The sequence below is a fragment of the Grampus griseus genome (assembly GCF_964374135.1).
Source record: "Grampus griseus genome assembly, chromosome: 3".
Taxonomy (NCBI): domain Eukaryota; kingdom Metazoa; phylum Chordata; class Mammalia; order Artiodactyla; family Delphinidae; genus Grampus; species Grampus griseus.
In genome coordinates this window covers 146,506,455-146,778,135 of record NC_139019.1, presented here as the reverse complement: position 1 = coordinate 146,778,135, position 271,681 = coordinate 146,506,455, and the positions used below count along the sequence as shown (strand labels likewise).

The 271,681-nt window shown below is 41.7% G+C and overlaps 2 protein-coding genes and 1 pseudogene across 9 annotated transcripts; 1 reads left to right on the top strand and 2 right to left on the bottom strand.

Annotated features, from left to right (window-relative positions):
* Positions 1 to 28,114: 28,114 nt before the first annotated feature.
* On the top strand, positions 28,115 to 160,523 carry FBXW11 (F-box and WD repeat domain containing 11). 7 transcript variants are annotated; one of them, XM_082652026.1, is made up of 14 exons: positions 28,115 to 28,281; positions 65,427 to 65,528; positions 115,124 to 115,186; positions 118,823 to 119,048; positions 128,195 to 128,381; positions 129,182 to 129,272; positions 136,760 to 136,897; positions 141,520 to 141,638; positions 143,499 to 143,748; positions 146,622 to 146,740; positions 148,486 to 148,596; positions 149,433 to 149,511; positions 150,549 to 150,734; positions 157,978 to 160,523. In XM_082652026.1, exons 1-13 carry the CDS (start codon positions 28,237 to 28,239, stop codon positions 150,708 to 150,710), a joined length of 1,692 nt encoding a protein of 563 aa, XP_082508152.1. In that variant the 5' UTR covers positions 28,115 to 28,236; the 3' UTR covers positions 150,711 to 150,734; positions 157,978 to 160,523. The 7 variants fall into 7 exon arrangements, with proteins under 7 accessions (XP_082508152.1, XP_082508156.1, XP_082508155.1 ...); XM_082652030.1 differs by lacking the exon at positions 65,427 to 65,528 and adding an exon at positions 37,132 to 37,293; XM_082652029.1 differs by lacking the exon at positions 65,427 to 65,528.
* LOC309820729 (heterogeneous nuclear ribonucleoproteins A2/B1-like) lies at positions 87,117 to 88,710 on the bottom strand (annotated as a pseudogene). Its single transcript has one exon. The product of its transcript is annotated as a heterogeneous nuclear ribonucleoproteins A2/B1-like (transcript).
* Positions 160,524 to 225,748: 65,225 nt separating the features above from the next.
* Positions 225,749 to 230,127, bottom strand: SMIM23 (small integral membrane protein 23; the record flags this gene model as incomplete). Its single annotated transcript, XM_082650351.1, has 4 exons — positions 225,749 to 225,961; positions 226,188 to 226,255; positions 226,455 to 226,506; positions 230,050 to 230,127. The coding sequence occupies 4 exons, from the start codon at positions 230,125 to 230,127 to the stop codon at positions 225,749 to 225,751; spliced, it is 411 nt and encodes a 136-aa protein (XP_082506477.1).
* Positions 230,128 to 271,681: the final 41,554 nt, after the last annotated feature.

The window sequence follows — 271,681 nt, the reverse complement described above, 5'->3', positions numbered from 1 at the left end:
GGCCACCATCACCCTGATACCAAAACCAGACAAGGATGTCACAAAGAAAGAAAACTACAGGCCAATATCACTCATGAACATAGATGCAAAAATCCTCAACAAAACACTAACAAACAGAATCCAACAGCACATTAAAAGGATCCTACACCATGATCAAGTGGGGTTTATTCCAGGAAGGCGAGGATTCTTTAATAGATGCAAATCAATCAACGTGATACACCATATTAACAAATTGAAGGGGACAAACTGTATGATCATCTCAATAGACGCAGAGAAAGCGTTCAACAAAATCCAACACCCATTTATGATAAAAACCCTGCAGAAAGTAGGCATAGAGGAAACTTTCCTCAACCTAATAAAGGCCATATATGACAAACCCACAGCCAACATCGTCCTCAATGGTGAAAAACTGAAAGCATTTCCACTAAGATCAGGAACAAGACAAGGTTGCCCACTCTCACCACTCTTATTCAACATAGTTTTGGAAGTTTTAGCCACAGCAATCAGAGAAGAGAAGGAAATAAAAGGAATCCAAATTGGAAAAGAAGAAGTAAAGCTGTCACTGTTTGCAGATGACATGATACTATACATAGAGAATCCTAAATTGCTACCAGAAAACTGCTAGAGCTAATCAATGAATTTGGTAAAGTTGCAGGATACAAAATTAATGCACAGAAATCTCTGGGATTCCTATACACTAATGATGAAAAATCTGAAAGTGAAATCAAGAAAACACTCTCATTTACCATTGCAACAAAAAGAATAAAATATCTAGGAATAAACCTACCTAAGGAGACAAAAGATCTGTATGCAGAAAATTATAAGACACTGATGAAAGAAATTAAAGATGATACAAATAGATGGAGAGATATACCATGTTCTTGGATTGGAAGAATCAACATTGTGAAAATGACTCTACTACCCAAAGCAATCTACAGATTCAATGCAATCCCTATCAAACCACCACTAGCATTTTTCACAGAACTAGAACAAAACATTTCACAATTTGTATGGAAACACAAAAGACCCCGAATAGCCAAAGCAATGTGAGAATGAAAAACGGAGCTGGAGGAATCAGGCTCCCCGACTTCAGACTATACTACAAAGCTACAGTAATCAAGACAGTTTGGTACTGGCACAAAAACAGAAAGATAGATCAATGGAACAGGATAGAAAGCTCAGAGATAAACCCATGCACATATGGTCACCTTATCTTTGATAAAGGAGCCAGGAACGTACAGTGTAAAAAGGACAGCCTCTTCAATAAGTGGTGCTGGGAAAACTGGACAGGTACATGTAAAAGTATGAGAGTAGATCACTCCCTAACACCATACACAAAAATAAGCTCAAAATGGATTAAAGACCTAAATGTAAGGCCAGAAACTATCAAACTCTTACAGGAAAACATAGGCAGATCACTCTATGACATAAATCACAGCAAGATTCTTTTTGACCCACCTCCTAGAGAAATGGAAATAAAAACAAAAATAAACAAATGGGACCTAAGGAAACTTCAAAGCTTTGGCACAGCAAAGGAAACCATAAACAAGACCAAAAGACAACCCTCAGAATGGGAGAAAATATTTGCAAATGAAGCAACTGACAAAGGATTAATCTCCAAAATTTATAAGCAGCTCATGCAGCTCAATAACAAAAAAACAAACAACCCAATCCAAAAATGAGGAGAAGACCTAAATAGACATTTCTCCAAAGAAGATAAACAGACTGCAAAGAAACACATGAAAGAATGCTCAACATCATTAATCATTAGAGAAATGCAAATCAAAACTACAATGAGAAATCATCTCACACCAGTCAGAATGGCCATCATCAAAAAATCTAGAAACAATAAATGCTGGAGAGGGTGTGGAGAAAAGGGAACACTCTTGCACTGCTGGTGGGAATGTGAATTGGTACAGCCACTATGGAGAACAGTATGGAGATTCCTTAAAAAACTACAAATAGAACTACCATATGACCCAGCAATCCCACTACTGGGCATATACCCTGAGAAAACCATAATTCAAAAAGAGTCATGTACGAAAATGTTCATTGCAGCTCTATTTACAATAGCCCAGAGATGGAAACAACCTAAGTGTCCATCATCGGATGAATGGATAAAGAAGATGTGGCCCATATATACAATGGAATATTATTCAGCCATAAAAAGAAATGAAATTGAGCTATTTGTAATGAGGTGGATAGACCTAGAGTCTGTCATACAGAGTGAAGTCAGAAAGAGAAAGAAAAATACCGTATGCTAACACATATATATGGAATTTAAGAAAAAAAAATGTCATGAAGAACCAAAGGGTAAGACAGGAATAAAGACACAGACCTACTAGAGAATGGACTTGAGGATATGGGGAGGGTGAAGGGTAAGCTGTGACAAAGCAAGAGAGAATTATGGACACATATACACTAACAAACGTAAGGTAAATAGCTGGTGGGAAGCAGCCGCATGGCACAGGGATATCGGCTCGGTGCTTTGTGACCGCCTGGAGGGGTGAGAGGGAGGGAGACGGAAGAGGGAAGAGATATGGGAATATATGTATATGTATAACTGATTCACTTTGTTATAAAGCAGAAACTAACACATCATTGTAAAGCAATTATACTCCAATAAAGATGTTAAAAAAATAAAAGTAAATGAAGCCATACTCTATTTTGCATCCCCTTTGCACTTTTAAAAATGAAAGAGGCAAAATGGAAAAAAAAAAAGGATAACCAACAAGGACCTACTGTATAGCATGGGGAACTGCTTAAGGGACAACATCAAGCAGACTAGCATTTGCATTATGAGGATGTCAGAAGGAGAAGAGAGAGAGAAAGGAGTAGAAAACTTATTTGAAGAAATAATGGCCAAGAACTTTTCTAACCTGGGGAATGAAACAGACATCCAGTTCCAGGAAGACCAGAAAGTTCCTAAGAAGACAAACCCAAAGAGACCCACACCAAGACACATAATTAGTGTCAAAAGTTAAAGACAAGGAAAGAATCTTAAAAGTAAGAGAAAAACAACTTGTTACATACAAGAGAACCCCCATAACCCTATGAGTGGATTTTTCAGCAGAAACCTTGTAGGCCTGAAGGAAGTGGCATGGTATATTCAAAGGGCCAAAAGAAAAATAAAGCCAACCAAGAATACTGTACTTGGCAAAGATTTCATTTAGAATTGAAGAAGAGATAGAGTTTTCCAAATATGCAAAAGCTAAAGGAGTTCATCACCACTAAACTGGCCTTACAAGAAATATTAAAGGGACTTCTTTAAGTTGAAATGAAAGGGTGTAATTAGTAACAAGAAAATATATAAAAGTATCAAACTCACTGGCAAAGGTAAATATAGAGTAAAATTCAGAATAATCTAATCTTGTGAAGGTGGTGGGTTAATCACTTATAAAGCTAGTATAAAGGTTAAAAGACAAAAGTAGTAAAAATAACTATACGATAATTTGTTAAGGGATACACAAGATAAAAAGGTGTAAATTGTGACATCAAAAGCATGAAAAGTGGTGGGGGAGGGTAAAACTGCAGAGCTTTAGAATGCATTCAAACTTAAGTTGCTATCAACTTGAAACAGACTGTCGTAAATATAGTTAGTTATTTTGTGTAAGATTCATGATAACCAGAAAGCAAAAACCTAAAGTAGATACACAAAAGATAAAGGAATTTAAGCATACCACTACAGAAAACTATCAAATCACAAAAGAAGAGAGCAAGAGAAGAAGGAAAAAACAGAAGAATTACAAAAAAGACAGAAAGCAATTAACAAAATGGCAATAAGTACATATCTGTCAAAAATTAGTTTAAATGGAAAGGGACAAAATTTTCCAACTGAAAGTCACAGAATGGCTGGATGGATAAAAAAGCAAGGCCCATCTATATGCAGCCTACAAAAGACTCACTTCAGATGTAAGGACACACACAAACTGAAAGTGAAGGGATGGAAAAAGATATTCCATGTAAATGGAAACCAAAAGAAAGCAGAGGGTAGCTATACTTATATCTGACAAGATAGACTTTTAAGACAAAGATTAAAAGACAAAGAAGGATAAAGGGGTCAATCCAAAAAGAGGATATAACATTTGTAAATATTTATGCACCCAACATTGGAGTACCTAAAAATATAAAGCAAATATTAACAGACCTAAAAGGAGAAATGGAAAGCAATACAATAAGAGTAAGGGACTTTAATACTCCACTTGCATCACTGGATAGATCATCAATATCATACACCATATTAACAAACTGAATAATAAAAACCATACGATCATCTCAATAGATGCAGAAAAAGCTTTTGACAAAATTCAACACCCATTTATGATAAAAACTCTCCAGAAGGTAGGCATAGAGGGAAACTACCTCAACATAATAAAAGGCCATATATGACAAACCCACAACAAACATTATCCTCAATGGTGAAAAACTAAAAGTATTTCCTCTAAAACCAGGAACAAGGGACTTCCCTGGTGGTCCAGTGGTAAAGAATCCACCTCATGATGTAGGGGACACGGGTTCAATCCCTAGTCAGGGAACTAAGATCCCACATGTCATGGGGCAAATAAGCCTGCGTGTCACAACTACTGAGCTCGCTCACCTCAACTAGAGAGCCTGTGTGCCACAAACAACAGAACCCATGCGTCTGGAGCCCGCGTGCCACAACTACAGAGCCCATGTGCACTGGAGCCCACACACCACACTAGAGAAGAGAAAACCTGCGTGCCACAACTAGAGAGAAGCCCGTGTGCCTCAATGAAAATTCCGCGTGCTGCAACTGAGACCTGACACAGCCAAAAGTAAAAATAAAATAAATAGAAAATAAATCTTAAAAAAAAAATAAAATCAGGAACAAGACAAGGGCGCCCACCTTCACCACTATTATTCAACACAGTTTTGGGAGTCCTAGCCATGGCAATCAGAGAAGAAAAAGAAATAAAAGGAATCCAAATTGGCAAAGAAGAAGTAAAACTGTCACTGCAGATGACATGATACTATACACAGAAAATCCTAAAGATGCCACCAGAAAACTACTAGAGCTAATCAATGAATTTAGTAAAGTCACAGGATACAAAAATTAATACACAGAAATTTCTTGCATTCTTATACACTAACAACGAAAGATCAGAAAGAGAAATTAAGCAAACAATCCCATTTACCAATGCAACAAAAAGAATAAAATACCTAGGAATAAACCTACTTAAGGAGGCAAAAGACCTGTATGCAGAAAACTATAAGATACTGATGAAAGAAATCAAAGATGACACAAACAGATGGAGAGATATACCATGTTCCTGGATTGGAAGAATCAATATTGTGAAAATGACTGTACTACCCAAAGCAATCTACAGATTCAATGCAATCCCTATCAAATTACCAATGGCATTTTCCACAGAACTAAAAATTTTTTTTTTACAATTTTGTGTATGGAAACACAAAAGACCTCGAATAGCAAAAGCAATCTTGAGAAAAAAAAAAAAAAAGGATCTGGAGGAACCAGGCTCCCCGACTTCAGACTACACTACAAAGCTACAGTAATCAAGACAGTATGGTACTGGCACAAAAACAGAAATATAGATCAATGGAACAGAATAGAAAGCCAGAGATAAACTCACACATCTGTGGTCACCTAATCTATGACAGAGGAGGCCAGAGTATACAATGGAGCAAAAACAGCCTTTCCAATAAGTGGTACTGGAAAACTGGACAGCTACATGTAAAAGAATGAAATTAGAACACTCCCTAACACCATACACAAAAAATAAGCTCAAAATGGATTAAAGACGTAAATGTAAGGCCAGACACTATCAAACTCTTAGAGGAAAACATAGGCAGAACACTCTTTGACATAAATCACAGCAAGAACTTTTTTGACCCACCTCCTAGAGTAATGAGAATAAAAACAAAAATAAACAAATGGGACCTAATTAAACTTCAAAGCTTTTGCACAGCAAAGGAAACCATAAACAAAACAAAAAGACAACCCTCAGAATGGAAGAAAATATCTGCAAATGAAGCAACTGACAAAGGATTAATCTCCAAAATATACAAGCAGCTTATGCAGCTCAATATCAAAGAAACAAACAACCCAATCAACAAATGGATGGAAGACCTACATAGACATTTCTCCAAAGAAGACATACAGATGGCCAACAAACACATGAAAAGATGCTCAACATCACTAATTATTAGAGAAATGTAAATCAAAACTACAATGAAGTATCACGTCACACTGGTCAGAATGGCCATCATCAAAAAATCTACAAACAACAGATGCTGGAGATGGTGTGGAGAAAAGGGAACCCTCATACACTGTTGGTGGGAATGTGAATTGATACAGCCACTATGGAGAACAGTATGGAGGCTCCTTAAAAAACTAAAAATAGAACTACCATATGACCCAGCAATCCCATTACTGGGCATATACCCAGAGAAAACCATAACTCAAAAAGACACTTGTACCCCAATGTTCATTGCAGCACTATTTACAATAGCCAGGTCATGGAAGCAACCTAAATGTCCATCAACAGAGAAATGGATAAAGAAGATGTAGTACATATATACAATGGAGTATTACTCAGCCATAAAATGGAACAAAATTGCATAACTTGTAGAGACATGGATGGACCTAGAGACTGTCATACACAGTGAAGTAGGTCAGAAAAAGAAAGACAAATATCGTATATTAACGCATATATATGGAATCTGAAAAAACTGGTATAGACAATCTTATTTACAAAGCAGAAATAGAGACACAGATATAGAAAACAAATGTATGAATACCAAGCAGGGGGTGGGATGAATTGCAAGATTGGGATTGACATATATACACTATTGATACTATGTATAAAATAGATAACTAATGAGAACCTACTGTATAGCTCAGGGAACTCTACTCAGTGCTCTGTGGAGACCTAAATGGGAAGGAAATCCAAAAAAGAGGGGATATAGGTATACATATAGCTGATTCACTATGCTGTACAGCAGAAACTAACACAGTATTATAAAGCAACTATACTGCAATAAAAATTAATAATAAAACAAACTCTACTTCCATCACTGGATAGATCATCCAGACAGAAAATCAATACGGAAACAGTAGATTTGAACACTATCAAATGGACCTGACAGATATACATAGAACATTCTGACAACAGTAGAATACAAATACAAATACAACAGCAGAATACACAGAACATTTTCTAGGATAGACCATATGTTAGGCCAAAAAACAAGTCTTATCATATTCAAGAAGACTGAAATCATACCAAGTATCTTCTCTGACCACAATGGCATGAAAGTAGAAAACAATAACAAGTGAAAAACTGGAAAATTCATGAATACATGGAAATTAACACTTTCCTGAACAAGCAATGGATCAAAGAAGAAATTAAAGAGGAAACTAAAAAGTATCTTGAGACAAACAAAAATGGAAACACAACATACCAAACCTTATGGGATGCAGCAGAAGCAGTTCTAAGAGGGAAGTTCTTAGAAGCAATAAATGCCTACATTAAGAAGCAAGAAAGATCCCAAATAAACAACCTAACTCTATGCCTTAAGGAACTAGAAAAAGAACAAACTGAGCCCAAATTTAGCAGAAGAAAGGAAATAAAGACTAGAGCAGAAATAAATGAAATAGACTAAAAAGACAATAGAAAAGGTTAATGAAACTAAGAGCTGTTTTTTTTAGAAAACATCAACAAAATTGACAAACCTTTAGTTAGACTCACCAAGAAGAGAGAACTCAATAAAATCAGAAATAAAAGAGGAGACATTACAACTGACACCACAGAAATACAAAGGATCATTAGAGACTACTATGAACAATTATACAGCAACCTAGAAGAAATGGATAAATTCCTAGAAACATGCAACCTAACAAGAATGAATCATGAAGAAACACAAAATCTCAACAGACACGGAATCACTAATTAAAAACCTCCCAAGAACCAAGTCCACAACCAGATAACTTCACTTGAGTTCTACCAAACATTCAAAGAATTAATGCCAATCCTTCTCAAACTCTTACAAAAAATCAAAAAAGAGGGAACACTCCCAAACTCTGGCCAGCATCATCTTGGCCAAAACCAGAAAAGGACACTATCAGAGAAGGAAACTACAAACCAATATCCCTGATGAATACGGATGCAAAAATTCTCAATAAAATACCAGCAGAGGTAAGAGGGGAAGATGGAGGAAGAGTAAGACGCAGAGATCATCTTCCTCCCCACAGATACACCAGAAATACATCTACACGTGGAACACCTCCTACAGAACACCTCCTACAGAACAACTCGTTCAGAACACCTTCTGAACGCTGGCAGAAGACCTCAGACCTCCCAGAAGACAAGAAACTCCCCCACGTACCTGGGTAGAGCAAAAGAAAAAAGAATAAACAGAGACAAAAGAATAGGGACGGGACCTGCACCAGTGGGAGGGAGCTGTGAAGGAGGAAAGGTTTCCACACACTAGGAAGCCCCTTCGTGGGGGGGAGACTGCGGGTGGCGGAGGGGGTAAGCTTCGGAGCCTCGGAGGAGAGCACAGCAACAGGGGTGCAGAGGGCAAAGCGGGGAGATTCCCGCACAGAGGATCGGTGCCGACTGGCACTCACCAGCCCGAGAGGCTTGTCTGCTCACCCGCCGGGGCGGGCGGGGCTGCGAGCTGAGGCTCGGGCTTCGGTTGGAGCGCAGGGAGAGGACTGGGGTTGGCGGCATGAACACAGCCTGAAGGGGTTAGTGCACCACGGATAGCTGGGAGGGAGTCCAGGAAAAGGTCTGGAGCTGCCGAAGAGGCAAGAAATTTTTTCTTCCCTCTTTGTTTCCTGGTGCGCGAGGAAAGGGGATTAAGAGCGCTGCTTAAAGGAGTTCCAGAGACGGGCGCGAGCCGCGGCTAAAAGCGCGGACCCCCCAGAGACCGGCATGAGGCGCTAAGGCTGCTGCTGCCGCCACCAAGAAGCCTCTGTGCCAGCACAGGTCACTATCCTCACCGCCCCTCCCGGGAGCCTGTGCAGCCCGGCACTGCCGGGTTCCCGGGATCCAGGGACAACTTCCCCGGGAGAGCGCACGGCGCGCCTCAGGCTGGTGCAACGTCCTGCCGGCATCTGCCACCGCAGGCCTGCCCCGCACTCCGTGCCCCTCCCTCCCCCCGGCCTGAGTGAGCCAGAGCCCCCGGATCAGCGGCTCCTTTAACCCCGTCCTGTCGGAGCAAAAAACAGACGCCCTCCGACAACCTACACGCAGAGGCGGGGGCAAATCCAAAACTGAGCCCCTGGGAGCTGTGAGAACAAAGAAGAGAAAGGGAAATCTCTCCCAGCAGCCTCAGGAGCAGCGGATTAAAGCTCCACAATCAACTTCATGTCTGTGGAATACATGAATAGACAACGAATCATCCCAAACTGAGGAGGTGGACTTTGAGAGCAACATTTATGATTTTTTCCCCTTTTCCTCTTTTTGTGAATGTTTATGTGTATGCTTCTATGTGAGATTTTGTCTGTATAGCTTTGCTTCCACCATTTGTACTAGGGTACTATTTGTCCGTTTTTTTATTTTAAATTTTTTTTCTTTCTTAATAATTAATTTTAATAACTCTATTCTATTTTACTTTATCTTCTTTCTTTCTTTCTTTCTTTCTTTCCTTCCCTCCTTTAGACAACGAATCATCCCAAATTGAGGAGGTGGACTTTGAGAGGAAGATTTATGATTTTTTTCCCCTTTTCCTCTTTTTGTGAGTGTGTATGTGTATGCTTCTGTATGAGATTTTGTCTGTATAGCTTTGCTTCCACCATTTGTCCTAAGGTTCTATCCGTCCATTTTTTTATCTTAATAATTGATTTTTAATTTAATAACTTTATTATATTTTACTCTATTTTATTTTATCTTTTCTCCTTCCTTCCCTCCTTCCTCCCACCATCCCTCCCTCCCTCCCTCTTTCCTTTCTTTCCTTCTTTCTTCTTTCTCTCTTTCTTCCTTCCTTCCTTTCTCTCTTCCTACTTCTACTAATTTTTTCTCTCTACTTTTTCTCCCTTTTATTCTAAGCCCTGTGGATGAAAGACTCCTAGTGCTGCAGCCAGGAGTCAGTGCTGTGCCTCTGAGGTGGGAGAGCCAACTTCAGGACACTGGTCCACAAGAGACCTCCCAGCTCCACATAATATCAAACGAGGAAAATCTCCCAGAGATTTCCATCTCAACGCCAGCACCCAACTTCACTCAACAACCAGCAAGCTACAGTGCTGGACACCCTATGCCAAACAACTAGCAAAACAAGAACAAAACACCACCCATTATCAGAGAGGCTGTCTAAAACCATAGTAAGTCCACAGACACCTCAAAACACACCACCAGACGTGGACCTGCCCACCAGAGAGACAAGATCCAGCCTCATCCACCAGAACACAGCACTAGTCCCCTGCACCAGGAAGCCTACACAACCCACTAAACCAACCTTAGCCACTGGGGACAGACACCAAAAACAACGGGAACTACGAACCTGCAGCCTGCAAAAAGGAGACTCCAAACACAGTAAGATAAGCAAAATGAGAAGACAGAAAAACACACAGCAGATGAAGGAGCAAGATAAAAACCCACCAGACCTAACAAATGAAGAGGAAATAGGCAGTCTACATGAAAAAGAACTCAGAATAATGATAGTAAAGATGATCCAAAATCTTGGAAATAGAATAGACAAAATGCAAGGAACATTTAACAAGGACCTAGAAGAACTAAAGGTGAAACAAACAATGATGAACAATACAATAAATGAAATGAAAAATACTCTAGATGGGATCAATAGCAGAATAACTGAGACAGAAGAATGGATAAGTGACCTGGAAGATAAAATAGTGGAAATAACGACTGCAGTGCAGAATAAAGAAAAAAGAATGAAAAGAACTCAGGACAGTCTCAGAGACCTCCGGGACAACATTAAACGCACCAACATTCGAATTATAGGGGTTCCAGAAGAAGAAGAGAAAAAGAAAGGGACTGAGAAAATATTTGAAGAGATTATAGTTGAAAAATTCCCTAATATGGGGAAGGAAATAGTTAATCTAGTCCAGGAAGCACAGAGAGTCCCATACAGGATAAATCCAAGGAGAAATACGCCAAGACACATGTTAATCAAACTGTCAAAAATTAAATACAAAGAAACCATATTAAAAGCAGTAAGGGAAAAACAACAAAAAACACACAAGGGATTCCCCATAAGGTGAACAGCTGATCTTTCATCAGAAACTCTGCAAGCCACAAGGGAGTGGCAGGACATATTGAAAGTGATGAAGGAGAAAAACCTGCAACCAAGATTACTCTACCCAGCAAGGATCTCATTCAGATTTGATGGAGAAATTAAAAGCTTTACAGACAAGCAAAAGCTGAGAGAGTTCAGCACCACCAAACCAGCTTTACAACAAATGCTAAAGGAACTTCTCTAGCCAAGAAACACAAGAGAAGGAAAAGACCGACAATAACAAATCCAAAACAATTAAGAAAATGGGAATAGCAACATACATATCGATAATTACCTTAAATGTAAATGGACTAAATGCTTCCACCAAAAGACACAGATTGGCTAAATGGATACAAAAACAAGACCCATATATTTGCTATCTACAAGAGACGCACTTCAGACCTAGAGACACATACAGACTGAAAGTAAGGGGATGGAAAAAGATATTCCATGCAAATGGAAACCAAGAGAAAGCTGGAGTAGCAATTCTCATCAGACAAAATAAACTTTAAAATAAAGACTATTACAAGAGACAAAGAAGGACACTACATAATGATCAACGGATCGATCCAAGAAGAAGATATAACAATTGTAAATATTTATGCACCCAACAAAGGAGCACCTCAATACATAAGGCAAATACTAACAGCCATAAAAGGGGAAATCGACAGTAACACATTCATAGTAGGGGAATTTAACACCCCACTTTCACCAATGGACAGATCATCCAAAAGGAAAATAAATAAGGAAACACAAGCTTTAAATGATACATTAAACAAGATGGACTTAATTGATATTTACAGGACACTCCAATCAAAAACAACAGAATACACATTTTTCTCAAGTGCTCATGGAACACTCTCCAGGATAGACCATACCTTGGGTCACAAATCAAGTCTTGGTAAATTTAAGAAAATGGAAATTGCATCAAGTATCTTTTCCGACCACAACGCCATGAGACTAGATATCACTTACAGGAAAAGAACTGTAAAAAATACAAACACATGGAGGCTAAACAATACACTACTTAATAACGAACTGATCACTGAAGACATCAAAGAGGAAATTAAAAAATACCTAGAAACAAATGACAATGGAGACACGACGACCCAAAACCTATAGGATGCAGCAAAAGCAGTTCTAAGGGGGAAGTTTATAGCAATACAAGCCCACCTTAAGAAACAGGAAACATCTCGAAAAAACAACCTAACCTTGCACCTAAAGCAATTAGAGAAAGAAGAACCAAAAAAACCCCAAAGCTAGCAAAAGAAAAGAAATCATAAAAATCAGATCAGAAATAAATAAAAAGAAATGAAGGAAACAATAGCAAACATCAATAAAACTAAAAGCTAGTTCTTTGAGAAGATAAAGAAAATAGATAAACCATTAGCCAGACTCATCAAGAAAAAAAGGGAGAAGACTCAAATCAATAGAATTAGAAATGAAAAAGGAGAAGTAACAACTGACATTACAGAAATACAAAAGATCATGAGAGATTACTACAAGCAACTCTATATGACAATAAAATGGACAACCTGGAAGAAATGGACAATTTCTTAGAAATGCACAACCTGTCAAGACTGAAACAGGAAGAAACAGAAACTATGAACAGACCAATCATAATCACTGAAATTGAAACTGTGATTAAAAATCTTCCAACAAACAAAAGCCCAGGACCAGATGGCTTCACAGGCGAATTCTATCAAACATTTAGAGAAGAGCTAACACCTATCCTTCTCAAACTCTTCCAAAATATAGCAGAGGGAGGAACACTCCCAAACTCATTCTACGAGGCCACCATCACCCTGATACCAAAACCAGACAAGGATGTCACAAAGAAAGAAAACTACAGGCCAATATCACTGATGAACATAGATGCAAAAATCCTCAACAAAATACTAGCAAACAGAATCCAACGGCACATTAAAAGGATCATACACCATGATCAAGTGGGGTTTATTCCAGGAAGGCAAGAATTCTTCAATATATGCAAATCAATCAACGTGATACACCATATTAACAAATTGAAGGAGAAAAACCATATGATCATCTCAATAGATGCAGAGAAAGCTTTTGACAAAATTCAACACCCATTTATGATAAAAACCCTGCAGAAAGTAGGCATAGAGGAAACTTTCCTCAACACAATAAAGGCCATATATGACAAACCCACAGCCAACATCGTCCTCAATGGTGAAAAATTGAAGGCATTTCCACTAAGATCAGGAACAAGACAAGGCTGCCCACTCTCACCACTCTTATTCAACATAGTTTTGGAAGTTTTAGCCACAGCAATCAGAGAAGAGAAGGAAATAAAAGGAATCCAAATCGGAAAAGAAGAAGTCAAGCTGTCACTGTTTGCAGATGACATGATACTATACATAGAGAATCCCAAAGATGCTACCAGAAAACTACTAGAGCTAATCAATGATTTTGGTAAAGTTGCAGGATACAAAATTAATGCACAGAAATCTCTGGCATTCCTATACACTAATGATGAAAAATCTGAAAGTGAAATCAAGAAAACACTCCCATTTACCACTGCAACAAAAAGAATAAAATATCTAGGAATAAACCTACCTAAGGAGACAAAAGACCTGTATGCAGAAAATTATAAGACACTGATGAAAGAAATTAAAGATGATACAAATAGATGGAGAGACATACCATGTTCTTAGATTGGAAGAATCAACATTGTGAAAATGACTCTACTACCCAAAGCAATCTACAGATTCAATGCAATCCCTATCAAACTACCACTGGCATTTTTCACAGAACTAGAACAAAACATTTCACAATTTGTATGGAAACACAAAAGACCCCGAATAGCCAAAGCAATGTTGAGAACGAAACACGGAGCTGGAGGAATCAGGCTCCCCGACTTCAGACTATACTACAAAGCTGCAGTAATCAAGACAGTATGGTACTGGCACAAAAACAGAAAGACAGATCAATGGAACAGGATAGAAAGCCCAGAGATAAACCCACGCACATATGGACACCTTATCTTGTATAAAGGTGGCAGGAATGTACAGTGGAGAAAGGACAGTCTCTTCAATAAGTGGTGCTGGGAAAACTGGACAGGTACATGTAAAAGTATGAGATTAGATCACTCCCTAACACCATACACAAAAATAAGCTCAAAATGGATTAAAGACCTAAATGGAAGGCCAGAAACCATCAAACGCTTAGAGGAAAAGACAGGCAGAACACTCTATGACATAAATCACAGCAAGATCCTTTTTAACCCACCTCCTAGAGAAATGGAAATAAAAACAAAAATAAACAAAAGGGACCTAATGAAACTTCAAAGCTTTTGCACAGCAAAGGAAACCATAAACAAGACCAACAGACAACCCTCAGAATGGGAGAAAATAGTTTCAAATGAAGCAACTGACAAAGGATTAATCTCCAGAATTTACAAGCAGCTCATGCAGCTCAATAACAAAAAAACAAACAACCCAATCCAAAAATGAGGAGAAGACCTAAATAGACATTTCTCCAAAGAAGATATACAGACTGCCAGCAAACACATGAAAGAATGCTCAACATCATTAATCATTAGAGAAATGCAAATCAAAACTACAATGAGAAATCATCTCACACCAGTCAGAATGGCCATCATCAAAAAATCTAGAAACAATAAATGCTGGAGAGGGTGTGGAGAAAAGGGAACACTCTTGCACTGCTGGTGGGAATGTGAATTGGTACAGCCACTATGGAGAACAGTATGGAGGTTCCTTAAAAAACTACAAATAGAACTACCATATGACCCAGCAATCCCACTACTGGGCATATACCCTGAGAAAACCATAATTCAAAAAGAGTCATGTACGAAAATGTTCATTGCAGCTCTATTTACAATAGCCTGGAGATGGAAACAACCTAAATGCCCATCATCGGATGAATGGATAAAGAAGATGTGGCCCATATATACAATGGAATATTATTCAGCCATAAAGAGAAACGAAATTGAGCTATTTGTAATGAGGTGGATAGACCTAGAGTCTGTCATACAGAGTGAAGTAAGTCAGAAAGAAAAAGACAAATACCGTATGCTAACATATATATATGGAATTAAAAAAAAATGTCATGAAGAACCTAGTGGTAAGACAGGAATAAAGACACAGACCTACTAGAGAATGGACTTGAGAATATGGGGAGGGGTAGGGTAAGCTATGACAAAGCGAGAGAGTGGCATGGACATATATACACTACCAAACGTAAGGTAGATAGGTAGTGGGAAACAGCCGCATAGCACAGAGAGATCAGCTTGGTGCTTTGTGACTGCCTGGATGGGTGGGATAGGGAGGGGGAAAGGGAGGGAGACGCAAGAGGGAAGAGATATGGGAACATATGTATATGTATAACTGATTCACTTTGTTGTAAAGCAGAAACTAACACACCATTGTAAAGCAATTATACTCCAATAAAGATGTAAAAAAAAAAGAAAAATAAATAAAAGGATCAGAAACGGAAAGGAAGTGAAATTATCTCTCTGCAGATGACATTTTATATATAGAAAATCCTAAAGAGTCCACCAAAACACTGTTAAATCCAATCAATGAATTCAGTAAAGATGCAGGATACAAAATTCATGTGCCAAAAGTCGTGGTGTTTTTACATAGTAAGTAGGAGTTATCTGAAAAATAAAGAAAACAATCCCATTTACAGAGGCATCAATAACAATAAAATAGTTAGGAATAAACTTAACCAAGGAGATGAAAGGGCTCTAATCTGAAAACTACAAGACGCTGATGTAAGAAATTGAAGACAACACAAATAAATAGAACAGTATCCTGTGTTCACTCATTGGAAGATTAATATTGTTAAAATGTTCATACTACCAAAAGTCATCTATAGATTCAATGCAATCCCTATCAAGATTCCAATGCCTTTTTGTGTGTGTGGGGGGGGTACACGGGCCTCTCACTGTTGTGGCCTCTCCCATTGGGGAGCACAGGCTCTGGACGTGCAGGCCCAGTGGCCATGGCTCACGGGCCCAGCTGCCCCGCAGCATGTGGGATCCTCCCGGACCGGGGCTCGAACCCGCGTCCCCTGCATCAGCAGGTGGACTCCCAACCACTGCTCCACCAGGGAAGCCCTCCAATGGCATTTTTTACAGAAGTAGAAAAGAAAAATTGTAAGGAACCACAAAAGACCCCAACTAGCCAAGCAGTCCTGAGAAAGAAGAAAATGAAAGGCATCACACGGTCTGATTTCAAACTATAGTATAAAGCTATAGTAATCAAAACAGTATGATATTGCCATAAAAACAGATACATAGATCAATGGCACAGAATTGAGAGATTAGAAATAAACCCAACCATACACAGTCAACTAATATTTGATAAAGGAGCCAGGAATAGTCAATGGAGGAAAGAGATTCTTTTTAATTAACGGTGCTGGGAAAATTCACATGTAAAAGAATGAATCTAGGTCCCTGTGTTATACTACTCACAACAATTAACTTAAAATGGATTAAATACTTAACGTATGACCTGAAGCCATAAAACTCTTAGAAGAAAACACAGGGAAAAAGCTCCCTGACATGGGTCTTGGCAATGATTTTTTTGGATACGACACCTAAAGCACAATCAACAAAATAAAAACCAAACAAGTGGGACTTCATCAAACTAAAAAAGCTTCTGCGTGGCAAAAGAAACAATCAACAAAATGAAAATATAACGTATAGAATGGGAAAAAAATTAGTAAACCATTTATCTGATAAGGGATAAATATCCAAAATAAAGAACTCATATAACTCGATAGCAAAAAAACAATCCAATTAAAAAATGGGTGAGGGAATTCTCTGGAGGTCCAGTGGTTAGGACCCTGCACTTTCATTGCCGAGGTCCCAGGTTCAATACCTGATCGGGGAACTAAGATCCCGCAAGCCCCGTGGCGTGTCCAAAAAAATAATTAAAAATGGGCAAAAAACGACAATGAGATATCACCTGTTAGAACTGTTATCATCAAAAAGATAAGAGATAAATGCTGGTGAGGATGTAAAGAAATGGGAACCTTTGTGTACTGCTGGCAAGACTGTAAACTGGTATAGCCACTATGGAAAACAGTATGGAGGATCCCCCCTCCCCAAATAAAAACTGAACTACCAATGATCCAGCAATTCCACTTCTGGGAATATATCCAAAGGAAACGAAAACACTAACTCAAAAAGACATCTGCACCCCAATGTTCATAGCAGCATTATTAAAAATAGCCAAGACATGGAGAAACCTAAATTTCAATTAATGAATGAATAAAGAAGTTTTGATACACACATACATACACACACACATTGAAATATTATTCAGCCATAAAAAATGAGAAAATCCTTCCATTTGTGACAACATGGATGGACCCTGAAGGCATTATGCTAACTGATATAAGTCAGACAAAGAAAGACAAATATCATATAATCATGTGGAATCTAAAAAATTACAAAGAACTGAATGCAAGATACAGAGAACAGACTGGCAGTTGCTAGAGGCAGGGGTTGAAGGACAGGCAAAATGGGGTGAAGATGGGCAAGAGGTAGAAACTTCCAGCTATAAAATAAATCATGAGCTATAACATACAGCATGGTGACTATAATTGTATTGTGTATCTGAAACTTGCTAAGAGATTAGATCTTAAAAGTTCTCATCACAAGAAAAAAATTGTAATTATGTGTGGCTTAACTAGTCTTACTGTGGTGATCATTCTGCAATAAATACAAACATTGAATTATTATGTTGTAAACCTGAAACTAATATATTTTATATGTTATCATATCTCAGTTAAAAAACAATGTGTCTAAGTCCTAACCCCTGGGTACTTGTGAATGTGAACTTATTTGGAAAAGGGTCTTTACAGATACAATTAAGGATCTTGAGATGAGATCACTGTGGATTAACCAGGTGGGACCTAAATCCAATGACAAGTATCCTCATAAGAAGAGCAGAAACACAGAAGGCCATGTAAAGAGGGAGGCAGAGATTGGAGTTATGAAACTACAAGCCAAACAATGCCTGGAACAGCTAGAAGAGGCACAGAAGGATGCTTCTCTAGAGCCTTTGGAGGGAGTGTGGCCCTGCCCACACGTTGATTTTGAACTTCTGGCCTTCAAAACTGTGAAAGAATAAATTTCTGTTGCTCTGTCATGAAGTTTGTGGTAATTTGTTATAGGAGCCCCAGGAACCTAATATAATAGAAGACCAACATCTTTAAGGGTGGAAAGAAGAACTTCTTAACCTAGAATTCTAAATCTAGCTAAAATATCCTTCAAGAAATGATGAATAAAGGCATTTTCAGATAAAAGAAAAACCAAAAGAATTCATTGTCAGCAGGGAGGTACTGCAAAAAATGGTAAACGAAGTCTTCAGACTGAAAGGAAATGATACCAGATGGAAAACTGGATATGCAGGAAAGAATAAAGAGAATCACAAATGGTAAATAACTGGGTAACACATAAAAGACTATTTTCTTCCCTCTGACTTTTAAAAGAAATACATAATACTGCTTAAAGCAAAATGTATAGCTTTGCCTTGTGAGGTTTCTAATGTATGTAGACATAATACCTATGACATCTATGGCATAAAAGATGGGAAGGGATAAATGGATCCGTACAGTTGCCAGGTTTCTGTATTTTAGGTGAAGTGTTAAAATATTAATTCTAAGTAAATGAAAAGTTAAGGAGGTATATTGCAATCCCTGGAACAACCACTAAGAAAATACTGAACAGATATAGCAAAAAAGCCAATAGATCAGGACTTGGTGCTCACTGGGTTGAGTGGAGCACTTTAAGTGGGATGTGGCAGAGGATGCTAAAGATTGTTCTAAGGAAAAGGAACAAAAGGATTGGTAATAAAATTGCTTATAGCAAAGGAGATTAGAATGGACATTGTAGTGGGTTGAAGAGTGGCCTCCCCAAAATATTCCTACCCAGAGTCTCAGAATGTGATCTTATTTGGAATTGTGTCTTTGTAGATGCAATTAAAGATCTCAAGCTAAGATCACCTTGGATTAGGGTGGGCCAATGATGGGTTTCTTACAAGACACAGACACAGAGGAGAAACACAGAGACAAAGAGAAGAAGGCCATGTGAAGACAGAGATAGAAACTGGAATTACACTGCCACAAGAAAAGGAACCAGGAACAACCAGAAACTGGAAGAGGTAAAAAAGGCAAAAGAATGAGGTTGGACCCTTACCTTACACCATACACAAAAATGAACTCAAAACAGATCAAAGACCTAAATTTAAGAGCTAAAACTATACAACTCTTAGAAGGAAACAGGGAAAAAGCTTCATGAGATTGGATTTGGCAGTAATGCCTTGGCTATGACACCCAAAGTACAGGCAACAAAAGAAAAATATTTACATAAAAATTTATAACTTTTTTGCATCGAAGGATACTATCAACAGAGTGAAAATATTGGAGAAAATATTTTAAAATTATATATTTGATAAGAAATTAATATCTAAAATATATAAAGAACTCTTACTCTGAGGGAATATGGTCCTGCCCACGCCTTGATTTCAGACTTCTGGTCTCCAGAAAGGTGAGAGGATAAATTTCTGTTGTTTTAAGCCACAAGTTTATGGTCATTTGTTGTGATAGCCACAGGAAACTAATATGGTTACACTGAGACTGCAGAAGTGAAATAAGACAGAAATGGTAACAGAAGACTCAGAGAGAGAAGACCAGGCAGATGCGATACATCATTACAAAGAAGAGCTAGAGCAGGACTTTGTCCAGTTCTCCTGTGGGAACTGTGGGCTGTGTATGGTCCCTTAGAGGTACTAGCTCAGTGATATCTTGTACTCCCAGGCCAGGTGTAATGGTGAATGGCCAATCCCAGCAATCCCAGCTTCATAAAGGCATGGGTATCCAGGGCCTCAGACCTCTCAGGGACGAAGGTCTGGGACACCCTTCAATGCAAGCCACCTACAACAGCAGAAGCATTACAGTCAAGGGTAAAGGAGGAAATCTAGAACACAGAGAAAGGAAGATGACAAATTTACAGCCTTGGCAACAACTGCAGCAGAGGGGGCTGTTGCTCATCCCTCTAACATTCTTCTTCTAAATTTTCTCCCAGACATTGCAACCAATCCCAATCTTGAAGCAGTTGGGACGAGGTGAACTTAATGTAAAATATTACAAGTAGATCTGAGCAGTCTGCAGGATAATCTGTAGCAGATGGTGCCTGTTCAAACCTAGATTCCTTTAACCTCCTCTCCTGGCTTCCGTGTGCTTTCCTTTCTAAAGGTCCACACCAACTACTCTTTGGAGGACGGTCCTCCTGCTGGTGACGCTTTGCAGTCAGAAGTGCCTGGGGGCAGACTGACTGATCTAGGACCAGGAAAGCCAAGCTCTCACCCCTCAAGTCAGGACAAACTCTGAGGAGTAATTTACATTCTGGAGCACCACACAGGATCAGCCTGCAGCTCAAACTCCTCTCTGTGGAACTCTTCCTGAGAGCACAACTTCCCTTTTTTGCTTTCCTCACTCTCTAACAGGTTTCTCCTGGGAGCACTTCTTAATAAAGCCCTTTACAGTATCCTCGACTCAGGGTCTGCTTCTGGGGAACCCAAGCTGAGGCAGGGGAAGAGATGTCTTGACTTGCCCAGTTATAATCTGGTACATGTATGTCCTAGGTATTTCATGTCAAAGTGCTCTCCTGGGGCATTTTTTGGGGTTGCTATTCTCAGATGAGAGATACCACCTCCTCTGGCTAGCTACCTGAAATCCCCCTCCTCTTAATCTAGGGCTTCCTGTGGTATACTCTCAACAAGGCATGCCTGTTGAGACCATCCTGACCCTCCAGATGGTCCTCTTGCTCAACAACTATTTCAAAACAATCTTTTTGTGGTATCTACAGCTGGTCCCCACAAACCACGCATCTTTGCCCCTCAGAACTTGGGAAGTATGAGCCCTTCCCAAGACAGGTATGTCCCCTCTGTGGCCACAGGCTGTCCCCACTCAGCCTTTGGCCCCTGCACTTACTTTTTCAGACATGAATGAGGAACCAGTGCCCATGGTCAGTACTAAGAAGACTTGTTCATATAAGAATGAACATTTCTCATAGCAATGGTATGCAACTTTGAAGATTATTTCCAAGTTATTATGGCAAATATTACATAGTGGTCTGTTAGCAAAATTATTTTAAATTATCATTAAAATTCAGTTCAATCTTCCTTCAGTTTTTTTGAAAGCAAAGTTTTGGAAACCACCTGACTAGTAAAATGATTTTTTTGTATATTCACTGGAGAAATTCACTTTCTCAATTTCTGGGAAATATACCAAAAAGTCTTTACCAAGATTTATTAAATGAATATGAATTTTACTGGTATAGCACACATCATCTACCAAAATTCCTTTGTGTTCACCAAATTCAGCCTCCCTTGCAGTTTCTTAGGGCCTCGTGATTAGGCACTGACCAATGAATAGTGAGCAGAAGTAATGTGCTTCTGAGTATGCTGGTGAGCTTCCCCTCTGCCCCAGCAATACTGGAGACCATGAAAACTATAAGATGGAGGGCTAGCTGACTCCATTAGACCTTGTATGAACAAGACATGTATATAAAGTCACTACGTTTCCAGGGTGTGGACACTTAGTAATATGTCAACTTGACTAAGCTAAACTACATTTCCCAGAATTCTGTTCACCTACGTTTCTGATCAGGGTGGGCCACCAGACAGTCTGGTGTAGGGATTTGGAAGGTGGAAGTGAAACTGTAGTCATTTTGCAGCCCATATACATTGTCACTGATCTGCTTGCTCACTCACCTCCTTGGCATGAGGAAAGGCCCTGCCTGCAATCACTCCACCTTCCCCTAAAGCCTCTTTCAGCTTCTCTAATTCCTGGGCAGGCCTGTGTGTGTTCAGTTCTCTGGCAAAGGGCTCCAGCCTCTTCAGGACGTCCATACCACCAAGGTCAGGGGCAATAAGAACTGACACAGGTTTCATCTGTCCTCATGGACTCCAGTTTGGCTTATGCCTGCTCTCCCCACCTTACATCCATCTTCTCGTCCTGACTGCCTTCCCCGTGGACTTGAAGATCCAGCATCGACTGCAAAGACTGCAACCTTACAGAGATTGCTTGGACAATTACATGAGGTCAACTTCTTGTAAAAAAAAAAAAAAAAAAAAAAAAGCCCCTTAGTAACACCCTTAGTGGTTCTGCTTCTCTGACTGAATTCTGAATATACAGAGAGTTAATTTGTCATGGTGGCACAGTGTATTCTATTCTAATACAATCTTTTTTTACTCTTTCACTTGGCGGTCTTAAGTGACCTGATAAGTTAAAGAAACAAAAAAGCATTGGGAAGATACAAATATTAATTTTAATACATGTTTGCCAATACATTAATTGATGAAATGTTTTTCCTCATGTGCTTTAAATGTATTTTCCTAAAAATTATAGAACTAAAGATTCACCTCATCTAACATCTATTATTGTTATGCCACCTATCAAACCAGTCAGCCAAGTTAGACTCTCAGAAAAAGTCTGGCTTTTGTTTTTCAGTTCAAATAAACGTGCTCATATGTATTTCATGATAACTATCTTCTTTTCTAGATTCTATACATAGATGGATAAGGCATGGAACCTTACCATGTGGATAAAACAGGGAGCTGCTACCTTCAATACTTCTTCCCAACATTCTCTTTCCTTTGGTTTCACGTGATTCTCCTTCAAGAGAATTTTGTTCTTTACGTTAGTTGGGAATGAGTTAAGTCAAAATTTCACTGCACTACCCTTCTCTACAATGTATTTGAATTCAGAAAACCCAGCACAGGTCAAAATATACCCTTTTCAAATGCCACCCTTGGGACTTCCCTGGTGGTCCAGTGGTAAAGAATCTGCCTTCCAGTGCAGGGAACAGGGGTTTGATCCCTGGTTGGGGAACAAAGATCCCACATGCCACGCCCATGTGCTGCAAACTACAGAGCCTATGCACTCTGGAGCCTACGCGCCACAACTAGAGAGAAACCCACACGCTGCAACGAAGAGCCTGCATGCTGCAAGTAAGACCGACACAGCCAAAAAAAAAAATGTCACCCTTTACCTGAAAAAGTATTTGTAAGAAAGGGAAAGACAAAAAGCCCTACCAAGTGTTTAGGTGACTTGATTAAAAGTGCCTTGATTAAGAGAGAACTGAGGGACCTCCCTGGTGGTGCAGTGGTTAAGAATCCGCCTGCCAATGCAGAGGACACGAGTTCGAGCCCTGGTCCAGGAAGATCCCACACGCTGCGGAGCAACTAAGCCTGTATGCCGTAACTACTGAGCCTGCGCTCTAGAGCTCGCAAGCCAAAACTACTGAGCCCGTGTGCCACAACTATTGAAGCCCGTGCACCTAGAGCCTGTGCTCTGCAACGAGAAGCCACCACAATGAGGAGCCCGTGCACCACAACAAGGAGTAGCCCCCTTTCACTAAAACTAGAGAAAGCCCACGTGTAGCAACGAAGACCCAACGCAGCCAAAAATAAATAAATAAAATTAAAAAAAAAAAAGAGAACTGAGTTCATGACTTCCCTAGTGGTCCACTGGATAAGGCTCTGTGCTTCCAAGGGGGCACAATTTCGATCCCTGGTTGGGGAACTAGGATCCCCGCCCCCCCCAAAGAAAGAGAGAACTGAGTTCAGTATTTTGAACAAGCTCTTTTTTGGGGGGTACCTCTGTTAGTTATCTGTTGCTGCGTAATAAATTATCTCAAAATTTAGCACCTTAAAAGTAATGAACATTTATTATCTCCCACAGCCTCTGTGGGGCAGGGGTCCAAGAATGGCTTGGATGGGTAGTCCTGGCTTAGGGTCTCTCATGAGGTCAAGATTTGAATGGGGCTAGTCATCCGAAGGATTAACTGGGGCAGGAGGAGATGGCTTCCAAGATGGCTCACTCACAGGTCTGGAAAGTTAGTGCTGGTTGTTGGCAGGTGGCCTCAGTTCCTTACCACATGGACATCCCATAGGGCTGCTTAAGTGTCATCATGACACGGCAGCTTGCTTCCTCCAGAGTGAGTAACCCAAGAGAGAAAGAGCAAGGAGGAACGCACGACTCTTACGATCTAGTCTTGGAAGTCACACACCCTCACATCTGCCACACTCTCTTTTGTGAAAATTTAATACAAAAAATTATTAACTAGTAACAGGGTATTAAGTACTAAGGGGGTAAAGACAACTCTAAAGAATACAGAAATAGCAGTTATAGGGAGACGCTACTACCTTTAGGGCTGAGGCAGAGAACTCAAGGAAGGAACAAACTTGGAAGAATCCTCCCACCCCCACTGCTAGGATGAGATTCAGATCTCACTAGAGAGAGGATAGTTATGGCCCATTGGATGATGTTGCTGAGGGGCTACAGGCTGGGGCTGGAAAGCAGGAAACTGCCCGCTAAGGTGCCACTGAACTCACTGGGAAGCACTCTCTAGATGTTCTAGCCACACGTGTGTGTGTGTGTGTGTGTGAGTGTGTGTATGTAGAGAGAGGGATACGGTTCTGCAAACCATCTGCTACTGTGTGCCACAAAGGCAAGAAGGAAAAGAAAGTATTCTGGAACAAGGAAGAGAAGACCCTTTGGCTGGTCTCCTCTAGGGCTCTCTATTGACAAAGTTAAGCACTGTGCCAGCTGCCAGGGGAGAAATATTTACAGGGTCCCACTCCAGTATTTCAAAGCATGGAAAAGAAGGCTGGATTTGGAACTGAGAGGCTATAAATTGATAACAGGCACCCATATGCTCTGCTGCAGAAAAATAAATGTATTTCATTATGAAATGCTGTCTTAGACCCCAGTGGCAGTGTTACATTATATACACAGTATGTACATCATACTACCTTTGTACAATCTGAACAATTCTGAATTCTGAAGCATATCCGGACCTCGGGGTTTTGGTTAAGGGATTGTGGACCTGTACCAGTTTGCTGTTAGCATGTCATATAAACCCCAGTGCAGATCTATCTGAAAAACTGGGGGGAAAATATGCCTCAAGGTCTTCTGCCTTTATCTATGACCAAATCTAATCGCCAGTCAGCATCAAGCCTAAAGCAATAAAAATACCCGAGGGTCTGAGTTCTTGTTTGAGAAGACGAGAGAGCAAAGTGATAAGCCTAGGCTCGGTTTGCCTCTTAAACAGCTTGGGAATGACTTCTATCGTATACATAACTTTTTCATCTTACTGAGCTCCTGGAATTTGACCCAATAAAATCAGTATTTTTTTTACCTCTTAAGGTGGGATATGGTTTTAATAAAAGGAGAGAAACCTTGAGTTATCTCCATTACAGTTCCAATGCCAAGGGTTGCAAACTCAAATATCTATATGGGTTAAGCATACAACTTAAATGAGTAAAGCTTGCAGATATAAGGCAACAGGGAGCAGTGGTAACAGTGGCAATCTATAGAGTAAATGCCTCATATAAAGAAGGTAATTGCTACTTAACCCCTGCATACTGTTGCCATGCAGATCCAGTACAGCAAGATAGTCTAACTTTTCAAGAGAAATTAGAAATTTGGATTTTCAATTGTGAGACTGTTGAATTTTGAAACAATAAAAAAGACAGTGCAGGATAAACAGACATACTGGGGGTTCATACTCAGCTTGTGACTCCTACCCTAGCCCTATGTGCTAGGTCCGTGGCAAGTGCTGACACTTTAGAGGTCTTGATAGGCTGTTACGTTAGTGGCCCCCAACGAACCACGACTCTGTATTCACAACCTTGTGTAGTCCCTTCCCACACTGACTCTGGGCTTTGCCATGTGGCTTGTTTTAGCCAATGGGACATTAGCAAGTTGGGCGCAACCAAAGGCTTGATAAGCCTTTGTTCACTGGGGCTTGTCCTCTTGGAAGCTAGTCACCATGCAGAAGCCTGAATGGTAAGAAACGAGGTAAAGAGAGAGGCCCTCGAGGATAACCCGTTTTGATGAGCTCCCAGCTGATCGTAATCCCATAAGTAACTTCAGCTTATACTATGTGGGCCCAGCTGAGTACAGTTAACCCACACAATTGTAAAGAATAATAAAGCACTGGTATTTTAAGCTACTAAGCCTTGGAGGTGGTTTATTATGATGCAATAGGTAACTGAAACAGAGGTCATTTATTTCAGCCCCTTTATTTTACTAATGAATGTCTCAAGGCCCAGACAAGCAAAAGGATATGGTGAAATTCAGACAGCAAATTAGTGGCAATAACTTTCCAGTTCTGTGCTCTTTCTTGCCATTGCTTTTCTTTCGATTCCTCTGGTGGAAAGCATCAGATAAGGACTATAAAACTTAAAACTCTACGTACACGGAACTTACACTGTGTCCTGCATGCATACAAATTACTGTAATAACTTGGTCCTTGGAAATGGAAAGACTTCTAGGTCTTGTCCCTTCACTCTACAGGTGCAGAGAATGCAAAACACTTGAGAAAGAAAAGCAGACATTCGGAAGCTGGCGTGATACAATCAGACAGGCAGTAATGTTACTAGATGATAGCCTGGCCCTCTTAGCTAGGCCTCGTGTTCCCCTGTTGAACATAAATTTCACGGAACATAAACGTTAGATGAAGCCATTCTGTGACCATGATAGATCAATATAAAAGCAAGACCGCTCCTTAATTACATTTGAACACAGATAAAACATGACATTGTCCAAACCATAAAAAAGGACCAAACATCCCCCATCCTGGCTAATGACGGACTCCTGCTTCTCTACCAATTAGACCTTCAGCCTCAGTCTAGCATTCCTTCCTTCTAGGTAAGATTTATCGAGATATCCAATCATAGAATCACCCCACTTCCTGACAGCATCTTATCCAGAGTAAAGCCTCGCTTCCAAATGACCTGACAACTCCTACTGAGATGCCCCACAGTTCTTCGTGGTGTGTGATCTCCCTTCCTGCAACCAGTCAGAAACCCAACTTGTTCAACTATCCGCGCGCCCCCTGGTCGTCTTTGGTTAGAGGGTACTGACAGACCTGACAAAGTTCACATAGCGCTGGAGGCAGAATTCACCAGAAGGAGTCTCCAGATCTCCAGCTGTGTTCCTCCTTAGCACCTATCACTCTTGTGGTTAATGCCTGTCTTCCCCCCCCCACCCCCCACTAGAATTAAGCTCCATAAGAAGAGAGCCCTTGTCTGTAAGGCTCAGAGCTGATTCCCAGTGCCTAGACTGGTACCCGGCAGAGGCTGGAAGTTTAAAAAACATTTTCTGAACAAATGAATAAGAGGGGCTCAATATACACAGGCTCCCTTTCACCTCTCAGCTCCTCCCAGTACGTGGTGCATACAAACCATAAACCTCCTCTTCCCCAACTAAATTTCCAAACCCCTCCCTCCCGGGACGCCCATACTCTCAGAGCTTTGCCCGAACTTCTCTCTTTCGCTGGCCCCCTCCCACACCTGAGCCCCAAAACCATCCCCTCCAAAAGTATCTAGAACCCACCTGTCGCCAACACCTCACTCTACCACAGACGACAGCGCACCAGCCGCTCCGCTACCTAGGCGTCCTGTGCCCTGCAGACACCGACCGCGCATGTGCGGAAATCAGTCGCGCACGCAGGATATCTGTCAAGCGAAGAGTTGCCTCCGAGTTTCCGTCCGGGTCTGGGTAGCCTTGGGCTGCCAGGAAGTCAGGAGAAACTAGCCGGAAAGAGAACCCGAGCGCAGGGCTTTCTGGGACATGTAGTCGTATCGCTCCCGAGGCCCCACCTTGAGGCACCCCTTAATTCTTTAGGTCTGCACGTCTCGCATTCACAGTCCAGTGCTACTTTCGGCTCAGAATTCAGCTTCGAGCTGTCAGGAGAGATTGGCCTGGTGTCGGCTTCTCGTTCCCACAACGCTCTACAGGGCCTGCGGCGCCTGCTGGGAGCTGTAGTCCTAGCTCTGCGTACTGCGTTCGCCGAGGGGGTGGGCGGAGCTGCCGGCGGCCCGGGCGGGCTGGCAGCTAGAGTGGGTGCGATAGCCGCCTCCGCCTCTGCCGCCTCCGCCGTCGCCTCCTCCGCCCGGGCTGTTCGCTGCTGCGCGGGGAGAGCGAGGCGGGGCCGCCGGGGCCGCCATGGAGCCCGACTCGGTGATTGAGGACAAGACCATCGAGCTCATGGTGAGTGCGGGCCGTTGGACCGTCCGTTCTTCCGTCCGTCCGGCTCCGGGCGGGCCTGCCCACCTCCCGCGCGAGGTCGGCCCTGACCCTTCTTCGCTGCCTCGGCCGGGACCTGGGCCCCCCGCCTTCCCTGGCCTCCGGCCCGGCGCGGTTCCTCCGGATCCCTCGAGATTTCAGGCCGGACCTGGCCCGGCCCCCTCCATGCCCCTCGTTTTTCCTCCCTCCCCCCCGTTTTTCCTCTCTCCCTTCCTCCTGTCTCTTGGCCCATGTCTCGAACGACCCTCGCTCGCTTATGCTGTGGCCTTAGCTCGCACTAGCTCTAGCATCTTATTCCCCCTTTAGAAGGGATTTTTTTCTTTCTTTCTTTTTTTCTCTGTTTCTCCGGTCCAGGCCTGCATCGCTCTTGCAAGCCCCACTCAGGCCGAGTGAGATGCTGATGGGAGAGGGTACCGAGAAGATCGGTTAGGGCCTCGGCCTCCGCGTCCTAGAAGGGGTCTCAGCACCCTGTCTTCAACCTAGGGCTATGAGGACGCCGGCACAGGCCCTACAGGGGTGGAGGTGGAGAGCTCTCGGATTTGAAGAAGTGGCCGATAAGGGGCCTCTTTCCCGGCCCCCTGTGGTGTCCGGCTTCTCGGACAAAGGGTTTCTTACTCGGCCGAGAGGGATGTTTGCATAGCAAGGCCCCAGGTACTCTGGATTCCATCTCCCAGGAAAGAGAAACTGTAACTTCACGTTTTCCAAAGCTGCTTTGGGAAATTGGGGAGGAGGGGGGAGGGGTTGTCCTCGTCACTGCCGCCAGTTCTTTCTTCTAGAAAAAGGGGGAGGGGGGGTGTCCTAGGGCCCTGGGGCGGCGATCACTCTTCTGTTAGAAACCTTTGGTAGCTAGGCCAAACTTCCTGGCCCCGCGAACACCCCAGCCCCCTTCCGCCTTAGGACTTTGAGTCAGAACGGGTTTTTAGAAACAGGACCACGAGAGAGTGGCTAGTAGAAATGAAGAATTTCCTACTTGGTGGATGATTTGGTGGAAGAAGTAAAATATGGCAATTTGAGCGTTAGGGAAATCAAACTGGGCTCCGGAGGGTTGGGAGGGGGAAGTCTTCGCCTCAGCAAACGGACATGCTCAGGTTTTCCTCCTGTGGAAACCTTGACAGTTTCTTTGTATCTCTCCTAACACAGTAACAACTTTTACCCCAGGGTTGAGAGGAAAGGTGAAAGATTCTACTTAACACAGCAAAATGTTTTCCTAGCCAGATTTTCTCCAGTGTGAAAATGTTTATTGAGTCAGTGATTCCACTGGGTAGGGTCGGTGACATCAGAGCCACTTCCCCCATTTAATGCTATAAATAATAAATGGTGACACTGAAAGTCTGTTGGATAGCTGCATGGTTTCTGTGGATGATGGTATCTGGGGAGTTGAGATGCATGTTTTAAAAATGGAAGTACAGTAGCATAAATACAGAGGCAGCTTAATATTTGCTGTCCTTTGCATAATTCACTAGACTTCTCCAGCAGTCTTGAAAACTAGAGGGAAAAAAAGCTCTGGTAGTTTCTGATGTGTGTGTGTGTGTGTGTGGGTATGTGCACGTATGGCTGCTTTCTAAGGGATACTGATACTTATGAGTTTTTGATGTTCATTTATTAAGTAATTTTTCCTTTCAGTACAATTTATCAAACTTTTGAGGTCAAGCCTTTGATATTCTTCAAATTTTGTATGGGGTTATTTTGGTAAAATATCTTAATTGGAGTTACATAGTACATATTCTTATGTGTGTATAATACATGTACTTACAACAGGAGGAGTACTGCATAGCAAAAAATTGTAACTTGGTACCTCTTTGAAATTGGCTGTTCAGTGCTCCTTCCATTTCCATTCATTTAAAAAATAACTAGGGACTTCCCTGGTGGTCCAGTGGTTACGACTCAGTGCTTTCACTGCCGAGGGCCCTGGTTTGATCCCTGGTCAGGGAACTAAGATCCCACAAACTGCACCGTGTGGCCTAAATAAATAAATAGTATTTGTTTGCAAAAGAATTAGAGTAAGTACAGTGTAATCCATTTAATGTCTTTGAATGGATGTAGAAAAAAATTTCTGGCCTAAATATACTAGCATCCAGTGCTCATAAGTTTTGATTTTACATGATTGTACTTGTCTATGACCTGAAAAGATATTTCAGCCTTTTCAAGGACGTTATAAACTGGGATTCTTAGAAAATTTAACAAAGTAGTTCTCTAGATCAATTTTACAATGGCTTTTTTTTTTACAATGGCTTTTTTTTTTTTTTTACAATGGCTTTTTATAAATGGATTTTTATATTCCCTCAAAGGGCTACCAGTTAAGCAGTTAAGACTCTTAGGCAACTCTTTTCCTAAACATATATGTATTTATTTTAGTGTAGTTGATAGCACAGGTACTTAACAACTGATTTACTAAATCCAGGATCAGATGTAGGAATGATAATGCCTTGAAATCTAATTGCATGTGGCTTTCTGTATTCACTGCATTTTAATTAGAGTTTCCAGAACTAGGTTAAAAACATTTACATTTCAAAATAACATGATGAAAGGAGGGGGAGGGGTTAAACTGATGGTATTTTGAAAGCCTAAAGCATGAAATATTTTTAGAATTTTATGAGTCAGCTTCAGTACTCAAATATTTGTGATTGTGCTGCCTGTACCAGTTCGGTACTTAATGGTTAACAGGATAACTTTCATTTGATATTCCAGAGCTTGCTGTTTCAAAGAAAGGAAACAGTTCTTGGGTTTCACCAATTTCTTAATCTTCATTCCTCTACTTTCTTTGATTTTGATTCTTTCTTTTTTTCTTGCAGTTTTTTAGTTTACTAGGAAGTGAAACTGGTGATAGCAGAATAATTAAATCTTCAAAATATAACCCCCATTGTGACTCCTACCCCTGCCTGTGGCCAGGTCCACAAAAAGTGCTTCTGCAGCTGACCTACCTCGTAGGATTCAGTCTTTAATATAGACTATAAACTCTTGATCGAGCCAACTGAATTTACGATTGCTGATAGTGAATAATTTAACCACCAAATGACTTTGGCGGCTTGATGTGGGCCCAGTACTGTACCTAGTTTGTGGGACTGTTTTTCAAACTTCTGACTTTGGTAAAATTAGCTTTATTATTAATGAGGTAGAAAAGTAGTAATCCATTTGGAAATACACAAAAGTTCACCAGACTTTGTCTAGTGTGGTGGACTTCACCGGAAAGAATGAAACCTGTGCATTGTGTGTCACATGATATTTAACACTTGAGTTAGAAGCAGTATGAGTTTTATGTTCAGGCACTTATTACTAGAAAGCACTCACATAGCTGCTAATTGGAAAAAGATGGTTAGTCTTTCCTATTAGAAGATAGCAGAAGTTAATGTTAAAAGTTTGGGAAAGATAATCCTGCTTCCTCTGTGGGTGTGAGCGTACCCCTTCCCCCCTTTACACAAGTAATGGGTAGTTTATACTCTGTTGTTAGCCTCTGAATGGTTCCCTTCTTTGCTAAGTGACCTTAAGTGAGTCATTCCCCTCTGTGTTATCTCTAAATGGCTATATTACTTGTCGAATGTAGTGATATAGGTAAAATATATTGGATCTTATTAAGAAACTGTAATATCAAATCTGTTAAAAACAGAGCTATTGAAGTACAGACAGGCCACAAGTCCAAGGAGATGAAAGAAACTAAGTGACGTTATTGGAAATATTTATCTTTTTATCTTTTTGTGTCCCCCCATCCCGCCTTGTCATTGGCTTTCTAAGTGGAATAAGTGGGATTGTTTAGTGACTCCTTTAAGAAATTGGGTCTTACTTTGTCACCGTCACTTACCCTCATCTGCCACTAGCCATGTGTTGATTTACCAAATGCAGATAAAGTAGACAGAAGTTTAAGTAGGGTCCAAATGAAACAAATCACATGCATATGCATAGACCTCACTGACCTGCCTCAAGAGGCTGTGGCTCAAATATTATCAATTTTTACTCCTGATTTTGGAGTAGGTTAGATGTCCTTTCAGATTTGACAAGGATAAACATGATCCTGCTCACAAGTCTTGCCACTCTTTGGCCCCTGACTGCTGTCCCCTGAAAACTGCGAGTTCTGTATAGCACAGAATCGCTAACCCATTACATAGCTTTACAGGACAGCACATGTATTTCTCTGAGTAGTACTGTTTGGTTCTATGAATTCTAGAAACAAACTTTTCTGTGCTGTGAGGTACCTGGGATCTTGGCTTCCATCTGGTGATATTTACAGTTTAAGGGAAAGAAAGCATTTCAAGTCCTAGTAATTCAAATTCCAGCCTCTCTTCAGCTTTTTCTTCTCACATTCCTCACTTATTCTATATTCCAGCCAAAGCGTGGGGATCTGTGGTTCTTCAGATTCTGCTCACTGTTTCCTTTGTCAGCACTGATACGAACTGACCTAAACCCATGTATTTAAGGCTACTGATGTTTATGGGAAGGACCTAATAGTTGGTGCTCTGGCCAAGTTGCTTTAGGTCAGATCTCAACAATCCTCTCTTCCACCTATGCTGATGAAGTACTATCCCCTCAGAACACAGCTTAGATGCCTTCTCTTTTTGATGTCAGTTTATATTATGGTGGCAGATACCATTTTGGTTTTTTATCTATAGCACTGCCTATATGATAATCGTCGTTCAATGAATGAGTTCTGACACTTTATCTTGTGGCAGTGAACATCTTCTGGGTTTGTATTATAGTTTCCTGTTTGTGTCCCCTATTAAATGATAAACTCCTCACAGTGCCTCTTGTAGTAGGTGTTCAGTAAATGTTGAGTTGAACTTCCCTGTTGATTGCGTGTATTATTGCTGTCTGCCTGTATCTTAGCCATCTTCTTTTCTGGAAATTCTCACCTATATCACTAGTTCTTACGATAATTTGTTCCTAACTCTTATGGGACTTATCAGACCTTCCTGTGTATCATAAAAGTTTGATCATGTCTAAGCTTCTCTTCCAGAGGCTGTATCTGATTGTCCTTTGAATCCTTCACTACACTTCACACTTGGGTGTGCAGTAGGTATTGATTTAAATTAACGTTAGTTTTTTTTCCATGCTGTGAAAACTTTTTAAGATTTCCTTTTGGTGCTTCCCTGGTGGCGCAGTGGTTGAGAGTCCGCCTGCCGATGCAGGGGACACGGGTTCGTGCCCCGGTCCGGGAGGATCCCACATGCCGCAGAGCGGCTGGGACCGTGAGCCGTGGCCGCTGAGCGTGCGCGTCCAGAGCCTGTGCTCTGCGACGGGAGAGGCCGCAACAGTGAGAGGCCCGCGTACCGCAAAAAAAAAAAGATTTCCTTTTGATAATCTTAAGACAAAGGTGGAGATAGATAGACGAGAAAGACTGCTAAGGGGAAAAGGAAGGTGGGATGTGGTACACAGACATTCATAGACATTTTAACCATTATTTACAGACTTTTATACACATACAGATTGATTTATATACATCCTAGAGAGTGGTTGATAGAAGGACTGAGGAAACCAAACTCCTTTTATATCTGTTGACGTGAACTTGCCAAACAGTCGATAAGTTCTAAGGATACTGTGACCTTAGAGAAGCGTGATTTAGCATAAAGGGCATGGACTCTAGAGTGAAACACCTGAGTTTGTATCTTAGCTGTCACTTGCTGGCTGTGTGACCTTAAGAACGTTAACGTTTAAACTCTGGTATGATTTCATTATGTATAAAAATAAGAAAATGTAGGTATTGCTGCTGGGAGGATTATGAGAGATGCATGTGAAAGGACCTTGCAAAGACTTGTCTCTCAGCAACTACCTGCCAAGCTAACTCTCCCCACAAGTACAGGGACCATATTTTGTAAAGCACAATCAAGACAGATGATGTGAGGAAGGTTTTAAATTTCCCCCCCTGATTTGTGTGTGTATTTAATTGTGAAGCTTTACAGAGGCCTAAAATTCAGTTGCTTTTAGCCATACATTTAACGAGGCATCTTTGGAGGAGATGATGAAATCATACAGAATAAGTACTGTCTTGGAAATCTGGGAAGTACTGTTACAATTACTAAGAACTACCAATTAGCCATAATTAGACTTGTACTCTACCTGTGGAGAGAACCCACTTAACCCTGTTTTAGGTATCCTGGTAGAAAGAGACTGGTAATTGTTCATATTAACATTGAGCTTTGTGATTTATGTTTGATCAATTTAGTTTCGACAAGGAAATTAGGATTTTCAAATTCTTATTCTTGTTTTAGCAAAGCTGGTGATTTTGACCTTTAACAGAATAAGTGGTGACTATCCTACAAGATTTCTTGCTGAGTTGTATTGTTCATTGAATTAGTTGAGAAAAGGGGAAAAACCTGTTGGTCAAGAAAGTGCTTGTTACCCTCAGTTCAGTTTCTGCTGATCGCAATTGCCTCACAGGAAGCTTGTCTTTGTAGGCAAATGAGAGACCAGCCAGGAAGACCTGACAGTCCAGTAGGGTATCTCTAACCTGGATCTTATTATTGTTTTAACAAAATTCAAAGATTGCAGAGTTCAGTGATGTCAGCAGGAAACATTTTTTAGGAAATTCCCTCTCAGGGTTAGTCAACAATGAAGACCTTCACAGAATGGAAAGCAGTGAAGTAGAAACAGTGAGACATTAACATGTAAATTGAAAAAGATGACTGAGTAGAAAGATGGGCAAATACCTAAGTACAATGAATATAGGAAACCATTCTCTAATAGCAAACCTCTGATCCACAGAAGAAAAAGAAAAATGAGAGCTCTGCTGTTAAGAAAAAGGAACCTGAGTATTTTTTTTTTTTTGAGAGTTAAATTCAGATCACTTAACCAGTTTTGGGAACTAATAATAAAATATGTTTTGGTTCTGTGAAGTGATTGCTTAGGAGACTCAGAGAGAAAGGGGCAGGGGACAGGAAGAAGTCAGTCCTTACATTCCTGGTCTGGCATCTATTAATCTTTGTTTCTCTAGCATAAGGCCTGCCACCAATTAGGCATTCAGTAAATGTTTATTTGAAGGGAAGGGGGGAAAATTAACTCACTAATACAAGAAAAAGCCCTGACAACGCAAGAGGTTCAGGAGTGAGTCCGTTAGTCAAATTGTTGTGGCTGTGTTTTGCTATAATTGTTCGGCATTTTGGTTATAGCAGTGAGTTATACTTTGAAAAGCAGAGTATATTGCTCTAGCAGTTAACTACTAGCCCACTAGCAGCTTTTGTCAAAATTGGGTTTTTAGTTTATTCTTAGGCTCTAGAGTAATGAGAAGAGCTTGAGCAATTATTCTTTGCTTGTGATTTTACTCAAATAATGCCTTTAAGTTGAGGGTATTAAGATATTTCCACCCGTTTGTTATGAAGAGGTTAATCTTAGACTTGTACTTCAGTCAGTCACCTCAGTTGCTTTGCCTGTAACATGAAAAATCAGAACATCTTTAGTCTTTGCCTGTGGACTATTTATTGATCTTGGAATTTAAAAATTCCTTGGTTTCAACTGGGTTTGGGATTCTTTGTCACAGACACATCTTTGCTGCTAAACACAAAGTCTGCTTGGGCAACGTTATAATGTGTTTTGTTATAAAATTAATATTGTGGGCCTTAGAATTGCATGGCTTTTTGTTACTGAAATGCTTTTAAGTGGCTACATCAGGGGAGTCAGCCCTTTCAGGATGGCTCAACAAGTTCAGTTGTATTTTAGTTCAGCTAGGCTGAAATACTTAACTCTTCTGTATTTTTGTGGTTCTCCCTTCTGACGTCAGTTAGCTTAAAGCTTGGTTTCTTCTGCCCCAGGAATCATGGTCTTTCTGATCCATGGACTGTGGACTTGGGAGGCCACAGTATTCTGTGAAAAGGGCATGGGCTCTACCACCTAGTAGATGTGGGACTGTGGGCAAGTTATTTCTTCTCATATTTTTTGAGAATTAAATATGAGTAATGAATGTGAAAGGCCTGGCCCATTAGTAACCCTTCAATAAAGGTAGGTATTATAATTACTGCTGGAACATTTTGGCAGTAGTGTGACAGTTGAGGAAGAAGCAAATTTATGTGCAAGCAGCTTCACAGTCTTTGGATTTTTAAGTTTTTATCTATGTCATCCTGTTGAATGTCTTTTTCTCTCTCCCTCGTAGTTTGTTTAGAGTTTACAGTCTAATGGAAGAGTTGGTATGGTAATAAAAGAATGTTGATATAATGTGGAGTGGGCTTATGTATTTAAAGGTGTTATCTAGTAAATTGTTTACTAGTGTTCTTTATTATTTTCCCTAATTTACCCAGTGACTGGCCATTGTGGGGGATTGGCCTTTATTGAGTCAGAAGTTTACTCTTGAAGTTATGTCACATGTCTTAAAATGTCCTGTATTTCAGCTGAGGGTGGAAGATTTGAGAGATGTGAGGATTTGATTTCTTATATGTGGCAAACCAAAAGATTTCTTGTTAGGTGCTTAAATACATATTTTGATTGGGAGACATTTGAGCCCTCCTATATTAACTTTGGCTGACAAAGTTTCTGTAGTAGTAGAGGAGCTGTCTTAGAAAATGGATTAAATTCATTGCAGCTGAATGATCTGGGACAATTTATGTGCATAATAGAAGAAATTTTTATCATGCATTTGGAAATTGCATGATATTTATCATGAACAAATAATAGTATTAGGGATGTTTCCTTCTTTGTTATGTAGAATTTCTTATCCTTCTCTCAACACAGAGATGAGCAGTGCTACTACAGACCTTTTATACCAAATAGCTGACTCAAGGGTTGTAACTCTTTCTGTGCTTCAGATCCACCACTCCATTGACCCTTCCATTTCTTGGTGGCTGTCCTTTGCCGCTGGTGCCATGGTGGGTGTATGGATTGCTTTCTGTCTTTCAACAGTTACCGAAGTGCATGTTTGGGATTTTGTTGAAGAAAGCTGGATACAGTAAGCGGAAAGAATCTTGGAAGCTGCTTGACTGCTGTCTTTTCTCAGACTAGTCTGAAAGGGAATACCCCCATTCATTCTGGATTGGTGGATCTGAAGTACAAAATATTGTCCAGGTAAGCAATTACCCTGTATTGTTTTGTTATGTAGAACTCAGCTCACTGAGAGAAACTTAAAATTTCTTTACTTTTTTCCATTATAATAGAGAAAGAAGAAATGTTAGACATTTATTCATAGTGTTCATGTTTGGGTGTGGTTTAGTGAAGGTATTTGCTAGTAAAAACTTTGTTTCAGTGTAAGAAATGCAGTTATTTTTATTAAATAGGCCCAAAAGTTTTGTAGTCATAGCCTAACAGGGAATACAGTACAGTAAACAAGGGACATTTGTTTGAGGAATAGGTTATAAACTATGGAAAGCAAATGACAATTTTGTGGCATTATCTCATGATTTATAGTTATTACCTGGTCAGAATAATTTTTGTATTTACCATGTAAAGTAGTGGTCTTTTATTCTTAGGACTCCTGGAGGGTCTTCTCAGGACGATTTACTTACTGTAGCTGCTGTTTACTGGGCATCTACTAAGTGCCAGGCACTATTGTAAGCTCTTTACATATATTTCTTACTTAGTTGGCACCTGCTTTACGTGTATATTACAGATTGTAAAATGAAGCTCATGAGCATTAAGTACAATTTGCCCAGGGTCATACAGCTAGTACATGGCAAGGCCAAGCTTAAGCTTGAGCCTGTGTGTCTCCAGAGCTCTGGCTCTTTCCATCTGACTACATTTGCTGAAGTTTGTACTTCAACTTCAGGATTTTCATACTGTCTATATACTGTTAGAGTAAGATGCGGTTTTCTACAGTGGGTTTTCACTTGGAGAACACATGATGGATCGTTGTTTAGCATGGTATCTTAATTGTATCTGGTGCTCTCCCTTCTTAATGAAAAGATTAGAAGATCTTTAGTCAGTCACCAAGTGAACCTAAAGGTAACTTAGGAAGTATAAGAGAGGCTATGCATTTGCATGTCAAAATGTGTTTTATATAGGGAAGTATCATTTGGTCTAGTGAACTCAAACCTGTATCTTCTCAGTTCCTCCTTACTTTTTATTGGTTATTTAAATAGCTCAGTAGCTTATTATGTAGACTTCTTTTTTTTTTTTAACAGTGACATTCTTAGCGTGTTTTTTTTTTAATATTTATTTATTTATTTATTCGGCTGCGCCGGGTCTTAGTTGCGGCACGCGTGATCTTCATTGCAGTATGCAGGCTCTTTAGTTGCGGCATGTGGGCTCTTCTAGTTGCGGCATGTGGGCTCTTCTAGTTGCAGCATGTGGGATCTAGTTCCCTGACCAGGGATGGAACTTGGGCCCCCTGCTTGAGAGCATGGAGTCTTAACCACTGGACCACCAGGGAAGTCCCTATGTAGACTTCTTTTGATCTCTGGTTTATCAGCCTTACAAGTAAGACATTGTCAGGCAACCCATGACTTTTTCTGGTATTTAATCACTCCAGATTACCCATTTCCTTTACCCTTAAAAAAAAAAAAAAACTTTTTATCATAGGCTGACACTCTGGCTTTGTGATCCATGTTTTACTTTTTATATTTGTTAGTATTTCTTCTAGTTGAGCATTTTTCACGCTTGTCACGTGAAGAGCTCTCAGGGTGGTGGTAGTAGGAAAAGTAGTAGTAGTTTACACTTAATGGGCAGTTACTCTGTATTGAGCACAATTCTGAACACTCTACATGTATAAACTCATTTTCATAGTGACCCAATGATGTAGGTACCCTTATTTCCACTTTAGTTATGAGGAAACTGAAGGATAGAGTAGTTAAGGAACATGTTCAAGGTCACACATCTAGTAAGAGACAAAGATGAGACATGAATCTAGGCAGTTTCGTTTCAGAGAATGTGCTTCTAATGTCTGTGCCTCAAGTTTAAAATACCATCCAGTGATAAAAAGAGGGGCAGAAATCCTGAAGACTAAAACTGTATTCTGATTTCAAAAAATCATTGCAAAGGGAAAGGAAACAATGGTTGCTGAGTATCTATTTCGTACCTTCTGTAGAGAATAGTCTAGATCTCAGATTCTGTGTTAGCCATCCAAGACTATCTCAGCCTGTTTCCCGAGAGGACTCACAGTAGGGTTAGTTTAAGGTTGTCTTCCAGAACAGTGCCGTCCAGTTAGAACTTTCTGGATAATGGAGATGTTCATTATCTGTGCTGTTCAATATGGTAGCCACTAGCCACTTGTGGCTATTTTGAAATGTGGCTCTGTTAACTGAAGAACTGAATTTTAAATTTTAATTAATTTTAATAGCCACAAATACAGTTATAGAATTTACCTTCATCCTAGGTCTGGTCTTGGATTTGAAGAACTGAATTTTAAATTTTAATTAATTTTAATAGCCACAAATACAGTTATAGAATTTACCTTCATCCTAGGTCTGGTCTTGGATTTAACACCCTTAGAAATCTGATCTTGTCAGCATGCTGAAAGCCAGCACCTTATCCCACGGTTAGACTTAAATTCATTAACCAGCTGTGCAAGACTGATGTGTAAAGCCAGAATTCCAGTTTATTAATTTATAATGATATGTGCTGTTGGCATGATTAATATAAACTTTTCTGATAGGTAGACTTCCTTACTAGATCCTACTTAACATGCCAGTTTAAGTTTTTCAAATGAGAAGAGATATTTAGAGGGAACTGAAGACTCAAGCCAAATGACCGAAATATTCTTGTCCAGTGGGTAGACTTTACCTACCAGGTCAGATCATAGTCACGTGGTTTCGTTAGCATGGACTTGACCAGGGAAGTGACATTTGCTGGCCTGGGACTGAGACAACCTCATTCAGCTTTTACTTTAGGGATGGATGGTTTTTCTGTCTTCCTTCAGCTTCTCTGCTTGTTTTTACTTCCCCAATCCTTTTCTGATTACGGCATTCATTTTAAGCATGTTAATATTTACATTCAGCTTGAACGCACTCTTGTTTTTTAGGTCTGGGAAACTCCTTGTTTTCCTTAAGGCACCTTTGTCACTGTTAGGATCCATTTTGTGTTCATTTTTGACTCTCTTTAAGAAGGCAGTTGAGTTTTCCTTGCTTCCCTAAGGCCTCTTTCTACTGAAACACACTTAATAGCTTATTTAATTTGGTCATATAGTGTGGGGTAGAATAGGAATATACTCATAAAAAATATGCCTGGTAGTACATTCTCTTTGCATTATGTCATGTTATTAAATGAGCTTGTGTTTAGCTTACTGTATCATTACTTTGGGACTTGTTCTTGATCCTTCTGTTCTTAAAATAGAAAGAGTGATGTAACCAAATTTGCATTTTAGGAAGTTAACTTTTCAGGTGTCTGTAAGATGGATTGAAGAGACTCAAGGCAGGGAGACCAGTTCGCTCAAGTGTGCAATGATGAAGGCAAACCAAAGCATTGACAGTGGGCATGGTGGAGATGGTGTGGGCTTAAAAGAGATGTAGGTGGCAGGACCTACCAAACTTGGGGATTGGTTATAGGAGAAAGAGATGGATGGAATATAGTATAATTTTAGATTTTTGCCTTGGGCGCCAGAATGGTTGGTTGTTCTCTCTTCCAAGATAGGGAATACTAGAAGAACAGACTGGGGGGAGTGGAGGGAGGAGAAAGAATGAGTTCAGTTTGTAGTGAATTTGAGTAGCCTATGGGTGAATCCTCTAAAAGGAGAAGTATCTAGTAGGAATACTGATCTGGCGCTCACCAGAGAGAGCAGGGATAGAAAGATTTGGGAGTTTTTATTTAGCTTCAGTGATAGCTAACTTTACTTATTGGAGTTAGAAGATAACTCGGAGTAAAGATTGAAGCATCTATATATCTGTATGGAAATGCTAATATAAAGGAATGGGCTACAGCTCAGATTATGAGATCATATGTGATGTCTCTCAAGAGGTGTTACTCCTCTGTCCTTCTCACATTGATCTGGGGATTGTTACAGCCTGTTCCCAATCAGCAAATTAGTCCATTATATTTGGATTGTGATATTTTTTTCCACTGTAGGGGTTTGTTTAATTAATAGAGGTACTGTTTTTGAAATGTATTTTAGAAAGCACCATGTTGTCACTACACATCTTTCATACTTTTATCAAATTCATTTCTTTACATCTGGTGACAAAAGCAAGGGAAAACTAACCTAAACAGTGAACATTCTGGACCAAACGTGAAATGGGGAATGGAAATTTGCTCTTCTCTCAGCCTGTCTCAATTCCTGAATGCTTCTCATCTAGCTGTGATGAGTGTGATTATGGTATTTTAAAGAAACATTTTTAACATCACAACATGAGGCTGAAGTACAAGCCAGCTGTTTAATCTACTAGTCAGTTGAAGAAACAGCAAACTGTTCGAGTGCTGGTATGAAAATTAGCTGTGTAGGAATTATTGAGATGGTGTGTTGGTCCAGTGTGGCATATATTTAAGAGATTTTTAAGGCAGATTTTTACTATATGCTGTTTTCACCTTATGTACTGACTGCAGACCCTTATTCCCAGGTGTGCTACATAACTCCACTGTAATTAGGTTTTAGTAATGAAAGCATGGAGATGTGAAGACTTCATTACAGCTGAAGTCAATCAATACTTAACAAAAAACTTCTTTGAATACATTATATATGTCTGTGGTACAAAATTCATAAGGTGCAAAAAGGAGTACACAGTAAGGAAAAAAAAGTCTCACTTCTCTTTAGCTCCAGCTACTCAACCACATTCTTGTGTAGCTTTCATATATGTGTGTGTGTGCTATACACATTATTCTGCACCTTGATTTTTTTTTATGTAAAATATGACATGGTCATCTTTCATATCAGTTTCCAAAGAACTCTCATGTTTTTTGAAGAGATAATTTAAAAGATGCACGCTGATTTATTATATGTGCCATAATTTGTGAAACTAGTCTGGGCTGTTACAGATAGAGGCTATTTCCAGTCTTTTGCTGTTATACATAATGCTGTAAAAAATAACTTGACGTGTATGTCATTTCACATGTGGAGGAGTATATCTTCAGGACAGATTCCTGGGAGTGTCACTGGATAGGTGCTTTAAAAAATCTGATAGACATTGCCACGTTGTCCTCCAGTCACATGGCAACAATTTACACTCTCGCAGGCTTTGCTTGAGAGTACTCTTATTTCCTGACACTCTCAAGGTTTTACATTGGTTTTAAGCTGGTTGCATTTAAAGTTGTTCTCTCTTTTCCCCCATAACTTTTTATTATGAAGAATTTCATATATATAAAAGTTGGGGGAAAAAGCAGTACAACAAACACCTGTATACTCTCCCCACCTAGACTCAACAGTTAACATTTTGCTGTATTTGGATCATTTGTCTGCTCCCCTCCTTGGTCGTCCCTTCGTCCGTTCCCTCCCTTCTTCCTCTGTCCCTCTCCTCCCCTTTCTGTCCTTCTCTCCCCAAATAAGTACCCTTTTTTGTTGTTAAACAATTTGAAAGTAAGTTGCAAACATGATACCCCATCCTCTAAACATTTCAGCATGTATCTCTTAAGATAGTCTCTCTCTAAAAGCAAGCGTGCATACACACACACACCATGTATATAGTATACATCTCCATATATAACCAAATATTAAATATAGTCATATGTATTTTATACATATATAAAGCCACAATACTATTTTTATATCTAAGAAAATGAAAGTAATTCCATAATATAATAACAAATATTCAGTTCAATATTTTAAAAAACACCCCCTCTTTAAAAAAAAAAACCAAGTTCCAAATAAAACACACCTTTTGTATTTGGTTGTAGATGTCTTTTAAATTTCTTTTTGTTTTAACTGTCCCTCTGCCCTTTTCCCTCTCCTGGAATTGACTTTTTTTTTTTTTAAGAGTCCAGCTCAGTTAGTTGTCCTGTAGCGTGTGCAGCATTCTTCACTTGTCTGAATATTTCTTCATGGTGTTACTTAACTCGTTTCTCTAGCTCCTATACTTGCTGTAAACTGGAAGTTATGTGAGAGGCTTGATTGCAGCCCATTTAATAAGAGTGACAAGAATGCTTCATCATAGGTGAAGTGTACTTTGCATTGAGTCATGTCGGGAGGCACTTAATGATAGGTTATCCCATTATGAGCTATGCTAATTTTGATCCCTTGACTAAGGTGGCAGCAGCCAGATCTCTCCATTAAGGTACAGTTTTATCCCCTATTATTACAAAGGACTATGGGATAATATTTTGGCACCTTGTAAATATCCTGTTCCATTACAGCCTTTCACCCAGTGGTTTTAGCATCCTGAGCCTGAAATCAGTTATTACAATGTAAGTTACAGAATTGTGGTTTTCTGTCGTTTCGTCTATATTTGTTAGCTAGCATTCACAGAGGCCATCTCATTTCTCCTCCTTCCTTTTGTGTGTCACCGTACTCTCATGGATTTTATTTATTCACTGTGTTAACAATTACAATCTTTATTGATGTTCAGATTTGGCTAATGAGAGCCCCTTCAAGATAGCTCCTGCTTCCCTTTTAACATGAGCCCATCAGTTTTGGTGTGTTTCTTGGTTTTCTACTTTTCCCTGCATATCAGGAATCAACCATTTCTCCAAGAAGCTCTGGTTCCTTTTAGTGGGGAATGGTGTTTAGAAACAAAATCAATACTGGTGGGTTGTTGTTGCTTCTAGACCTTTTCAGTGGACAGACCTAAGACGTATATTTAAAATGAACCATGTGTTCATGTTAGTTCTGATTCAAACTTAATATTACAGGGATATTTTTCTGAACCTTGTTAGCCTTTTGATTTTCAAAATCTAAGGGATCATACTGTGTAATGGCCGTCTATTTGAGGTACTAATTGTTATGCAAATAGGCAGATAAATAGCTTTATTCATTTATTATTGAGCATGTAATCGAACAGGTACTGTTTGGTAATGTGGGGAATACAGAACAGAATCAGATGTGTACCTTGCTTCCAGAATCTTACAGTCTTTTACGTAAAAAAGTATAGTTTAATGTGAGAACTGCTAAGGATCATGAGAGGTGGACATACGTTGTGTGGGAGCTAGAAAAGAAAGGAAATCTCATAAAGGAAATTTTTTAAAAGTTACCCTTTGGGGCTTGAGCAAAAATTAGACATGGATGTGGATGTGTTGGGGCAGAGGAGGAATATCATGGCAAAGGTAACCAAATGAACAGTAGCTGGGAGGCAGTGGTGTGTATTGTCTGTTGGGAGTAAGTAGTTCTGTGGATTGTTGGAGTGTAGTTTGTGTGAAGGGATTGAGGTAGATAAATTTGTAAAGAGATTATAACCAAATCTTGGGTCATCCTTTAGGTTATAAGTTACAGACAAGTAGCCTGTAGATAGAGATCCACAGATGTATTTTATTTGATCTGCATAGATTTTTAAAAATTAGACATTTCATATCAAAACACTCTGGTTTTGCCTGAAAACTGGAGCTGAGTAGTGGCTGCCTTTTTGAGTCAAGTCTTGTACTTTCCTGGTCACCATAGCTCCTGTAAGGCCTTCTTTACTTTTGAGCTTGTCATCCCTGCAGGAGAGGAAGGGTGAGGGTAGTGGGTGTGGTTTGAGATGAGAGATGACCTGAAAGTTTGAGCAAAATCTGTGCTTTAGAAAGATCACTCTGGCAGTCAGTTTGGAGGATGCAGTGGAGCAGGGAGACCAATTAATAGACTGTTGTAATGTTCCAGGGAAGAAATCACAAGATAGTAACAGATGGTGTGGAAGAGGAGGAGATGAGACATTTTAAATGTAGAATGGGTAGATTGTATCGATAGATATGAGTGTGTATGTGCATGTATTGAAGAGAATGTAAATCAGACTCTCTTAAAACATGAAGTCCTGTCTCTAAAAAGCTTTGCATTCATAAATCAGTTATGAATTAACTGATTGTGAATGAATTAATTAGTTTCTGGAACTTAACCACATATTTTTTAATCTGTTGGTTAATTTTGGAAGACAGCAGTAATAGTTTCATGCGTTGCCACTGTGTTTAGTTTTGCAATATGCAAATAACGTGCTTCAACAAAGTCTAACTCTGACATGGCTTTATTTCTGAAAGTTGTTTATAAAGTGAATATTTATATTATGATTTTAAAAGTCACTTTCCTTATAATTCTGGAGCTAAACTTTCAAGCAAAAATATTAGCAATGCTAGTACTTATTTTCAGAATGTTGGCTGCTTGTATTTAATTTTCCCCACAATCTCTGCAAGAACTTAATCAAAAGGATAGTGAATCAACAAGGGACTGACTGTACTGTAGACTTGAAATTACACCTTTATTAAAACCATATATACTGGTGATAATAATAATAAGTATTTTGGACATCTTCCCTGTCTGGTTAGGGCATGACTTTATCCAGTCCCATTTCCAGTGCCATTACTCCAGATATTTAGTAGCACCACCAGCTCAGATAATCTGAGGGAGGTGGACATGAAGAACATGTAACTGAGTAGACTGGGAATGAGAGTGACTCACACTGACAGAGGCCACACCTGGATACTGTGTAAAAAGCATCCAGCTTCAAGGGATGAACAAAGATAGATTAAAGGGCATTTGCATATATATATATTTTTTGCTTTTAACTTACATACAGTATAGAACACAAATATTAAGTGTACAGCTTAATGATTTTTTTTACATGTGTGTATACTACACTGTGTAACTACTACCCAAATCAAGATAGAAAACATGCTAGAGCCACTTGAGGGCTCTTTTGTCTGTGCCTCACCCAGTCAATAGACCCTCCCAAAGGTCTATTCTGGCTTCTTTTATTATAGGTTAGTTATGGCTGTTTTTGGGTTTTATATAAATGGAGTTATATAGCATATATATGTACTCTTGTGTTCCCCCTCCCTCATTACTGTATCCGTGAAATTCATCCATTTTGTTGTGTATTTTTCCCTCCGTGCATTATTCCATTGTATATATAGTCCATGATTCATTTATTTTACTGTTGATAAATTAGTTGGTTTGTTTCCAATTTTTGGCTGTTATTGTGAATAACACTTCTAAGGTGGACATAAACACTTGGTTCTCTCAGTTATAAAAACCCCAGAGTGGAATTACTGGGTCAGAGGATAGACATATGTTTAGTTTCAGTAGATTCTGCTCAACTGTTTTCCAAGCACTTATGACAATTTAGACACCTACCTATAATGTGGAGAGTTCCAGTTATCTCTTGGCTTTGCCAATCCTTTTCATTTTAGCCATTCTGATGAGTGTGTACTGGTATCTATTTTGTAGTTTTGGGGTTTTTTTGTTTAATCAGCTTATTGATGTATAGTTTACATGCAATAAAATGTACTCATTTCAAGTATACTGTTTGAGTTTTGAAAACTATATATACTCATGTAACCACTACCACAATCAAGATATAGAACATTTCTACCAAAAAAAACCTTCCCTCATTACCCTTTGGAGTCCCCTCAACAGCATCCTCGGCCTCAGGTAACTTGCTTTCTATTACTGTAGATCAGTTGTGCGTGTTCTAGAATTTCATATAGATGGGATGGGTACAGCATGCGTATACTGCACGTACTCTTAGTCTGTTTGGCTTATCTTGCCTAACGTGTTTTTGAGATTCATTCTTGTATCAGTTGTTTGTGCCTTTTCATTGCTTAGCAGTGTTACATTATACGAGTATACACAGTTTTGCTTATCCATTCGCCAGCTGATGAATATCTGGGTTGTTTCCAGTGTTTGGCTATTACGAATAAAGCTTGCGTGAACATTTATGTTCAAGTTTTAGTTTGGACATTTCTTTTCTCTTGTGTATACCTAGGAGTGGAATTGCTGGGGTAGAGTGTAGATGTATGTTTAGTTTTTCAAGAAACTGCCAGATCTTTTCACAAAGAGGCTGTACATTCTTAGAGTTCCTCTGACCGTGTATGAGAATTCCAGTTGCTCTACATCCTCATCAGCACTTGACGTTGTCATTCAGTTTTAGCCATTCTAATAGTTGTGAAATAGTATCTCATTGTGGTTTTATTTTACATTTCCCTAACGACTAATGATGTTGAGCATTTTTTTCTTGTGCCCATTGACCATTTAGCTATCTTGTTTAGAGAAATGCTTATTCAAATCTTTTGACCCTTTAAAAAAATTGAGTTGTCTTTTTACTTACTGATTTGTGGGAATTCTTTATTATAGTCTGGAAACGAGTTCTTTGTCAGACATACATATTGCAGACACCTCCTGTTCTGTGGCTTGCATTTCCAATGTCTTAATATTGTCTTTTGATGGGCAGAAGGTCTTCATACTAATGAAGTCTAATTAATCAATTTTTTCTTACATAGTTACTAGTTTTTGTGTCCTGTTTATGAAATTTTTGCCTACTCTAAGGTCTTAAAGATACTCTGTGCCTTCTTCTAGAAGCGGTATGTTTTTACCATCTCAAAATAATTGTTTTTTATGGTTGAGATAGGGATCAAGATTCATTTTTACTTCCCATGGTTACCCAATTAGCCCAGTACTGTTATTTACACATACGTTAAAAAACTGTTGAAAAAATGTTGAGTAAGAAACTTATATTTTCTTTTTACAGAAGTAATTTATATTTATTATAGGAAAATTGCAAATAAAAATTATGTAAAATAAGAAACAAAAAGAATAAAAAGTTCCACTGATAACTGCTGTTAATATTTGGTATACTTCTCTGCCTTCATATACATATTTTTTTCTTTCATATATGTTTCATATTTGTTTTTCACACATAAAATTATTTTTCAAACTGCCTTTAAAACTCAGCAATATTTGTGACATCTTTCTGAACCATCATACATTTCTTTATAACATTTTGAAGGGGTGCCAAATATGCATGAATATGCAAATGGTAAATAGTTAAACCACTCCTTTATTAGACATTTAAGTTATTTCTAATTTATAGCAACTTAAAGGTGGTGCTCTTTCTTGAAGTTTAATCTTTGAACAAATCTGTGAGTATTACCTTGGGGTAAGTTCTAAGAGGTGGAATTGTTGAGTCAAAGAGTGTACACAAAAAATGTGCATGTGTATTTTATATAGCCAAAGGTTTTACCCACTTTCCGTTATTTATATGAACATGACATATCAAACTGACCATAGTCTATGAAAGTGCTCTTTTCTCCATGTTTATGCCATTTTAAGGTATTAATAATTTTTTAAAATCCCAATTTGGTTAAAGAATTTAAAATTTTATTTTTTTAAATTACTAGTGATATTGGACATATATGTCTTAGGTTTGTGGCTATTTATGTTTCTTTCGTGAAGAAAGGGAAATATGTAGATTAGCTGTCTTCTCTGCTGATTCTAGATCCAGGTGCATTTGGGGAGTAGCAGAAGGAAGTCACCTGGGTGAGGAACTTCTGAGTTTGTTGTGGCTGGGGCAGTGCTGCCCTTTTGTGATGGAAATGACCATTTTTGTTTGAAGCCAGCTGCAGGAGTATCTGCTTTATTCAGCAGACTGTCTGCGGCAAGCTTAAGCCAGGTCACTGCTCTGGCTTGCCCCCCTGGCTGCTGGTGCTCTTTATGAAGCACGTTAGGATCCGTCTCGACTGGCCTCACTGACAGCTTCAGGGACACTCCCTCCTACTAGCCTTTGCTGCTTTGACCTAGGAAGTGAGGTTCTGCTGGGAATTCTTCTACTTTTCAGGTAGACTTTTCTTTGTTTATGTGCAGTGAACCCCTGTTTCCAGTCCAGTTTTTTCTCTATTATATTTAATAGAAATTCCTTATATTTGTGGAGAGCACCCTAGCCAGGTTTCCAGTGCCATTGTCTTTTACTTTGATATTCCTTTGATGATTTCAGTTGCACAGTCAGAAACCGCAGCCTTGGCACCTCTGTCTTCCTCCTGAGTCTTGTCTGTTTTTGCTCTTTTTCACCTCAGCTTTCCATACTTCAGTCACAGTGATTTTCCCCCACCCCTTCCTCCAGTGCACCAGATTCTGTCTTGACCTAACAAGCATTAACATCTATTATCTGTTATCAGGGAGGCTTCACCCTTAACTCCTTTCTTGCCCATTTAACCTCTGCTTGTCCTTTAGAGCTGAGTTCAAGCATCAATTCCTCAGGGATTGTGTCTGGGCCCCCATGTACCCCCCTACAGGTTAGATTCCCTTTGTCATATTATTACAGCATTCAGTTCTTTTTCTTCACAGCTGTTAACATAATTGTAATTGATAAACGTATTGCGTAATCCCCCACTAGAGTCAGCTTCTTTATTAAGAAGGTAACCTCCATGGGGACAAGGATCACGTCTGTCATGTCCTATTCAGTTCATAGCATATTCCCAGCATCTAGCACAGTGCATGCCATACAATTGCCCAGTTGATTGAATGAAGGAATAAATTTAGGAGGGCGAATAAGAATTAACTATCTTGTATCAGAAGTTTATATGTACTTTTAAAATGAATACATTCACTCCATTGCTTGGTGTTTTCTGTTTCACTATCATCTCTTAGTTTTAAATGACTTGGTCATGAAAATTAAGCTGTTGGCATCAGTAACTCCTTTCAGAAGATCAAAACGCATCCCTTCTCTCCCTCTCTGCCTCTAAACCAGACGTTGACTTCTGATCTGTCCAGATAGTAATACTACAGCTGTCATTTTGAAGGATTTGTCAGCTGCTGTAAACTGCTAACCTTTCGTTTCCTCCCTCCTCCCTTTTTTTTTCGTGTGTGTGTGTGTGTGTGTGTGTGTGTGTGTGTGTGTGTGTGTGTGTGTGTGTGAGTGTGTGAGATTAATAGGATCACTATTACTGGGAGTTGCTTCCTTAGGTCAAGTAAATTTAGTAAATGCTGCACGTAATCTCCTCCTCTTAGAAATTCACTTGGTAATTGTCATTTTAATAATATGTTTCCCAGTATTTCCCAAACTTTCTGACCCCAGAATTCCTCTCCTCCTTTATTTTGGTTCAAAACTGATACAACCCAAGGCTCTTTACTATTTTTGTGTATTTCACCCCAACTTCTTTTATTCACCAAGGGTTCTCTTATCACCCTGCCAAAGTAAGGAGGGAGGGAACTAACACTCGTTAAATGCCAGATTTACATCTACGATTCCTTTTAATCTTCACCGTAACCTTGAAAGATAGGCTTATTTTCCACATTTTAGCATGTGAGGAAATGGAGACTGGAGAAGAGAATTATTTTTTTGCTCAAGGTCACATAGTGATTCTTTCCCTCTCTTTCTTTCTCTTGTCCTCCCTCCCTCCCTCCCTCCTTTCCTTCCTCCCTTCCTTCCTTTTTATCTCTACAAAACCTTGTGCTCTTTCCCATCCCTGCCTGGGGTAAGAAAAGAAAAACTCTTCTGATTATTTTAGATTCCGCACCTCTAGGTATCACCTTAGTTTGAGGAGTGTTAGGTGGCAGCTTGGGACTCTTAAAAGTGCCAGAGACTCTGGAGCAGCAGAGTTTCCAGGTTGTAGGTGGGCAGCAGCAGATTGTCAGTATTTGGGGAGATTGAGAAGAACAGGGGAAACCTTGCCTGCCCCTGCCCAAATTGCCTCTGTAAGCCCTCATGCTTCCTTTGCTCCCTCATTCTGTGCTTAACTCATTCTCCCCAGTTCCAGTCTTTTCTCCTTTGTTGGAGTTCTGTTGATAGATTGGCTTTTTATCAATAGTGCAGTAGTTAATATTTATTGAGTGCCTGCTTTGGATGTAGCAGGTGCTGTACTCCTTGAAACAGCTGGCTTGCTTAAGGTCACATAGTGTGAATCTAGAATCTTAACCTACCTCTGCCTAAGTGTTTTTTTTTAGTCTTAACAAATTTTTTCCTAAGGGAAATCTACCCTAAGCAATGAAAATCTGTGAAATCATGGGTTTGATGCGCTCGCTGTATATTTTTTATAATGTATTTAAATTAAATGCATAGCTATTAAACATTAAAAACACCCTTACTGGGCTTCCTTGGTGGCGCAGTGGTTGAGAGTCCGCCTGCCGATGTAGGGGACACGGCTTCGTGCCCTGGTCCGGGAGGATCCCACATGCCGCGGAGCGGCTGGGTCCGTGAGCCATGGCCGCTGAGTCAGCGCGTCCGGAGCCTGTGTCCCGCAACGGGAGAGGCCACAACAGTGAGAGGCCCGCGTATCGCAAAAACAAACAAACAAAAAAAACACCCTTACGTGTCACCAGAAATCACCTTGAATACTAAACCTTGGGAAACATTGCTGTAGTCTACCCTTTTAACTTTATTCTTTCATCCATCCATGAATAGTTCAGTATGTATCTGTAAAAGATGTGCACTTAAAAAACTGATAAAAACACACACATATAGAGCACATAGTTCCATTATTATACCTAAAAAATTAACAATAATTCCTTCATATCAAATAGTGTTTATATTTGCTTAATTGTCTCACAAATAATTTTTAAATTAATCGCCCTTACTTTTTAGAACAGTTTTAGATTTGCAAAACAATTGAGCAGGTAGTACAGAATTGTCATATACACCCTCTTCCCCTGCATAGTGTTCTCCATTATTAACATCTTACATAAGCGTGGTCATGGGCTGCTATTGACGCATTATTATTAACTATAGTCCATAGTGTATTCAGCTGTCTTTAGTTTTTACCTCATGTCTTTATTCTGCTCCAGGATTTCATCCAGGATCCCACCTTACATTCAGTTGCCATGTGTTCTTAGGCTCCTCTTGGCTGTGTCATTTTCTCAGACTTTGTTTTTGATGACCTTGACAGTTTTTCGGAGCACTGGTCAGGTATATTGTATTGCCCTCTGTTGGAATTTGTCTTGTTTTTCTCATAAATTCTCTTAGTAGTTGGTTTTTCCAATTCAGGAGACAGAGTTGGTTCACACATTGCATATAGTTAATAGTCTCTCAAATCTCTTTTAATCTATAAAAATTGCCTCTCCCATCTTTTTTTCTTGCTGTGTATTTATGGAAGAAACTGGATGGGTCATTTGTTCTGTGTAACTTCCCCAAATTTGGATTTTGCTAATTATGTTCTTATTAGGTCTACATATTCTGATCTCATTTGTATTTCTTATAAATTGGTAATCACATCCAGAGGTTTGTTAGATTTAAGTTTAGTTTGTTTCTCTATCAATTAACAAAATAAAACAAAAATCAAAACTCATGCTATGTCCACTGTGCTATGGTGCTTTCTTACTTTTGTGATATTCTGTCTCCTTTCCAAGTAAGTGATTCTTGAAGAAATACAGAACTTCTTTGCATTTGCATTTTTCTGAGTTAAAAACTGCATAATTTATTGACAGCTGATAGAGAAGCAGTAACCTGGCTGCAGGAATATCCACATGTCGTTGTCAATTTTGCCAAGGACAGTGATGACACATTTTATGGTATTGACTATCAGTATTAGAGTTTTATTCCTATAGTTTTTAAAATTTTCAACTTTTTTCTTTTTCTCAGTTCAGAAATGTAATGACTTTTGCTATTGTTGGTATATACTTAAACCTTACTTTATTTCAAAAAAAAAAAAAGAATTTGAGTGATTACAATGACCCATACAGTGTAGGAAGATAAAAACAAAATAAGTGGATAAGTGAAGATGAAAGGAAAAAATAAATGTAGTAAAATAAGGTAAAGGAAGAGTTAAAGTTACACAAAAATGCATAGAATAAGGTTAGTTGTTACAGGAGGGGCACAGGTTAGGCGCTGCTTGTAATAGTAATATTCTGTGTCTGTAGCAGTTTGCAGGACTTTTGTAATCTTAGATGATAAATATATTCCTTGCTCTAAGGTTATTTATTTATTTGGTGTGCTTGTACTTGGTACTACCAACCTCATTGCTTATTTGGAATTAAATGCCTGTAAAGCAGTGGGTCAGCTTTCTCAGTATTGGGTATCAGAGCTCCTTGGAAAATCAGGACTCGTTTTTTCTGTTGTACTTTCTTTCTGCACTCTTCTTAGTGTTTAGTTTACCCTGTTACATATTTTTTTCTTTGTCTAGTATCTGTGTTATAGCAGGAATGGGATATTCTTCGAACATTTAGTTTTGAATACTTTTAGTAGAATAAAATGACTTCCTAGGAAAATAAAAATAAATTTAAGAATGTTTCATCTGCAGAATATTCTTTAAGACCATGGCCATGTCAAATACGTTTTTGGCTTTTGCCTGTTTTATTTGAACTAAATATTTAAGGTTTGTTATGATTTTTTTCCAGTATAAGGTAGCAGAAAACCCAACTCAAAACTGGTTTAAGCTGAAACAGGGAATTTATAATTTGAAAAATCCAGAGGTAGATGTGGATTCAGCTTTATTCCTCAGAGTGAATGTAGTACCTCCTAGAACCAGCTGTCCCTTGTGGTAGCATGAGGGCAGTTCCAGCTTTCATCCTCTTATGTTCACGCTCAGTGGGGAAAGAGATTTCTTGTGGCTCCTGTAGAAATCCTGGATTCAACTTGGAGTATGTGCTTATTCCCGAGTATATGCTTATTCACCTAATCACACTGTCATTAGATGATGTAGTCAAAAAACAAGCGTCCACCATCAGCCCTTTAAAATTACAACATTACATTCTTCTCTAGCCTCTGAATCAAATTATTGCTTTGCATGTAACCTTCTGGACTTTACATGTTAATTATTTGATAAATTAGCAAATATTTATTGAATTCCTACTCTGTACAAGCGCTGTGAGGACCTGAAAGCATTACATTGTAAATTGGTAAATTGTCTTATTAATTGCTTGTATTACTTTATTTTTTATAAATTATTTTGGAAATACAACACTTAGTTTATTTGGAAATAAAGTACAAATTTTATAGGAAAGTTTAGTACTTTGTGTTTTCCTGTGGTTTATAGACCAATTTTTGGTTTTTGAATTTGATTATTTTCAAAGTAAAAGTAAAAATCACCCTTTCAACCTTTTTTTGCTCACATCCCGATCTTGGTAGCTGTTTTTTTGTTTTGGGGGGTTGTTGTGTTTTTTTTTTGCGGTACACGGGCCTCTCACTGTTGTGGCCTCTCCCGTTGCGGAGCGCAGGCTCAGCGGCCATGGCTCACAGGCCCAGCCGCTCCGCGGCATGTGGGATCTTCCCGGACCGGGGCACGAACACGTGTCCCCTGCATCGGCAGGCGGACTCTCAACCACTGCGCCACCAGGGAAGCCCCTTGGTAGCTGTTTTTATTGTTTCTCTTTAGACTTTTAATTCGTCGATTAAAAGAAATGTGGATCATGGAATATTTTTTTTTCGTCTTAAATGCAGCAAAAAAATGCCCGCATGAGATTTGTCTTCTGATCCTCCTCTCAATTCTCTATTTTCTCAGAGTTAATAAAAAATTTATTATGATGGTGACATCTCTGTTCCGTGCTTTGTAGAACATCTTGACTGACCACTTATAGCTGTCATACATAAAGTTATTAAAACAATGGAGCTTAATAGTGTTTTTGACAAAGAAGTCCAGTATCTCTTAAATTGATATTGGGCCTTTACATCTTGACTTCATTACTTCCTTTGTGTGAGAACTTCCAGAGTGTTGTAGTCTACCTGTGTTCATATGTACTCCTGCACAAAGGTCTGTAACGTATAGGTTGACCTTATCGTAGCATGTGTCTCGCAGCAATTATCTGCTGTTGAGACTAGGTGCTTTCAAGGGGGTACATACCAAAAGCACCTCGTGAGATATTTAGAAGACCTGGGCTATAAAAACATTTTAAGAAGATGGACAAAATGCTCTCTATAAGGTCCCTTTCAGCTCCAGAATTTAATGAAATCTCTGGCTTCAAGAGGTAAGAACTCCCCGTACCCAATTGCCTGCAGGAAACAGTGTGAAGGGAATCAAAGACAACCTTGCTGTGCAGCAAGCAGCAGGAATCCTTACTAAGGCAATCCTAGCCCCCGGCTGAAAGACAGATTCGTTTGTTCTTAGAGCCCAGTGGATTGTGAGGCACAAAACTTCATTCTTATTTGAAACCAAGGTCTGCTTAGGATATGAGAACAATGGGGATTATATGAGAAAGTAGAGCAAATGCAAAGTTTACTATACATTTAATTAAGGGTTGATAAATCCCTGTATATCTATTAGCTTGGACCACTCACTTTCATGCTATTCCTAGCTTAAAGAAGCGAACTTTTGATTACGATCTTTTTCTAGATCCATCGCTGTGTGTGTGTGTGTGTGTGTGTGTGTGTGTGTGTGTGTGTGTGTATAAAATTTTAAACATTGAGACTCTACTAACTTGGAATATGTGTTTCTTTGGAATGGGGGCTGGTTAGGTTTCTGAAAATAAATGGATATTCGAGAAATGAGCAGTGTTTAGAAAATATTAGAGGGCTTGTTTAAATGGTGCAAGGTTTGATTTCAAAAGATTTCTTAGCAGGACCAACTTTCGTTCGATAGGTACAGTGAGACAGGAAGTATGTTAGATAGTGGAAGCTTTGAAAGTCTTTGGAAGTGATTTTTAAAATACCATTAGTTAGTGGAGGTTGAGTTTTAATACTCTTGAAAGCAGTGAAACTGCATTTCTTTGAAGTATTTTATACTTCAGGAATTTAGCCATTTATCTCCCTTTAGTGAACTGGGAAATAATATAGCTTTATTTCCAGAAATAATTTTGATACCAGAATATTTGGTTTTCAGAATTCTTGTGTTGTCTGTTGAAGCATTTAGTATACTGGCATGTTCAGTAAACTTTTTGAATGAATAATCAGTTTAAATGAAAGAGTTAAAGTAGGATTATGATGTGGTCTGACTATAATTGTCAGACCTATTGAGAGTAGATGCAGTAACATTCCTTAAGGCATCTTTCTGAAAGTGATATTTCTTCCTAGAAAAAATGAGAGTGTTCATTATATTAGGGGAAAAAAAGTTTCCTCTTTCTTTGTGTTCTAATTTTTTTTTTTTTGGCTATGCTGAGCGGCTTGCGAGGTCTTAGTTCCCTGGCCAGGGATCGAACCTGTGCCCCCTGCAGTGGAAGCATGGAGTCCTAACCACAAGACTGCCAGGAAATAAACTCTAATGTTCTTTTTAAAACATGATAAACTTTGCACTCTCTTACATGAAAGTAGGGTAAGAATTTTGGTTCAGTACTGATATGATAGGGCAGTCAGATCTTGTTGTGTAGGCACTTCCAGAAATTCTCTGATTAAAGCTTTTTGGCTTGTGAGAGTTGGTAGAAGGATGAGGAAGGGGTGCCGCCAGCACCTGTGTCTGGAATGGTAAAGAAGGGGAGGTTGGACTGACTCAGGGTGGGGCTGGTGCCCAGGTATAGATAATGAGAGCAGATGTCTCTTGGTGCTCAGATGATGTCTACAAAACAAGGTGAGTTTTTAGTTCTTGCACCCTGGAATTCTTTTCAGGTGTCATGCAGTGTGGAGTATGGATTGTCAGATGTTTAGAAGTGGTAGCCTCCTAAGACAACACGGTTGTTGAAGAGTTTTCTGTGGCTGGGTATTCTCAGCTATTAGGGTAATGTCTTTGTCACCTCAGAGTGCAGCCAAACTCTGGTAGCTAGCCTGACCCCACCTGCTCTCCACATTCATTGGAGCATGGGCCTGAACCAAGGGAAAAGTTGCTAGGACCAGAACCCCAAGTAATAGTGTGGAAATGCCACTTTGTTTTGAGGTGGCCTGGAGGAGAAAGGGGTGAGAAACTTGAATACTATATTGCCAGTTTTATATTGGCTGCATCTGAAAAACTATGGTAGACAAAAAGAGTAAAAAATCACCTGTATTTAATTCTGTATCCTATATGTGCTTTTTTTTTTTTTTTTTGCGGTACGCGGGCCTCTCACTGTTGTGGCCTCTCCCGTTGCGGAGCATAGGCTCTGGACGCGCAGGCTCAGCAGCCATGGCTCACGGGCCCAGCCGCTCTGCGGCATGTGGGATCTTCCCGGACCGGGGCACAAACCCGTGTCCCCTGCATCGGCAGGCGGACTCTCAACCACTGCACCACCAGGGAAGCCCCTATGTGTGTTTTATTAAATAAAATGAGATCATAATATAATGTAAGTCCTGATTTTGTAGGCTTTATTCACTTAAGTTTTCTTGAACTTATTTCATTGTATTGTAACTTCCTTTTCTTATGTAACTTACTTCTAGGTCAGTAAATATACTCTTATAAAAATGATTTTTATTTGGTGGAAACATAATATTCTATCTTCTGGATGATCTGTAATTTATTTAACCAGTCTATTGTTGGGCATTTTTTCCTTTGCTGTTATGACAGTCATGTGATGAACATCTTAGCTATATTTTTGGACATATCTTTATTTTTTCCTGTATTATAATTCCCTACATATGAAATTGCTGAATCAATGATGTGCATTTTTTTCAAGTCTTGAGTATGTATTGATAAGTTGCACACGAGAGGTTGTACCAGTTACGCTCCCATCAGCAGTATAGATGAGTGACAAGCAGATAAAATTTGAAAGTAAATCAGAGGAAAATTGCTGCTTTAGGGAGTTTAATGTCTAACAAAGGAAGTGACAGGGAGTATAATTCAGGGAAGAAAGTAGGGATTTTGGAGTCAGAGTTGCAAGTCTGCTACTTTTGACCTCTGGCAAGTGGTTTGATGTCTCTGATCCTTAGTTTCTTCCTCTTTAAAACTAAGATACCTGTCTGTCCAGAGGTGGTGTGACAGTTAATGAGATCACGATAGCTGTACAGTGTCTAGCACATAGTAGGCACTCTGAAAACACAAATTTGCATCTCCTTCCCAAATTATCCTTTTTTGTAAATTTCATTTACATTTTTTATTGAAAATGATATTAAATTTATAGTTTATTGGTCTCCCCTAGTCCTGAAAAATGTTCCTAATTGGAACAGAGATGCTAACTGCCTAAAGGCTCAGATGTACTTAATTTAACTGTTGTTTACTTCTCTGCTGTCTCAGGATTTGTGGATCTTGGATAAACCCCATTGGGATTGGGTTCAAACTGATCTGACCTGGAGCTTGCTAGGGGAATCTGTTCCTTATTGGCAGCTGAACCTCAGACAGGTCCTGGTACAACTGAGGACCCATGTGGCTATGCCGGAAATAGATTATTGTGTTACATCCTGTTCTCTGTCATGCTGCTTCGAATAGAGATTCTGCTTCCCCCTTCATACATCTAATCCTTCCTCTCTCCAGCTTCTGTTAGAGTGCTGAAAAAACATAGTGACAGTTTTGAGTGGTAGTTGTGAAGTGGACAAGGATGATTTTTTTTTCATTTGAAATTACTCAGGAATAAGCTGTTACCGTTTTGATGCTCACTGCTGTTTCTGAAGGTCACTAGGTAAAATATTTTTCTAGCACTCAGCATTTTAACTCATTTTAAACCACAGGTATTTGAGATAGACTCAATTAATTCTTGGGAAAAGAATTTGTTTTTATTTAAATTGTCAAGTTACTATTTGTAACTTATAACAACTTATATAACTAGTTATATAATTAAACAAAAATAAAGCATCACTTAAAATTATACAATGTAGTATTAAAATATTATTATAAGTACTAGATGTTCATTGGAGAAAAATTAGAAAATATGGATGAATAGAAATTATAAAAGAAAAATTACCCTTCGTCCCTCTACCAAAGAAAACTGTGAAGATCCATTTTAGTTTTGGGTTCTGGTATCTTCTTTTAGATAATCATATAAGATGAGATATTTGGACACTGAAAGTTTTGGGGGTTTTGTTTTGGTTTTAGTAGTAGGATTTAAGGAAAGTTTGGGCTCTGGCTTTGAATCCTGATTCCACTACAATTTGGTTGGGTTTGCATCTCTAAAACTTGTCAGAAAGTAAATTTCAATTTTCCTCATTCTTATCCTGTTTTCTTTTCTCATTCCACTGCCTCCTTCTCCCCATGCCCTTTTCTTCCTTTAACATATATCCCAGCCTGAAAATACCCTGTGGTGCCTTATCTATAAATATGTAGTTCTACAGTACAGTTGCTAAGAATTAAAGCATTCACGTTCTTGGTTACATGTCACATGGTTACTGTCAAATTCTGTTATAATAAAATACCATTATAAGGAAATGTAAACCTTTCACACATTGAGGCATGGACCTGTGTTCGGTTCTTTAAAACACTTTGGAAAATAGCTTTAAACTATGAATTAACAAAAGTTAATCAGGTTGTAGAATTCATAATGCTACAACCTGATTATTATGGTTCTTAGTTTTAAAAACAATACAGTTATTTGGTGAGAGTTTGCTATTTCTTGTAGGCTGCCATCAAACATTATAAGAGCAGAAACCTACATTGTGACTCTTAGAAGACACTTTTTTTTTTTTTTTTTGGCGGTACGCGGGCCTCTGACTGCTGTGGCCTCTCCCGTTGGGGAGCACAGGCTCTGGACGCGCAGGCTCAGCGGCCATTTCTCACGGGCCCAGCCGCTCCGCGGCACGTGGGATCCTCCCAGACCGGGGCATGAACCCGTGTCCCCTGCATCAGCAGGCGGACTCTCAATCACTGTGCCACCAGGGAAGCCCCAGAAAGACACTTTTAAAAGCTTTGTGGCTCTGTTTTCATTACAACTACTGCAGCTTCTTGAAAAGCAACAGTCTGAGAATTCAGACACAGTAGGATAGTTCCTAATTTGGATTAACTTTAATTCTTGCTTTATTTGCTTTGAGATGAGGACAGCCTCCAGCAGAAACTGAATGGATACTCTATAGCTGTCACATCTAGGTTTAGAGGGCTGGAGTTTCATACTCTCCTTGAGCCCACCTACTGTATCATTCTTCAGGACCAAGTCCCCACTCCTGGATAGAGATTCCCAGTGGAGAGCGTGTTATCGCCAAGTGATTACTATGAAATAGATCTTTTCTCTCATTCCTTCTGTATTTGGTAGCTCCCATTTCATTATCATGGCACTCTTTGTATTATGGTGGGAGTTTTATTGGAAAAAAATTGACTTTAGACATGTACTTCCAAAGGTAAGTGTTGGCCCTTGTTTCTACTCTTTGTAGCCCAGCTGAAAGAAATTTGCATTAGTTGTAAAATAAAAATGAGGGGCTGTCTTTAGTCTCTCTAATAGACTTATCTTTCTAACTTCTCTTTAACATGCTTCACTCCAGCTGCCAAAGGTCATTCCTCTGCTTAAAAGTTTAATAGTTGTCTCATCATTGTCTCTAGCAATGGTTTGAATGTTAAAGTTTTTGATGTCTCATTTGAAGGAATTAAACCATCCTAAACACTCTTATTTCACAATATTTATAAAAACATATACAGTTTTTGTATACTGTTTATTACTTCCTTTCTTTATCATTGGGTTACTATTGAGCCAACTTCTTTTTTCTCTATTCTTGCATGTGGCAAATGTTCCCCACATGTTCTAGAGAACAGCATCTTTTTTCTTTGATGCTTGCTTGAATCGGCTTGGCTTTGGCTTGATATTATGCTTTATCTCCTACTTCTCTTAGTCTAAGAACCTCGCCCCCACCCTTGCCAGTGTGTTGCATGACCTGCTTCTGTTCCTCTGACACATATTGTTGAAGCAGTAGGTATACTGAGTTGCAGGGAAAAACAAAATCTCATACACGTTGATAAAATATTGGACCACACACCTGGGAAGGATTGGCTGTTAACTGGTGAGCTATAGCACGCAGCCGAAGAGCTGTTTTCCTACAGGATGAAGTCTCAAGTTCGATAGAATGGTATAAGGGAGTCCTCTGTGATTTGGCCCCTCTCTATCAGGCTTTCCTCATCTCACACTTAGATACTTTAGTCATGCTAAATTAATTGCAGATACTTGAATAGGACTGCCATTTCTTAGCTATTTGGCTTTGCTTAATGCTGTTTATTCTGCCGGAAATGTGTCTCTCTCTCTTTTTCCCTTGGCTGCCTCCTACTCATCCTTTATGGCTTAGTTTAGGCATTTTCCTCCTTTGGGTGTGTTAAGAGACTCTGTGTGTGTGTGTGTGTGTGTGTGTGTGTGTGTGTGTGTGTGTGTGTGTGTGTGTGTGTGTGTGTGTGTGTGTATTTACATGGCACATTCTCAAAATTCCCTCCTGTAAGCTGCTGGAGGAAAGAGAGAATGTCTTCATTGCGTTTCTGTCTGCAGATATAAGGTCAGGTAAGTTTTTTGTTGAATGGAATAGTATTTAAGCCCCTCAACTTGGTTATCTCAATCGTGATGATAGAAGAAGCTGGTAATGGTTCTGTGGAAAGAAACAAATTAGGATTTATAGGGCATTATTTCTAAATCAGAGTGACATTAGAGAGACGATTAACATAAAATACCTCTTTGAGTAGCTTTTAAAAGAATTGCCTCTTTGAGAAGGAATCAGGGCAAGATATTCAAAACAATTCCATCTAGACACAGACCAAAGTTAGCTTTTGTGAGTTATTCTTAAAGCTAGCCAATCAGAGGCAAGGTGCCTGCAGCCACTTTTCCCTTTTGATTTGTGGTTCCTATGGCAATAGGAAGAGAGCCTAGGACATTTCCCTCCTACCTCTTTTAATAACTTTTTGCTTTTGAAAAATGCCAAAAGCTATTATTCTTTTTGTCTTATAGTGTTTCTCAGCATGGTGGCCCTGATTTTCGTTTTTGATTATACAGTGGGTATGACAAAATTAATAAACACTATCAGTTTCCTTGATTAATGTTATTTTCTTTGGCTATAGAACATACAAATATAATCAGTCTAATTGGGTATTTGCTGTTAATGTTAGAATCCCCTGTGAATCATTTCCTGTTCTCTGTGAACAACCCTAAATTAGAATATTGGTCATTACAAGTAGCTAAATGTGAAATTAAAACAAACATTTCTTAGGGGTTTTCTACCCCTGAAAGGCCTCTCTTAAGCATCTCCATTGTGATCCCTCTGGGTTTCTCTTGAGCTCCAGGCTGAAGTCTCAAGAGGAAAGAGGCTTAGTTTATATTGTTGTTAGCTTAATACGTAGGTCAATAAGTGTTTGTTAAAATTGGTAAATACCCACGGTATCAGGGTAAGTTCTTCAGACATATTTTAACAATGAGATAGTGTTTCAGAAGTTTAAAGATAGACCACTGTTAGCTTTAAAAAAAGAAAAAAGAAAAAGATAATAGTCTGCACTGTGATTATAGCTTATATGAAGAAATCTTTACATTATTCAGTTAAAGAGTGATGGATAATAGTTGTTCCACAATAGTCAACATGGATTTTCAACCAGGTCCCTAAGTTTAAAATTAGCAGCGTTAAGAATCAATTACTGCTTGTGGTCAGAGCTGTATTTTAATGCTCTTAGGTTGATAAATATGGAACTTTTATGTTTAGCCGTTATTTTCAAATTAGATCAATGTCCTCTTGGACCATTAGACCTAAGAGGAGCCTTATTTAGATGAGCAGGTGTAGACTTTATTTAAAGATGGATGTATTTCCTAGAGTGGCATTTTCTTTTGAGTAAAGACTATTTTTCAGCACTGTGGTTGGTTGTTTAGCTTCAGGGTAATTGAGTGTGAAAGTAGGGCAGTTCTAATACTTGTTATGAACACTGGCATCACTCTCTTTACCCCAAAGTATCTTCCATGGACGTTATAAAGATAAGTTTGGAAACTGGACCCTCAAAGGGTCCTTTAAAAGTCTTTTTCTGGATATACACGTTCAATATCAAGTTTTAAAAAATACTTGTAATAAACGTTTAATATTTTGAAATTAAGTTCTCAGAAGTTTTTCTTTATGTTGTTTTCCATATTCTTGTAAGTATTAATTTGATCATTAGATGATTAGGAAACCTTGGGAAGATCATTACTTTTCTTCTTTGGGCTTTAGTTTCTTCACTTCTGAAATCAGGGGTGGATGTTTGAACTAATTGGTCTTCCAGTTTCCACAGTCTATGATTCTTTGATTTATTGAATGTGAAAATTGGTCCTTTTTTTAAGTTCTGGATCTCAAGTTACTAGCAGAATCTAATCAGGGTACAGTACGTTATGCCTTCATGGTTTTTACCCTTTGAGGCAAATACATGTTAAACCTTGCAGAGGGAATCTGTTTTTAGTGAATAAATGAAAATTGATTTGCAGATGAGCTTTGGCACTAATTTGGTATTAGTTGCTGAGTACAAGTATAATCCTTAAACTCTATTCTCAGATCTGAGTGATTCTGTGATTTGGATAACTACAAAGATTCCAAAAAAGAAACCTAACTTGAGCTATGAGGATGTTGGAAGTTTATTTAAATTAAATAATGTGTGTAATCTGTGTATACATACGTAATGTGTTTGGGCCTTTTCTCTGCCCTAAACATTTTGCTAGGTATCTCTGGATAGAGAGAGTTTGTTGTAGTAAAAAGAAAACATGTTTGCTTAGAGTCAGACAGGATTAACTTGTAGTCCTAATTCTGCCATCAATTAGCCCTTTTTTTCTTGTACCTTGGACAAGTTGCTGTTTCAACAAATCAAGCTCTCCTTTCCTGATCTTTGGTTTCCTCATCTGTACAATGGAATAATACTTGTCTTACAAGGGTTTTTGTGAGGGTTTACTATGTCAGCTGTCTAGCATATAACAAGAGCTTGATAAATGGCAGCTATTTTCATTATATTATACAAACATTTATTCAGCATCTTTTATGGCACTCTATGAAAGTGTTGGAGTGGCAAAATATGTGTGACTGGAGTATCAGTGATATACTTTACTGTATTGGCTATGGGAAGCTTTGAAATGAAAGCACACTATTGGAAATGTGTGGCATGTTATCGTTACTGAAAACCTCCTCTGTTTTTTTATTCCATTTGAGTCCTCTGGTTTTGTATTCTTTTTTTTTTTTTGCGGTACGCGGGCCTCTCACTGTTGTGGCCTCTCCCGTTGCGGAGCACAGGCTCTGGACGCGCAGACTCAGCGGCCATGGCTCACGGGCCCAGCCGCTCCGCAGCATGTGGGATCTTCCCGGACCGGGGCACGAACCCGTGTCCCCTGCATCGGCAGGCGGACTCTCAACCACTGCGCCACCAGGGAAGCCTTGGTTTTGTGTTCTTTAAATACCTTTTCTAAATAATCTCAATACTCTAGTTACATTATAGGTGAGATATAACTAGAAAGTACAGATGCTGGATAGGAAGGAATCGGGTCTGATTTCAAGCATAGTGGACTTTGTTTATATTATAGCTGGGGTAACCATAGAATTTATCTACCAAACCAGAACACTTTGAGAGTGAAAGTTATGCTGGGACAAGTGTAAACCTGGACTGTCCCAGGAAAGTGAGTATATTTAACCATCCTAATTATAGCTAGAATAAACAAGTTTATGAGGTTGGGCCTGAGGCTTCTGCAGTATTTTGGTTGAACCCAAACACCCACCTTCAGGTTTGTTTTTTGTGTTTGTTTTTTTTTTTTGGCATGATTATTGATTTTGCCAGAGTAAATTAATTGACCTTAGGTCTGAAAAAGTACTTGTTGAATACCATAAATAATCTAATGGTTTAAAAAATACTAGCCATAATGCATATGTTTATATTTTACTTTTTTTCTTAATTCCCTTAAAACCAGCAAGCTCTTGAAAGAGGAATGGGAATGGGTAAATGAAAGAAGCTTTTAATTCTTACTTGTGTCAAATGAACTTTGTAAGCAAAGTCCAAAATGAAAATCATGATTATTCTAAAGTTTTTTCCTTTGGGAAGGCAGAGATATGGATGACACTCAAAATTAGATGCGTTTTTATCAGCTCTTTTATTTCCTGTATCTATCAATCAGTCTGTCGCTTATCTTTCTTGTTCTTTTTGCCTTATGTCTCTAGGTCTCCTGTAATTTTATTTAGGGATGTGCAAAACTGTACCCAGATGATAAAATTTCAGGTGATCAATGATAATAGAGGCATCATAGTCTTGTGGAATGAATGTGGGATTTAATAGCAGCCATCAAGGTTTGAAATTCTGACTCTCCCCTCCTTTGCTGTTTGTCCTTGTGCAAATGACTTACCTCTGAGCCTCAGTTTCCTGACGCTGTGGTGTGGGAATTAGAGAACGCATTTAAAGTGCCTGGCACATGGTAGGTGATGTAATGATAGCAATTATAATTACATGACATAGACCAAAAACCACTACTTTTATGAAGCTAGAGTGTCGATCTCACCATATCTTGTTTTGCACTCAAACTTTACAGTTCCCTTTAGTGGTTTTCATTTAAACATTCTTTCTCTCCCTCTTGATTCTGTTCACTGTATCCTGAGGAGTTAGTGGTTGGCAGCAGAAACCTCCTTTCCGTAGGACAGAAAGTGGGCCCTCTCCCAAGGTTTCAGTAAGTTTTGTTGGACTACCACCCCTGACCTCCAAGCTGCCAAGGGTGCACCCCCCGCCCAACTAACATTCAAGTTGCCTGTGTGAAGGAGTGATTTGTTGCGGCCTCTAACTGCTTCTTCTTCTCTTCCTTCCTTTTTGTCATCCTGCAGTGTTCTGTGCCAAGGTCTTTGTGGCTAGGCTGCGCCAACCTGGTAGAGAGCATGTGCGCACTGAGTTGCCTGCAGAGCATGCCCAGTGTCAGATGTCTCCAGGTGCCTCTCTTCTTTCTTGTTGTAAATGTGTTTTTTACGTATACCATGAACATTTGTTGAAACTTGCAGTAGTGTGTTTAATCCAATGTTAAGTCTGCTAAATGTTCTGTGTAACCCTCTGCTTTCCTCCAGCCTGGGTGCCCCACATGGAGGAGTTCATGCCAGGAGGGGCCCTTCTGAGCAAATGGGTCTTTGGATGGGCCCTGTTGTGCTCCTCTTTTTCTGCTCCTGCTTTTTATCCCCCCAACCCCCACCTTGAAGCTGTGATTCTCATGTTTAATAGCTGTGCATGTACCCAAACAACCTTGACATTTTCCATTTGGCTACTTTCAACAGTTCTTTGTTGAGTTGAGAGGATTTCATAATTCAAGTGGTGATTTTTCTATTTTGAAACTCATCTTTTTGGCTTGCTTTCTCTCCCTCCTTCCATAAAGGAGTGGAGAAAGAATCACTAATGGTACAAAGCCTCAAATTGAAGCTTATAAAGATCACAGCTTTATGCTGGCAATAACTATCAGTTTGGGCCACCTCCCACACCTGTCCTTAGGGTCCACCCAGTTTTCCAGGCCGAGGCTGGCAGAGAATTCCACAGATAAAAGTAAAACTCTTTTGGGGTGTGGGAGGGGTTGCTCCAGAAAAAAGCTATTAGCAGGAGTGCAGCTGGACTGACCTCACTTGTTGGGATGGATTGTAAGAGAGCCAAGGCAGAAAACATTGTGACTTTATTGGGGAAGCTCTGTTTAGAGAAAGCATGAATTTAATTTAGTATGGTTTCAGTAGCAGTATTCAGTTTTCATCACTGTATATTCCAGACAGTTTGATATATCTTTAAAAAGCAATATTGAATTCCTGGCATCCTGTTGAGACTGCCCTGTTTTAGGAAAACACTGTAGAATCAGGAAATGAATTAGAGGGATATTATTGATGGTGTGGGTGAGTTTACTGTTCTCAAGGTTATCTTTCTATTCATGTTTACAGTCTTTAAGTGGAGCTGGGGGGGCCAGGAAGGAGAAGAGTTTCCTTCATATTGGGATCATGCTTTTTATTTACTTATGAGCAAACATTCTGAGCAGCATTGGTGTGGTTATTGATTCAGATTGCTTTCTTTAGAAAACTGTGCTGGAACCTCACTAACACAGTTAACTAGAGAGTGAATTTAATGTAAGATCCAGCTGTCTTAGGGTCAGTATAAAAACTTAGGTTACAACTCTTAGGGTCCAGGGATTGGGTGTTTCAGCGATGCTGCAGGATAATGTATGTTTATCCTTGGAAAAGCGGCTTCCCTGCATGTGATGTATCTTTAACAAAAATGTTCTTGCAATAGCAGACATTATTGCATGTGTTTTCCTTGGTGCTAAATAATGGATATTTGCATTATAGTAATAGTGTACATCTTAGTCTCTATTTCTCTGAAGATGCTTACTTGAATGTTACAGTTTGCTTTTTAGTGGACTGATCCAGTTTTTTTTTCCAGAAATTTAAGCAGGCGAAGAATTGTAGTTGTTAATGAGGTCTGGACGAGCAGATTATTTTTATTGCATTCAGTTAAAAGCAATTGACTGATGGAAGGCATTATTCAATATATTTTAGTAACAGTATTGTGAATTCTCTGGAGGTGGGGTGAGTGGGAGGAAATATGGGTTCCTACCTTGTTGAAAATGGAAACCCAAACGTGTTAAAAATTCTTCTTTGACTCATCTCTCCAAGTGAAAATCATTTAAGAGAAAAAATGTAAACTTTGCCTTGATTGGACCTTGAAATAAGGTGAAATATTGAATGATATTCACTGAAATGTGAATGGAACAGATATTGTCTTCAGAGGTGTATTTGGGAGTTTCATTTACTTAGGTTTTCATTTTCTTTAGTTTATGATAGAGTATGCAGCACAGTAAAGTGAAATATGTGCTCAGCTGATTGGGATTAGCAAATCATTGCTCTATTTTGTTCCATTTGTGAATGGAAAGTAAACATATGTATATGAACCCAGAAGACTTCCTTTCTCTCTACCCCTTGGTTTTACATATTATTTTAACACTAGTGTTCCTCCTCCCTACCTCCAGTATCCAAACAAGTGCTAAAACTTAGTGATTAAAATTTAATTTGGGTATGGGCTTTTTCAAAGAATGCCTGTTGTTTATATGCTACATCTTAGGTTTATCACAAAGATGACTTTTGCTTCACATTGCATGCCTCTCAGCAAGCCCATGTTAAGAAGAGAAGGAACAGGCTACCCAAAGAGCCTGGTTGACTTTGCTGGGGCTCTGGAGTTGCATGAAAGGGCCTCCTTTAAAATTACCACATTGGACCCATGAACAGTTGCATCTTTAGCCAGTTAGCCTATCTATTGATATATGGCTGAATTAGTGTACCTTCTGAAAAGCAGGAGTAAAGATAGTACTGTAGTTCCCTTTAGGCATAGTTTCTGCCACCTGTGAGAGGGGAAAAGGAATAGTAAAGACTTAAAAAATAAAAATCACTCATTCACCTCAATAAAACTGTTAAAAAAAATCACCACCAATTGTACTTGGGGCTTCACATATATTAGCTTTGTGACAACCCTATGAGATAGGTATTATTATTCCCATCTTTTCAGATGTAGAAACTGGGTCTCAGAGGTGATATGTGTGATTGGACCCAAGTTAATCTTTACATATCTGTGAAGTGGTGGAGCTAGCATTTAAACCCAAAATTTGCATGATTCCAAAATTGGTTTTCTTTCCTCTACACTGGAATGCTACTATTTCTAGAGTTTTCCATTTTAGTTTTGTTTGTGAAAACTTTACTGTTGCGATATCCAGTGTGTGGCTTGTTTAGTCATTATCCGAAAATAAAAAAAGAAAACCTGCCAAGTATCTATAGCGGGGGAAATTGCATTCCCTTTGCCAAGCTGAGCCCTCCTGAATCCTAACTAGCGAGTTTCTTGGTGGCTTTTCTGAAAATTCGAGTCCATGAATATTTACTGAACGATTGGTATGTGCCAGGGCCTGTACTGGTGCTGGGTATATAAAAAGATGAGCAATACAGACTTGTTCCTTGCTCTCAAGGAACCCATTGTAGTAAGCAGACCTGTGAACAAAAATCTATAGACTGAACCACAAATGAAGTCCCTGTATATGTGTGTGTGTGAGATGAAATTCTGAAGTTAGCCAAATATACACACACACACACACACACACATACATGTAAATATACATACATACTTCTAAAAAATGTGAAACACTTTGGGTTTCCCTGGTGGCGCAGTGGTTAAGAATCCGCCTACCAATGCAGGGGACATGGGTTTAAGCCCTAGTCCGGGAAGATCCCACAAGCCACGGAGCAACTAAGCCCATGCACCACAACTACTGAGCCTGCACTCTGGAGCTCGTGAGCCACAACTGCCGAAGCCTGCGCACCTAGAGCCCCTGCTCCGCAACAAGAGAAGCCACCGCAATGAAGAGTAGCCCCCGCTTGCCACAACTAGAGAAAACCTGTGTACAGCAATGAAGACCCAATGCAGCCAAAAAAAAAAAAAAAAAGTGAAACACTTTGAACTAGGACTAACCCTCAACATTTTTTAGAACAGTTGAACTAGAATATCTTGTTGTCTCTGAACTAAGCTGAACTGAATCAATATTTTAGTTGGTTCAGATAACCAGATTCAACCAGTTGATTATTACATCATAAAATCAAGAGTTCAGACCGTGTATATATGTATCGTTTATATGATAATATAATTATCATATAGGTATCATATATATATGACTGTATATGTATTTATTTATATATATGTATCATTAATTTTCCACCTTCTTTTTTTTTTTTTTTTTTTTTTTTGTGGTACGCGGGTCTCTCACTGTTGTGGCCTCTCCCGTTGCGGAGCACAGGCTCCGGACGCGCAGGCTCAACGGCCATGGCTCACGGGCCCAGCTGCTCCGTGGCATGTGGGATCTTCCCAGACCGGGGCACGAACCCGTGTCCCCTGCATCAGCAGGCGGACTCTCAACCACTGTGCCACCCGGGAAGCCCTTCCACCTTCTTTTTAAGTGTTGGGTCCTAGGTACTAGGTTATCTCATTTAATCCTTTATGGAGAAGTTATCTATCTTGCCTTTTTTGTATATGAAGTTATAGAATTGAATTGACTTGCCTAAGGTTACACATTTATTTAAGTGGCAGAACTAGGTTATGAACCTAGGTCTGGATAACTGCAAAGCCAGTGTTCTGGTCACCATGCTGTAGTGACCTTAACCTGGCAACTGCCATTTTTGGGTAGAAACAATTATCCTTTATTTATTTAATTACTTTTAAAATACATTTTATCTATCTATCTATCTATCTATCTGTGGCTGCGTTGGGTCTTCGTTGCTGTGTGCGGGCTTTCTCTAGTTGGGACGAGCGGGAGCTACTCTTCACTGCGGTGCGCGGGCTTCTCATTGCGGTGGCTTCTCTTGTTGTGGAGCATGGGCCCTAGAGTACGTGGGCTTCAGTAGTTGTGGCACGCAGGTTCAGTAGTTGTGGCTTGCAGGGTCTAGAGCACAGAACCAGTAGTTGTGGTGCACGAGCTTAGTTGCTCTGCGGCATGTGGGATCTTCCTGGACCAGGGCTCGAAGCCGTGTCCCCTGCATTGGCAGGCGGATTCTTAACCCCTGCGCCACCAGAGAAGTTCCTCCTCTTTATTTTTAACATTAAAAAGTTGAAAGCTAATGCACCTGGAATGTAGAGGTTCCATTGTAGTGATCTGACAAGTTTTCTTGGGAATGACATTTGCAAGCTCTCAGTTGGGGAGAGTGTTAGTGATAAGCTTTTTTAAAGAGTTGGACTGATTGCTTGAAATGACAGCAGGGGTCATGTGAATCAAGTTTTAGTGCCTCTCACCTAGCTCCATTGTGGATAGTGCTGGGCAGTTATTAATAGAACTTCTTGACATCTGCCTTTCTTGTTTCTTTTCTTTTCAGTATATATAGTGAGCCACACTGGTTTGAGAACATTACAGTTGGAACTTAACAGCTACCAACGTAAGAGAATATTTTTTAGAGAAGGGAGATAGCTTGGTAGAAAGAATCCTTATTCTGGAGCAGACAAACGTCAATTCTAGTCTTCTGCCTGATGCTTAATAGCTTTGTGACGCTAGACAAGTTACTTAATTTTCCAGACCCACGGTTTCCTCATCCTTTACATGGAGATAGTTATATCTGTCTGAGGTAGAGGGGAGATAACAGCTACACCTTACCAATTGCTTGCTGTTGAGGAATGAAAATCCATTTCTTTCATTGCTTGCACCTGGTTCCCTATTCAAGAAGAGGGAACTCCAGTCTTAGAGTCCAGGGCAAGATAAGAATAAGATGAAAGACTGGGCATATGATATGATATGGCCCCTGCTGTCAGGTGTTCTTGTTTTGTTCAGGGCTGTCTCCTAAGGTCACACATGGCTGTTCCAACTCAATGTCTCTGTCTTTTTTTTTAATGAACGTTGGGGATTTATTATTTCTTGTTCATTATTCTGTTGCACTCTAGGGCCAATAATGTGAAGTCGTGGAGTAACCTTTCAGTGGTAGCGTGTAGTATTTTATGAACATTAAAAAACACATTTTTTTCCCTGTATAAGAAAATTTACAAATATAGTTTCTTAAGAAAAAAAAAAATCCATTGGTAACCTCACCACCCAGAGAGAACATTTGTTGCTGTTTTAAGGTCTGTCTTCCTCCTTCCTGTTGGGCAGGGAGGAATTCATCAAATTGTGCAGGTTCTCTTTGTTATTGTGGTGATGAAAATGATTATAAAAATAGTGTTTTAATGTCCCATGGAACCCCAGAGTGTGACTTTGGAGTCACTAGAAGGATAATGCCTCTCTCACTTACTCACCTGGAATAGCTCTGGATTTATCTGTATTATATAGCAAAGCTTTTAGTAAGATTTTATGTGAAAAATTCTATGGAAATTTCTAAACACACAAAAGAGTAAAGCGATCCATTCAACTCAGCCTTGAATAGTTTTCAAAATTATGCTATTCTTAGTCCAACTTTCTCTTTCTTGAACTTTGTTTTTTTCTGGGGCATTTTAAAACAAATCTAAGATAGCTTTTAAAAAAAAAAGAGTTTGACAAATCACTGTTTTATGTCAGCGAAAAAAAATATATAAAAAAGTTTCAAAGAATAAAAAAATAGTACAACTGGTACCAAAGGTTATAAAAGACATGTAAAGTTTCCTTTGAACCCAGTTCTCACTTCCCAAAGTATCACTTCTGAGTTTCCCATTATCGTTTAGACAGAAACTTAAAAAAATAGAAATAGAACCATATTATACATATTATTTTTCAATTAATAACTTTTTCAGTTAGTAAGATACATTGCCCATCTTTCCATATCAGCATATAAAATCATATAAACCCTATTCTTTTTTGTGGATGCAATAATATTTCATCATATTGGCTTTATCATTTAAAAAAATATATATATCCCGTTCCCTATTAATGGAACTTTAGGCTTCAGGTTTTTTTTTCTGTTATGGCACTTTGCTAATTTCAGTGAATATATACCTTTAGGCTTGCATGATTATGTCTGTAGAATAAACTCCTAGAAGTACAGTTGCTTGGTCAAGGAGTATCAGTGTTTTATTATTAAATTGTCTGTATACAGAAAAGTAATAATCTCTCCTTTCCATCGCCCCCGCAACAAATGTGAACAGTTAATGTTGTCTACCATTGCATGTTTTGGTTTTTTGTTCATAGGATGATATGTAACCCAACAATTACAGGGATTTTCCCTCTTTACTTACAGTCATATTGCAGACATGTCCCCAGGTTTTGTAAAATCTAACTCTTTCACCAGTGGAAATTTCACCAACTTTTATCATCCATAGATTTGGGGGCAGTGAGGGCGAGGAATACATTTTTTTTTCTTCTTTGAATTATAATATATGTGTAGAAAGTACAGAAATCTTAACTATATAGCTCAGTGATTTGTCACAAAATGGGCAGTGATTTATTTTGATAGATGAGGCTAAATCGTTTTCATGGAGGGTGGACCAGTTTATAATCTAGTTTATTTCTGTAAGCTCTGGATATCATTTAAAAATGTTTAAGGTTTACTTTAAAAATATTATTAAAAGCAACCTATACTTGTTCCAATTTAAACTAATAATAAAAAGTGACAAATAGTAACATGATGAATTAAGACTTTCTACCATCATTTAAAAATCACTGCATAATATTCCATTTAATATATATATTACTGATTTTAAGAAACTCTCCCTTCCTTGTCAAGACTGCTTCCAATTTTTGAGACATCCATGTTGAGTAGAACATCATTGTAGCTAAGTGTTTGTATACTTCTGTGATTATTTCTTTAGGTGAACGAATGTACACATTAAAACACTTTAGGTTGCTAAATTGTACTTTTGACAGGCTGGCTCAGATTATACTCCTAAAAGCAGCGGATGAGAGATTCCCTTTTTATATGCCTTAGCTGACATTGGATAATTTAATTTTGTGTTTTTTTGCCATTCTGATAAATGAAAATGTTAAAATACATATTTATTTATTGGCCATTTCTACTTCTTGTTTTATGAGTTACCTCTTCATACCTTTTCTCCATTTTTCTAAAATGACTTTTTTAAAAAAAATCTTAGTTGTAGGAATTCTTTATATATTAAATCCAGTAACTCTGTCATTTATTGCAAGTGTTTTCCCTAGTTTGACATTTGCCTTTCAGTTTTGTTTATAATGCTTTGTGCTTTGAAGAAGATTTTGAAAGAAATTTTTACTTTTTATATAATCATACTTATTCTTTTTTCTTTTTTAATGTATTTTTTATTGAAGTACAGTTGATTTATAATTTGTTAATTTCTGCTGTACAGCAGAGTGACTCAGTTATACACATTTATACCTTCTTTTTTATATTCTTTTACATTATGGTTTATCCCAAGATATTGAACATAGTTCCCTGTGCTATACTGTAGGACCTTGTTGTTTATCCATTCTGTATGTAATAGTTTGTATCTACCAATCCCAAACTCTCAGTCCATCCCTCCCCCAACCCCCTCCCCCTTGGTAACCACAAGTCTGTTCTCTATGTCTATGAGTCTGTTACTGTTTCATAGATAGATTCATTTGTGCCATATTTTAGATTCCACATGTAAGTGATATCATATGGTATTTGTCTTTCTCTTTCTGACTTACTTCACTTAGTATGATCATCTCTATGTCCATCCATGTTGCTGCTAATGGCATTATTTCGTTCTTCTTTATGGCTGAGTAGTATTCCATTGTATATATTACCATATCTTCTTTATCCATTCATCTGTCGATGGACATTTAGGTTGTTTCCATGTCTTGGCTATTGTGAATAGTGCTGCTATGAACATAGAGACGCATGTATCTGTTTGAATTATAGTTTTGTCCAGGTATATGCCCAGGAGTGGGATTGCTGGATCATATGGTAACTCTATTTTTAGTTTTCTGAGGGACCTCCCATGCTGTTTTCCATAGTGACTGCACCAACTTACATTCCCACCAGCAGTGTAGGAGGATTCCCTTTTCTCCACACCCGCTCCAGCATTTGTTATCTGTAGATTTTTAATGTGGCCATTCTGACTGATGTGAGGTGGTACCTCATTGTAGTTTTGATTTGCATTTCTCTAATAATTAGCATTGTTGAGCATCTTTTCATGTGCCTGTTGGCCATCTGTAGTCATTCTTTTCCTTTACCATTCTTCTAGTGGTTTATGGCTTTATGTTTTATATTTAAATCTTTCTGTTTCTCTGTAATTTATTTTGGTATATGCTGTGAATCAGGGATCCACATTCTTTCTAAATGGCCACACTGTTTTCTGCATACTATTTACTGATCTAGCTTTTCCCCCATTGGCTTGAGATCATATGCTCATGTTCCATTTCCTTGTATCTGATGATGCCCACTCACAGAAATCTCTTTCAAGCTTTCGTTCTTCTTTACTTCTCTAGTATCATCATCAGTTATTAACCTCTTTAGGCTTGTCATGGTCCGCGGTGTATCATGCTGTCTTTCATACACATAATGCTGGTTTCAGAGTGTCCTGTTAATGATGATAAGCTTTGAAAGTTCAAAAGTTCAAAGTGCCAAACAGAAAGATTCATTTTAGCATTTTTCTAAAGAAGTGATGTTTCCTGTTTCTACTGTGAATTGAAATTCTTGGGTTTTTTTTTTTTTTTTTTTTTTAGTGATTTCCATGTCATTTTCTGAATATAGGGTGACTTGGTGATCTCAGAATTTGAAGCAACAAGTAAATTCATATTTTGGAGAAAGTTTTAATGATAGCACAATGACTGGCATATAGTACTAGCCCTCAAGAAATAGCACTTTATTAATTTCATTGATCATATACATATTTTTAGGCACTCAAGAAATCACATATATTTTCCGTGGAAGAGAGCCTCTGCTATGGGAAAATGAAAACTATGCCTCGTTTTACTAACACTTTTAATTTATGGTTTCCAAAACAGTGTGCATGATGGATAAGGCAGTATGCGTGTTGAGTAAGGTTTAACAGTATACGTAATTTGAGGATAGGGAGGTGGGTAAATGGGATTCAGACCACATTAAAAAATGCCTTTTTACTTTTTCAACAAAAATGACACAATATACCTCATACTACAGACTTTTATTGCTTGTAAGAATTCTGGTTTTATGTATTTCTGTTGATTTATTTTTATTGCTCTGTTTATGAAAGTAACACTTTTTCCCTGCAAAAATTTTGGACAGTAGAGAAGTATAAAGAAGAAATTAATCATTCAGCCATAATCTCACTTCATTTTAGTGCCCATTCATTGTTTTTTCTTCTTGACATTTTTTTTATTTTTTATTTTTTTTTGCGGTACGCGGGCCTCGCACTGTTGTGGCCTCTCCCGTTGCAGAGCACAGGCTCCGGACGCGCAGGCTCAGCGGCCATGGCTCACGGGCCCAGCCGCTCCGCGGCATGTGGGATCCTCCCAGACCGGGGCACGAACCCGTGTCCCCTGCATCGGCAGACGGACTCTCAACCACTGCGCCACCAGGGAAGCCCGACATTTTAGTTTTATGTATGTGTGTATATGTGTATGTTTTGTTTAGTTTATAAATAGGCTTATACTCTATGTATACTGAATTATAACCCCATTTTTACCAATATGATTCACATTAGTAAACTTAGGTCTACATTTTTAATAAATAACTATGTAGAGTTTAATTGTCTGGATGTACAATAATTTAATCATTCTCCTACTGATGGACATTAAGGTTATTAAATTTTAGTCTATACTTATTTCTTAGGTTGTATTATTCATTGGAGAAATTCTGAGTCAAAGGATATGAACTTTCTTAAGGCTTTTAAACATTGACCAAGGGCTTTCCTGGTGGCGCAGTGGTTAAGAATCTGCCTGCCAATGCTGGGGACAAGGGTTTGAGCCCTGGCCCGGGAAGATCCCACATGCCGCGGAGCAACTAAGCCCGTGTGCCACAACTACTGACCCTGTGCTCTAGAGCTTGCGTGTCACAACTACGGAGCCCGCGTGCCACAACTACTGAAGCCCGCGCGCCTAGAGCCCGCGCTCTGCAACAAGAGAAGTCACCGCAGCGAGAAGCCCGTGCTACGCAACGAAGAGTAGCCCCCTCGCCGCAACCAGAGAAAGCCCGTGCGCAGCAACAAAGACCCAATGCGGCCAAAAATAAAAATTAAAATAAATAATTAATTTTTAAAAAAACAACAAAAAAATTGACCTATCCTCCACCAAAGAGGTTATTCTAATTTATATTATTCTTAGCATATGATAGTATACTATCTCAGTATATGATAGTACAAATAAATGCCCAGTGTAGAAAACTGGAAAACATAGGAAAGCCCAAAGAATACATTAAAAAAATCACACTTTGTTTATTCATTTGCTTATTCTTCAAGCAACACATATTTATGATGCTCCTACTGTGTACCAGGGATTATTGTAGGGGCTGGGAATACAAGAGTGCACAAAATAGACAAAAAGCCACTGTCTTAGAACCTAAATTTTAGTGGGAAAAGAAAGAAAATAAGTAAAACACATGGTATTTTAAGTAGTAAGAAGTGCTGTGGAGAAAGTGGGGGCGGGGAGTAGGGCACCCCAAGGGTTGGGGCTTTTATTCTGCATGAGATGGGAAGTCATTAGAGAATTTTGACGAAAGGTGTAATTTATCTGACTAATGTGTTAATAGGACCTATTAGATAATAGAATGAAGAGAGGAAGCAGGGGGACCAACTCTAAGGTTGACCAGTGTATTAGGGTTCTCCAGAGAGACAGAACCAGTAGTAGATAGATAGATGGATAGATGGATAATTTAGAGAATTGGCTCACATGATTGTGGGGACTGGCAAATTTGAACTTTGTGTGAGCAGAAATGCAGGCAAGATTTATCTTTTACAGTCTTTACAGTCTTGAGGCAGCATCTTTGCTCTTAAGGCCTTTAACTTTCTACATGAGGCCCCACCTGCATTTTGGAGGGTAATCTGCTTTACTCAAAGTCTACTGATTATAAATGTTAATCACATCTACAAAATACCTTCACAGCAACATGTAGACTAAAGCTTGACCACACAACTGGCCAAGTTTGTTGTGGCCAAGCTGAAACATAAAATTAACTATTACAACTGTGACTGAAAAGAGGCCAATATTTGGAGTTAGGGATACAAATGGGAACAGAGGTAGTCCATGACCAAATGAAGAAAGAAAAGGTGAGTGTGACATTAGTAAAAATGATACCAGTCTTATCAAGCCAATATCATTTATATCACCAATATCTAATAACCTTTTAGTCAGAGGTGATTTGGACTTTGGAGTCCATGGTATGGGAAGATAAAAATATGTATCTACTTGCAATAATGAAATGCTTCAGTAATGATTCTTCGTAAAGAGTCATTCAGTACATAGTACTCATTTTGTGGAAGAACCATAAGTGTGTAGGGAACTCACAGTTAGCACTTACGCTAGACACATAACTAAGCCCTTTCCCATATATTGTCTTTTTTAATCCTCTGAACAAATTTTACGAAATAGGTTTTGTTATGTCTGTTTTATACATGAGGAAACTGAGAAAGAAAGCTTGCGACTTGCCTAAGGGCGCACACCTACTAAGTGGCAAAGCCAGGATTTAAACCTAGTCTCTCTGGTTCCAATACACCTTATTGCCTCGTAAAGTAGAGACTATTTTCATAGAGACGGTTATCTGTATTTTAAGTTGTAAATAGGGTTTTCTAGGACAATTACGCAATAGGAATGCTATTTATGTTATTACACAAGTAGCGTACATGATCAAATATCTCTTCTGTAGAGGCCTTCTCTGGCCACCCAATCTAAAATAGCTTCCTGCTTTTCACTCTGTTCCTTTACCCTACTTTATTTTTTCTTCAGAACACTTTGCACTGCCTGAAATTACATTCCATGTTTGTTTTTTTTCCTCCTGTCTGTTGTCTTTTTCTCCCATCAGAATCCCAAGTTCCATGAGAAAAGGGTCGGTCATGTCTCACTGTTCACTGAATGACAAATTCACCTGTTTCTAAAATAGTTCCTGGACAGACAGAATAAACTGGAGTGTGAAGGAATGGCTGTCTCTAAGCTTTGTTGGGATTATACGGGGTAGTGGTATTTGCTGTCATAGCCAGAACTACTTTCGACGTAGTTCTCTGAGTTCTTTGAATCCAGGTATTCAAGTGAGTTGAAGGGAGTTCCTTGAGTAAAAATTGATTTTTCTTTGAAGGATAGCTTATTGTATTGTTGTTTTGCTTAAAAAATCTTTTCTGATTATAAAAGCAGTACATGCATATTGTAGAATGTTGGGATAAAAGTGGAAAGAAAAATGAGAAATAATCCTCAGTTTAGGGAAGCGCCATTCTTAGTATTTTGGCATATTGTCTTTGAGTTTTTAATCTTTGCATATGCTTTACATAGTTGAGAATTATATATATATATGATTCTATATATCTTTATATGCTTTACATGTTTTGTACACTTATTCAGAATTATTGTGTTAATGTTTTCCTGTCATTAAAAATTTCTCATAATTTGAAATTACCATATTTCATGAACAGCCCATAATTTAACATTTTTTCTGGGTGCTTAAACTCTTCACTTTTAATTATTAAAAACGAATCTCCATCTTTTGGCATAATTCTTTGCTGTCATTTTCAATTACCTAGGATATATTCCTAGGAGATGTACTGTATATATCCTGTCAAATTGTTTTCCAGAGGGTTTGCATATCATTGTACCCTCACTGGGATTGAACATTATTATTCTAAAAAAATTTAACAAGGCTGATTTGTGTGATTCAGTAGAATACTCTAAATTCACAGCCTCTTCACAAATGGCAGCTCTCCTCTCTGCGCAATTTGAGTATATGTTGAGTCAGCTAAGGCATGGCCTACTAAAATAAGATCTAATAATACTGGATATGCGTGGCCAAGAATAAAGGACTTGAGAGACATTTTCCAACATGTGCCTTCTTATTGAATTGCCTGGGTGCTCTGACTAGAATTCAAAATTGAGATTATTCAGTTTAGATGAGGTTATTCAGAAAATACAGAAAGTATAGAATCACCCATAATACATTTTGTACATTTTTACTGACTGCCTGCTGTGTGCCATGCACTGTGCTATGATCCGGTAGTACAAAGAGCCAGCTGCCAATCTTTGTAGATAGATGGCATATGAAAACTGTTTACCCCAGTAAAGGAAGGTTCTTTCTACCCCATTCTCCCTTTAGAAAACCAGGAGTCGCTTACTGAAGTCCTTGTAAAAGCTCTTATATTATAGCATGCTTCCATCTTTTTAAATTCGGAGTAAAAGGCAAATGTTAAATCCTTCATCTGTAAGACAACAGGAAATGAAAAATTAAGGATTAGAGTAATGGTAACCAGAAGAAACCAACACCTAATTAATTTCAAAGTAAAAACTTTGCCAGAAGAAACATTGCCCAGAGGGATCTGGTAGAGTTCGCAGGAAAGAGAAGGATGGAAGAATCCCTAACTGTCAACTAGTAGTGAATGGCTTGGGGAAGACACTGAGCCTGTAGTGTCCTCAGTCAGTACTGGTTTGAGATGTTTACTAAAATCATCTGACAGTGGTGGTGAAAAAAGCACAAATCATTTCAGCACAATTTTTTCCTAGGGTTATGATCCCACAGTTTGAAGTGTTGGGTATTAGTTATTGCAAACCAGCCATTAGAAGATTTATTTTTATTGATTTTGAGCCAGTCCTGAGCTCAATTTTAAGTACAGTACTAAGAACTTTTTGTTTCTCAAACTATGTGAAAGTAAAGCTGGCTGAATGCTCCCTCATGTTCTAGTGTTTTAGTGTATATTTCTTACAAAGGAGGATGTTCTACATAATCATAATATGAGAATCAAATCAGTAAATTAACATTGGATACATTACTGCCATCCAGTCCTCAGTCTCTTGAGTTTCACCAAAGGTCCAATAATGTCCTTTGTAGCAAAGCTATCCAGTTCAGAATGATAAGACACCTTTAGTTGTCATACTTCTTTAGTTTCTTTCAATCTGGAACAGTTTCTCCGGCATTCCTGGACTTCTGTGACCTTGGCACTTTTTTTTTTTTTTTTTTTTTTTTTTGCAGTACGCGGGCCTCTCACTGTTGCGGCCTCTCCCTTTGCGGATGCGCAGGCTCAGCGGCCATGGCTCACGGGCCCAGCCGCTCCGCGGCATGTGGGATCTTCCCGGACCGGGACACGAACCTGTGTCCCCTGCATCGGCAGGCGGACTCTCAACCACTGCGCCACCAGGGAAGCCCAACCTTGGCACTTTTGAAGATTACAGATCAGTTATTTTGTAGTATGTCTGTCAGTGTAGGTTTGTCTGTTTCCTTATGATTAAATTTAGTTTATACATCTTTGAAAGGAATATCACAGAAGTGATGCTGTGTTCTTTATCTTTGCATCTTATTACGTAGTACATGATTTTGATTTCTCTTGTTACTAATGGTGGTCATCTTGATTATTTGAGGAAGGTGGTATCTAGGAGCTTTCTTCACTATAAAGTTACCCTTTTTCTCTCTGTAATTAAGTATTTTGTGGAGAGGTACTTTGAAACTGTATAAATGTCCTCTTTTCATTAGAATTTCAATTTATTCACTTATAGACTTGTGGTTTCTTATTTTTTTCAGTGGGTTATAATCTGTTATTATGATTATATATTTTGATGGTCAGATTGTTCAAAGCTTGGCCATTGCATGCCGTTTCAAGCTGGGTCCTGTATCCTTTTGATCTGTCCTCATAATTCTTTAAGCACTTCTTGCTTTCTGGGGCAAAAAAAAAATTTCCAGGCTCATCTTGTATTTGCCCATAGTCAGCCCTGGAATTAGTCAATTCTGTAAGGAGCCTTGGTTTCTTTTTGTGAAGAATGGTATTTAGATCTGGTTGCTAAGTGTGCTTAGTGCTATTGGGATGTCACTGCTTCTATAGGCTCTCTCAGCCAACAGTGTTAGGTAATATATGTATAATTTTGTCTCTGTGGAAAAAACTCCCTCCTTTTCTATGTATTAAAAAACCGCGGGGGCTTCCCTGGTGGCGCAGTGGTTGAGAATCTGCCTGCTAATGCAGGGGACACGGGTTCGAGCCCTGGTCTGGGAGGATCCCACATGCCGCGGAGCAAGTAGGCCCGTGAGCCACAACTACTGAGCCTGCGCGTCTGGAGCCTGTGCTACTCAACAAGAGAGGCCGCGATAGTGAGAGGCCCCCGCACCGTGATGAAGAGTGGCCCCCGCTTGCCACAGCTGGAGATAGCCCTCGCACAGAAATGAAGACCCATCACAGCAAAAATAAATTAATTAATAAACTCCTACCCCCAACATCTAAAAAAAAAAAAAAAAACCGCGGGCTTTCCTGGTGGCGCAGTGGTTGAGAGTTCGCCTGCCAATGCAGGGGACACGGGTTCGTGCCGCTCTCCGGGAAGATCCCACATGCCGCGGAGCGGCTGGGCCCGTGAGCCATGGCCACTGAGCCTGCGCGTCAGGAGCCTGTGCTCCGCAACGGGAGAGGCCCCAACAGTAAGAGGCCCGCGTACCGCAAAAAAACACCAAAAAACCGCGAGTTCACAGTGATAGTTCTAGTCCAGTCTCACAGATTTCATTCTAGTTTTCTAAGGTAGCCCTTTTCATATTTGTAACTCCCTTCTCTAACAGTGAGAAACAATGACTCCTGTTTTCCACAGTATATTTATTCACTTGCTCAGTTCTAGAATGCATATTCAATAGTTTTAGAATTGCTTACCTATATCACTGAAAAATAAATTTACTAACCATACTGAATATTTCTTTACAATTAACTTTTGTTTTTGGCTATATATTCTAACTGCTGAGTTCCAGAGTCACTTGGATTAATTTTTTCCTCACCATTAAGTATGATTATGTTATTCAATTGAAATGTATGTAGGTTCGTTTGTTTCTGTTGATATTCCATCTCCCTCTCCCAGTCGTTGTTGATTTTATTTTTTTGAGTATATAAAGCATGTATTGCGGTTCTAAGAGTAAAAACAATACAGAAAGGTCATCCTTTCTGTCCTGTTCCCATTCATCTGTTCTTTCCATCCTGTTTCCATTGGGTAACCAATTTTTTTAGTTTCTGGTTTATCCTTCCTGGGTTTCTTTATGCACTAAGGAACAGGTACACACATGTATATTTTCTTATTTCTGCTTACTTCTTATACAAAGGGTAGTATATAGGTAGATACTGTTTTGCACTTTGCTTTTTTCACCTGAAAATGTACCCTGAAAATTACTCTGTATTAGCCCATAGAGGCCTTTCTTATTCTTGCATAAGGCTGCATACTGTGTGTTGATACACCATAGTATATTCGGCTTAGAATCTTAAGTATGAGCATGCAGGTTGTTTTGTTTTTGTTTTTTTTTAAATTACAAACAGGACTCCAGTGCATATGTTTACCTTGTGCATATGTGTTTTCATAGTATTTAATTATAGTGTATCTTCAGGGAAGGTTCCTAGAAATTTATTATTGGATCAAGGGATGAATTGGGAAATTGGGATTGACATATATACACTAATATATATATAAAAGATAACTAATAAGAACCTGCTGTATAAAAAAAATAAATAAAATAAAATTCAAAAAACCCCCCCAAAAAAAACCAAAAACGAAGAAATAAAAAAAAAAAAAAAGGTTGATACAGGATCAAAGGTAATGCCCGATCAAAACGTCAAGCTACTTATGTAGTTTTGTTAGATATTGCCAAAATCTCCTCCAGAAGGGTTGTACACATTTGCCTTCCCACCAGAAGTATATGAGAGTGCCTGTTTCCTTACTCATTTACTGACAGAATGTCTCGTCATACTTGTGAATATTTGCCAGTGTTAGGTGAGAAATGTATAGCTTTAATTTGCCTCTCTTTAATTATGAGTAAGTCTAAACATCTTTTCTTATTTAAGGGTTGTTTTTATATCTTTTAAAAAGTCTGTCCATGTCCTTTCCTCATTTTCCTATTGGGATTTTGGTAATTTTTATCCCCCTCAATTTAAAAGAAAAATTTAGGTATATAAGTCCTTTTACCTGTGACATACGTTTTAAATATTTTTTCCAGTGTTCTAATTTTATCTTTTTCCAAATGGCTGACCAGTTGTCCCAGCACTTATTAAAAAGTTCTGCAGTTTAGCAAATGCAAACTAATATAGAATGCATAAACAACAAGGTCCTACTGTATAGCACAGGGAACTATATTCAATATCCTATGATTAAACCATAATGGGAAAGAATATAAAAAAGAATGTATTACATATGTATAACTGAATCACTTTGCTGTACAGCAGAAACCAACACAACATTGAAGTTCCCTAGTGATTTGAGAAGCCACTTTTATCACGTACTAAATTTCCATATGTACCTGGGTCTATTTCTGAACATTCTATTCCATTAGGCCAGGATGTGGCAAACTATGGCCCTCTGGCCAAACCCAGCCCTATTTTTGTAAGTAACGTTATATTGGATCACAGCCCCACTCGTTTATTTACTTATCGTCTATGGCTGCATTTGTGCTACAACAGAAGAGTCAAGTAGTTGTGACAGAAACTGTGAGGCTTGCAAAGCTTGAAATATTCACCTCTCATCCTTTACAGAAGCTTGCTGACCCCTACGTCAGAGTAATTATCTATGCGTATGCCATAAAAGAACCTTGTTTTTAACTAGAGAGACTTATAGTATGTTTAAATGTCTGGTGGGGCTAATCGCACCTTGTAGCTCTTCTTTTTGCATGTTGTTTTCTGAGTATTCTTATAAGTTTTTCCACATGAATTTGAGTACCAACTTGTCTGGTTCCACAGGAAGCTTTTTATGTGATACTGGGGTGGTTTGTTTTTTGTTTTTTGTTTTTTTTTTGGTGGTACGTGGGCCTCTCACTGCTGTGGCCTCTCCCGTTGCGGAGCACAGGCTCCGGACGTGCAGGCTCAGCGGCCACGGCTCACGGACCCAGCCGCTCCGCGGCATGTGGGATCTTCCCGGACCGGGGCACGAACCCACATCCCCTGCATCGGCAGGCGGACTCTCAACCACTGCGCCACCAGGGAAGCCCTATACTGGGGTGTTTTAAAATTATAAATTAGGCTGAACTGTTATCTTTATAATGTTGAGTTGTCTTATCCAAGAACTAATTTTGAAGAAGAGAATAGAGAAACTTATCAAAGAACCAAGCCACAAAAATGCATCAGACCAACATGGTTTCACAGGGGAATTCTACCAAATCTTCAAAGCATGTGTAGGCCAGAAGCTTCATAAATTGCTTCATAGCATTGATTTTGAAAAAAAAACAGTTCTTCTGGGGGGAGTTATTTCTAGTTTTATATCTTTTGATCAGAGGCTATTATTATCTGATTTTTTTTCTATTGTAGAACTTATTTCTTTGTGATGAAATATATGATGAGTCTTCATAAATTTTTCATGTGTGCCTGAAAAACAGATTAGTCTCTATTTACAGGGTGTAAAGTTTGATGTCTTTAATATTTGCTGTACCTTCTTGATTATGTTTATTCTTCTGAACTTTATATTTTGGTCCTCTTGATCTGCTTTGTATTGGGAGTAGTGTGTGTTAGTGTATTTTTAATCCATGTCTCTTTGCATATCTTTTAGTTTCTTTTCATGATGTGTTGTTTTCTTTGCTCTTTTATTTTTGAAATTTTTGTTTAAACTTAGAAAGGTGTATATTTTTGTTCTATTGATTACCCTTTACTTACAACTTTTAAAATGCTTGTAATTCTTGGGATTTTATTTAATATTTTATTAACAAGTTTATCCTTTTAATGAAATTCTTTAACTGCCACCTGTTCACTATACAACAGTCAGGACTTGTTCTTTCCTCTTCTGGTCCCTTCTCCTTTTAAGCTGCATTATTTCTACTTTTCAGAATGTATCATATGTTCTTCAACCCTCATCATCTTCATCTTTGTTTTATTCTTATATCCATACTGTAATTATTTTATTTTATATATTTTTTTTACTGTAATTATTTTAAAATGTTTACCATTAATCTTTTTGCTAAAGTGTTCTGAGTCATCTCTTGGTTGCTCAAGGATACAGAATTCCCTGACCTGTTACCTGTTTGAAACTATTTTCCTATTGTCTTTGGTTAGAAAATCTTTACTGTACACTTCCTTTTCTACCGTTTTTGGAAAATGCTGTCCCACTGATACGTTGCTTGGTACATTGTTTTTAAGATATTTGATGCCAGTCTAATTCATACTCTTTCTCTTGTAAGTTTTCTTTTAATTTAAAAAAAATTTTGGACTGGAGACTGAGAAATCTTTTCTTTATCTTAAAGTCTAATAATTTTACTAGGGTATCTCTAGGAGTTCAGTGCTGTGGGCCAATTTTCCCTAGTATCTGAAGACCCTGTTAACATGCAGTTCAGATTTCCTTTTATTTCTGGAAAGTTTTCTTGAATTATAGTGTTACCGAACCAAACTTGGGTCCACCCACCTGCACGCAGTAAAGCCAGTCTGTTGACACCAGGTTATGGTGAAAGAAAGTGCAGCGTTTATTGCAGGGCACGAAGCAAGGAGTCCAGGACAGCTAGTACTCAAAACACCTGAACTCCCCAGTGGGTTTCAGGAAAACCCTTTTAAAGGCAAGATGAGGGAGAGGAGTCCCCGGGTATGTGGTCAGCTCATGCATAGTTCTTTGGTTGATGGTGAGGTAACAGGGCCGTGTCACAGGGGTGAACATTATCAGTTCTTAGCCTCTAGTAGGCCTGTGGAGGCTGTGTGCTCATGGTCAGCAACTAGTTAACGCTTTGCATTTGGTGGGCATTTTAACATCTGTAAGACAGCTCAGGAAATGATACTAGCTAGTATCTAGGTACTTCAGACAGAGGCTAAAGCAGAGGATATTGGGGAGGGGTCTGTCCCTGAAAGCCTTCCTCTTTTTCTTCGATTTCAGCTACTTCTCTGTCCTGTTTTGTTTCTTTCTTTATCTCACTTTCGTTCTCTTAGATTATTTTCCTGCTTTTCTTTAATGCCTATTATTACATTTTTCATTTGAGCTTATCATTTTGGGGGCATTGTAATTTACTTTCATTTCTATTATAATCTTGTTTTTATTTCTTTACTGAGTTAAATCTTGTTTCATTTCTTTCTGCTTTTGGTATGTTTTCCTTCTTGAGTTTTGACATTCTGATTCAAGGCATTTAAAAAATAACATCATATATTTGTTTCAGCATATTGAGTTCAGTTTGGAGTACTCTTTTCAGGCACATTCCATAAGCGCAATATGCCATAATGCACTAAGGCATACGTAGTATATAATAAGTTTACTTTTCTTATGTATAACTAGAATGATAGTATCTATGTACTATCCCTAGGAAAATCAAGTGAACAATTACCAAAATCACTCTCAGTAGGGCTTAATTATCTTGTAGAACCTCAGTTAGGAGAGACTGATTTGAGGTTTTCATTTTCTTCTGCCCCTCCCTGTCCTTTCTTCTTTTATGTGTGGGGATTTCATTAGCTGAATTTTTGTGTGTGTGTAGATGAAGATTTGCTTATGTCCCTTCATATTGGGGGGCAGGACTGGCAGTTTGAGGTTAATTTTATGAGTCCTAGTTTAAGAACATCTTCTGTCAGTGTAACAAAACATAGTTTCTTTCTTTGTTTTTTTTTTTTTGGCTGCGCCACACAGCATGTGGGATCTTATTTCCCAGACCAGGGATCGAACCCGTGTCCCCTTCAATGGAAGCACGGAGTCTTAACGACTGGACTGCCAGGGAAGTCCCCAAAACATAGTTTCTTTACTGGGTGTCTTGTTTTGGGGTGGGGAGCAGGAGATCGAGGAGGAAGGGCTTTGTTTGCATCCTTTGAATGTTTCAAAAAATTCTTTAATCTTGCAGGATCTTAAAATATCTCCCCTGCCATTTCTTCTTCCCTTAATTGTATGGTTTCCAAAAGACAACTGGCTTTTCCTTTCCTTTTTTTTTTTTTCTAAAATTAATAAACTTAATTTTTTAGAGCAGTTTTATCCTGGAACTGAGTGGAAAATATAGACGGTTCCCAGTTCCCATCTCTCTCTCTTTTTTTTTCCTTTAGAATTATTTTATGAAATCGTAAAGGTACAACAGCTTCTTAACTCTACACACGGACTTAAATTTTTTTTAAAGGATAAACGTTATGTCTTATTACACCATGATCCTGGCTAGTAGCTTTTCAAAACGTTGAGAAAAATCTTAAAAAAGGTTTCACATGTTACCTGAAACTTACAAATTTAACGTTATCAAAGAAGGAATGCTTCTATACTCTTAAAAAGACCACTAGAAAGAAACAACAATTAAAAAGCTAAGAAACTGTCTCAAAGGTGTTTTTTTTTTTTTTTTTTTACAATCCTTCCTGTACAGTGAGGTAATGTTATTAAATAATCCAATCCATTCACAAAATGGTTCTCTGCATCTGCTCTGGTGTCTTCTGCCATATCACTGCATATTTATGCATGGCTGAGAAAAGAGTTTCCTTAACATTGTTAGTTCGGTAACCTGAAGCTGTTCTGCTACCTCTGGGCTCTCATCCTCTCCTATTTATACAGTGAAGCCCATGGTAAATAGGAAGAAGCTCAATATTGGCTTCTCCCTCCATAACCCCCACTTCCTCCACCATATGGTCCCCCATGTTCCTGCTACCACCAAAGTCTCAACTCTTCGTAGTTAGAAGGTTGCTGGTTATAATTTCCACTTCCATAATTTCCTCCTCCATAGTTGTCATAACCACCTCCGTAGCCCCCACCCTGGTTGCCATATCCAGGTCCTCCACCACCATATCCTCCTCTTCCTCCTCCATAACCAGGGCTACCTTCAAAATTCCCACCTCCGGGCCCTCCTCCATACCCATTATAGCCATCCCCAAATCCACGACCACTTCCATATCCATCAGATCCTCCTCTGAAGTTACTTCCTGGTCCTGGTCCAAAATTTCTGCCACCATCACCACGAGAATCTCCAGAACCAAAGTGGCCTCCTCTTCCACTTCTAGAACTTTGGACTTCTTGCATTTCTTGTCTAGACAAAGAAAGCCTTTCTTACTTCTGCATTATGACCATTGATAGTATGGTATTTCTGCGACACAGTCTTATCCACAGGATCACAGTCATCAAAAGTAACAAACCCAAAGCCTCTTTTCTTTCCAGACTGCCTATCCGTAATTATCTCAATGGTCTCAATTTTTCCATATTCCTCAAAGTAATCTCTAAGATGATGTTCCTCAGTATCTTCTTTAATTCCATCTACAGATAGCTTCTTCACAGTGACATGAGCCCCTGGCTTTCCAGAGTCCTCTCTTGCAACAGCACGTTTTGGCTCAACTACTGTCCCATCAATTGAATGAGGTCTTGCAGCCATGGCGGCATCAACCTCAGCCATGGATGAAAAAGTTACAAAACCAAATCCTCTTGATCTTTTGCTTGCAGGATCCCTCATTACCACACAGTCTGTAAGTTTTCCCCATTGCTCGTAGTAGTTCCTCATACTTTCTTCTGTAGTTTCAAAGCTCAAGCCACAATAAAGAGTTTACGGAATTGTTCCTTTTCTCTCTCCATCGCGGACTCAGTTGCTTCAGCGCGATTGGCCGCAGCCGAGCGAGATGAGAGAGATCTCCGCGGACGAACACGAACCGGACGCATTCTGGCGCTCTAGTGAGAACTGCCGCAGCTCGGGAAACAGCATCGCTAGGAGCACCTCCACTCGCGACGCGGTGCTGCTGCCACTGCCGCTTGAGCCACTGCCGCCACTTTTCTAGAACCTTCCCCCGACTAACGCATCTTCCCTACCTCAGGCTGTTGCGTACCCATATATCTCTTGTCCTTACACAGGCGCAACCTCCCCCACTATTGACATCCTGCACCCGAGTGGTATATTTGTTACAATCCATGGACCTACATCATCATCGGTTTTGACACATGTATAATAACATGAATCTACCATTATAGTGTCATACAGAATAGTTGCACTGCCCTAAAAATCCTCTGTGCCCTGCCTATTCTTCCCTCTCTCCTCCTAACCCCTGGCAACCACTATTATTTTTACTGTCTCCATAGTTTTACCTTTTCCAGAATGTCGTATAACGGGAATCGTATAGTATGTAGCCATTTCACATTGGCTTTTTTCACTTAGTAATACTTATCTGAGTTTCCTTCATGTCTTTTTATGGCTTGAAAGCTCCTTTCTGTTTAGTGCCAAATAATATTTTATTGTCTGGCTATATCACAGTTTATCCATTCACCTACGGAAGGACATCCTGGTTGCTTCCAAATTTTGGCTATTATCAATAAAGCCACTGTAAACATCACTGAGCAGGTTTTTGTGTGGACATAAATTTTCAATTTATTTGGGTAAATACCGAAAAGCGTGATTGCTGGATCGGATAAGAGTATGTTTAGTTTTGTAAGAAACTGCTGAATTTCCAAAGTAGCTGTACCATTTTGCATTCCCATAAGTAGTGAATGAGAATTCCTGTTGCTCCATATCCTCACCAGCATTTGGTGTTGTCCATGTTTTGTATTTTGGCCATTCTGATAGGTGTGTAGTGGTATCTATTGTTTTAATTTGATATATGATGACATATGAAGTGAACATCTTTTCATATGCTTACTGCCATTTGTGTATATTCTTTGGTGAGGTGTCCGTTCATGTCTTGCCCATTTAAAAATTTGCGTTGTTCATCTTATTATTAAGTTTTAAGGGGTTTTTTTTGTATTATTTTGGCTAACATCCTTTATCAGATTTGTCTTTTGAAAATATTTTCTTCAGATCTGTGGCTTCTCTCTCTCTCTCTTTTTTTTTTAAATTCTCTTTTGATATTGTCTTTCACAGAGCAGAAGTTTTTAATTTTAATGAAGTCCAGCTTGTCAATTATTTCTTTCATGGGCTGTGCCTTTGGTGTTGTATCTAAAAAGTCATCGCTATACCCAAGGTCACCTAGATTTTCTCCTATGTTATTCCAGTACCGTTTGTTGAAAAGATTATCTTTGCTCCATTATATCACCTTTGCTTCTCTGTCAAAGATCAGCTGATTATATGGGTCTGTTTCTGGGCTCTCCTGTTTTCTTGATCTGTTTGTCTGTTCTTTCAGCAATACCACACACTATCTTGATTAGTGTTACTTTATAGTAATTCCTGAAGTTAGGAAGTGTCAGTTCTTTGACTTTCTTCTGTTCCTTTAACATTGTGTTCTCCATTCTAGATCTTTTACCTCTTCATGTAAACTTGAGAATTAGCTTGTTTGAGAGTCATAAAATAACTTGCTGGAATTTTGATTGGGATTGCATTGAATATTTAGATCAAGGTGGGAAGAACTGACATCTTGACAATAATGAGTCTTACCATCTATGAACTTGGAATATCTCCTTTATTTCGTTCTTTAATATCTTTCGTCAGAGTTTTATAGTTTTCCTCGTATAGATCTTATGCATATTTTGTTAACTTTATACCTAAATACTTCATTTTGATGGGGTCCTAATGTAAATGGTAATGTATTCTTAATTTTAAATTCCACTTGTTCATTGCTGGTATATATGAAATGTGATTGACTTTATATTAACCTTGCATTCTGCAACCTTGCTACAATTGATTACTAGTTCCAGGAGTTTGGGGGTCATTTTTGTTGTTGTTTTTTCTACATAGATGATGATGGCATCTGTGAACAAAGATAGTTTTCTTCCTTCCCGATATGTATTCTTTTTATTTCCTTGTTGTGTCATATTGCATTAGCTAGGACTCCCACTACAATGTTGAAAAACAGTGATGAGAGGGGACATCCTTGCATTGTTCCTTAGCATGAAAACTTCAAGTTTTTTACCATTAGGTATGATGTCAGCTATGGGTTTTTTGTAGATGTTCTTTATCAAGTTGAAGTGCTCCCTCTGTTTGCCTTTCCTTTTACACTTTTTTTCCTTAAAGAGTGGTGCCTGGAAGACTATTTCTTTGCATCTCGAATCCTCTTTTGAGTCCCAAATTTGTAATCAACTCTGACCTATCAAAACTCTTTCTCAGTATTTTCACACTTAATGGGATTTTATGTCAGTCTTCAGTCTGCTGCTTGTTTCCCTCTTTTTTTTCTTTTGCACAGTTATCCTGGACTACTCTTGCTCTTCATGAAGGCTTATGGTAGGAACATATGGGCATCCTAGGATCTAAGTATTTCTTTTTCTGCTTATTTTCTATTCCTTCTGCTTATGCTGAGGGCTTGAGTTTTGTGTAGCTTCGTTCGTTCTTTTTATTTTTTTTATCCTGTGACTTTGCCAACATTGCATATTCTACTTGTTTTGTTTTGTACACTCTTCAGATTTTCTGTCTAGGTACTCATGCCATCTGGATGCTTTCTGATATTTATGCTTTTTATTTCTTTTCTTGACTTTTTGCACTGGCTATAACTAGTGAAATCTGTATTGAATAGAAGTGTGACAATGGATATTCTACTTTTGTTTTGAGTACAGTGGAAAGTGTTTCATTTTTGACCATTAAGTATGATATTAGCTATAGGTTTTAAAAATATATGTCCTTTATCACATTGAGGAAGTTACGTGAGAGTTTTTAATCATGAGTGTATTTTGAATTTTGTTATATGCCCTAAATGCATCTATTGAAATCATCATATAACTTTTCTTATTCTCTTAATATGGTGTATCACACTGATTTTTTTGAATGTTCAGCTAATCTTTAATTCTGGGAAAGCCCCAGCTGATCATGAGGTATTATCATTTTTATATAATTTTATATTTGATCTGTTAATATTCGGTTGAGGGTATTTTAATCTTTTTACCTGAAGGTAATTGGTCAATACTTCCTTTTTTGATAATGTCTTTTCTCAGGTTTTAGCATTATGATTAGCCTAATAAAATGAATTAACCTCTCTATATCTAAAAAGAGTTTGGGAAAGATTACTGTTATTTCTTCCTTAAATGTTTGATAGTATTTATCAGTAAAGACATTTAGGGCTTGAGTTTGCTTTGTGGGAAAGTTTTTGTTTTTGTGTAGCAATTAATTTTTTTTAAAAGCTAACTTTTTTCATGTGTAGTTTATATATAATAAAATTCACCAATTTTAAGTTTCCAGTTCAGATGAATGTAGTATAATATCTACAACAATCATGTACTGGTCTTTTTTTTTCTTTTTCTTGTGATATTGATAGTTTTTTTTTCGAATTTTATTTATTTTCTTATACAGGTTCTTATTAGCCATCCATTTTATACACATCAGTGTATACATGTCAATCCCAATCTCCCAATTCATCATACCCCAACCGCCCCCCACCGCTTTACCCCCCTTGGTGCCCATACGTTTGTTCTCTACATCTGTGTCTCAATTTCTGCTGCAAAACGGTTCATCTGTACCATTTTTCTAGATTCCACATATATACGTTAATATATGATATTTGTTTTTCTCTTTCTGACTTACTTCACTCTGTATGACAGTCTCTAGATCCATCCACCTCTTACAAATGACCCCATTTTGTTCCTTTTTATGGCTAAGTAATATTCCATTGTATATATGTACCACACCTTCTTTATCCATTCGTCTGTCGATGGGCATTTAGGTTGCTTCCATGATGTGGCTATTGTAAATAGTGCTGCAGTGAACATTGGGGTGCATGTGTCTTTTTGAATTATGGTTTTCCCTGGGTATATGCCCAGTAGTGTGATTGCTGAGTCATATGGTAATTCTGTGTTTAGTTTTTTGTTGTTGTTGCGGTATGCAGGCCTCTCACGGTTGTGGCGTCTCCCTTTGCGGAGCACAGGCTCCGGACGCGCAAGCTCAGCGGCCATGGCTCATGGGCCTAGCCGCTCCGCGGCATGTGGGATCTTCCCAGACCAGGGCACGAACCCGTGTCCCCTGCATCGGCAGGCGAACTCTCAACCACTGCGCCACCAGGGAAGCCCTATGTTTAGTTTTTTTAAGGAACCTCCATACTGTTCTCCATAGCGGCTGTATCAACTTACATTCCCACCAACAATGCAAGAGGGTTCCCTTTTCTCCACACCCTCTCCAGCATTTGTTGTTTGTAGATTTTCTGATGATGCCCATTCTAACTAGTGTAACGTGATACCTCATTGTAGTTTTGATTTGCATTTCTCTAATAATTAGTGGTGTTGAGCAGCTTTTCATGTGCTTCTTGGCCATCTGTATGTCTTCTTTGGAGAAATGTCTATTTAAGTCTTCTGCCCATTTTTGGATTGGGTTGTTTGTTTTTTTAATATTGAGCTGCATGAGCTGTTTATATATTTTGGAGATTAATCCTTTGTCCATTGATTCATTTGCAAATATTTTTTCCCATTCTGAGGATTGTCTTTTTGTCTTGTTTATGGTTTCCTTAGCTGTGCAAAAACTTTGAAATTTCATTAGGTCCCATTTGTTTATTTTTGTTTTTATTTCCATTACTCTAGGAAGTGGACCAAAAAAGATCTGGCTGTGATTTATGTCAAAGAGTGTTCTTCCTGTGTTTTCCTCTAAGAGTTTTATAGTATCTTGTCTTACATTTAGGTCTCTAATCCATTTTGAGTTTATTTTTGTGTATGGTGTTAGGGAGTGTTCTAATTCCATTCTTTAACATGTAGCTGTCCAGTTTTCCCAGCACCACTTATTGAAGAGACTGTCTTTTCTCCATTGTATATCCTTGCCTCCTTTGTCATAGATTAGTTGACCATAGGTGCGTGGGTTTATCTCTGGGCTTTCTATCCTGTTCCATTGATCTATATTTCTGTTTTTGTGACAGTACCATATTGTCTTGATTACTGTAGCTTCGTAGTATAGTCTGAAGTCAGGGAGTCTGATTCCTCCAGCTCGGTTTTTTTTCCTCAAGACCACTTTGGCTATTTGGGGTCTTTTGTATCTCCATACAAATTTTAAGATTTTTTGTTCTACTTCTGTAAAAAAATGCCATTGGTAATTTGATAGGGATTGCATTGAATCTGTAGATTGCTTTGGGTAGTACAGTCATTTTCACAATATTGATTCTTCCAATCCAAGAACTTGGTATATCTCTCCATCTGTTTATATCATCTTTAATTTCTTTCATCAGTGTCTTATAGTTTTCTGCATACAGGTCTTTTGTTTCCCTAGGTAGGTTTATTCCTAGGTATTTTATTCTTTTTGTTGCAGTGGTAAATGGGAGTGTTCCCTTAATTTCTCCTACAGATTTTTCATCATTAGTGTATAGGAATGCAAGAGACTTCTGTGCATTAATTTTGTATCCTGCAACTTTGCCAGATTCATTGATGAGCTCTAGTAGTTTTCTGGTGGCAGCTTCAGGATTCTCTGTATAGTATGTCATCCACAAACAGTGACAGTTTTACTTCTTCTTTTACAATTTGTAGTCCTTTTATTTCTTTTTCTTCTCTGATTGCCATGGCTAGGACTTCCAAAACTATGTTGAATCATTGTGGCAAGAGTGGACATCCTTGTCTTGTTCCTGATCTTAGAGGAAATGCTTTCAGTTTTTCACCATTGAGAATGATGTTTGCTGTGGGTTTGTTGTATATGGCCTTTATTATGTTGAGGTAGGTTCCCTCTATGCCCACTTTCTGGAGAGTTTTTATCATAAATGGGTGTTGACTTTTGTCAAAAGCTTTTTCTCCATCTATTGAGATGATCATATGGTTTTTCTTCTTCAATTTGTTAATATAGTGTATCACATTGATTGATTTCTGTATATTGAAGAATCCTTGCGTCCCTGGGATAAATCTCACTTGATCATGTTGTATGATCCCTTTAATGTGTTGTTGGATTCTGCTTGCTAGTATTTTGTTGAGGATTTTTGCATCAATATTCATCAGTGGTATTGGTCTGTATATTAATTTTTTTGTAGTATCTTTGTCTGGTGTTGCTAGCAGGGTGATGGTGGCCTCATAGAATGAGTTTGGGAGTGTTCCTTCCTCTGCATTTTTTTGGAAGAGTTTGAGAAGGATGGGTGTTAGCTCTTCTCTAAATGTTTGATAGAATTCACCTGGGAAGCCATCTGGTCCTGGACTTTTGTTTGTTGGAAGATTTTTAATCACAGTTTCAATTTCATTACTTATGATTGGTCTGTTCATATTTTCTATTTCTTCCTGGTTCAGTCTTGGCAGGTTGTGCATTTCTAAGAATTTGTCCATTTCTTCCAGGTTGTCTGTTTTATTGGCATAGAGTTGGTTGTAGTAGTCTCTTAGGATGCTTTGTATTTCTGCAGTGTCTGTTGTAACTTCTCCTTTTTCATTTCTAATTTTATTGATTTGAGTCCTCTCTCTCTTTCTTGATGAGTCTGGCTAATGGTTTATCAATTTTGTTTATCTTCTCAAAGAACCAGCTTTTAGTTTTATTGATCTTTGCCATTATTTTCTTTGTTTCTATTTCATTTATTTCTGCTCTGCTCTTTATGATTTCTGCTAACTTTGGGTTTTGTTTGTTCTTCTTTCTCTAGTTCCTTTAGGTGTAAGGTTAGATTGTTTATTTGAGATTTTTCTTGTTTCTTGGGGTAGGCTTGTATAGCTATAAACTTACGTATTAGAACTGCTTTTGCCGCATCCCATAGCTTTTGGATCATTGTGTTTTCATTGTCATTTGTCTCTAGGTATTTTTTGATTTCTTCTTTGGTATCTTCAGTGATCTCCTGGTTATTTAGTCACGTATTGTTTAGCCTCCGTGTGTTTCTGTTTTTTACGTTTTTTTCCCTGTGATTCATTTCTTTTTTTTTTTTTTTGGAAGATGTTGGGGGTAGGAGTTTATTAATTAATTTATTTTTTGCTGTGTTGCATCTTCATTTCTGTGCAAGGGCTTTCTCTAGTTGTGGCAAGCAGGGGCCACTCTTCATCGCGGTGCGTGGGCCTCTCACTGTGGCAGCCTCTCTTGTTGCAGAGCACAGGCTCCAGACGTGCAGGCTCAGTAATTGTGGCTCATGGGCCCAGTTGCTCCGCGCCATGTGGGATCCTCCCAGACCAGGACTCGAACCCGTGTCCCCTGCATTAGCAGGCAGATTCTCAACCACTGCGCCACCAGGGAAGCCCCCCGTAATTCATTTCTAATTTCATAGCATTATGGTCAGAAAAGATGTTTGATATGATTTCAGTTTTCTTAAATTTACTGAGGCTTGATTTGTGACCCAAGATGTGATCTATCCTGGAGAATGTTCCGTGCGCACTGGAGAAGAAAGTGTAATCTGTTGTTTTTGGATGGAATGTCCTATAAATATCAATTAAATCTATCTGGTCTATTGTGTCATTTAAAGCTTGTGTTTCCTTATTTATTTTCATTTTGGATGGTCTGTCCATTGGTGTAAGTGAGGTGTTAAAATCCCCCACTATTATTGTGTTACTGTCGATTTCCTCCTTGATAGCTGTTAGCAGTTGCCTTATGTATTGAGGTGCTCCTATGTTGGGTGCATATATATTTATAATTGTTATATCTTCTTGGATTGATCCCTTGATCATTATGTAGTGTCCTTCTTTATCTCTTGTAACATTCTTCATTTTAAAGTCTATTTTATCTGATATGAGTATTGCTCCTCCAGCTCTTTTTTTGATTTCCATTTGCATGGAATATCTTTTTCCATCCCCTCACTTTCAGTCTGTATGTGTCCCTAGGTCTGAAGTGGGTCTCTTGTAGACAGCATATATATGGGTCTTGTTTTTGTATTCATTCAGCAAGCCCATGTCTTTTGGTCGAAGCATTTAATCCATTCACTTTTAAGGTAATTATCGATATGTATGTTCCTATGACCATTTTCTTAAATTGTTTTGGATTTGTTTTTGTAGGTTCTTTTCTTCTCTTGTGTTTACCACTTAGAGAAGTTCCTTTAGCATTTGTTATAGAGCTGGTTGGGTGGTGCAGAATTCTCTCAGCTTTTGCTTGTCTGTAAAGCTTTTGATTTCTCCATCGAATCTGAATGAGACCCTTGCCAGGTAGAGTAATCTTGGTTGTAGGTTCTTCCCTTTCATCACTTTAAATATATCATGCCACTCCCTTCTGACTTGTAGAGTTTCTGCTGAGAAATAAGCTGTTAACCTTATGGGAGTTCCCTTGTACGTTTTTTGTCGTTTATCCCTTGCTGCTTTCAATAATTTTTCTTTGTCTTTAATTTTTGCCAGTTTGATTACTGTGTGTCTCAGCGTGTTTCTCCTTGGGTTTATTCTGTATGGGACTCTGCACTTCCTGGACTTGGGTGGCTATTTCCTTTCCCATATTAGGGAAGTTTTCAACTATAATCTCCTCAAATGTTTTCTCAGGTCCTTTCTCTCTCTCTTCTCCTTCTGGGACCCCTATAATGCAAATGTTGTTGAGTTTAATGTTGTCCCAGAGGTCTCTTAGGCTGTCTTCATTTCTTTTCATTCTTTTTTCTTTATTCTGTTCTGCAGCAGTGAATTCCACCATTCTGTCTTCCAGGTCACTTATCCGTTCTTCTGCCTCAGTTATTCTGCTATTGATTCCTTCTAGTGTGTTTCTCATTTCAGTTATTGTATTGTTCATCTTTGTTTGTGTGTTCTTTAATTCTTCTAGATCTTTGTTAAACATTTCTTGCATCTTCTTGATCTTTGCCTCCATTCTTTTTCCGAGGTCCTGGATCATCTTCACTATCATTATTCTGAATTCTTTTTCTGGAAGGTTGCCTATCTCCACTTCATTTAGTTCTTCTAGGGTTTTATCTTGTTCCTTCCTCTGGTACATATCCCTCTGCCTTTTCATCTGGTCTGTCTTTTTGTGAATGTGGTTTTTGCTCCACAGGCTGGAAGATTGTAGTTCTTCTTGCTTCTGCTGTCTGCCCTCTGGTGGATGAGGCTATCTAAGAGGCTTGTGCAAGTTTCCTGATGGAAGGGACTGGTCATTGGTAGATGTTTGTTATCAAGGTAATCTGACCTCAAAATACAGTTGGGGGGCTTCCCTGATGGTGCAGTGGTTGAGAGTCCGCCTGCCGATGCAGGGGTCACAGGTTCGTGCCCCGGTCCGGGAAGATTCCACATGCCGCGGAGCAGGTAGGCCCGTGAGCCATGGCCGCTGAGCCTGCACGTCCGGAACCTGTGCTCTGCAACGGGAGAGGCCACAACTGTGAGAGGCCCGCATACCGCAAAAAACAAACAAAATATATATATAGTTGGGGATGTTCCCTTTTCATCTGCTTTTTGGAAGAGTTTATATAGAATTGATACTATTTCTTCCTTAAATACTAAGTAAGATTCACGACTGAAACCAGTTTCTTTGATAGCTATAGGGCTATTGAGGTTTTCCATTTCTTCTTCGTGAGTATTTGTGTATCTTATAAGGACTTTGTCCCTTTCATCTGAGTTGTGGAATATATTAGTACATATTTGTAATATTCCCTTGTTTTCCTTTAATGTTTATAGGATCTGTATTCATGTTCCCACTTTTATTTCTGAGATTGGAAATGATTCTTTTTTGGGGGGGGGGTTGCGGTACACGGGCCTCTCACTGTTGTGGCCTCTCCCGTTGCGGAGCACAGGCTCTGGACGCGCAGGCTCAGCGGCCATGGCTCACAGGCCCAGCCGCTCCGCGGCATGTGGGATCTTCCCGGACCGGGGCACGAACCCGTGTCCCCAACCCGTGTCCCCTGCATCGGCAGGCAGACTCTCAACCACTGCGCCACCAGGGAAGCCCGGAAATGATTCTTATACAATTTTCTCCTTATCAGTCTAGCTAGAAGTTTGTCAATTTTGTTGATTGTTTCAAAGACATAACTTTTGGTTTCACTGATTTTTTTCCTTATTGTTTTTCTATTTTCTAGTGTACAAATTTTGGATCTCATCTTTATTATTTCCTTCCTGCTGCTTATTTTGGGTTTAATTCACTAATTTTCTATTTTTTTTATGGTGGAAGCTTAGATTATTGCTTTGAAGACCATTTTTTTCTTTTCTAATACATGCATTTAATGCTGTCAGTCTCTCTAAGCACCACTTTAGTTATATCCCACAATGTTTAATATGTTGAGTTTTCGTTTTCATTTAGTTCACAGTATTTTCTAATTTTCCTTGTGATTTCTTTTTTGACCCATGTGTTGTTTAGTAATGCATTGTTTAATTTCCAGACATTTAGGGATTTTCTATTAGATTAATTTTGGATTAATTCTTTGTCATCTAAGTACATATTTTGCATGATTTCAGTCCTTTTAAATTTATTGAAACCTGTTTTATGGCCTAGAATAGCATTTATCTTGTTGAACGTTTGGTCTGTACTTGGAAAGAATGTGTTCCCTTGTTGGGTAGAGTGCTGTATAAATGTCAGGTTAAGTTAGCTGATGGTGTTATTCACGTCCTCCATATCTTTACTCTTTTCTGTCTACTTGTATGCATAACTAAGAGAGGAGTGTTGAAGTGTCCAAATAAAAATTTGGATTTGTCTTTTTCTCCTTTGAGTATGTTATTGTTTTCTCCCCCACATGTATTTTAAAACTGTTAGCCAAGGGCATATACATTTAGGATCATTATATTGTTTTAATAAATTGATCCCTTTAACATTATGAAAATATGTCACTTCATCCCTGGTTACACTCCTTGTTCTAAAATCTATTTTGTCCAATAATAACATAGCCACTTTAGATGTCCTTTGATTAGTCAGTCATTGGATGTTATTTATCTTTTTCTGTCCTTTTAGGTTTAGCCAGTGTTCCTTTGTGTTTAAAATGGGTTTCTTGTAGATAGCATATAGTTATCTCCAATTCCACAATCTCTGTCTTTTAATTGGGTTTTTTTTGACCACTTACATTTAACTAGCTATTAAGATGTTTGGTGTTAAATCTACCCCTGTTATTTGTTTTCTATTTGTCCCACCTGCTCTTTATTCCCTTTTTACACTTTTTTTCTGCCTTCTTTTGGATTTAGTTTTTGAGTGATTCCATTTTCATCTTTACCATTGGCTTATTAGTTAAACCTCTTTTGCTTAATTTTTTTTCTAATGGTTGTTGTATGGTTTACAATTCATGCCTTTAACTTGTCACAGCCTGTCTTGAAATGATAAGATACTGCTTCACACATGTGGAAGAAAGAACTTACATCTATACATTCAATACTTCCCCTTCCTTCCTCCCCTCCTTGGTGCTATTGTTGTCTTACATTTTATTTCTACAAAGGCTATAAACTCCATGATATGTTGTTATTATTTTTGCTTTAACTACTGAGTCATATGTATGTGTGTAAATGCATAACTTCAGAAGCTGTTTATTTATTTATTTTTAGTGTTGTAGGTCAGTTATACTTAAAAACAAACAAACTTACAGAAAACATGATCAGATTTGTGGTTACCAGAGGCAGGGGTATGGAGAGGGAGAACGTGGTCAAAAGGTACAAACTGCCAGTTATAAGATAAATAAGTACTAGGAATGTAATTATAACATGATTAATATAATTAACACTGCTGTATGTTATATATGAAAGTTGTTAAGAGAGTAAATCCTAAGAGTTCTCGTCACAAGGAAAAAATATTTTTTCTTTTTCCTTTATTTTGTATGAGATGATGGATTTTCACTAAACTTATTGTGGTAATCATTTCATGATGTATATAAGTCAACTCATTATGCTGTACACTTAAACTTACCCATTGCTATATGTCAGTTATATCTCAGTAAAACTGAAAGAAAATATTGGTAAAGTCATTTTCAGTCAACAATTAAAAAGGTTTTTTAAAAATTGTGGTAAAATACACACAGTATACATTTTACCATTTTTAACTTTAAGTATATATAGTTCAGTAACGTTATACAATGTTATGCATTGCAACCAATCTTGAGAACTTTTTCCTATTCATTAAATAACCACTTCTCATTTCCCCTGGCAAAGCAGGAACAGCCATTCTACTTTCTGTTTCTATGACTGACTGCTCTAAATACTGCACATAAGTGGAATCGTACAGTATTTGTCTTTTTATAACTGACTTATTTCACTTAGCATAATGTCCTTAAGATTCATCCATGTTATAGCATGTATAAGAATTTCCTTTCTTCTTAAGGCTGAATAATATTCTATTGCATATTTATACCATATTTTGTTTAGCATTTCATTCTTCAATGGACATTTGGTTTGTTTCCACCTTTTGACTATTGTGAATAATGCTGCTATATGAATATAAGTGTATAAATATTTCTTTGAGACCCTTCTTTTAATTCTTTTGGATATAGACCCAGAAGTGGTCTTGCTGGATCATGTGGTAATTCTATTTTTAATTTTTTGAGGAACCACCATTCAGTTATCCATAGCAGCTATACCATTTTACATTCCTATCAGCAACGTACAAGGGTTCCAGTTTCTCCACATCCTTGTCAGCACTTGTTATTTTCTGATTTTTTGATAGTAGTCATTCTGATAGGTGTGAGGTGATATCTCATAGTGGTTTTGATTGGCATTTCCTTAATCAGTAGTGATGTTGAGTATCTTTTCATAAGCTTTTTGGCCATTAGTATATCTTCTTGGAGAAGTGTCTATTCAAGTCTTTTGCCCATTTTGAATCAGTTTGTTTGTTTGTTTTTGCTGTCTAGTTGTAGGAGTTCTTTATATATTCTGGATCTTAATCCCTTATCAGATATATGACTTGCAAATATTTTTTCCCACTTCGTAGGTTGCCTTTTCACTCTGTTGATTGTACTCTTTGATGCACAGCAGTTTTAAATTTTGATATAGTCTGACTTATGTATTTTTACGTTTGTTGCCTGTGCTTTTGGAGTCATGTGCAAGAAATCATTGCCAAATCCAATGTCATGAAGCCTTTCCTTTATCTTTTCTTCTAAGAGCTTTGTAGTTTTGGCTCTTACATTTGGATCTTTGACCCATTTTGAGTTAATTTTATATATGTTACCAGGTAAGGGCCCAACTTTATTCTTTGGCATGTGTATATCAGTTTTTCCAATAGTGTTTGTTGAGAAGACTGTTCTTTCCCCATAGAATGATCTTGGTACCTTTGTCAAAAATCATTTGACTGGGCTTCCTGGTGGCGCAATGGTTGAGAGTCCGCCTGCCGATGCGGGGGACACGGGTTCGTGCCCCGGTCCGGGAGGATCCCACATGCCGCAGAGCGGCTGGGCCCGTGAGCCATGACCACTGAGCCTGCGCATCCGGAGCCTGTGGTCCGCAACGGTAGAGGCCACCACAGTGAGAGGCCAGCGTACTGCAAAAAAAAAAAAAAAAAAAAAAAATCATTTGACCTTGTATGTGAGGATTTATTTCTGGGCTCTCTACTGTAATTGGTCTGTATGTCTGTCTTTATGCCAGTACCATTGCTGTTTCGAGTACTACAGCTTTGTAGTAAGTTTTGAAATCAGAAAGTGTGAGGCTGCCAATGTTGTTTTTCAAGATTACTTTGGCTATTTGGGGTCCCTTGAGATTCTGTATGAATTTTAGGATGGGCTTTCCTATATCTGCAAAACACTGTTGGAATTTTGATAGGGATTGCATTGAATCTGTAGATTGCTTTGGGTAGTATTGTCATCTTAACAATATTAAGTCTTGAAATTCATGGCTAAAAGATGCCTTTCCATTTATTTGTGGTTTGTTTAATATCATTCAGCAGCATTTTGAACTTCTTAGGTAGTCAATCAGATTTTAAAGAAATTGAAAAAGGAAAAAAATTATTTTATAAAAACTGTTATTTTTACCATTTTTCTCTTCATTTATCTCTGCATCCCTTCATTAGAATCAAGTTTTCTTCTGGTTTCATTTTTCTTCTGTCTGAAAATCTTTAACGTTTCTTGTGGTAGGTGAATGAACTAGGTGAATGCAGAGCCCCAGAAGCCATGTGATTGAAGTATATCATGAAGGGGGGAATGCTCAATCTTGTTGATAGGTACAGAAATATGAGCAATGAGAATTGACCATTAGATTTAATAACTTGTCATATGAAGTCTATTCTGATGAAAAGAAATGATTAAACAAAGGAAATTAAATTCTGTTCAGACATCCATTTATTAAATACACATTCTCATGGATTCAGCAATCCTAGGAATTTGATCGAAAGAGGCAATTACTCAAAGTAGGCATGAAGATTAATTGCAGTGTTGCATGTGACAGTAAAAAGTTTAAATGTTCATTACTTAACCTGATTGAGTAAATAAATTATGTGATGATGTAAACTGTTGGCATTAAAAATGAAAATAAAGGTCTACAGTGACATGGAAAGATATCTATGACATATGTGAAAAGCAGTTCTACTGGAGAGCATGCTTCAGACAGTTTTCTTTTATATATCTATAGTTTTCAACCTGTGTTCCAAAGCAAATGGTTGTCTCCAGATGACAGCACTTTGGTTGAATTTTCATTTTTTAACTTAATTTGGATATTTTCTTTTGTGAAGTGCTCGTATAAGTGTTTCACCTTTTTTCAGGGAGGGTGTGTGTGTGTTTGCTTTCCTTATTGATTTGAAGTGAGTGTTTGTTTGTTTGTTTTTTAAAGTTCTGGATATATAATCAATCTCTCACTTTGTGGGTTGCCTTTTTTCTTTTAAATTTAATTCCTTAAAAAAATTGAGATAAATTTTGCATATCATAAAATTCATCCATTTCAAGTATGCAGTTCAGTGTTGTACCATCACCATAAATAAATTTTAGAACATTTTAATCTTTTCAGTCTCTTAATGGTGCTTTCAGTGAAGAGAAATTCCTCATTATAATCCAATTTATCAGATTTTTCTTTCTGGTTAGCAGTTGCTTTGTCCTGTTTAAGAAAGCTTTAGCTATTCCAAGGTCATGAAGATGTTCTGTGGTTTCTTCTAAAAGCTTACCTTTTACATTTAGATCTACAGTCTATCTAGAATAGATTTTTTTTCCCCCTTGGTGAGAGAGTGGGGCTCAAAATATAAGGATGTCCGATTGATACGGTCTTTTATTGAAAAGAGCATTTTTTCTCCACTGCACCGAAGTGTTGCCTTAGTGTTCAGTCAAGTGAACTCACATGTGTGAATCTGAGTTTGGATGCTGTTCTGTTGATCAATTTGTCTACTTTTATTCCTATATTAACACTCTCTTTGTTACAATAGCTATATTTTAGATCTTGATATTTCGTAGTGTAAATTCTCTTACTTAGTTCTTCCAGATTGCCTTCACTCTGTATATTTCCATATGAATTTTAAAATCAGCTCATTTTGCTGGGGGCTGGGGTGGGGTGGTGGTAAAGCCTGCTGGAGTTTTGATTGGTATCGTGTTAAATTCATCATCTCTTACTCTTTTAAGTTTTTGGTGGTTTGGTTTTCTTTCCCCAGTTTTCATTAAATGATATAATCTCTAAAGTGTACTCAATAAGTGGTAGCTACTGTTATTATAAATATTCAATATAATTCATTGCTTTACAATTTCTTGGGTAGATTTCTTGTTTGAAATCTTTGCTGAGTCTGTTAAGTTACCCTTGAACACAGTAATATGAGAAATGATTGTGATGTGGGATGGTATTTCTCTAGCTTTGCCTGACATCACTGATAGATGCTTTCATGTTTCTTTTAAAATGATTTATAGTAGAAGCAAAAGAGTAAAAATGTTTTTCTGGTGTATTATTTCCCCCCCCCCCCCCCCGAGCAATGCTATGTTGTAGGTACTTTGCACATGTTATTTCTATTCCTGCAACATAGGCAATATTATCCCTGTCCTATAAAAGAGGAAACCGAATCTGAGAGAGAAGTCGAGTGACTTAACCGGAAGTCACAGTTTGTAATTGGCAGAGCCTGGGATTTGCACTGGGGACTCCTGGCTCTGAAGGCCTGCTCTTTACACTTCAGCAGACTGACGCCTTCCGCCATTCTTCACAAGTCAGGATCTCTTGGCCATTCCTCTGTTACCACTTCTAAAGCACCTTCTTTTTCTGGCTTCCTTTAGTGCATATGAAACATTTTACAAGTTTTACTTTAAAGTTCTCTCCAAAGTGTTAAGCCCTAGGAAGCATTTAAGTGCACATGCTGCCACTCCTTGTCTGCTTTCTTAGGGAGACCCCAGCAGACTTGTGTCTGTGCTTCTTTTGGACCTTTTTAAACAGTCAAATAATTAATGAGATGTTCTTCTTTTACCTAGGTAAATGAATACTTTGGAGGTGATAAGGGTGACTGCCTTTCTGAAAATAGATTTTATTTCTTGCTACTTTCTGTGAGGACCAGAAATGGTGTTGCATGTTTTTCTTCCCCTACATTTTGAATCCTTGCTCATTGTAACAGTTTGGAAAATATGGAAAAGGAGTAAGCAGAAACAAAATTACAGTTTTGGCCTTTACAGTTAACAGGAAGATTGTAATAACTATAGATAATATTATTAGTAGATATTTATTATACTTCTCTACTTAAGTAGTGTGTCAGGAATTATTCTAAATGCTAAGAATGCAGAATGTGGGCTTCCCTGGTGGCGCAGTGGTTGAGAATCTGCCTGCCAATGGAGGGGACACGGGTTCGAGCCCTGGTCTGGGAAGATCCCACATGCCGTGGAGCAGCTGGGCCCGTGAGCCACAACTACTGAGCCTGCGCGTCTGGAGCCTGTGCTCCGCAACAAGAGAGGCCGTGATAGTGAGAGGCCCGTGCACCGCGATGAAGAGTGGCCCCCACTTGCCACAACTAGAGAAAGCCCTCGCACAGAAACAAAGACCCAACACAGCCAAAATAAATAAATAAATAAAATTAAAAAGAATACAGAATGAATAAAACAGTCAAACACCTCTGTCCTGTGGAGGTTAAATTTGACTAAAGGAGCCCATATTAAGTGCCAGGATTATCTTTTTAAAATTTTCTGTCGGGGAGGCCCTGTTTTCATTTCAGTTTTATGGATCAGGAAACAGGCATAGAGAGGTCAGATGACATGCAGCAGCATCTGACTCTGCTGGAAGTTTCAGTGACTAGTTTCTCTTTCTTTAAACTAGAGCATATATATCTGGGGTCTTGATGTAGATCTTTTACTCCTTTAAGTTTCATTTTGAAAAAACCACTGTTCATTGTTATTAAAAAGAGATGTGTCTTCAAGGAAAATTTAGATAGGCTATATAAGGAAAAAGAATAAAAATTAGAGATAGTATTGTTAGCATTTTAACACACTTTTTCTAGTTGCTTTTCTATATAAGTAGATTGATAGATAAATTTTTATTTGTAAAGATGGGGTCGTACAGACATATTTTGACTTGCTTTTTTTTCCATTTAATATAGTTTAGACCATTTTTCATGTCACTGTTCTTTTTAGATAGTATTTCACCAGTTTTAGACAGGTGACAGCAGCCTTCACAGCTTTTGATATATGCATAGCGTTTGTTCTTTTGTTCTACTTCACATATTTTTAAAATCCGCTTTCTTTGAAAAATCAGAAAAGGGAACTATGCGTCACTGCAACTTATGCATCACTGTAAGTTGCCATGAAATAATGGCAACTTACTGAGATAGGTTACTGTAAAAATAAATACAGTTAAAAACAAAACCTATAATGAAATTCTAGCCAGATACTGTTTGTTACAGTAAACTGAACAGGAGACCAGCTCTTTTTGTTAAGAACAGACAGTTGGAGGTATTAGAGACATATGAAAATATAGTTTGATATAATTAGGAGAACTGAAAGAAAACTGAAAAGGTGGTAAGTTTTGCAGTATGGGATTCATTGTACTCTAATACCTTAACCAGGGGTTTTCAGTGTTTTTACAGTAAGAAATAAAATTTACATCTAGACCTTATATACATGAGTATATGTGTTTATGTGTGTGTAACATATGTGTGTGTATATATGTATTTATGTATGTAATGTATATGTATTATGCTTCAGTAGAAAAGTTTTTTAAAAGAACTTAAATTTTCTCCTGTTGTATCATATACTTAAATGATGTCCGAACCCTCTTGTTAGACATTTACATTGTTTTCTATTTTTCTGTGTTATAAATTGTTGTAGCTACAATTTTGTGTAGGTCTACAATTCCTTAGGATAAATTGCTGTAAGTTAAATTATATCCAGTGTTATGTAGTAATGTTGATAAATATTCTCTGAAAGGTAACAATTTATAATCCTACCAAAGAGCCCAGTTCCTATAAAGTATATAAAAATTAAAGTTACTAATTTGATAGGTGAAAAATTACATCTTTCTATGTTATGTACATGTTCATTTTTGACAGCCATTTAAATTTCTTGTTTTGCAATATTGGTAGTTACTCTGCTTATTTGCCTATTAAAGTATTAATTTTGGTTTCCTAAGTAATTTATAAGAGATCTTTATATGGTAAGTTATTTACCATATGTCAGAATATTTCCCCCAATGTATTTGTCTTTAAAATTTGATTATGAACATTCCTGAGCTAAAAAAATTTTTTAGGCAAATCTAAATTTTATTTCTGTTTGGTAGCTGCTTTTAGTCATTTTATGGTTTTAGAGTTTTTCACACTTGATTCTTTTTATCCATAGTATATATTGGTATGTGACATGAGGTAGCATTTAACTTTTATTTTTAATCCTCTTTCTTAAATGATCCCTTTCTCCCCTATTTGAAGTTCTAACTTCATCATACACAAATTGTAAGTGTAAATGAATCTGTTTCTCGACTTCCTGTTTTGTTTCATTGGTCTTGCTTTGTTAGTACCACACTAATTATTATAGCTTTTAAGAAAAATTTTAATATCTAATAACATAAGCATTCCCCTCTTTTAAGAAAATAATTGGTGGTGAGGAAAGGAAGAAAAACTCTCCTATATTTATTCTTCCAGATACCTTAGTATAATCTTGTCATGTAATGTTAATAGCAGCCAAATACTTGTTCAAAATTTGAGTGGAACTACAGGTTAGGTAAGTTGGAAGGAAACTTACTACATTGGAAATAGCATGTAGCAGTGATTTCAGACAAACTCCCAATGGATTTAAAATTTTTTATTACTTTTTAGTTTTATTGTAGAAAGAAAACAGTTTGTTTCTACATTTTAGTGTTTGTGTGGAGGAGTAGAAGGTTTCTGATTAAGTTGTGCTTACTGGTGGCTGGAGTCGTTGTATTAAAAAGTCATGTATGTATAGATGTATTTATTCATGGCTTTCTTCCTTCTGAGTTTCAAGAGTGGTATGAGAGATAGGGGCTGCTTTTTTGGACAAGCTTGTCTCTTCTTTTTCCAAATGAATGCTTCTGGCTTTCCATTGATCTCATTTCCCAACAACGTGTTGGTAAGATTTAGGTTTAAGGGGGAAGAATTGTAGGCTAGATTAGGGGCCAAGCTGGCATTTACAATAACAACTCAAAGGTGTTTGGTTTGCCTGTGCCAGTCATTGTTCTGTGTATTTACCTTTGGAATTTATGCAAGTAATAATTGGCAAACTAAATCTAGACTTTTCTGCTTGGCCTACTCTCAAATGTATAATCTCTTCCTGCTTTCTAACTGTATTTGAGATTTCTTTTGTGGCCTAGGATTCTCTATCAGTTTTTTGTTGTTGTTGTTGTTTTTAACGTTCCGTGGAAAATCTTAAGTGTTGTTTGTTGGTTGGTCTGCTTGATCTGTCGAAGATGAAAAGGTGCTTAAAAATTTTTTTAAATATTTCTAACTTTTTTGTACTTTGTGGAATTTTATTCAGTATATAAAAGCACACATTATCCTCTTTATAGATTTTTGCTTTTTAGAGAGTTTTAAAGCTCTTAATGTTATTCAGTGGTTTGACTTGAATATTGCTCTCCTTGCAATAATGACTTTTGCTTTCCTTTTAATTTGAATTTTCCTGTTATGTTTTGCTTATTGCTTTTAGCCTTTCTATGTGTTTTTTGTTATGCTTATTACCCTTGTGGGCAGGGGAATGCCCGGATTCAATTTTGCTTTTTATTTAAAAAGTGCTGGTTACAGCCCATTAAATTGATTTCATAGGCTACAACCAGCAGTTGGAAAACACCTGAGCTGTATTTTTCTGTATAGAAAGTACATTGATTTCTGAGTAGAACAGACCTAGATCTGATCCAGTTACTTATTTCTCTGGTCCTCAATTTCTTCTGTAAAATTGGAATGTCTACTTACATATTTTTTCTGAAGATTAAAAGACAATGTGTGCCTACTGTATAGCACAGGGAACTCTATTCAATATCCTGTGATAAATAATAATGGAAAAGAATATGAAAAAGAATGCATATATATATAACTGAATCACTTTGCTGTACAGCAGAAATTAACACAACATTGTAAGTCAACTGTACTTCAATAAAATAAATTTTTTAAAATGTTAAGAAAAAGACAATATGTGAAACAAGCCTAGTACAGAGACTAAAGTTATCTAATAACATTTTGCACAATGTATCTGTTATCCTTAATTTCTTTTTTTTTTTTTTTTTCTTTTTGCGGTACGTGGGCCTCTCACTGTTGTGGCCTCTCCCGCGTCCCCTGCATCCGCAGGCGGACTCTCAACCACTGCGCCACCAGGGAAGCCCTATCCTTAATTTCTTAAATCCAAACATTTAAAAATGCAAGAGAAAAGGACAAAATGCCCGCATGTTTTCTAGATCCTTTGTAAGGTTTTTGTTTTTGTTTTTGCTTCCTCTAAGAAGTAAAGATGTTTTTGATATGAAAACCTTACATTGTATAAGCATTTCTCATCATGAAAGCCAAAATGCAGAATTTGTAGGATTTTTAAAGTAGGAAATTGATTCCTCTTACATAACTCTTAAAGTAGGGAATTTTCCAAGTGAAATATATTCTGTGTTAGTTGGTGGCACCTACTGGCAAAGATATATCACTGCTTAGAGCCTGCTGTGCTTTTATACAAACTAACCCCATATAACAGACTGGGAAAGATGATGGGAAATAGGAGAGGAATGTATTGTGTTTACCAAAGTGGGCATTTCCTTGGCCCTCCCTGCCCACTGCCCCCCCGCAAAGTATTTGTCCAGTGAATTGGGAGGAGGAAGGAATCATGCCATGCTATTGCCCTAGTCCTGTGTTTGCCAGTATGTGCTGAGCTCTTATTAAGAGAATGTGAAAGGGGGGTGGCCATATCCAACAAACTTGGGAAAGCTAGGTTAAACTAACCTAGCCTGATTTTTAAATTATGAGATGTTACAGAGCCTTTAGTATCTTAGTGAAGTATATCATAACCTCTGGGAGTGGAGTTGGGGGAACACTCATGCAGTGCACCACGTTTGTCAAACTCAGACCTCAGAACCCTTTTTTCTCTGAACATCTCTTGTGTTACCTGGAATACTTTTTGGAAATTATCCTCTGATCAGGGTAGCTTGAGAGCATCATTTTCCCTTCGGCATCTTCTCCTGAAGGCTTTATAAGAGAAGGAACAGGCATTAGATTCTCATGGTATTTGGTAGTTCTGAAATATCACATATTGGGATGGAGTCTGTCATGACGGTATCAGTGCAATTTCCTTAGGATGGTGGTACTACATGGACCACATCATTTTGCCATAGCAGTGATTTTAAAGCAGACACATACATAAAAATTACCTGGAGAACTTTAAATTAAAGCAAAGCAAAACACGTATACCTAGGCTCCATCCACCCTGGCCACCTATTTGGTCAGACATGCTTTGCTATTTTATTACATTTGGGACACCTTTGAGATCTAATGAAAGCTCTGGATCTTCTTTCTGGAGGACTGTATACACACGAACTTTTGTATATGACTTCATGATATTTATCACCCTCATTCACACCCCCAAGCCCATGGATCTCTAGTAAAGAACTCCTTATATCAAGTTTTCCTGGATAGGCATTGAATGGCAAGCAGGATTTACCCCAGAATTGAGATAACTATGTACTCTATGAATTACTTGACCATGGTACGGTCAGGCTATATTTGAAGAAATCACATACTGTCACAGGGGTTAAAGGAAAAGAAGCCTGAAGAGAAAGAAAGGCCAGGTCTGAGATGGTGGTGATTTTTAGTATATTTTCCTAAGGAAGCGAGTTTAGGAGCTCACACCCCTAGAGCAGTGGCTCTCAAGTGGAGGGGGCAGTTTTGTTGCCCCGAGCCCCCAATCCCCACCCCTGACATTTGGCAATCTGGAGACATTTTTGGTTATCACAGTTAGGGCAGGGGAGGGGGTTGCTACTGGCAACTAGCAGGGAAAAGCCAGGGATGCTGCCTGACATCCTACGTTGTACAGGACAGCCACGCTCCCCCCGCCCCCGCACCACGGAATTAATCTGGCCCCAAATGTCACTAGTACTAAGGTTGATCTGCCCTAGAGTCTAGCTGCTGCTTCCTAGACTGTATCTTCCATTGGTAGTAGGAAGGTCTGCGTTTTTTGTTTGTTTGCATGTGATGTAGGTGTAGGATGAAAGAGATGATGATGAGAAGGGTAGGAAGTGATTAAGCCAGGTTGGTATTTCAAAGAACTTTCCTTTCCCAGAAGTGTTGGAGACTTAAAAGAGGATCTCACCTCTCAGATTGGCTTACCTCATGGTTTCATCTGAGAGCTTGGATGTAGGAAACCACCTTCCTTTTCTCCTGGAAGGAAGACTCATTGTTTTTTCTTACCTCCCTTGAACTTGTGACCTTTTGTCTATTAAACCTTTAAGGAATAAAAGTCAAAATGATTATTTATTTATTTATTTTTGGCTGCGCTGGGTCTTCGTTGCTGTGTGCAGGCTTTTCTCTAGTTGGGGCGAGCGGGGGCTACTCTTCATTGTGATGCATGGGCTTCTCATTGCAGTGGCTTCTTTTGTTGTGGAGCACGGGGCTCTAGGTGCACGGGCCTTAGTAGTTGTGGACTGTGGGCTTCAGTAGTTGTGGCTCACGGGCTCTAGAGCGCAGGCTCACTAGTTGTGGTGCACGGGCTTAGTTGTACCACGACATGTGGGATCTTCCCAGACCAGGGCTCAAACCCGTGTCCCCTGCATTGGCAGGTGGGTTCTCAAGCACTGCACCACCAGGGAAGCCCAGTCAAGGTGACTAAAAATAAAAACCTGTGGCTCTTAGAATTTTTGATGCTTGCCACCCATTCTTATCCCCACATAAGATAATGAGGAATAGGAGAGGTATATACTGTGTTTACCAAAAGTGGGCATTTCCTTTGTCTCTCAGCAGTATTCATGTAGTGAAGTGGGAGGAGGAAGGAATCGTGCCATGCTACTGCCCTAGTCCACTGTTTGCCAGTGTGCTGAGCTCTTATTGAGAGAGTGTAGAAGGGGGATGGCCATACCCAACAAATTAGGGATCGCTGTTAAACTAATCTAACCTGATTTTTAAAATTATAAGATGTCAGAGCCTTTAGTATCTTTACGAAGTGCATTGTGGGGTGTGTTTGTGTAGGAAAGCAAGAAGGGCGGCGGGGGAGAGCACACACGTGAGCATGCAGCATTTGTCAAACTTAATTAGACCCCAGGACCCTTTTTCCTCTGAGCATCTCTTGTGTCACCTGGATTACTCTTTGGAAATGATCCTCTGATCAGTGTAGCTGGAGGGCAGCTTTTTCCCTTTGGCATCTTTTCCTGAAGGCTTTATAAGAGAAATTGAAAAAAAAAATGTATTCCAGCCCCCACAGGGCTCTATTAAATACAGTTTTACTAAATTGTATGTCTTTATCCACTTTCATCAAGCCTTAAGAGAATAGTTGCTATTTTTATCAGAGGGGTTGTTTTCTTTTCAGCTATGTAAATAAACACCATTTCTCTGTTTTGGAATGAAAGGAAGAATTAAATTTTCTTACTGGAAAGACGGTTGTTTCTTGCGTAGTCCGCAGGAACTTCTGACGTTTTTATGTTTCCTGCCTGAGTGAGGAAAGTATTGAGGTAGGTTACGTCAGAATAGCTCTGGTGGATTCAGACTCCTGTGTTTTAAAACTCTGGAGTTCAAACCCCTTTGCACATATACCTCCTTCACACATTTCCTGGGCTGCCTGGAGACGAGGGAGCGGGAACTTACTTCCCATCTCTCTTCCATTTGGCACGCTCACCTCCATGTTCCCAGCCATTCTTTCTTCTTGCCACTCTCTCAGAACCCAGGACATTGTGATATTGCAAGGATGCCTTTGTAACTACCAGTCAGATCCAGGTGATATACTGAGTCACTGTTCCCACTTTGTTCATTCCCCTAAGGAAACCTGTCAGCTTTATTAATCCCTAAGTCCTTCAAGATAGCAGTAAAAGGAAAATTTGAGGGAGGAGTACTACTTGTGTTTCCCTATTCTTCATCCCCCCTTTCCCATTCAGGATCATTTATTGCTGCCACCGCTTTAGACCTGCTTTGGACACTTGGACACACTTCCTTCCTCTCTGGCTCATGGTTGACTTTAACATATGGAGCCCTGCCCTCCTGCCCCCCTTCCCCATTGCAGACCTCGGTGTTATGCGGCTTATAAGGTTTTATCAAGGAAGCCAGTGGGTTTTCCCTATTAGGCAACCATCTGGAGTCTTTCTGTCAAAGTCTGAAGTTAGAAAAGCATGAGAAGATAACACTTGGGGGAAAGTAGTATCTTCAAAGCAGGGCATAAACAGAGTTTATGAATACCCACTATACACAAAGCACTGTGCTGGTAGTCTCAATCCCCACAACTTTGTGTGGTTTGTATTTGTCCATGGGTAGAACAACTTGCTCAGGATCTCTCTGTCTCTCTCTCCCTCTCCCTCTCTCTCCCTCTCCCTCTCTCTCTCTCTCTCCCTCTCTCTCTCACGCGCGCGTGCGTGCGCGCGCGCGCGCACACACACACACACACACACAGAGTGAGTGACTAAATCTGGATTCCAACTTCTGTCTTTGGTTTCAAAGCCTTTGGCTTTTCTACTACATCATTCTACATCTCTTTTTTTTTTAATTTAATTTTATTCATTTATTTAATTTTTGGCTGCCTTGGGTCTTTGCTGCTGTACGCGGGTTTTTTCTCTAGTTGCTGAGAGCAGGGGCTACTCTTTGTTGCGGTGTGCAGGCTTCTCATTGCGGTGGCTTCTCTAGTTGTGGAGCACAGGCTCTAGGTGCGTGGGCTTCAGTAGTTGTGGCTCGCAGGCTCTAGAGCGCAGGCTCAGTAGTTGCGGCGCACGGGCTTAGTTGCTCCGCGGCATGTGGGACCTTCCTGGACCAGGGCTCGAACCCGTGTCCCCTGCATTGGCAGGCAGATTCTTAACCACTGTGCCACTAGGGAAGCCCTCATTCTACATCTCTTATCAGAGCCTGCTGTGAGACCTGCAGAGCACTAGTGTCCAGTGGTGATTCTTCTGCCACCACCTACGTTGGGTATTTTCAAATGGAGTGTTTGGAAATACTGTATGTGCCCAAACATTTTACAACTTGACGAACATAAAGGAAAAACAGGGAAAATTTGAGAGGTAGGCTTATTCCCTATAGGCAGTAAACAAGCTCTTGTAAACACTGATAAATAGATCTATAGGATCTTTTCGACTAATACTACAGGACAAATTTTATAGTTTAAATTTTGTACCCCAATCTTGGAATTTTAGGCTTGGGAAGGAATCTTAGAGAGACTGCTATCCATAAATGAGTTGTTATTCCTTTCAGAACACAACTCTCCCACTTCCCCTTCTCATTAAGTTTCCATTTAGCTATTAGGTAGGAGCTTCAAAAGGGAAAATCCAATCATGTATAATCTCCAGTTAATGGGCATCTATTGAGCGACTAGGTCACCAGAAAGAATACACAGTGCCTCTTTGTGCAGTAAACACAAAAATCAAAAGCTAATGCATTCCCAAGGCAAGCCAGATTGTTGCTGGCTAACAGCATCCTCCTCTTAAGGGAAAAGGTTGGGGCACCCACCATGCTTGCTAGGGGAGATTGCAAAGCCATTCCAGAAAAACAAGGCCATCAAGGGAGGAAAGAGAAAGGCAGGGGGCCTTCCAGGGCTTTGTCACTTCTAATTGCTGATGGCTGGGGTGGGCTACTGAGTAGCAGACATTCTAGTAAATGTTTTGTGTAATCATCAGGAACTTAGTGGGTCTCTGGGCCTTCTTTCTTCAGGTTAAAAGAATAACGGGGATGATTGAGGTAGAGCTTCAGCCCCACTCCCATAATTTAGCCTGTTTTCTAAGTACACCCAACCTTCATAAAGACTTTATGCTTACTTTTGTCCAACCACTAACTAATGATTGATCAAAGATGAAAACACCCCTGTTGACCCAAAATGGCATGTGTTAGCCACAAGCCAAACAGCTCTTGGGTTGGTGTTGGTACACTCCAGTTTGGGTTTTCAAAACTATATTTTGGTGTAGTTATTTAGGATTTGCAAAACTCGGCATAATTCAAATAACCTGTTTTTCCCCCCTTAGAACACTTCAGTTATGGAGGATCAAAATGAAGATGAGTCCCCAAAGAAAAATACTCTTTGGCAGGTAGGAATGACGGCGCACAGATAAGATAGCAATTGACTTACTGTAGATAAGATGCTCCCTCAGCTCCTGTCCTCAGTGAAACTAAGAGCCAAGTACTTTTGTTTTCTTTTGTGCAATTCTGCTAGTTTCAGGATCCACCCTGGGACTTCCCTGGCGGTCCAGTGGTTAAGACTTCACCTTCCAATGCAGGGGGTGGGGGTTCGATCCCTGGTTGGGGAACTAAGAGCCCACATGCCTCAGGGCCAAAAAACCAAGACATAAAACAGAAGCAATATTGTAACTAATTCAATGAAGACTTTTAAAATGGTCCACATAAGGAAAAAAAAAAAAGAATTCACCCTAATTTATCTTCTGTTCCTTAGGGAAGTGTCATTATGAATAGTAAAGAATTTAGGAATTCTCACCAAGATTCTGAAGTTGGCTGCAGCCCAAAATATTCCGTCTCTGGGGCCACTGTCTAAGCCAAAGATGGACAGTGGTGGTGTCCTTTGTCACCAGAATGGCACCATGCTGCATACCAGTGTATGCACCGACCTTTTCTCCCAACCGTCACCCTTCTCCCCCATTTCCTATTTGTTTGCCTTTTCCTTTTAAATTCAGTTTCCTTCTCTCCTACCTCTATTTTAGTTTTCCAGTTTTCCTTCCAATCCCCCAGTTTTTTTGTAAGGCGCGGGATGGAGAGCATATAAAGTTTCATGATTTCATGTTTTCATCGACCATTATGGTACACATAATTTTTCCCTTCATGAAGATACAAATAAAGGCAAAACAAATCTAAATCTGAAGAGAATAATGATAAAAAAAAAGTTCTCTGGGTTCACTTGTTTTGAATCAAAGGAGTTAGCAAGAATAAAGTGTCCCCAACAAATTTATGATGAAAAGAAACAAAGCAGTGCAATTCCAGGAAGATCTTTCTAGGCCAAGCGGGTGGTTAGAAATAGAAATGGAAAATGTGCTGTAGAATTGGGCACATACTGTTATTTTAGGGGGAACTGTGTGCAGACTGACTGCTGTTCCCTCCACGTCTGGTATTTTGCAACAGGATTCTCTTTAATTTACTATTGCTTTTCAATTCACAGTGGTTCTTAACACTTTAGCTTTCAGTTTTTTGTTTTTTTTTTTCATCTGCCTTTCAGTCAACTAGTTAATGGTATACCGATGCTCTAAGGGGGCTAGATGGTTAGGAAAGGAACCCTTCTGTAAATGAAATAATAACCCTTTTGCTTATCAAGTGAGATAATGGGTGTGAAAGTATTTTATAAACAATAAAGCAGTACACAAATGCAAGTTGTTACCATAATTATATTTAACCTGTTAGGAAAGCAATTATTTTGGCAAGTATTATGAAAAAAATATAGAAAGAAAAGGGGAAGGAAAAATATGTAGCTTTCTCTCTCAAGATTAGGCACTTCTAACATTTTCATTTATATTCTTTACTTTTTCTTGGCGTGTTTCCCTTCACACAAATTATTGTGATCATATGCTATATAAAATTCTTTTGTCCCTAATACTATTTCATAAACATGTTCTCTTGTTATTAAAATCTTACTTTATAAACCTAATTCTAATGGCTGCATCGTAGTATTTTGTGTAGATGTATTATATAATTCACTTTAACCAGTTGCCTGTAACTGGGTAGTTTTTTCTGAATTTTATTATAACATTATGGTGAACATCCTTATGCTTAGAAGTAGCAAAGGTGCTCCTTATGCTAGCTGATACTCACCACAGCAAAGAATGTTTACTTCGTCTGACTGTTCTTAATGCTGATGTTTTGGTTCTGTTTGATATGAATGTTTTACTACAAGCAACATCAAAAATCTCTGTTCAATGCTGCCCCCTGGTGGTGCCCGGTGTCAGTGAGCTCTCCCTCACCCAAATTTTAAGGGAAAAAACGTTCTCAGACAAGGAAGTGGTAAGATAAGTGAGGTGGGAGATTAATGCCTTCCAGGTTTATACCTCTAAATGTCGATATAAGAACTCACTTCAGATATGAAGGATTTTTAAGATTTTACCAAGGAAGGCCAAAGACTCCTTTGGATATTTACAAAGGATGTCTTCTTTCTGGGATGGGTTCAGTTCACTTTAAGTTAGGGGATATACTGATAAAAAAAGCTCTTCATTCTTCCCATGTAAGACTTCTGAAATAAGCTCCTAATGGAATTAATGAATGTTTGTGATGCAACTCTTCAGTTTTCAAAATTCTCTTATATGTTATTCTTTCTAGTGTTACACATGAAGGGGCATTCAGAATAGTGATGGACAGATGACTTGGCAAATGTTTGACGAAAGTATTGAGGTTCTTTTGTTTGTAAACAGGGAAATTACTGAGCCTCATAATATCAGTAGCAGTTGTGGTTCAGTCTAGGGATTTAGATTTTTTTGGATATTGTTGTCCAGATGCAGTGCATGTAGTTTCAGTGTTTTTGTTTGTTTGTTTTGTTTTTTTGGCTGTGTTGGGTCTTCGTTGCTGTGCGCGGGCTTTCTCTAGTTGTGGTCAGCGGGGGCTACTCTTTGTTGCGGTGTGCAGGCTTCTCATTGCGGTGGCTTCTCCTGTTGCGGAGCACAGGCTCTAGGCGTGTGAGCTCAGTAGTTGTGGCGCACGGGCTTAGTTGCTCCGCGGCATGTGAGATCTTCCCGGACCAGGGCTCGAACCCGTGTCCCCTGCATTGGCAGGCGGATTCTCCACCACTGTGCCACCAGGGAAGTCCTAGTTTCAGTTTTTAAAAAGTATACTGATTTTATGTAAGGACCATGTAGATTTGATGAGAGATGCAACTATTTAGTATAGGAGTCTGTGGGATATCCGTAAACCAACTAAATAAGATGAGGAACTTTTCAGGTATATGTGGTTTACCTTGGGTCACTTTCTGAGTAGGTGATTGAAAGAGACAGTGAAAGTCTGTAAACTATTTTGTCAGCAATTAGCAGCCCTGGAAATAATACGGAGGAGATTGAAACTGTTAGGTAAAATGAAGCTTTTTAGATTGAATTGCTCTCTGATTTCTCCGTTACATAGACGAGTAGTTTTCAGAGTGAGGTCCCTGAAGTGCAGTCTCTAGACCAGCAGCATCAGCATCACTTGGGGACTTGTTGGAAGTGCTCAGGCTCTACTCCAGAACTGTAGGATCAGAACCTCCGCGGTGGGCCCAGCAGTCTGTGTGTTAACAAGCTCTTTTGTTATTCTGATGCATGCACAAGTGTGAGAACTATTTGCATAGATGAATATAGCTTTACCTTCCAACTTTGAGGAAGGAAAACAAACCATCAATAATCAATCAGTTGCCACTTTGCCAAGTTGAACAGTTTTTCTAAGATGGTCTTCTCCAACCTTAGTTAGTTAACTGATAACAGCACGATTTTGGAATAAGCATTGGAGAATGATGATTTAAGACACCATTTAGCTTTAGATAGAACTCTAACTTTATCATTACTTTAGTGACTAATTCGAGTACATGGACCCTGAATGCTTTTTTAATTATTTCCTGAATTAATTAATAAAGGAATGAGTTTGGCTTTAGGGTAAAACTGGCATTTTAAGAATAAATACACAGGGCAAAAAAATGTTTCTGATGATATGCTCTTAAGATTTATTTTCCTTGTCAAACTAATTACTTTTTTGTTTTTCTAAAATAGATAAGTAATGGAACATCATCAGTGATCGTCTCCAGAAAGAGGCCATCAGAAGGAAACTATCAAAAAGAAAAAGACTTGTGTATTAAATATTTTGACCAGTGGTCTGAATCAGATCAAGTGGAATTTGTGGAACACCTTATTTCACGAATGTGTCATTACCAGCATGGACATATTAACTCTTACCTGAAGCCCATGTTGCAGCGGGACTTTATTACCGCTTTACCAGGTAACCATGCTTGTCTTTTAAAAAGCTGAGAAGTGGAAGAATGCCCAGCCCAAGAGCCTAGACGGAGCCGAGTAGGTGTTTGTGAAATGAATGAATGAGTACAGCGTGAGACAGCATTTCTTTGGGGCACATACTGTACTTTAATATGTGGTACTTGAAGAGCAGTTATAATTTAGCATCTATCTAGGAACTGTAGGCAGTTTCTGTGATTACTAGTGTTGATCATTGGTCAATACTGTTGCTACATTAGTGAATTAATGCTGTACTTTTTATTTTGATGTGGTGTCTATAGAATCTGCATTTTGCCTTTATAAGTATTTGTTTTTAATATGGGACAATTTTTCCTACAGTGTTTGGGAAGTGTCCCCAAATTTAAGATGTTCATTTATATCTGAAGTGACACTTAGGGAATGGCAGAAAAGTATTGGGGAAATTGATAGCATGTCTTACTACATTTCTTAAAACTTATTTCTGCATCCTCTCCCTCACTATCCTACCCCTGCATGAGTGTGTTCTTCTCTCCCTTTTCTCTTTCTCTGTCTCTCCCTCCTCACCCCCTAGTTAAGTTTACTTTGGTTTAAAAGAAAAAAAAGACTACTTTTACAACAGTTTTAGGTTCACAGCAAAATTGGGCAGAAAGTACAGATTCCATATCCTCCCCCCCACCCGCAACAGCTCCCAGCACAGCCTCCCTGCTATCAACATCCTACACTACAGTGGTACATTTGTTACAATACATGAACCTACACTGACACATCACTATCACTCAAAGTACATACTTCAAGGTTCACTCTTGGTGTTGTACATTCTGTGGCTTTTGACAAATGTATAGTGACATGTATCTACCATTATAGTGTCACACAGAACAGTTTCACTGCTCTAAAAACCCGCTGTGCTCTGCCTGTTCATCCCCCTTTGATTTTTTTTTTAAATTTATTTATTTATTTATTTTTGGCTGCGTTGGGTCTTTGTTGCTGCGCGTGGGCTGTCTCTAGTTGCGGTGAGCGGGAGCTACTCTTCATTGCGGTGCACGGGCTTCTCATTGCGGTGGCTTCTCTTGTTGCGGAGCACAGGCTCTAGGTGCGTGGGCTTCAGTAGTTGTGACACATGAGCTCAGCAGTTGTGGTTCGCGGGCTCTAGAGCGCAGGCTCAGTAATTATGGCACACGGGCTTAGTTTCTCCATGGCATGTGGGATCTTCCCAGACCAGGGATTGAACCTGTGTACCCTGCATTGGCAGGCGGATTCTTAACCACTGCGCCACCAGGGAAGTCCCCCTCTTTGATTTTTGGTCACTCGTTAATTCTTTTCTCTCCGTGTTCTTTTTTAAATTTTTTATTTTAAGTTTGTCTAGGTAAGATAGAGAGATTTCACTCTTGAAGAGAATGTGAGACTGTTGGCCAGAACGTTCTCCTCTAACGTGGTCAGGGTAACCTGGAGGTTACAGCTGCTGTGCCAGGGTATGCCTTAGAAATAGCCAGGGATAAACCAGTAGCATTGCCACCAGCCCTACCCTTTTTTCAGAGCTTCTGGATGGCTCCTCAAAGAGCAGCTTCTCTCTTAGCCTGTCTGTGATTTACAGTGCATCACAACTCCATAGTCTTAAGTATTTCCACAGTAGACAGGACCTGGGTTCATGCCTCAGGCCTGAAACCTGGGGCTGCAAAGTGACATGCCAGCCTCTGATTCCTAATCCCTCTTCTAGAACTTATAAATTTACTTTCTACAAAGGGAGTGTTTTAGGGATATTTGAGAGTTAGCTTAGAAAATTTTGCCCCTACTGTTCTTTTTATGCTGAAATGTAGCATTATTTTCCTCATTTCTTGAATTAGTATTTCTAGAAAAGCAAAACATGAACCCTCTTTTTCTAGAATCATAGTATTTAATTGCTGAAGGGGATCTTAGCCGTCAGCTAGTGCTGTTCCTCATTGGGTAGATTATGAAGCCAGGGATCAGAGAATTGGGTGAAATGCCTAAGATCATACATCTTGGTTATTGTGATTTTGCAGGTGATGGTGGGGGTTGGTGCAAAAGCTAGTACAAAAGCTGAAATCACTTCCAGTTAAGATTACTCTGGACAGTGCCTTAAACTGGCCTCAAGTATACATGGTTTACACCCCAATTCAGTAACATTTACTTTTAATTATAAGAGAGAGAGTGGGAGAGAAGAGCTATGCTTCTAATTGCATGAGAGAGAGAATTATAGGTGAATTTGAGTAAGATGAGTGCACATGTGCTGCAGCTCCTCTGTATGTGCAGCCCAGAACTCAGAACCCCCCTCATCTAAGACTTTCTACTGACTCATGCTACATTTCACACCAAGAAGAGACAGGGTAGTTTTTAAAGTTGACAGTTATACTTGTTCCTCTTAAGTGCTTTTAAATAAATGAAGCTATGCTTCCATTTTTTGAGGCAAATCCATTCTGTTTGCTTTCTGTTGTTTTGGTTTATTTTTATTTTTTCCCTATAATTTGCCTCTCAAACATTTTAGAGCACCAGGGAATTCAACTTGTATTTACAGAATATCCACGAGGTGGCACTGTTGTAGTTCTCTTGATTTGCAGAGTATAGTTCAGAGGCAGCCCCTTCTCTTGGGGAGTGTACAGAATTGGAGAAGAGACAGAACAGATGAACATGTGTTATGTATATAAATATGGTTAGTATAATTGCATACAATTCAGTTTTCATTACAGCGAATTTTAAGGCATTGTCCATATCTCTGTTAAAGTGGAATTTTGTGGTATCGAGTATTACATGAAATGAACGGACCATTGGCTGGGACATGGAAATATTTTTGTTAAAATGCTATTTGTTTTAACAGGATTTGATCTGAACATATATACATATGTCAGTATATATCATACATATGAATCTAATAGCTGGGGACAAGCTGGCCAAGTTGATTGTGTTAGTTAGTGTCTAGTAGACTTGGATTAAATCTGGCATTAGTTCCTTAGCACAGATCTTGCCTTAAGAGCATTAGGGGAGAAACAGGTCCATGTGTTTGTTCATACTTAGATTTAATAATGTGTGGAACAACTTACTAATCATTATCCTGGTTTGGTGTTTAACTTTTACTGTAGATGATCCTTAGTTTGAATTTTTACTTTGTTGAAATTGACAGTCTACTTAAGACTTCTTTTGATTGTGAAAACCATTAATTCTATAAAAACGGTCTGTAGTTTTGACTTTTTAATGCTTACTGTGAATATCGTACCTGTCAGTATAGGGAAAACGGAAAATGTTTGTGGTCTCTGGCTCCTTTTGGTTCAGTGGAAAAAGTGATAATTATGATATGCTTTTCTAAAAATCATGGTAAATGTTTAGTCTGCAATGTCAATTTCTGCAGGCTAAGTTTGTGGTTTGTAAGAACTGTTGTTAAAGGGAAAATTTATACCATTTGAAGTAGAGACAGATTGTACTTCAAGAAGGACGATAAGCATTGGTGATCTGTTTGGTGAGGTGTCTAAGCAATTAAGAATTTTAAAAACACTTACCTTCCTGGCCATGGTTTATTCTTTTGTCTCATCCTCAAGTAAGGATGATAAACCATTATGGACTGTGAATGTGACAGAGATTAGATCAGAGGTCTTGGGAGATGTGGAAGAACCAGAGTGTAGGCTTTAGGCTGGATGCAGGGCCAGAGATCTAGCATGACAGAGTGGAAAGATGATGGGTGTTGGATTTGACAGCCCCTCCATTTGAATCCCAGCCCCTGCCCCTAATGGTTATGTGAGCTCACTTTTTGGATCCTCAGTTTCCTTATCTGTGTGGGAATGATAATAATACCTTATAGGATATTGTGAAGATTAAAGACATTGTATATAATATGCCTAGCATCTGGTGGGTATTCTGAGGATGTCAGTTAAAAAAAAAAAAAGCCCAGAGAGGCAGGAAGCACCTGCAGTACGATTTATTGCCAGGAAGTTTTAATTATTCACCCACTGATTTCCGAATTGATTCATCCTGACATCATTTAGGTAGGTGTGTGTGCCACTTTGTTGGCATAACAAAATGTTGGACTTTGTGACCTGAGCATTTGTGTCTGAATCCTTAGGTCAGTATATTCCAAGTTAAAGGCATCCACTGACAGACTTTTGCTCTCAGGAAAGAAAGTTTCTAACTTCAGATTTTACAACTAGATCTGTGACTAGGGAGGGGGAAGGGACAGCAGGGGTGGGTGGGGAAGGAAATTTCTTTGCAGCTGCTCTTTGAAATGTGTTTCTAAAATAATAAAAGTTTCTGTAATTGTATGATCTAAGCAGCTGTCTTAAAACTGGCTATAGTCAAGGGCATTGAACTGACATTACACATTTGAGTTTCATTTTGGTACAATGTTATTTACATATTGAGCTTTGAAAATTCTGCCTTTTAATTGTTTTAATTTATTATTGAAAAATTTCCAGACCTTCATCTGGTGCCTATAATTAGCAACAGCAGCACTTCTTCAGCACTATGTGTGCAGTATTCTGGACTCATTTTCTGAGGCCATAATGTGTCCTCTTATTGCCTTGGGAAGGGGGGGGTGGCAGGAGATGGGGGCGTCTCAGCACCATAGAGTAAATGAGAGCCAGACATTGATACTTAAGAAAATGCTTAGCTTTAACACCTCAGAGCACTTTCTAGCTCAGGCAAATGGACCACCTTATTCAGTAACCTCTTTGTTCTGAACAGTCTTGAAACCAGAAAGTTACAAGGTCTACATGGCTCCTGGGGCTAGTTACTCCAAGGTGCCCAAAATAGAGGTTGTGTGATTCCTATTCTTCTTTAAATATTTAAGGGGTATGAGACTTACTCCAAGCTATTAGTGAGGAATTAGCGATTTGCTAGGGGAGGTGTGTCATATTTTCTCTGCAGAAAGTAACAAGGAAGGGGAATACTGCTTAGCTTCCTTGACCAGTGATATCAGGTAAAGCGATTTCTGGAAGAGGGAAGAAGAGAGACTGACATTTATCGAGTACCTGCTCTGTATCTGGCTCCTGAATAACCTCCTCTTATGAACCTTTCCAACAAGGTTAAGAAGTTCCTTCTCTATAAAATGAGGCTATTTATAGCCTATCTCAGAGGGTTTTATCATGCAGATTATACGAGATGATCCTTCTTAGGCATTTAATATCATTTCTATTTTATGGCAGACTGAGATCCAAAAAGGAAAACTGATTTGCTTCAACCCAGATTATATGGCTCTATAGCCAGTGCATTTTCCGAGAAACTAAAACATGCTGCCCCCTAGAAGGATGAAGTGAATTTAACGTATTACCAAAAGGAAATAAATCAAATCTCATAGATTTCAATGAGATGTTGCTGAATTGGACCAGTGGCATTTGAAAGAGTAGGAAGTATGTGTCTAATAATGAGCTTCTTTCTGCAGAATCTCATTGATAGCCCAGTGGTGTGAGATATTGAGGTGGCGGGAAATCAATGAGGACTAAAAGGGATATTATTGCTATGAAGCAGTAGTTCCCAGCATGTCAGAATTATCTGGTAGTAATTCTTAAGAATGTAGATTTCTGGGCCCCACCATCTAGAGGTTCTGATTCAGTGGATCAGGAGAATATTTAGGAAGCTGTTTCTGCTGCTGTTGCTTCTCAGATTAGTAACCCTAAGTGATATAACCACACAGGCTTCTGAGAACCAGCGCATAGACTACCCAGCCAGGTGGAGGGTTTGGATGCAGCTTTCCCAGTTCATATATAGACCATGGGGATGTGGCAGCCATTGAGGCCTGAAAAGACAGCTATATAATGTGTTCTTGTCTGTTCATTTCCTCTCTCAGCAGAGGATTTGAGAGGGGAGTTGGTTCGGGGTGTGTTTATAACCAATTAGGAGGATTTGGTTAGTGATTAGAATTAACATAAACCTTGGAAAGTGACTGTGTTCTCATATTAAGTGTAGAAACTAGAAGATAGTCAGATAAAGTACCCCAGAATTAGAAGAATTCAGAGAAGAGCTAAGTTTATTAGGCCATGGCCAGAGACTGTAAAAGAAAATATGATTAAAGACGGTAGAGAGATTCTGAAATTTAAAGTTCTGATTAATAATTTGCTAATCCTGTCAGTGGATAGGCACAGGTAGAATCCCATGTGATTTTCCATGAATTTCCCTGATTTTAAATACACTTGGACAGAAGATGAAAGAAAGGGGCATGGAGATACACAAAAAGGTAGCCTGAACCTTTGAGAATGGTATCAAGAAGGCCAAGCCCCAAATATTGTGAAATTGTCCAAAATGGTTAAGGAATTTGGGAGAGTTAAAAACAAATAAAATAATCAACTGTTTGGAGCAAGAACACGAAGAATGAAGGGACAGTGTACTTGGAATAGATGGTGTAGTGGTAATAGAAAGAAACAGCATATTTTCACTCTTCATTTAACTTATCCTTTTTTCTTTCCCCACTAAGAAGAATGGTTTTAAAACCAGAAAGGACAGAAAAATTGTAGTCCAAGAAAGATATGAAGCTGTCTTTAACACAGCTCCTATAACAAGTAGACCTAAAAATGTTGTGTGCCGGGATAGTGACAGAACCTAAGTCTGTGACTTTCAGAATTGTGGAACATTGAGAAGTAATTGGAAACCAGTAGGTAGAGCTACTGGGTACAGTTGTGCACATATAGCTTGTACAGTTGTGAACATACAGCTTGTACAACTGTGTTTGGTAATCCTGCATGATAGAACCCAGAGATGATTGATGAGCAGATTTCCTGGTCTTAAGAACGGGAGAACTGGAGAAGGTGTATATGAGAGCTATTGGCTATTGAATTTGATGTTCCATTCTAGCCTAATTCTCAAATGGATTATCAAAAGTTAATTAGCTGTTGAAAAGACTGTGTAGGGTTGTGTAATCCTAGAAAGGTATAGTATACAGAATGTTAAAAGCTATTATCTCTGAGAGGTGGGGTTTAGGGATTTAAAGGTATTTGCTTATATGCATTTTATAGTTTTTCTATAATGAACATGGGTTATATATGTTTAAAAGTGACACAAAGCAGGTAGTGCCAACTTGTAAACAGAAAATTGCAATACCAACTTTATGTAGTAAGCACCAGCAAGGGAACGTGGAGAGTAACCGTACCAAAGTCACTTGATTTCCTTTCTGGATAAAGTTATGAGACTAGCAAGTCAGAAACATGATATAAAGATGGCAGTGTCTTCATGGGGCCGAGTTTCTCCAAATATCCTTGAGGACTGAATAGAGAGATATGGGCTGGATAATAGTAGTATAAAATCCAGATGATGTAGAACTGGTGGCTCAGTGTTGGTACCTTGTGAGTATTTAATGAATGGGTGTATGATAGCTTGAAGGGAAATATAGAATCACGGGTGCTGTCCTTGGTTCTGACCCATTTAACATGTTTGCCAGCAACTTGGGGTAAAGAGTTACTGCATTTGCCCACCATGAAGATCTGGTGTGGAATATCCACTTTTCTGTATGACAGAATCAGAATTGTAGAGACTGACATGGAAGGGTCAGATAAAGATTTGAAGGTGAATTATAGAGAGGATAACTGTAGACTTCCGTGTGAGCTGCCCTCCCCTTCTAAACTACCCATACAAATACAGAAATTAAGGGGAATTGTTTTAATAGATGTTTTGGGGAGAAGGGCCTAAGATTTTAATTCAACTTACTACCATCTTAGGAGTCTACTGTGATATGACTGTTAGATGAAGGCAGTATAATCTTTGATGGCCTTAACTCTTAATATAATAACGTGCAAGAAAAGATAGTGGTCCAGTGTAGTTAGTCTTCATTATCAGATCATAACTTGGGTATTAGACCTACTATAGAGTAGAACTAGTATATGAAGGGCCTGTAAACCATAATCAACAGTGTAAATAGTCATTCTTAGAGTTGGAAAAAACCTTAGTTTGTAAAGCATTTTTTATGCAGCATCTCATTGTGATATTTTCAAAATAAGGCAGAGATTATTATCCCTGTTTTATACAGATGAGGAAATTGAGGTTCTGAAAGTTTAACGATTTACCTATACCCTGCCAAGTTAGTATGACTATACTCCTTCTATTTATCTTGAAAAAGAGAACAAGTATTAACCCCAAATGGTACTTTGTTGTCTTTAAAATCTTCCTGTAGAACTTTTTTGATTCATACAAGTAGTGTGAGAAAGGACAGTTGTTACTGGCCATTACCATGTTATTTGGTAAAAAACCAAGGGGCAGGGATGTTTCAGTATTGTTTAAGTATTTGTTTCATGTCATAGAAGTTCTAGGTGGGGAACCCAGACTTGAAATTGGAATTTTCCGACTGTGTGTTTAGTTTTCCCACCCCAACACAGAGGAGGCCTGGGGATGAGCTTTATTTCTTGTAGTTGCAGAGGACATGCCCAAAACCACAGGATGGGAGTGTACAGGTGGCAACAGCATTGACCATAGTGATCTTCTTACCTTCGTGAATGTCAGGCGAAGGCTGAATCTTGGTTGTCTTGGAGAGGATACTTGCATTGTGTAGGATAAACGACTTAAGGTTCTAGAATTTTTAGGCATGTGGTTCATGGTTTTGAGGATTTTACCTCCATAAGGAGATGGAGAAATGATTGACAAAAATACATCTTAGTGCACCTGACTTAATTCTTGGATTGTCGTTTAACTTTCCATAAACTTTTCAGATAAGTCAGTGTTTCTCACCTTTTTGTCTCCTTAGCCCCAAGGGATTCACATAGGTCATGTATCAATAGGATGATTTGTTACGAGAAACAGTAAATCAGAGGGGAAAGAATGCAGACTTTGGAGCAAGAGATCAGAGTCCAGTCTTGGCTTCACTACCCTATAATTGTAAAACCTTGAATCCTTTTACCTCTTTCTGCCTCATCTGTAAAATTTGGGGTGTCGTTACCCCATAGAGTTATGTAAAAGAAATCATTTATTATAATGTCTGACAAGTACAGAACTGTCCAGGGTTGGCTTTTACAGACAGGAACTGGTGCCATCAATTGTTTTATCTTAAAAAATCAGAACCAAAAAGAAGTGTCTATGTCTATGTACTCATGCACTTGTATATCTGAAGAACTTTTGATATTACTCAGGTATGTTTCCTGGTTCAGGATTTCTTTATTCCTCTTATCTTTAAGGAAATGGTAACTGGTACGTTTCCATCTCCCTTCCTATTCCTTCATTGCCTTTTCTATTTTGTAGAGCAAGGTTTAGATCACATAGCAGAAAACATTCTTTCCTACCTGGATGCCAGGTCTCTGTGTGCAGCAGAGCTGGTATGTAAGGAATGGCAGCGAGTCATCTCCGAAGGAATGCTTTGGAAGAAGTTGATTGAACGAATGGTGCGCACTGACCCTCTATGGAAGGGACTTTCAGAAAGAAGAGGGTGGTAAGTATTTAGGTTGGTTGTTCCCTTGAAAAAAGTTTATTTGACCTAGGGTCAGTTTGATTACTAAAAAATGCAATTATACTTGCCAAATGTGTTGGCCTATTTTAAACAAGTGGGAAAAGATGAGTAGTCAAGAGTTGGGGGGGGGAGATGTACAGTTTGAGCAATTTGGCTTTTCAAGGCTATGTGTTTATGCTTTTCCTTTCACATTTTCCTTAGGTGATGACACCATTACCAAAAGATAGATAAGAAAAAGGAAAACGTGAGAAAGTCAAATAATGCCATTTTGCTATTAGATATTGATCCTGGTTGAAGATGGAAGGTACAGCAGGCAGGATTTTTCAGAGACAACCTGTTGTCTGAAATACAGCTGTATAGCTCTGTACATGTCAGTACCCTGACAGCACAGAGAAAGAGAGTGCCACAGCTAGGACAGATAGGTGGCTGTGTGAGTGATGGTTAGGGCTGTGCTTTCTTTATGGGAAAAAGTTTGTTCATGTACTCAGTTAGCTTTTTCACAAAGCTACATTAACACTTTTTATCGAACTGTAGAATGAAAGGCTAGATTATTGTGTTGGGTATTCAGAAAATAAAAGGTTAGGACCATGCTAAAGAACTATAAGCTGAAGTAAAGTTGTGCCTAACATGTACATTTAATTGTCAGAAATCCTGCTTTGGAACTGTTAAAGCTCAATGCAAGTCAAAAGACTTGAAAGATACATCTTTGTAAGCACCATGTTTAAATAAAATTCACCCTTTTATGTGCAAAAATGTAACATCTGCTTGTGTTTTTTTGCCAGGGATCAGTACCTGTTTAAAAACAGACCAACAGATGGCCCTCCCAATTCATTTTATAGGTCATTATACCCAAAGATTATCCAGGATATAGAGGTAATTTTATGATTTATCTGTTTTATGGGCTGTTTGTGTCTTGTTCTCAACTTTTTTGTTGTCTTAGTGTTCTTAGTTGTCTAGTTCTAAAATCATAGAACTGTTTTTTTTTTTAAGTTGAAGTCTTAGAGCACATATGTCACAATGTGTAATCTGCAGCTATCCTTCAGAGTAGATAGTGCCTTTTTGTAAAAACTAATCTAACTTTTCTAAAACATGAAATGCTTCTGCAAGACTACCAGTTAATTAAAACCTTAATCCAAAATTAACTTTTTGTTTTAATTTGATGAAATTTCCGAAATCCAAGGCCCAATTTTTCAGGTAAGCATAGTTTTACTTTTTGAGCCATCTCTAGAGAACTAGAGAAGGCACAGTCTCAGTTTCCTCTGTAAATTTCCCATACTTTTTCATTAAAAGGACTCAAATATGATTCTAAGCAATAGTTAAGTGGCTTTTATAGAGCAAATTATGCTCGTGGACCATTTTGGAGTTGAGTGTAACTTCCCCAGACCAGTAAAACTCTGTGAACTTGATGAGAAACATTGGAGATGTTTGATATTGTTCATGTGTTCTAATTAGTTCAGTTTTATTATTTAGCCCTTTTCCTTGAACCAAGAAAGACATGCACAGGCATTTCTGATTAACTCTTTCACATGTGTTCTTGGCAGGTCTTGGTTACTTCACTGATTTCCTCCTTGGCAAAAAAGTTCAACCTTTGCTAGGCAATGCTGTATCACCCATAAAGTTATACTCAGTTTCCCAAACATGAAGTAATCCTCACCCCCAGGTGATAGACATAAAAGTTATTGTGCCAAAATTCATTAATGGAGAAACATGTGCTTTTCTTGGAGTCCCCTCCCCGCTGCCTTCTTTTTAAGGCAGATGTGAACTAATGGAATCGCTTTGTTAACAGTAAATCTGAATATGACTGGAATATCATTATTTCAAATGCAAGCCATTGTCTTGAATATTCTGTTCCCTAAAATGAGCTATAAGTAACCTTTTAGGGTAGGTTAAATGATTTAAAACTTCTGCCATACAAATCCTAAAGTTTAGGAATTAATTGATCCCTTGGCAGTTCAAAACTTAGAATAAATTGCTCCTACAGTTTTAGTAGCTGAAACATAGTGTTAACTTGAACCTTAGGTTGGTGTGTGTGTGTTTCAGGTTAGAGGGATTGTCTTTTACCCCATGTAGTTTTACTAAGACACTGCTTATGCACAGATCTTAGAAACTATATTACTTGTTACTTTTTTCCTCCCAACTATTCTTTATAAAGTATCTCCACATTTCCTTGAATAATTTCAGCAAGTCCTTTATTATAAGAAGGATGATGTCTGAGGTCAATCATTAATAAATAGGAACTCTGGAAGAACTTTGATCAGGTTGAAGATTTGGTGACATATATTATTTAATTCCCATTAGTAGTGTTATAATCGACAGTATAAACTCGGTTTTCTGTGGCATGACAGTATGTGACACCACCTAACATAACCATTTACTCAGGCTGAAATAATATTTTAAAGTTAGAAGGAGGCAGATGTGAGGGAAAATAGAGCTATGGAGGAAAACCCTTTTTGACACAAAACCTCTATATCATGGTGGTCTACCCAGTGGTTCTTAAAGTGTGGTTTAGGAAAACCCACTGGTTGGCCACAAGAGTCTCCTCCAGATTTTTGTGGGCTAGATCTCTTAGTTTAAGGGATGATGTTTTATACTTTGGTACTTTCACTCATAGTAATAATAATAAAAATAATGTACCACGTATAGAGTGTTTACTTGTCCTAGATACTTTCAGCATTTTATAATGCATTTTCTCATTTAACACTCTGGACAATACTTGAAAGTTAGGCCCTGTCCATATTTAAAATTGAGGAACCTGAGGCTCACGCAGGTTAAATAGCTTGCCGGTGATCATACAACCAGTCAGTAGTTGAGTCTGTGATCATCCTTACATTCTTCTGCACTTAATGCAACGTTTTGTGTGCTATAGATCAATGGTACTTCATCAAAATAGAGTTCGTTACCTCTGTTTTGTGAGTGTGTTTTATTCTGTCCTGGGTAGACACACAAAGCAGAGAGTTGTGTCAGTGATTCGTGGGTCAAACAAATGAGAGACTCACAGGCTTGGCTGTTACCCATGTGCCTGGTACAAAACCCTCACAAGCAGACTATAATAATTACAAGTACCCTCTTTTGAGCCCTCGCAGTATACTCATGAACCATGTCGTGTGACTTACATAAGATTATTAATTGCATTTAATTCTTACAGCAAGCTACCTGTCATCCTCATCTGTAAGGAGGGGAAACTGAGACTAAGAGAAATTTTAGAACTTCCTACATAGTTAAGTAGAAGACAAGGGATTTTAACTGAGGTCTGGCCAGCTCTAGGCTTAGTGTTGTTGTTTGTCATTTTCAAAGTAGAAAATTCCAGAAGAGAAGGAGAAAGAGGTATGTTGTTAAATGCCTACAGACTTTTCAAGGTGATCTTCTCATCTTTGTCCAATTGCTTGCAAACTCTTAGTTGAAAAAAGCATATGAGTTAAGATAAGATTAGTTGGCCTTGTTTTAGTCCAGTTATGGCAAAGGTAGTGCTTTAGAGGGTTTTAAGCCTATTGCCAAAAGATAAATTACACCCTGAACATCAAGTGGATGTTTTTGTCCCCCTCCCTGGTTGCCCATACACAGCCTTGGAGTCTCTTGTGTTTTTTTCTCATATGCTTTGCAGGGTTGCCAGTTCACAGCACCTTTTGCTTTCTATCCTTCTTGCTCTACCCTGACAGCTCCAGTTCATGTGCTGGCTCCTGTCATCTATCCATTCCCATATTTGGCTCTGACAAGCAGATGACCTTGCCCTTCCACATTGACCCAACAGAAATTGGCTAATTTTTAAGAAGTAGGGAACCTGGCTTAGTATGGCCAACCCCTATTATTCAGGAAATGAGAATGTGAGGAATGAAGTCTGAAGAGAATAAGAATTCTTAGTTCTCTGCAAAGGTTCATCTCTCATGGGTGCTCTTGCCATACACACACGCATACACACACAGGGGGAGAGAGAAGAGGGGGTAGGGTGGGAGGGAGAGAGTTTAGAGTGCCTCTGAATTGAGAAGGAATTCCTGGAAAACCTGAGGCACAGTCCTAAAAGAAGCAGCCATATTTCCTTTGCTATCTAGAGTCTTAATTGTTATTATCATCCTCATCCTCATTATTATTAATGATGAGACTACTGTTAGGTACTTTGCCACAGTAATTTAATTTAGTCCTCAAATTGTCAAAACTGAGACTCTTAGTCCAAAGTCCATGCTCTTTTCGCCCTACCATGCCGTCAGATGTCCCTCAACAGAGAGGTGGGAGTTGTTATAATAGACTCAAGCAGTCAGAGTTCTGATGTCCTGAACTTGGATTTTTCTCTTTTGCCATCTCAGATTAGTGGCAAACTCTTTCATATAATATGCCTTTTTCCTTTTTTTATTCACTGGATTAAAGCCTTTGAAGCACTCTCCTTGGAACAGACCACTAGTAAAACGATGGTGTGTTGTATCGCACCTTATAATAAACCACATTTTATTCAGGGAAAGTGGGGAGCTTTTTTGTGGTTTGCAAACTTGATATTAACATTGTCCTAACCAGAAAATGCTGAAATTTGCCCACCCACCCAGTTGTGTTTAGGCTTCTAAAAATAATGTTATTCCTTCATACTCAGACATCTGTTTTCACTCTATTGCCAATTTAAATGCTGCTGTATACTCTGTGTATCATGGCTACTTTCCCAGTATTTTGAAAATTTGCACAGGGTAAGGGGATTTTACAAGTTCTCAAAAACATGAAATATTCCTCTACAGTAGCCACACCACATGATGTCTAAGTGAAATGGCAGGTATCTGCATCATTAAAGAGGTGCACCTGTGTATGCCCTGTATTCCTACTGCTGAAGTTAAGATGATTGTTGAATTGCATTTGCAGGCTGAGCCCCTTCCTGGGAATGGTTGGGGAGGGCTCAGGGCTATCAGCATTGAAGATCAGCCTAGACTGAGACAACAGTTCCCGGCAATTTGGTGAGATTTTTTTTGGTCACAGCCTACTCCTTTTGGTCAGTGTTCTCCACAAATGAGAAAGAGCGTCACTGCTACCGTTTGTAGGCACTGTGATAAGCACTGTATGTACGTAATCTCATTTGATCCTTCCAACAGATTTGAGAACGTATATATTATCTTTTACAGAGGAGGAGACTGCAATTCAAACAGTCCAAGTCATTTGCTAAAGCTGCTAATTGACCTAGGTATTTTCTACTACAATGGGCTGCCTTCCATTTTTAAAGGTCTAGTTTTTCTGAAAAAGTCCTGGCTTATATAAGCCAGTTGAGGTCGTCAAATATGGTGGTAGGTAGTATTTTGGGCAGGCACAGTCAGCAGGAAGTGTTGCTTTCTTTTGTGGGTGGCCTTGAGAATTGAGAAGAGTGAAGTCTTAGGAATTACACCGGGTTGGTGTGTAACAAAGTAGTCAGCTCCCTGGTCTCATTTAGTGTCCCTTTCCTGGCATTTTGAAACAAACTGTACTTGTTTTAGGATTCAGGAACCTAATAATTTTTAAAACAGCCCTAGATGGGAACTTCCTAAAATGACCCATGAAAAATGATTTGGTAAGCCTTCTTCTTTTAAAATTCAGAAATGTATTTTAGAAAATAGGCTCGTTCTAAGTGTTGAGAAGCTAAGCCATTTCCTAACTTCTACTTGACTTAGAAGGAAAGCCTGTTATCTAGCAGAGCTTTTGAGAGGTCCTGGCCTCTGGCTCTTGTTTGAGGGTTGGAGATAGAGGGTATGGCTTGGCCTTTTATGTTGGGTAGTGTTCTCTGTCCAGACGTCTTAGGGGGTGGGTGTATCACAGGCTGATCGTGTTGCCTTACCCAGTTTCTCTCTGCTGTGTCCTCAGGGCTTTAGGTACAGTAATAGATTATAGCCAAGTCTCTTGGTTCTCAAAAACATTTTAGAGTAGTGGGAGAGCATGTAGGAAATTCTTTTTGGTATGGGGATTCCCATACGAAAGTTAAAAAAAGTTTTTTCAAGCTCCCATGTGATAGTAAATAAATGTGCTTTTTCTATTCATTGAAATATTATACAGAGTAGCAAAGCTACTTACTGATTCAATAATATTTTAAAGCAATTGTGTATGTTTTAAAACTAAGAACGACGATATGAATTTTGAAAATAACAGCATATATATTGATAAGACAGGTTATGTATTCGTCTTTGTAATACTTTGGGTTTATGTGGAGTCACATTTAGCAGCAACCATCTGGGCCCCCAGGGTGTAGCCTGAACGTTGGTAACCATTGCCAGGAGTCACTGGCCATGAATAAGACTTGTTACCAGTAGGTCTGCCTCCTAAGTCAGCATTTTCCTGGTATGCTTAGCATGCTGACGTGGTTCAGTCACTCTAAAAATACATTATTTCTCTAAATGATTCCAAGCATTGAGTTCAATTTAAGAAATTCTTTATATTCTGAATCCCTTTTTAAAAAGTTGCTCACAGACATATCTGTTGTCTACCTTGGTAGCGGTAGCCACAGTGGGGTAAATTTTTGTTTTTGTTTTGTTGTTTGCTTTTTTGTTTTTGAAATGTGGTTTTATGTCTGACATTTTACAAACTCAGTAGAGATGACAATGCTGGCTAAGAAGCTCTGATTTGGTAGCAGATGGACAGATGAGCTGTTTCTCGCTCATGGCACCTCCATGGTACCTCTTTGCATCCCCTGGATGTTGGAAATATGTGATGCTGGCCTCTCTCAAGGCTATCTATGGGAACTCTTTGAGGGCAGGGCTTATATTTCCAGGCTCCTGTGCTAAGTACTGAGGCCACAAATGAGGAAACAGTTTCCTGTTTAAGTATACATGTATCAGTGTCTCCAATCCTCCATTTCTTTTTCTGTAAAATGAGGACAATAATTTTGGCTTCAGAATTGTGATGATTAAATTAACTGTAAACTATATAAAACACATAGCATAGTGTTATGGAAGCGTGGTACCTGGCATAACATTCAGTAAATTTTAACATTTCAGAGCATACAGAAGCATGTTGCCTTCAAAATAAGAGGAAACATGGTTTGTTAGATGTCAGCAGAACCAGTAATTAAGTGCTTATTGTGAATAAAGATGAGATTTAGCTCCTTTCTTCACTAAAGCAACTAATTAAACTTTTAGCTACTCAGATAATTAGCTACTCAGACATGTCTTTTGAACTAGATCCTGAACTCTCAGGTATAGCCAACTGTAGTCCCTATTGTCCCCTAAATTCAAGGATCAGGAATTTATACTTTGGTTATTCTTAGTGTATCTTTTGATCCTGAAAATCCTTGACATCCATTACCAAAGGTTAGGTCTTCTAGTGCTCTGGGCATGACCCACTTCCTCTTTAAACTTTGCCCACTGGTCTCAGGCTGTCGCGCTGTTTAAGATCCCTTTAGTCCTGCAGCGCTTACAGTTTTTAATCACTCATTTGGCACTGATATTTTATCTGGAGTTGTTACTGATCTTTTTATGTGTTCACTGCCGCAATAGCTAGGGCTATACTTTCTTTGTAGACACTGCATATTTTAGTAGAAAAAGCATGGGCTCAGAGTCAGGAAGAACTGGGTGTGATTTCCAACTCATCCAGTTACTAGTTTTGTGGCCTCAGGCAAGTTAAACTCTTGTTTTTCTTGTTTGTAAAAGGAAAGTAACTGAGGACTTCCTTCCAAGGTTAATGTGTGGATCATTTAACCAAATAAACATATGATTAGAGTATATCCAATTCCAGTTACTGCGTGCCTGTGTATTGCAGTTGCATCCTTTGAAAGCATTATGCTTCCTGTCAGTCTTTTCACCCCATGCCTGGCACAGTCAGTACCTGGAATATACTAACATCTCAGTAAGTGTTGTACGAATGATGAAAGAATGAGAATCCAGGGCTGAAATGTGCCATTCTTATTCCAAAGGAGCTTCAGTCTGGTAGAAGATTAAAAATGGATAATAAAATTCTTGCTATAGTAGTTGGCATGTAGTAGTTGTCAATATCGTTTCTCAATGATCAGGACAATCAGTGCTGTGGATGGATACACAGATTGTTAGTATATGCTTAATGTTAGTGGTGGTCTTCTGCCAGATATTTTAACTGGCATTAGAGAGTGACCCAATGAGTTACTATTTATTTGTATGTTTTGGGTGCAAATGGCATTCTTTAAACGTATTGAATTCTGTCTAGGCCATTTTTTTCAAACCCAACCCAAACTCATTGGAAATCCTGTGACAGTTGCCAGATGGGCAGGGAACATTTGAGGAAAAATATTGTTGGGCTAATGTCTTACTTGGAAAAGAGTGTGATTCCTATCCACAGACAGTTATGCAAACCAAGATGGAGTATCAGTGGTATGCTGTTTCTGGAACCCCAAAGTCTGAACCCTAATAGAATAGTTGATTCACAAAAACTCATCTGTTGCCTCCTTTTTCCCTTAGACTATAGAATCTAACTGGCGGTGTGGACGACACAACTTGCAGAGGATTCAGTGCCGCTCTGAAAATAGTAAAGGTGTCTACTGTTTACAGTATGATGATGAAAAAATTATCAGTGGCCTTCGAGATAATTCTATTAAGGTGAATGACTGCATTTTGTATGTATTATTTTTAGAATTGTGGTTACATGTTAGACATTAGAGGTAACAATCTCTCCATTTCCCCCTGATTGGTTTTTATCTGTTCCACTCAATCTTGGCAGCTGTCTGCGTGGTTCTAAAGAACCAGAGCCAGAGCGTTTCCCTCTACTAACACTGGACCCTTGGATTTTCTCGCTTCTTACCCTTCTCTAAGCACATTCACTTTCTGTATTCCGTATTTAGGTGCAAGTAGAAAATATCTCAGTATCCACAGGGCTCTTGATTTCTTGGCTAGCTGGTAAAAGTGTTGCTGACTTGCATATAAATGAAAATCATTACCTTTTATGGTTTCTGTGAAAGGCTCAATTGATAACACAAAAGAATGATAGAGCAATTTATATTGTTTTTATTTACTTTTCAATAGTAGATAAACGGGATCATTTCTCTGTGTTTAATGTTTAATGGCTCTAATAGATTTTGTTTCACATTGTTTGTAGCTTATTTTCTCATATTTAAGAAAACGTTGTGGGATAATTTTACTTTTAGTTATAATTTACATGCACTCTTTTTGATGTAAAGTTCCGTGAGTTTTGACAAGCACAAAGAATTGTGCAACCACAACAATTATTATCAAGATCCAGAATAGTTCCGTCATCCACCAGATTCCTTTGTCCTGCTGCTTTGCGTTTACCCATTTTTCCCCGGGGTCCTGACAACCACTGATGTTTTTTTCTGTCCCTATAATTTTGCCTTTTCAAGAATGTCCTGTAAATGGACTCACACAGTATGTAGCCTTTTGAGTCTGACTTTTTAGGCTTAGCATTGTGCATTAGAGATTCTTCTACATTGTTGCACATAACGATAGTTAGTTCCTTTTTATTGGTGAGTAACATTCTGCTTTATGGTTACACCACAGTGTGTTTATCCATTTACCTACTGAAGGACATTTGTGTTTACAGTTTTTCACAATTATGAATAAAGACACTGTAAACATATGCATGCACGTTTTTGCGAGAACGTAAGTTTTCAGTTCACTTGGATAAAAACCTAGGAGTGGGATTGCTAACTGATATGGTAAGCGTACGTTTTACCTGTGAAGAAACGGCCAAGCTGTATTTTCAAGTGGCTATGCCATTTTACATTCCCATCAGCGATGTATGAGAATTCCTTTTGTTCTGCATCCTGGTCAGCCCTTGGTAGTCTCAGGGTTTTTTTTTTTGTTTTGTTTTGTTTTTTTTGGATATTAGCCATTTGAATAGGTATGTAGACATATCTCATTTTGGTGTAAAGTTACATTTCTCCAGTGATCAGTGATAATGAGCATCTTTTCACATGCTTATTTGCCATCTGTATATTCATTGGTGAAGTTTCTATTCAGATCTTTTGTACAATTTTAAAATGGGTTCTCTGTTTTCATATTATTGGGTTTTGAGAGCTCTTTATATATTATGGATACAGGTTCTTTTTTAGATATGTTTTGCAAATATTTTCTTCCATTCTGTGACTTGTCTTTTCACTTTCTCAATGATATCTTAAGTAGAGCAGAAGATTTTAATTTGTCTAGTCTAGTTTGCCAGTGTTTTCTTTTATGCCTCATACTTTTGATGTCATATCTAAGAGTTCTTTCACTGAGCTTTTTGAATCTGTAAATTTGTGCCTTTCACCAAATTTCAGAAGTTTGGGCCGTTATTTATTCAATTTTGTTTCTGCACCAATTTCTTTCTCCTCTCCTTCTGAGACTCTAATTACACAAGTATTAGATCTTTTGATATTGTCTTACTTTTTCCCAATCTTTTTTCCCTCTCTTTTCTGGGTAATCTCTCTTAGCCTTCAAATTGACTGAATTTTTCATCTGTATTCTGCTATTTTCCCCCATTGAGTGAATTTTAAGATTTCAGATATTATATTTTATAGTTTCTGTTTCTCTACTGAGAACTTCTCTCTTTTCATTCATATCAAATGTGTTTATCTTTACTTCATGGAGTATAGTTACAACAACTGCTTTGAAGTCTTTGACCATGACAACATTTGGGTAATCTCTAGCTTGTCATGTGTTGATTGTCTGTTCCCCTGAGAATTGGTCACTTTTCTTGGCTTTTGAATGTCAAGTAATTTTGGATTGTATCTTGTACATTATGGATGTTGTATTGTAAAGTCTATGGATCCTGTTATAATCCTCTGGAGAATATGTGTGAGTGAGTATTTTTTTAAGCAGGTGGTCAGCCTAGTTAGGGGGGTTGGTTCTAATCTCTTTTCTGCTTTTTGCCATGCTACTTTGGGTCTGTCTTGGGCTTGCACTACTCAGAGTTTAGTCTGAGACTTCAGTGGTAGTTTAAATATCAGGGCGCTTTTTCCGGCCTTTGATGTGTTGGCTTAGTCTGTCCTGTGCATGCACTGCTTAAGGGCAAGCCCAAGTCATGTGTTGTGTGGGTTCTCATATACAATTAGGGAAGCCTTTTTCTTTTTTCCAGCTCTTTTTTGTTTTGGATTTCCCTAAGTCTCTACAGCCCACAAGGATCCTTTCTTCATTTTCCTTTGGCCAGAAAAATGGGGTTTCTCTTAGAATTTTAGTTACCTGTTCCACTGCTCTGCAGTACATCTCCATGACTGGACTTGTCCTTTGGATCAAAGCCATTTGAGAAAAGAGAAAAAGAAAATAGGGTCTTTCGCACATTCTTTGGTCCCCAAGGATTCCTTTTTCAGCCCTTCTGTCCAGAAAGACTGGTTTCTCAGATTGTAGCTGCCTGTGCTGCTGTTTCACTGTGCAGTTCCTTGATCTGGACCTGCCTTTGGGTCAAGACCACAAAAGAAGGAAATGAGAAAACAGAAAGAATGGTAAACTCACCCCACGTGGATCCTGTCTCCAAACTCTTACCCCTTGCTACAATGTATTCAATAAAATACTTGCTTTCTCCTGGCTGCCCTTCCCCTCACAGTTTTCAGAGTCCTCAGCTAGTTGTTTTTGTATTTTGTCTAGAGTTTTTAGTTACAGTCAACTGGGAAGATAGGTTGTAGTGGGCTTTCTCCCCTTGGCCTTGTTTTCTATATTCTTTTACTTTGGGTGAGTTAAAAGGTATTTTTGCTTGTGTGTTTTTTGTTTTATAAAATAGTGGAATTTCAATAATTCCAATAACTAGGGCAGAAAATCACTGAATTATAGAATATAAAGAAACTGTTTTGTTGGTTTCCTATATGTATTATAGTGTTTCCCAAAAGGTATTCTGTGGATGTGAATCCAAAGGATATTGCTTTGAAGAGTAATTCCCTTCAAAGAAATTTAGAAAACACTGCATGCTGTATCCCTTTCTTAGAAATTTACAGGTTACAGTAGCATATAAAGGCTCTGAGAAGACATACAGTAGAGGCACCCAGAGTTTTCCAACTTTGAAAACATACTTGACCACAGAACTCTATTTTTATGTAATACTTATTGATAATCCTCACCTGTGGCCACAAATATGCTCTTGAAACTGTTATTATTTAATTTTGGCAGTTCTCCTTTAAGGAGTAGGTAAGAATGGTTTATAATGACCTTGTCAAAGCATGGGCTGGCCGTGGGCTTGCATTTCACTTACGCTGGATGTTTCTAAAGAATTCTCTTAATAGAGGCCCACCCATGCCTAAATTAGGCCTACACTTGATTTATAAGACACGGAACAATGGAGCAAAAATACGATTTAGAGAGCTCATCTAGACCAATGGTTGGAAACCTTCTGTACTTCATTCTGCTTCAGTCCTTGATCAGCGCACACTTTCAAAATAGCTGTGGTTCTACTAGGTCAGAAATTAGAAGCAAGCCTTACTATTATAGAAGGACACTTAACTGTCTGTAGTGCTTGTAATATCTTGGCCATTTGTGGTAAACTTTAGGGACACTGCAAATTATGATAGTACTTTTACAAGGGAAGAAATAGTTCCGTAGATTCTATTTTTAACAAAACAGTCTTTGAAAAAAATCACTTTCCATCCCCCCATTATTTTGGGACATTATTGAAAACTTGGAAAACACTGGAAAGATCAAAAGAGAGGAGAAAAACGGCATTCAGAGTACAAAGCCAACTATCAACACTTTACTTCCTTTTAATCTTTTTTTTTTAAATATACATAATGTTTATGTCACTATAGAGATGACTTTTAGTCCGATTTTTTTAAAAAAGTAACTATAATAAAGCAGTGTGTTTTCTCATTAAAAACTCTTCATAATTTACTTTGAAGTTATTCTGAGATGCTGAACATTTTTCATTTTTAAACTTTCATAAACAAATGTAATGGGTTAAGGGGTATGCATTTTTAAAAGCTCTTAATAGATACTGTCCCGTTGTTTTCCAGAGGGTGAGCCAACTCTTTTCACAGAGTTTATTTAAAAATTCTCTTTATAAAGCTGTTAAGTATAATGGGCACAGTAGTTATGGGGACAAAGTAAGCAAAGTAGTGTACCTATTCTGGAAGTTATTCAGTATTGCCTCTTCTTCCCCTCTTGTCATTTACCACCTGCTTGATGTTTACTGCTCTTATTTACTGTAACACAGCTTTGTTTTGTTTTACGATTCAGAAAATAAGGTATGATAAAAACATTGATCAGAATGTGATATACTAAATTACTGTTTGTGTTTGTCTCAATAGATCTGGGATAAAACCAGCTTGGAATGTTTGAAAGTGTTAACGGGACACACTGGCTCTGTCCTTTGTCTCCAGTATGATGAACGTGTCATTGTGACTGGCTCTTCTGACTCTACAGTGAGGTGAGTGATTGGATTTCACTGGCCTGAACTTCTGTACCTTCCACAAGGAGACAGATTCACCTCCTCTTCTGCGATAAAGTACACACATGCTCTGTATATGTTTTTGTATGCTATATTTCAAAACCATTTGTGGTGTAGGTACATTTGAACAAAGTGGGCAGGAAAGCTAACTTTTGTTAAGTAGGTCCTATTCCCATTACCATACATTCTAGAGATGGCAACATGCCTTCCTGTAAAAGCACAGTACCTGACAGTATCAGGGTAGCTTTCTCCTGGGAGACCACGCTCTAGAGGAGAGAGGAAGGAAGCAGGTGTTCTAGGAGTGTGGTGGACAGTAAACTACAAGTACCAGAAGAATCAGAAGCAGAGATTTGCAGCACTTTTTGAGGGACACAAATAATGTGCCCGATATTTTGTATAATGTTATTCTATTGAATTCTCACATCAACCTTTCTAAAGTAAGTAGTATCTTCTTTTTTATAGATGTAGTATTGGGAAATGGAGGCCAGAGAGGTGAATAATTTACTCAGTCACATAGTTAGTTAATTTCGAGCCTTGAATTTATAGCACTCAAGACTATCTTGATATTATGTAGCTTTTCCAGTGATGGAGACACTAGTTTTCAGATGCCACCCCAGGGGCAGAGTGATGAAGATGGAAGTGGCAGTGTTCTACAGTAGAAGGGAAGCAGTGACTGCTGGTTGGGAGTTGAGAGTAGAAAGGAAACATTATTGGGATCTACTCCTAAACCACTGGGACAAGGATATTTTTCCATACCAGATGGCTTTGGATTTTGCTATAGTGATGCGTTCACCAGAGCCTAGAGGTAATACAGTAAAGCTTCAGCTGGACTGCTGGCAGCCTGAGGAAGGCATGTCATGGGGAGGAAAGGAAATGCCTCTTCTAGAGTGAGTCAGAGATTTGAAGAGGATTGCTTTACAGGCACACCTAAGAGATTGAAATAGTCACCAGCATGCCTAGTATCCTTTCCCTGACTCAGTGCTTCCAGGCTGCTGCTTCCACGATAGGTCATGTCTCGGCCTTAGAAGCCTGAGACTCTCTTCGTCTGCTCTGCAAGAACTTGTCCCCTTAGGAGATTGGGGTTACAGAAAAGCTATGATGTGAAAGGGCTGCCCCTAAGAAGCCTGTATCTCAAGGGTGAAGCAATTGGAGACATGTGCTTTGTCCATAAAGCGGTTGGGTAGATAGATGGGTGTGGATAGATAGTTTGCAGTGGATAAATAATAGACTCAAAAGCTTGTCAGAGGTCAAAAACAACCTTAAGCTTGGAACCCAGCCACCAAGCCATCTTCTTTCTGTCATCTCAAACTCACTGCAAAGCCCACTTCCTTGCATCATTTTTTGCCATCAGCACAAGGCTGCAAACACCATCCCTGAATACCTGGGCAGGAGTCAGAATTGGCCTTCTTTTTTTTTTTTTTTTTTTTTTTTTGCGGTACGCGGGCCTCTCACTGTTGTGACCTCTCCCGTTGCAGAGCACAGGCTCCGGACGCGCAGGCTTAGCGGCCATGGCTCACGGGTCCAGCCACTCCGTGGCATGTGGGATCTTCCCGGACCGGGGCACGAACCCGTGTCCCCTGCATTGGCAGGCGAACTCTCAACCACTGCGCCACCAGGGAAGCCCTGGCCTTCTTTTTTGAAACCATCTTACCATTTCTTCACAAATAGAGAAATTGCTTCTGGGGGCTCCTTTTAAGCATGGTGTCAGGTCCCAGTCACCAGATACACGTGAAGTCCACTCCTCCCCAGCCTACTACTAAAAATGGGCCCAGAGCACAGACACAGGAATCTTTTCCTGGTTGTCTCGATAATTAAGCATTGTGCTTTTCTGTTCCCTAGAGTCTGGGATGTGAACACGGGTGAAGTTCTGAACACGTTGATCCACCACAACGAGGCTGTACTGCACTTACGCTTCAGCAATGGACTGATGGTGACCTGTTCCAAGGACCGCTCCATCGCAGTGTGGGACATGGCTTCTGCCACTGATATCACTTTACGCCGTGTCCTGGTTGGCCACCGTGCTGCTGTCAATGTAGTAGACTTTGACGATAAGTACATAGTGTCTGCCTCTGGGGACAGGACCATCAAAGTAAGTGTGTCTGCAGTCATAACTCTGCTTGTTGCCATCCCTTTTAGAACACAGAGAAAGCAGAGGTGGCTTATACCAACCTCGCATCTGGCAAGATCTTTATTCTCCTCTACTTGTGCTTATGAGACCTCAAGGCATGCTCATTCTTTATGCTTCTCAAGCCGTAGGCAAGGTCGTAGAAAAGGGTCATGGGGTCCGGACCGAGAGCAGTCCTCTATTTCATGAAAGGACATTGTTGATAACCTTTTTAAAGGGAAGAGAACTAACCTATGGGACATGTACCATGTGCCAGAAGCTTCCCATTACTGCCTCATTCCACCCTCCCAGCACTCTGCTGAGCCACATTTTACAGATGTGGCACAGAGGACTGTGCTGGAGGCCACATTAGCTAGTTAGTGGCAGAGTTCAGCTTTGATTTATTCACCTAATCTTGAGAGCCTGCCATGCCATAGACCCTGGGCTGGATGCTAGAGATATGATGAGGAACAGGACATGTCCCTGCCTCCAAGGAGCTCAACGTGTGGTGTGAGGCAGACGTGTGACAAGCACTTGTAGTCTAGGGTGATCCATCGGGTATGGTAAATGCAGTGCTGGTTCCAATGTACATGTTAACTTATTAAAATTTTAGCTTTCCTTATATTTTTATAACAGCCTTATTGAGATATAATTCACATACCATAAGATTCATCATTTGAAAGCATACCATTCAGTGGTTTCGTATATTCACAGTGTTGTATGGTCATCACTAGTTTCAGAACATCTTTATCACCCTCTGAAAAAACCTCATACCCATTAGCAGTCAACCCCTGTTCTCTACCCCCAGTCCCTGGCAGTCAGTAATCTTCCTTCTCTGGATTTGCCTATTTGAGACTTTTCAGATAAATGTTATCATATACATGTGGCCTTTTGTGTCTGGCTTCTTTCACTTAGTGTAGTGTTTTCAAGGGTCATCCATGTACTTTGCAGCATGAATCAGACTTCATTCCTTCTGATGACTAGAAAAATTCTGTGTGTGGATGCACCACATTTTGTTTATCCGTTCGTCAGTTCACGGACATTTTGATTGTTTGCACATTCTATCTGTTATATATAATGCTGCCATAAATATTTGTGTACAGATGTTTGCATGTACATACACTTTTAATTCTCTTGGGATGGTAACTCTGTGTTGAACATCTTCAGGAACTGCCAAACTGTTTTCCAAAATGGCTTCACCATTTAACAATCTCACCAGCAGTGTATGGGCTCAGAAACCTTCCTTTTATGACCCGTACTGGCCAGCATGCTAGTATCTAGCCCCACAGATCACAGACTAGATAGCATCAGACTTTTAGATTGGATAGAGTCTGGAAGCTGAAAAACTAGGATTTTTGGCACCTCACCAGTCAGTCACACCAATTTGTACGAGACCAGTGCCTGGAAGTCAAGAGGGTTTGGGCCTTTGTACAAAACAGATGTTGGGGCTTCCCTGGTGGTGCAGTGGTTGAGGGTCCGCCTGCCGATTCAAGGGACACGGGTTCGTGCCCCGGTCCAGGAGGATCCTGCATGCCACGGAGCGGCTGGGCCCATGGGCCGTGGCCGCTGGGCCTGCGCGTCCGGAGCCTGTGCTCTGCAGCGGGAGGGGCCACAACAGTGAGAGGCCCGCGTACAGCAAAAAAAAAAAAAAACAGATGTTGCATAATATCAGCCCAGATATTTCTCCATATCCTTGCCAGCCCTTGTTTGTGTGTGTGTGTGTGTGTGTGTGTGTCTATTATAGCCATCCTGGTAGGTATTTAGTGGTGTCTCTGCAGTTTTTCTTTCAATTTCCCTAATGACCAGTGATGTTGAGCATCATGTGCTTATTGGCCATTTTTATAACTTCTTTGAAGAGACATCTACTTAAATCTTTTGCTCTTTTCAAACCTTAGATTATTTGTCTCTTTATTATTTAGTTGCAAAAGTTCTTTACATGTTCTGGTTACAAGTCCCTTATCAGATAAATGATTTGCAAATATTTTCTTCCTGTGGGTTGTCTTTTCACTTTCTTGATGGTGTCCTTTGAAACACAAATAGTTTTAACTTTGTTGAAGTCAAGTTCATCAATTTTTTTTGTTACTTGTGCTTTTATTATCATATCTAAGAAACAGTTGCCTAATACAAGGTCACAAAGATTTACTCTTATGTTTTCTTCTGAGAGTTACAGTTTCAGCTGCTACATTTAGATCATTGATCCATGTTGAATTAAATTTTTGTATACAGTGTGACACAGGGATCCAACTTCATCCTTTTGCCTCTGGGTATCTGGTTGTCCCATTCAACTACAAATGCAGCTAATAAAATAATTCAGGGAACATTGGTTACTTTGTGTCTCCTTATTTGGCTGGTATTAAGTGTGTCTATGGACATCTGAGTCTTGCAGACAGCCTCACAAAAGAGGGGTTATTTATTCCACATACATAATATTAGGAGTGATGTGTCAAAACAAATGGAGCTATTCGAGAAACTATGCTGGAAAAGAAGAGGATGCAAAAGGTGAAGCCCTTTCACATCAGTTACATTGGGTTTGACGTGTCACCCGGCCTAAAAACATAAGATCTGGCCCAGACCCTTCTCTCTAGGCAAATGAATGTCTGAACCATCCAGGAGATGTTCTCTTTGTGAAGATCTCAAGGTTTGGAGACTTCACAAATTCCCTCTGTATTTCATTCCAGTTTTATCACTCAGCAGCTAAGGAAATGTTATGCTATCCAATCTGTTCCCCAACCTTCCCAGTGTATTTCATAATCAAGTATTGTGGTCATTCTTAGAAGTTCTGATTTTTTTTTTAAAGGTACATTGTGCAAGGGCTTTTCTGCATTTATTCTTAAATCTATTGCTAATTTGTTGTACAGGTCTGGAGCACGAGCACCTGTGAATTTGTTCGTACTCTGAATGGGCACAAGCGAGGCATTGCCTGTCTCCAGTACAGGGATCGGCTGGTTGTTAGTGGATCATCGGATAATACCATAAGGTGGGTAGAAGTTGGTGTGGTGACAGAGTGGGCTCATTTTTGCCATAGTGTTGACTTATCTCCAGTCCTGATGCTCAAAAGACTCAGTTTTGGGGGCTGCTTCAGATAAGAAAACTTTAGGTAACTTTTATTTATCTCTCTGGTTCTGCACACTAAAGTGGGTAAATTGTGTATGCCCTGGGTATTCTTCCAAGATTCCCCCAGTGCACAAGGTTTTATAACCTCAACTCCACCCAAGATCACTTAATACCATAGTGCCTCAGAACAGAGGATGCTCCAGCCTGATGCTCTCCTTTCCCTTACCAGTGAGCCCCTGCCTCTCTCCCTAACAGAGGGCAGTGTACTTTATTTCTCTCTCCCAACACTGTCATCAATTCCTGTTTGGTCATTTATCTTATCTCCCTTTTTTCTTCCCAACACTCATTGTCCTTGCTTTCTAATAAATATGAATGTCTTTAAACACTTTTTATCTTATTAAGAACTTCCCTTAAATATCTATTTAATTACCCCAAGTCATTTTTCCAACTGTCCCAACATATTCTAGTAGCTTTTTTATAATCAAATTGCCTGTTTGGGCAAAATAAGGATTGGGTTCAAGATTATTTTTTTAGAAAAAGAAAGAAAGAAAGCAAACACAATGTAACTTTAACTGCCAAAAGTTTTCTTTATCATTTTAAGTTTTAAGGTATCATAAAAGTCAGTTGAGAACTTGAATCTTGGTTCTGTTGCATTCTTTATGCTTGGTATTACTTAATATTTCAGCAATAAACAATTCTTAACTTCCTCATTGGAACCTCCGAGCTTCTACAAAATAATAATGTGTACTGCTGAGTAGTTTATGGAAGAGAACCACTTTGGAGTTATAGTGGCAGTGTTCTCTTCACAGTAGATTAGAGAAGCCATCATCACTGACACTGATGAGAACATTTGCTGAGGATAGAATATTCATTGGATTTATGATAGGTACTAGTGGGGAGGCTAAGAAAATGTCATTATAGAATTAATTTGCTAACTTTGTTTTGTACATGTTAGTTTGCTGTGGTTTCTTTTTACAAATAATGTAGTTAAATCAGTGATAATTTTTTAAAAATCTCTTTCCAGAATTGTTACATAAATCATATACAGAGAAAAAGGCTGATGGTAGTCACTGGGTTTATATTTCTAAGACACTGCATATGCCTAATGAGAGGCTCCCACTCTGACCTTGTAATACTGTATCTAGGAAGGGGAATCCCTAAGCCTCATCAGGAGAGGGAGACCATTGTGCTGGTCCACCAGTTCTAACCTTGGTGGCGGAAGCCTAACCCCCTGGGCTGTATTTATTATCTTCCCCACACCAACATCCTTTTTCTTCTTTACGGCCTGCAATCCCTGTCTCCCCCGCAGAATTCTTCCTAGACCATTTGGCTACTTGGTTTCATCAACTCAGACATCAAGAGCATGCCTACAAACTAAATGTAATTGAAATTTCTTTGTTGGTATTATTTAAATAATAACAACATGCATGTGATTTTTAAAAGTTTCAAACTATGTAAAAGGAAATAAAATGAAAAGTAAGCCTTTCTCCCAAGTTAGTTCTTAAAAAACACATGAATGGTACAAAGGTACACACATATCTTCACATGTGTATAATGTGAACTGGGAGTGAGATAGAAATAAAGATTCCCAGGGTAGGGAAGATCACGTATGGATAGTTTGAATCATGTGTAGGAAGTTGATTCACAGAAATCTGTTTTTCATTCAAGACTGTGGGATATTGAATGTGGCGCCTGTTTAAGAGTCCTAGAGGGACATGAAGAATTGGTCCGATGCATCCGGTTTGATAACAAGAGGATTGTCAGTGGGGCCTATGATGGGTACGTGTTTCAAATTTTCAAATGCGTGACCATAACTATATGAAGAGGAAAAATAAGTACTGCATATTAAGCAGCTGTGTATGTGCTAGGTCCCATGCTAGGTATTTCTTATGTAATGGTGGATGGCAGGATCAAGTGGGGACACTGAGACCCAGAAGGATGAATTAATAAGCTTATGCTTTTAACCATTATTGTAAACTCAGGGAGTAGCTAGTTCCTTGTCCCAGCACTAAATTAATCCAGGCTTTTTTTTTTTTTTTTTTTTTGGTGAGTTCAATGATAAATTTCTTTTCCCCTTTTGGTGAATTGAACACATCCTCTTTAAAAAGCCTCATGACTTTTAAAATGAGCAAATGGCAACCGTAAACCTTTCAAGATGACCTTATATATACTTCACAGACGGGTTAGTTGGTCTGTTCATACTCCTATTATTAACTTTAAGCATTTGCTTAGTTTGGAGAAAGGTATCCTTGGAATTTCACAGAGAGCCCTAGCTTCTGTCAGCAGCACCTACTCAGCCCTAGAGAGCTTCCTGATTAATGAATTTGGTGACATAGATTATCAAGTCAGGAATTGAATTTAGATAATGTGAAGTTGTTTTCTTGTCTCCCTTCAAACAATATTTCTTCACAATTTCAGCAATTCTGAGAATGTGTAGGTCCTTACTTTTTCCAAATCAAGTGTAATTGGTTTAAATACCTTGTCAAAACATCAGCAGGTTCCCCATTAGCTTTTAAAATAGGCGGTTCGAATGCACTCCTTTCTATCGAGGGAATGCTTGACAATATATAAAATGTTGACTTTTCCACTAATTGTGATTTCATTTTCCTTTCTAGGAAAATCAAAGTTTGGGACTTGCAGGCTGCTCTCGACCCCCGAGCCCCAGCAAGCACGTTGTGTCTGCGCACATTGGTGGTATGTGATCTGTTGAAAGGGAAGTGCTTCCCTGTGCTGGCGGTTGGCCACCTGCAGATAGACCTCCCTGAGCCTATCACTGGAAAGCTTCTGTACCTCACAGCATGCCTTCTGAGAAATGCGCTGTTCTGTTAATTTTGTTTATTAGTCAAAATCAGAGAATATTTGACATTCATATTTCTGTGAGCTCTTTTATAAAGAGTATTAACACAACTTAAAATATGAAAGCAGGCTTCCTCATTTGTAGGTGGACTGGTTTCCTCCTAGAGCATAAAGTATTTCCTGTCTGCAAGTTTGGGAGATTTCCTAATATGGGTGTCTGTGGTTGTGTTGTGTTTTATAACTCAGCACATTTTTGTACTATTATGGTGGACTTTCCCCTCAATCTGTTTTCTACGGATTATTGCTTGGCATATAGGAATACTTTATTTTTATATATTAATCTTGTTTTACCAACTTTGCCAAGCTCATTATTTCTAGCAGTCTGTTTACTTTTGTATTTTTGAGGAGACAGTTGTTTGAAAATATTGATAGAGTTTTCCCTTCTATTTTTTCTCTCCTTTCATTGACTAGAAGAACATGCAGAACTTGAGTCAGGGCCATTCTTGTTTTCTTCTTGATTTTAATAGGAAGACTTCTGGTATTTCACCATTAATTTTGATGTTAGCTGTGGTTTGAGATAGATATGCTTGGTGGTGTTAAAAACACTATTCTTCTGGTCCTAGTTTTTACAGTGTATCAAGAATGGGTATTAAATATTGTTGCTTACCTTCTTAAGACCCTTTGTAAGATGATCACATAGTTTTTCTTCTTTGACATATTAATGGGCCAGGATCTAGGACACAAAGTTAAATTAAAGAAAAAGCCTAGAAGGGAAGGCAGAATCTGTATTCCTAGGGAGAAGGACAAAGCTCAATAAAGTTATGTAGGAAGCCTGGATAAGGAGCTGTATTTTCAGCCTGTGCCAACTCCCTGGTAGTGAGATAGGAGGGATTGTAAAGATTTCGTTTTATTCATAAAGCTGTTACGTTTCACAGGAACATTCTGGACGTGTGTTTCGGCTACAGTTTGATGAATTTCAGATCATCAGCAGCTCCCATGATGACACAATTTTGATTTGGGATTTCTTAAATGTGCCTCCCAGTGCCCAGAATGAGACCCGTTCTCCCTCCAGAACATACACTTACATCTCCAGATAACAGTCTGCACTTTACCTGTTTCAGGTGAGTACTTCCCCCACTTTTAATTTTGCTGATTGAATTCACCTTCCCTTTGGGGAAATTTTATGGTTTGGGTTCCTTTCTCAGTAATAGGAACATTAGATGCATCAACTTTGCAGAGTTCTAGCATAAGGCTAGATCTTTATGGTCACATCAAAATAAGAAATAAATCGAAATCCTGCTTATTGTGGGTTTTCATATTGGTAGACACCACGGTTCCTGTTTTTTAAAACTTTTCCCAGGTCATACCAATTTAGTACCAGTAAAGTCCTCTAAATTGTTTTGCGGTGCAAGGATCTCCTTTTTCTCTTTCTTTCCTGTCTTTCAGTTCTATCTTTTATTTTTTTAAAAATCACCATCAGGCAAACACTTAAAACTACCTCCCCTCCCCACCCCCCCATTACAATCCACCCACCACCACCATTCCCTAGGGTAGGAATCAAAGAAGGGTGTTTGTTGAGAGAGCCCCTAAAACTCGTTCTTCATCCATTAGACACAACAGGTACCCTGGAAGCCAAGTCCTTTGCTCCGGTAACAGGAAGACTTAGGGCCATAATAACATTGACGATGGCATGTTTTGATTACCAAGGGTGTCCAGGTAGAGGATGAGAAGCCTTACTTGGCAGTGTCCTTGGGACTGATGACCATGTTCATCTGGAGCAGTATTCCCAACTCTTGAGAATTTTGCGAGGGGGCCTGTGAATTCTGTGCACATTAAACTTTGTAGATTGAATAAATAATGTTTGTGCATATTTGTACTGTCATGTATATATGTATGTAAAGACTGTGTTAATAAAATTCATATTTATGTAAAAACATTACTTAATGCTTAGTAGCTTTTTGTCATTGTATATTTTCCTGTTCATTGAATATTAAAAATGTAAAGAAAGTCCGTGTGCAGAATCGTGAAATTTTGGGGGTGAAAAGATAGGGAATCACTGCTTTCTAGATCACTAAGTTGACATCTTTTCAGATACTCCTTATTTCTGCTCCAGGAAGTTTATCTTATTCAGGGTCGGCAGGCTACAGCTGGAGGCCAAATTTGACCCACTGCCTTATTTTTTTTTATCCTTACCATAGCAATCTAAGAATAGTTTTTTACACTTTTAAATACTCTGAAACAATTAAAAGAAGAATATTATTTTAGAACATGTGAAAATTATATAAAATTCAAATTCCAGTGCCCATAAGTAGTTTTTCTGGAGCACAGCCACAGCTCATCTGTTTATGTATTGTCTGTGGCTGGTTTCGTGCTTCAGTGGCAGAGCTGAGTAGTTGCAAAAGAGACTGTGTGGCCTAAAATACGTACAATCTGGCCCATTAAGAAGAAGCATGCGAACCTCTGGTCTTGCCCCTGTTCCATCTATTAGCGATAAACCAAGGATCTGCATCAGGAATGGCAAATGCATTGTTTCTTCATGCCAACTCAGTTTGATCCGTAGTGACTGGCTGGTGTACTGCCTTTGGAAGGATGATGGGACCCCACATGGACCCAGAAGGCCTGAGTGCCTCAATGGCTTGGCTGTGCCTCCCTGGCTATAGCATCTGAGCCACAGTAGTGACCTGTAAGCCACATACATAGTTGCCGTTCCTGGTCTCAGCTGTGTTCATACTGGCTCTTGTGACAGTGGCCATCTCCCTTGCTGCTTTCTCTCTGGATAGATTCTTCACAAGTCAGTTGAGAAACTCACATGGCAGAATTTTTACGTTTATTGAATTATAGGAAATTACAGAGGAAGAAGGCAAGGATCTCTTTTTGGGGGGTGGGGTGGCGCTGCATTTGATCTTCGTTGCGGTGCGCGGGCTTCTCATTGCGGTGGCTTCTCTTGTTGCGGAGCACAGGCTCTAGGCGCGTGGGCTTCAGTAGTTGTGGCTTATGGGCTCTAGAGCGCAGGCTCAGCAGTTGTGGCGCACGGGCTTAGTTGCTCCGCAGCCTGTGGGATCCTCCCGCACCAGGGCTCAAACCCACGTCCCCTGCATTGGCAGGTGGATTCGTAACCACCGCGCCACCAGGGAAGCCCGGCAAGGATTTTTTGAGTGATTGCTCTTCCCCGCCTCAACCTCCCTTTGCCCCAAACTAAAGAAATACATAAGGAAGGAGGAAGGGACCCAAATGAAAACTGATTTCCTCCTTCCTGTTCTCTTCTTCTCCCTCTTCAGCCCACCCTTCATCCTGTTACCAACTATGGTCATCTTAGCCCTGCCTCTCCTCTTCACTAGCTTCCTTTTGTTTTCAGGAGCAAGGCTTAGCTAAGATTAGCTAACAGAAATTTCAATATCTAGCTCTTACCTTCTGTCCTCTCTACCCTCCCCCACCCCAGCCTTGCATTCTTGCCTCCCAAAAATCCAGGGCTCCAACCAGACTGAATTCTGTTTAATTTCCCTAATTACACTTCAGTAGTACAGACCTCTGCCACCTCCCTCCCCTTGCTTGTGTTGTTAGGGTTTTGTGGATACCACCACACCCCCACTCCTTTCCTTCATCTGACTTAATTTATTATTTGGTATTGAAATAATTTGCATGCCTGTCTCTCTTACCAGGCGTGGAGCTCCTTTTATTTTGGAGCCCCAGTATCTAATAGAGCACACAGTGTATTATGAGTGCTTATTGACATTTGTTGGTCAAGTGACACCCGGGGCCAACATGACATCTCTGTGCTCTTTCTCCTGGGCCAACAAGAATTTGCCCATAAATAAATATGTGCGAAACTGCAGTGTATTCATACACCTTCCACAAACATAAAGATAATAGCTCAGTAAGAAATTAGACTAAGTTGTCTAAAGTGGCATAGTCAAGTACTAAATATATTCCTTACATATAGACAGGTACCTAGATGTACACATCTCCCTCTGCCCCGCCCCCTTCACCTTCGCTAAGCCCCATTGCTGTTTTGAATCAATTTTATTGAGGTATGATTTTTGTAAAACAGATTGTACCCACTTAAATTATACTGTTTTGTGACACGTTTTTATGAATATATACACCCCTGCAATTTCCTCCACACTCCAGGTAAGAATATTTTTATCACCCCCCAGAAGTTCCCTTGTGTCCTTTTTGTAGTCAGAGCCTGATCCCTTCACAGCCTTAGCAAACACTGACCTGCTTCCTTTCACCAGATTAGTTTACATTTTCTACAGCTGCACTGTCCACTTTGTGATGTTTTTTTTTTAATTTATTTATTTAATTAATTTATTTTTGGCTGTGTTGGGTCTTCGTTGCTGTGCGTGAGCTTTCTCTAGTTGCAGTGAGCCAGGGTTGCTCTTCACTGCGGTGCACGGGCTTCTCACTGTGGTGGCTTCTCTTGTTGCGGAGAACAGGCTCTAGGCACACGGACTTCAGTAGTTGTAGCACATGGGCTTAGTTGCTCTGCGGCATGTGGGATCTTCCCGGACCAGGGATCAAACCCGTGTCCCCTGCATTGCCAGGTATATTCTTAACCACTGCGCCACCAGGGAAGTCCCTGCACTGTCCACTTTGATAGTCACGAGCCGTATGTGGCTATTAAGCTCATGAAATGTGTCCGGTTTGGTTTAGGAACTGAAGTTTTAATTATATTTGAATTGAATTGAATTGGATTGGATTTTTAATTGTATTTAATTGTACTTCATTTAAACTTAAATTTAAATAGCTACATGTAGCGGGCTTCCCTGGTGGTGCAGTGGTTGGGAGTCCGCCTGCCAGAGCAGGGGACGCGGTTTCGAGCCCTGGTCCGGGAAGATCCCACATGCCACGGAGCAGCTGGGCCCGTGCGCCACGGCTGCTGGGCTTGCGCTCTGGAGCCCGCGAGCTGCGGCTGCTGGGCCTGCGTACCACAACTACTGAACCCTGTGCACCTGGAGCCTGTGCTCCGCAGAGGGAGAGGCCACCGTAGTGAGGGGCCCCCGCTCACTGCAGCTGGAGGGAGCCCGCGTGCAGCAATGGAGACCCAACGCAGCCAAAAATTTTTTAAAATAAAATATAAAATAATAAATAACTACGTGTAGCTAGTGACTACCGTGTTTGGACCAGCATCGTTGTAAGAGTTTTATATGCTTAGGTTTTACATTTAGGTCTTTGATCCATTTAGAATTAATTTTGTGAATGGTGTTTTTTATACAGCCTTCTAGTTGTTCCAGCTCTTTTGGGTTAAAAGACTGTCCTCTTCCCATCGAATTGTTATAGCACTCTGTCAAAAACTCAATTGACCACTTGTTTGTTATACTTTTTCTGGCCTCTATTCTGTTCTGTGATCTATGGCTATCCTTTTGCCAATACCATGCTGTGTAATAAGTCAGTTTAAAAAAAATTGTTTTGACTCTTCTAGGTCCTCTTGGTTTTCATACTCATTTTTGAATGAAATCATCAAATTCTATGAAGATTATGGGATTATGATCAGGACTGCATTGACTCTAAAGGTCACCTTGGGGAGAATTTCCATCTTTAACAAATGCTGAGTCTTCTAATCCATAAACCCAGTATATCTCTTTACTATTCAGGTCTTCTTCAGTTTCTCTTCAGCAGTGTTTTGCAGTTTTTAGTGTAGAAGTCTTGCACACCTTTTGTTAAGTTTATTCTGTTCTTAATTTTTTATTTTCTGAGCTATACATTCTCTCTGCATTGCTTTGACTGTATCCCAATGCTTCTGCTTTTATTTTCCCACATAGATAAATAGATAAAATAGAACACAGACAACTACAATTGTGGCTGAGCTTCTGGAATGGATAGGGTCAGGGGAGTAGGTATATCATACAACAACTTAAGTATACCTCTTTTGTAGTTTGGATATGTGTTTGTGTCTTTCCACTGTTAAAGAAGCACATGATAAAATCTAAGCCATCTGTAGTATGTTTTCTCCCCCTCTGGTGAATTTGATAGATGAATTATAGAACATAGTAAACTTTCACAAATTGGACAACTTTTATATACTACTTTAAAATGCCGTGAAATTAGATTCCTTTGATTGAGAGATGAAATGATCACCAATGCCGTTTCTCTCATTGGCTGTGGTGGAAAGGAAACTGTAGTGTTACTTCTTCCAGGCCCTCCTCTCGCCCCCTTTTTGGGAAACTAAGAACAACTGCCTTGTTATGATCCACAATTATAAATCAGTGGAAAAATCTTATCTGCTTTTTAAGCAGCACAAGCAATGAAACCTCAAATGTGTTTGTCTCTTCAAAGTGAATTACTTCTGACAACCTTGGCAGTCAACTTTATAGATTTTATTGCTCTTTTCCAAATTCTTTTCATTTATTGTAACATGAAAAAAATTATTACCATGTGATGCTGTAAAATTTATGCATAATAAGAAACACTACCCTAATGATGATTTAACCTTGCAGTAAAATATTTACCCCTAAAATATAAGGTAGGAGTATTTCTATGTCGAGAAATTTAGCAATAGATTTTTTTGCTGAGTCATTTTTTAAAAAAAAATTACTAACTCCCAAGAGCTATGTATACAGTAGCTCTCTTTTTTATTATGAGACAATATTAGGAAATTAGTAAAAAGTAGATAACTCCTCTTCTTGGTTCACCATTATTAACTCCTTTGTATGTAGCCTTTCAGGCTTTTAAAAATTATGTTTGATAACTGTGCTTTTTTTTTCTTTATTGTGAAATTGTTGCCTTTCAGTAATGTCACTATTTGTCTAAATTACTGTTCCTAATGGCAAAATCATGTTTGATTGTTTGGATATGCACCTGTTATATATTTATATCCCCCCCCAGCTTTTAATTATTATAAAACACATTGCCATGATTCTTTCAGCTTAATCTTTGCCCAACCTTTTATTACCTTTGGATAGAATTCTAGAAATGTCTGCAGTGTCTAGGTTGAAAGCTATGATGTTTAAAGAGGTTTGATACTTAAGAGTTGTGTTACCCTCCAGAAGAGTTACATCAGTTGACATTCCCACCAGCAGCGTTTGAGAGTGCTGACTTCTTATCTCTGGTTGTTAATATTTTTAAAATAATTCAAATACTCTTACATATCCTTCATGGGAAAACAGTGGCAGATGAAATTGTGAATCTGTCTTGCGTTCGTTTGGAAGCTTATTAGGATTCTTGTGAAATTAGGATTTTGTGGAAATTAACCTTTTAGGAAAATTGCCTTTAAAAAAATATATACAAGGTTTAAAAGCAAAACAAAACCAAACAACTACCCCCACCCCCACCCCCTTTCTTTTTCTCTCTCTTTGGCCATAGAATTTTAGACCTAAAGGTGACTTAGATCTTCCAGGCCAATGGTTTAGTGCAGTGTTTGGAAAGGGTTGTAACTTATTAGTGGTTGTGAAATCATTTTAATGGATTTCGACTTTGGGTAAAATTTAGGACATAAAATGTCAGCCTGCATTGTCCATAGTAACGATTAGTGTTGGAATGTTAGAATGTTCCGCGTAGGGGTATGTGTGTGTATTCACATACACGGATGCATGTAGAGATTGGGATTAAAATGTGTTCCTGACTCAAGGTCATGGTCAAAAAAATATAGAACATTCAGTTGTCTTCCCCTCTACATTGTGTTGTCCTTTTATAAATGATTTATTTCAAAAAGAAGTAATTTCTGACTGTTGGCATTCTGTTTAGAAGGAGTACTCTGTTTACTAGCTTTTACATATTTTTGTTTCACAGTGATAGATGAAGACTCTGGGTCGGTCATGAGACAGGTCCTGGTGGCCTCTGGATGGCGTAAATTTAAGATTATGCTAAATATAAAATCTAACATTAAGCATATTTTGTTACATGCATAACTTTTAGCAGCATGAAAGATGATAGGTTATAGGGTCAGTCATCTATTAGAATCCCCTCTCTGTCACTTAACGGCTAATGCTTGCTTTTTTTTTTTTTTTCTGGAAGCATAGTTGATTTACAATGTTGTGTTAATTTCTGCTGTACAGCAAACTGACTCAGTAATACACACATAAATACATTCTTTTTTATACTCTTTTCCATTATGGTTTATCCCAGGATATAATGGCTAATGCTTTAAACCAAATAATGTTTCTGAGCCTCAGTTCTCTTATTTGTAAAGTAGGTATAATAGTTTCTACCTTATAAAGTTCTTGAGAGGTTTAAATAAACCTGATACCTGGTATGTAGTATACGCAAAACAACTTGCAACTTCTATTTTGATGCTGATTATTTAAAAATCAGTGTTATGTGTGCGCAAGTACATACATGTCTGTGTGGATGTGGATGGGCTGTGGTGTATATCTCCATGTCTAACCAGAATATCCATCCATACTCCCTTTGTTTTTGTTTTTTCAGGGTTTCCTAGTCTTGAACTACTGGCTACATGGCTACCAAATGCCTAAGGGAGTTCTTCACAGCTGAGTTATGAAGCTGGAATTGGTTCTAGACGCTGGGTAGATGCAAAGCAGCCTAACTCTTCAAGTACCGACATTTCTCACCTCCGATTCCGGCCTCTACTTTGAGAAGGATACCTTAGCTTCACCGACTTTCAGTAGTACAGAAGCCCATTTCCTCCCCCCATCAGTGAAAAGAAATCTATCGCTTCAAATGTAAATTGTTCATATAAAAGGAACGTACAGTCTGTTTTACAGAAGTAAATCGACCGTCAAGAGAAGACTTGGCCTCTAATTTATATTGCTTTGCACTTTGGTCTGATACTAAGAAACAGCATTCTTCGGTGAAATTTTGGGTGCCAAACACCTACCCAGAATGTCCAGGGCTTTCCTTTTCAGAAGTTAGTGTTCTCCTTTTGACCGTCCAAGTCATTATGAATTGTGACTTGTATTAGGAACATGTTGGACAATGGAAACATTTCTCTGGGTTGTTTTAGTAATATTTTTTGGATTATACTTCCTTTCTGTACCAATTTCTTTTAATTTAAAGAACTGTAAGCCAGGTTATATTATCTCCCAACAGGTAATATAGCTCTTTTCTTTTATTAACTGTTCTCTGTACCCGCAACCATCTCCTGATATTTGGTAGAGTAACACCTTTACATGTGTGCTTGCCTCCTAATTTAAAATACTGTATCCGCATGTAGATATAATGTACATAACAGTTTAACCTCAAGGTTGCTCGAGTCAGGGCCCCCGTGCCTGAGACACTAATGCAGAGTGTGTTCGCCCTTAGCCGTGGGCTGGACTCAAGAACCCGCTACCAGGGTTGATGTGGATTACCTAGAACCCTTCCTGCAGTATTCATAACGGTGTTCTTATTTTGTCATTGTCATTGTCATTGTGCGTGTGGTGTGTGTGTGTTTTAATGGGAATCTTGTTTTAAGATGTAATCTCTAAAGTTTAACACAAAATGTTTTATTTGTTGTGCAGTATATACAGTAGAGAGGTACCTTAAATACTTTTGTTGTTCTTTTCCTCATCAGTACTCCTTAAGTACCCGTGGTCACTTCCCATAGCATTCATTTGACTCCACCGTCACAGGTCACACTCTGTGTGTTAGTAACCCTGGGAAGGGAAGAGCGAGAAGGCCCCCGCTGACTGGCTCTCCTGGCTCTGGCATTCGTGCGTCCTGCCCTTGTCAGGTGGTAGCAGGGCCCACTTGTGTGTTGGAGCCCGGGACCCGCGTCAGGCAGGTTCAAGGGCCCATCTTGAGTGGAAGGGTCCTCCCAGGTGGTGTGAAGCCTCAGGCTCATGGTCCCATCCCTGTCATCTCTGGTGTCGCCTGCTGCCGTGGCCCTGGCAAGCTCTCCTGGCTCCCGCGCGCTCCGCAGCCCGAATGTGTGAATGGCACCATCATGCTGACGTGCGTGGAAAGGACTTTGGCATCTGGTTGGCACTCCTTTTCCCTTGTTCAATATTAGGTTTTGATTTGCCCCTTGCCATTGTTTCCAAAGATCAAGGAATGTTGCTAACGTTTTAAAGGACCAATGAGAACTTCCTGTAACTAAACCTCTTCCCGTGGAAGCACACTCTCCCACTGAGGGGAAGGTGCCTGGGCTCTGTTTTGTCCTTTACATTGAGAATGGTGTGGGAATCAATGTGTGTGTCTGTGGTTGTTTATTGGGTTGGTTTGCTTTTTTGTTTTCCTTTGTCCTTTTTAAAAAATACATCCTTCCCTCCTACATGTTAGTAAATTAATTTCTGGTTTTGAAAAGTTGAGTCTCAAAGTGTTAAAAAAAAGAAATCTCCGTTCAGCGGGTGGATGTTGTAACCCTGACAGCGGTTGTGAAAGTGACTTAACTTTGACCACTCTTACCTTACAGCTTTAATATCAGATTGGTTAGGAGAGCCCAGGGGGCAGGGCAGGGAGGGGCAGGGGAGGAGGCAATTCTTCTGAACGAATGGACTTTCTGTGGTTGTCTGCATGTTTAATATAGAAATTCTGGTTCCTTGGGAGATCATGGCCTTTGAATATGCACACAACCTTTGAATTGTGCCTACTAAATTATAGCAGGGGACTTTGGCACCCGAGGAATTCTGACTTTCTGGGATTATAGTAGTAATTCCCAGCTGTACTCTGGACTTTATTTTGCTAACCATAATTGAGAAACTGTAAATTACTGCTATATTAATGTTTTAAAGCACTGGGATAGTCTGATTCTAACTTGTAATTAATTATGTTTGCCAATAACTGTTTGAAATAAATTTGTGTCTGAACAGCTATTGAAACTGTTAAATTGTACAGATATTATTCACGACAGCTTTGTACTGTGGAATGTGCTTAATAAAAAACAAAAAGTTTGACCTTTGTCCAATAAATTGCTAAGTAATGTCAATAAATCAAGTATGAGTATTATGCAGTACACCTGATCTGGCTTCATGCAATTGTTACTTCAGCTACTAATTCAAAGCCAATACTCTTAATAAAGTGTTGCAATACTCTGATGTTCTGTTAAGAAATTTTTCAAAAAAAACTGTTAACGTGCTGTCAGTATATCAGTGACATACAATTAAAGTTTGTAGATTGAAAAAATCATCTGCTCTGTACAGTGAGGTTGAAGACAAAAGTACTTTTTTTGGTGTGGGAGAACTGGTATGAGATAATGCCAGTCCATGCCCTGGGGCTGGTTCAGAACTCCTCCCCAGCAAATCTGCTTTCCACAAGTGCTTAATTGCCTCGCAAGTTACTACGAAAATGGTCCCTTAAACGTGCCAGATGGCTCTGGGTGGGAGTAGATCCTCTGATTCTCGAAGGGGGGGGGCAGTGTGAGAAGTGCAGCTGCAGCCCTCTCCCCCTTACACATCGGACATGAAATTGTTGTCTTTCCTTTTGGCAGATGGACACATCACTGGTTGAGGACCAGAGCAGAAGGAAATACAGTATCTGCAGGATTCTGCTCAGGAGGCCTGCACAGTAGCAGAGTTTTCCTGATAACTAGATTCCGCCAGCCCTTAGCCGAATTGGTAATGTAGACTTTTGAGATGAAATTAGAGTAATTCTATACAGTTTTGCCCCCACTCATTTTTCTTGTAAAAAAAAATGTTTTAGAAATAGCTAGTATGCACACGGTTAAGAAAACCAATTTACAAGCCATAAAAGATAGTGTACAAAGTGGTTCTCCCTTTCACTCTTGACCCTCCGTCCTCCAATCCTTGTTAACCAGTTTTTTGCATATCCTCTGACGGATAATAGTCTGTGTACGGAAGGGTGTGTGTATGTACGTGTCTATGCGTATATGCCTACCTGCCTGTCTACATACAAACATACGTACTGTCCCCATGCCCTGTAACATTAATGGTAGCGTGCTGTACTGCACCTTTTCATCTAGTCTTCTTGAGATTATATCCTATGTCAGTACATGTAATTCTTGCTGACGGCTGCCTAGTATTTGGTTATAAGGATATTCCATAAGTTATTTAGTTCCTTGAGCACCAGGTTGAAGTGGTTTCTTGTCTTTTCCTGTAATGACTCTCCATTTTCACAGGTCTTTCTATCCCTGCCTGTGCTAAACAGAATAAACTGTTCTTGGTGATTTGGGCTAATTGTTATGAAGAGCAGATGTTGAACCCAAACTGTGCTGCAGGGTGGAAAAGCCTCAGGTGTCGGCCTGGATCTTCACACCTCCCGTCGCCTCCTGCCCTCACATATAGGTGTTCAGTCCATAACTTCAGTCAATACAAAGCAGTCAGTACTAGTTTCTCTTTTCCTTGGTAGGTGAGGTGTTACTACAAGAAATTCACAGCTACGAAGGCACAGAGATTCTCAGATTTTGGTAGAACTCCTTGGATATACAATCAGACTAAGTGGTGCTTTGCAACCTCAGCCTGTTTGGTTTCTAGTTAATAAGGAGAAGGGGGGCTTCCCTGGTGGTGCAGTGGATGAGAGTCCGCCTGCCGATGCAGGGGACACGGGTTCGTGCCCCGGTCCGGGAGGATCCCACATGCCGCGGAGCGGCTGGGCCCGTGAGCCATGGCCGCTGAGCCTGCGTGTCCGGAGCCTGTGCTCCGCAACGGGAGAGGCCACAACAGTGAGAGGCCCGCGTACCACACAAAAAAATAATAATAATAAGGAGAAGGGAAATTAGGGAGACTGGCTGATCATCCTGTTACTAATTAGCTGTGTGGCAATCCCCCCTTTTGGATCTCAGCTTTCCCATGTATAAGAGAAGGTTTCAAAAAAAAAGAGTAGGTTTCACTAGTCCAAGTCCTGGAGGGTACCTGCTCTAGCTCTGGATGGTCTGTTGCTGGAATGCAGACCCAGTGATGCCAGGTGTAAATTTTCAAGAAAAGCTGAAAATCCAGTTTATGAAGAGACCCAATTTATCAAAGTTGAGAACTGATTTTTTTTTTTAAGTCAATTGCTAGAGTATCAGCTTGCTGTCTCTGAACCGTCTTAAGCTTTTCTAGCAGTGACCTGTTGAAGCATTGCATCCAAGATTGGCAACTGAATTCTTGAAGAATGAAAGGGATTCCAGAGAAAAGGGACAAATTAAGTGATGAGCTTTGTGGCAAAGTGACCAGCACACAGTAGTCGATACATGTTGGTTAATAAAAAATGACCCAAAAAGGGAGGTGTTTGAAAAGACAAGGAGAGGAGGAGGAAGGAATCAAGAGCTGACAGCCACTGTCTTCAATCACATTTAACATTGAAGGTAGCATGCTTGTACATGCTACACGTTGCATGCACTTCCAGCTGGGGAAGACTCTGGGAGCTCCAAGACCTCCAAACTTCTGCTTGTCTGTTGCACAGAGCTGGGTCTAACACCTCATAGACACTCAATCAGCATCTGTAGGATAACTGAGAACAGGGCCATATTCAGGTGTTTACCTGCCCAAATGCACTGAAATCCTCATTCAAGTGTTGTAAAATTTTTATTGGTTGTATGAAGCCATGTGGAAGAATTGTAGTGCAGATCAGCAGTAACTATTTCCTCTGTGCACGCAGGGTAACCTGGAAAGCATACTCCTATAAATGGATTTGTATTGTCCCATTGCTTTCAACTTTGTGACCACCTACTCATCCTGTCTCCAGGAATCACTTAATTGTATTTCTCAGAGTAGACATGTTATTGTTGGGTTGGTCTGGGAAAACAGGGAAGTGACCACGCCAAAGACTTTAAATCTGTGGCGGGGCATGCCTTAGGAACAGCAGCTCAAAGCCGATGTTCTGGGGAGGTATCATGACTACAACTTAAGCTCCCTCCACCCTTCACCACCATTTTTGGATCCAAGGAACCATTCTGTGCTCATGGGCTGTGTTTTTTCTCCCAAATATCCTACAGCTCTGGGGATTGGGAAGAAATGCTCTTAGAACACCACAGCCTTTGGATCTTGATGAAGACTATCCACGGGGGTCACTGGTCTACTGGATGGCAGAGGAAAGCGCATGAACTTTGGGGCCAACAGACCTAGGTCGGTATTGGAGCTCTGCCAGCTAACTGACAGCAGGCCCTCTGGGCAAGGGCATTCCCTGCCTTGAACCTGAGCTGCTTCATCTGGGAAGTGGAGACAGTATTTTAAAATCACTGTAAGGATTAGATGACCTAAAGTGCCTAGCACAGTGCCTGGTACATAATAGGTTTTTGGTGCCAGCTCTTTTTGGTAGCTTCAACTGTGGCATTTAAACAGATGGTACAGAATTCCCAGAGCAGAGAAAAGTATAAGGGTTAGAGTTTGGGAGGGTGTGAGATGAGACAAATTTAAACGTGCGCAGGCAGACTGAAGCCTACCTGGGCCTCTTGAAGGGGAAAAATGAGGAAGCATGCTGACAGTCCCCCGTGAGGACTGGTCCCGGTGAGGACTTGAGTTTGTAACCAGTAGTCTGGGCTATTCAGTGGGTGGAACAGGGGGAGATGGACCAGGTGAATCATGTTTACACCAAGTTATTTTTGTTAATTTTTTTTTGTTAATTAAGTATAACTCCGCTTTAGGGCTTCCCTGGTGGCGCAGTGGTTGAGAGTCCGCCTGCCGATGCAGGGGACACGGGTTCGTGCCCCGGTCCGGGAGGATCCCACATGCCGCGGAGCGGCTGGGCCCGTGAGCCATGGCCGCTGAGCCTGCGCGTCCGGAGCCTGTGCTCTGTAACGGGAGAGGCCACAACAGTGCGAGGCCCTCGTACCGCAAAAAAAAATATATAACTCTGCTTTAAAAGCAGTCAGCCTATATATCCTATCTGCAGGGGATGTTTCTGGAAAACGAATGAGACCTCAACATGCCAGTATCCTCAGCTCGTTGTAGCGTCTCCAAGTGGACAGGAGACAATATCAGGTCCTCAGTGTGCATGTAGGTGGCAGGGCTGGGGGTGGTGAGCGATGCTGGGGAGAGACTGATTAACACCACTGCAACGACAGCAAGAATAGAAATAACCCCCATTAGTGCGTGCCAGGACTGCTGGTAAGGGCTTTACTCTTATCCTCACAATAACCCTGTGTGGTTATATTATTAACATTAAAGAAACCGAGGCTCAGGTGTGTCTCCCTAGCGAGCCCTGAGCTCGATTCCAGTCTGTCTTGACTGCCACGGCTGAGCTCTCACCACGCTGCCTAGCCTCTCCCTCTCAGTGGGCACCATGATGCCAGCAGTCTCCCCACGGAGCCAGGCCTCACGCTGTGCAGTCCCCCCTGCATTAACAGACCCTCTGCACATCTCTTTTCCCTCCCACTCATACCTGTGCAGCTGTTCTGCAGTCGTAACAAATGTGCGTGGTGTGCCTTCAGCGAGGCACGGTGGGTGGGGGAGTGCTTGGAGCTGGACGGGATAAGTGCCAGGTGCCCAGCCGAGTAGGGGGCTGTATACTGGGGGCAGTAGGCAGCCATGGCGGGGTTTGAAACTGGTAGCGTCCAGTTAGAAGGCTAGTGTTGAGATTCAGGAGAGAAAGGTTGAGGTCTGGAATAGGGCAGAACACTGAGGGCGGTTTTGTGGGGTATTGAGACAGAAAGTACGGACCTTGGTTGGGGGGGGTGGGCGCTGACAGTGGCACCCCTGTTCCCTCTGTGTGCCACTAAGTGCCACTCTAATGGAAAGGAGACATGGTCCCTGCTCTCAGGAAACTTACATTCCCCCAAGAAGAAATTGACAACACACTGTGAAAGCTAAGGTGCCCATATACACATGAGTTCACAAGATAAATTCAGACCCTGATAAGTGCTCTGAAGAGATCACACAAGGGCAGTGGGGGGCAGTGGCCTGGGAGACATTTGAGCCACGACCTCAACGATAAGCAGGAGCCCACCATGCAATATTCCAGGCTAGTGGGGGCAGAGGTGCAAAGGCCTTGAGGTGGGAAACCCCTGCATGCCCTGCACCAAACTAGTGGCGGGGCGCTTGGTCCCCCAGATAAGGGAAGGAGCAGTCGGGCTGAGGGGGTGGAAGGGCGTTCGGACTTGGACATTGCAGGTGCCTGGGAGATATTCAAGTGGTGCGGACTTGGGCTGTGGAGAAGAGAGAGGCCTGCCACGGAGTCCGGAAGCACATGGCAGTTAGGAGAGGGCACAGGAGGACAAGCCAGCGCCCACGGCGGAGAAGAAGCCACCGGAAAGGTAGGGGCATGATAACCAGCAGGCTTGGCAGGGCCCAGAGGACGTGCCCAGAGCTTGGAAAACCTTCTTCTCCAAACACTGCGTCCGTCCGAGCTGCCCAGGCCTCCCAAGGAACAATGCCTGTCCAGTAATCACGCCACGGGACACCTAATCCTGTTTCCTGCTCCGTCCAAGACAGCGCCGCGCTCTCCCGACGGCAAGGGCTTGGGCGGCCAGAGCCAGCGGGCGCCGGGGCCTCCCGCTCCGGCCCGGCCTCTCGGGGCCTTGGGAGTGTTCCCTGTGGCCCATCTGCCCAAACAGACGGGGTCCAGGTCTGCGCCTCAGGAATGAGGAGATAAAAGGGACCATCGGGGCTTTTTCCACCAAAGGCGAAAGCATTTTATAGAACGGGCTGCGAGTTTTTGTTTCAGGAAATTTCATCATGTCTCCAAGAAGGGGAGGGGAGAAAAAGAGAGAGGGAGAGGGAGAGAGAGGGAGGGAGAGAGAGAAGTTAATTGGCCTCAGATTTTCTCACTCCCTTTTCATGTTGGTAACACGAGGCAGCCCAGGTCAGCCTCAGGTCAGCGACGTTTGGGCTCTTTAGTGCCCCTCTGTGAATACCTCATTTCTGTAATAGTTTTTCCTTTAAAAACAGCTCTGCCTTCTTTGGCAGATGGTGACATTCCATTAGCATATGGAATATTTTTCAAAACACATCCGAAAGCGTGTCTCTTACGGAGGAGACTGGGCAAAAGCAAACGAATGTTTGAAAAGTATGTTGGGAGCAGCTCAACATTGAACAGAAGGCTCGCACTCCACCCGCCCCGCACCCTACACCTCCCCACCGTGACTCCTGGATTGTTACTGTAACCAAAAAGGGGAGGGGGTTTTCCTCCAAAGCTTAGCCTGTTGGCTTTACTATGGCCATCACAGTACACAGAGGGTAGCTAGAGAGAGCCTGAACCCAGAGGATAAAGAGCACATTCTTGGCCTGGAATGGACACTGGCGAGCCTTTGTAGATGTGGCATTAGGGGTCGTGAAGGATGCTTCTTGTTCACTGAGCACCTATTGTGTGCCGCGTGCTGTGTGTGACATACATTATTGTCTTTCCTGCTGAATTTCAGCTACCACACAGTGGGCAGGGAGCGCTCTTGAACACGTAAGTCAGATCATGTCCCTGCCCTGTCCAGGACTCTCCAATGGCTGTCCACTGTGCTTAGTTCAGGTTCAAACTCCTTGTTACGTTCAGCAGTGATCAAGTCCCTGCCGGCCTCTCCAACATCAGCTTCCCTCTGTCACTCCCACTGGAACTACATGGCTTTCTTTCCAGTCTTGATTTCTGCCCCAGGACCTTTGCACATGCTGTTCACTCTGCCTAGCAGGCATTTCTCCAGCTTCTTCATATGGCTGTTTGCTCGCCATTCAGGTCTCAGCTCAAATACCCTCTTCTCTGAGAAGCCTTCTCTGACCAGGTCGTCTAAACTATCCCGTGTTACTCTCTATCACATCCTGTATTCTATTTACTGTACAGTACTTACCATTTTATTACTTTATTTGTTCACTCGTATTTATTCAAGACTTACTTTTTGAAGGCCTACCACGTGCTAGGTACTGAGCTAGGCAGTGACAAAACAAATCTCCCCGTCCCCTGGAGCCTACAGGATGAGATGGGAAGGCAGATGATGAACAAACTGTGTATTTCCTGACTTCCCTGACCAGAAACGTAACCTTTCTGAGGCCCGCCCAGAACCTGGTTTGTCTTCTTCAGAGGCCATTTTGGGGTGTGGTCATCAGAGAACTCAGGGACTCATAGTTCAATGAAGGACCGAACCCTCTTTTATAAACCACGGCATTCAGGCACAGAACAGGATGTGGCTTTCAAGATCACTCTGCTAATAAAACAGCAGATCAAGGATGTGACTCCAGTTCTGTCTGATCCTGAACTGGCTCTCCACAAGGCCTGCCCAGCCCAAGGCCTCTTGCCAGGTGCCTTGCCCACTGCTTCCTTCTTCCAGCCCACATCTAGGTCCTCCACCCTTCGCACATCCAAGCCCACCTATCCAAGACAGTTTCCTCAGCATCCTGCTCTCTGTGGGGCTACTTGCTCTCTGTTCCACTGTGGGCCATGTCCTTCAGCTCTCTGAGCCCCCGTTTCCTTGTCCAAATGAGAATTTGAGCCACAGTACATCTGCTAAAGCTCTAGAGAGTCTATTACCCTGCCTTCTGATCAAGCAACGTGTAAATTGTGTTCCAGAAAAGGTTACGAAGAAGTTTTGATTTCTGCATCCCCAGCTGAATAGTAATGTCAAGGTCCAACATGGTTTCAGTACTATTATTCTCAGACTATTATTTCTACTCTGCTCACTCTATTGATCCAAGGATGGAAGCCCAATTCAAACTGCTTTCCTCACAGAAGGGCATTTACTGGCTCATATACACATAAGCCCAGGGATGGGGTAGCTTCAGGCATGGCCTCAAACGATGTCACCTCCTCTTGGGACTCTCCCTACCTGCCCAGCTCTTCTCTCTCATTGGAAGACAGGCTCTCTCCTCACAAGGTGGCCAAGTGGCTCCAAGCAACCCCAGGAGCACATCCTAGCCTCTTAGTATCTCTGGTGGAGCAAAATCCCTCTTCCTGGCGGGCCCAGAGAGTCCTCGCATTCATCTCCTTGGCTCAGATTCGGTCATGTGCCCACCCTGAAACCCCTCACGGTGGTCAGAGAAATGAGATGCTCTGATCGGCCAGGACTGGATCACGTAGCCACCCTGGAGAGAGGCGTTGGGGTCCACCCCACACAAACCACATGGACTGAGATGGGAAGGGAGGCAGATGCCCAAAGGAAGATCAGGGTGCTAAGGTCCAAAAAGAAAGGGGAACAGAGGCCGGGCAGAGAAAATCCAGTGTCCACTGCTCCTGCCGCCTGGCCTGATTTTTTGCCATGGGAAATGACTAATTTTGCACACTCTTCGGGGCTCAGCTCAGATGTAACCTCCTTCCTGATCCACTGAGTGGGGCGCTAAATCTTTACTCCATGCCTGGACTGCTCTCCGGCCTTGTCACTATCTCATGGGCGTTGTAGCTATTAATGTGCACGTTTGAGGACTGGGGGGTAGAGAGGGTAAAAGAGTCCACCTTGGAGTTAGAGGGTTTGGGTTCAGATCTCCTGTCTGCTCTTTATTGGTCGGATGTTCGAGGACCAGATACTTCTTTCTAAGCCCTCCTCCTTCTCGGGCATGCTCTGAGCATTCAGTGAGATGAACCAGCCCAGTCTGGGTTCAGAGGGCTTTCGATTCCCTTCACAGCAGAATCCATCCTTGGTCATCGCTATGATCCCAGCCCTGATTGCAGGTACTGATAAATGTGCGTTGAATGAACAAACCTGTGGATTCCAGAACTGTCAGGGTACAATAGGGTCTCCCCTTTTGCAGCCCTTGGATTCCAAAGTGAGCACTTCACGTGAAAAACCATAGCGTCAGAGACTCTTAAAAACCCTTAAAATGTGAATTCAGTGCAGGACACAGTGTGTGTGCTCTACGACCCAGTGCAGTAACTGACATCCGTTTAGAGTCTGAGAACAACCAAGCTGGTCAAAGGAGGCAAGAGAAAAGTCTAAATGCAGATACTCCATCATTCAAATGATTCTGCTCTTAAAATAATTTTCGGGAGGTGAAAGGGTAAAAGGCAAAGAGAAAATAGTAAATTCTGAATTTAAACCGCCTGCGAGGTTCACTCCATTCTGGCTTAATATGCAGCCACATCCCATAACTTTAATACGTGTCGAGAGACTTGTTTGTTATGGAGAGAACAAATGGGGTCACACGTGTGAGGGCACTGAGGACAATGTGGAGCACGAAGTGTGGGTTCAGTGAGTGTGATGGGATTGAACCAAGTCTTGCTCGGTGGTCTGACATACACGCGACCCCCTGGGTTGGTGCGGTGGAGGTCCGGCCGGCTGCCTGTATCTCCCGCTGGCTCTCACACTCCTGCCCCAAGACATGTGGTCACTGACGCTTAGGTCCTAAAGCCTGGGATGAAATTCAAGTGGTTTGTGATATAGTTCTGCTGCCACGGCTTCCTCCAGAATGCTGATTGCTGGGAGCAGAATTCAGGCAAGTGAAGTCGACCCCAGCCCCTTTTCCCTGCATCTTGGTTGGCATTACTTCATTTTCAAGACAAGTATATGCATTTGACCATCTCCTTCCCCTGCAAAAAGCCACCCAAGCTTCAAATCAAGAGCACTGTGGCATTGTTATTCTAGGCGCGAGGTTTTGTATTGTGTTTTTGCAGTGCCTTCCGTGTGACTTCTGGGACAGCCATGGCAAGCCCCTGGGTGTGACATTAGCTGTAATATGTCATGACTGCAGAATCTGTGAAGTCTCAATGGTCCTAGACTCCAAAGGTACCTTTGGGAGGCGAAGGGGCTTCCTGCTGAGGGCTGGTCCCAGCCAGCATTTGGACTGACTGTCACTATCAAGGTCCCTGTTCTCCTAACTGCAGGCTCTAAAAACGGCGCCTTTCTTTGGGTGACGTCAGCCTGAGGCTGACACTGGCTCCTCGGAGAACAGCAGACTCCTGGGCTCCCTGTGCTGCCCCACTGATTAGGAGCCAGGACTCTGGGTCAACAGCCTGGAGCCTGGCTCCTGGCTCCGCGTGTGAGTCTCTGAGGTCAGGATTTGGGGCAGGCTCTTTGCTCTCTGATCCCTTCAGAGCAGGAGCTCACGCATCTTCATTCCATCGCTGCAGTGTCAGCTTGTTACTTGTGCATCTTTTTTCTTCTGCCACCAACTTGCTGACTCACTCCATATTTTTCCTATTTAAATCTTAGAAGCACAGAACCCATCAACTCAATTACTTGAAATTACTGGGCAGGGTTTTTTGTTCTGGCCTCCTCATAGGTCACCAACCAGCCAATGGATGGGCTGCCCTTGAGTCAGGTGCCCATCTTTTGTCCAATCCGTGGCCGCCCCTTGATCAAGCACAGCCTAAAGTTATTTCCCTCTACAGCGGCCTTGGGTGGGGTGGTCTCCTTTAGGAAGGCACTTGGCTGTGCCTGACGCCACCATTCACGGGTCAGGGCACTGTTCCTCCGACCCCCTGTGCCTGCCCAGCTCCTTGTTAAACTTGGAGAGGTCAATATAACTGATATGTAGGAATTGCATGCTCCTGAGATTACTTGAAGATTTTAAGATGCAAGGGGTCAATCCCTCCATTCTCCCTCACATGCGAAGGCTCTCCAGGAAGGCTGGCATCCACAGAGCAGCAGCATCTCTTCCATGGCAGTTTCTCCAAATCCTACCCATCACTGCAGTATCTAGTGGAGTCTGACTTTTCTCTCAATCCCACTGTCTAGCCCAGCGCCTGACAGTCGTTCAGCCCTCAAGAGCCTCTTTTGGAGTAGCCATAAAAAGGTAGGGATGCTCAAATGAAACTAGGATGAGCCATACTGAGAAGTTTAAGGCACAGTTCTCTGGCCAAAGGAACTTGGTCTGTTTCCACCGTTACTTGGTTTCCCCAGATCTGCTTTTATATCTCATTAATATTTCATTTTCTCTGTAGTTCCCTTGAAATGTTTCCCAGTGGGTGTCCTGTGGGGCAATAGTCCTATGAAATATTAAGTAAGTATTATAAGTGAAAAAGTATTCTGTGATCATGGGAATTTGGGAAATACCAAGTTCAAGAAAGTTAAACAGGTTTTTTAAACTGTAGGACTTACCAGAGCCTTCTGCCCACAAGGTAATGGAGGCTTTCATGTTTCCCACACTTATTTGATTTTGATATATATATATATATATATATATTTTAATCCTATGATTATCTCACAGGACTAGTGTTGGAGCAGCAACACACTGAGAAATGTTCCTCTGGATAGAAAGGGAATGCTATCTTTCCTCTTTATTGGATATGTGGGATTTATATAATTTGCTGATTGGTTTGATCATTACTGCCAGATGTGGGAAGCCATGCAGGTGTCACTGGATGAGACTGTCTTCAGAGAGGTTGCCTGCTCATCCTGTTGGTCCAGTAGTTATGAGGTGTGGTTGTTATGGTAATGGGAGGGGATGATGCATAACCTGTGTGTAAACTCTGGGCAGCTTCTTTGAATTGGGTTTGAGTCAATTGGGTTTGAGTCCAAGAGGACATCACGAAGTAATAAAGTTCCCTAAGAGCCTGGTTTTTGTCTTCAAGTATGTTGTACTTTAAGACCCCCGGGAAGCTCTGGGTGTAGAGGAGAGCTGGTGGGAGTAAAATGCTGGATGATGTATTGCTTCTTCTGGATTTCTCAACCTCAGCACTGTTGACGTTTGGAGGGGATCATACTTGGTTGGGGGAGGGGCTATCTCGTGCATTGTAGGACGTTTGGCAGCATCCCTGGCCTCTACCCCCTAGATGCCAGCAGCACTTCCTCCCCTTTGCCCCACCGTGACAACCAGAAATCTCTCCAGACATGCCTAATGTCCTCTGGGGGGCAAAACCGTCCCGGTTGAGAACAATTACTTTAAGGAAAGCCTGACCAAAGGCTTTCAGAGTATACTACCATCCTCTCAGAAGAAGGAATATAGTGCTGTCACACTCAGAGCATGATCTGAGAGCGTATAAGAACTGCCAACTGATTAAACTCCCTTTTGGGCATTTTTCTTAACTCATCTTTAAGGCTCATGTATCTGTTGAGGTTCTTGGCTGCAAGTTACAGAAGGCCCCATTCAAAATGTTCTAAGAGCAAAAAAGGGAAATTATTTTTGGCTCCTGTAATGGAATAGCCCAGCATAGTGTGAGCCTCAGGCACAGCTGGATCCAGGTGCTTAAGCAATGTTATCAAGGATCAAGAATTTTTCCAGCTCTTTGCTCTGATTTCCTCGATTTTGGCTCCATTCTTAGTTAGGCTCTTCCCATGTGGTGGTGAGACGGCTGCCAGCAGCTCCGGCCTACTCCTCACTACAACAGATCTGGTGGTAAAGGGAGAGCTTCTCTGCTCTCATAGTTTGAATGAAAGCCTGGATCTCATTCCCATTGGCCCAGGAGACTATGCTACTCTCATTAGCTACGCCTGATTCACACCCCTGTCCCTCGAGCCAGGGGTGGAGCCAACACCAATTGAACTATTCAGTTGGGAATGGGGAGGGGATGGTTCCCCATAGGAAAACTAAGACAGTTACCTGAAAAGAGGTCAATGGTTGCTGGTCAGGCAAGCACCTCAACTGCCCCATTAATAATACAAACTGTAACCACAATAACCAATAATGGCAGCCCCCATTTGTGGTACATGAGCTCTGCACCAGACGCTACACTGAATTATTCCTAATCCCCACCGGTATCCTGAGAGGCTGGTATTATCATCCCATTTTACAGATGGGTAAGTGGAGTCTCAGAGGGAGAAGAAATGACACAGCCAAAATCACACAGCTGGGCAACGACCGAGCCACAGACCTGGGGCACCACTTTGCCCCCTGCAGGGCACCCTCCCTAACCACCTTTTGCTCTACAACAATCCAGAAGTTTCACAAGAGCCTCTTTGATGATGTTCTGGAAGGAGGTAGAGGAATAGTGGAAGGCCACCACCTTTCAGGTCACTGCCCAACCTGGTCAAAATTCTCTTGTCGATTTGAGGCCAGTTTGTGACAATAATCTCTTAAGGGCCATTCCTGACGCATCAAGACAGGAAATTGTTGAGTGGCCTTTTCAGACTTGGCCCTGTTTCGCCTGCTTGATCTGTTTTCTCGGCCTCCTTCTCGGCCCATTCCTGCTGCTCTATCTTTATCCTTCTGGGTGCGTTATTAATAATAGCTAAAATTTCTAGAGGGCTTACCATGTGCTGGGCATTGGGCCAAGGAATTTCCATGACATAATTTCATATAATTTTCTCAAATATCATATTAGTAGATGCTACTATTATACCCATTTTACAGATGAGTTAACTGAGACTTGGAAAGGCTAGATGGCTTGCCCAAGGTCACCCCAAAGCAGATGGGAGAACTGGGGTTTGAACCCAGACGGATTCCATTGCATTTACCATGACACAAAACTTCAGAAATTGCAAACCCTTGGCCTGTGAGTCAAATTTGGCTTACTGATATATTTTGTTTGGCCCACATAGTACTTAGAGAAAAAAACACTTGAATTAGTTGCCAATGTTTTAAAATTGAGAACCTGCACATTAAAAAACAAAATTCATTCTTTCCTACTTCTCTTGCAAAAAATCAGAAGATTGGCAACCCCGGGGCTGTATTCCTGCCTGATAGAGATTGGCTGGGGCTGACAGCTCAGTCCCAGCTGTCCCCAGCACCACAGTCCGCGTCGCTCCCAATTGCCTTCCTGAGACTGAGGCTGAGCATCAGCTGTCATGCCTCATCCTGTGTGTCTGTTGTTTTCTTTATGCTCTTCGTGCTTTACCTGCACGGCCTTGGAGGGCATTTGAGCTCGCAGCCCCGGCTCCCAAGGTGCCCATCTCAGCTTCTGACCACAGTGGTTTGGTGGGGGGCTGGTAGTCCTTCTCTACGAATTTAGTGGTAAGCTCTCTCGCTGGTGAAGGTCTGACTTAGGCACTAGAAGAGTTGGAAAGAGCCCCACTTTTCCTTTCCTCCTGTGCCTCAATCATTGCCCCCCATCTTTGTTTTATTGACCCTCTGGGGCCGTTTCTTGGCAATGCTTGCCTTGGGTCCATGCCTGTTTTTTCTCCCCTCCCTTCAGAGCCCCCAACCGTTTTCTTCCTAATCCTTCTCTGGAGAACCATCGCTTGGATTATCATGAAACCTGAGAGCACAAGCATGAGGCGCAACTCTTTACAACCAATAGACCATTTCGTTTCAGCCCAGTTCTATTTGCTTAAACTCTTTGCTGGCAGGACCCTGGCTCAGGGGCAGAGTTCCATGGCATTCTCAGGCAGATGTGCTGGCTTGTTGCAGGGGCCACACTAAGAGCCAGGACAGGAGAGCTGGTGGCCGGAATCCAGGCTGTGTGGGTAGAGAGTACCTCACAGGTATGCTCAGGGAGCAGAGGGATGTGGGACGAAAACCACAGCTCAAGGTACTTTTGTACCTGGGACTTACAGGCCCCAATTCATGCATGAGAACACTGAGGCTCAGAGAGGTAGAGGCACTTATCCAATGTCACAGAGCTAGTTAAGAAGGAAAGAGAAAAGAGATATTTTATACTGCAGCATTAGGGTATGCCAAATTTCAGGCAGGTAGGTGATGATGAGAGCAACTGACAGGCACAGTGGAGACCTGAAAGATCTTCTGGAGTGCAGGTGCCGTACCTGTCCAGGTGTTACCCGGCTTCTGTTACAGCATGCCCGCCTCCGCAGGAATCACAGAAGGGTTAAGCGTGAGGATGTCGGCATCTGCATAGACTGAGTCCTACCACTGACTGGCTGAGTGACCTTAGGTGACTCATGTAACCTCCTCGAGCCTCAGTTTCCTCATCTGCAAAATGGGAGGAACGGGAAGAGCAGTTCATAGGAATTTTGTGAGGAATAAATGAGACAATGCAGTCAAGTATTACATTCTTTACTTCCATTACAGAGCATGGGATGTAGTACTTGCTGAATAAACGTTAACTTTTTCTGTTTCATCATGAAGCCTCAGCACGAGGCCTTGCACACAGCGGGGCCCTCAGTGAATCCCATCCAGAGTCCTTCTTGGGAGGCAGTGGCCAGAGGCCAGGTTCAGTCTCTGGCCCTTCAGTTTTCTACCTGTGCCATTCAGGGAACCTCACACACCCTCTCAGGGCTCCAGCATCCTCCTTGTTTATAAAGTGGGCGGGGAGGGGGCATGATACTTCCCTTGCAGGTTTGTTGCGGGGTTAGAGAGTGCGATTACAAGTGCTGAGAATTTGTCTCCTGCCCAGGCTGGGCTAACGTGTGAGGGGTTACAATCACAGACACATTCCCAGGAGATCCAGATGAATGGGACGAGTGCCCCAGCACATGTAGACCTGTGACACGGATGGGGCTCTCCACAAGCAGGAACTCATTTCACGGAGAGGTAAAGGAACAGAGAGGCAGGCAACCTCTCCTGAGAGCCTCCTATTTCCACATGCTTTGCCTTAGTCAATAGTATTCCTGTCTCAGTCACAGACTCGCATGCAAAAATGCAACTTTGTTTCTAGAACACAGGCTGACAACTCTGGTTTCTGAGCTCCCCTGTGTGCCTCGCAGCCCTTCACTAGTCATTTCCCGCCTTGCCTCACTCCAGTTCAGGGACTCCAGCCCTGTTGATTGGGTTTCCAGTTCAGTCCCGTTCAGATGTGATTGTCCCCGCTTCCCAACTTCCTCTTTCCCTCTCGATGGGATGGTGGCCGGGAGTCTGTCTCTCCCCTGCCTCCCATCCACTTCTCTCCAGCCTGGTTCCCTTGGCCTGGGTGACTGTTCTACCAAACCATGGCCTAGGCCTCTGGAACCCTGTGGGATCTCAGCCATACCCCCTGGACATGCCTAGAGGGCTGCTGGAGCCTGCTCAGGAAATATGCGGACTTGAAGCTCTCCTCTGTGCCCCCAGGTGGGGACCTGTCCGCCTTCCCATATTCCAGGAATGCTGTTGCCTGTGCACCCACAATAAGATCCCATACTGGCAACAACCTTTGCGTTTGGAAACAACCATGAACCTGTTTTGCAGAACTAAGTGCTCAAGGAGATGGTTACTTGCTTCGGGTCATTCAGTCGGGAATTCGGCATTTGAACCCAGAGCTGTCTGATTCCAAAGCTTGCCCTGCTAGTTTGTAGTATACAGCCTTGAACTTATTGTTAACAAGAAACCGGAGTTCTGATAGTAGGAGAACCCTGTTTGCTTAACACTTTACAATAAGGGCTCTCGGAGTCCCTCCTTTTTCATGGAGGAGACAGAGGTCCAGAGAGGGGAAGTGACTTACCCAAGGTCACACAGCTTAAGAGGTAGAATCAAGATTCCAGCTCAGCTTTGCAGTGCTCAATTCACTGCTCCCCGTTGTCCCAGCCCCGGAAGGCCTCCTGGCCAGGGAAGCCATGGCCCGAGTCTGAGGATGACGTGGATGTCCACTGGATGTCATTATTTCTCTACCAAAAGTGAGCTAGGCCTTCTCCTTGGCAGGAAGATAGGATTTTCCCCCTTCCTTGGGCAAGAAACTTGCACGTGGGATGCTCAGGTGTGGACTCTCTCCTTTTGGCCCAAAGATAGGACGTAGGACTTCCCTGGTGCTGCAGTGGTTAAGAATCCACCTGCCGATGCAGGGGACATGGGTTCAAGCCCTGGTCCGGGAAGATCCCACATGCCGCGGAGCAACTAAGCCTGTGCGCCACAACTCCTGAGCCCACGTGCCACAACTACTGAAGCCCACGTACCTAGAGCCCGTGCTCCGCAACAAGAGAAGCCAGCGCAATGGGAAGCCCGCGCACCACAATGAAGAGTAGCCCCCGCTCACCACAACTAGAGAAAGCCCGTGCACAGCAACGAAGACCCAACGCAGCCAAAAAAAAAAAAAAACAAAAGAAAAGGACAGGAGGGGAAGCCGGCTTCTTGTTTTTCTAGGATGGGGAAGGTCTGTGCACAAGCTGAATCCCCCTCCCTCCTGGACACCTGTGACCACTGAGGCCCATCTTCATCCCCTGCAGCCCCTCCCCACGGCCTTGGCCCTCAGTTAACTCTCCCTTCCCCTGATCTCTAAAATAACTAAAACATTCGCTCCGCAGGGGAACAGGCTGCCATGTCTGTCCACGGGCTTCACCTCAGTGCAGAGCCATATTCACTGGGCAGGGACACTCTGCCCAGTCCTGTGCTGCCCAGTGCTGAGGGCACAGAAGCAACAGGAAATCCTCCTGGCCCAAGACGGAGGCCATCACCAGCAGGACTATTTTAACTCCTTGAGGTCAGGGCTATGCATTGAGATTACAGGGAGAGGGGGCGTAGGCCTTTCTGGGGGGATCATGAAGGCAGGGAGGATGTAGGGAAGGGTGGTCTCAGCGGAGGCACAGCCTGTCCAGGCGAGAGGGTGTGTGTGTGGGGAAGCGTTGTGTGATTGGGCCATGAAGTGAAAGACAGGCAGGGGTGGGAGATGGCAGGGGCTGTCACAGAGCAGAGCTTCCTCGAAGAAAAGGCCTGGGGTCCCTGCCATCACCCACACCACCTTAAGATACGCCCCCCCCCCAACACACACACCAGGCTGTGCGGAGAAGCCAGCGCTCAGCGTCAGACACACCTGGCCCCTTGTCCTTTGATCCAACTATTAGCAAATAACCTTGGGAAAGTCAATTGACCTCTCCAGGCTTTTGTGTTCTCCCGTGCAAAACGAGAACCACCCACGAGACAGTGGGACCATAGATACGGAAAGTGCTTTGGAAAAAAAGTCCAGTGTTTGTCAAATGAATGTTATGATAACAGTTATCAAAATGATCTTCATTAAACATTTCATGATTGAAGCCCAAATGACCAGAGGACATGCAGGGAATGAGGGGAAGACCCAAATTAAGCAATGAGGGATAAATCTGGCGATAACCAGCTGTGTCTCCCTCAAACTCATACGTGGAAGCCCTAACCCCCAGTACCTCAAAATTGGACTGCATTTGGAGATAGGGCCTTTAAAGAGGCAATTAAGTTAGAATGGGGTCATTAGGGCAGGACCTAATCTAATAGGACTGATGTCCTTATAAGAAAAGGAAATTTGGACACACAGAAAGACACCAGGGAAGTGAGGACACAGAGGGTAGACCATGTGAAGACAGAGGAAGAAGGTGGCCATCTGCAAGCCAAGAAGAGAGGCCTCAGAAGAAAGCAAACTTGCAGCACCTTGATCTTGGGCTTCCAGCCTCCAGAACTGCAAGAAAATACGTTTCTGTTGTTTAAGTCGCCTAGTCTGTGCTATTTTGTTTTGGCAGCCCTAGCAAACCAATATACCACTGAAACCTCATTTTATAAGAGGGAAGGAAAGGAATTTATTCCTTTGTTCAACAAAACTTTATCGGATGCCTCCCACATGTTAGGCCTGCCTCTAGAAGCCTGGGGAAGTGTAGTGAACAAGATAGGCAGGCAGCAGCCAGGCGACCAAGCAGAGAGTGGGTCCAGTGCTTTCTCATCTAGTCTCCCCGATCATCTTTACATCAATCCAGCAAGGAAACAGGGGCTTAGAGAGGTAAAAATGACTCTCCGAGAATGCATAGCAAATAAATGCTAGAGCCCAAGATGAAAGCCAAAAATCATTTGATTCCAAAGCAAGCTTTCTTTTCATGACTGCCTGTGGTCTCCCCAGGACTGAATTTTCCTATGTTGTGTATATACCTGTTGTATTAATTAGGATGTATTTGGCTGCAAGTGAGAGGATAATGAGCTAACAGTAGTATAAGCAATAAAGACATCTTCTACTAGATGTCTTCAGGGAGACAGTTGGTCCCGGGTGGGTTCAATGATTCCAAGTTAACATCCAGGACTCTCTCTCTTTATGTTGCCATCTTCCATGTATTTCCTCTAAGAGTCCAGCCTTATTACCTCATAGTCCTAAGATGGCTGCCACAGCTCAAAGCATCATGTCTTCACACATGGTGCTCAAGGCTGAAAATAGGGGCTTTCCATTTATTAAGGAGGAAAGAACTTTCCCAGAGGCCTTAGCAGACATCTCTTTGACCAGCACTGGGTCACAGGCTCAGACTTAGCTACAAGGGATGGGAAAATAAGTCTCTAATATATGGGAATGGAGGCATCCTAGCTTTCTTAGATCAATCATGTATCCCCTAGGGCCTGGCACACCCTACCAAGACAGGGGTTCTGTTAGCAAAGACGAAGTGGGAGGCTGGCTACTGGGGCACAGGGTGCCCCTGGGTGTGGGGGCTACCCCTGGTCCCATCTTTTCTCCAAATGATTATGTTCTGGGGGTGAGGGAGGAAGTCCCATGCAGCCGTTAGAGTAACACTGCTGTCATGCTGTTACTGATGGGTGGATGGAGGTGATAACCCAAGGAGCAGGCATCCTCAATGCTGAAGGAGGGAGTGATCCGGAAGCCTTGGGCAGCAAGGAGTGTGCCATGCCCCCTCTGCGGCCTGGGCCCAGCCAAGGGCAGGCACAGCATGCCAGCTCAGCAGGTGTTTGTTCTGAGAGTGAAAGAACCAACGTGGGGACAATGAAGCTGCAGTTACAGGGATCACCCAGCCTGTCACCCAGGGTCCTTTAAACCTGCAGCGCCCCAAGACATTCCTTCTGCAGCCTGGTTCCAGTAAAAATGTTGTCTCTGCCAAGGTTTGAACATGCTTTCTGTTGTTGGAAAATGAAAACTATGCAACCCGATGTGTTTCTCTTTCTGCCTGAGCTGCCAGAAGCTGGAGCCAAATGTGTCGCCCAAGTGCTGGGGGCCTTGCTCCCTGGTTTCTCGAGCACTGCTTTGGCTTCCTCCAGGCGGCGCTGTTCAAGTTCGCCTGCCTGGGTGAGAACCTTTGGGCACCTCCAGGCAGCCCCACGCATAGGCGGCAAATCGGAAAGAAACTCAAGGGCTGGGTTAACTCGCCGGCGGGGTCACAAAGACATCCAACCTGCTCAGGTGTCTTCTGAGGCTCTGCCCCCTCTCATCTTAGAAGAGACCAGTAGGGGAGAGGAATAGGTTCCATGTGAGCTGAAACCAAACATTCTGGCTATCTTAACGACCACTGAATCACCAAATCCACCGTATTTTTCCACTTTCAAGTTGTTTCTGGGCTGCTGTGGAGACACGCCCTTCCTGGGTTTAATGGCTTTGCTGTCAGGCGGTGGGGAGGAGGCGGTGTTTACTTTTCGCAGGGAAAATAGTCGTTAGCCGTGGGGTGGGTGGACCTGATTAGTAATCGGGTGACTTATCCGATGAACGTTCTTTGGGTTTTCCTGGTGGTTTGCCCTTGAACTTGGGCTGAATGAAGTAGGAGGAGGGGGTGGGAGGAAAGTGGCTTGGAGGAGAGGGGTAGGGTTGCCTCAGAGGTGAGAGCCATTGCAGGCCAGGTGGGGTTTGCACAGATTGCAGACCGAGGGAGGATGCTGTTCCACTCGCTGTTGGAGACTCTTTCTCTGTGTGCAGGAACTTGCTTTGCTTACTCACTCATTCCTGCATTCAGGGTTTCGAAGTTCCAAGCACCTTTTCTGTGCTGGGGAAACAGCACACCTACAGAACCCCAGGGGTCCAATGTGATAAACAGGCATTCCCTCCTTCAGAGCGGAACCCAGACTCCGTAGGGGAAATGGACAGGTCATTCCCAATAGGGATGTGTTCAAACAACAGGAGGTAAAAAGAGAGAAAGCTTCTTAGGCATTCTCCATGTACCAGACACTGTTCCAAGTGCTTTCATGTCTTAACTCATTCATTTCTGTCGGCAATCCTAGGAGCTAGGTCCTGGGAAAATGGAGGCACAGAAATGTAAGTAACTTACCCCAAGGTCACACAGCAAACAGATTTGCACCTAAACGGTCTGTCCAGCCTTTTACCGTCATGCTATCCAGCTGTGCTTTGGAAATGAGATGGGTCTGTTCAAAAGGGAAGGATTCCCAGAGAGAGTGATTTTTTTTTTTTAAGATTTTCAAATTTATTTCAGTACAATTAAAAAAATTTTTCTGTCTTTTGTGCGCTCTCGTTACAGATGTTTCCCCACTTTTCCCTTGATTAAACCAGCTAGTTTGCTTTTTAAAAAAAAAATCTTTATTGGAGTATAATTGCTTTATGTTGTTGTGTTAGTTGCTGCTATACAACAAAGTGCATCAGCTATATGTATACATATATCCCCATATCCCCTCCCTATTGCGTCCCCCTCCCACCCTCCCTATCCCACCCCTCTAGGTGGTCACTGATCTCCCTGTGCTATGCAGCTGCTTCCCAGTAGCTATCTGTTTTACATTTGGTAGTGTATGTATGTCAATGCCACTCTCTCACTTCGTCCCAGCTTACCCTTCCCCCTCCCCGTGTCCTCAAGTCCATTCTCTACGCCTGCATCTTTATTCCTGTCCTGCCCCTAGGTTCTTCAAAAACATTTTTAAATTTTAGATTCCATATATATGTGTTAGCACACGGTATTTGTTTTTCTCTTTCTGACTTCACTCTGTATGACAGACTCTAGGTCCATCCACCTCACTACAGATAACTCAATTTCATTTCTTTTTATGGCTGAGTAATATTCCATTGTATATATGTGCCACATCTTCTTTATCCATTCATCTGTTGATGGACACTTAGGTTGCTTCCATGTCCTGGCTATTGTAAATAGTGCTGCAATGAACATTGGGTTGCATGTGTCTTTTTGAGTTATGGTTTTCTCTGGGTATATGCCCAGTAGTGGGATTGCTGGGTTGTATGGTAGTTCTATTTTTATTTTTAAGGAACCTCCATACTGTTCTCCATAGTGGCTGTATCAATTTACATTCCCACCAACAGTGCAAGAGGGTTCCCTTTCCTCCACACCCTCTCCAGCATTTATTGTTTGCAGATTTTTTGATCATGGCCATCCTGACCGGTGTGAGATGATGTCTCATTGTCGTTTTGACTTGCATTTCTCTAATGATCAGTGATATTGAGCGTTCTTTCAGGTGTTTGTTGGCAATCTGTATGTCTTCTTTGGAGAAATGTCTATTTAGGTCTTCTGCCCATTTTTGGATTGGGTTTTTTTTTGATATTGAGCTGCATGTATATTTTGGAGATTAATCCTTTTACAGTTGCTTCGTTTGCAAATATGTGAGGGAGTGATTTTTTTTTTTTTTTTTTTTTTGCGGTACGTTGGCGTCTCACTGTTGTGGCCTCTCCCATTGCGGAGCACAGGCTCCGGATGCGCAGGCTCAGCGGCCATGGCTCACGGGCCCAGCCGCTCCGCGGCATGTGGGATCTTCCCGGACCGGGGCACGAACCTATGTCCCCTTCATCGGCAGGCGGACTCTCAACCACTGCGCCACCAGGGAAGCCCAGATAGTGATTTTTTAATCTGTATCTTGAGGATGGAGTGAGAACGTTTCTGAGGTAGAGGAAGCGGTGACCCAAGGCCTCCAAAGTTGAGGGTGCGTGCTAAGCGCTGTGGTGCATCCTGAGAGGTGGTGCATTCCGAGGCGGGAAATGGAAAAGGCAGGCAGGGACAGATAATGACGCTTTATTGAAGGAGGGGGGTGAGACCATCTGATCTGAAGTGAAGAAAGCTCTCGGGCAGCTCAGTGGAGGGTGAATTGTGGGTGGGGGTAGACTAGAGCCAGGGAGAGCAGGCACCTGCTGTTTCAGCCTCCTGCCATTGCACTCTTCTCCCCTTTGCCCTGATCTTCCCCAGGGGAGTAGTCCCCCTGACCCCCTTGCTCTCAGGCCACATGGTTTGGCTGACTCTACGTAGACTTGAGGGGTGGGCACAAGATTCAGGTCTGGCCAATCAGCCTCTTCCATCTTCCTGGCCGCAGGGATTGGCTCAGGAGTGTACATGTGATGTGACCCAAGTCAGGCCAATGAGATTCAACTCTGGTTTTGTGAGTTTGTTTGTTTGTTTGCGGTATGCAGGCCTCTCACCGCTGTGGCCTCTCCCGCCGCGGAGCACAGGCTCCGGACGCGCAGCCCCAGCGACCATGGCCCACGGGCCCAGCCGCTCCGCGGCATGTGGGATCCTCCCAGACCGGGGCACGAACCCGTGTCCCCTGCATCGGCAGGCGGACTCTCAACCACTGCGCCAGGGAAGCTCCTGTTTTGTTTTTTTAGATCTGCTAGGGAAAAGAGACTCTTTCAGGTTGAGGAGCCGGGCAGGTAAACCCGGAACTGCAGAGGCCTTACTGTCACTATGTGAGAAGATTCTGACTGAGAATGAAGCTGTATTAGTGTGCTAGCGCTGCCATAACGAAGTACCACAGACTGGGTGGTTTACATAACAGAAATTGATTTCCTCACAGTTCTGGGAGCTGGAAGTCCAAGATCAAGGTATCATCAGGGTTGGCTTTTTCTGAGGCTTCTCTCCTCGGCTTGCAGATGGGCATTTTCTTTCAGTGTCTTCACGTGGTCTTTTCTTAGTGCATATCTGTATTCTAATCTCTTCTTATAAGGACACCAGTTGTATTGAGTTAGGGCCCACCATGTGATCTCATTTTACCTTAATTATCTCTTTAAAGACCCTCTCACAAAATACAGTCACATTCTGAGGTACCGGGGAGTTGGGACTTCAACAAATGAATTTGGTGGTGGGCGGGGGCACAATTTAGCCCATAACAGAAGCCAATACAAAAAAAAAAAAAACATACAGAGAGAGAGACTGAGTCCTACTTTGTTTGAGCCCCTGGATCCAGCTGTGCCTGAAGCTGCACTGATACTATCCTGGACTCTTGAGTTTCATGAACCAATAAATACCTAACCCCTATTCCCCTCCTTTTTTTCCCTTAAACTTGTTGAGTTGGTTTTCTGTTACTTAACAGCTAAAATTCCTGAACAGTACATAGGGGGATCAGTTAGTAACTAATAAGATAAATTACAAATTGCAAGGAGAGTGCTTATATTTGCACCCAGGTCTGTGCCATTCCAATAGCTAGAGGTAGCAAATACAGAAGTAAAATGAGGTGAGTTGGCACCAGTCTCTTCTTACTTAGGCAGGAATTCCCACCTTGCCTCCGAAGCCATGCAGGACAGAGGTGGAGAGAGCTCCTTTACCACCAATGTTCCTAGTTTTTAGAGTAGGCTGGGGTGCTGGCAGTTAAAAACAAAAGTGTAGTTTGGGTTTAAAAAGGCTTTCAAAAAGGGGAAAGATCATTTTGAAAATCCTTGGATGGGGCTGTGAAGAATGAGCTCAGCTGTCCCTTAGTAGGATGCTCAGACAGGAACTCGAACGAGCAGCCGTTTACAGATGGGAGTCGCCGAACACACGTGGCACTGGGTTTGGTTTCCTGAGCCCTCATGTGGGGGGCTGACCAAGGAGGGGCCATGGCTAAGGCAGTCCCCATCAGCCATCCAAAAATGAGCAGAAAGGAGTAGAAAGGAGGTGAGGACCAGTTCAGCATCTAGTTCCTTTTGACCTTGAAGTGGATGCCCTGACTTCTCCATGGTCTCTGTCTCTGCCATTCTCATTACAGCTGAGTCGAGCATGGGGTCTCTTTCAATGAAAGAGGGTTTTTGAGGTGCCCGCCATGTCCCAGTCCTTGGCCTCCTCCAGGGATGCTCAGAGGTGACCTTTCTGGCAGCAAGATGAAGGCACCGTGGCCTGTGGATTCATAAACACCAGCATTTACTTGGAACTCTGGGCCTGACCAATCTGGTGGCTTGTGGTGAGTGACTATCCTGACTCAGCCTCTTTTATCCTCATCATTGGTAAAATGGTGCCAGGTAATCTCTACTGCACAGCCTTCTCATGAAGCTTGAGTGAAACCAAGTAGTAATAAAGGGAGGGGCTCTGGAGTCTGGGCTTGACTCTTAGTTTGATTACTTACTAAGCTGAGTGATCTTGGGCAAGTCACTTACCCTCTCTGAGCCTCAATTTCCTAATCTGTAAAATGGGCATAACAGTAGTACTTACCTCATGGGGTGAATGTGAACATTGACTGAGATAAAGCATGTGAACTTCATGAGGGCAGGGTTTTTTGTCATTTTATTTTATTTTGATCCCCACTGCAGTTCCTGGGATATAAGGTCACTAAATAAATGAGAGCGATGATTATCGTTATCACGATTCATGGTTGTCCAGCATTGGTTGAGACTTTTCTGTGTGGCATCCTACAGGGACTGTCTGTGGGCTTGTGGTCCAGGTGGGGAAGACAAGTCCATCACAGCTGGCACGCTTAACTGACTCTGCCTCCTGGGATGGGTTAAGGTTCTGATTCTGTAAGAGTGGGCCTGAGCAGAGACTAGGGGATGTCTGGCACTGTTTAAGCACCTCACTTGCATCATTTCACTGCATCCTTACTGCAGCCCATAAGCTAGATTCATTTATTACCCCCATTTTACGGATGAGAAAGGTGAGGCTCAGAGAGGAACAGTGATAGATCATATTCAGAGAGTGGTACAGCCAGGGCTCAAACCAGAATTTGTACCGCTCCAAACCCTTTGTTTTTAAACAGGGGGATGCAGGGAAGAAAGGGCTGAAGGAGAAGTGGAGGGACAGAGTCAGTGGGTGGAGGGCAGGTCCCAGGCGGCTGTGGTGGGGCAGCCAGGAATAAGCCCAGCAGTGAGCCGTAAGGGCAGGGTCCCCTCCCTTTTTGTGGGTACTGTGCCCTGCAGAATTCTTTAGCAAGTGGCTTGATGGACCAGCTCTCGGCTGAAGGAGGACCTGAGGGGCTTTTTACTGGCGGAGGATGGAGTGCAGAAACAGTCCTACCCCTGCCAGCACCGGCCTTCAGAGGCGAAGAAGATGCAGCCGTCATTGGGATGGCAGCACCCCATTGCACTAAAATCCACTCCATAAATGGCCCCTTTCCTTGTGAACCCACAAACAGCAAAGAAGAAGGTGGGCGGGGCCAGCCAGAAGCCTTTCTGCATCCTGGCCTGGTTCTCCAAGTCAAGGGCAGCAGAGTGGCCTCCCGGGCATCCGCCCACCTGAGGGAGAAGGCGAGCCCTTTCTGAGGGGCTGGGATCAGATAGGGTGGGGTCCTGGCCCCCGTCCCTAGGGTGGGACTTCCCAGAGACAGACTGGGAGACGAGACTTTTTTTTTTTCAACTCAGGAGATACATTTAGGAAAACTACAGTTAAAAACGCATTATCAGAAAAGGAATTTCTTGGGCGATTATCAGACAGCTCTGAGAATCAGGAGGAAGGTGGAAGGATGAGCCTCAGGCAGGAAGGAGGAGACTGAGGCAGGGACAAGACCTTGCCCAGTGGTGGTTCCTTTCACCTAACGCTGCTGGCACCATTGCAATGGCACATTTGCCGTCACCAATGGTACTGCCAGCTCTGGGTCTTCCTATTCCCTCCTGGACTCTTAACCCCACTGGAGCCATGGTGAGCCATCTCTTACTCTGTGCCCTTGGGTCATTCCTTCCAGGCATTGTTGGGGAAAAATCACGGGATGCCCAGTTACGTATGAATTTTAGATAATACAATTTTTTTAGCAGACTTTTATCTGAGGTTCAAATGTAACTGGGCATCCTGTATTTTTACTTGCTAACTCTGGTCAACCCACCCAGAGGGCTGTGCTCTGCTTTAGGTGGGTGGGAGGGGACATCTGCCCCTTCCACTTCTGTGGTGACAATGACAATCTTGGGGCATTGGACTGATCACATTATTGAATGTAGAATAGCCAAAAAAGCAAATATCAACTGCAGCTTCTCAAAACCTCTCTTTTTTAAAAAGTCACCTGCCTGAATGTTTTTCAAAGCTGCCTTCACCCAGAGAAGACCTGGGTGGTAGGAATGACTCCCATGGTCATTCCTTTTCTGTGCCCACTTTTCAAAACACCAGAAGATGCCTCCTCTCCATCCTCCACCCGCTAGGTCATCCTGGAAGCAGAGAACGCAAGGATCTTTCTGGAAGGGCCCCGAAGTCCTTACCAATGAGTCCCCATGGCTCCAGAGCAGGTGAAGGAAGGAACTGAGCTGAAATGGAAATAATCTATGGAGTTGACTGTCTAGACAGGGCTCTGGCTGGGGAGGAAACAGGCAGAAGCAGGCCTTGGCCAAAGCTGAAACTCAAGCCATCACCACCGGTCCTTCTCAAGCCATCCTCAGACTGGGCTGTCTGGGCCGTCCCCAGAATTGGCCTGGGGCTGTTGCTCGCTCTAGTTTCAAAGGATTCGTGCTTCCACTGAGGGAAAAACTTGAAGTATCACAGTGAGAAAGTTAATGAAAGGTAAGGAACATTGGATGTTTGCTTCTTCTTCTTATCTGTTTGTTTGGGGGAGGGCTGTGAGAGAAAATGAATAACTATAAAGCTTTGGCCTGAGATCAAGTTTAGAAAGAAAGGCATCTACTAATTGAAAACATCATTTTGGGGGCCTTTAAATCAGGGGAAACAGGTGCACGTTTGTGGTTTTAGAGAGAGTATTTCTTTTGGAAAAAAGAAGGAAAAGTGCCCCAGATAGGGTCCATCCAAGGCCAGCAGACCTTTACTTTTCAGCCCCTAATTACTTAGAAGGTGAATAAAAAGATTAACTGAAAAGTTAAAAGAAAAATCAACTCTCAGCCTTCTAGGTAACACTCCAAATCCTTCTCTCTCTCTTTCTTCCTTTCCAAGGCTGAACAGAGGGCAAGTGTACCTCAGCCATTTTGATAACATTCTCTTACAGTACTGTCCATTCCTGAATAGGTTCTCACACCTCATCCACTTTTATTCTTAATCCTGTGAAGAAAAGCCTGGACCTCCCTTCTCTTTTCATACAAGCTCAACAGAGCTGGAATTTCTCCTTGACCATTTCAGTGGCATATTTTCCAGTGTTTTCTCTGGTTGTGAAGGGGCAAATATTTCAAGGTCAAAAAGTCTTGGAAGAAGAGAGTAATTTCCGTGTCACTGTGTGTTGGCTTCTTGGGTATGTCGTGTATCTTTGCATCCGTACAATAAAAGAGGTGGGGGGGGTGCTTTCTTTTTTAAACCTCTTTTGATGGTTGAGGAAATGGAGGCTCAGAGAGGAGAATGACATGCCTGAGGTGGCCCAGCGAGGAAGCAGCCCAGTTGAACTTGAAAGCCAGGTCCATCTGACTGTCAAACCCTTGCTCCTTCTGTCACAGTGCATCGCCTCCCACCTTCATAAGCACAGGGTGGCAAATCAAGCTAACAGCTATGAAAATACCCGGAAGCTTTTGCCTTTGAAATAACTCACAACATCTTCCTGTCTTAGAGAACTGTTCAACAGGTTTATTTGCAGTCAAATGGACATTTTTGCCATGTTTTTAGGAGAGATTCTGGGTTTCGTGCTACTGACCAAGAAAGGCAGTCCTCGAGAAACTAATATCGTGTATCAGTTATCTGCTGCTACGTAACAAATGACTCCCAAACTCAATGTCTTGAAATCACAGCATTTACTACCACCCCACAGTTTCTGCAGGTCAGGAGTCTGGGTGTGGCTTAGCTGGGTGCTCTGGCTCAGGGTCCCTCACAGGCTGCAATCAAGGTGTCACCCAGGGCTGTAGTCATCAGAAGGGATGACTAGGGAAGGGTTGGCCTCCAAGCTCACTGACATTGTTCCTGGCAGCTTTCAGTTCCCCATGGGATGTTGGCCTCAGTTTCTCACTGTCTGAGAGCTGAAGGGTGCCCTCAGTCCTTGCTATGTGGGCCCCTCCAGCACGGCTGCTTCCTTCATCAAGATGTACAAACCAAGAAGGCAATAGGAGTATGTCAGCAAGATGGAAGCCACAGTCTTTCACAGCCTAATCATGGAAGTGATATCCCATCAATTCTGCTGTAATCTTTGCATTAAGTGGGTCACTAGGTTCAACACACACTCAAGAGGAGGAGATTGCACCAGGGGGTGAATACCAGGAGGTGGGGTCTACTGGGAGCTGCCGTGTCAGCAGCTTCCTATCACATTTCAGGAAAGTAGAGATGGTGGTCATAATAATAATAATAATGATAGCTGCTATTTACTGGATGCTTTTGCTGTGCCAAGCACTGGGCTGAATCCCTTCTGTGCATTGTCTCATTTAATAGCCATGCTGCTCTGTGAGCCAGGAAGGTTCAGTAACTTCCCTGAGTCCCTGTAGCAAAGACATGAGAACCTGATTCTGGTGGTTCCCACTCCAGAGACCCTTCCTTTACATAATGTAGATGCTTGACCTGAACCCACTGAGCTGCTGGGGCCAAAACAAGCCCCTGCTGAGATAAGAATTGGGAAAATGAAGCTGAACTCACTACTCTTTAGAAAATTGCAAGGGGACACATCAGAAGCCATTTCTTACCCATCAGATTAGAAAAAAAAAAAAAAATCAAGTTGTTGAGAGTGTGGGGAATTCTCATGCACCGCTGAGAGACTATAAATTTGTACTGCCACTTTGGAGGGAAATTTGGCAGGATCTATTAAAATTTTAAAAGGACATAAAAATAAAAAATGTGCATAGCCTATGACCCAGCGATTACACTTCTGAGTATCTACCCTAGAGAAATACTTGCACATGTGTACGAAGAGCCTTGGACAAGAATTCTCATTCCAGTGTTATTTCTGAGAATAAGAAATAAATAGTGAAATTGGAAACGGTCTCAATGTCCATCAATAAAAAGAAATGGCTAAATAAATTGCGGACCATCCGTAGAAAATCATGAAGCAGGTAAAGAGAATGAGGTAGATCCTATAAGTATGGCATGGAAATACCTCTAAGATACATTGTTGAATGAGAAAGTCATGTTGCACAGTGATACCCTCAATATGATACCATATATGTAACCCCAACAATATTATATATCACATACACATTGTTTTATGCACACACACACACACACATACATATATTGGATGTATACAAATACAAACATATTCAAATGTGTGGGGTTGGTCTGGCAGGGGACATACCAACCTGATAACAGGAGAGGAGGGGAGGGTAAGAGGAAAAAATGGAGGGGTGGTCAAAGGACACTTCAACTTTGTATGTAATATTTTTGATTTTTTTTTAAAGAAAAAGTTTAATTGCCTTACTTATGTCAGCTGAGCCTATCTCTTTTAAAAAAGCATTCCTGGAAGCCTCCCTAATGATTTCCCTTACATTGTACTATTCATTGTGTTGGGTCACGTGACCACCCTTAGCTGCAAAGGAGTCTGGAAAGGTGAATAGTTTTCAGCTGTGCTGGTAGAGGGACGTGAGGAAGGAGAGAATTGTCAGTGGCTGTTGGGAACCAATTAAAAATGTCTGCTGTAGTTCATCCTTTTATTTACCCAACCTCCGCACACGCCTTTCTTTCTGGATATATACTCAATGTATTACCCAAAGTCAATTACTGCATCCATCTCCAAGCCCAGGAATCTGAGTGATGATGTGCAGCCCACTCATCTGGTCCAGATGTGAGAGGATGATACCTATCTAGTATCTCAGTTACATCTGAGACAGTTATTGGGATGGGTGTCTCTTCTGGGGGCTGCACAGCTTTAGTGGCTTATTTCTTCTTGGTGAGAGTTTGACCCCCAGAGATTATTTTCAGGGTTTAACAGTCACAGGCTATCATAGGCCAGGCTCAGATTGTTTTGAAAATAATACATCCCTCAAAAATGTAATAGAGATTCAGTCTTTGATTTCGGGGACTTCCATGTGTAAGTAACCACAACAAAGGTTTCATCTAGAGGTAGCATGGAAGCCTAAATAGTCCCATCTCTTACCTACTCTTTCTCTGTGCTCTGCCCAACCCTCTCGTCCTTGTTTATTGGGTGCTTCTTTGGAGCAGTTAAAAATAGTAACCTTGGGTGGAGAAACACCTCCTTTCATTGGATCTTTGCATGTTGACTGATGCTCCTCCTTTATTTGACAATTTATTTATTTATTTTTGGCTGCAGTGGTCTTCGTTGCTGTGCGTGGGCTTTCTCTAGTTGCGGCGAGCAGGGGCTACTCATCCTTGTGGTGTGCGGGCTTCTCATTGCGGTGGCTTCTCTCGTTGCGGAGCACGGGCTGTAGCATGAGCTTCAGTAGTTGTGGCACGTGGGCTCAGTAGTTGTGGTGCACAGGCTTAGCTGCTCCACGGCATGTGGGATCTTCCCGGACCAGGGCTCGAACCCGTGTCCCCTGCATTGGCAGGTGGATTCTTAACCACTGCGCCACCAGGGAAGTCCCTTGACAGAGAATTCTTAAGGGGAGGTTCTAAACCATAAACTGAGGCACTGATCTAATTTCCTGCTAATGCTTTAGCTTCATTGCTGTTACTTGGGCTTTTTCCATTTATGTAGCTTCAAATTATGGGATTCTCAGTCAATTGAGAAAGTGGGCTGCAGTCAGATACAGGAGTGCCTCTCTCAGGAAAGCTGTATCCCTTTCACCTGCTTGCAGGCTGGCTAGCTCTTGTCTGAGATCATCTCTCTCTTTTAGAATTTTATTAAAAATGGCAAGAAGTAGCCAGCATGGACTAATATTCTGGAATTTTCCTATCATTTCTTCTGACTCTATAACCTCAATTGGCATGAAGTCTTATGGTAGAGCAGACAATTTGACCAAACGTTTGCCACTGCATAAAAAGTCATCTGCTTCAGCCATTAATGATCAGGTCCTTCTTCTAAGTTTTAAGTTCTGTTACTGTCGTTACCCGACTCGTGGTACCAATATTTTTTTAAAAAACAGGGAGGAATTTCAGATGTGTGCAACAGAAATCAAATCCAGCTTATTAAGCAGAAAAGGAGATTAATGAAAGGGTATTGGGTAATTTAGAATTGTCGCAAGGGCTGAAGAATCAGGGTCAAGGCTAAGTTTCCAGAAATAATGTCCCCTAAAATATTGGGGAATCAATATGATGAGAAAACCGTTGCCACTGTGATGACCAAGCAGTGAACGCTATAGCTTGCATTGCTGTCAGGAAATCAACTTCAGTGCAACTAATACTTCTGCCAACACTGATGCTCGTCCAGTGCCAGTAATGTGACTTTTCAACCACCCTTGCACCCAGAGGCCTCTGCTGCTACCTTCACCAGAAACGTGTGTTTTGAGCAATGACTCCTTGCCCACCTTGGCTACTTTATATTCAAAATCTGCATAAATACATTTTACTGGTGACACCCAGAATACAGGCCTGTGGCTAGGTGCAAAGAGGCTAGAGAAGCAAAATTTCTGAATTCTCCTGTAGGAAGAATTCATAAGGATGAAGAGTCTATAAACATATTGTGATCTATAATAAGAAATTTGTTTTTGGTCTTCCTCCTCATTTCTGGCACAGAGCTCCTAAAACCCTTGGAATTTCCTAAGTGATAAACAAGAAAGGTGTCTTCTGTTATGTTAATGAGTGACTTTTGGAAAGGCCCTAGGTCAACTAAGCATGGGGACCGCTTGCCCAGGGGAACTTACCATGAGATTAAATGGTTGGAACTTTCCTACCCTCCGACCTCCAAGGAATGGAGAGGGGCTGAAGATTTAGTTCAATCACCAATAGCCAACAAGTCAATCAAACCTGTGTAATTTAATCGAATGCCTATATAATGAAGCCTCCATAAAACCCCGAAAGGATGGGTTCGGAGAGCTTCTGGGTCGGTGAATTTGTGGAGATGCTGAGAGAGTGGTGCACTCCGAGGGGGCATGGAAGGACAGTGCCCTTCCCACATACAAACCTTGTTCTATGCATCTCTTCCATCTGACTGTTCCCGAGTTACATCCTTGTATAATAAACTGGTAGATGCAAGTAAATATTTCTCTGAGTTCTGTGAACCACTCTAGACAATCAATGGAACTTGAGGAGGGGGTCATGGGAACCCCTGATCTATAGCCAGTTAATTAGAAGCACAGGTGACAATCTGGACTTGAGAATGCCATCTGAAGTGGCGCAGTTTTGTAGGACTGAGCCCTTCACCTGTGGGATCTAATGCTCTCACCGGGTAGATAGTGTCAGGATTGAATTGAGTTAATTGCTTGGTGGTGTGGAAAAAACACACATGCATATCAAGGATGCTCACAAGTCACTGGGCCTCCAGACAACATGACACCATTCATTCACAGGTTCAGCACGGTGTCCCCAAGAGTTCCGGGATCTTCCTTTATGGTGACAAGATGGCCAAGCAGCTCTAAAGTCACACCCTTTCAAATTCAAGCCCAATGGGAAAGAGTAAAGGTTTTTTTTTTTTTTCTCACAAAACTTTTGAGGTTCACTTTGGTTGGAAAGGCTAGATCAAGTGCCCATCTCCGAACTAGTTTCAATGGCCAAAAGCATGGCCTGCTTTGATGGACCAGGAATGCTTCGTGTGTTGTTCCACATCTGAAGCAGAGATTCTCATCCAGACCTCACGGCCTGAGGAAGGAGGCGGGAACCACAAATAAATATTGGGAAATGGGGAATAGTTTCTTAAAAACAAACAAACCAAAAAGAGGTCCTATCTTCCATCCTCTGTGTAGAGTAGAGCATACCTCTTTTGCCTGTTTGTGTACTTAAATCAGTAGGAAGTCATGGGTTCCTGTCTTGTTCAATAGGTTATAATCTGTTACTATCATTATTTATTTTGATGTTCAGATTGTCCCAGATTTGGCCAATGAGAGCTCCTCCAAGCTGCATTTTATATCCTTTTGATGTGTTGCCATCTTTCTCAGCAATTTCTCATTTTCTCTGGTAAAGGATATTCCAGGCATGTCTCCTACTTTTCGTGGCCCAGACTTGGAATCAGTAATCATTGGTTCTGGGATTTGATTTTACCTTACTTTCAAGCTAATAAGAGCCTTTGACTCTTTCACGGATGCTGGCAGAATCCATGAGACTCCTGAGTCAGAGACGAAGGACTTTATTACTTATGACACAGGAAGAAACATGAGCATCAGCATACTTAAATCAGTTTTCCTGCCCCCACGTCCGGTTGAAGCAACGTGAAATGGCCCAGATGGATGCGTGGCAGTGCATTTGCGTTACAGCTGAAGAACACTGAGCTTGGGAAATCCACTGCTTTTATAGCAGGTACTAAGCAAACCTTCTCTTCATCCTGGAGGGAGACATTATTCATTCTGAAAATTGCTCACTGCAAACACAGCTCTGAGACAGGTCCAGAAAGGAGTGGTCAGATCCTTCCATTCTTAGCACAGCAAGTAAGAATATCCAGGCATGCTTAGGCCTATAGCAAATTACCTCTTCTAACAGCCATTTCGCCACAGACCCCTGGTTCCGTTTAATGGAAAGTGGTGTTTAGAAACCAAGATCTCCTTGCTAGGTGTGCTCATGGCCTTGAGCTATTTTTGCTCATAGATGCTCTCAGAAGACAGTTGGGAATTCACACACACACACAGACACACACAGACACACTCTTACGTTTAATTATCTATCTATCCTGCCTCTCTATCTATCTGTCTCTCTATCTACCTTTCTTTCTCCATAAATTCACACTGATATTTCCAATCCAATACGACAGATCGATTCTAGTTTTCTGCCTTTCCATACTTCTAACACTCTTCTCTGGTAATGAGAAACCTAAAATACATTTACTTATTTGCTTAATGCTCCTGCAATCTCATCACTGCCACTGCTACCCACCCTCAATCATGTGTGTGACCTCCTGATCACTTGGGCTCTAACCTGATGTGCTGGAGTGTATCTCCCTCCCCCTGCGACTCTGGTCATGCTCCAACACTCCGTACTGGCCCACTGCACCTGCCACTGCTCGTGAAGACTCTCTCCTCCACTCACCCGGGCTCTGAACCCCACGCCAGGCTGCCACCACTCCTCACCTGCCTGGTGAGACACCTGTGCCAGGCCACCCTCCTACATGGGCACTCAGGCTTCAACATGCTGGGCCGGGCCACCCCTGACACTGCCACCACTCTGTGTAGACACACCCCTTACCTCGCTCAGGCTCTGGAACTCCCCACTCTCACCTTCTGAAGATGCCTACCTTGTTCAGCTGCACCTAATGGCTTCTAGACAAAGTTTATCAGGGAGGGAAGAAAAGGGGAGAGGACCAAATGACCATTTGTAATGGCTGCAAAACACTACAGTATCTAGTTTGCTTAACCACCTCCCCATAGTATTAAGTAGAGGCCATTTGTATTGTTTTCTAGATACCATCCCAGGAATCGAACTATGAACATAAATCTTTGTGCATCTCTCTCTGCACCTCCCTGATGATTTTATTAGGACAGATTCCTAGAAGGGGAATGATTCCTGGGTCAGAGGGGAGGACCATTTCTGCAGCTCCTGGTCTTTATAGCACAGCCTCAGTGTTCATCTTACAATCCATACGGCCTTGAATCAATAAACAAGCATAACTCTTTCCCAGAGACTGCCTAATATTTTCTACAGATGATAGTTGTTTCACTGCTTGATGACATCATCTTTTTTTACACCAAGATTGATGTGGGAAATTCTGTATAAATACCCTACATCAACAAGGCATTGTGTCACCAGGCCTCTTAAAGATGGGCAGCTCACTGCAGCGCGGCTGGCTTAGCCTGTGCGGGACAGGCGCCCGTGATTTATAAGGTCCCAACATGAAGTCTTCAGGAAAGTTGGTGAAGCACTTTATAGGTCACCTGTATTTTTCCTACCATAGATGTTTTGACTCACCGGTTTCCTTTATGTCACTCTGTCCATAGTCTAGGTATTATTAAAATGGAATAAAGAGGTGATTGTAGCAGAAGCTGAGTAGCACACAGGACGCAGTTTGTGATTCTAAATGAGAGAAGAAAGAAATAACAGGCAAGGGAATTAATGAAGATAAACATTGGCAGCCAGGAAACCAGTTATTTGTTGCATGAGGACCACTGGCCTAGCTTTGTGCTGGGAGCTGTTGGGAAGTTCATTTGTTCATTCATTCAATAAACATTGACCAGTCCCTGACTCCATCCAGGCCCTGTCCTAGGTGCTGGGGACCCAAGAGAAAAGAGACTTTGTCCCCGCTCTTAAGTGACTCGCAGTCTAGAAAAGGAGAGGCCAAATCGATAGTCTAATATCTGCTGGAGCTTCTTCTTTTCTTGTGTCTTTTTCTGTGGCTGATTTCTAGTTTCACGCCATTGTGGTCAGAAAAGATGCTTGAAATAAGTTTTATACTCTTAAATTTGTTGAGGCTTGTTTTGTGCCCTAGTATGTGGTCAATCCTAGAGCATGTTCCACGTGCACTTGTCTGCTGGAGCTTCTAATCCAGCTTGGGGAAGGTTCTGTGAAGGTTCTGAGCAGGGTTCTTGGGGTAGGAAAAAACGTATCTGTTAGGTGGCTGAGATGGGCAAAGTTTTCCCAGGCAGAGGAACCTGCATAAACCAAAGCTCATGATCCTGTCAGCTTATCAGCAAGGATTTAGTGTGTGTGTTCTACAGGTCCAGCACTGCTCCAGAGACTGAGTAGGGAGTGAATTTCATACTCCAGATTTTCGCTGGGAAGGTTGTAAGAGGACCATCAGCATAAGATTATTAAATGACTTGTGCATCTAAGGTAGATTCCAAATGTCCTCCCTAAGCACACAGGCTGAATCAGTTAGCAACTGCTGTGTAACAAATAAGCACAAACACTCAGTGGCATACCACGGTAAGCATTTATTGGTCTTGCTCATGCATCTGTGGGTGGGCTGGGATGTGGCTGATGTTGGCTGGGCCCAACTGGGCTTGACTCCAGGCTGTGTGTTGAGTCCCGGGTCTGCCCCATATGTCTCAGCCTCCTTGGATCAGTGATTGTTTAGAGCATGTTCTTGTCATGGCGACAGGCCAGAGTACAAGGGGACAGTCCTAATCTTGGAAGCACATGCCTCACCTTGGCTCTCTTCATGTCTGCTGGCATCACAGGTCAAAGCAAGTCACCTGGTTAAACCCAAAGTGAAGGGATGGGAATGCACGTTCTGAGGGCTATGGCAAACGTGGGGTTTAAAGTAGATCGTCTGTAATCTGGCCCCTGCAGACCTCCCGTGTCTCATCTCTTTCTTCCTCTCTCTGGCACCTCTGCTGCAGCCACCCAAGACCCCTTGAGTCTCCCGCACCTGCCTTGATTTTTCACCCTCTGTATCTGTACACATGCTGTTCTGTGAGCCTAGAATGCTCTCCACTGCCTCATCCACCTGGTCAACCCCATCACATCATTTCTGAATAAGCAAGGCTTGGCTCGCAGAGTCGGGGATGTTCTTATTTGTCTTTCTTTTCCTCTCCATCCTTGTGGGTGCTAAGGGGACTTCGGGGTCCCTCTTGGTGCCTGGTTGTCTCTCATGGTAGCTGCCTTTCTCTCCCTCCCCCCATCTTCCCCTCTCTTTCTTGCGCTTATTCTCAGCATGTGTTGGTATGACGATTTTAAGATTAAGGTTTGGAGTAGAGATCGGTGGCCTTACTTTGACCTTGAACTTTGTCTAGGGTGCTCTGCCTTTTATAAGGGTCACCTGAGGTGCTGTTTCTGAAATTCTTCCTTGGTTTCTCTTCTGTTCTTGCTCCTTGGATTCCCTCAGGGGGAGGATGGTGATGGTGGTGGTAAAAGGCAGGATCCAAGCATTCCTGGGTCCCCCACGGTGATACCGTCAAATAGTTCCCAGTTCACCACTCCCTCAACCTCAGGCCTGGGGCAGGCTGCCCAGAGTGGCTGTCAGCAGTTTTGGGTGAATGAATGAGTGAGTCAGTGAATGGCTGGATGCATTTCCTTGAGACAGCTTTGTGCTCATTGTCAGGGCCTTGGTTGAGCCTAGCAGCCGGGCTTCCAAAGGCAGGAGTTTGGAGCAGCAAAGAGAAGACCCAGGCCTGCACATCTTAGTCAGCTTTTAGAGTTGCTTTCAGCAGCGGCCGCAGAAGGCAGTTCCGAGGGGCAGGTGTGTTTGTAAGTGGACCCAGCTTTGGAGTACGGTCTTAGCTTTAAGCATCGTGTTTGGAGAGGCTCTAGAAAGTTATGGAGCTCTGGGGAACCAGCCTGGGGCCACTCATGGTCCACTTAGTGCAAGTGTTGTCTTCAGGGGCCTCGAATTCCCTTTATAAAGAGCTTTGAAAAAAAATGGATACAGCCTGGGTACAGTTAACATGAATGTTGAGCAGGTCAAGCATTTCCAGCCACTATGGATAATAAGAAGAGAGAGTTTGCAAATGTAACAGTCAACCCAGTGACCCAACAGGCAGCATTTTTGTTGGTCCAGATTGTGGCTTGTTCTTGCAATTTAATAGAGAAGAAAACTGAGGCTGGGAGAGGTAAAGTGATCTCCCCAAGGTGACACAGCTGGGATGTGGCAGAGGCAGGCTAGTTCTGGTTAGTCAAGTGACAGTGCTGACTGTGTGTAGGCGGTGCCAATGTGACATAGAAGGTTCTAGGGGTTGGCTCAGAGCCACGGGGGAAGTAATTCTCAGGGACATGGTCTGACGACTGAGGTCACACACAATCAGGAAACTGAGCTCTTGAAGGCAGAGGCTGGAAGGCTTTGGTATTTACATTAGGATGTGGGACAGGGTCAAAGGCCAAGGTCAAGGCTGCAATGATATTGGGTATCAGAGACCCATTTTAAGGTAGTGCCAGGGTTATATGTGTGAGCTTAAAATAGAAGAGGGGGACCCAGAGCCTGGCCTGTTCAGCATTCTCCATCCACAGTCACCCCCTTTCTGTTGCAATTACAATGCCCCCTGAGACAGCTCCATGGACAAAAGTGCTCCTTGGTAAAAACTTGGAAACCAGTGATTTCAGGGAGTTGGGCAACCATGGGCTTTTTCCACCAAGACATTAGTCAGTGAAGGAGCCACGTCTATACTGGAGAGAGACGATCTGGTCAGATTTGCTCATCATCTTCAGGAGGATGGAGACCGGGGACGCAGTGGAAGAATCAGAGCTGATGCCTGTCTGGGGTAGGCAAAGCTTTTGATGGTGTCCTGCACATTTGCTGCCATTGGCTTCCCAGCGTCCACTCCCCCTTTATCTTGTTTTCACCAATTTTCAGTTGGGTGCTGTTCCCACGTAGCTCTTGTACCTCAAGGGAAAGCAGGCCCAAGTCCTAGCTCCCGGAAGTGGACCCTAGCTGTCCTCGGCAAGTGCTCACAGCTCAATACCCTGGCCTTCGTGATTGGCAAGTGTCCCAGGGAAGCATTTGCTGGGGACTTCTGAGAAGGAAGCCTTTCCCCACCTTTCTTTTTTCTTTCACTGAAGCCCTTTTGAAGGAGCTCTCTTTTCTCACTGGACTAGGATGTCCTTGCCGCTGCTGGCAGCCGTCTTGTGGCCAAGAGGGGAGGCAGCCTTGGGCAGAAGGCAGAGGGAAGAGATGGAAAGAAACAAACTTCTTGGATTCCCCACTGAGCTGCTAACTAAGCTTTGCTGAAACCTATCCTGCCTCTGGACTTCTCAGTTGCAGGGGTCAATATAGTCTCTTAATTCATTAGTCTTGTATTACTTGAGAATGAGCTGTTCCTAATAGAGAGCTACCGCCTCCGCCGCATTCTTGTCCTTGGAAGCATTTCCAGGCCATCTTGCAGATGCAGCCGTTGAGTTATACCCCTTCACCAGGCTCAGGGGACAACACGTTGGGGAGGTCATGGATCCCTGCTTGGCTGCCCAGGACAAGCGTCTCCCTCCCTCCTTTGTCACGCTCTCCTGCCATGGTCCATATATCAGACACACAGCAAGCACGGATGATGGCAAGATCTCAGAAACTGGGGTGGGAGAAGACACCTTTTAATATTTTTCTTTCTAATAAAATGTTGTATTGGTTTCTTTCCTTGAGACCTCTCTACCTCTCTGTTTTGGGTGAGGTCAACCATAAGACAGAAGCCCCAGGGGCTGTAAGAATTGAATATTCAACTGAAGCTTGGACACGACGCTCTCTCCGGTCCTTTCCAACTCTGACAAGCTCTGATTCTGTGAAAGCTGATCCAATTATGGTAAAGCGACTCCAAGACCATCCACTGCATGCCAGGCACCTCACAGCTGCACTCTCCTCTGATCCGTGTGAGGAGTCAGTTAATATTCCCACTTTACAGATGCGGAAACCAAGGCTCCAAGAGGCTGTAGCTCAAGACCACACAGAGGCAGAGCTAGGGTTTGAATTTGGCTCCTTCTGACACCAAAGCCTCTGTACTTTCCATGATACCACATGGGGTGCCCTTGCTTTGGGGCATTTTACTCTGTAAAGATGGTTACCCTACTTTGGAAAAGGTCAGATGGAGTGACACACTGCGACCCAATGGGAATTTTTCTTGGAGCAGTTGTTCCGTGTTTTTTTTTTTTTTTCTTTTCATGAACTCACTCAGTTCAGCCAAGGGTGCTTCAAGAGACCAATTTTCAGCCTCTGTCCCCACTAAAACCTGGAAGAACGTGGACCGACGCCAGTAAGCTTGCTGGATAATTTTGGAAGCAGCAGAGCTCCGTCGGAGTTGGCCTGTCTCTAGCTCACTGTGTACAAGCTGAGGGATGTTTGTTGTTTCAGTGGCCACCGAGCAGAACGCAGGGAGTGGGTGCGGAGCGCTCGGGGGCCAGACATTCTGAGAGGATAGGGCGTGTGCACACCACAAGCCAGCTTCAAAAACCCCAACCTGACTTCATAAGCTCTTGTGATTAATATACAAATCCCCCTGAGGAAACCCTCTGTCCTTCAAGACAGTCTGGATTTCTATTGAGCATTCACTGTGTTTCCAGGAGGGAGTTTGGAAGAGAGTAGGTAACTAAAAGAATTTGGAGAAGGATAGGTGGCCTTACTTTGACCTTGAACTTTGTTTCTCAAATGGTTTCTCTGTTCTCCTCTACCCTTGCTCCTTGGGTTCCTTCTGGGGGATGGTGGTGGCAGTCATAAAAGACAGGATCCAGGCATCCCTGGTTCCCTTGTGGTGACACCATCCAACAGTTCCCAATCCACTCCATCTCAACCTCAGGCATAGGGCAGGCTGCCCAGAGTAGCTGTCAACAAATTTTTGGTGGACGAATGAATAAATAAGTGAATGTCTGGACGCATTTCCTTGCAGCTTTCTGCTCACTGCCGGGGGCTCAGGTGAGCTTAGCTGCCATCTTTCGTTTTGGATGGGACATCCCCTTATATAGTGTATCTACTTTTGCATGCTTCAAGCCACAGCACGTAACAATTGCAACGATGTAGAACGTCGCTCGATTTTTGCAAGGTTACTTTCCCAGCCTCTGGAGCTCTTTTCCTATCAAGGCCTCCAGCATACTTGCCACTTCTTACTCATCCAATTTGATTAACATGATGTCATTGATGTAGTGATATCTGCCATGTCTGTCATTGATAAATGGGATACTCTGCAGAATGTCCAGATGGCCCAGATCCCTTTGGACTGTATTATGAAAAAGGATGAGAGAGTTAATATAGCCCTAGAGTGAGCCTGTAAATTTATACTGTGGACTGTCCCATGGCAATGCAGACTGCTTTTGGTACTCTTTCTTGACAGGGAGAGAAAAGAATACATTTACCAGAGCCAGGTCGCATACCATGTATCAGAGCTGTGTCAGTCTTCTCTAGCAAAGATACCACATCTGGACCAGTGCCTGTGACAGCTACTACTTGATTGAGTTTGTGGTGGTCCACTGTCATCCTCCAGAGTCTATCTGGTTTCTCTAGGGGTCAGATGGGTGGATTAAATGGGGCTATTTAATGACCTGCCCTTTTAGGTCATTAAGAGTATCTCCTTAAAGATTCTGCTTGAGATGTGATAGTGTTTGTGATTTAATATCTTGGCTGAGGTATGGGGGCATTTTTAGAGGCTTTCTCCACTAGGATGGCGCCACATGTCAAGGACTGTGGCTCCACCCAATGTGGGTGTTCTCCCAACTGCAGTGAGTATCCATTCCACTTGACATTTGAGGACCAGGGGAACGACCACTAGGTGGGTTCACTGTGAGCCCAACCTGGGCCAGGCCTCCACTGATGACCTGGCTCCCTTCTGCTTCTACTCTTGCAGGAGACTATGATGCTGCTGCAACTCAGATCTAGTGTCTCACAGTCTTTGAAATGTCTGGATACTTTACCAAATAAATGGCTACAGTTCCCTTTGGGGAATGGTGGGGCAATTCATTACTGTCTATACTCATTGCGGTGTCCCGGGGTCCTTCCTCATGAGGACCTGGACTCTCCTTTAGTTGACAGGTTTCAGGTCTGAAGACTGGGCATGATCATGGCTTCTTACTGATGCAGCTTCTCAGTTTCCTGATCAATCATCCTTACTTTCTTTTAATTATATAGTTCGAGAAATATCCTTTGGGGGATCTATCTCTTTTGCCCCCGGGGCACTGTATTCTCTTCTCCCTTTCTATAGATCTTTGTGGGCCAGTCCCCTTGGCTGCCCCCCACATCCTGCCACTCATTATTATGTTGCTCTGACCTGGCTTTTGTTGGTTCAGCACCATAACCTGGCCTCGATTATTTTGTGACCCACTTGCTCTCACGGAGCCCTGTGACACCATCTCCTACCATCAGCCCTGGCCCTGGGGAGAACAGCCACCCTGAAGTTCAGCGATACCACTGTCCCTGTCACCAGCACATTACTTATTGCATCGGTAGATGCAGCATCCTCTAGGCCCACCAGCAGAAGACAGTTGGAGAATATATCCAGTGCATGTTTCCAAGTCCTTTGATCCCTTTTTCCATCATCTGTGATGACAGCTCTGGCATTTCTACTTTACTAAGTGTCAGCCGTTCTAAAGCCATCAAGCAACATGTTTAGTGCATTCTCCTGGGGTCCTTGCCAGGTGTTAAATCCTGTATCCTAAGGACATGTGCCCATATTTATAAACTCTCCCTTTTCCAATTATATCCTGTCCCCTTTATCCAGCATCTGATCCCTTCTGGTCCATGTTGGCTCCTTCAGGGTATTGTTCCTTTCTACCCTTAGCGGGCACCTGTATAGAGAGGGAAGCAGGACCACACAGATGGACAGCTGAACTGTGATGCATGTGCAACAGAGGGTTCAGCTGATCCCTCTGGGAACTCTGAAGCTGAGATGACCCTTCGGAGATACCCTGAATTGAGGCAAGGAGGTTGGGCCTTTGTAGCCCTGCACCAACCAACCATTTGATGTGGGCTTCTGTGCAGAGGGGGTATAACTGTGGATGAGACAGTTTCCTTTAGCTGAAGGTGGTAAAGGAAAACCTTATCCTGACACTTTTTAAAAAGGCAAGGAAGGCTTTATTCAAGACTAATTGCAGTAGGAGAGAGATCAGGCTTAACTCTGAATATAAGGACAAATGAGGGTTTATAGCCAAGGAGAAGGTGGGGGATTAGTGGATGAAAAGTTACCAGAAGGAGACATCAAGGGTAAGGAGATTCTTGCTAAACTGGCCTAAAAGGATTCTTGCTAAAGGCAGGCCAAGGACTTATATACATCAAAAGGTGAAGGGTGAGGAACTTGATCAGATATCAAGGGTGACTGGATATTGAGTGTGTGTGGGAGGGGATTCTCACTAACTAAATTAGCAGGATTCTTGCTAAGACTAGACTTAGCGAGGATGGACATGGATGCCCAAAGCTTAGGTCTAGTCTAGAAGGGGGCTCAGGGGAGCTGACTAAAGTTTGGTCAGGGAGAGAGTCTTTGTCAAGGGCAACTCCCAGGGTGGATCTCAGCTGTGAGCCATCAACAAGTGTGGAAGTGAGCTCCTTGGTCTTGCAGATGGCAACAGATCTACCAATGTCTGATGTTAAGGTTCTCCTTACCTGTTGACTGGTTGTCTGTCAAGAGACATGCAGGGAGACGGACATGTTTTGAGGACGAGTGTCATTTTCTGGGCTTCACTTTTCCCTAATAAATGCTCCCTGGGTAGATCCAAGCGGAGGACTATGAGGCTGAAGGTAGAAGAACAGGGTTATTGGGATGATTGGAGCCAGACTGGAAACTTGTTGACTTAAGCCAACTTCCTTTTACACTGCTTGGGCTGTTCAAGTTAATGAATAAATTGAGTTGGTTGGTGTCTGAGCCTCTCCTCTGAGTGGGCAGCCAAGATAATTGGCCATCTGGAACACGTCATGCCAGCTGAGGGTATCTCTTACCCCCTGCTCTGATGCAAAGAGCCAGAGGGGACAAATATGTCTGGGAGAGGGCTGAGGGTCAGGTAGGGGTACAAGTGGCTCCAAAAGGGTCATTCAAGCAAATGGAACCTAATTTTTCCCCAGGGCTTTCCAGTTTCATGGTGCAAATGCATTCAACTTTCACAGACTTTTATTGCCATTCACACAGTGTAGGACATTGGGCTCCCCTATGTCTCCCTGATTATTTCTGGGAATCCCTGGGGGTGTCTTCTGCGAACCCACAAATGGTCCTTTTAGATGATTCTTTTGTCCCCTTATAATGTTTGCTGCCCAAAACCCTACTCGAGGGCAGTGCATTACCAATGTCAGCACGCCCATCACCTGTGAACTCTGTGAGATCAAGATGTTTGGATGATGACGTAGCATCTTGAGAGCTCCCGTAGCTGCAACCCTTCAAGGGGCCAATCCAGGCAGCGTTCCTCGGGGGCTCCTGTGTTGGGGTCAGGATGAGTTCCAGGCGGAGTGGGGAGAGTGTGTTCTGGGAAAAGGTTTCTCACTGTTTTGAGGGGGCCACAGGGAGCCAGGCTCTCTTCCTTTCCTAGCAAACCTAGTGAGGGTACAACAGCCATGGCTGCTGCTGACACCCGTCTCACAGACACAAGGGGAACCAGCCTGGGGATGAAGTTGGCACCGCGGATGGAGAGTCAGAAAGACCCCAAGCCCTTGACGATACGTTGAGTCACTGGATCAATTGAACTTGAAGTCTCCCCCCATCCTCCACCCCCTCCGCAACACTTGCTCTTATACGAACAGATAAAATGACTATCTCAAGCCACTTTGAATGGGGTTTTCTTTTATTCTGCTCTGGACTCCATAAAACTCAGTGATGGTGGTGGGGTAGCACAGGAGGAGGGTAAGTTGTTGATTGGCATTTCTAAGAATATGCCCCTTCCTTCTTCTGTGTGAGGAATTATTCTGCATTTGAGTGTTCTGAAGCCCTCAGAAGGTGGCTCACCACAGCTTGAAACTTTATCTTTTCATCTTTGTTGGCCCCTGTTGCAACTTTATTGGGTTTATAAATTCTTTTTTCCCCTTTCTTTTAAAAATCACTGTGTATTTGTAGAGCCACTAGTTTTAAAACTTGTGAAATATCTTAAATGTCATTTTTGCCCTGGTCTGCTCATAACGCATGAGCTGGTGCCTCTTACATAATGAACTTTGAAAATAAAGATCATCTAGTCTTTTACAGTTGAGGAGGTGTGGGCCACGTATAGACCTTGCCAACAGAACTGATGAATTCAAATGGGTCAGCCTGAGTCTTCCAAGGGCCTTAAGGTGACCTGATACAACCAAATTTGCTGGTCAGTGTGGTGAATTAACCAGCCAGATTCAGTCCTCAACTGGGTCATCTCTCTCAGATGACTGGCTTTGTTTATTTTCTCTTTCCACTGTATTGGCCAATGGAATTGGATTAATTGGCCTGTCGCCTTGGCATCAGGTACAGACACAGTTACAGTCAAATCATGGGCCAATTCAGTGGGGAAAACATCTGTCAAGCTTGTTGTTCCTCTCGCTGATCTGGAAGCCCGATGGAGACACAACAGCAGTGAAGATCAGATGAGAAATATAAGCACAAGGAATGGTGGTTAGATGCACTTTTTCCCTTTTCACATGCTGTGTCATGTTTGTGGCCTGACACCCACTCTTCCTGCATGACGCCTCAATTTTGCTAATCCATTCTGGATGACTGACTGCTTGGTTACATGGTCGATTGCAGAGGCCTTGCTGAGGGGTGGGAGTGCTCTAGAATCAGAGGGGATGTTGGTTTGTATCTTGGCTCCTCTGCTAATTACTTGTGTGACCTTTGTCAGTCAATTTCCCTTTCTGAGCCTCAGTTGCCTCATCTGTAAAATGGGAGCAATACCCGCCTCATGTCATTGTCACGAGGTGTGGGGACCCACCAACTCTCCTGGTTTGTCCAGGACTGAGGGAGTTCCTGAGATGCAGGACTTTTAGTTCGAAACCTGGGACATCCCTGGCAAAACCAGGATGAGCTGGTCACCTAGGTTGCGAGGACTAAGTGAGACAGGGCCTGCAGAGTATTTAAGGCATGTGGAAAATATTTCATAAAGGTTGAATATATTATTTACTGTCTAGTTTTTGACCAAGTACCTGTTGACTGGGGCTGTTAAAAAAGAGGTGCTCCTTCCTCCAAGACAGCATGAGTTTCCCTGGCACAGGACAGGCCCCTCTCCTCTCCCACATATGGCACATTCTCCCTCAATTCTCCATCCATGTGAGATGAAGTTGACAGGCGTACTGAGTTTCAGGGACAGTCAACCTAAGAAGGGTCCAGCTTTTTATCATGGTCCAGAACCCACTGGTTTTAAAGCCCGGAAGCCTGCATTCTATGTCTTGCTCTATCACTTGCTAGTTATGTGTATTGGAGAGTAACACTTTACTTCTGTGAGTCTCTGCTTCTTCAAAGGAAGAGAACAATACAGCTGTCTCCTGGGGCTCTTGTGAGGCTCGTATGAAATCATGCATGTAGCAGGGCTTTCTGAACTGCAAGTTGTCGTCCGGATATGAAGGGTTTTTTGAAGGGCCTAACTCAGTAGCACTCGCTTAGCCTCAGGAAAGAGATGGCAACAGAGACTTGGACTTGGCACTTTAGGCCCCAAATTCAAGTTTGCCACCCTCCCACTGGGCGTCCCTAGAGCACCAGGCCCCAGCTACCTGAGGTATGAACTAGTTCTGCCCTCAAGGCGCTGGAGTTCTATAAATAGGTAAGTTCAAGGTCATGTGTTGAGATAAGAGAGGAGCTGGGTCTGGGCTTTGGGGGAAACCCAAGGAGATGGAACTCTGGTCTGGGTGCAACAAGAGAGAGGCAGACAGCTTGGCCTGAGAGGTCGTAGAAAGACTAGATAATGGAGATGAGGAGTTAAGGAAGTGGGTTCCAGGCAGAGGGAACAGCCTGAGCACATGTGGAGGTGGGGAGCTACAGAGTACATACAGGAAAGTCTGAGTGTTTCTGTGTCGTGGGATGTAACTTCTGAAATAGGAGCATGCTGGTAAGTAAGGGAGATGGGGACCAGCCCAGGTAGAGCCTCCTGTGCCATGTTAGTCTGGACTCTTCATTGTAAGAGGCAAGAAAGAGTGTTTTTTGAAGGATTCTGGAGACTTGAGGGCAGAGGTGAAGAAAAACCAGACTTAAGAGTTCCTGGTCTGTCTTCCTCTCGCACTCTCCCATCCTCAGTTAGATCCTCTCCTACCACAGGTGGCCAACATAGCAAGGAACATGGTCCTTGGCAGCCCAGAGTCACATCCTTCCAAGTCCTTCCCCCAAATTCAAGACTCTTCCCTCTTAGAAGAAAACTAGTAGAAAAAATCCCGGGAAAGGGCTCTGATTGGCTGTGCTTGGGTCATGTGCCAATCTATGGACCAATCACTACAGCCAAGAGCATAGGCCATTGGGATCGGCTCTGTGTGGTCATGTGCCCACCCTTAGTGGTCACTCTGCTCCCAGATGGAAGCAGGACAAAGAGGTGCTGGGCAGGCAATGGTAATAAATACGGTTCATCTCCGTTATTTGCAGATTTCGTATTTGCAAATTCACTTACTCAATAAAATTTATTTGCAACTTCAAAATCAATACTCACAGTGCTTTTGTGGTCATTCGTGGACATGTGGAGAGCAATGAAAAATGTGAGTCATCTAATGGCCATGTTCCCAGCTGAGAACTAAAAAGGTGGCACTCTGCCTTCCTCTTTCAGCTCTCATACTATTATAAACAAGTGCTCTTTCCTCAGTCTATTTAGTGCTATGTTTGTCCCATTTTTGTGATTTTATTTATTTATTTAGGCTGTGTTGGGTCTTCGTTGCTGCTCGCAGGCTTTTCTCTAGTTGCAGCGAGCAGGGGCTACTCTTCGTTGAGATGCACGGGCTTCTCATTGTGGTGGCTTCTCTTGTTGCAGAGCACGGGCTCTAGGCACGCAGGCTTCAGTAGTTGTGGCTCGCGAGCTCAGTAGTTGTGGCTCGCAGGCTCTAGAGCACAGGCTCAGCAGTTGTGGCGCACGGGCTTAGTTGCTCCGCAGCATGTGAGATCTTCCCAGACCAGGGCTCGAAGCTGTGTCCCCTGCATTGGCAGGCAAATTCTTAACCACTGCACCACCAGGGAAGTCCCATTTTTGTGCGTTTTGATGGTGATTTCGCTGTTTCAAATGGCCCCCAAGCATAGTGCTGTAGTGCTGTCTACTTTTCCTAACCTCAAGAAGGATGATCACATCCTGTGCCTTACGCAGAAAATACTTGCTTTGGAAAAGCTTCGTTGAGGCATGAGTTACAGTCCTGTTGGCCATGAGTTCAATGTTAATGAATCAGCAATATATGTTAAATATATATTAAAATTAAACAGAAAGACACATACAACAAGGTTATTTATTGATTGGTTAACAACAACAAAAGACTCACAGGACCCTAACTCTGTATTTCCCCTAAGAGCAATGGTTCCATGTTTGCGAATCCACTGTTGGTGGTGAGTATAGAATAGGACTTCTGTGAATGACAAGAATGGACTGCACCAGCAAAGGAGTTTAGGCTTTATTCTGGAAACAATAGGGAGCCATTGAAGGTTTTAAACAGGAGAGAGACTGATATGATTTGTGTTTGAGAAAGTCCCTCTGGCTACTGGGTGGAGACTGGATTGGAGGAACCAAGACTGAAGGCAGGAAGAATAGTTAGAAGGTGGTTATAGACTCGGAGGGAGAGACGATGAGGCCCAACCCAGGAAATGGTACTGAGGATGCCGAGAAAGCAATGAATTTGAGACTGGTATTTAATGGGTCAAGTTAGCGAGAATGAGAACTCACTGATGATGGGGGCAGGGAAGGAGAACCCCAGACATCGCAGTGTTTTTAAAATGCCTACATCTGACTTTTTTTTTAAAATGAAAGCAATGTCTCATTGGTCTGAGCCATGTGTTTCCTTCCATGAGAGGTGGTGGAGACCCTCAGCCTTGTGGGGGGGCCTGAGCAGCTGTAAGCCTGGCGTCTGGGGACAGGCACACTTTCTCCCCGCGCCCTCTTTGTAAACTGCACGCCAGACCAGCTGTGTTTTCTCTGACTCCTTACATCATCACCAGTCATAAAAACCCTACCAGGGGGAATTGTGCTGACAATCTGGGCTGGGATGTGGGAGACAAAGGAGTCCAGGGGGCTGATTTCAGTTTGCACAGTTCAGATTCCTGCTGGTTGGGAGAGGAGGCAGGTTGGAGCCGACACGCCTTGCGTCTGATGACCGTCTACGGTTGCTCTCCAGGTCAGTAATTTCCTGGCTTTAAGTTTAAACTCTGGCTGTTTAGTTCCACCCTGGTCTTTTCACACAGCTGGTGTGCCCTGGCAAGGTGCTGCGGCTGGGGTGGAGCCCCCCCCCCCGCCCCTCCCTATGCTCCTCCGCAAACCTCGAGGTCCCGGCGCCCAGATGACAGATGATTTGCTCTCCCGGCCTTTGGAGTTCTGCTCGGTGCCTTCCTCTGGCTCTGCTGTCTGCTCTTGGCCCTCTGGGTGACCTGTTGGAATACCTCACCTGAGGCACGCTGGAGTTCTGTGTCTACATATCTTGGGTCTCTCCCGACAGAGTAAAGACCTCTCTGATGGGTGTGAAAGGACCCAGTCCTACGCCCTTCACACACGGGGTGCTTGAGTGGTCCTACTCTGCCAGTGGCAATACCCGTATCCTTATCTTAAGGGGAAATGTTTATCCGTTGAATTGGACCCCATCAGGTACTCATTTAGAACATATAAATGTAAGAAGAAACTTTATGATGTGTCCAATCTCGATAAGAACTCCCATTTTAGAGTGTTCACTGTGCTCCAGGCCCTGTGCTAAGTACTGTCACTTGATTTACCTATTCTAATCCCCACGACCACTTTGTATCAGATACCTTCTATTCTCCTCCCCATGTTATGGCTAAGAAAATGAGGCACAGAGAGGGGTTAAGGAAGGTGTCCTAAGTCCTATTGCTTGTAAGTGGCTGAGTCAGGGTGTCAATCCAGGACGGTGGATCTTAGCACTTCTATCCTCACTGTGCTGTTAGATACACTCTCACTGCTGATGAACACTTTCCACGACCTGTGTGCTTCCCAAGTGCATCGCTGGCCAGTGTTTGACCCAGCCAGGGTGTAAGAAAATCCACCAATGCCCCGGGCCCATCACACACTTGGAGATGTGAATTCTTCAGCTTTCGGGATTTAGGAACTCAACGGGAATGCTGAGGCACTGCCCCCCGACACACACTTTTTGTATTTTTTTTTATTGAAGTAGAGTTGATTTACAATGTCGTGTTAGTTTCAGGTGTACAGCAAAGTGATTCAGTTATACATACATATACATCTACTTTTTTCCAGATTCTCTTCCCTTATTGGTTATTACAAAATATTGAGTATAGTTCCCTGTGCTATACAGTAGGTCCTTGTTGGTTATCTATTTTATATATAGTAGTGTGTATATGTACTTTTTGTATTATTTATTAAGGACATTCTCTTTATACAAGTAATACATGACTCCGTTCTCATCGTAACCATTTCAAGCATATTCTGAATGAAAGCCCCCTCATCTCTCCCTCCCCCATCCCCATTCCCTCCCCAGTGGTGGTCACTGTGAATAGTTTACTGTCTCTTCTCCTGGTCCACTTTCTATGCATTTTCTGGCGTGTGTGTATTTCATGTGTATGCCTTTGCCCCCACCCCCCAAGTCCCCTTTTAAATAGATGGGATCATCTTATCTCTGTTGTTTTACAACTTGATTTTTTTCACTTAGTACACCTTGGAGGTCTTTCCACAAGAATCCCCGTCATTCACCCTGACTCACTGGAATGGTTATGTAATATTCCACATTGTGGATTTACCATAATTTTATTCAACTCACTTGACCGGGCACTTTCTAAGCAACGCAGATCATTTGAAAAAGTAAATTATTCATATTAGTTACTGAAATATAATAAAGTCTACAGCGGGAGAGGGTTGTCAAGGGCAGAATGTCAATTAGGGTTTTGGGGAAAGATAAGAGGGCTGGGGTGACCTAGAGCATCACCTGCCTTCGTCTGTCTGCTCCATTCAACTCCCCGCCTGGCTGTGGGCTCTGCTCTCTTCTCTAATTTTAGCATTTCCCAGAGAGTGAGGACACGCTCCTACTCCAACCGGGCCCTTCAAGCCTCCCTGACCACGTAACCCCCATGCGTCTCCCCCTGCACCCAACGGAGGTTCGGACGCAAGTTGCCTATGTGCCAGGACCCTCTTGACGCTGCCGAGTGCGGCAGGGACAGAGCTGGTTAAAACCTGTCTCTTCAGAGGTGCCAGAAAGTCAGTCTGTAGCAACTCAAATTCCACACAGGCATCTCACCCAGTTTTACTTAGTGAAACCCAAACACCCTTTTTTGTTGAGACTCTGACGAGCCCTGGAAACCGCCGAGGGCCCGGCTCGCCTCGGCACACGTCTGAAATATGTCAGGCAGGTGTTTCCAAAGAACTTATGCTACAGGAAAATATATCCTGATGTAATCTGACTAATTTGGCTTTTGCCTTACTTTCAAGAGAACCGGCTATTTGTAATGGAAACAGTTCTCGGGCCACTTCAGACAGGGCTTTGTAATGTGAGCTGGTAAACCCTGCAGGTGCTACGGGGGCCCCTGTTTTCATTTTACATCTCAAGTTTGTTTACTTTAATGTGTTTCTCTGGGAGGAGAGAAAAAAAGGGGACCCGAGAGGGGTTTAACAAGTCATTTTTCATTTCAAAAAAAGGAATGGTTTTGTACTAAGAAAATTAGCGTCTAGCGGGTCTCGGGAGCCCTGCGGGCGACAGGAAGCGCACATGGCCTCGGAGGATGTTTCCTGAGAGTAATTCCCCAAAGGCACGTGCTCAGGAGCCGGCATACCTGGGGCCCTTGGCAGACGCATCAATTAGAAAGTGGGAAGCAGTATTTTCCTTGCTAATTCTTGGCTACCGGCTAGGGGTTACTGAAAACTCCCTTTTCCCCCTCGGAGCTAGGCAGTTTTGAAAAATTGTGAAATTATGAATTCAACCTTGTTTTCAATCAAGGGAGGGGGGGAAATGGTTTCCAGCGTGCAAAGCCTGTGCGACGTGTAGCGAGGACCGTGTCTGCAGAGCACCCACTGCCAACCATGGGTACTCGCCCAACCCAGGTGAGGGTGCCCTGGAACAAGAGGGCGCTAGGGGTGAGGGTATCAGTGAGGCAGCTGCTGCGAGACAGTCCCAGCCCCAGAAGAGGGACTCCAGTTAGAAAGGAGGGAAGAGCCCTGTCTGTCCCCCAAGGTTATTTCATGCAGGTTGAGGGCAGTGGATAGCAGTCTTCCACATAGAAGATGTGAGGTATTTGTCAGGTAAGGCTCTCCTGCACCCCGGAGGCTGGGTTCAACGAAACTGAAACCCCCGTTGCCTGCCCTGGGTGTGTAAGCTGAGTGCATGCTCCCTGATATGCCAGTCCCTGTGCAGAATGTTTCCACGCTTCCCTCTCCCTCCTGGCCCCTGCATTTGCGTGTGCTGCCTTGGGACTGGCCCATGTGGATCTGTGCAGGGAGCTCAAGCCTTTCACCAGTTTTCACAAGAAAATCTGCCTCCAAGCGTGTCATGCATTTAGCGATGTTACTGACGATTGGCGAGGCTATGGGAAACGGTTGCTTTATAGACACACAGAGCCTTCCAGCATCTTGTGGGTCTATCAGGGCTTCTCTTTCCTCTTCCCTCTGGAGATATAAGCAAAGTTATCCCCTTTCCTCCTACAGGAGAACCCCTTCCTTGCACACTTGGGTGCCCATGGAGGCGCACATCCTCACATCCCCTGACAAATAAATTTCTCTTCCTAATGAGAATTCTGGTGAATACAATGTTCAGCTCATACATAAATGTACACGTGGGTGCCTCACAGAGCACTTAAAACAGTGTTATGTAGACTCACAGAATCATATGTGATCATAGCCAATTCTAACTGGAAAAGTGCTCAGAGACCCGCTAATCTGTTTATTTACAATTGAGGAAACAGATACCCAGAGGGGGAAAGGACTGCCCAAGTTCACCATGAACTAGTGGGAGAGCTGGGATAAGAACCAAGACCCCCTGACTCCTGTCCCAGACTCTTTCCTCCAGGCCACCTGTCTTTAGGAGCCCCCATCACCAATTTCTCTAAAGGCTGCTTTTGGGAAGGGATTTGAGCACCACGCAGGCACACTCCATGGTAAGTCCTGTTGATACAGTCAGCCCTGCAGTATCCACACATTCTGCATCCACGGATATGGTGGGCCAACTATACTACGTCATTTTATATTGTAAGGTACTTGAGCATCCTTGGATTTTAGTATCTGCAGGGGTGTCCTGGAACCAATCCCCCGCAGACACGGAGGAATGATTTACTCCCTATCATATCTTGCTCAAGTTCATCCCTTCCCATCCTTTCCTACTGCATTGGTGGGGGTGAGGAGGGAGTAGAGAGATAGAAAGTGAAACAGTTTGATCCGGATTCATTGTAGCTTGAGCTGTTGTAACTATTTGCTGACTTGTTGGATAAAGTCAAATTAAAATGAAGCTAAAGAATGTTCTTTGAAGATTATAATGCTTAATATTTGGGAGGCTTTGGTTGGGACACAACAAGGCTGGTGGGAATTGGTACAAAGTTACTCAAAAGTAATTTGGCAATAGGTATTGTAAACTTTAGTACTCTTCATATACTATGTTTTGCTAAACTTAAACTGAAGGATAATGTGATATAGCTTCATGCATGAACCTTAAGTGAAGAGCCTGATGGATTTTTACAAAGTGAATATATGTAGGTACCCACCGTCCAGATCAAGATATAGAATTTTACCAACATCCCAAGAGGTCTCTTTTGTGCTGTCTCATGATCATTACCCTCTAAAAGAAACCTATATTCTGACTTGTATCACTATAGATTAGTTTTGCCTGATTCTGAAGTTCATGTGAATGGGTCACAGAGAACCGTATCTGACTTGCAGTCACATTATATCTGTGAGACTTATTCATGGTCTTGCGTGCATTGATTTGTTCTTTTTCACTGCTGGATAGTATTGCATTGTATGAATGGAAAACTATTTATCCATTCTACCAGTGATGAACCCTTGAATGGTTTCTAGTTTCTAAGTATTAAAAATAATGTTGCTGTGTTATTTTGGGACGTGACTTTCGATACACACATACCTGCACACACACAAACACACACATACTTCTGAGTCTACGTTTGGAGTAGAATTTTGGGTTCATAAAACATGTGTATGTTCAGCTTCACTAGGTCCTGCTAACAGTTTTCCAAAACAGTTGTACGAATTTACACTCCTGCAGAAGTATGTGAGAGCGCCAGGAGCTCTTGGCAACACTTGGTATCAGTTCAAAAAAATGTAAACATTCTGATTTTAGGTGATGGTATCTCATTGTGGTTTTAATTAGGTTTTCATGAATAACTAATTGGCCCCTTGGGTATGCCCTTTTGTGAAGTGCCTGTTCAACATTTTTCCCATGGGGAGGGGGGTGGTGTCTGTCTTTTTCTTATTGATTTGTAGAAGTTCTTTATATATTCAGTATACAGGTTCTTTGTAGGAGACATGCATTGCAAATATCTTCTCCCCTTCTGTTTGTTCATTTAATCTTCTAATGATGTCTTTTGATGAACAGTATTTCTTAATTTTAAAATAGTCTAATTTACTAATCTTTTCCTTTATGTTTAGTGTTTATGTTTTGTTGAATAAATCTTTGTCTATCCATAGCCATAAATATATACCCATGTTTTATTCTAGAAGCTTTATTGTTTTACTTTTCATATGTAGGTCCATGATTCACCTGAAATAGAATCTTGGGTGTGGTATGAGATCAGAGTCAACGTCCATATTTTCCATAAGTTTGTGCAGTTTATCTAGCACCATTTATTAGCAAGAGCGTTTGCCCCTGCTACACTGTAGTGGTATGTTTGCCATAAACTAGGTGACTGAATAGGTTTGGGTCTGATCAAATTTGTTATTCATGTCACTAAATCTTAATATATCTATATTAATTTTATATCTGTATTATCAGTTACTGAGAGGCATGTTTCTAAACACTGTGCTATGATTATGGATGTGGTTTTTTCTCCTTTTAATTCTTACTGTGTTTGAGGCTCCATTACTAAACTCATTTGAATTTAGGATTGTTACATGTTCCTGTTGAATTGACCCCTCTATAATTATGAATTGTTATTCTTTATGTCTAATAATACTTCTGGTCTTAATGTCTATTTGATCTGATATTAGTAGACCTCTACCCGCTTTTTAACATACCTATTTATTTTTTTAGTATTTTTATAGATACGTTTTCTCATCCTTTTATTTCCACCTTTCTGGGTCCTTATATTTGTGTCTCTTGTAAGCAACATGCATTTAAACAAATTGAGATTAATCATCTTTCTGTTTCAATTGGAATATTTAATCCATTTACAGTTTTTGGCTCTTATGGATAAAGTTGCAATGAATATTTTTATACAAGACTTTTTGTGAGTACATGCTCTTTTCTTGGGTAAACATCTAGGAATGAAACTGTTGAGTCATAGAGTTGGCATATAATTTTATTATTTTTAATGATATTGAGGCATAAGTTATATACAATAAAATAGATTTGAAGTATACAGTTCGATGAATTGCAACAAATGCAAACACCCATGTAACCACCACCTCATATTAAGATATAGATTATTCCCAACACTCCAGCAGGTTTCCTTGTACACCTTGCCTGAGATACCGACCTGATCTCTATCACCATAGTCTAGTTATTCATGGAATCTGACAATATGTAGTCTTATATCTTGTTTATCTCAAGCAAGGTAATGCTTCTGAGACTCACCCATGCTGTTCTATGTATCAGTAGTTCATTCTTTTATTTATGAATAGTATTCTGCTGTATGAATAGAATCACAATTTATTTATGGGCATTTGAGTTATTTCCAGTTGCTATCTTTTATGAATAAAGCTGCTACGCACATTTTTGTGCAAGGTTTTGTTATTGTTTTTGTGTTTGAGTTTGTGGTTTTGTGTGTGTGTGGCCTCATTCATTTCATTCTCTTGGGTAAATACTTAGAATGGAATCATTAGGGTACAGTGAATTATATGTGTATTTATAATAAACTGCCAAACTGATTTCCAAAGTGGTTTGCATAATATTATATCAGCAATGTATGAGATTTGCAGCTCCCTCCCGTCCTCTCCAACGTGGAATATCCCCCTGGTGTCTCACTATGATTTTAATACACATGTCTCTGATGAGCAGTGATGTTGAGCACCTTCCTCATGCTTATTGTCCATTCATAAATCTTCTTTTTGAAGCGTCTTTTCAAACCTATGGCACATTAAAAAAAACTGGGTGGTTTATATTTTTCGTATTGATTTGTAGTTCTTTATATATTCTGGATATAAGTCTTTTGTCAGGTATAGTATTGTGAATAATTTCTCCCCATCTATGGCTTTCCTTTCATTTTCTGAGTGCACTTGTTAATAATAGTGAATAGTTCTTTGAAGAAAAGAACTCCCTAAATGCCCAACAATGTTATGCAGGACATGGGAATAACGCTGATGACATATGGCTGGATTGAAAAAGGAGGATACAGAATTATACTTGCAGTATGACTTTAACTATTTAAAAATATGCATTGAAAAAAAGGTGGAGGGAAACCCACAAAACATTGCTTTGGCTGACTCTGGGTAGTGAGGTTATGCTCTCCAGCATTTTTTTTTTTTTTATTGTGGCAAATACACGGAACATAAAATTTACCATTTTCACCATTTTAAAGTGTACAATACAGTGACATTAAGTACACTTACAGTGTTGTGCAACCATCACCACTGTCTAATTCCATAACTTTTTCATCACCCCAAGTGGAAACCCTGTGCCTATTAAGCATTCCCTCCCAATTCCCTCCTCCCACCGGCCCCTGGAAACCACCAATCTGCTTTCTGTCTCTATACGCCTGTTATTTTTAAAAAATGTACATTTGTTTTACTTTTTCTGAATTTCTGCTAATGAGTGTGTGTTTTGATATGAGAAATAAAGCAGAAACCAAGAATAACAAAGGATGTCTAGAGAGGGGAACAAGTAAGTTGTACTGAGTGAGTCCTAAGCTCTGTGTCAGAGGGCGTGAGGCAGTAGAATTCATTTTGTGACAATAGCTAAGTGTGTTCAGCTCTGACTGTGCTGAGTACCCTTCTTGCCTGATTCCTCTCACGTATATCTTGCCACCACCCTGACAGCCAGGTTCTAATATTATGTCCCATTTATCCGTGAAGCTGCATCTCCTCCCCTGGCCCCATTTTCTGTGACTGCTCCACCATACTGGGAGCTCCATGTGGACAGAGACCATATTGGTTCTTGTTCTGTCCAGTATGGCTACAGCTCATCGTTGTGGTCATTAAGAGTTGTGGAGGAAATGCATGCCTGTGTGCAAAAAGCGTCTTTGCTGAGACTGGAGAATGAAACGAATCAGATGGCTCTCGAGGGGTAGCCTCAGAGTCAAAGGCAGGCTGGGAGGAAGTGCAGCTCAGGGACCAAGTCTAGCACTGTGAGAAAATATCTGAACGGTAGATTCATGAGGTCCCTCGTGGCCTTAATGACCAGGGTGGGAGGAAAGAAGTAATAGCAAGTGACATTTATACAACGTGTTACAGTTTACATAGCTCTTGCATGCGCATTACCTCATCTAATCCGGAAGGAGCCTAGGGTGGGGTTTCAGCACGTGGCCCCGGAATTTGCTTGTCTGAGTTTGCGTCCTGGCTCTACCACTTACTGTGTGACCCCGGAAGAGTTATGTACCCCATGTTCCAGTTACCTTACGTGTGCAGCGAAGACACTGATAGTACCTGATGCATAGATTTGTTGTGATGATTAAATAAGGTAGGTGCTGCCCATAAAGCATCTAGAATTGTGCCTGGAGCCTAGTAAACACTAATTAAAAGTTGGCTGTTATTACTTAATCCTCTAAGTAGGCCCTGGAGATATGTAGACAAACCCCACTTTATGGGCAGCTCAGAAGGATGGAGTGACCTGTCTGAGGGCACAGTGCCGAGGTGGGAGTGGAGAGGCAGGGTTTGGACCACATCTGTTTTACCCCAAAGCCCTGACCTTTCAGCTTCTTCATTTCGCCTCCGTTGATGTGCACTTTGCCTGGGCTCACAGGCAAGAGAAGTAAATTCTGCTGTAGCTTGGCCATGCGCCAGGGTGTTAAAAAAGATCCCTTGTCTTGTCTAGAGCTCAGATCCACGTGAGGTAGGATAGCTGAGAAAGCACTTTACACCCTGCTGGAGTGTGATGAAAATGAATTGCTGTTATCGGTACTTTAACAAAGTATTTAAAAAATTTTTCCTAGCACTGGTTTCCCCCATTCTGCTAACAGTACCCCGATTTCCCTTGGGGAACCACGGCTCCCCGCCCCTCAGTCTGTGCTTATCCCTTATTATCCCTGGCTAGAGAGATGGGTGTATGAGCAGGTCTGGCCAATGTGAGCATTGCATCACTTCAGCCACGAGGAGTAGCTCAGGAATGGTATGTGATCCAAACCGAGGGCCACCAGGTTCAAATGCAGGACTTCGAGCACAGCTCTCAGGGAAGAGGCATTTCTTTTCCTCTGGGGAGAAGGAGAGGATGTGATCTAGCCTGGAACTTCAGAAGCCATGCTGCCTCCACTGTGGGGACAGCATGCCTGAGAATGGGGCCAGCCCAGAGGCAAACGGGGGCGGGGGGGGGGAGGGGGGGAGAGGGAGGGGGGAGGGGAAGGGGAGGGGGAGGGGAGGGGGAAGGGGAGGGGGAGGGGAGGGGGGAAGGGGGAGGGGGAGGGGAGGGGGAGGGAGAGAGCCCAATGTCCCTGGATTTACCTGAGCCTGTGTTTGGATCTACCTGGGCTTTTCTGTTATGCTTCCTTTTCTAAGCACCTACTAGCTTTCCTAGCACTGTGCTTTACTGTCATCATGTCCTCTTAGTGTCTCAACAGCTGCTCAGAAAAGGGTAGTAGCACTGTATGACAGGGAGGGAAACTGAGGCTCTGAGTGAGGAAGTGATTTGGCCAAAGCACTCAGGTAACTTGGGGCCTTCTGCTGAAGGCTCAGCCACTGGACTAAGGAGGCCAGCAGCACCGTTGGACTAAAGCTCTGGCCCTGCCCTAAGGCAAGGATGCTCCTCCTCCTGGAAGTGTCAGGATTTGGATGCCCCAAAAGGCGTCTTCTTTGGTTTCATCCCTCAATTATCCTTCTGACAGCCAGATTTGAACCAAATTGGATTTAGTGCTTTTCACAATTTTGTTGAACAAATCTGTGGATTAAGGGAACAGATTAACTCCACTTTTTTATTTGACATCATCAAAAATATGACATGAAGACTGGAAATGAACCTTCCTGGTCTTGGAATAATTTCAATGGAGCCTGAGTCCCTCCTTCTTAAGGGTTTTTTTTTTTTAAACCTTATTCTCACAAAGACCTTTGGGAAGCTGGTTCCAAATTTTACCTGAGACCTCAGATCTGACCCTTGGGTTTAGTTTGGGCTACAGTACCCATACCTGAGCTGTGATTCTAGCAGGAAGGGCCCCTCTCTGCCCCTGCCCATCGTTCATCTTTTCTTCCATTTCTCCCATGATTTCCTCTCGGCCATAGCCTAATTCAAATTTCAGCATTTTTCTATAACTGGACTAACAGATTTTCACGTTAGTGCCAGCTCAAGCGCCCTATCCCTTCTCTGAACTCTTAGTCAAGTCAATAAATATTTTACTCATTTGTCAATTAGTTAGGTGCCTTTGGTACTTCACCCAATGGCTTTTAAAACAAGCTAGAGATTTCTTTTTTTCCATCTTTGTTTCTTGGCTTCATGGTAGACAGACCAGCTCTATGTGGGCAGGAAATATGACTTCTACTTCTCTATATATGTACCTGACATGTAGTATTGACTGCCTTCTAAATTTAATTGGCATATGATTCCTTAACAATAAAAGGATAACATTTTAAAGAGAGAAAGAGATTATCCTGGCTGGACTTAACGGAGGGGAGGCTGTAAAGCACATTGGGTTAGTGTGAGGGCTTTGATGCCAAGACGGTGTGGGTTTGCATCCTGGCTCCCCATTTACTATGGTATGATTTTCACAATGATAGACTCGCTCCCTGCCTCAGTTTCCCCTCCCCAAAACTGGAAATAACAATAGCACTTGACCGAGCCCCTAAAACAGAAATGCAGGAAGCATTTTCTAAATGTCAGCTATCACAGTTTTCTTATTTCTTCCCGATAATCATAATATGCTTATGAACTACTTAACGGCTAACATGCAAGTGGACTTTACCTTACCTAGGTTTTGTCTAGATTATCAGATTCTTATCTTTAAAACATGAATTATCTGAATGATTGTGGGTTTTTCCCCCATTATATAATATATATAAGGCGAAAGAACAGAAAAGCAGCTGACCGAATGCAATAAGACGAGCAAATTAAAAAAGTAGAATGAATCAGTGTTAGCCAAAGAGGGAGCATGAGGAAGGCTGCCAAATCTATTAAGTAAAAGAGAGAGAAGGGAGAGAACCATCAATTACAATTAATTAAAAGTTTTTAACTGTTGTAATGCTGACCTCATGCTCCAGGTGCCTGAGACAAAGGAAAGGAATGTGAATACTTGAGTGGTCATGACATTTTTCCAACTGGCCACTTTCCCTTTAACCAGACCAAACCTGTCTCTTCCATCTTGCCCCCTTGGGCTACCTGGGTCAAAACCCGACTCATGGCTCAGGTTCCTCCTTGCTGAAAAGAGAGGAAGTCCTGAGGCCTGGCCAACAGCTTTCTAGACTCTTCTCCCACATTCTCATCCATCAGCAGGTCCCACTGAATACATTTTCAGAATGTCTCCTGATTCTGGGCACTTTTCCCCCACGCCAAGCCACCATTTCTACCTGGAACTACAGTGATTTGCTGAGTGGTCTCGTTTCCACTCTTTTATTTATTATTCTCTGAAATTGCCTTGTCCTGACTTTTCTACTTGTTTCTTTCATTTGTTTTCACCATTAGCCTATAAACGTCTCATTCATCGGTGGCTGGCACATGCGTGGTCCAATCGATACTTCTTTCTTTTTAAAAAAATTTTTATTGGAGTAGGGTTGATTTACAATGTTGTGTTAGTTTCAGGTGCACAGCAAAGTGAATCAGTTATACATGTACATATATCTATTCTTTTTTAGATTCTTTTCCCATATAGGTTATTACAAAATATTGAGTAGAGTTCCTTGTGCTATACAGTAGGTCCTTGTTGGTTATCTATTATATATATAGTATTGTGTATATGGGTTTGTTTTTGGCCGTGCCATGCAGCGTGCAGGATCTTAGTTCCCTGACCAGGGGTCGAACCCGTGCCCCCTGCATTGGACCACCAGGGAAGTCCCTCACAGTGTGTATATCTTATTCACAATCTTGATTGAATGGAAGAAGCTGGGAAGAGTTTCCTTCTTTCTTTCTTTTTTTAATTGGCGTATGGTTGATTTACAGTGTTGTGTTAGTTTCAGGTGTACAGTGCAGTGATTCAGATATATATTCTTTTTCATATTCTTTTCCCTTGTAGGTTATTACAAAATATTGAGTATTGTTCCCTGTGCTATACAGTAGGTCCTTGTTGGTTATCTATTTTATATATAGTAGTGTGTATATGTTAATCCCAAACTCCTAATTTACCCCTCCTCCCTTTGGTAACCATAAGTTTGTAACCAAACTTTCACCTTTGGTAACCATAAGTTTGTTTTCTATGTCTGTGTGTATATTTCTGTTTTGTGAATAAGTTTGTATCATTTTTTTAAGATTCTGCATATAAGTGATATCATATGATATTTGTCTTTGTTTAACTTACTTCAGTTAGTATGGTAATCTCTAGGTCCATCCATGTTGCTGCAAACGGCATTATTTCATTCTTTTTTATGGCTGAGTATTATTCCATTTTCTCTCTCTCTCTCTCTCTCTCTCTCTCTCTCCACACACACACACACACACACACACACACACACACACACACACACACACACTACATTTTCTTTATCCATTCATCTGTTGAAGGACATTTAGGTTGCTTCCATATCTTGGCTATTGTAAATAGTGTTGCTATGAGCATTGGGGTATATGTATCTTTTCGAATTATGTTTTTCTCTGGATATGTGCCTAGGGGTGGGATTATTGGATCATATGCTAACTCTATTTTTAGTTTTTTAAGGAATCTTCATACTGTTCTCCATAGTGGCTGCACCAATTTACATTCCCACTAACAGTGCAAGAGGGTTCCCTTTTCTCCACACCCTCTCCAGCCTTTATTATTTGTAGACTTTTTGACGATGGCCATTCTGACCAGTGTGAAGTGGTACCTCACTGTAGTTTTGATTTGCATTTCCCTAATAATTAGTGATGCTGAGCATTTTCTCATGTGACTGTTGGCCATCTGTGTGTCTTCTTTGGAGAAATGTAGAGTTGCCTTCTTAAGCAAAAGCCTTTTTCTCTTCTCAAGGGAAATCTACTCTGTAGATATGAAAGTGGGCCCCTTAATAGGTTTACTGGGCAACATTTTGCTAAAATCATTGAAATTAGAAGACTTCAAAGTTATAGACGGTAGTCCTACTCTTATTTTGAAGTGTGTCATTTGTATTTTTCACACCCAGGAAGTGAAGGCAGAGAGTTAAATCTTCTCTGTTTGGGCTGCCCCATGCATCTATGTGGTTCCAGTGGTCAAGCCCCTCCCACCTCATTCTCAGCAATTGTGTTCAGCCTTTGAATGTTTGTCTCACATAATTCTGCTTTGCTGATATAGACTCTTGGGGCTCCAGGTACGAGGGTTGCCGTCACTCTCTCTGCCACGTCTTGACCCCATTGGGAAATGTAAATCAGGTCATCACATGTGGTCCAAAGCCTCTTGTCAGGAAGGGGCCCAGGCTGTTTCTTGTATGAGCAGCTCTGTCCTGGAGCACCCGATCCTCCCCAAGCTCACTCAATCCAAAGGCTGCTTGGCACAGAGCCTGGCTCAGCACCAGAAACTCCAGTGAATGAGATGGGCCAATTTTATCCCATCCACTCCCCCTAGAGTTTGACCTGGGAACTACGGGCAGAATCACATAGTCAATAGAAGTTAGAAGGTCGTGAGGAAGAGAGAGGCCTGTGAGACTAGGACTGAATCAGAGTTACGAGGATTCAGAAGCAGAAGCATGGAGCTCAAGAAGGGATACACAGAGTGGAGGGCAAGGAAGCCACTGGAAGCAGACGAGATGGAGCTGTCACACAAAGGGAAGCAGAGACCCGGAGAAAGGCAAGGTAAAGGTGGAACACTGGAGAGAACCCAGATTCTTGCAGCGAGGGCTCCCGGAGTGCCTTGGTGGATACCTTCGGTTCATAAAGACCTTCCTGTTCCAGTCTCCACCATCCCATGTCATGATATGCTCTCAGTTCCTGTGAGATCCCGGTTCCCTTGTTGGGCCTCATGGCCTGAGCCACCCTGAAGGGCTCGCTGTTCTTTATGGGCTCACAAGGCAGGAAACCAACAGAAACCACCGTCAGTGGGTCCCTATTAGGCACTTTTTGTGGGGGGGGGAGGGGAAGATGAGTGGCATCCAAGAGCTTTCAGGGGACTAACTCCTCAAAGGCTCTGGTAATGTCCACGGGGGTGGTCCTAGTCCTCAAGGATCTAGGCTCTGCTTTCTTTTTTTTCATGTATCCCCCAAATTACATATATAAACATCTAAACTGTCTTTTACATATAACAAAATATATAAGTACATATAATATATAAGTATCATATAAGCACATACATATATATTACAGATACAGGAGAATTACAACTTGGTTTAAAGTCTAAAGTGTGTCTTAGGCTTAATTGTGTATTGTATATTGTCATATTTATGCCTGAGAACCCTTTAAAGTACCCATAGAACATACATGATATACACGATTTTGGATTTATAACTACAACTTGTATGGTAATAGTAAACATGAACACCAGGAAATATCAATCAACCTCTTCCTGTAGAACTCTTGCTGAAATAACTGCAAATGAGAAAAAACAGATTCTGGTTCCCACCCCCAGGCAAACTGTGACCATAACTTGCAAAGAGTTTTTCCAACCCAAATGACAATTGATTCATTCCTTCTGGCAAATGGATTGCTGTGACGTTCCCTGTAAGTCAGATATCCTCTGAGATTATTTTAACTGGAACCCTCATGACTTTTCAAAGATTGGAGGTGGTCCTAATAATTGGCAGATATAGAACAATTCCATTAAAATAAAAAACAAAAAAGTCATAAGAAGGGGAAATAAATAACCTAAAGAAGTGAGGCCAATATAAGTCCTGTAATGGACAGCTGAACTCTGAGTTTCCTGGAAGTCAAGGGAAAAAGGGAAAATCCTAGACAAGCATTCTCATTGCTTAATAAAAATAATCAAAAGAGAGAGGTTTTCTCTTGGCACTATTTTTAAAAACTTAGGGAATTCCCTGGTGGTTCAGTTGTTAGGACTCTGTGCTTCCACTGCAGGGGGCACAGCTCCGATCCCTGGTTAGGGAACTAAGATCCCACAAGCTGTGCCGTGCAGCATGGCCAAAAAGAAAACAATTCAAAGTCACTCACAATTTCATCACAGCGATATTGTTATTTTTGCTTGTATACACTATTCCAGTCCTTGTCTGCAAGCAAAATAATGGGTAATTTTATTTTAAAAAATATTTGAATAGGCAAAACATTCACATAGTTTGAAAATAGGAAAGTGTGAAAAGTAAACAATGGAAAGTTTCCCTCCCGTCCTTGTCATAAATTTGCCCCAGTTCAGCTCCCTTCAAGCTCCCCCTGTTTTGTATCCATCTAGAGTTTTTATGCGTATTCAATCACAACTTCTCGTCATCAACAGTAAAATATGGACTCATTTCTTTCATTTAACAACATATCTTTCAGGCTTTTCCATATCAGTAGGAAAGCCTCCTCTTCTTTCTCTTTCACAGCTACAGGGTATCTCATTGTTTGGATGTACTTACCAGTGCCCTACTGATGTCATTTTCATTTGGATTGTTCCTTTTTTTTTTTGCTATTAGAAGCAAAGTGTGTAACTTCACAATGTGCATATATTGATACATATGATAAATCGCTGAAGTTGATTGCTGGGTCAAGGGATAAATGCATTTGTGAATTTGATAGCTCTCACCAAATTGCCCTCCAGAAGGGTTCTGGAAACTTACGCTTCTACCAGCAGTGTCAGAAGGTTGAGTTGCCGCATACTATCTGTATACTCTAGACCCAGCCTCCTCCTGCTGACTTCCAAGGAGGAAGGAAAAAGGAATGTGAAAAAGGAAGAACTGTCTATCAGGTACTACTATATGCCAGACATACACGATACATACACGTTTGATCCTCAGTGTAACCCTGTGAGGCAAAGTCTGTTTCCCTGATTCTTATTAATGAGATATTTTGTTGCAGAGAGGTTGAGGAGTTTTGCACAGTGACTCAAGTAAAGTGGAAGAGAAGGGTCCTGACCCTCTGGCTGGCTCTGAGGCTGGTGTTGGTTCCTGTGCACCAGAGTCCTGCTACAAGTGATGGTATCTCAGCAGAGCCTGGTGTCTTCCTGACCTGGGTTCAGCTTTCATGGACCAGCAGTGGTGACAACTAGATTTCTCAGTGTCTCAACTACTTTATTTTCTTGGCTGCCTTAAACTTCAAGTGTCACAGCTCAGCCCTACTTAGAGGAACCCCTGGGAATCTTTGCCCCCTTCCACTTGGTCTCCTGCCCAGGTCCCAGCCCTGGCCCCTCACAAGTGATTTTTGAGGGTGGCGCTGGGTTCCTCTGGGTACCCGTCTCCCAGGAGGGCATCGAGCCACTCCTCCAGGTCTTGCACCAGCTGTTCCAGGTCTCGCACCCCTTTCTCTAGCTTCTCCACGAAAACATGCAAGTTCTCCTTCCACCAGGTCCTGATGACCTTGATTGGCTCTTCTGAGGGGTCATTGGTCTGGTATTCAAACACCTGAAAGGCAGACACTCACATTGCATCTTGAGCCTTTTCATGTAGACCCTCCCTTGCCACTGGTTTCTAAAAGTTCCCCGAGCCTTTGCAATGCTTTCCTTCTGCCCAAAGTACCCATCCCCACCTTCTCCACCCGGCCGAGACCCATCAATGACACCTCCGGGAAGCCTTCTCAGATTTCCTCAGCCAAACTTGACGTCCCTCAGTACCTTCTTGAATATGTTACCTGGGAAGTCATAGGATTCTGGACGTAGTTACATTCTCTGATTCTTTCTGACACCTCCCAACTTCTTCCTGAAACAGGCACAAACACCACCTCTTAATAAGGGAAAGGAGAGTGAGTTGGAATAAACTCGGTTGATCATCCCAATGGGATGAAGAGGATGGGAGAAGGCAAGCTGTGGAGGCCCCCTTGGCATGCGGCCATCTCCAGAATATGCTCCTGACTCTGTGTGGACATGGCTCCTTCCTCCTTAGATTCCAGAATGCTCACCTGATATTCCTGTGCCCACATATAGCACCAAGATCAGCAACGCCAACAGTGTCTGGGGGCAAGAAGAGGAGGAGGGAGGAGGTAAATTTCTGGAGGGCATACGTGCATCCCTGCTTCCCTCACAGAGGGCTAGGCGTGGGGCTGCTATAAGATCATGGTTAGAGCTTAACTTTTTTCTAATTATCTAAGTCATGTGTACTTACTACAAAACCCGCAAATATTGCAGAATTAGGTAACATGGCAACTTACTGACATTTCATTGGTGTTTTCCCTTTCTCCCTGCTGAGAAGGAAGGCCCACCTCTATTCTCATTCCTTGCCTCGCTTTTGCATGTTTTCTTTGAAATGATCTTTAAAAGGAGTGGACTTTATTGAGGTATAATTCACATGCAGTAAAATGCACATTTTACACGGACAGTTTGATGAGTTTTGACAGATGTCTGTGCTTGTGGACTACCACTCCAATCTAGATGTAGACCATTTCCATCATCCTAGAAAGTTCCTGTATGTGCTTTTGCGGCCAACCCCCTCTTTCCCCCCGCCCCTGCCATAGGGAACCGCTCATCTGCTCTCTGTCACTGTGGAGCCGTTTTGCCTGTTCTGTAACTTCACATCAATGAAACCATATATTATATACTCTTTTGTTGAGCTATTTTTACTCCACATAATGCTTCTGAGATGTCTCCATGTTTTCATGTTTGAGGTTATTGATGAGTAATATTATATTGTATGAATATAGAATATATGTGTGTGTGTGCGTGTGTGTCTGTACATATATGTGTGCTCTCAGATGGACGCCTGGGATCTTAAGGGGTTTCATGGTTCTAGCTGGATCAGAATTCCATCCACCTCCAGCACTGCTGGACTTCCAGTATCTCTGCTCTAAACCCCATAGCAGCTGCTGTCTGGTAAGCCGTGGGTAATCTAATCCTTTGCACGCAGCCCACAGCCAAGAAGTCACGGAGATCCCCGCCTGGGCTTTCGGGGTCCTCTCGACACACAGCTCTTCTTCCTCTCCAATGCCTTGTCCTACGGAGTCCAGCTGCTTCAGTTGCGCAGACTCTCTGCAGCTCAGCAGGACTGCTGGGCTCTGTTCGCCCTCTGACTCTTGGTGCAGCCGTCGTTGGGAAAGAGTTGAGGCAATAACCAGTTTTCTTTTCTCAGGGATTGCACTTTTGTGCTGTCTGCTGCCCTCACTGGAAAATAGTTGCTTCATTTATTTTGTCAGTTTCATGGCTGCTTACAATGAATGGGAGGGCTAGTTTAGCCCCAGTTACTGTGTCAAGGCTGCAGTTGGAAGTCTACCTCTTGGGGTTTGGGTGCAGGACTGAAACGGCTGCCTGAAGACAACATTGCTCCCTGGAACTTGGGTCAGTCCAAGACCATAGGAGATTCTGATGGGTGTGCCAGGATCAGAAGGGGAGAAAACTGAGAGCCTTTTGGAGAGGTGGGAGAAGATAGAGGGGGAATCTGAGTCTGGGAGGGGCCCAGTTCCCTCTCCTGGGTGGCCCTTGTGGTGTGGCTGGGAGGTCTTAGCACAGGGAATTCAGAGACAACTGCTTTCAACAGACAATGTGAGTTGGGACAGTGATGGTGTCAGGGGCAAACAAAAGTGGAGAGAGGATTAAGGTGGACACAGTAGTGACTGACATTGACTTTCCCCCCAGCTCACTGGATGTGGGCTGAGCCAGATTTAATCTGACTTGAAATAATACATTTCTTACGTACCTGTCTTTGTGAAGCAAGATTTAGACTGGCTACCATAAACAAAGAAGATAAGAGATTTGCATAATTTGTCTCTTCCCTGGATAGCTTTTCAAAAATATATACTAGCAACTATATTATTATTAACTGTAAAAAAAAGTAAAAATTAATTACGTAGCAGCAACGTGACTGAGTCTGTCACACACACTAGGAGTGAAAAAAGCCAGTCATGAAGGGACACACTGTTTGATTCCATTCCCATGAAATTCAGGGACGTACAAAGCTCGTCTGTGATGATAGAACTCAGAATCGTGGTTATGGAGTGTGAGCTGGGAGGGGCCTTGGAGGAAACTTGGACATGCTCTATAGCTTGATCTGGGTAGCAACTGCCTGGGTGTGGACACCCAAGGTGAAATCATTGTACACTTCAGATTAAGGCACTTTTTAAATTCCTTAACAATATTCCCTGAGACTCTCTTTATCTAAGACACATAGAACTGACTCATTCTTTGTAACGGCTGATGAACATTCTGTGGTCTGAAAGCTCTTCTGTTTCTTTAACCACTCCTCTGTCAATGTGCTTTACAGGATGGTGTCTTCACCAGCATACTTGCTGCTATATTTTTTTTGTGTGTGTGCAGGGTGGAGACAAAGGCAGGGAACAGGGACTAAAATTGAGTTTTAGTCCTTCTCTTGTGCTATTGTGGGGCCTGAGCCAGATCATTTCTTCTCTCTGAGCCTCAGTTTCTTCACCTGTAAAGTGGATTTTGATATATGCTGAAAGGTCTTTCAAAAAGGCAAGGTGGGGACTCTGTCATCAAATTGATTTGGGAAATGCTGTGGTAAACAAAGTTATGTGGATTTCCTTGCTGCAGGACTTGTCAGAGCCTTCATTATGTGAATGAGCTGTGTAAATCTCCAAGAAGGGAACAAGGGTATCAGCATTCCCCAAACCACAGAAGCTTTTAAATGACTTTTCTAAAAGGAGCATTCCTGGGGTTTGAGATTCGTGGGACACTTTTTTAGCAAAAGCTGCAGCATAATGGGAGCCCCGCAAAGTCCAGCATAAAGGAAGCGTTGGAATGTGTGTTAAATGTATGAGTGAACAAATCTTTTGAAAACACATATAGGTCAGTCATGTATCGCTCTGCTTAAAACCCTTCAATGGCTTCTTACTAATCTCAGAATAAAATCCCACCCCTTTCCACAGTGTGCAAGGCCCAGATGACCTTCCCAGCCTCCTTTTACATCCTTCCCTCAGTTCTCCACCTGGGAGGCGGTGGAATGCAGGGTCACCTTGCTAAGGGTTCTGGAATCAGATGGCCCTGGTTTCAAATCCCAGTATATCCCTGCTGTCTGGCCTTTTGCCTTTCCGACCTCAGCTTACCCATTTGCTAATAATTGCTTCTCGGGAATGTCATGAAAGAGAGAGGGGTAGAAGCACCAGGCTGTGCACATAAGTGCTAACATTTTCCATTTTGACAAAATCCTATGTGAGGTTTGAATTTCAGCCCTAAGAAGAAAAGCTCCACGACCTCTCCAATTCAGGTGTATTATCCTGTTTATTTCGGTTCATTCATTCATTCATTCATTCATTCAGCACCTGTTATGTACCAACCACTATTCTAGGCACTAGGAATACAGCAGGAAGCTAAATAAAAATCCCAGCCCTCCTGGAGCATAGCTTCTGCTGGCAGTGTGGAGAATTAAATAAGAGTGTCAGTAATGACTTCTAGAAGAAGCTCCTGAGCCCTGCTGTGTTCCACCAGGTTGGGCTCTAGGGAGAGTCGGGCTGAAAGCCCGTTCCTGACTTTGAGGGCCTTACAGTCTTCCTGGAGTGTCAAATGGAGTCCAGATGGGAGGAAAGCCATGTACACCTGGTCTGGCCTCACCTGTTTCTTGTCCTCAGAGTGACCTCCCCTTCTCTCAGCTGCCACTCGCCCCCTGCTGTGCACCTGTTGGATCACCATGATCTCAGGTCAGGCTGTCTGGGTGGAACAGGGTACCCTCACCTCCCCGGCCTCTGGTCACCAAGCATCTCTCAAGCCATGAATTCTGATGTCACAGAAGGTGGGGACAGTCAGGCCCCCACTCTGCACCACCCTGGTGTTTAGCCCCAACTTGTTTTTCATATAAATGTAAAAAACAAAGACCAGAAAGAAATACACTGAAAGATTTTATTTCAGGATGGTGATTTTTCTGATCCTTTTTCTTCTCTTTTCAAATTTTTTTATAAGATGCATGTCTTTAAATAAAAAAACAATAAAATATTTTTAACTGAATTTATTGAGATAATTTTAGATTCACATGCAATTGTAAGAAATGGTATAGGAGATCCTGGGTACCCTTTACTCAGTTTCCACTGATGGTAACATAGGCTCTTGCCATGGATACAATCTATCAATCTTATTAAAATCTCCCCAGTTCCACTTGTATTCATTTGTGCGTGTATTTAATTCTAAATAATTCTGTCACATGGCTAGATTTGGGTATCCACCACTACAGTCGTGATACAGAAGAATTCCCAAACCACAGGGTTCTGTGTTGCCATTTGATCCGTGCCCCCTCCCTTCTGCGCCCCCCTCTCCACTGTCTCTAATTCCTAGCAACCACTGATCTGTTGTCTATTTCTAAAATTTTATCTTTTCAAAAATGTCGTATCAATGGAATCAAATAGTCTGTGACCTTTGGAGACTGGCTTTTTGGTACTTAGCATAATCCCCTGGAAATTCACCCCGATTATCCTGCATCGGTAGTTTGTCCCTCTCTTTTTGTGTGTAGTATTTCATGGCAGGGATGTGCCACAGTTTACCCACTGAAAGACATCTGGGCTGTTTCCAGGTTTTGGCTTTTATGCGTAAAGCTAATACGGGCTTTCTTGTGTAGGCATACCTTGTTTTATTGCACTTCGTAGAGACGGCATTTTTTACAAATTGAAGTTTTGTGGTAACCCTGCATAGAGCAACAACATTTGCTCATTTCATGTCTTTGTGTCACATTTTGGTAATTCTTGCCATATTTCAAATTTTTTCACTATTATTATGTTTGTTATGGTGATCTGTGATCAGTGATCTTTGATATTACTACCACAACTCCCTGAAGGCTCGATGGTTAGCATTTTTAGCAATAAAGTATTTTGAATTAGAGTCTGCACATCATTTTAGACATAATGCTGTTGCACATTTAATAGACTACAGTATAGTGTAAACATAACTTTTATGTGGGCTGAGAAAGCAAAAAAATTGTGTGACTCGCTTTATTATGATATTCACTTTATTGTGGTGGTCTGGAACCAATATCTCCGAGGTATGCCAATACAGGTTTTTGTGTGAACCTAAGTTTTTATTTCTCTGGGATGTGTAAGAGGACAATTGCTGGATTATGTGGTAATTGCATGATAATTTTATAAGACACTGTCAAACTATTTCCTAGAGTGGCTGTACCATTTTACATTCTCATCAGCAATATAGGAACAATACCGTCCCTCCTCATACGCCCTAGCATTGGTGTTTTCATTATTTATTTTAGACATTTTAGTAGGTATATAGTGATATCTCATTGTGGTTTGGATTTGCATATTTTTTTAAGGTTTCCCTGTTTTTTTTTTAGATGTTGAGTGTAGGAGTTTATTAATTAATTAATTTATTTTTGCTGTGTTGGGTCTTGGTTTCTGTGCGAGGGCTTTCTCTAGTTGTGGCAAGCAGGGCCACTCTTCATTGCGGTGCGCGGGCCTCTCACCATCGCGGCCTCTGGCTGCGGAGCATAGGCTCCGGACGCACAGGCTCAGTAGTTGTGGCTCACCGGCCTAGTTGCTCCGCAGCATGTGGGATCCTCCCAGACCAGGGCTTGAACCCGTGTCCCCTGAATTAGCAGGCAGATTCTCAACCACTGCGCCACCAGGGAAGCCCGGATTTGCATTTTTTTGATATCTAATTATGTTGAACATCTTCTCATGTGCTTTTTTGCCATCTGTATCTCCTCCTCAGTGAAACGTCTGTTCACATCTTCTGCTCATTTTCTAATTGGAATGGTTTTTTTACAGTTAAGTGTTGAGAGTTCTTTGTATATTTCAGATACTAGCTGGATGTATGGTTTGTAAATATTTTCTCCCAGTCTGTAGCTTGTCTCTTCATCTGCTTCACATGAACTTTTGCAGAGAAAAAGGTTTTAATTTTGCTGATGTTCAACTTATCAATTTTTTTCTTTTGTGAGTCATGGGTTTTGGCGTCAAATCTAAGAACTCTTCACTAGCCCTAGAAGCAGGAGATTTTCTCTTATTTTTAAAAAGTTTTATAGTTTTATGCTTCACCTTCCAGTCCATGATATGTTTGGAGTTAATTTTTGTATAAGGTGTCAAGTTCGGATCAAGGTTCATTTTTTTGCCTGTGGATGTCCATTTGCTCCAGCACCATTTGTAGAAAATGGTTTCATTTCTCCTTTGAATTTCTTTTGCATCTTTGTCAAAAATAAGCTGAACATATTTGAGTGGGGCTATTTCTGGTTCTCTACTCTGTTTCATTGATCTATGTATTGATCCCCACACCAACACCAACTGTCCTGATTATAACTATACAGTAAGGCTTAATATTGAGTAGAGTGATTTCTCCCACTTTGTTCTTTGTCAAGATTATTTTCAGCACTTCTAGGGCCTAAGCCTTTCCATATAAACTTTAGAATAAGATGTCTGTGTCTACAAAAACAAAACAAAACAAAACCTTGCTAGCTGGAATTTTGACAGGAATTGCATTAAACCTACAGATCTCTTGAGGGAGAACTGTCATCTTTATTATGTTGTGTCTTCCAATCCATGAATGTGGTATGCCTTACCATTGATTTAGTTTTTCTCTGATCAGCATTTTGTAGTTTTCAGCATACAGATCCTATACATGTTTTAAGTGTATATTTAAATATTTCATTTACTTTGCACTCCCCTCATATTTTAAAAGCCTCCATCTACCAAAGAAATTTCATGTGTTAAGAAATCATTAATTTTCAACGTCTTGGTGATCTAAGTTTCCCGAAGTGACACACACAAAGTTCCTGATTAGCACCCAGATAACTTTTATTAATTGAGCACCTACTGTATGCTAGGCATTTCACTACTTTATTTATTACATCTTCTCCAGGCTATAATTCTGTAGATAGTTGGGGATTAAGTCTGTTTTACTAGCCATTGTATCTCTAAATCCCATTTTGCAGCCTGTTACATACTAAATGTTCAGTAAAAATATTTGTTGAATGGATGAATAATGAGCAACTTCAAAATGTGGGTTCTGAGAGGCCCTGAACTATGTCTGGTGAATACATTTTTGTATTTATAGTACTTGGATCAGAAAATATTTGTTGAATGAGGAAAGCAGGTGGTATGATTTTAATTTTACCAATGAAGAAGCTGAGGCCCAGGGTAGCCGAGGAAGGATATTCGCCACAGTAGTTATCAACTCTGTTCCAGACCCCTGTTAAGTGCGTTCCATACATTATCTCATCTAATCCTCATAACTGCCCTGCAAGATTGGGGCTGTCTGTCTGTCTGGACGTTACTCTCCTTATTCAAGATCATACACTCTGCTAGGGGTCTGAGTGCAGGTCTATTTAACTCCAAAGCCTTTTAGTTTACCCCAAGGGGTTAATGTAATTTCAGCCAAAAGCCAAGAAAATTGCCATTCTCATTGTCCTTTGTGGCTTTACTGTGGGTGAGTAGATGTGTCCTCATTAAGCTTTTTGAAATATCAAAAGTAGCTATATTCCCTCTTTCCTCTTCAACTTCATGACGACCCCAGTTTGGCACCCAGGAATGTCAAGCCATCTCCATCCCTTCTTCTTCCCCTTTCTCCTGCATCTCCTTATTATTATTATCATCCACAGCTAAGATACATCAAGAAATTACTGAGCACAGGGCTCTATGCAAAGTGCTTTGTATGTGTTGACTCACTGTATTATTATTTCAACTCTGGATGGCAAATTATATTATTATCTCCATTTTACAGATGAGGAGACTGAGGCTCACAAGGGTTAAGTCACTTTCCTAAAGTTACAGAGAAGCAGGGCCGAGATCTGAACTCCGTGGGTCTGATTCCAGCACCCAGGGTCTTGACTGCCATGAGATACTGCCCCTTCCATGGGAAAACTCAAGACCAGAAAAAGAAAGGGATCTCCCCAAGCCATTCGGAAAAAAGAGACCAGATCTCAAGTCTCTTGCTCCCACCCGGGGACTCTTCACAAGGCCATCTGCGTCATCTCCATGGTCTTGCACATGGGCAGCTACTGGCTTCTTGGGTTTTACCTCCAGGAAACGTTTCAAATGTGAAATGCAGTTACTCCAGGACTGCCCATTAAACTAATTGTGGCATATCGAAAGTAATGAATTACAGCCATGGAAAGAGAAGACAACCGGAAACATTTTCCTAGAAACCCAATGAATTCTTCCAGGAAACTGCTCTGAAGAGCATTGATGAGTTGGGGAGCTTCTGTGATTAGTTCTGAGGGCCAGTTCCTGGGGCAGGAAACTGAGGGAAGCCAAGCATCCCTGCCCGGCCCTCAGAGCGCCTGCCCAGAAGCCGGTGTGGGCTGCGGGCTGGGGCAGGGTAGGTGCTAGGAGCTAGGGCTCTGGGTGGGGTGCCTCCCAACCTCCCCTGCCAGCCAGCACTCCACTACCCAGTACAGGAAGAGGGAGGGGATGAGAAAGGAGGGAGGGACCGCGGACTAGGGAATTAGGCTTCCTGAGTGAACGTGGGAGTGAATGGGGGAGTGGGGGGATGAATGGAAAATGTGTGAGTGAAAAAAGAGTTCCAGGCAAATCACTAATGGAAAAATTATACCGTTTGCAGGGAGCAGTCTGCCCATACCTACCAGGCGGTGTCCAAGCAGTGCTCTGTGCTTGAGTTCTGTCTCCCAAACACATGTGGGTTCGAATCCTTGTGTCATGGTGTTTCTGAGTCTCAGTTATCTGAAAAGTGAGACCAGTAATAACGTATGCCTTGTGGGGATACTGGGAGGGCCAACTGGGATAATCTAACTGGATAGGGTCTGGTTCAAAGTAGGAACCCAGTTAGCCCCCCTCCCTCTCCCCTTCCCTCTCTCCCTCCCTCTCTCTCTCCTTTCCCCCCTCCTTTTTCTTCCTTGCTTCTCCAGTCTTTATAGACTGGCTGCTCCAGTGCCAACTCAATGCAAAAGTCTCGCCCAGTAAATTTAAGAAGGCAAAAACTTTCTATGAAAAATCTATCCAGAAAACTGATACACGTGGTCTAATAGGCAAGCCTGGATAAGAATGGGTGGGGCCTAGTGGGGTATGGAGAAGGGAGACTGGGATGGCTCCATAAAGGAGGCCGTTTTGGCTAGCTGGAGGGGAGAAGAAAGGGAATCTGGGGAGACTGAGCCCCCTGGGCAAAGACCTCCCAACCTGGGTCTTACACTGGAACCCAGTCCTAACCTGGGTCTGACTTGCATGTGTAACAAGGATTACAAACTCAAATGCATAGAGGTACTGAACAATTAATAAAATGAGAGGAGTGGGCTGGGTGTACAACAAAAAGGCCTGGTGGGGACTGTGGCAAATTATAACATGCATGTCTGGAAAGGCCAGCCAATTGTCGCCGTGAGAATGTAAGATCTGGTGTCATAAGGTCTTCTGACTTTTTTCAAGAGAAGCTAGAAATTCAGTCTTTTATGTGAAATCTCCTGACTCGTAAATGTTGGTAACAAATTCAACTTTAGGAAAAAAACAAAAAACGCACTGTATGGGTGAAATGCAGGTCACTGGTTTATGAACTCTGATTTATTGTATGTCTGCTGTGGGATGGGCGCTGTGCTGGGCTCCAACATGGCTTGTCCCTAATTTTCATAACAGCCTGGCCTTGTGGGGCTTCTTACCGACGATGGGAGGCAACAGAAGTCCTTATCATTCACTAAATTTAGAAAAAGTAAGTTTTGGAGGGAGGTCCAAAGGGAATTCCTGGAAAAATAGATGGAGAGCCTGGAGATCCAGAGAGAGGAACCACAGGCCAGGGCGTGTCACAGGAACATTCTGAACCTAGAATTGTATGAGGGCAAATGTTGGATCCCAAAGACATGAAAGAATTCCAAATTCTCTTGGTGTCTGCATTAGCTACCTATGTCTTCTATAACAAATTGCTACAAACTAAGTGACTTAAAACAACAGAAGTTAACTTTCACACAGTTCTGGAGACCAGAAGTCCAAAGTCAGTATCTCTGGGCTGAAACCAAGGGACTGCATGCCCTCTGGAGGTTCTAGAGGAGAATCCCTTTCTTGTCTCTTCCAACTTCTGGTGGCCGCCAGCATTCCTTGGCTTGTGGCCCCATCACTGCAGTCTCTGCCTCCATGGTCACATTGCTTCCTCTTCTGTGTGTGTGAAATCTTCCTCTCATAAGGATACATGGATTGCATTGGGGCCCACCCAGATAACTGAGGTTCAAAATCCTGAATTTAATGACCCCTGTAAAGTCCTTTTCTGCAATATAAAGTAACAGTCACAGATTCCAGGAATTAGGACATAGATATCTTTGGGGGACTTGTTCCAGCCCACCACAGTGTCTGGGACATTCCCGGAAGATTCAAAGCTCTGGACTGGGGCAATGGCTAGACTGAGCCTTGTCACAGGCCTGGCCCCTGGCCACCCCCGAGGTAGGGAGGAGAATCTGGGCTTCTGTTGCTTCTGCAGAGTGGGAGATAGGGCTGTGTCTGGCCCCCACTCCTCCCAAGCCTCACATCTGGGGGATTCCTTCAAGGAAAAGAGGGATTTGGGATGCAGAGCAAACCATTGCTTGCTGTCCCCATCTCCCATCTGCTCCAAGATGGAGACCCAGCTCAGATCAACTGAGACGTGTCTGAGTTACCAGCACCCTGAGGACATGGACCATCTCCCTGTCATCCTCTGCGGCATCCCCAGAACTTAGCACAATGCCTGGCACTTAGTAGGAGCTCAGTATGTGTTAACAGCTTGCTACCTCCAAAGTCTGTGTCTCTCCCTGCCCCTGTTACTGCAGCAAGAGGTACCTGGGATGCCAGACGAATGAGGGGACAAATGTATACATTTGCACACAGCTTTGGCATATGCTTGCCTGCTGGGGACGCGGGCCACACCAAAAATACCCTTCTGCATACCCCATTAACCAGAGGGCTAGAAGAACTGTGAATAGTGGACCAAAAATGAAAAAAAAAAGCGGGATTAATTTATGAGGCGTTCTGCTGCCTGGATGGCTCATTGCATACCCGTTTTGGCAACATAGCCCTGTAATGTGCTTCTAGACTTACTGTACTTTGACATCCAGGGGTTCTTTTGTAATATGCCAAATATTCCGCTGTTATTGTTCTAGGCACCTCCTGTTGGTCATTGGGCTAATTTATTTCAGTCGGAATTTTAGGACCAGACACAACTCTTATTACTCACTGCTTCGAAGAGGGAATAAAAGAGCAATTGATATTTGGAAAAATGAAAAATATGTCCAGAAGACTTTGGGCGCTGAGGCCAAGAAGTAAAAAAAGGGGGAAAGCTGGAGGGAAAACTAAGGCGGTCTCACCTCGTAATGCGCTCTGTCGTGGCCTGTCTCGGAGACGTGCAGTCTAGATAATGTCTGCAGACAAATGGATCGAGGACAGGGCTCTGAGAATTCCTCAGACACCTGGGTCCTTATGCACATGACTTCAGCTGCCACCTGCAGGAGCAGGGCTGGGAAAGATCGTAGTGTGGAGGACACACCTCAGTTAGTTGTGTGTTAAGTCGGGACTTGGGTGGAAGGGTGAGGGAGAAATCCCAGGGTGGTTGTGGAATTCCCAAGGCCACGGGCTCCCGAGTCCATGCAAAGTTGACCTAGGAATAGAATTCTGAGATGTGATAGCCCAGCCACTCACCTGATGCTGGATGTGAGAAGGGCCCTGCTGACGGGTGTAGAGATGATCAAGAGGCATCCCCCCGAACTCCCATAAGTGGTCTTGCTGGGGCTGGAAGGGTGACTATCTCCTTTGCCATGGGAGACGCCAGTGTGTGTCAGTGTAAAATCTGTGACTTTGCTCTTTCTGGAAGTCCTCCCAGTGGAACCTGGGTTTTCGGCAGACAGAGGGGCTTCTGCAGATGCAGGAAAGAGGGGGATGGGTTTGGCTCTGCTCCGGCCAAAAGAAGTTGCATAGAATGATGACGTATGTGAACATGAAGGGGTGTCCATGCTCAGCTTTGGATTCCCTTAAAGAAGCTGTGATGGAATAGTGGTTAGGGTCCCGGGCTATAGAGCCAAGGGGGTCCTGAGAACAGATGTCACCCTTGTCATTCATTCACTGGGAGACCTTGGGCTGCACACTCTACCTTGTAGGCTTCAGTGTCCTCTTGATCCGTGGTGATAATAACTGCTCCCTTTTGTGGCACATCTACTGTCAGCTGTTGAATTAAGTGCTTTGCATCTGTTCTCATGGATCCTCCCAGCAGCTCTGTAGAAACATACTATCTCTGTTTTACAGATTGGTAAACTGAGGTTGAGGGAGATCAAGGGCCTCACCCAAGATCATACAAATAGGATATGAATTAAGGCCTGTTCACCTCCAGAGCCCGAGTTCTTAACATCTACTGTCTTACAGGAAGATTTGGGTCTTAAAGAGAAGCACTTATAGCAAAAAGCATACGTTGTCCAGTAAGAAGAATCACAGGATCTTGAAAAGTCCAGTGCAGTCTCCTTGCCTTGCGGCAATGGGAAAGACCCCTGTGTCTTCATCTGAGCATAAGTTGAAATTGTTACAGGAACATATGGGACTAAAAGAGCCTTTTCAACAGTAGAGTTACCCTCAGAGGGGCAGTCCCTGGTGCTGAGTTGGGAGGGCAGCACTGTTTGGATACGTTCCGGAGGTTTCTTCCCTTCTCTGACTGTTCATATTTGAATTTGAGTAAGGTCAATGGCCAGGGGCCCATGGATGCGAAGACCCTGTACAGATGCTGCAGATACATGGCACTCCTGGCATGCAGTGTCTGTCAAAGGAACGTGGCCGAGGGTGAGTGTCTGGGGTTGGCAACCGGCCCCCTGAACCCCGCCTTGGCTGGAAATGGCTTCAAGATGAGACCAAAACATCCGTGTCTGGGACATTTGTGGGCTGACAGTGCTGCCCCAGTACGGACTGCCCTCGCTCCCTGACCCCACTGCCCCGGCATCCCCTCCCCAGTGGGGTCCTGAGGAGAGCTGTGCCTGCTCTTGGGAGACCCGCCCCAGACCTGCGGGTTGGGAGCCACAAGCCAAGTTAATAAAAACAGAGTGAGCGTGTAGACACGGACCTGCAGACCGGGAGCCAGTTTCTTTTTGTTTTAAGCTGTTTGGGGTTTTTGGCAATTGGGAATAGAGGGATCGTTGACACAACAGCTGCATGTCAGGTTGTGCTTTTATAAGGAACACCGTGAAACTCTTTTCTGCGTCCAAGATGCTTCCTGGGCTTTGTGTACGAGCCTTACAACCCAATTCAAAGGAGCCTATGATGGGGTTGGGTGGTGGGGCCGGGCAAGGTGAGGACGGTTTGTCATGGGCTTCCTTGAGATGAACCCACAAGAAGCTTAATGGGCGTGGGGCTCGTGGAATCCAGGACACACTCCGTGGAGCAGATGGAAGGTGAGCTGTGGAGCCAAGGAGACCTGGGTTCCCATCTTTCCTCCAGAAGCTTACTTTCTGTGTAACCCTCGTGGGTTCTTCACTTTTCTGTGCTGCCTCAGTTTCCTCATCTGTAAAATGGGGGTATCGTCTCTTTCACTGGACCATTGTGTCAAAGTAGTGGAAGCGTGGGCTCTCCAAATGGGGTGAGCTAGGGTGAAGAGTGGCAGAGCTGTATGTGCCATCTGTCTCTGCTCTCGATAACAATAGCAATGACCACAGCCAAGATAATTGGAATAACAATGGCTAATGCAACCAAGCTCTTGATTGTGCAGAACCTAACGTGCTTGATCTCGCTTGGTCCTCACTATCGCTCTCCGAACAGACTTCATTTTTCTTATGTTGCAGATGAGGAATCAGACACCCAGTCCATAACCACCTAGCCATACCACCTCCCAAGAGGTGTCCACATGGTACACGCAAATAAGCAAATCTGAATTCCACTCCCCATTCAAGACCTGGCATGAGCCCCACCTTCTTGGTGAAGCCCTCAAACCACAGCCATCTCTCCCTACCTGTCTGGCCTGCAGACAGATGTTTACATTTAAAAAAAAAACTGTCAATATTAAAAAGTTAGAAGCTTGTACATCCAGATTTCTGTCTTTTCTTGAAGGCCACACTGACTCACGTTCCTGAATGGTGACACTTCCCTGGTACTGGCAGCTGCCTTCAGATGGGGCCTGGGTTCTCCTGCTGTTACCAGACGTGGTTATGCTACCTGTCTGGCCCCGAAGCATGTGGCCTGGTGATTCTTACTCTCTATTTAGTTGTCTAATTGAGTTACTAGCAAATACTTCCCACGCATTTTTTTGGTCCACCTCTTCTTGGCACCAGCTCCAAGGGGAAATATCTTCCTCTCCATCTTTAGAATCCCTCCTGTCTGGGGCCTTATACCAGCCCCAGGGTTTATGAGCCTGTTAACTGCATTCATGAAAGCAGGTAAAAAACTCTGTTTTCTTTGAAGACCCCACATGGAGGTCTTGGAAGGGATTCAGTGACCTCAGAGAGGTTTCGCGTCTCCATCACTCTACTGGAATGGTGGGGAGGTGGATTTCAAACAGTGCTTAGTAAGACCCTGCTGCATGGTGGAAGGAATCACACAAATGTCATCTCCCTGAGCCTCCACCTTTCCCGAGACTGAGGGTAATGCCCCCATTTTACACAGGAGGAAAGTCAGACTCAGGAGAAGTGAAGAGGCCCACCTAAGGTCAGACTGGCTTGCTGGTGGAAGAGTCCGGATTCGAACCTGTTGACTCCCACGTCTGACTCTTTCCACACACACCCTGGGCCAACTCTTCATGCCAGGCCCTTCTCTGCCAAAGAGAAGACCTTTGTGATGTTTTATGTCCTTGAAGGCAGACCAGAAGAATTCCCTTCAACTCATTGCTGGCATTTCAAGTATTGGTTTATGGGTTTTTTGGTGAGAATACATCCAGGGGCCTATCACCCTTAGTGAAATAGATACTTTTCCAATCAAAGAGTCAAACCAGAACTTGGCTTCTTAGAAAACCACTTGTCTGGAATGCTTGCCAGAGACCAGATGGTCCCACAGTTCAGATTTTAAAAACCGTCTCAAATGTATGGAGAGACCTTTAGGGTGGAGGGTGGGAAAGCACATACCTTGCTACGGAAATATATAGACCTTCAAGTCCTCAGGGCTCCTCAGCTGGCCAGAGTCAAGTCAGCCTCTTTTGTGGCATTTTCAGGAGTCTCGCTGCTTCGCTGAACCAGAAACGAGCTTTTATTTTATGGGACTTTTCTTTCATGAAACAGAAACAGCAATTAAAGAGAAAAACCTTCTATAAACAAGTGTCTATAGTTCTCGTTTGCTTAACTTTTTCCAACCTTATGAAAAATTGGAACTGAAATCGCCTTCTGAAAGAAGCTTCGGGAAGTATTTTCTTTCAGGTTCATTCAAAATAGTCACACCCCCTTCTCCACCCCTTCCCGAATTCTGATGTTTCCAATGGTCTCCACCATATCCTGGAGACTAATCGTGTGGTGTGTTTTCATTATCTCTTGCCACAATTATAGGGACATGCAAATGACTTTGAGTAGACCCTCATCCCCAATCTGGATGGAATCTGAGACCCCAGACGATCTGAGCATTTGGACTGAAGAGGCTGCTTAATTCCATCCAAACACCAGTTGTGTGCTGGTTAGGGACTGGTTAATTCATTCCAAACGGTCAACCGAGGGTGGTAAGCAGACATAACCTGTGGTTCAGAAAGGTTTCCCTTAACCCTTCCTGAGTTTTGATCTGAGGTTTATACAAACAGAAATTATGTGTGGGGTGGAGTGCAGCCAGGAAGTCTCTGAGAAAACTCCATCTTACACATTTTCTTTGAGACGGCCAGACATAAATCTTTGAGGATATCCGTCTTCCTAACAGAGTGGCTGCATTTTATGGTTACTACACCCTGGTTAGATTTTAATGGATAAAATACTTTTTTGAGTCCAAGGAAAGGGCTAGTATTCCCTGGATAGCTAATACAGCCTTTCAAGCAGAAAGGAACAACCATTTTTAAAAAGTCAGAGACTACACTACCAAAGGGAGAAGGGATTTGTGTGTGTGTGTATGTTTGGATGAATAAAAGAATAATACTTTTTCAGATAAATTTCCCCTTCTTTTCGGGATAAGCAAGTTATTTTTTCTGTCTCTGAAATAATAGATCAAGCTGGGAGAGGTTGGCTGTCTCCAAGGTAAAGTAAGGTAAATACATATTTGTCAACCCAAACTACCCTTCTCTGTGCCCTTTTGAAAAATCATGAATAATAACAAAATGACAAAATTTTAATCCATCATTCATGTCTGATCCACAATACTCAGTCTGCTTTTATAATCCCTCCATTGCCTACAGACATCTTCCCAAGTATCCACTAGTGCCAGGCGCTGCCCTCGGTTCTGTTGAAGTCCATTCAAGAACCAGCGGGGAAACTGAGTTTATTAAACTAGCCAAGCAAGGGAGAACACGGCTCTGACAGTGAATCATAGTGTCTCAGACAGGGGACATTGGAAAAGTATACTTATGGGGGCTTGGAGGATGGGGATTTGAGGTGCTCTGTTGGGCCCTGGGGACACAGGGGCAAATGATCCGATTGGACTTCAAGGAACTCCAAGTCTGCTGAGGAAGGCAGCCTGTAGGCAGACCATCACACTGTAGTATAAGGAATATGGAAGAGCACCTCAGCCTGAGATCTATGGAGAGAGACTCTAAAGAAGGCTTCCAGAGGAGTTAAATCTTAAAGGAACCCACGAGCAGAGAAAGGAGCAGGGAGAGTGGTACTGGTAGGGGGACCACGTGTGCAACATCAGGCAGGCCTAACGGGAAGAGCATGGTGCATCTGAGTAACTGGCTACAGGAGGGCAGTGGTGGAAACTAGCAGAGATCAGCTCATGATGGATCCTGGATGTCGGGTTAGGCAGCTCAAGTTGTATGCAAGAAGGCTATGAGGATGGCTTTTGTACCATATGAGAGAGAAGCAGTAAATATAGCTGGAATTCAAGGTTCAGAGGGGAGAGAGCTCCAGGTGCACTGTGCTAATCAGGGAGAGCCTCTAGAGAAATTGAGGTGTGTGGATTTGAAGAGAGAAAAGGAAGACAGTTTATGTCATTAGCATTGTTAAAATCCAGAGGACAGAAAGCATGGGGATTCTGAATGGGGAATGTTGTGAGAATAAATGAGATGCTCACCTGTGCTGGTGAAACACACTGAAGACATAGCTGTCCATCCCTTCAGCTTATATTAATTGAGCACCTACTATTTCCCAGGCACTGTGCTGGTGCTGGGGATGCAGCAGTGCTCAAAGACAGATGAGGTCTCCACTCTCGAGAAATTCACTTATTCATCCAGTCTTTGATCAATCTGTCATCCATTCAACCAACAGGAGTAAACATTCATTGAGTGCCTACTCTACGCCAGATATTAATACTTTCTTTTTTAATCTATAGGTTCCCCCGTACTCTTTTTTCCCCCCTGTAATGTACGTGTTCAAGAACCCAGATCAGCTGACCTGAGTACTCCCCAACACGAGGGATTTTGCTGTCTGCGTTCTCTCGGTGCAGTTTAACACATTCCTTTGTTCCCTATATTTCCTGCAAATTGGCAGCTGGTGGAGGCTTGATCAGACTCAGGTTTAATCCCTTTGGCAGGACTGCAGGTGGTGGTGTATACTTTTCATCAGGGACTATATATCTGGTTTTGCTTTTTTGTGATTTTGGCAGTCATTGTTGCTCAGTGCTACATCCATTAATTCACCGGGGGTTGCAAAAATAGTGATAACCTAGTACTATCATTTTGTTTTTACATATTTCCTGCAACAATTTTTAAGGAGATGGCTTCCCCAATCTACTGTTGCGTTACTGATTGGTACGTGTATATAGGAAAGACAGGTTAACACTTGATTGTTTCCCTTATTTATCTAGTTTTCAAGACAATAAATTGGATCCCTATCATCCACCAAAAGCAACCAATTCGTTTTTTGGGTTTTGGCTTTGTTTTGTTTTGTCAGTTTCTGGTGTACAGCAAAGTGATTCAGTTTTATATATATATAGTTCACATTCTTTTCCATCATGTTTGATTACAGGACACTGAATACAGTTCCCTGTGCTATACGGTAGAACCTTGTTGTTTATCTTTTTTATATATAGTAGTTTGTATCTGCTAATCCCAGACTTCTAATTTATCCCTCCCCCACCCCCTTTCCCCTTTGGTAACCATAGTTTGTTTTCGATATTTGTGAGTCTATTTCTGTTTTGTAAATTAGTTCATTTGTGTCATATTTTAGATTCCACATATAAGTGATATCATATGGTATTTGTCTTTCTCTTTCTGACCTACTTCACTTAGTATTATAATCTCTAAACCAATTAGTTTTTTAAACATATAATGACAAACTCATGGATTTAACATATTTGATGGATTTCAGTACATTGCCACTCTTAGCCTTGCTGGAGCTCAAATTGTCCTGTCTTTGGCAAGTGGGAGTCTCTGCACATTGGCTTCTGGTTCCTTTTGATACAACTTTGGCAGCCTTTGATAGCTTGAAGCTATCTGGCCTGTCAAGATGTTCCAGGCTTGTTGTGTATGTCCAGTTCCAGATATGAAATCAGCCATTTCTCCAAGGAGCCCTAGTTTCTACTAATAGGATGTAGTACTTAAAGATCACAATCTGAGTGCTAAGGTTGTTCATTGCCACTGGACTGGTCACTGTTCCTGGGTCTCTTTCAGTAGAATGCATGTGCATGCACACACATGCACGAATATCTTGTGAGTTTATACTGATGTTTCTAATTCAAATTTAGGACTTCAGAGATTTTAGTTAATCTCTTCTATGTTATATTTGTATCTGCTTTCTTCCACATTGAGAATCTTTGTTCTTAAGGACACGGGAGATGGTCAAATTAGAATAGACCACGATTACTCATTGCTTGGTACCACTTTATACATATAGCAACCTCAAAATAACAATATCAGTGCTACCACCACTGATTAAAATTACTGGAAACAGTTATTCTCATATATTAGCTCCATTTTTCCTCATTTAAAACAATGGCTGTACTCTATCCACAATGTTAGAACAAAGAACCATTTTTCTGCTGTGATCTCTCCCTTTTAACTCTCATTTAGTCTTAGTTCGACACATAATTTATCCCACTAGGTGTTTTTATTGTCTGAAGCTTGTTCTCTTGTAGAGTCTACAGTAGGCTTATGGAAATAATATTCCTGGAGTTGATAACACTTTGTACCCTTTATATTCAACAATTAGTTTTGCTGGATATAAAATCCTTGGCTCACTTTTTCTTTCCTGTGTCTTCTGGCATAAAGCACTGGTGTCAAAAAGTCTGATGAAAATCACATTTTCTTTCCATTATGAGTCACAATCTTTTTTTTTTCTCTAGATGCCCAAAGGATTTTTTTTTCTTTTTCTTTAAATTTCAATAATTTCACTAAAATATGACTTGGTATTGGTCAAGTTAGGTCACTAAATTCTCAGGTGCATGGTGTCCTAATTCAATAGGCAGTTTCAAATCTTTTTAGTTTAGGAAATTTTCTCAAATCATAGATTTTAGTATCAGTTTTGTTGTCTTGCTTTGGTTTTCTTTTGGGAATTCTTTTATCCGTATATTGGATCTTCTTTGCCTATGTTCAGTATTTGTAACTTTCTCTCAAATTATTATTATTTTTTCTAAATCTTTTTTTTTTAATTCTCTTTTTCACGTTGTCTTTCTCTTAAGGCATTATTTGTTGTATTGTCTGCACTTGTGTTTCCTCCAGTTTAGTCTTCATTTATAAAATTATTTTTTTCTTTTATTTCTAACTCTGTGTTGAATTCTATTATCTGATTTCTGAGGTTTTAAAATTTTGATGTATGTTATTCTTAATATCTTTATTTATTTTGAAATATGTTAGAATTTTAATCTCTTTTTAAAAGGATTTTTCTGGTGTTCTCTTATTATTTGTTGGAATATTTTTCTATTCTTTAATCTTCTTCTTACAGTAACTTTGTAAGGAATTTGTTTTTGATACTTTTTCTGTTAATCTAATATTCCTGAACTTCTAGAATGAAAGTTGATTTAGGAAGCTTTTATAACTTCACAGTTCCCTCTTCTGTTATTTTCACGTTAAGTTAAAAAATACAGCAGCTTGTTTTTTTGAGCTTTCCTGGCTCTGTTCCCCTCCCCCACTTTATCTGTACTTTTTCATTCCTTTCTCTATGTTTTCCTTGCTCTGTTTAATTTTGATTCCATACCCAACAGTTTCTCCTTGTTGTAGGATCCTGTCTTGGAAAGGAGCCCTGTGGGTCCATTTTGAGACTTTGTAGGGACTGAACTACACCAGTCCTCAGCCCTTAATGATAGCACTCATCCCCTATTAGATTTGGCAAAATCTCTACTAGTTTCAGCTGCTGTTTTCAAATTGGCCTGTTGCACTTTCTCCTGAACGCCTCTGTGCTGTTGCGGGGGTTCTTCTGTACTCAGGGCCATCAGATACCCTGTTACTTCCTCCTACTTTCTCCCTCACAGATGTCAGTGACATGCTGGTCTTATGGCTGTTGGTGCTTCAGGATTTGTGGGCATTCGCTTTTACTTAGTTTGGGTGTAAATGCTGTACATGGGTTTTGGATTTTGCTATCTAGTTGCTCTGACTGTTTTTATATGGAGTTTCAAGAAACCCCAAACTGTGCTTCAATCACCACTGCACACCCCTACCCCCATCCTGCCCACCAGAAGCCACATCTACCTCACATGTTAAATGCATTAGCTCACAACAGTCCCACGGGATAGATACCACTTTCCCTCTTTTGCAGAGGAGGTGAGTCTTCAAAGAGGTGGGTGACTTATTCCTAAGTGACAGAGTTGGGATCCGAATCCATGGAACACTATAATCTTCTATCATGAGATAATTTCTTTGACTATTGTTCGTATTCTAAACCATCCAGTAAATATGTAAATGCCTGTTTTGTTTTGGGCCCTGTAGAGTAAGCTATGGACACAGAATAGGAATAATAATTATAGTGAACATACACGTGGAGTAGATCTATTTCAGGCTTTGTACTGAGCCCTTCACACACGTGATCTCATTAAATCCTCATTACCACCAGTGTTATGGATAATTACAGAGGAACAAACTGAGATTGGAAGAGGTTAATTAATGTAAATCAGGTCATGTCACACTAGCTTGCTTAAAATACCCTCTGATGGTCCCTAACGTACTAGAAATAAGATTTAAACTCTTTATCCTGACTTAGACAAAACTTACTTGATCTGGCTCTGTTTCCCTCTCTGAGCCTGTCTTGGACCATTCTCTTTTCCATCCACATGCTTCAACCACCCTGACCTTCTTCAGGTGTTTAGACTGTGTCAACATCATTCTCATCCCAGGGCCTTCTCCCAGCTATTTGGCTGCCCTGGATGCTCTTCTCCCTGGACATCACAAGGGTGACTCTTTATTGTGGCTTGAGAGAGACCTTCCTGACCACCCAGCATAAAGTTCGACCCTTCATCATTCTCTGTTGCATCAGCCTATTTTAATTTTCTTCACAGCACTATCTGATTTCTTTGATTTTTTAATTTATTTTCTTTTATTTTTTGGCCGTGCCGTGCGGCGTGTGGAATCTTAGTTCCCCAGCCTGGGATCGAACCCACGCCCCTTTCGTTGGAAGCGTGGAGTCTTAGCCACTGGGCGGCCAGGGAAGTCCCACTATCGGATTTCTTTGTTACTTATTGTCTCTCTACACTCATTGAATTATAAACATTATAAGAGCAGAAATTATCTTAGCTTTAGTTCTCCTGAAAGCAGAGCCTAACTCAAGGATTCAGGTGCAGGTGGTTGATTTGGGAGGAAGCAGGAAGGAGGGAGAAGGGAGAGTGGGAGAGAGCAGAAGGAAAAGTCAGTAGGAGGGGGCGCTACCAAGGTCATCGCTGTAGACAGTAGGGGCTCAGTTCCCCTAGGACCTGTGACAAGTGTACAGAAATCTCCCAGAATTGTCTACGTGAAGGACAGGAGGCTGCAGGATGTCTCCACTGGCTTTGTTTCCCATTGGTTGAGGGTAGCTCCCAGGAGTGTTAACCCCACACTCCTGGGCTGCATTTGCATAAGATCCAAATAGGCCCTTCAGATGTCAGAAAATTTCTTGGGACAGGAAGCAGAACGTGATGCAGTGTACCTGTTAGGTGGATGCTGCCAGCACGAGGCCACTTTGAGCTTGAAATGTCTGCCGCAGCCCGGGCTGAAATAAGAAGGGGAGGACCAGGGGTTTCTGCTGTGGGAACCAGGTTTATACTGCTCTCTGCAGAATCCTCAACACTTAAAAGAACTCAGTCATCTGTGCTGAATGGATGAATGAGCTCACTCATGAGCAGTGAAGATAGACTACTGGTGTCTAAAGTCTGTGTTTCTAACTGCCAGGCCACACAGTGTATGGTCCTTATCCTTCATAAACTCTCTGATTTGGGCAGAGGGAGGAGAGACCCATAAGACACATAAGAAATAAATAGAAGGGAGACTGACCAGTTCTCAGCTGGAGGATGGGGGGAAAGGAGATGAATTCAGACTGAATGGGGAGATAGGGACAAATCTGTGAATCATAGGACCAGCTACCACGTTACCGAGCACCTGCCATTTCTTTGACAAACCATTGCTTTAATTTTTACAACCCTAGAAGAAAAGCATTTCATTCAGATTCTAACTGAGGCACAGATCGTTAAAAGAGGTTCACCCCTGGCCACAACGCTAGCAGGGATCTCAGGCCAGGTCTCTCTGGCTTTGGTGCTCATGTGGTTTCCTTGAGACGTGGAGGAGCTTCAAAGAGGGTTGAGTAGGACCCGGACCCATCATCCCATCCTGCTCTGAAATCCGGCTCCCATAGACCAGTCCCCAAGGTGAGCACGCTAGGTTAGGTCAGACTGGTTTTCTTCCTTCCCGTGTTGGGGATTCCATGATCCTTACTGGATTGCCCATGTTTCCCTGTGGAAGGGGAGGCAAACTGGGACGAGGACACCCTTCGTTACAAGTTCAAGCAGAAGGGGCAGGAGCCCACACAGTTGAGCCCCAGGTTGGTTAGTGAGGCAGGAAGAGAGGAGGTTGTTTCTCCTGCTTGCTTTGCTCCCCTAGCCCACAGCAGCTGGTGTGGATTCTGATAAGCATCTGCACTTTGGGAAGTCAATTCCTACTGGAACCAGCCCCTGCACCGTCTGAGGTCCACCCATCACTAATTTTCATATGAGTTACATTAAAGGGTCTGATGGGAAAGTATGTCTTGGTTTAAAAATAGAATAATACAACAATAAATCAAGGAGCGAAAGCAAACTGAAAAAAATGCAGAAAACAGATGAAAAGAAAAGGGAAAAAGTGAACAGTATAAAAATACCCTCCATGCCAGGCCCTTCAAATGTGATTTCCTGTGGCCTGCACTTTGAAAAAGCATGCTGTTCTGCCATGTGCTACATCTGAAGGCCAACAGGGCAGACACAAAGGGTGTTGAGGCTTGGAGGCAAGGGTGACATCTGACCTGCTGGAGCTCCAGACGCGTACACCGAGGACACGTCAGAGGATTTTCCGTTTGGTGGAACCGAGCCCTGTGGGCCTGCTCCACCCACCCTGTGCCCACCCGGCTCTGACACACTTCCTGTTATGGGCGGTGGGGCACACAGTGGGGCCGCTGGTAGAGGCCAGGGCTCTGGCTTCCCTGTGGGCTGGGGCAGACGACTTCAAAAGCTGCGTCTGGCGTGTAGAGACATGATTTAAAAGTGAGCTTGGGTGGCTCCCAACACGACCTACTCCAAGTAAGTAGAAAGAAAACATACATTATCTCAGGTTAAAGAGCAGGCTTCTTTTAAGGCCCTGACAACTATTTATGAAATCCTAACTTATTGCTGAGAAAAGCGCCCCGCCCCTCCCGACAATATTAGCAACCACTGGCAGGGCCGAAAGGACATAAACATGATGGCAGGGTGCCAATTCCAACCTGGCCAGGATTGCATGACACATTTGTAATTCTAATCAACCAGAATCTCCAACGTATGCCCCAGGAATATACTGTCTGCATCAGAGATGCACTTGTCTGATATTAAATTATGCCAAGGGAAAAGCAAAATAAACATCTTTTCCAACAGACTGATTGGGGAGGGGTGAGAGGTGGTGGTATAGGAGTGGAAAAAATAACATTTCAGTAACATGAGAGAAAAAAAGAACACATCAAGACATGACTGATGCAGCCTGTGAAACTGTCCAGTTTAGGTGTTTCTTCAGTGCTGAGGAGTTCGCTGTGCATCATGGGATGTGGGAGGCTTGCTGGGGTGGAGCGTGGGTGTGGATGGAAAGGAACTCAGAGCCCTGTGAGCACCTGACCCAGATGGGCTTGAACCTGAGAAGTGTCCCAAGATGGATGGGGATCATATTTATAAACCACTGAAATATTTCTGGTTTGCCAGGCAAGAAATTGGCCTCAGGCATCCTCTAAACGTGTGTGTGTGTGTGTGTGTGTGTGTGTGTGTGCGCGCGCGCGCATGCGCTCACACACGTGTGTCCTGGCTGTCAGCGTGAGGCCAGCTGCACTTGGTTAGTAATCTCCAGCATGCCCACAAACACACATGTGACTAAGGGGATAGTATGCTATTAAGAAAATGTGATTTGTTAACGCTATGCTGTGGATCCTGGCGACTTCTGCCGTCTCTCTGTGCCTTGGGAATGGCGTCCTGGGAGGGCAGCTGTGTGGGCTGCCTATTGAGTCTGGGCTTTAGAAGACAGGAAAGGGGTGTGGGGAAGAAATGCGCTTAGGACTCTGCCCCCTTCTCACTGAACTGATTCCACCCCAGGGAGGAATAAAGAACCTACACGGCCAGCAGTCGCAATTTCAGGAACTCCCGATTCCAAGTCCTGGTTATGCCTCTGAAGAGAGAAAAAGAAGGGACCAGGCACTGACTGTTGAACCTGAACAATTCTTTTAACCTCTTAGAACCATACAGTGGGGTATCATTATTTCCGTTCCTTTCTTAAAGACAGAATTCTTAATGAAGCTCAAAACCAAAATGGAGGTATCAGCTGTAAGTGCTAGAAGCACTATCATGATGAGTGTTATTTTTATTGAAGGAAACAAAAATTTCACACCCTAAACTGTCCTTTGAATTGGCCTAGCCTTGGTGTCTGTAATTCTGACATTTATCTTTGCCTTGGGTTAGGCATTGAAAGTTCATGTTCAGTTGCAAATCCAACCGGAGAAGAGGAAACCTGTTAAGGCATGTCATGTGTAGCGGCTCATCCAGCATGGCTCTAAGGCAGGATTCTTAAATTTTTGGAGTCAGAGAACTCTGATATGCCCTCACAAAATGCACATTCACACAATCACACAAAATTTATTTATAATTCCGTGGTGTGAATGGATCCACCTAAATGGGAATCCAGGGACCTCATAGTAAGATCTTTTCGTTCTAAAAGTTGGGAGTATAGACTAGATACATTTTAAAGACTGTCAGGGAAGGTCGAGGGCAATACATACAGCGTTGGAGGGCAGTTGAATATGCTGAGACACAGAGAGGTGAAGTGACTGTCTCGAGGTTGCAGAGCCAATGAACACTAGAACTAGGACTAGAATGCAGGGCTACTGGACCCATTGTCTGTGGAGTCAGAATGCCTGGGTCCAATACACTACTCTGCCGTGTACTTCTGTGTGACCTTGGGAAAGTCATTTAACCTCCCTAATATTTAGCTTCTTCATCTACACCCAAGGTATAGCCACATACTCAGGATTACTCATCTATCAATGGAGAAACTAATATTTACCTTAAATACTCCATGTGACTTTGACTATTGGTAATGTATGTGAACCGTTTGATAAACTAGAAAGTTCCACACAAGTGGATAGCCACGATTGCTATTGCTGCTGAAAGACAGGGAATGTAAATATATGACAACTTTTGTTATGGAAACCCAATAATGTCTTAGTGAAAAATCAGGACCTTTGGGTCTGAAGTGTTCTCTCTAGTTCAAACCTGGATAAAGCAGGAGAGAAAACTGTGGTATAAGTTCTGCCATGGGTGCTGTGATGTTAATGGGCTGGAGTGGGCAGTGAAGGCCTCTGAGTGTATTAGTTAAGAATCTTTCTATAGTGCATGATAGAAACCCACCTCAAAATGGTTTAAACAAAAAAGGAAATTTATTGGCTCCTACAATAGTTTCTATTTTTTTTAAACTTTGTTTTAGTCATGTGATCTTGTCTGTTGACATACCTAGTAATTTTTTATTAAATAGCAGACATTGTACTTAAAAAAGTTGTAAGTCTCCAGATGATGTTTTCTTTCTTCAGAGAAGGTTCATTCCCCTTTTCCTCAGTTAGGCAGATAGTGTGGGGACTAATCACCTTAACCTAATCAAACTGAGCTGAATTGAGGCTAGGTTGCAGTTTAGGGAAGCCTCCATATAACTCTGGTTTCCTCCTGCTCACAGGGCACAGTCCTCCAGGATTTCCAGTTGAGAGACTGGTGTGCTCACTGGGACCCCTTCCTCTGGCTAGGCCTGAATTCCAGCCCTTGGCTCCCCAGCGTCATAAGATTGCTGAAAACACCACTCTGGTTTCTAAAGTCTTTCTGTTTAGCTTGAGAGTTTCACAGATATCTTGAGGGGAAAACTAGTGCCAGGCTCAGATCTCTGTCCCCTCCTTCTCATAGTAATCCTGGCCTCTTTAGTCTCCAGGTTTGTCTCTCCAGACCTGTGAGACTTACAAAAGCTCTGTCAGTTTCTCTGTCCCCTAGTAGGGAGCTCTGCTCAGGAAAAGCCTGCCTTCCCGTCTCCTTTCCCTGCACCCTGAATCAAAGAGTGCCCCTAAGGAAAGTGTGTCTGCAGAATCCAACTCACCCTTCACAGTTCTTCCTCTTTGAATCTTGTTCCCTCTAGTTCTGCTTGTTTCAGTGGATTTCCAGTGTCTTTAAGTAGTCTTTAAAAATAGATATTTCCCCCCAACTTTTCCAGTTCTCAGAGGGAGCGTAGATCTGCTGGGGTCTACTTCATCATGCCTGGAAGAGGAAGTCTCTGGTTTAACTGAAAAGTCTAAGGATAGATCTGGAACTCCAGAAATGGCTGAGTCCAGACGACCAAAGATATGATCTGGCATTTCTTTTTTTCTTTCTTTCAGCTCATTTCACTCTTTTTTTTTTGCGGTACGCGGGCCTCTTACTGTTGTGGCCTCCCCCGTTGTAGAGCACAGGCTCCGGACGCGCAGGCTCAGCGGCCATGGCTCACGGGCCCAGCCGCTCTGTGGCATGTGGGATCTTCCCGGACCGGGGCATGAACCCGCATCCCCTGAATCGGCAGGAAGACTCTCAACCACTGCGCCACCAGGGAAGCCCTCATTTCACTCTTTACAGACTTTGTTCTCAAAGAGGTTTGCCCCTGATGTTGCAGAGTAGACCTCTAGCAACTGCAGACTTATGGCTGATTAACTATCCTGGCAGAAAGGGAAAGCTTATGTCTTAACAGACTAATAGCAAAATTCCTAGGGATGGCTCTTATTGGCCTAGTTTGGGTCATGTGTTCACCCTGATCCAATCACTGTGGTTGGAGAATAAAATACAATGATCTTCAGGCCTTGTCATGTGCCCAACATGGAGTCTGGATGTGACACACAACTCATTATGCACATGGCTAAACATGGGGGCAGGGGTGGGCAGGAGGTTCTCCAGAAGAAAGTGGAGGTGGTCCTTCACACTTCATGCCTGCTCTGTGCCCCACTGAGCCTCCCAGGTCTCTTCATGCTCTCTTCATCTGTTACTCCTCTCCTGTCACTGCTCTGTCCGATCTCATGACTGGTTATTTGATTTGTTCCCCCTCCAGAATCTTCAATCCTTTGTACCTCTGCCCCTCCATGCAACCCACCAAGCAAACACCCAGCTCTGGGACAGTACTTCTCTCAGCTTTCTCCACTCTAATCCCCAGGTGACTTGAAAATAAAACTGTACAACTGTGAAGACTGATGCCATCATTGCCATGCCCACTGTACCTTGTAAATCTTTGTCTTGTTTTTGTTCAGCTCAATCTCCCACACCCTTCACAGATTCATCCATACCTTTACCATCTCCTTCGCAGTGGCCCATTAAGGCTGTTAGGGGAGATGTTTCACAACTTTCCATTTTTTATCCATAAGTTTGTTACATCTGCCCTAGAGAGGGCCTTTATAGGTTTTGCCTGCACAGCATACGTGCCCCTTTCTTCTGGTGACAGCATCTCAGATTTCCTTTGGGAGAACGCTTGCCATGCTCAGTGTGTCTAGTTTGGATGGGAATGACCCTTCTCCTTGAATTTAGGCATCCAATAAGTAGCATCTATCTGCCAGGCCCTGGTAATTGGGTTTTGAATAGATATAGATAGGACCAAAGAATGTCCAATGAGAAATCACTTCAGAGTTTTGTTGGAATGATTCAGACTGAGAAGTTTACATTCTGCTGGGATGACTAAGCTAGGAGGATAAAGGTTGGGAGATACTCATGAGTATCTTTTCACCATGAGAAGTCCTACATGAGATTGAAGTCAAAATGGCTCTAAGAGATGGAGAAAGGAAGAGAGATGAAACAAACGTCATCATTGAGCCCCTAGATCGAGCTACTCCTGAAGGTAACACTACCATTGGTCTTTTTAGTTAAGGGAACCAGAAGCTTCCTTTTCTGCTTAAGTCAGTTTAAGCTGGGTTTCTTTTACTACTAACCAAAAATGTCCTGATCAAAATGCTCCCACATCTTCATCTTCCTTATTCCAGTATCAGGGGACAATACATCCAGTTCTTTTTAAGATTAACCCCTTCATCAGTGCTTTAAATTCACTCAACAAATACTTATTGAAAGCCCATCTTGAGTCAGACAGTGTTTTATGCACTGGGGGATGCCACAGTAAACAAGTAGATGAGGTCTTTCTCTCATGAGCTTACTGTCTAGGTGGGGAGAAGGGAAAAAATGAAACATATTTTTAAAATCATGCTGTAATAAATGTTATGACTGGAGCTAGATGGAGAATGACTAGGTGGTGGAGGAGGGAGAGTGGGAATACTTTAGTTATCTTTCCGTTTTGATTGCTGGTTTAATTCCACTGTTGTCAGAGGACATATTCTGTATAATTTTACTCCTCTGATATTAGTTGAGACTTCTTTTTAGTGCTTATTTTGTATTCCATGCGCACTTATATGTATTCTGCAGTCATTGAGTATAGTGTTCAGTGTAGGTCAAGTTGGTTAATACTGTCATTTAAATCCCTTGTATCCTAATTGACTTTGTCTACTTCTTATACCAGTTATTCAGAGAAATGTGTCAAAATCGCCAGCTATACTTGTAGATTTGTCTATTTTTTCTACTTTTTTTCCCCTTTTTACTTTTTTCAGTCTATTTTTCTACATATATTCTGAAGCTATATTATTAAGTGCACACAAATTTAGGATTGCTTCGTCTTTCTGTTTAACTGACCCTTTTATTGTCATGAAATGTTCCTCTGTATCTTTAAGTTTTACTTTCTAGTTACAGTTACTTTGGCTATACATTTACATATTTGTATAGTTACACAACATTTTTTGTTAGTGTTTTCATGATGTATCTTTTCCCATCCATTTACTTTCAATCTATTTTTATTATTTAAAGTGTGTCTTGGGACTTCCCTGGTGGCACAGTGGTTAAGAATCTGCCTGCCCATGTCCTCAAGTCCATTCTCTACATTTACGACTTTATTCCTGTCCTGCCCCTGGGTTCATCAGAACCATTTGTTTTTCTTTTTTTTAGATTCCATATATATGCGTTAGCATACGATATTTTTCTCTTTTGGACTTGAGGACGTGGAGAGCGGGAAGGGTAAGCTGGGACGAACTGAGAGAGTAGCATTGACATATATACACTACCATATGTAAAATAGATAGATAGTGGGAAGCAGCCGCATAGCACAGGGAGATCAGCTGGGTGCTTAGTGACCACCTAGAGGGGTGGGATAGGGAGGGTGGGAGGGAGATGCAAGAGGGAGGGGGTATAGGGATATATGTATACACATAGCCGATTCACTTTGTTATACAGCAGAAACTAATACAACATTGCAAAGCAATTATGCTCCAATAAAGATGTTAAAAAAAAAAAAAAAGAATCTGCCTGCCAGTGCAGGGGACATGGGTTCAATCCCTGGTCTGGGAAGATCCCACATGCCGCGGAGCAACTAAGCCCGTGCACCACAACTACGGAGCCTGCACTCTGGAGCCCGCGAGCCACAACTACTGAGCCCGTGTGCCACAACTACTGAAACCCATGTGCCTAGAGCCCACGTGCCACTACTACTGAGCCCACGTGCTGCAACTACTGAAGCCCACGTGCCTAGAGCTTGTGCTCCACAGTAAGAGAAGCCACCTCAGTGAGAGGCCTGCACACCACAACGAAGAGTAGCCCCTGCTCCCCACAACTAGAGAGAAAGCCCGTGTACAGCAACGAATACCCAACACAGCCAAAACAAAGAAACAAACAAACAAAAAATAAAGTGTATCTTGAAAACAGCACATAGTTGGTTCTTTTAGAAAGTCCAGTCTTAACAATCTTTGTTTATTAATTGGAGTATTTTGTCCATTTACTTTTGTTTTTGAAATATTTTTACTGTGGTAAAAATATATCACATAAAAGTGCCATTTTAGCCATTTTTAAGTGTATGGTTCAGTGGCTTTGATTACATTACCAATGTTGTGCAAAAATCACTCATACTGGGCTTCCCTGGTGGCGCAGTGGTTGAGAGTCTGCCTGCCGATGCAGGGGGCACGGATTCGTGCCCCGGTCCGGGAAGATCCCACATGCGGCGGAGCGGCTGGGCCCGTGAGCCATGGCCACTGAGCCTGCGCGTCCGGAGCCTGTTCTCCGCAACGGGAGAGGCCACGACAGTGAGAGGCCCGCGTACCGCAAAAAAAAAAAAAAAAAAAAAAAAAAAAAAAATCACTCATACTTATTACCAAAACCTTTCCATCACCCCAAACAGAAACTTTGTAATCATTATGCCATAGCTCCCTATATTCCCCTCTCTTCCTCCCTGGTAAACTCTATTCTGCATTCTGTCTCTATGAATTTGCTTATTCTAGATACCTCACGTAAATGGAATCATATGATATTTGTCCTTTTGTGTCTGGCTTACTTAACTTAGCATAATGTTTGCAAGGTTCATCCATGTTGTAGCATGGATCAGAATTTCATTCTTTTTTATAGCTGAATACTATTTCATTGTATATTTGTACCACATTTTGTTTATCCTTTCATCTGTGGATAGATACTTGGGTTGTTTCCAACTTTTGGCTATGGTGAATAATGCTGCTGTGAACATTGACATAGAAGTTTGAGTCCCTGTTTTTAATTTTTTTACGTATACACCTAGGTGTGGAATTAACAAGTCATATAGTAATTCTATGTTTAGCTTTTTGAAGAACCATCAAACTGTTTTCCATAGTGGCTACACCATTTTACATTCCCATCAAAAATGTATGCAGATTCGAATTTCTCCACATCCTTGCCAACACTTAAAAAAAAATGCTTATAGCCATCCTAACAGGTGTGAAGTGGTATCTCATTGTGATTTTGGTTTGCCTTACTCTAATGAATAACAGCATTGAGTGTCTTGTTATGTGCTTATTGGCCGTTTGTATATCTTCTTTGGAGAAATGTCTATTCAAGTCCTTTGCTCATTTTTAATTGGGTTGTTTGTCTTTTTTCTGTTGAGTTGTAGGAGTTCATTGTATGTTCTGAATATTAAACCCTTATCAGATATATGATTTGCAAATATTTTCTCCTATTCTGTAGGTTGTCTTTTCATTTTCTTATAATAATGTCTTTGGGGCACAAATATTTTTAATTTTGATGAAGTCTAATTTATCTAGTTTTTCTTTTGTTTCTCATGCTTTTGGTATCATATCAAAGTCCATTGCCAGATCCAAAGTCATGAAGATTTATTTCTATACTTTCTTTTAAGAGTTTTGTGGTTTTAGATCTTACATTTAGGTCTCTGATCTATTTTGAGTTAATTTTTGTATGGTGTGAGGTAGGGGTCCAGCTTTATTTTTTTGCATGTGAAAATTCAGTTGGCACAGTACCACTTGTTGAAGAGACAGTTCTTTCCCTTTGGATGGACTTGGTACCCTTGTCAAAAAATCAATTGACCACAGATGTCTGGGTTTATTTCTGGGATATTTATTCTAGTACTTTGGTCTATAACTCTGTCTTTATACCAATACTGTGTTGTTTTGATTACTGTAGCTTTGTAATAAGGTTTGAAATCAGGAGTGTGAGTCTTCTGACTTCGTTCTTTTTAAAAATGATTTTGGCTATTCAGGGTTCTTGCAACTTCGTATGAATTTGAAGATTGGCTTTTCCATTCCTGAAAAAAAAGGGCATCAGAATTTTGTTAGGGATTGTGTTCACTCTGTAGATCACTTTGGGTAGTATTGTCATCATAACAATACTCTGTCTTCCCACCTATGAACGTGGGTTGTTTTTCTACTTATTAGGTCTTCTGTAATTTCTTTCAACAATATTTTGTGTTTTCAGTGTACAACACTTTCACCCCTTAGATTAGATTTATTCTTAGATATTTTATTCTTTTAGATGCTGTTTTAAATGGAATTGTTTTCCTACTTCCCTTTCCACATTGTATACTGAAAGTGTATAGAAATGTGACTGATTTTTGCATGTTGATCTTGTACCCTGCAACTTTGCTGAATTCCTTTATTACCTCTAGTAGCATTCTCCACTATTCCCACACTTTATGTTGTTGTCATAAATTACATCTTTATACATTGTATTTCCAGTAACATAGATTTATAATATTTTTTATTCCTTTATTTTTTAAATCCTGTAGGAAATAAATAGTGGAATTACAAATAAAAAATATAATAATACTGACTTTTATATTTGTTACTGTATTTATCTTTACTGTAGATCTTTTTTTATGGCTTAGAGTTACTGTCTAGTGCCCTTTCATTTCAACCTGAAGGACTCACTTTGAAATTTCTTGTAGGGAAGCCCTAGTAGTAACAAACTCCTTCCACTTTTGTTTATATGGGAATGCCTAAATTTGTCCCTCATTTTTAAAGGACAGTTGTGCTGGATATAGAATTCTTGGTTTGTCAGTCAGTTTTTTTCCCTTTAAGCACTTTACGTATATTATCCCATATCCCATATCTTCTGGTTCCATTGATTCTGATAACTCAGCTGTTAACCTCATTGAGGGTTCTTTGTACAGGATGTGTCATTTCTCTCTTTCTGCTTTAAAGATCATCTCCTTGGACGGTTGCAAGCCTTTGGTTAATTTCCAGAGTTCTGAAACTGTTAGTTTTGACAATATTTGCAAGCGTTCTTATTGCTTTCACGGTGTAGCAGATTTTTGGAGGCCCTTACTCCACCATTCCAGAAGTGCTTCTTCTAGTCTATTTACTTTTAGTGTAATGATTGTTTTAGTAGGATTCAAGTCTACCATGTCACTGTTTTTTTTTCCTTTCTCTTTGCCTATGGAAAACCTGATCCACCAGTGCCCATGTCTGTAAATATCCCCAGGTAAGAAAATGGCCAGCCACCTCAATCACTGGAAAGGGCTCTTCCTGATTGAGAACTTAGCTCATCTAGTCCTCTTTGCTTCCACAGTTCTACAGTGTCCTTAAGATATGATTTTTATAAGTTATCCATTTGTTGGTTGTTGTCACAGTAGACCATGTATCCTGCCTCTACTTACTATGTCCTACCAAGAAGAGCTTAAGACGCTTACCTTACAATGGATGGTTATGGAAGTCATTGTGGAGAAGATAACATTTTAGTGGAGGCCTGTGGTATTGTGATTTACAATAAGAAATATGTATTTGGCATTCGACCACATGCTTGGCACAGAACTCCTAAAACTCTTAGAATTTCCTAAGTCAAAAGTACAATAAAGGTATCTTTTGTTATGTTAATGAGGTGGCTTTTGGAATGCCCCTAGGTCACCTAAGAATGGGCACTGACCACGAGAGGAACCAACCATGGGGTTGGAACGTTGAGTTGCAACCCTTCACCCCACCTCCCGGAAAGGGGAGACAGGATGGAGATCGAGTTCAGTTACCAAGGGCAAGTGATTTAATCAATCGTGCCTGCATAATGAAGCCTCCATAAAAACCCAGAAGGACAGGGTTTGGAGATCTCCCAGGCTGGTGAACATGTGGAGATGTAGGGCGAGTTGTGGGCATAGGAGAAGGCATAGAATCTCCATGCTTCTTCCCCGCACCTTGCCCTGCGCATCTCTTCCATCTGGCTGTTCCTGAGTTTTATCCATTTATGATAAGCCAGTAATCCAGTAAGTAAGCAATATACTTCTCAGTGAGCCGTTCTAGCGGATTAATCAAACTCCAGTTTGTATAAAATCCAAACTCCAGGTCATGGGAACCTCCAATCTTTAGCTAGTGAGTCAGAAGCACAGGTAACAACCTGGACTTGCAACTGACATCTGAAGTGTGTGTGGTGGGGCGGGGGGAGAGGGGCAGTTTTGTAGGACTGAGCCCTTAACCTGTGGGATCTGATGCTATCTCCAGGTTGATACTGTCAGAATCAAGTTGAATTGTACCACATCTAGCTGGTGTCTGAGAATTGTTTAATGGTGTGGGAAACCGTCCCACACATCAGAATTGGTGACCAGAATCCTAAGGCCCAAAAGATAAGAATGAGGTAGCCATATGATGAGTGGGGCAGGGGAGCTTTTAAGAATGAGTGACTGGGGCTTCCCTGGTGGCGCAGTGGTTGAGAGTCCGCCTGCCGATGCTGGGGACGCGGGTTCGTGCCCCGGTCCGGGAAGATCCCACATGCCGCGGAGCGGCTGGGCCCGTGAGCCATGGCCGCTGAGCCTGCACGTCTGGAGCCTGTGCTCCGCAACAGGAGAGGCCACAGCAGTGAGAGGCCCGCGTACCGCAAAAAAAAGAATGAGTGACTGGCATGTGCCGAGGTCTTGAGGCAGAAAGGCGACGGGCCCATGTCAGGAGCTGAGGGTAGGTCAGTGTGGTGGCTCACAGCGAGGGAAGAAGGAAATGGAGAGAAGAGCTGAGACAAGGAGGCTGGGGCCATCCAACACAGGGCTCATGGCAAGGAGTTTGGATTTTATACAACATGGAGTAAGAAGGTTTTGGACATTTTAAACAGGAGTGTTGCATGCTTGGATTTATATTTCAGGAAGATTGCCACAGCTTCTTCGGAAGCAGGGACAGGAGGAGTGAGGGTAGGAACAGGGAGACCAATGAAGAGTCTGTTGCAATCGCTGAGAGGTGACGGAAGCCTTGCCAAAAGGCTCTTCCCTCCTTTCTTCTCCCATTTTATCCAACACTTTAATTCAGCAGCCATCGCTTCACTTCTCCTCAATATCTTCAACCCCTTTCTTTTCTTTTCTCTTTCTCCCTAGTCTACATACATAATCAAGCCTGCTATATCATAAAACAATCTTTGTTTCATTGTCCCTTTCCAGGTACTGTCTAATCTCCTTCTGCTTCTCATACAAAATTTTCAAAAGAGGAATCTACACCTGTGGTCTGGCCCTTTTCGCTTCCCGCTTAGCCCTCCAAGTTCTTGTTTCTGCTCTCTCACCCTTCCACGGTGAAGTATCCAATAACTTCCTCATGCCCTACAGGATCCACCTCAGATTCCTCTCTCTTCACCTCCTGCAGGGAACAGCTTGCTTACTGCTGTCCCCATCGTCAGGCTTGATGTGTGGAACATAGCAGGTGCCAACTTAATCTTTTCCACAGAAATGACTGTGATATTCCAGAAATAAGACCACCTATTTACATGCGGATTTACCATCTCCTGGGACCAGAGGATAGCCAGTATACTCATACACTTTTTATCTTCCTTCTTCCAGCATCAGGGAACAGTACATCTCTGTTCCTATTTAAATTAACTCCTCTGTCTGTGCTAGCTATGAATTAATTAACTCAGTGATTTATTCCACAAGTGTTTTTTGAGGACCCATCTTGTGTCAAAGACCATTTATAATTAGTACCATCACTGTAATCTGTCTTATTCAGGGTCTAGCCCTGTGCCATGTACATAGTAAGCACTTGGTAACTGTTTATAGACTTGAACTGGTTTGCTCTAGAATGTGCTAATTCCATTCCCCACGTTCTAGCCCTTTATAAAATTAAAGCCAGGCATATTTTAAAAAAACTTTTTATTTAGGTATATCTTATATACAGTAAAGTACACAGGTCTTAAAGGACTTAATGGCCTTTTCATGTGTACGCTGGGAAACCACTACCCAGATCAAGATGCAGAACTTGCCCCGCACCCTAGAATGCTTCCTCATGCCCGCCCCTTCCCACATTTTTTGAGCATACACACACAGGCAAGAAGACTTTATATTTATATTATATGTTTTCTTTTATAAGCTACCATGCGTGTCCTAGAATAAAAAAAAAGAAGTAGATGCTCAAGGAAGTTGAAGGACAAAGCTGAACCAAAGACATAACAACTTGTAATACCAACTGGTTGGCTATTCAGGATCAGGAATCTTTTACTTGACTGAATAGATGTGACCCAACAAAGTCAGCTGTAAAGTGAATTTCTGTCAAAAAGAATCTTTTCCCGTCAACTGCTATTATAAAATTGGAAACACTCCCTTTGGGGGAAACAAATGTTGGCCTCTGGCTGTAGGCTCCCACTTAAAAAAACAATTCCCTAATAAAACCTCACCAATAACCCTCCAAATGTTAACGGGACTCACAAAACAGAAGAATTCTCTTCAGCATTCTGAATAAATCACAAAATCAAAGAACTGGAAGTGGAATATAAGGAAGGCTCTTTGGTAATGTGATGACCTCACATTGTAACCCTCTTGCAGCTGAGTAACCCCATGAGCTAGGAATTCTGGGGGCTTGTCTTGGCTTGTCTCTCGGTACTAGTGGTGTGACTTTTGCGAACATCAATGAATTCATCACCAATGTTAGGATAAAAATATATAAGCCCTCCCTATCCCACAAAGCTTTGATTTTCTGCTGCACTGCTTGGCTTGTGGGATCTTAGTTCCCTGACCAGAGATTGAACCCGTGCCCCCTGCAGTGGGAGCACAGAGACCTAACCACTGGACCACCAGGGAATTCCTCACAAGGCTTCTGTGGGGATCAAATGAGCTAACAAAACAAAGCAATGAGTTTGTTTGTTCATTTGTTTAGTTATTTATCCATTGAAACAATATCTATTAAGAATTTCCTGTGTACTGGGTACTGTGCTGGGGCATGTACAAAAAAAAAAACCTTGATTACCATAAGAAATTATAAAAATGATATCGATATCATTTTGTTTTAACCAATCAATATTTTGTTTTAACCAAAAATATATACATATATGCTCATTTGCCAATAGTTTGATGTAGGAAAGTGTCTTTTCTTGGGGGTTTGAGTTTGCAGGGTGGGGTTCTATATTTTTCTTCATAAACCACTTTCTTTAATGAGAAGCAAGGTATTATGAATTAATACAGGTATATAATCCTTCTAGAACTTTATGGTTATTGTCTCCAATTGTTTGGAGTTTTCTTCTCACCTCCATCCAGTTCAACGGACAACTCAAGTTATGAGCCAAAGTCGACAGGCACGCTAAAGAGGGGCTGAACAACATAAGATGCATTTGGCTGCAAGTAACAGAGTCTCTCACTAAAACTAGCTTTTAAGTTTTTCTTTCAATAATCCTTCAGTACATAGTAAAAAACACATTTTGCATTGTGACTCAGTGTACCCACACATACACATGCAAAAAATATGAACAGAAGCACATTTTCATAAACACTACTTACCTTGATTTTGTGGGATGCTATCTAATGTCTTCTAGTCTATTCTTTTCTATCCCATTAAAAGAAAACCCCACTAAAATACTCTCATGCCTTATTAAGGGGTACAACCCACAGTGTGAAAACCACTGGCTTAAACAGTAAAAACATTTATTATCTCATATAGGAAAGGGTCCAGAGTCAGGGGAGTCCCTGAGCTGCCCAGTGGCCCAGCAGTGTCCTCAGGTCACAGGTATTTTCCAGAGATTTCTTTCTGCCGTCACAGGTATTTTCCAAAGATTTCTTTCTGCCATCCTCAGAGGATTAGTAACATCTGCCCTCATGGTGCAGAATGGCTCCCACATCCAACAGTAGTTTCATGCAGACACAACTGCAACCAGCAAAGAAGAGGGAGAGGAAACTTCTCCCAGAAGCCCCAGCAGACTTCTGCTCTGCTCCCATTGGCCAGGATTGGTCACTTGCCTATGTCCCAGCTGCAAAGGAGGCTAGGAAAGCAGGTGACTGGCATCTTTAACCTCTATAAAGGCACATGGGCTCTGCCAGAAAGGATGAAGGGAAAGGGAGTGAGTGTTAGCCCAAAATGAAGGGCACTGTGGCCTGGCAGCCTGCTCTGCACATCAGCTGTGTATCTTACAGAGAGAAGGGGTGGAGAGCATCTCTTAATCCAGGGAGTTCGTTAAGTAGAGGCTGGTTAGGAGAGCATCTACAAAAACATGGCAAAGGCTATGAAAAAAGATGACAGCTGTTATTGGTTCATATGGTAGGGCACATACCTGGGCCAGGGGATTGGAGGGGTCTCCTGGAGGAGGTGACTCTGTGAAGCCAGATTGGAGTGATGGCCTCGTGTGTGGACATGGCTATGGGGTGGGTGGTGGGAAGGGCGTTCCAGGCTGAGGGAACAGCTTCTGAGAAGGCAAAGAGGAAGGAGAGCTCATGGCTGAGGTGGCTTCTTTATTGCACTAGCTGTCCATCTCCTGGGACTCAGCCCTGTGCCAGGCACTGAGGGTTTTGAGAGGAATGGTGATCTCCTGCCCTTGGGAAAGTCACTGTCCGTTAGGAAGGATGAAGTATGAGGACGTCAGGACTAGAAACCAACAGCAAATTTGCTTTCAAAACACTATGATCCGTTCTAACCACGGGATAAAGGAAGCTTCTTGGGCAGCCGCTAATAGGCAGGGCCCGAGTGTGTAGAGTGAGCGGGGGAAACGCCTTCCGGGGGAGGGCCCAGTGCGAACAAAGGCATGGAGGCAGGAAAGCAGGACCTGCCTTTGGCCACTTGGCTGGGGTGCTCGGCCTGAAGGGAAGCCACGGCCGGGAGGGTGTTGAAGCCTGGCGGTGGTCATCTTTGTCCCAGCTCCCTCCACTGAACCCCAGGCATCTGGGGCCCCTACCTTGGCTAACCTTCCTGGCAGCAAGTGTGACGCGGGGCCTCGGGGGACAGAAGGAGTGATTGGGGCCTTGTTGCTGTTTAGCATAGTTTTTCCTCCAAAGCAGAATGACCCCTGCCCGTCTCTCCCTCTTGGCACCAGTGAAGGCGCCTCTCCAGTCTCTTTGGAGAGAAACCAGTCTCTGAATAGTCAGAGGGTCACTGTGTCTTGTGTCTCCCTGGTTCTGCTGGGAGGGCTGCCAAGGCGCTCTAAGGCCTGCCAGGGGGCCCTCTAGAGCTGAGGCAGTGGCGCTGGGGGCTGGGGGCTGGGGCATCTGTGGTCCTGCCCAGGCCTGAAAGTCATAGCAAAGGGCACAGGCAGGACACTCAGGGCCAGAGGTCGAAGATGAATGAAGCTATGGTGGGGCAAGCCTTTGTGGTGGTCCCTGGGAGGCCTAGAAGGGGCCCCCGGAACCTGCATGGGGCAGCTCCACCTTAATGCAAAGCTTCTCATCCTGGGCCCCACTGGCGTTTGGGGTGGGATAATTCTCCACTGCGGGGGCTGTTCTGTGCATTGCAGGACGCTTAGCAGCATCTCTGGTCTCTACCTGCTAGATGCCATTATCATCTCCCTACCCCCCGTTGTGACAACCAAAAAAGTCTTCAGACATTGCCAGATGTCACCTGGGGGTTACAACTGACTTAGACGGAGAACCACAGCCTTAAGGTGAACAAAGGAGCATCTTTCTCGTGCAAGAGTGTTTTACTGGGACCATAGAAACATTGCCCATCACTCTGGGGCAATAATTTAGAGAGGGTAAGACTAGAGACCAGGGTCCCATTAAGGGAGCCTTTGGGTTTGTTCTGGAGAGACGAGTTGGATCTGGGAGGTGTCCTGGAGCTGCTGTTTGGATTTGGGGCCCAGGGGAGAGGGAGGGGCAGAGAATGACTGCAGGTGTCTGCCTTGGGCTGCTGTGCAGACTTCCGTTCCGGGAGTGAAGAAAGGACACCTGGACGAGGGCTCACTTTGGGTGAGTGGGAGTAGGGGAGAAGGTCAAGATCCTCCTGTCACTTCCGCCTTCCCCGGCCCTGTCTGGAATATGTCTCCTCAATATCTCTGAGGACAGGTCCCCATAGCTACTGCTCTCCCAGGCAGGAGAGTGAGCGCAGACAGGATGGGTCACTGCCCTGGCCAGAGAAGGCTCACACCTTTCCAACAGAGAACTCGGGCTCTGGCTACGTTCTTGCTACTGTCTGACATTAATTTATTGTGGCTTTCTTGGGACCAGAGCCTGGAGCAGGATTTCTAGCCCATATTTGGAGGGTGAAGGCCGTCCCACTGGCTGGGAGAGAGAGAAGGAGCTAGAGAAGATGTTACCCTCACCCCTCTGAGCTCTGTGCAGGTGGAGAAAGCTTTGGGGTGAAAGGACTCGGCAGGCAGCAGCTGGGCCTTTAAGAATTGCGGGGCTCCACTGCCTTCTGAAAGGGCAGTTGTTGTTTTTTTAGTTTGTTTGTTTTTGTTTGTTTGTTTGCGGTACGCGGGCCTCTCACTGCTGTGGCCTTTCCCGTTGCGGAGCACAGGCTCCGGACGCGCAGGCTCAGCGGCCATGGCTCACGGGTCCAGCCACTCCATGGCATGTGGGATCTTCCCGGACCGGGGCACGAACCCGTGTCCTCTGCATCGGCAGGCTGACTCTCAACCTCTGCGCCACGAGGGAAGCCCTGAAAGGGCAGTTTTTATGCACCAGGATTCTTTGTGAACTTGCTTCTCTGGGGAGCTGGACCTTGGACAAAAGGGTCCTACACTGTGGCTCTGTCCTTCTACCACTGTTACCTCATCCTTCTTCTCATAGCAGTGGAACCTTTCTGGAACACTTGGCACCCCTCTAGGCCTTCTGAGATCTGTCAAGAACAGAGTCTGCCCTTGCAGACGGAAGGCATTGAAATGCAAATGCAAGCTGTCCAAACAGCAACTCAGGAGGCATAATTCAGCACTAAATATATACCCTAAGGAGCGCAGTGACCATCTCATTGCTCTGAGCCAAGATAAGCACATGCTTTCCGTGCCTTTGCAAGATTTGTTCCCTTTGCCTTAGATGCCCCCTGCTGTGGACACCTGACAACTTGACATTATCTTGGGCCATCCAGCTTCTGAATACCCTTCCTATGAGTCTTGGTGGGTACAGAGCCCATTTTCCAGAGTAGGAGGTGAGAATGCCAGCACCTCCTTTCCCAATGTCCGTTGCAGCTAGGTCTTGGCACGTGACCCAGGCTCTGCCAGTCAGATGCACTTGGCCTGGCCTTGAGATCAGGAATTATTCCCCAGAGTAGAAGGAAACTGCAGAGCCCCCTCTGGGCTGGTGGTGGAGCTGTGGTGCTGGCGGGGCGTTGTGGTTCTGAGGTCTTCATTAGACTAGTACTGTGACATGATTTAGGGCAATTCTCTTGGCCGTGTTGCTTAGAGTGTCGTTCTCCATTCAGCCCAGTAGTTCTGTGAGCTCCCAGCATCCTTTTTTATGAATTCTTTTCCTATTTAATAGAGTCAAAGTCAGCATCTGTACTTGTAACTAAGAACTCCGACTAGTACACCCTCCCTCTCCATTCCATTTTTTTTGGCAAATTCAACTTATCTTTATAAACACGCTACTCAAAAAACCTCTTCCAGGAAGACTTCTTGGATTTCTCAGGCAGTTAGTAGCTCAAGCATCTGGGCTTCCAAGTGTATACAAGGCATTATGGGGGACATAGCAAGACAGAAGACAGTTTAGATACACCCACTGAAAACATTTGAATGACATGTCAGTCTACTAGGGGTTAGGGTAGGGAGAAGGAATAGGAGGGTGAGATAGTAAAGCAAAGTGGTTACAGGCTTGAGCTCCGGAGTTCAAGTCCTGGCTCTGTCACATGCTGGCTATGTGGTTTTAGGCAAGATACTTAAAAGCTCTGAGCCTCAGTTTCCTTTTCTGGAGAATGGGGTTAAGATAGGACCTATCTTATAGGATTGTTGTGAGGTTTAAATGTAACACATGTGAAGTGATTTAAAAGAGGGCCTGGTACTTAGTAAATGCTCAATAAATATTAGTTCTGGTTTTTGAAGTCAGCAGGGTACAGCAACAAGTCTGGAGATGGGAGGTCTACTCCAGCTCGGGCAAAAACATCCTGGGATTATGGTTCACAGTTTAACCTTGTCATCAAGAAGCCAGCATCTTTCTGTCCTTTATCTCTGCCATCCTTAACCTTTTGCTTCTGTCTTTAGGTTTGTTACTTCATGGTTACAAAATGGCTGTGGCAGCTCCAGGCATCACAGCTTCATGGGGTAACAACCAAAGCAGGAAGCACAAGCCCTCTCCTCCTGCATCCATTTCTTTTTATCAGGGTGTTCCTTGGAGATTTCTTCTTACATTTCATTGGTTAGTACTATATATGTGAGGGAATCTAAGAAAATACCTGCCATTTCCAACTTCTATTATTAGAGAGACTTCACTAGGAAGGAAGAAAGTGGCGGGGAATGGCTGCTACATAGGCAACCAACAGTGTCTGCCATAGCGGGATGTCAAGTTTGGTCATCTCTGGACAACACCATTAACTGTCTGGTTAAAATAAGGCAATGCTCAGTGTTATTGCTGCTGACAGAAATTCAGAAGGTGTCCATGTACAAGCACGTGTCCAAAAGGTGGTGTTTAGGTCCATTTCTTTCTCAGCCCAAAGAGACATTATATATAAGCCTCTGCAGTGTCCGTGTCTGTGTAAAATTGAGTTTTAAGAAAGAACCAGTGATGTGCTGGCATTGATTGTAGCTCTACTTGGTTCTTTTCAGCTCTTCAGAAATGTATCCAAAGATGTTTTTACTTTGACTTTCTTCTTTTCATGGTAAGAAGACACTTCTTTAAACAGCTCATGGGCCAACACTAATGAATAACGTGATGGCCAAGACTATAATGGATGTGCATGACTGCTTCACACCATCTGTGGGGAGCAGCAGAGTTGGCCCACTTTTTCTTTAGTGCATGGCTTTGTTCTTATCTGCGAATATTTGTAAGTTGAGGAATTTCAGTGCAGATGTGAAATTGCTTTTGAAATAGGGGTGGCTTTTATAATTTGTGTGCGTGTGTTTTCTTTTTAAATAGAATCTTTTCTTTTGTCTGGTGCTCACGGAGGGTAGAAAAAAGCCCAAAGAAAAAGAGATGAGGGTCCTATAATTCAATGGCCCCTCTGCCGATACACGGAGGCAAATTTACAAATTCATGGGTGTGTTTGTGTGGAGGTACTGCGTATACTCTGCTAGACTGAAAGAATTCCTCAGTCTGCTGGGTGGTAGCAAGCTCTTGGTAGAGAATCCAGAGTTAACTGACTTGGGTTTCTTGCCCGTCTCTTCCCAAGAGCTTCTTGGGCAAGCTCTTCTTCCTTCTGAACCCCAGTTGTCCCAGCTTGGGCAAAGTCAAATCCTATCTCTTAGGGTCTTTGTGTAGGAGAACTATAGGAGTTGAATGGCTCAGATGACCTTCCAGTTCCTTTCCAACTCTGAGTCTCTGGAAGACTGGAGTCCAGCCCCAACATCATCATTATCCCCTCTTCTTTCTCCTCTGTCGTTGTCTTCTTCTTCTCCATCACCATCGTCATCATCACCATCACCAACATCATCATTATCAACACCAACATCATCATCATCACCACCAACATCATCACCATCACCAACATCGTCATCCTCATCATCCTCATCACCATCATCACCATCATCATTGTCTCTTGAGTGTTATGTTGTACTAGTCATTGTCCTGAGTCCTCTACCTGTATAAACTCATTGAATCCTCAGAGCAAACCTGCAAAGTGGGTATTTTTACTGGGATATTGTAGATTAGGAGGTTGAGACTCAGAGAGGTGAGAGGATTTGCCCAGGATCACCCAGGAGATATGTGGTAGAGTGAAGATCAGAACCTCCAGCCCAGGATCTGTCTTGTTTAGAAACCACTCCATCCCTTCAATGGTTTCAGATGCTTCTCAAGAAGGAGTCCTTGTTCCTCATTTAAATATACTCTGGGGTAAGGAAGCTGGGATCCCAAGGACCAGGCCTAGGAAATGCTTTTGTACAGGTTCAGTTGCTACAAGTTTCCTCTTATAATCAGATCGTACTCCTGGAGCAGGAGAACAGGGAAGTTCTCCTCAAGTAGCTCCTGCTTCGAATGGATTAGACTCTCAGGGGGGGCATCTGGAGTTTTTGCATCCTCAGCATCCATTCCCTCTTCTTTTGGTGACACCCCCAGTTTTCCTTTGGGGGAGCTACCTCAACTCCACTCTCAGTCCATGTGCTTGGGGAGACTGACTCTTCTCCTTTCCCCTCATCCCCAGCATCTGCATGCCAAGGATGATCACAGGATCTGCTCTTGACCAATCAGAGTATTCCTTCCATTGGGCTACAATTCAAGACCAAGTGCCCGAGTCATCTAATGATCCTGGGACTTTTGTGAAACTCCTAGAAAAGACAAACACGCCAATATAAAACTGGTTACACAGTCTGTGGTGAAAGATGGGGCGTGGTCGGAGAGAGCAGTGGGAGGACCCATTGTGGACTGTGCAGTCAAGCAAGGCTCCTCGGAGGAAGAGTCATTTGAGCTAAAGCTTGAACGATCCAAAGATCCAGATGGATCAGGAGCTAGAGGAAGAATATTTTTGCGGGCAGAGAAACAACATATCTGAAGTTGAGAATAAAACAGTGTGTTTGAGGAACTAAAGATGAACTTAGGACTAGAATATTCAGGGTGACGGGGAGAGCATTTTACGATGCATCAGAGATGTCAACAGGAGCCAGACTTTTATAGGTCCTGGTACCATGTTTATGTTTTATTCTAGGAACAGTGGGAGGCCATCAGAGGCTTTTATGCAGAACAGTGACACGATCCAATTTATGCTTTCAAGGTGTATGACCTTGGGAAAGTCATATTATGTCTCTGAGGCTTTATTTTTCTCCTCTGTGAAATGTAGTTGAGAATCAGGCCAATTTTTGAAGGAGCCTGTAAAGATTAAATGAGAAAGTGTGCAAAATGAGATAAATCTATTTGAAAATGGCTGGGCCTTGGCAGACCTCTGTGAAGGTTTTCCTTTCTTCTTTTTCTTTTTAAAAGAAACTGCAAGTCGTCATCCACCCGGAAACTCCCTTCTCTTTTGACCAACCTAGACACGTTTTGGTCTCACAGTTTTACTCTTCTATCCACTTAGCTTCCATCCAAATTTGGCCATTGTCTGCTCCCT

Coding starts and splice junctions, on each gene's coding strand:
- FBXW11 (XM_082652026.1), top strand. CDS start 28,237: ATGGAGCCCGACTCGGTGATTGAGGACAAGACCATCGAGCTCATG. Junction 129,273..136,759: donor AGATTATCCAGGATATAGAG/GTAATTTTATGA, acceptor TTTTTCCCTTAG/ACTATAGAATCTAACTGGCG. Junction 146,741..148,485: donor TCATCGGATAATACCATAAG/GTGGGTAGAAGT, acceptor TTTTCATTCAAG/ACTGTGGGATATTGAATGTG.